Consider the following 288,358-nt stretch of genomic DNA (forward strand, 5'->3'; position numbering starts at 1 on the left):
TAAACATGGGAGAAAAATGAATGAACTTGATGAGAACTTAAGGAGATAGAAAATGTAAGAAAGTACCAAACATAAATCACAGAGCTGAAGAATACAATAACTGAACTGAAAAATACACTAGAGGGGTTCAACAGCAGGCTGAATCTGAAGAATCAATGATTTATAAAACAGGGCAGTGGAACTCACCCAAACAGAGTAGTAAAAACAAAAACAAAAAACAAATTATAATATAAAAATATATTTATAAAAATATAAAAATAAAGAATATATATATATATTTAAGTAAACATAGTTTAAGGGATCTGTGGAACAACATTCAATTCCTAGAAGGAGAATAGAGAGAGAAAGAAGAAGAAAACTTTTTTCAAGAAATAATGGCTGAAAATTTCCCTAATCTGGGAAAAGAAACAGACATCCAGATCCAGAAAGTCCAGAAAGTTCCCAATAAGATGAATCCAAAGATATACACACCAAGACATTACAATTAAAATGTCAAAAGTTAAAAAGAGAAACTTAATGGCAGCAAGAGAAAAACAGCTTGCTATGTAAAAGGAAATCCCCATATGGCTATCGACCGGATTTCCCAGCAGAAACTTTACAATTCCAAAGATAGTGGCATTATATATTGAAATTTCTGATGGAAAAAAAAAAACTTTCAACCACTACTAGGAAAGATTATCATTCAGAATTGAAGAAGAAATTATGTTTTTCCAACAAACAAAAGGTAAACAAGCCCATCACCACTAAACTGGCCTTACAAAAAGGATAAAAGAAACTTCTTTAAGCTGAAAAGAAAAGGCACTAATTAGTAACAAAATATATGAAAGTAAAAATCACAATGGTAAATTTAAATATATAGTAAAGGTATTCTATTACCCACTTATAAAGCTAGTATGAAGGTTAAAAGACAAAAATAGTAAAATTAACTATAACTATAGTACTCAGTTAAGGGATACACAAATAGATGTGAAATGAGATATCAAAAACAATGTTGGGGAGAAGTAAAAATAAAGATTTTTCAATGGATTCATACTTATATTGCTAACAACTTTAGAGATGTTATATATGAACTTCTAGGTGCCACAGAGCAAGAGCTTATCATAGATACATGAAAGGTAACAAGGAGTCTAAACAACACTAAAGAAAATCATCAAACCACAAGGGAAGAGAGCAAAAGTAGAAGAAAGGACCAGAGAACTATAAAAAAGCATTCAAAAAACAATTAAAAAATGGCAATAATTACATATCTATCAATAATCACTTGAAATGTAAATGGACTAAATTCTTCAATCAAAACTGAATGGATTAAAAAACACTCATCTATATCCTACCCACAAAAGATTCATTTGACACCTAAAGATACATAAAGACTGAAAAATGAAAGGATGGAAAAAGATATTTCATGCAAATGAAAATGAAAAGAAAGTTGGTGTGGCTATACTCATATCAGACAAAATAGAATTTGAAACAGAAAAAACAAAAACTATAATAATGAAAGAAAAATAAGGATATACACAATGATGAAGAAATCAATCTAGCACATTTATAAGTATATATATATATACACAGCGCAGTAGTACCAAAATATATAAAACAAATATTAACAGACTTAAAGGAGAAGATGACAGTAATACAATAATAATCAGGGATTTTAACACTCCACGTACATCAATGGATAGGTAATCTGAACAAAATCAATAAGGGGCCATTGGTCTCTTTTTCTTTTTAATAATAAATTTATTTTTTATTGGTGTTCAATTTGCCAACATACAGAATAACACCCAGTGCTCATCCCGTCAAGCGCCCCCCTCAGTGCCCGTCACCCACTCACTCCCTCCTCCGCCCTCCTCCCCTTCCACCACCCCTAGTTCATTTCCCAGAGTTAGGAGTCTTCATGTTCTGTCTCCCTTTCTGATATTTCCCACACATTTCTTCTCCCTTCCCTTATATTCCCTTTCACTATTATTTATATTCCCCAAATGAATGAGAACATACACTGTTTGTCCTTCTCCGATTGACTCATTTCACTCAGCATAATACCCTCCAGTTCCATCCACGTCGAAGCAAATGGTGGGTATTTGTCGTTTCTAATTGCTGAGTAATATTCCATTGTATACATAGACCACATCTTCTTTATCCATCATCTTTCGATGGACACCGAGGCTCCTTCCACAGTTTGGCTATTGTGGACATTGCTGCTAGAAACATCGGGGTGCAGGTGTCCCGGCGTTTCATTGCATCTGTATCTTTGGGGTAAATCCCCAACAGTGCAATTGCTGGGTCATAGGGCAGGTCTATTTTTAACTCTTTGAAGAACCTCCACACAGTTTTCCAGAGTGGCTTCACCAGTTCACATTCCCACCAACGGTGCAGGAGGGTTCCCCTTTCTCCACATACTTGCCAATATTTGTGGTTTCCTGCCTTGTTAATTTTCCCCATTCTCACTGGTGTGAGGTGGGATCTCATTGTGGCTTTGGTTTGTATTTCCCTGATGGCAAGTGATGCAGAGCATTTTCTCATGTGCGTGTTGGCCATGTCTATGTCTTCCTCTGTGAGATTTCTCTTCATGTCTTTTGCCCATTTCATGATTGGATTGTTTGTTTCTTTGGTAAACATAAGAGTAGCCCTTAGCTCTTACTGTTCACTACAGTGGGTCCATTTTAGACCTTGATTTTTTAAGACTATTTCTTCCTTACTTCATGATGGATAATTCATTTGCAAATCAAGAATTTGAGGTTGATTTTTTTTCATTATGAAAAAATTGCAAATGTTTTCTTTTTTTTAATTTATTTTATTTTATTTATGATAGTCACACAGAGAGAGAGAGGCAGAGACACAGGCAGAGGGAGAAGCAGGCTCCATGCACCGGGAGCCCGACGTGGGATTCGATCCCGGGTCTCCAGGATCGTGCCCTGGGCCAAAGGCAGGCGCCAAACCGCTGCACCACCCAGGGATCCCTTGCAAATGTTTTCTAGGGAGAATTGATTTCTTTGGTTCTGAAGGAAAAGTCATTCACACAGAAAAATTGAGGAAGTAACACTTTCAAATGTGACATTAACCCAGGAAGTTAGACATACAGAGTCCTTAAAGGTGTCATGTTGATTTAATGTCTTTTACATTTTAAGTTGTGATTTTTTAAATTTGTATAAGTCAAAAAAGTGTCTTATGCAGATTAAACCAACTTTAATAAGACCTTCTCATTGTAAGCACTTCCAGTGAAGACTGAGAAATAAAATATTTTAAAGACAAAAAAAAAATAAAGAAAAAAGAAAAAAGAAAACCAAAGCTGGGGGCATCACAATGCCAAATTTCAGGTTGTACTACAAAGCTGTGGTCATCAAGACAGTGTGGTACTGGCACAAAAACAGACACATAGATCAATGGAACAGAATAGAGAACCCCGAAGTGGACCCTCAACTTTATGGTCAACTAATATTCGACAAAGGAGGAAAGACTATCCATTGGAAGAAAGACAGTCTCTTCAATAAATGGTGCTGGGAAAACTGGACATCCACATGCAGAAGAATGAAACTAGACCACTCGCTTGCACCAGACACAATGATAAACTCAAAATGGATGAAAGATCTAAATGTGAGAGAAGATTCCCTCAAAATCCTAGAGAAGAACACAGGCAACACCCTTTTTTAACTCGGTCACAGTAACCTCTTGCAAGATACATCCACGAAGGCAAAAGAAACAAAAGCAAAAATGAACTGTTGGGACTTCATCAAGATAAGAAGCTTTTGCACAGCAAAGGATACAGTCAACAAAACTAAAAGACAACCTACAGAATGGGAGAAGATATTGGCAAATGACGTATCAGATAAAGGGTTAGTTTCCAAGATCTATAAAGAACCTTTTAAACTCAACACCAAAGAAACAAACAATCCAATCATGAAATGGGCAAAAGACATGAAGAGAAATCTCACAGAGGAAGACATGGACATGGCCAACATGCACATGAGAAAATGCTCTGCATCACTTGCCATCAGGGAAATACAAATCAAAACCGCAATGAGATACCACCTCACATCAGTGAGAATGGGGAAAATTTACAAGGCAGGAAACCACAAATATTGGAAGGATGTGGAAGAAGGGGAACCCTCTTGCACTGTTGGTGGGAATTTGAACTGGTGCAGCCACTCTAGAAAACAGAGTGGAGGTTCCTCAAAGAGTTAAAAATAGACCTGCCCTAGGACCCAGCAATTGCACTGCTGGGGATTTACCCCAAAGATACAGATGCAGTCAAACGCCGGGACATCTGTACCTTGATGTTTCTAGCAGCAATGTCCACAATAGCCAAACTGTGGAAGGAGCCTCGGTGTCCATCGAAAGATGAATGGATAAAGAAGATGTGGGGGAAATACAAATCAAAACCTCAATAAGATACTACCTCACACCAGTGAGAATGGGGAAAATTAACAAGGCAGGAAACCACAAATGTTGGAAAGGATGCGGAGAAAAGGGAAGCCTCTTAGACTATTACCATTGGTCTCTAACAGCAGACTGGACATGATGTACTTAACAATATATACAGAACATTCCATCCAAAAGCAGCAGAATATACATTTTTCACAAGTGTACATAGAACATCCTCCAGAAGACATCACAGGCTAGGCCATAGGTTAGGCTACAGTGTACATAGAACATTCAGGAGGCCGTAGGTTATGCCACAAAACAAGTATCAATAAGTTTAAGAAGAATGAAATAATTTCAAACTTCTTTTCTAACCACAATAGTAGGAAACTAGAGATCAGTTCAAAGAAGAAACTGGAAAAATTACAAATACTCAGTGACTAAACAAAACACTACTGGAAAACCAATGAGACTATAAAGAAATCAAAAGGGAAATTCAAGACAAATAAAAATGGAAACACAACATTCCAAAAATCTATGAGATACAGGAAAAGTAGTTCTAAGATGGAACATCATAGCAATACAGGCCTACTTCAAAAACCAAGAATAGTCTCAAGTGAATAATCAAACCATATACCTGAAGGAATTAAGAAAAGAACAAATGAAGTACAAAATTATTAGGAGAGAAGAAATAATAAAGATCAGAGCAAAAATAGGGACTAAAAGACAGTACAAAAGATCAATGAAACTAAGGATTGATTCTCTAAATAAACAAAACTGACAAACCTTTATCCAGACACCAAGGAAAAAAAAAGAGGGCCCAAACAAATACATGTAATAAATGACATTGCAACTGATACCACAGAAATACAAATGCTCATAGGAGACTACTATGAACTTTTATCCACCAACAAATAGGACAACCTAGGAGAAATGGATAAATTCCTGGAAACATGCAGTACTCCAAGACTAAATAATGAAGAAATATAAAATTTGAATAGACTGATTATTATTAATGAAATTGAACAGTAACCAAAACCCTTCCAACAAACAAGAATTCAAGACCAGACAGCTTCACTGGAGCTATATATCAAACATTCAAAGATTTAATATTTATCCTTCTCAAAATCTTCCAAAAAATTAAAGAGAAAGGAACATTTCTGAACTCACTTTACAAAGCCAACATTACCCTGATCCCAAAACCAAAAACACCACAAAAAAATTACATTCCAATATCCTTAATGAACAAAAATGTGAATTTTTTCAATAAAATACTGAAGCAATCCAAATATCACAATACATTATAAGGATCATACACTATGATCAAGTGAGATTTATTCCAACACTGTGAGGATGGTTCAAAAGCTGCACCATTGCAGTACACCGTGTCAACAAAATGGATAAAATCATAGGATCATCCTAATAAATGTAGAAAAATAATTTGACAGAATTCAATATCCATTCATGATAAAACTCTCAACAAAGTGGGCATAGAAGGAACTTGCCTCGCCATAACTATAATAGAGGCCATATAGGACAAGCTCAGTGCTAACATCATACTCTTTTTTTAATTTATTTTTTTATTTTTTTTAGTTTTATTTTATTTTATTTTATTTTATTTTAGTTTTATTATTTTTTATTTAAATTCAATTAGCCAACATATATTACACCATTAGTTTCAGATGTAGAGGTCAGTGATTCCTCACTTGCATATAACACCCAGTGCTCATCACATCAGGTGCCCTCTTTAATGCCCATCACCCAGTTACCCCAGCCCCCTACCCACCTCTTCTCCAACACCCCTGTTTGTGTCCTGTAGTTAAGTGTCTCTCATGGTTTGTACCCTCTCTGATTTCTCCCTTTCGGTTTTTCCTCTCTTCTTCTATGAGCCTCTGCACTATTTCTTATGTTCTATGTATGAGTAAAACCATGTGATATTTATCTATGGGCAGCTTTATCTTTAAGGTTCACAATCATAAGGTACTTGGCCAGTGAATCCTACAGTAAATTTTAGCAAAAATTGAAGGAGTCACATGCTACACCTGATGTCATGGAGCAGGGGAGAGTGGATTGGGTTGTTTGTTTGTTTGAATGTCCTAACATACTCAATGGTGAAAAGCTGAAAGCTTTCCTTCCAAGATCAGCAACAAGACTAGTATACCCACTGTCACTACTTTTCTTCACCATAGTACTGGAAGTCCTAGCCAGAAGAATTAGGCAAGAGAAAGAAATAGAATATATATAAATCGGAAAGGAAAAAATAAAACTGTCACTATTTGCAGGCAACATGATATTACATATATAGAAAGCCCTAAAGACTCAACCAAAAAACTGTTAGAATAAACAAATTCACTAAAGTTTCAGGGCACAAAATCAATATACAAAAAAAAAATGGTTGCATTCTATATACTTAAAACAAACTATCAGAAAGAGAAATTAAGAAAACAATCCCATTTACAATTGCATCAAAAATAACAAAATCCCAGGGAATAATTTAGCCAAAGAGGTGAAAGACCTGTACACTAAATTATACAACATCAATGAAGGAAATTGAAAAGACACAAATAAATGGAAAGTTATACTATGCTCATGGATTCGAAGAATTAATATTGTTAAAATGTCCATATTATCAAAGGCAATCTACACATTCAATGCAAGTACTATCAAAATTCCAATGGCATTTTTTTCACAAAAACAGAACAAACAATCCTGAAATTTGTATGGAACCACAAAATATCCCAAATAGCAAAAGCAATCTTGAGAAGGAAGAACAAAGCTGGAGGTATCATTCTCCCTGATTTCAAACAATATTACAAAGCTATAGTAATCAAAATAGTATGGTATGTTTAGTTTTTTGAGGAACCTCCATAATCCTTTCCATAGTGGCTGCAACAATTTAAATTCCCATCAACTGCCTACCAGGCTTCCCTTTTCTCCACAAACTTGCCAAAACCTTTTATTTTTTGTCTTTTGATACCAACCATTCTGACTGGTGTGAGGTAATATCTCATTGTGGTTTTGATTTGCATTTCTCTGATGATCAGTGATGTTGAACATCTTTTCATGTGTCTGTTAGTACGCTTTAGAAAAATATCCATTCCTCTGCCCGTTTTTAATTAGATTAATTATTTATTTGGTGTTGAGTTGTATGAGTTCTTTATATTTTGTATATTAACTTCTGATTGGATATACTGTTTGCAAATATTTTCTTCTATTTAGTAGGTTGCCTTTTCATTTTATTAATGGTTTCCTTCACTGTGCAAAAGGTTAATAGTTTGATGCAGTCCCAATTGTTTATTTTTGCTTTTGTTTCTCTTGCCTGGGAGACATATCAGAAAAATATTGCTAAGGTTGACATCCAAGAGATTACTGCCCATGTTTTCTTTTAGCAGTTTATTTGGTTTCATGTCTTACATATAGGTCTTTAATCCTTTTTTAGTTAATTTTGGGGTATGGTATAAGATAGTAGCATAGTTTCTTTTTCCATGTGGCTGTCCATGGCTGTTTTCCCAGCACCATTTAGTGAAGAAACCGTCCTTTTCCTATTGTATATTCTTGCTTGCTGTGTCATAAATTAGTTGACTGTATATGCATGGGATTATTTCTGGGCTCTCTATTCTATTCCATTGATATGTGTCTGTTTTTATGCCAGTGCTATACTGTTTTTTTTTTTAACTGAGGTACAGTTGACATAAAATATTCATTTCAGGTGGACAACAGAATGATTTGACAATTAGATATATTATAAAATGCATACCACAATAAGTTATTTACCATCTGGCACCACATAAGGTTATTACAGTTTTATTGACTGTATTCCCTTTGTTGTACTTTTCATCCCTGTGACTTATTTATTTTATAACTAGAAGTCATGCCTCTTAATCCCCTTCTTTTATTTCATCTATTTACCCACCCCCTTCCCCTCTGGCAACCAATAGTTTTTTTTCTATGAGTCTGTTTCTCTTTTTTGTTTTATTTTTTAGTTTCCATATGTAAGTGAAATCATATATCTGTTTTTCTCTGCTTGATTTATTTCACTTAACATGATACCATAATTCATCCATGTTGTCATGGATGGCAGGATTTCATTCTTTTTGTGGCTGAATAATATTCCATTGTATTCAATTCCATCGTATACAATTTCTTGTTTATCCATTTATCTATCAATGGACACGTGGGTTTTTCCATATCTTGGCTATTATAAGTAACACTGCAATAAACATAGGGTATTCTTCACAAAACTAGGACCAAAAATTCCTAAAATCTATATGGGGGCAGCCTGGGTGGCTCAGTGGTTTGGCACCTGCCTTCAGCCCAGGGTGCAATCCTGGAGTCCCAGGATGAAGTCTCATGTCGGGCTCCCTGCATGGAGCCTGCTTCTCCCTCTGCCTGTGTCTCTGCCTTTCTCTCTCCTTCTGTGTCTCTCATGAATAAATATTTAAAATCTTTAAATAAATAAATAATAAATAATCTGTATGGAACTACAAAAGAATAGCCAAACCTATCCTGAGAAAGAACAAAACTAGATATCAATACACAGTGGAATATTGCTCAGCCATAAAAGAAAGTGACATCTTGCCATTTGTGACAACATGGATAGAACTTAAGGGGATTATGCTAAGTGAAATAAGTCAGACAGAGAAAGATAAATACTGTATGATTTCACTTATATGTGGAATCTAAAAAACAAAACTCATAGATACAGAGAACAGAATTGGTGGATGCAGAGGGGAAGGAGTGGAAAGTGGGTAAAACAGGTGAAGGCGGCCAACAGGTACAAACTTCCAGTTATAAAATAAATAAGTCATAGGAATCTAATACACAGCATGGTGACTACGCCAATAATGTTATAGAAAATACTTGAAATTTGCCAAAAGAGTAAATCCTAAAATTATCTTTGTATGAGGACTGATGGTAACTAGACTTCTGTGGTAATCACTTTGTAATGTATATAGATATCAAATATTATTTTATACCTCAATCATTAATATTATGTCATATGCCAATAATACCTCTATAATTTTTTAAGGGTGTGCTAGTATGGAATTCATGGAGTATCGGGGATAGTACGTGGTAGGTCCTTGGTGCCTTAGAGAGGCAGGAAACAGGGGTTGTTGTAAAGGCTAGAAGACAGAATGTGAAAAACTTGGCCCCATGTCAGTCAATCTTGGCTTGATCCTATAAGAAATGGCAGTCTTTTAGGGCTTTAGTAGGGGAGTGACATGATGAATCTGGTGTGGAGCAAGGAGAGAGGATTTAGGAGGATGTTTTAGTAATCCATGTGAAAGATGGCTTGATAAAAAGTTTTATGAAAATGATACAGTCACCAACTGACATGACTGTTTTTAAAAATCAGATGTAATCTGGCCTCCATGAAAACATTTACAGGGTCCATTTCCCCTCAACCAGGATTAAAGTAGATTTCTAGAGAACTCTAAGTCTGAGATTCTATGATTTTAACAGGTTTGGAGGCCGAAAAAAGAATTCTGAGAATTTAATAGGAAGTGGGAATTATATACTAGTTGAGTCAATTATATACTAGTTGAGTCATAATGCTCTGATGGTTTCTACAAGTAAACACAAAAAGCTACATTATAGGTATGATTATCAAAAGAGTATGATGAAGAATAATACAGTGTACTTAAAAAAATCAGAACACTGGGAATTAAAAAAAAAAAAGAGCCTATATTGAAGAAATTGGAATACTGGGTCACAGTTCTCAAAGTGTAGTCACTTTACTACCGTGGATTATTTTGAAGTGTGTTGCTTAATTTCTAAGTAGGTGAAGACTCTCCAGTTACCTTTCTATCACTGATTTCTAGAGTAATTCCATTATGGTTAAAGAAGCATATTCTGTATGAGTTTAGTCCTTTTAAACTTAAATTGTTGTTGTTACTGTTACTATTATCATGCTTATCAAGGATATAGTCTTTCAGGTAATAGGCATATTCCATGTGCATATTTTGTGATTGTTGGGTGGACTATTCTGTAATTGTCAGTTCCATTTGGTGGATGATGCTGTTCCTTCACCTGTCCCCTTGCTATCTATGTTTCTTTTTTCTGTTGATTAGTGTGGCGGAAGTGTTAAAGTATCCAACCATAATTGTGGCATTTCTATTTCTCCTTTAAATTGTATCAGGTTTTAGCGCTTCTCAGCCTTTTGGCTAAGATCAAGTACACATTGTATCAGGTTTTGCTTCATGTATTTTGAAGATCAGTGGTTAGGTGGTGTCCTGTCTTCCTGATGAATCTACCCTCTCGTTATGTTTGTAAAGTCCTCCCGTATCCCTGGTCATTTTCTTTACTCTGAAGTCTGTTGTGTCTGATATTAGTGCAACCTCTCAAGTTTTCTTTTGATCAGTGTTTGTGTGGCATATGTTTTCCAACCTTTTACTTTTTACCTTTTACTTTTCACCCTCATCATTATTTTGAAAGTGGATTTCTTATGATAGCATATTGTGAGGGTATATTTTTTCTTTAATCCATTTTGAAAATCTCTTTAATTATGTGTTCTTAGTATTTCAATTTAATGTAATTACTGATGTGTTTGGATTTAGATCTACCATGTTCTCTGCTTGCTCCTCTGATTCACTGCTCTGTCTCCTTTTACTGTCTCTTCGATTATTTGGATAATTTTTAGTTTTCATTTTAACTTACCTATTGAGTTTTTTACACTATTTTTATGTGGGTTTTTTTCTTAATAGTCATTGTGGGGGTTAATATACATCTTTTAACTAATCACAGTCCACTTTTTACAATTGGTTATTTTACTACTTGAAGTAGAACATATGAAACCTCCCACCATATAAATCTCTTTAATAGCCTGTTACACTTACCTATATATTTACTATTTCTATTGCTCTTCCTTCAGTTCCTGAATTTTGAAGCTTGCCTCTGATACCATTTTTCTTTATATGAACATATTCCTCAAAGTGTATTTATTTTTTCTTTTAAAGATGTATTTATTCACGAGAGACACAGAGAGAGAGAGAGGCAGAGACACAGGCAGAGAGAGAAGCAGGTTCCATGCAGGGAGCCTGATGTGGGACTTCATCCCGGGACTCCAGGATCACACCCTGGGCCGAAGGCAGGAACCAAACCGCCAAGGCACCCAGGGATCCCCCCCCCCCCAAAGTATATTTAGAGCAGGTTTGCTAGCTATGAATTTTCTTTGTTTTCTTCACGTAAGAATGTATTTATTTCAACTTCCCTAAAGCATTTTTTTGTTGTTGTTGGATATAGAATTCTGGGTTGACAGTTGGGGCTGCATTTAAAAAATACTGTTCCACTTCTCTCTGGCCTCCATGAGAAATCTATAGTCATTTGAATGATTGCTCCCTATATAAGGAATTTGTTGATTTGTTGTTAGTTTCTGGCTGCTTCTAAGATTTTTTCATTGTCTCTAATCTTTGGTAGTTCGATTATACTGTGTTGGGCATTTTCTTGGGTTATCCTGTTTGAAGTTTGATGAGCTTCTTGTACTATATGTTAAGGTTTTTCACCACATTTAGAATCTTTTCAGAAATTTCTTGATATTGTTCAGCACCACACTTTTTCTTCTCCTTCAGGGTCTCTGATGGCAGAATGTTAAATGTTTGTTGTTCTACAGGTCCCTGAAGCTCTTGTTTTTTTCCCAATATTTTTTATTCTCTGTTCTTCAGACCAGATCATTTCTTTTGAGCTATTTAGTTTACTGACTGTTTCCTCAACCATCTTACTTTGTAACTAAACTATACCAGTAAAATTTTTATTTCAGTTATTATATCTGTCAGTTCTAATATTTCCATTGCATTCTTTTTTCCATCTATTTAACCCTTGAGCAATACAGGGGTTAGGGATGCCAACCCCCCCCCCCCACAAACAGTCAAAAATCCACATAACTTTTGATTCCCCCAAAAGTTACTAATAGTCTACTGATAAGATAAGCAATCAATTAACACATATTGTTTATGTCATATATATTATATACTTCATGCTTACAACAAAGTAAGCTAGAGAAAAGAAAACATTACTAAGAGAATCATAAGAAAAATACATTTACAGTACTATAGTTATTTTTTTTAATCCACAAGTACACCTGTGCATTTGAAACCCATGTTGTTCAAATGTTAGCTATATTTCCCTGATGTTATTTTCTATTCATTTCAAGAGTAGTCACCCTTACTTCTTGGAGCATGTTTATATGAGCTGCTTTAAAATCTTTGATCATTTCAATGACCATGTCATCTTGGTGTTGAGATCTGTCAGTTGTCCTTTCCCTTATACTTTGTTGAGAGTTTCATAGTTGTTTGTATATTAAGCAATTTTGAATAATATCCTGGACATTTTGAATACTATGTTATGAGACTCTGGGCCTTGTTTAATTGCTATGGAGAACAATTTTTCATTACATTTTTTCAGGCAATTGAATCCAATTTAGACTAAAAGTTCTTACTAACCTTCAGAGGCTATGTTTCTTACATCAGTTCAGTTTTCAAGGTGTTTTCAGTACTATTTGGATAATGAGGATTACTCAGTGGCCAGTTTAGGACCTGTAAAATGTTCTGTTCCATAGTTCAGTTCTCAAAGACTTAAGTATTCTGTTTAGGATAAGATCCACCCATGCACAGTTTGGGGGTAAGTCCAGTAGCTTATGAACAACTTTTGAGGATCAGTTTCTTGAGCTCCTTCCTCTCTGCAGTCTTTCAGACACTTCCTGATTCCAGGAGAGCTTACATTCCTGGTTTTTTGCAAGATTATTGGCTTTTGTTTTCCAATTTTGCCACATACTTCCTGCCATCCTGTCTGCCTCTGGGGCCAAGCGGCAGTAGGAGAGAGAGAAAAATGAAACAGGATTCTCCACCTATCCCATGCTTTTGGGACCACAGTTCCTCAGGTCATAAAAGATTCCCCTTCCTCAGAGTTTTAGGTGCCTGTCTGGCTATTGTTGCCATCCTATAATGGGATTTCCTGGGAATCCAGTACAGGAGGGAAACAACAGAGAATATTTCCCCCATTTGCTCATAGTCTCTAGGGGCCCCTTTCCCTTCAGACTAGAGAGGGCTTCTTTTGGATTCTTTTTTATCCATACGCAATTTCAAGCTGCCGCCGAGTTCAGACCACAGGATATCACAGGAACAACAACAAAAGAATTTTTTAAGCATACTTGCTTAATTGGGTGAGTAATACATAAGAAAAGGAAATGGAACATTTATTTGAATACATATCAAAATTTTTAAGTTAATTCAATAACTTTACAAAGTAGAGAAAACTGGAAGGGGCTAATTTTGTCTCTAGATGATGGGATGATAAAGAAAGGGACAGTATCCATTTTCTTCCCAAGACTCTATACAACACTGGTCCTTACAGTTTGAAAGGTAAGGTCTGCCTCATAATTATGACATGTCAGGGGCTTCATGAGTTGCATTTTAATTAAATTAATTTTTTAGGATTTTATTTATTTATTCATGATAGACATAGACAGAGAGAGAGAGAGAGAGAGAGAGAGAGAAGCAGAGACACAGGCAGAAGGAGAAGCAGGCTCCATGCAGGGAGCCCCACAGGGGACTTGATCCGGGGACTCGATCCGGGGACTCCAGGATTGCGCCCTGGGCCGAAGGCAGGCGCCAAACCGCTGAGCCACCCAGGGATCCCCTAATTAAATTAATTTTAATTAAACAGTTATGCTTTTGGAAAGATGTCAGGCTTTGTTACTCAGCAGCTGGGGGGGACTTAAGGGTTTGGAGACCTTCTCAAGAGTCCTCATTTTACATTGTTGAATGACAACCTATCCTGCCACAACTACAACATATGGCCACACAGGATGTAGACTCCAGGATAAGTTTTGTGGGGTTTTTTTTCTCATGGATTTTGATGTGAATGGCACCTCCTGAAGCTGTGTACATTTTGGCTGTGTACCCTACTACAACAAAGATCCCGGACAATGAAAAAAGTATGAAATGACAATGACAGCTTGTCATCTTTTTTCTTCATTTACTCTCTATGTCTTTCCTCCTCTCCCAGTGTTGGAGGAAGGTGACTGTTACCTCTCCAGAGTCTCTGAGTCTCGCTAGAAGAAGCCATCCATTCTCCCAGAGTGCCCCAACAGGATTGAACTGCATGGGCTGGCCACAGTACATACCTGACACTGGTGAGTTATGAACCTCTCTCTTCTGTTTTATACTCTGATGTCCTGGAAAGAAGGACAAGAAGTGAGAGAATGTTGTTGACTGTCATGTTTACTTGTCTGGAAGAAGAAACTTAAAGTAAGTGAGATAGATAAACCAGTGTTTCTTATCCTTTCAGGATAAGAGGTCCCTAGCTCCCAGAGAAAGGGAATTCTTGGCTTGGGGAAGAATTCATTATTGAATCCCCAAACTTGTTTCCCTTTGTTTATTTTAAGCAGAACTAATGACCACCTCTTGGGTCTTGTAATAGGATATAATTTGCGAAGAAATAATCACAGAGATTTGTCTCTAATTTGAATGGAACTTGAGAGTTTTCCCCTTCTGAGGGACAAGCCTCTTCCTCCAGTTTTATGGCAACTTCTATGAGTCTATTTCCCAAATCTATAGCAAACAGCTTCGCATCACATATTTGGCCATAAAAGGGCTGGTCTTTGTTCCAGAAGGAAGCTGGGCCCCAGTGAGAACCAAGATAGAGCATCCTCATGCAAGGCTACCACCTGTCCTAGACCTAACCCAGAAATGCCTGGATATGCTGAAAATGCTCAAGGGCTCCTGATGGAAGGACAGGTGTTAGGTCTTGAGCAGGTGCAGATTATATTAGATGGTAACCTTACTGTCTAAAAGCTAGCTGGTGGGGTGGGCGGGGGTGGAGGGTGGAGGGCCTATGCCGTTTATGAAGGATAAGAATGGTCCTAGACAGGGATAAAAAGGCAAACTAGCTCCCCATGTCAAACATGTACTGTGTCCAGACTTGGGGAGTGGGAACAGGACTGGCATTGAGGACAAAAGATGATAGGAGCATTGTGGCCAGGCTCTGAGCATCAGAGTGTGGCATATGCCATGCCTGAGAAAGGTCAACTCTGATGTAGACCTGAGTCCTGAGCCCGAATCCAACTTATTGCATACTCACTGCTGGTCCTGGGAGAACTGATTAGCTGGTGGACATGACTGTTTTCCATTAACAAATGTATGCACTTATGCTGCATTGTGCAGAGGACCTTTATTCTTTTCCAGGTGTGGTTGTGATCTTAAATTCACAACAAGAAAAGTCATGAAAGGTATTTGACAACTGCTGAAAGAATCTTTTCAAGGGAAAGAAAGATATTTCTAACATAGCCCTTCATTAAATCATGGGATTATTTAGAGACTCATGGAAGGGGCCATGATGGGTTCCAGTAGCGTTTTTTCTAGCAATAGTTGTCAAGGCTGATTTTGGCCCTTGAAGTTAGAACTTTCTTACAAAGCCAAAGCTTAACAATCACATAGTCTTATTATTTCATAAGTTCATTTGTATTAATTAACAGGTGACTTTATTTCAGGATAAACAATTTAAAAACCTCACAGTGACACATATGTCCTGGGATGTTTGCATATCAAGAATACTGGTCTGAATGTCAGAGTTTAGGGCTCTGGTTCTAGCTGCACTGATATGAGGATAAGAAATCGGGCATATCCCTCTGTTTCTCTGTATTTCAGATTACTTTATTATTCAAAAAAATAAGTAATAATTCCTGCTTTCCCATTTCATTGGTTAATATGAGGTTCAAGTTAACATGGGTAGAGTCTCTGGATTTAACTCAGGAAAGTCTGCTTTTCTTTATCACTTCCACTCCAACTGTTCTGTTCCAAACTTCTGAGATTTCTCCTTTCTACAGATTCTATTTACAGTTTCTATCCTTGGAACCTCTCTCATCATTTTCATTTTTTTACTCCTTTTCCCTCTACGTTCTGGGAGAAGTTCTTAGTTGTATTTTCTGTGTTGGTTTTCTGATTTTATCTACCTGTTCATTGCCTTCATTTGAATTTGTGGTTCAGTGATCACACTTTTAATCTACAATAAATCTTTCCAATGCCCTCTAGAAGCTTGTTAAAAACAGAAAATAGAGAATTTTGTAAAAATTGTCTCCTATTCATGTTTTATCAATTCATTTCCAAAAAACATCTGCATTTCTTTTGACTAGTAGTTTTTCTGTAGGGGAAATTTCTCTATTGGCTTATCCTTACAGACATCAATCCTTCCCCAGCAAGGGCTTGTTATCATGTAGCATTGGAGACAGCACCCTGTCAGAGACTGCTATAGATTCCTGTTAAAAATCCTTTTAAAAAATAATTTAAAAAAAATAAAAATCATTTAAACATGGCTGAAGCAGGATATGAAAAGTTAAACTTCCCTGTAACCTATATCACAAGTTCAGTCACCTTGAAAGGACCTGTAAGCAGTTCCAGCTGAAAGCTTTGCCTCTTGCCAGTACTTCTTTACTATGTTTGGAGGAGTAGCCAAGAATTACCCTAATGTGAAAGCATGCCACCCTCTGCCCCACAAGTTGGTGCCCAGGATAAATTGCACCACACCCACTCCTCTCTCGGTGGAGCCAGCAGAGCAAGGTACAACTCTTCAGGTCGCCAGTACAGCAGATGCACACATCACATAAAGCCCTCGGCACCTCCAGAGCCCAGGCCTATGACTTAGGAAGGGTTGGCAGGGTTCCACCAGGCATTTTCCTACTTGGTTCTGGGTGCATTGCTATTTCAAAGATATGGGTCATTTCTTTCTTCAGGCCAGTAATATGTTTATTGTATCTTGTGGCTAAATTTCTCTATTTTTTAAACTGCTTTATTGAGATATAGTTCATATACCATACAATTCATCCATTTAAACTGTAAAATTCAAATTTTTTAGTCTATTCACATACATATGCAATCATCACAAATTTCCCTATTCTGGAATTTCACATTAATGGAATCATATAGGACCTGGTCTTTTGTGACTGGCTTTATTAACTTAGAATAATGTTTTCAAGGTTCATCCATTTTGTCACATGTATCATTCTTTTTGATGACTAAATAATATTCCATTGTACAGATATACCACAATTTGTTTATTCATTCATCTGCTGGTGGACATTTGGATTGTTTCCAACTTTTGGCTATTATGAATAATGCTGCTTTAAAAATTCTTAGACAAGTTTTAGTGAAGACAGATGGTTTCATCCATATACATAGGAGGAGAACTGGTGGGTCAGATGTTGACTTTATGTTGAATCATTTGAAGAATTGCTAAACCATGTTCTAAAGCAGCTGTACCACTTTATACTCCCACCACCAGTGTAACTACTCCAATATCCACATCCTAACCACACTTGTTATCTGACTTTTTGATTCTATTCAAACTAGTGGATATAAAGTAGTATCTCACTGTGGTTTTGATTTGCATTTCCCTTTTTATGTATTTATCAGCCATTTATATATCTTCTTTGGTGAAATGTCTATTTAAATCTTTTGCTCATTAAGATTTGTGTGGAATCAAAAAAGACCCTGAACCGCCAGGGGAATATTAAAAAAGAAAACCATAGCTGGGGGCATCACAATGCCAGATTTCAGGTTGTACTACAAAGCTGTGGTCATCAAGACAGTGTGGTACTGGCACAAAAACAGACACATAGATCAATGGAACAGAATAGAGAACCCAGAAGTGGACCCTCAAATCTATGGTCAACTAATATTTGACAAAGCAGGAAAGACTATCAACTGGAAGAAAGACAGTCTCTTCAATAAGTGATGCTGGGAAAATTGGACATCCACATGCAGAAGAATGAAACTAGACTATTCTCTTACACTATACACAAAGATAAACTCAAAATGGATGAAAGATCTAAATGTGAGACAAGAATCCATCAGAATCCTAGAGGAGAACACAGGCAACACCCTTTTTGAACTTGGCCACAACAACTTCTTGCAAGATACATCCATAAAGGCAAGAGAAACAAAAGCAAAAATGAATTATTGGGACTTAAGCAACATAAAACATTCTGCACAGCAAAAGAAACACTCAACAAAACTAAAAGACAACCTACAGAATGGGAGAAGATATTTGCAAATGACGTATCAGATAAAGGGCTAGTAGCCAAGATCTATAAAGAACTGATTACTCAGCAGCAAAGAAACAAACAATCCACTCATGAAATGGGCAAAAGACATGAACAGGAATCTCACAGAGGAAGACATAGACATGGCCAACATGCACATGAGAAAATGCTCTGCATCACTTGCCATCAGGGAAATACGAATCAAACCAACAATGAGATACCACCTCACACCAGTAAGAATGGTGAACATTAACAAGACAGAAAACAACAAATGTTGGAGAGGATGTGGAGAAAGGGGAACCCTCTTGCACTGTTGGTGGGAATGTGAACTGGCGCAGCCACTCTGGGAAACTGTGGAGGTTCCTCAAAGAGTTAAAAATGGAACTGCCCTACGACCCAGCAATTGAACTGCTGGGGATTTACCCCAAAGATACAGATGCAGTGAAACACCGGAACACCTGCACCCCGATGTTTCTAGCAGCAATGTCCACAATAGCCAAACTGTGGAAGGAGCCTCGGTGTCCATCGAAGGATGATGGATAAAGAAGATGTGGTCTATGTATACAATGGAATATTCCTCAGCCATTAGAAATGACAAATGCCCACCATTTGCTTCAACGTGGATGGAACTGGAGGGTATTATGCTGAGTGAAGTAAGTCAATCAGAGAAGGACAAACATTGTATGGTCTCATTCATTTGGGGAATATAAATAATAGTGGAAGAGAATTAAGGGGAAGGGAGAAAAAATGAGTGAAAATATCAGTGAGGGTGACAAAACATGAGAGACACCTAACTGTGGGAAACGAACAAGGCATAATGAAAAGGGAGGTGGGCAGGGGTGGGGTGACTGGGTGATGGGCACTGAGGCAGGCACTTGGCAGGATGAGCACTGGGTGTTATGCTATATGTTGGCAAATTGAACTCCAATAAAAAAATAAATCTTTTGCTCATTTTTTAAAGCTGTTATTAAATTACAGTTAGTTAACATACAATGTAATGTTAGTTACAGGTATACAATTTAGTGATTTAATACTTCTGTACAATACCTAGTGCTCATCACAAGTGCCTCCTTAATCCCAATCACCTATTTCCTACATCCCCCCACCTACAAACCCTCTGATAAACATCATTTTGTGTTTTAATGGGATATTTGGGGATTTTTTTTTATTGAGTTGTAAGTGTCCTTTACATCCTGGATACACATCCATTATCAGATAAATGATTTACAGACATTTTCTTTATCCTATTCTGTGATTTGTCTTTTCATTTCCTTGATGGTATCCTTTGAAAACGCAGAAGTTTTAAAAATTTGGTGAAGCCCACTTTATCTTCCTTTTTCTTTTGTTGTCTGTGCTTTTTATCTCATGTCTAAGAATCCTTTGCCAACCCATGGTCATGAAGATTATATTTGTTTTTTTTCCTGAGAGTTTTATACTTTTAGCTCTTACATTTAAGTTTTTGATTTGAGTTCATTTGCATGTGGGTATCCAGTTGTTCCAGCACTACTTTTGAAAAGGCTATTTTTAAAAAATTATTTCTACTCTAACTTTTATTATTTCCTTTCTTTTTCTTGCTTTAGGTTTTGCACTTCTTTTTCTGGTATCATGAGGTGCAAATTTGGTTGTTGACTTGAGATCTTTCTTCTTTCTTTAATACAGGCATTTGTAGTTATAAATGTCCCTATAAGCATGCTTTAGCTGTGTCCCATAGATTTTGGCAAATTTTGTCTTTATTTTCACTTATCTCAAAGTATTTTCTGATTTTTCTTCTCATCTACTCTTTGACCTATTGGTTACCTAGGAATGTGTTGTTTAATTTCCACATATTTGTAAGTTTCCTAAATTCCTGTTACTGATTTCTAATTTTATTCCATGTGGTCAAAGAACATGCTTTGTATTATTTTTATCCTTTTAAATTTACTGAAGTTTGTTTTATGGACTAACATAGGGTCTATTCTAGAAAATGTCCCATGTATACTTGAGAAGAATGTATACTCTATTGTTGAGTGGTATGTTCTAAGATGTCTAGGAGGTGTAGTTGGTTTGTAATGTTGTTCAAGTATTTATTTGCTTGATCTTCTGTGCAGTTGTTTTATCCATTACTGAAAGTTGGATATTTAAACCTCTAACTATTGTTGAATTATCTATTTTCCCTTCATTTCTGTCATTTTTGCTTTATATATTTTGATGCTCTGTTATTAGGCCTATATATGTTTTAATTTTTATATCTTCCTGATGAATTGACCCTTTTCTTGCTAAACCCAGCTCTTAAACTCCACTGATTGGCAGCTGATTGCTCTACTGTTTACAGCCATGCCTTGGGTATAAGTTGCTCTACAAACTAATTCAATCAAATTCTGGCTCCTTTGAAGAAATAGTTTCAGAGATGTGTGTTTGGAGTTTGTTCTGATCCCAGAATGAATCCCCCCAAATGTCTTACTCCTGGTTCTTTCTTGCAAACTAATAGACTTACAACCTAGCCTGTATCTTTATTAGATCCATGAATATGGTTCCCAATGCCTTTTACCAGAAGCTCCATTGCTCTTGGGACCACCTTTAGGTTTAAGCTTCCCCATGCTCCAATACAAATGAGGTCAGTTCTTTTGAGAAGAGATTAGCAGCTGTTTTACAGCCTTCCCAGGGTCAAAATTCTCTCCCCAGGCAACATATTTGAGCAAAAGCCTGGAGCTGGAGATAGAGATAATGGCAGGCTTCTCTCTGAGAGACAATCACTGAAGGAGGATACATTCACATATGGTTACCTGGGCTTGCCTCCCAAGCAGAGGGAAGAACTATCGGAGCTCCAGTATTCTTGGTATGCAGAAGAAGGGAGGCTCCACTGCTCAGCCCTCTTGTACAGGACTTAGCCTCAACAACAGGTAGTTGGGGGCAGGGTGAAAAACACTGCTCCTCTAGGGAAGTAAGCTCTCCAGCTGGGAGATGGTGAAAGAGGGAGCCCTATGTTCTTGGCTTTAGTCATCCAGAGTATTCTGGAGTATCCAGAATCGCCAACTCACTAAGCCAGAAAGAAGAGAAGAAGGAATGGACTTGCTTCAAATACCATAGACTCTCACCCTTCTTTGTAAACTTTCATTGATTTTCTTGAACAGATGTTTCTTTATTTGCTGTTTGCCCCTAGAACCATATCCAGAGGTTTTTTTTTTTTTAAAGATTTTTTATTTATTTATTTATTTATTTATTTGTGATAGACAGAGAGAGAGAGAGAGAGAGAGAGAGAGAGAGAGGCAGAAACACAGGCAGAGGAAGAAGCAGGCTTCATGCCGGGAGCCTGACGTGGGATTCGATCCCGGGACTCCAGGATTGCGCCCTGGGCCAAAGGCAGGCACTAAACCGCTGAGCCACCCAGGGATCCCCCCATATCCAGAGGTTTTAAGTGGTTATTTTTAAGTAATTTTCACTAGTTTCCTGGAAAGTGGGTCAGTAGACCTTGTCATTTTCCTGCCCGCATGACGTCAATCTCAATTTCCCCTATTTTTATAACCTATTAGTCATTTCAGTTAGAGTCTTAAAGGAGAGAAGTTAGATGACTGAGCTCAAGTCGTACTTACTCAATATCAAGATCCATTGCTTAAACTTCATTATATTCCTAACAGCTAGCACATTATGCTCTGTACTAAGTAGGCTCACAGTGTCTCTTGCCAATGATACTGATAATATCCCAGCAAGAACTATCTACAGAGGGGTGCCTGGGTGGGTCAGTCGGTTGGGCATCTGCCATTGGCTCAGGTCATGGTCATGGTCCCAGAGTCCTGGGATGGAGGCCGGCGTCAGGGTCTCTGCTCAGCAGGAAGTTTGCTTCTCCCTCTCCCTGTACCTACCTGCCCCTGGCTTGTACTCTCCTTCTCTCTGTCAAATAAATAAATAAATAAAATCTTTTTAAAAAAAAACTGTCTAAAGAATCCTCAAGGGATGGCTTGGTGGCTCAGCAGTTCAGCGTCTGCCTCTGGCTCAGGGTGTGATGCCGGGATCTGGGATCGAGTCCCACATCAGGGCTCCTTGGGGGAAGCCTGCTTCTCCCTCTGCCTATGTCTCTGCCTCTCTCTCTGTATGTCTCTCATGAATAAATAAATAAAATCTTAAAAAGAAAAAGAAGAGAATCCTCAAAATCAGGAGGAAAGGAATTAACAATTTCATAGCGGTTAAAAGCATAGCCGGTGAGCACTGGAACCAAATCTACCATTTCCTGGATGTGTTGCCTTGGATCATTCTGAGCTTGTTAGTTTCAACTGAAAAATTAGGCTGATAATAGTACCTATCATTTGAGGTTGTTGTGGAATTTAAAAAGTACATGCAAATACTTAACATTTAGTATATACTTAATAAATAGCAGCTAAGATTTCAGACATTTCTAGACACTGTTGTATATGTATGTATCACTTCATTTAATCCTTACAATAATCCTGCAAAAATAGTTGTTAGTATCATTATTTGATGGGTGTAGGGAGAAAGACTTAAGAAGTTAAGAAATAATTTGCCCAGTCACAAATAGTAAGAGAAAACCAGAATTTGAACCCAGATCTCTCTGGCTTTAAAGCTTCTTTCCATTTAACATTGTTGTAGAAATCAAAATATGGGTTAGTCAGGAATGACAGGACTGAAGCCAACCACTAAGCTTAGACAAATTTCAATCCCATTCTGTGTCTGTTTCCTACATGTACAGTTCAATTGCAGCTTCTTTTTTCACATCATTGAGCCAGCCTCAAACAGTAATTCTTGGGGATCCCTGGGTGGCTCAGCAATTTAGCGCCTGCCTTTGGCCCAGGACGTGATCCTGGAGTCCCGGGATCAAGTCCCATGTCGGGCTCCCTGCATGGAGCCTGCTTCTCCCTCTGCCTGTCTCTACCTCTGTGTGTGTGTCTCTCTCATGAATAAAAAAATAAAATCTTTAAAAAAAAAAACCAAAACAGTAATTCTTTTGTGCTGACCTTTCTGATAAAAGCACTGTGTTACTGTTAATTCAGAGACAGAGAGAGAGGTAATTACTTATAATTATAAACCTATCATGTGATGTTAAGAGAACCAAAATCTCCTTTCTCCCTTAATAATATCAGAAATAGATGAGTTTGATGGGCCTCCCATTGTAGGGAGGCAGCTAAGTCTCACTGCATCAACTTTTATCCCCCAAGAATTCCCTTAAGCTTGGGAAATAAGTATTAATTTTGGATGCCAGGGCACCTGAGTGGTTCAGTTGGTTGAGCATCCAACTCTTGGTTTTGGCTCAGGTCATGATCTCAGGATTGTGGGACTGAGCCTTGAGCCTTGTATTGGCTCCATGCTCAGCAGGGAGTCTGTTTATGATTCTTTCCCTCTCCCCCTCCCCAACTCGTTCTCTCCCTTTCTCTCCCTCTGGAACAAATAAATAATTTTTAAAAATATTTAATTTTAGCTGCCATCATGACTGTGGTCTTAAAAAATGTAGATCCCTTTTTCACAGCATAGCTCAAATGAAGACATTCAGCAATACAGCTGAAACCAGGATAGCTGGTTCAATTAAGAGTTTACTAAAGTCTTATGAAGATTTAAAAAAGAAATGGGCACTTGACGCGATGAGCACTGGATGTTATTCTGTATGTTGACAAATCGAACACCAATAAAAAATAAATTTATTTAAAAAAATAAAAAGAAAAAAGAAATGGACTCACAGAAAGCATAGCGCTTAGCCGTCTGGCTGACAGTTGCTTACACGAGCTAGATTTGCCCATGCTGCTGCCATCTGGAGGCACCCTTTGTACTATCCACTCAGGATAACACATCATCTGCTCAAAGGTCTGACCCCAAAGAACAAGAATGCTCCCTTCCTGCCTAGTTGGCCTCCTACTCAGTTTCAGGCCCCCACTCATTCCTCCACGGGCACACACCAAGCACCCAGCCTGCAACAGGTGCCCAGCAGACACCTATAGGGGCAGGCAAGAAATACACAACAAACCAATAACAGATAAGTCCTGTGAAGGATAAATGAAGTTTCACTGAGAAGATAACAGTTGCTAAGATCTTCTTTATCCATTCATCTTTCTATGTGGTCTATGTATACAAAGGAATATTGCTCAGCCATTAGAAACGACAAACACCCACCATTTGCTTCAATGTGGAGGGAGCTGGAGGGTATTATGCTGAGTGAAATGAGTCAATCGGAGAAGGACAAACATTATATGTTCTCATTCATTTGGGGAATATAAATAATAGTGAGAGGGAATAGAAGGGAAGGGAGAAGAAATGTGTGGGAAATATCAGAAAGGGAGACAGAACATGAAGACTCCTAACTCTGGGAAACGAACTAGGGGTGGTGGAAGGGGAGGAGGGCAGGGGGTGGGGGTGAATGGGTGACGGGCACTGAGGGGGGCACTTGACGGGATGAGCACTGGGTGTTATTCTGTATGTTGGCAAATTGAACACCAATAAAAAATAAATTTATTATTAAAAAAAAAACAGTTGCTAAGATCTGAATATTGAGAAGGAGCCAGTACCTTAAAAAAACAAAAAGAATAGCATTCCAGGTAAAAGGAACAGTCAGTGCAAAGACCCTGAGGCTAGAAGGAGAAACAGCAAGGTGGCTACAGTGGCTGGAATGCAGAGAGCAAGGGATGGGGGAGATAGTAAGAGTTGCAGAAATAGGTCAGAACACAGAGGGTCTTTCTTGCAGGTCTGGCAAATTGTGAAGAGATGCTTCTAGAGGGCTTGAAGGAGGAGCATGAAATAGTATGATTTATATTTTAGAGCTCCCACAGGCTGCTCTCTGGAATAAGTAAAAAAAAAAAAAAAAAAACCAACAACAACAAAGAAAAAAGCCAAGATGTCTTCCAAGCACAGTGTGATAGTGGTAGCAGTAAAGACATGGACAACTTTGACTCTTATTCTGGAGGCAGAACCCAGATTTGCTAATGAGTTGGGAGAAGTGTCTCTTGATCTGGGCCTCACGCTGACAATGACCACCTCCTTCCTGAGCAGTTCTTCCCACCCACAAGAATTTATCTCAGAGTCCTCAACCAGAGCCACACATGAATGAACATGGGGGGACCCTCCTTGCAGTACTGCCCACAATCAGGAGCATGGGAAGGGAAGAGTTGTTCTTCCCAGGGGCAGGAAAGGATGGTAGGAGGTGTGCATTCCAGGTATGGGGGAAAGTACACAGTTTTCCCAGACAAGTAAAATAAATTGAGGGAGGGGTCTTCAAGATGCAGATCGGCCGAGTCACCCTCCAGTGCCCATCAATTAAACACCCAACAACACCATTATTGCCTTCTGCTTGTATAGAGCTTTGTGCTTTACAGGAATGTTGGCGTGGCAATGTCCCCAGCCCCTGCGTCTGGTCATAGCAGCAGGTATTAGTGTACTCGTTTGATAGACAAGACAACAGAGGCCCTACAAGAAGAGGAGTTAGAAATCTATAAAGATGCAGGGTCCCTTACGGTACAGAGCTGGGAGCACATATCGCTTAGTGAAGGAGATGGGCCACAGGAGGTGGACCCCAAATGCAGGGAAGGAGAGAAAAATGACCTTTACCACCATGTACCCTATACTAGCTGGTGTGTGGCAAGTACCTCTCATTTCCTCCTCATTATCCATAATCCTTCAGCCACTTTACAACTAGCTGCGTAGGACGCGGAGGAACGATGCTGGGGGTAGGGGGCTGGGAGGGAGGGTCAGCAGCCCCGAGCAGCCCGTCTCCGTCCGTGTTGGGACTTACCGTCTCGCAGGTCACCTGCACGACCGAGTGTCCTACTGTTTTCGCTTCCCAGGTTTTGCATTTCACGTGAGCACTTCTCGCTTCCTCGTTCTTACTTGGAGCATTGGAGGTGCGTCACCTTTGGAGCCCAGTGCACGAACCCACGGAGCGTTCACAGGTGTCCGGAGGGATCGGAGGGAACAGCAACGTGCTTCCCTAGTCTGCGCATCCCCCGGGAGCGGACCGCCCCTGCGGTCTCGGGTTCTGGCTGGTGCTTCGGGCTCCCGTTTGCACCTGTGCCTGTCACTGGGCTGGCCCGTGACTCTACTTTGCAGCGTCTCTCGGCCGCGCAGGGCACCGGGCGGCGACCCCGGGCTGCCCGGCCGAGGCGTGGTGGGCCCGGGGCCGTGTCCGGCGGGCGCCCCCGCTGCAGGGCTGGGCTTGGTCCCCGCCCGGGTGGGCGCGGAGGCGCCGCCCGCAGTCCGGGCTGGACCCTTGCAAAGAAAAGGCCGCGCCCGCCGGGTGCCCTCGCGGAGAAGGCCCCTGAGCCCACGCGGCGCTGCGGGCGAGGATGCCCCGGCCCCGCGCGCCGCTGCAGGTCGGAGTGCGCGTGCCTGAGCGCGTGCCCCCGGGTCCGCGCCCGCGCCCGCACCGCACCCGCATCCGCGCCCGCGCCCGCGCCCGCGCCCGCGCCCGGTCGCCGCCGCTGTGCACCGCCGGGCTGCCGGGGCCGGGGCCGGGGCCGGGCGCTGCGCCCCGCCGGGTCGGGTGGCCCCCGGCCTGCAGCGGAGCCGCGCGAGCCCCGTCCCTGCGGAGCCCGAGCGGGCGGCGGCCGGGAGCCTCCTCGGCGGGGCCCCGTGATGTCAGCCCGAGCGGAGCCGCGGCCGTGCGGCGGGGACGGGGACGGGGCCGAGGACGCCGCTGCGCGCCCCTCGCCCTGCCCGGGCCCCGGCGCCCCCGCCCCGCGTCCCGGCAGCCTGTGGCTGGAGCTCGGGCCCGCCTGCAGCGGGGCGCGGCACTGCCCGAGCGAGTCGAGCGGCCCGACCAGCGGCGACCTCGGCAGCAGCGGCAGCGGCAGCAGCAGCGCGGGGCTGTCCCCGGGCTCCGACTCGGACAGCAGCGGGGTGGTGTGCGGCGGCCGCGGGCGCTGCGGGGGCTCCGGGGGCCCCGGGGGCCTGCGCCGCGCCCTGTCGCGCTCCTGGAGCCTGGAGAGCCTGCGCTCGGCCACCGCGGGTAAGGGCGCCGCCCGCGCCCCGCACCTCGCGCCCCGCGCCCGCACCCCGCGCCCCGCGCCCGCCCCCCGCACCTCGCCGCCCGCGCCCCGCACCTCGCGCCCCGCACCCGCACCCCGCGCCCCGCGCCCGCCCCCCGCACCTCGCCGCCCGCGCCCCGCACCCGCACCCCGCACCCCGCGCCCCGCGCCAGCCCCCCCCACCCCGCAACCCACACCTCGCACCCCGCAACCCGCCGCCCCGCGCCCCGCACCTCGCACCCCGCGCCCCGTGCCCCACGCCCGCACCCGCCCCCCGCGCCCCGCACCTCGCACCCCGCACCCCGCGCCCGCCCCCCCGCACCCCGCACCTCGCACCCCGCGTCCCGCACCTCGCCCAGCGCAACCCGCAGCCCCGCGCGCACCTCGCCCCGCGCCCCGTGCCCCACGCCCGCACCCGCCCCCCGCGCCCCGCACCCCTCGCACCCCGCACCCCGCGCCCGCCCCCCCGCACCCCGCACCTCGCTACCCCGCTGTCCCCCCGCACCTCGCACCCCGCGCCCGCCCCCCGCACCCCGCACCGCCCCCCCGCGCCACCCCGCGCCCAGACCCCCCAACCCCTGCACCCGCACCTCGCACCCCGCAACCCGCCGCCCCGCGCCCCGCACCTCGCACCCCCGCGCCCCGTGCCCCACGCCCGCACCCGCCCCCCGCGCCCCGCACCTCGCACCCCGCACCCGAGACCCGCCCCCCCGCACCCCCGGCAACCCGCACCTCGCCACCCCGCGCCCCGCACACTGCCGCCCGCACCCCGCGCCCGCCCCCGTCACCCCCGCGCCCCGCACCTCTGCGCCCCGCGCCCGCCCCCCGCAACCTCGCCGCCCGCGCCCCCGCACCCGCACCCCGCACCCCGCGCCCGCCACCTCGCGCCCGACCTCGCAACCCCGCGCCCCGCCGCCCGCACCCCCGGCGAGCCAGGCCCCGCCGAGCGCCCCCCAGGTCCGGCCTGGCCCCCCCCGCCTCGCCCTCCCCCGGCTTCCGTTCCCATCCTCCGGCCCTTGCTCCCCATCGCCGCGCCCCCCGCACCCCTGTCCCGTTCCCGTGTCGCTCCCGACCTGCCGCCACCACCGCCTCCCACGTCCTGCCAGTCCTCGCCCCCGCCCGCGCCGGGCCCACCCTTACACCTGTCACCTGCGGGACCCGCTCCGCCCCCTCCCTCCCCAGCAGGGCGCGTCGTCATCGGGAAACTGAGAGCTTGAGGTGAGAGAGAATCGGGTCCTTGCTGCGCCGTGGCCCTTCCCCAAGCTGTTGGCGACCAGGCACGTGTGTGGCTTTCAGAGCCGCGGCCTCCGACCTGGTAAAACACACGGGGGGAGGGCTCCTGGCCCAAGGTGGGCCGGATCCGGCGGATTTGTCCTGCTTCGGGTCACCCCCCCCCCCCCCCCAGGATGGTCTTGGACCTCCTGAAACAAGCCGCACAGTTTCTCTGAGATGGGACTGTTCTGAGGCCCACAGGACCCCGTGCTCCCCTCAGCGCGCCCCTTCCTACTCGCAGGACCGAATTCTGGGCACAAAGTGAGAGGAAGACGTTGACCCTAAATATTAATTAAGGAAGTCCAGAGTGATTTTATGAATGGTGATCCCCTGCCCTTGGTTAATTGACAGACTGGATTGTTTATATTTTACTCCTTGCAAACATGCAACAAGTCATGCCATAGGAGCTACAAAGGAAGATACGTGCTGCCCAATAGTCTGAAAGGGACCCGGGGGACAGAATGCCTGAGCCATGCTTATACATGGGGTAGGGGTGCAGCTGCTGAGAGCTGCATGGTCCCACCGAGGTGGTGCAGGGGAGGCTCTACCGGCGCCCTGGTCAGAGCAGCAAAGCCAGAGAGGAGCAGGGGGCCCATACAGAGAGCAACCCCCCCCCCAAGAGTGGAGCACAGGCCATGTTGGGGACTGCAGTTAAAGCTTGTCTCCCAGGGGTGTCTCCCAGGGGTACTCTCGTACCCTCACTGGCAGATGCAGGGTTGGGACTCTGCTCTAAAGCCAGTGGGTTGCAAAAGGCAAGTGAGGGATGCCCAGACCCTTATATTGAGCACTCTGTGATTCTCATCTGCTCTGTCCCAAAACAAACACTGAAACTCAGAAAAGTTGGGGTCTCCTCCAAATGCAAGTTTTTTAGAATTCTGCATCTCTGACTCCTTCCCATCCCAATTCCTTGAAACTCTCCTTTTCCTCCCTCCCCGGGGTGTTTAAATATAACCCGACTTGAGAAAACCAAATAAGACAATACCCTAAGGGAGACTGTAAGGAGACTGACAAAGTACCCTTCTTCCTCTGTGCCCAAGTGGCACAAGCTGTGGAAGGAATTCCACACCCAGCGTGAGAAGGCGTACCTGCTGCACCTCAGCAATTGGCAAACAGGCTCAGAGAGGCTCAGAGAGGTGGCCCGGTGCCCCCAAGAATTCCTTTGCCCCAGGGCAGGGGTGAAGCAGATGGAAATGGCAGAGACCCAGGTTTATTAGGTGACCCTGAGATTTAGGGACTCCCCAGACCACACCAGGGGCACTGAGGCCACCAGATGAGTTTCAGAGACAATAGCCATATGTATATGAAGGTGTGGGGTGGGGTGTATATGTCTGTCGAGAGGTGAAGCAAGGTCACCTAGAGTCCAGAACCTTGAGGGGTTCAGAGATGTTCCTACAATGGGAGGACAGGGTTTAAAGCAACATGACACTGGGAGAGATGATGTGAGAGACCCAGAAGCAGGTGCCATGCCTCTGACAAAACACAGGTATCGTGAGGTATATGGACAGCACACTGCCCTCGCTCAGGGCGTCCTGCTCAGTAACCAACCACAGAGGCTCAGGACTTCAAGGTTTTCGAAATCACTTCTTCATCCTCTGCCCTCAGTCCCATCCCTCAGCCCTCTACCACCTGCCTTTTTCTGGGGACTCTGTATCAGTTGTATTCAATACTAGATTTGTAGTGGTGCTGCCACGAACCCTGTAGAGTTTTGTGAGCCCATGAAGCCATCTCAGCTGGGTTCCTGGGGAGGATTAAGCCCTAATGTCCTAAGACTTCTACTATATGCAATGGAGGAATTTTCTTCTCTTTTTCTAGAATGATACTAGCTATTTGCCATCCTTGAGAGGAATTGAAAAAATAGGCATTTACGTAATGCTCTTTGGATTTGTGGTTTAGATGAGGAGATCTGGTTGGATAGGCTGCCCTGGAGGGGTTTTGATGGGAAGAACAAAGGGAAAGTAATTTGTTGAGCATCATGCACCATGTTACCTGCTTTACCACATAAAAATCCAGTGAGGTAAGCATATCCTACAACTCAGGTACAAAAACAGGGTCAGAGAGATGCAGTAATCTAACTAGGCCATGTCGAACTAGAGCTTCGGGCCTGGATCGGTGTGATTTGATAAGGGCTCTTTACCAAGTTTGGAGTGGGGGCTCCAATGAAGGGCCAGATCCAGAGAGAAAAGATTGTGTTGGGGCAGAGAGAAAGGATGGAGGGACATATTGTAATCATGTCTTGGCTACTTGCATGCTGTTATCTTTACTCGACAGTCACGGCTTTTTTCTAGATCCCAATTAACCCATTTTCAGAATGAAGACATTGAAGTCAAAGATCTGACTTCTTCTCTAATCAACTATAAAATTCCATAATTCTAGTCGAGCTGCTGATTTGGGATGGATACCCTCCGTGAGTTGGCGTTTGCTATATATTGTATCTCTGTTTGGTCTGTGGCCCTAAGACGAAGCACATGTGTGTTTAATTGAACTGTATTTCTCTATTAAGAAAGATTAGAAATTACCAGTAAAAGATCCTTAGCAAACTTAATTATTATTTTTGTGATTTTTGTTAAACATTTTTATAGTTGTCAGCAAAAAACTAGAAAGGCTAGTACTTGAAGCTGGAATCGCAACTTAACCCACAGGGCAGAACATCAGCTAGGGAATCTAGCAGAGAACTGTAGATTCTCCTTTATTTCCAAAAGACTTCTTGAATTTTAAATGTCCAATCTTGGCATTTCCCACTGAAATTTCACATTTCCTGGTGTGGAGAGGGCTTTCCTTAAAGGCGGAATCTAAAAATTAAACATAGTTGACAAGGTGGAATTTCTACACCCTTCTTTCTGCCCCACTGTTCTCATCTCCCCCTAAGCAGGTGCCTATAGTCTCCCCGGCCCTCAGCTATGTTTACCACACTTCTGCTACGGGGCTAAGGCTTTTCACGTTTCTATTCTGGATGCCTTGTCTGACAGGATTATTTCTCAGTTCAGGTTTCTGGGGTTGACAGTTTTCACCACCTGTGCTTTTGCATGGTTAATGCCATATGACTTCTTGGGGAGAGTGCTTGCTACTTCTGCATTCTTCTGCAAGTCCCTGAGGCAATTTTCTGACTCAGATAGGAATCAGACTTATCAGAAGGCTGGGCCTCTCTCGCAGTCAAATGTTTATTTAACACTTATGATGTTCCAGCCATAGCACTAGGCACTAGAGATGGTAGGCAAATCATACAAGGTTCTTGGCCTTAAATAAATGACATCAGAGTGAGACAGACAGTGACAGGTCATTATAAGGGTCCTGAGAGAAATAAACCCAGTGAGATGATACTTCAGGGGTGCCCAAGCCACTTTTAGTGGATGAGTCTCTAGAAGACCCAAAGAGCTCAGAAAAGCTGTTACACCCATGGTTCCAGTTTATTACAGCAGAAGCACACAGATTAATATCAACCAAGGCAAAAAGATGAATAGGGCAGAGTATAAGAGAACCCAGGTGCATACCTCCACATGTTCCCTCCCATGGTCACTTGGACCTTGCTTAGCTCTCCCAGAAGCTGGGAGAGTTCACCAAAGCCTTGGTGCTCAGGGTTTTTATTGGAGGTCAGTTACTTAGGAATGTAGTGTCCACAAGACTGACCTTCATTACTTAGTCTCCAGGTTCTCCAGAGTTCACATTGATACAGCACAGCCCAGGGCTTCCATCATAAATCATAAATCATAAATCATAAATCATACACACACACACACACGTGTGTTTTTTTGTTTTTGTTTTTGTTTTTGTTTTGTTTTTAAGCTGAACTTTTATTTCCTCTCTTTGGAAGTTCAGCTTCTGATTTTGACCTTTGGGAAAAGTATAATGAGAAAACCAGCAGAGGCATTTCATATCCTTAGTTCCAAGGTCTGGGTTGGCTAAAGACCTGAGGTTTACAAAGTCATTGTTAGCAGGGAGGATGTTCCAGGGACTTAGAGCCAATCTCCCCAGAACCAGCTGAAGGCCAGCCCTTTCTTCCTAATGTGTAAGGTTGAAACATTCCCAAGCCTTTACTGCTTAGATGAGGAAGCTCAGAAGAGAGGCACCAGACTACACTGATTGTGAGGGACAGAGATGGGGAGGAAGAAGTCAGAGAAACCTTTCAGGAGAAGGTACTGCCTGAGTCTTACTGCCTGCAAGTTAGCTGTGTGGGAAGGAGTAGAAAGAGCCTTTGTGAGGAAGAGCCAACATAAATGCAGAAACATATATAAAGGAAGGGAGCCTGTGTTTACTGAGCACCTGTGCTAGGTTCTGTGTCAGGTGTTTTAAATATTCAAGAATTGCAAATAATAGGGAATGAGGAGCATAGGAAGAGAAAATTTGCAAGACCACGCTGTGGCTCCATGCTAAGAACTGTGTACTATTAGCTCTTGAGGCCATGGAAAGGTATTAAACAGGACATTAATGTGGCCAAATGTTTGCATACTTGCTCTTCTTATTTTTAAAGTTATGCACAGTAAAAATTACTCTTTTTGGTGTATAGTTCTGACACTTGTATACAGTCATGTAACTACCACCATCATCTAAATACAGAAGAGTTCTATTACTCTAAAACCTGAATGCTGCCCCTTTGTAGTCAACACCTCCCCCCACACCCAGCGCCTGGCCAGCCTTTACTCCATCTCTATGACTTGACTACTTCAGAGTGTCATATCCATGGACTCATATCATATTGCCTTTTGAGGCTGACTTCTTTCACCCAGCAGGATGCATTTGAGGTGTATCTGTGTTTTTGCATGTATAGATAGTTGTCTTTTCCTTTTATTTGTTGAATAGTATTCCGGAATGGATATACCACAGTTTGCCTAATAGTTCACTGATTGAGGGGCATGTGGGTTTGTTTCCAGTTTTTGTCTATTATAAATAAAGCTACTGTGAACACTAGTGTACAATTCTTTGTATGGACATAAGTTTACTTTTCTCTTGGTTAAACACTTAGGACTAAATTGTGGGGTCACTTCCTAAGTAAGTGTTTAACTATAGGAAATCACCAAACTCTTTTTCAAGGTAGCTACCATTTTCACTCTCACCACCAAAACATGATGGTTCCCATTGCTCTGGATTTTCTTTAGTACTTAGCCAGTGTTTCAAGCCATCCTGTTAGGTGTGTGATAACTCATTTGGTTTTAATTTGCATATCCCTGGTGACTACTCATGTTGAACATTTTTTTGTATGTTTATTGATTGTATGGGTATCTTCTTTAGTGAAGTGCCTGAATCTTTTGCCTGTTTTTTATTGGATTGTTTATTTTCTTACTACTGCATTTTGAGAGTTCTTCGTATATTCTAAGTACAAGTGCTTTATCAGATATGCAATTTGCAAATATTTTTTCCAGTCTGTGCCCTGTATTTTAACTATTTATCAGTATCTTTTGCAGAGCAAAGGCTTATAGTTTCAGTGGGATCCAATTTATAATTTTTCTTTTATGGATTATACTTCTAGTGTTGTATACTGGAACTCCTTTATTGAACCTGAAGACACAGTTTCCTGCATTTTCTTCTAGATGGTTTTATAGTTTTACATTTTATACTTGGATCTTTAATCCATTGTGAGTCAGTTTTTATATAGTTTAAGATGAGGGTCAAAGTTCATTTTTTTGCATACCTTTACATACCGTTTTGCATACTAGTTTTGCAGCACCATTCATTAAAAAGACTATCATTTCTCCACTGAATAGCCTTTGCACTTTTGTCAAAACTCAGCTTTCTATATTTGTGATCTATTTCTGGATTTTCTGTTCTGTTCCACTGATTTAAGGGTCTTATCTTTTTGTCCATACCATTTGTCTTAATTACCGTAGCTTTATAGTATGTCTTGAGAAAAGTATGTGAACTTCCTATTTTATTCTTCTTTTTCAGTACTACTGTAATTATTCTATTTTTTCTTGCTTTCCATTTGCATTTTAGAATCAATTTGTCAATATCTCCAAATGTCCTCCTTGATACAGATTATAATGAATCTGTAAATAAATTTGGGGATAATTGAAATCTTGACAATATGGAGTCTTCCAATTTATCAACATTGTACATTGGAGACTAGGAAGCTAAGCCATGGACCACGCACCAGTCACTGGCAGTACATGTAGATTTGGATGAATTCCTCCCTTCTAAAAGTTTCCAAAATATCCTAATGTTTCTAGACCTGCCAGATAATGACCTTCCTCCCTGACCTATAAAGCTGGGAACTCTATAAGCCCCAAATCAGACCAATTTTTTAAGATGGCTTTGTAAGCATTGGCTGCATGAAGTCAACTTTAGCTTCTTAAAAGCGTCTAGGTGTATGTTATTAAATTCATATTCTTAAATATGACATTCTATTCAAGGCCTTGGTCATATAACCAAGTTTCCAGATATTCCTTCTGTTAACAAGGAGGACAGATCCTTATTAAACCTATGGGAACAATTATATTGCTATGAAAATAAGAGTACTGAGAGTATCCAAATTCTAGAGGAGTCAGGCAGGGAGAAAAAGGCATAATTAACAAATGTTTCATTTGATAAAAACATAGTCTGGCTATTTACAGCTATAAATGGCTATTTAGCAATTAAGGATAACTTAAGAGAAAAAATAAGGAGTTCCTTATGTATCAAGAAACTAGAACATTAAAATATTAACAATGTTACAAATAAAATCCACAATCCTCCTTCGTCAATTCATTCAGTTTAATGTAGTTAATTACACCTGGATTTGTGATCTCTTAAATCCACCTGCTTCTCTGCTAGAGTTTTAGAAATCCACGTTGGAATGTCAAAGTTGATTATGTAATATCATCAGAACTCTACACCCAAAAGTACCTGGCGTAGTCCCTTTCATGGGGGTACTGAGACAGTTCTTTATGGAAGAGGAAACTCTCAGGCCAATAGCTATAGCATCAGAATACAATAAAAAACTATCTGTGGAAAACTTAAGGTGGCTATGATTAAATTACTGCTAATAATTTTAAAAGTGAAAGAAGATAGTTAATATTACAGCTAATTTATTAAAATGAATGAGCATAATCTCTACAGAAAAAACTTCAGATATAATATGTAATAATCCTGGAGTTCCCTGGGTGGCTCAGGGGTTTAGCGCCTGCCTTTGGTCCAGGGCGTGATCCTGGAGTCCCGGGATCAAGTTCCACGTCAGGCTCCTGGCATGGAGCCTGCTTCTCCCCCTGCCTGTGTCTCTGCCCCCGCCCCCTCTCTCTCTCTAAGTCTATCATGAATAAATAAATAAAATCTTTTAAAAAATAATATGTAATAATCCTGACAAGCTTATTATGAATAGACCAACCATGTAGTTAGAATACCAAGAATATCTATAAAGAGGTTAAATAAGTCTGGAGCAGATCCTAAACATCTGTATATTAATATAATTGCATAGGTTACATTATTTCAATCCCCAGTTGAAAATTACTGGCCTCTAAATTGCTAGATTCAAATTAAAGAAGTAAAGCAACCAACTTGACATTTAAAAATAAATGAAATCATCACTTATAACATTATATTATTGTCATATAGGCAAAGTAGCACAGTACTCTGATGCAAGGGCATTGGTAATTCTCTAGGAGGTTTCCATAAAGCATACAATTTCTGAAGTATTTATGTTAACATTTTATCCATTTTTTAAAGATTTTATTTATTTATTCATGAGAGGCATAGAGAGAGAGAGAGACAGAGACACAGGCAGAGGGAGAAGTAGGCTCCATGCAGGGAGCCTGACATGGGACTCTATCCTGGGTCTCCAGGATCACACCCTGGGCTGAAGGCGGCGCTAAACCACTGGGCCACTGGGGCTGCCTTATCCATTCATTTTTAACCTAGGAAAGTTAGGCATCTCTCTAATTTGGCATCTCTTCCCATTCAACTCATCTGTGATAACACATCAAATAAAGCTAAACATTTCTAGCACTTGTCTTTTTCACAAGATGAAAGAACAAATGCTTTATGGTTTTCCAAGGACCCTCTAGGAAATATCAAAGGCAGTTTCAGGTTCTAAGGATTTAATTTTGGAAGGGCAAATATCAAAAGTTGTCAAGAGATTTGAACGCTGATTAAGATAAGATCATGCGTTACTGAACAATACCTGACTAGATGTTTAACCAAAGTAACAAGATATTTCTAAAATAAACACGATTGTAAGGAATCTTAGCTCTTTTCTAACTAAGAAACTTTTTTGATCTGAGGTAATCAGAGACATGGCAAAGTCAACAGAAAACACAAAGAATGATTTTCATAATATATCGAATCTCTGCTGTCTAGGCAGATGACACAGAAAGCAACAAATAACCTTCTCCAACTTCTTATTAAGAGCAAATCAATAATCCAAGAAAATTTTGTCATTTTAACAAAGAAAACCAAATTTTTTTACATCAGTATAATATTCAATACTACAGCTCCTTTTGCAAGTCTTATAAAACCTACCAACTCTTCATCAGTTTTGACCGTAGCAAGTTGAATTCTTCCCTTACAATTTTCTAGTTCTGTGTATATCCCTTATGTTACACTTCTCAAGATGGGAAAAGGAAACACATGTTTTCACAGGCCCAATTATATGTTTGTAGTCTCTCTGTAGCAACAAAAAATAAGAACACTTAAATTTAAATTATGTTTAGCAATCAATAAACGATTCAGTATTCTATCATACTGAAATAATCTAAATATCTATTGAATATCCACTAGTTAACTGCAAGGTTGAGTGACACAAAAATCTTAGAAATTATCTTCAAGCTAACATACCTAGTGCTGAAAGAGAGTTTGTCAGAATAATGACTCAGTTTTGTTAAATACATGTACATTTTTCATAATGGTAAACATTTAGTAAAAGTAATCCTAGCTTATACAATCAGTAAGCCTATATAAGTTTAGGAAGAACATATCCAAGTAGAATAAAAACCTACACATATATTATTTGGCATTGGTAATTATTTAACATAGAGAAGACATAGTTTCATTTATTAAGTCAAATATTAAACTAGTATTGCCTGTCAAAGATTTACCTAAATTATCTGAACTTGAATAGTTAAAACTGTTTCTGAGTCATATTTTTTTCACATTGAAGATATTTGATGTTCTGGCACCTGGGTGGCTCAGTCGATTAAGTATCAGCCATCGGCTCAGGTCATGATCCCTGTTCAGCGGAGAGCCTGCTTCTCCCTCTACCCCTTCCCCCCACTCGTGTCCTCTCTCACTCTGGCTTTCAAATAAATAAATAAAATCTTAAAAAAAGAAAAGAAAATATTTGAGGTTCAATTTCTTTAACTTCTTATAATATTAGGAATATTCAGTTACTACAAATGATAATTTATTTTTAAGCTGATCAGAAAAGAGCTCCTTTAAGAGATTTTATAATCTAATTTGGTAATACTGCCTGAAGTTAGGAAAATATTATATATTTGCACAATGAGAAGCAAAGTCCTTTCTGAATTACAGTCAGGTGAACATACACACAGAGAAAGTTTATAAGCTTCGTTTATAAAATTTCAGCCATTTTACATGCATACAAAACTCACCAGTCCAGATACCACCTCCTGGTGGGCATGGAATTCTTAATTGACTTGAGCTTAAGATAGACAAACAGACAAGCAGAAGACTAACAAACCAGATTCTCTGCCATCTTCACTCAACAGTTTTCAGAGATCACCAAATGGTCAGACCATGAAGCCAAAAGACGTCAGCACCAGAAATTAAGTGAGCACTCAAAAGGAGTCGGAATCGAATCCTTACCATGCTCCTGCTGGACACAGGTCCGGAGCTCAGGACCATAAGCCTGACACACTATTGTTTCTGAATCACCAATCAGGAAGGAGAGACTCATCACCATCACCTGGGGGGACCAAATTGGGATCTGAAGGCTGGCTCTGGGACGGCACAAATCACAGCACCAAAACCACTGAAGATGAAGTGCACTGGGCAATTGAGATGGTTTGATTTAAGCCATTGCAATAGGGAGAAGAGTCGCAGAGAAAAGAGAGAAAATTTGGGGTTTTATTAAACAAGGGACAGAAGTGGTCTTATCTCAAGATATGGGAGATAAGGGTGGTCCTTTGTATTCTCAGAATACAGAAGGATCACAAAAGGAGGGAGGTTTTTCTGTTTTCTGGGAACACAGGGCTCAGCTAACATTCAACATTGTTGAATTGTTCTTTTCTATGTCGAGAGGAGATTATGTAGATTTGGGATTATTTTTCCTGAAGTGTTTAATGGAATTCAACAGTAGAGTTATCTAGGCCTGGGAAAATTTGCTGTTGTGGTCTTTTTTTTTTTTATTTTTCAGTCAATCTAACTAGAGGTTTGTCAATTTTATTGACTTTCCAAAGAACCAACTTTTGGCTTCATTCACTTTTTTTCTGTTTTTAATCTCATTGATTTCTTCTCTTACCATTATCATTCCCTGTCTTCTGCTTTCTTTGTTTTTTTTGCTGTTTTTTCCTAATTTCTTAAGGTATAAGTGTAAATAGTTAATTTGAAACCTTTCATCTTTTCTCATAGAAGCATTTAAACTTGAGTCTCCCTCTTAAGCACTGCGTTAGCTATATCTCACAAATTTTGATGTTATATTTTTATTTAATTTAAAATATTTCTTAGTTTCCCTTGTGACTTCTTTTATCTGTAAATTACGTTGATTTTTTTTTTAATTTCCAAATACTTAGGGATTCTTCCAAATATCTTTTATTGATTTCTGCTTTAATTCAATTATGTTCAAATAATTTAATTCAAATATGTTCAATAGAGAACACATTTTCTCTAACTTATTTCCTTTAAAATTTTTAAAGCTTAATTTTATGGCACAGAGTATGGTCTATCTTGGTTAATGTCTTAAAAGATCGTTTTCATTTTTATATAAGGAGAAAAATTAGGAGTCCATCCTGAACTGCACTGGGCTGAAGTTCCCACATATTGGAGTAACTAATTAACACCAGCCAAAATGAAGCATCACTCAAGCCTTTGATCACTCACTATGATATATAAGCAAGACGACAAAGCACTGGCTCCCCCAGTGTTTCATTTCCCCAAGTATCAGAGCTGGTGGGGAGAATGTCTCAGTGCTGAGAGAGGATAGAACAAAAGACTCCTGACTTGTTATGGACAGGGGTCCGGGGTTGGGAGCAGAAGTGCTAGGTCCTGAGTCAAAGTGAAGAAAAGAGTCTTCAAGGTTTCTCTCCTCCCTACTATTATAAGGAAGTGTCTGTAGAAGCACCTGAGTAAGGCCTTGCCTGAAGGCCCCAAATAAAGAGATCTCCAAACAGAGGCACCTAGGCTAGGAATGCAAGTATATGTGGAAGCATGGCTGGCCGAGACGCCTGAGCCCTGACTACAACTCCCTTCAGAGACTGCAGGTGTAATTGCCTGTGATCAGACCTGAAAGTTCCAATATAGATTTCTGGCCAGAAGGCAGACTCCCTAGAGTCTCTTGTGGTTATCTAAGCAACACATGACAGTGGCCATGAACTAAAACACTAAGAGTAGGGGAAGACTTGAAAGCAGACCTCACAGATGTGGAGTAGGAGATGTTGCCAAAACTTGGTAATAGATTGGTGCCATGGGTTGGGTTACCTGAGAAACAGACTCAGACACAATCAATATCTATGAAATGAGAGGAAGGACCTTCAGAGTGGTCTTGATTTGGGCCAAGATGGCTAGACCTCTATCCTTCCACATAGACTGCCGGACCACTGGATAGAGCAGCAAAGCCCTGGATAAGGTGGCTCCCTAAGGCTATGACAGTCCCTCCAGGACTGTCACTGAAGGCTACCATCACTTTCCAGCATTGGGCAGGAAGTCCTTTGTCTATGACAAAAGTGTTTGACTTGGATGCCTGGGTAGATGGAGATACTCTCTCTAAGATAAGTAGTCCGGGACAAACAGGTTTAGGGAAGGAAGATGCTGACCTAAGTTCTGAACATGTTGACAACTTGGGAATCAATAAACGGCGGGGGTCAGATCCCCTTCTTCTGAGTGTACAAAGAATTGCATTTGTCATGCTTTTATTTGCGAGTGCTTTGACACTTGGGGCCTTGCCAACACTGGAGAGGAAGCCACTCCCAGGCTGCCTCTTTCCTGGGAACAAACACTCATCTGAGCCATTCTCTTTATATTTTTTTTTAAGATTTTATCCCTCTATTCATGACAGACACAGAGAGAGAGGCAGAGACACAGGCGGAGGGAGAAGCCGGCTCCATGCAAGGAGCCCAATGCAGACTCAATCCTGGGTCTCCAGGATCACACCCCGGGCCGAAGGTGGCGGCTAAACCACTGGGCCACTGGGGCTGCCCTGAGCCATTCTCTTTATTTATTTATTTATTTATTTATTTATTTATTTTATGGGGCAGCCCGAGTGGCTCAGTGGTTTATTTTCTTTAATAATAAATTTATTTTTCATTGGTGTTCAATTTGCCAACATACAGAATAACACCCAGTGCTCATCCCGTCAAGTGCCCCCCTCAGTGCCCATCACCCATTCACCCCCACCCCGCGCCCTCCTCCCCTTCCACCACCCCTAGTTCGTTCCCAGAGTTAGGAGTCTTTATGTTCTGTCTCCCTTTCTGATATTTCCCACCCATTTCTTCTCCCTTCCCTTTCTCTTCCCTTTCACTATTATTTATATTCCCCAAATGAATGAGAACACATAATGTTTGTCCTTCTCCGATTGACTCATTTCACTCAGCATAATACCCTCTAGTTCCATCCACATTGAAGCAAATGGTGGGTATTTGTCATTTCTAATAGCTGAGGAATATTCCATCGTATACATAAACCACATCTTCTTTATCCATCATCTTTCTATGGACACCGAGGCTCCTTCCACATGCAGAAGAATGAAACTAGACCACTCGCTTGCACCATACACAGAGATAAACTCAAAATGGATGAAAGATCTAAATGTGAGACAAGATTCCATCAAAATCCTAGAGGAGAACACGGGCAACACCCTTTTTGAACTCGGCCACACTAACTTCTTGCAAGATACATCCACAAAGGCAAAAGAAACGAAAGCAAAAATGAACTATTGGGACTCCATCAAGAGCCATTCTCTTTAAATGCAGGCTAACCAATCCAGAGCTCACTCTCCCAACCACCTCCTTTCTGGGGCTCTTACACTCAGCACCACTGTCCTCCAGCCTTAGTCATCCCAGCCTCAGAGACCAGGCAACTGGAGGCAATCCCTAGACCCCAGCATCTGATGAAATTATTCAAACTAGTTAAGTCTAAGCCTGGTTACTCCATGTCACCTTGCTTTCCCCACTGAAACCACCCATGTTTCCCCTACTCGGTGCTACCTAACATTGGTGCTTCCCCCATGTAGCCCTGTGTGGCAGATCATCTTTCCTATGTGTAGGAAACTGTATTAACTTATGCCTTCATGACGGTCATTTCCTTGTCCACGTGTCTTACCGTATCTGATGAAAACAAATCGGGACATTTTAACACACTAATTTAGGTGATCCAGACCTGAGGGTTAGGCACCTCTCCACCCACCCTCTGCAGTCAGTAGTTGAAAGAACACTGTACAAATGAGGAAGAGAAAGAAGAAATGGCCCATTAAGGATTTTTCTATGTTGTCCCCACAACCATCCTATTTCATAAATAAGAGAAATGGGAGCTCACAGAGTTTAACTAACTTACAGTGATCACATTACACAGCTGACTAATTATTTTCGAGTTGACCTCAGGTCTATCAGATTTCCATGTTTGTTCCATTCTAGCTGTCTCTAACCTGGGGCTTCTGTTTGGTCTGTTGAAAAATAAGGAAATTGGTGCATGGGGAGCTTGTCCAAGGCCATTCGTATGAAAGTGAAGCTCGAAACATGTATCCCAGAGTATGTGGCCTGGAGCACCAGTCTTGATCAATGTTCAGTGAAATATCAAATCTTTTGGAAATCATTTGGAAAATGCAGGTTACAGTGTCTCAGAACCATTTTTCTAATCTTTATGTAGTGCTTTTTTATTTCATAATTCTTATGTGTGTGTGCATGTGTGTATGTGTGCACATGTATGTGTATGTCTGAGGAACACAGGAGAAATGCCGACTTCACTGTTCAGTTTCTTGCCTGCATCTGCCCCATGGGGTGCCGTAAGCCATTCCTGGACTCTGAGGTTAGGCTGTAGGGTGAGAAGTTATAAAGGAACCTCTGAATTATGCTCACTAGAATCAGCTGGTAATAGTGCCAGCAACTAACTGACTTTGAGGGGCAGAGTAAAAATGAAGGTGGAAACTCTTCCTCCAGGAAATTTCAGAAAATCATATGGACAGCTCTCAATGAATCTAAAAGTCTTCACTGAAAACCCGACATATGTTAAGATCCACTGAAGAAGAAAGGATGGGCTCCCATAGACTAGAGGCAAGTGATGTAAAATAAGAGATACTAGTTTAGGCAAAAGAAGGGATATGATATAAGAAAGCCAGAATGCAGTCTAGGAATCTGGCAGGTGCTTATGTGTCTTGTGTGTGTGTGTGTGTGTGTGTGTGTGTGTGTGTGTGGTGTCTTATGCTGCTTTTCTCTGCATCAGCTTCCGTCTTAGTCTGTTTAGAAAAGAAAGTAGTACCTTCTGCAGGTTTCCTGGAGCAGCCCACAGTGTCCGAGGTCAAATGTTACAGCCTGTTCTCATAGAGAAGTCAAGCGTCTCTCACTCCCAGTTAGAGATCCTTTGAGGAGGATCCTGATTACCTTAGCGTGTGTAACCATCTGAAGCCAGCACAGTCATAACTGCCATGTGAGCCAGACAGACATTCCAAGAGGTATGTACAGCAGGGAGTTCCTAGTCTCATTAAAAAGCTGCTATTTATACACAAAAAGCAGTGGAGACACTGTTGCTAGAAAGCGTAGCTCAGACACCCCTGCTAAGGAGGCTGAAGGGAGAGAGGATCCTGTGTAGGCTGGAGAGGTTGACTTTGAGGGCTTTGAGCCTGAGGAATGTGGAAGGGCAGCAGGTCTGTACTCGGGAGGCAGAAGGGAGCTGGCAGGGGACTGCAGGATAGAGCTCAGGACCTCCACTAGCAAACTCATGGGCAGACTGGTTTGGAGCCCAGTAAAAAGAGCTCTCCTTTGGATATGCTTCATTTCATCAGTGCCTCTGCCTCCTTTTCAGATTGCAGCCATCTGCCCCAAGAGAAAAGGATTTTAAAGGCACTAACTGATGTGAGAGACAGGTGAAATTTTGGGAAAATAATTGGCAGTAAGTGCCTAATAATTGTTGGCAAGTACCTGCTCTCCCAGATTACCCCTTCATCTGGCTTCTCCTTTCTCCTGCTTCAGGCAATTTAGCAGGTTTTAAAACAGTCTTCTCCACCTCCCTCCCTCAACACTGTCTGGAGTGCCTTGGGGTGTACTGCCCCAGGTGGTCTGCATTAATGGAGGGGTGAAGTCAGGAAGAGCACTTCCCTGGCCTTGAAGCAGCAACAGGGAGAATGAGACCCCTTCAGTGTACTGTTGCATCTCACCCACATCTCGAGTAGACCCACTCTTCTGTACTTCCAATAAGGCTCTCTTCAGGCATGTCTGCCATGTGCTGTAGCACCCCATGACCAATGACAAGAGTGCAGCCAGTGTGCACAGGCAGACAGTGGAGGGGCACTGACCTTGCGCTGTGCGGCTCATGCTAGCCCATGAACATGGGGCCAGGACACAGCCCAAGGCACAGAGCGCAGCCCAAGGATGTACTGCACCATTCTGACCCTGAATGCCTCAATGCAGGGCCACAGGGAGACAGCTCCATGAGGCCGAAGGCAGCCAGCCTTCTTGCTGTTCAAGGTCCAAACACGATGGTGATTCTTATTACGTAGAAAAATTTCCCCATTCTCTTGGGGGTTCTTAAGCAGAGAGCCTGCAGACCTTCAACAGTGGATGTTATGAACTATGTCAAGGCCACATTAGGTGTGGATTTTAGTGGAGAAGCAGCTTGTGAATGTGGCAAAAGATGTGGGTTAATGTTCTATGTGTCAAGATAAAATTTTATCTTTTGATTTTTAAAAAAGATTTTATTTATTTTTTTGAGAGAGTAAGTATAAGCCAGGAGGAAGGGCAGAGGGAGAGGGAGAAGGAGACTTCTCACGGATCAGGGAGCCTGATGTGAGGTTTAATCCCAGGACCCGAGGGTCATGACCTGAGCTGAAGGCAGATGCTTAACCAACTGAGCCGCCCAGGTACCCCTCCTCTGATGTTTTAAAAAGAAATAGCCCATGGGAGGTACTGGAGGACTGTGAAGGACACCAGACTTGGCAGCCACATAGATCCTGGGTTTGGATCCCAGCCTCTTGCCGTAACAAGCTGACAGGGGATCTAATTCTCTGCCCTTGGTTTGTCATCTGTAAAATCAGACGCATTAGATGATTTTGAGGGTTTTCATGAGGAATGAAAGCAGTAATATGTGTAAAGTTCCTGATTTACTGCCTAGCACATAAACACTAAGTGCTCAATAAACCTATGGAAAGAATGAATTGCTGGTAGAAACACACATCAGATAAGTCCACCATGGATGAGATCTATCTGTGCCCCAGGAGTACTCAGGGAACCTGGCCGTCCACCTGTCTGTGCCCCAGGAGTACCCGGGGAACCTGGCCATCCACTTGTACCATTGGCTCTGGCCGGTGGTCAGGGGATGCATTGGCAGCCTAAGGGCTGTCCCAGGGCTCTCTCAGGAGTCAGCCTCAGAAGCTTCCTGCTGGCCTTGGACGACCAGGACTCACAGTTCCAGGCCTGCACCTGGGTAGGCAGTGTTTCATCCCTGGGAGAAGCTCAGGCCTCATCACCACAGGTTAGAGATTAGGATCACCTGCAAGTTGCAATAGATGGACACACAGAAATGAAATTGGATCTGGGGTTCAGGAGATTTAAGAATTAACTTTTCATCAACTATTATTACAAAAGCAACGTATGTTTGTTATAGAATTTCGTTTGAAAAACCACTCATAATCTCCTAACCTAGAAATCATTGCTATTAACATTTTAGTGTATATTTGGCCAACTGTTATTCCATCTATAAATTTTTTTCTTAACAAAATAGAGCTCCTACTGTATGTTTTGTTTCAGCATGTATTTTTGTTCCCTCCACTTAATATATTGCGGCTTCTCTTGATGTCATTAAATATTCCTATTATTTTCATGGCTACATTTTATGGGCATATCATAATAGTTTTAGTTTATATTCTATTATTAAGCATTTAGGTCTTATTTACAATTTTTTAGTGTTTTAAACAGCACCTTAATGGGTGTCCTCCACATATATCTTTGTATTCTTCCGTGATTATTTTCTTAAGCCAAACTTCTAGAAATTGATTTGCTGAGTCAAAATGTATCTAAAATTTTAAGGTTTCTGATAATTCGAATTAAACTTTGATTGCAATCTTATTTACCTCGCTACAAATCTCTAGAACAGGATTATCTTCTATATTTTCAATAATATATAAAAGCCAATACATTTATGTTATGAAACTACACTACATCATAAATAAGATTTTTTATAAAACATTTAATAGAAGCACATTATATTGTTAACAATGAGAATGACTATGATAAAAAATATCTAAGAATGAAAAAGCATAAATAGGACAAAATTACCTGTAATCCCTTTTCCCAATTAGATTTATTCTTAACATTTTAGTATTTTCCTTCCATATTTTTTTCTATTCATTTAAACAGAACTGAGATCATTCTATACCCTTCATTTGGTACTTCTGCTGGTATGATTTGTGTGTAGTAAAGTGCACTTGGCCTTCTCCATCAGGTTTTTGATGACAGGGCATATGTTTTATCCCTCCTTATGGCCCAACATTGCATAGCACTGTCACAAACACCAAGCAGATGCTCTATATAGACCTTCTCTGAACAGATTTGAGAGTCAGGAAAAGCAAAGGTAAAATCAGTGTTGTGACCATATGGGTGGGGAATTACTGCCGTGTAGTTAAGCCTCAGAGCCTCTGCCCTTCCAGGATTATCTTACATTGCTGCTTCTCAGAAGTCAGGAGAAAAACAGTTCCCTATACACAAATCCCTTTGCAGTTCTGTCAGCAAACACAGTGATCATTTCCCCTACACACTTCCACACTACTTTACTGGGAGCTTCCTAACCCCTGCTGTGTTGGGACCCATTCAAATTTGCAGCTTTGGAACGTAGAGAGGTTTAGAACCTCTTTTTTGTTTCACATAAGCTTTTAGGGTTTGGCACATTCCAGAAAAATATTTTATACATTAAATGAATTGTTATGCAAACACAGCTCAGCCTTCTGAAGATGAGCAAATTGCTAATTCTATTGAAAAAAAAAAATTCTGAATGGCCAAGGACTACATAGTAAACTCTTTCTGCTTGAATATTTTTGCATTTTTATCCTAAATTTGAATGCATTTCTTTCCCCTTTCTATAAGGGAGGTTAAGTGACTTTGATATATTTTTTTCTTTATAATTAAGTGTCAGCAGATATTGTAACAGTTTTTGTAATAAAGTAGACCTAGCATGGGCTTCAAGGTCAGACCCAGCTGAGATTAAGCCCTGTCTCCAGCCTTGGTCTGAAAAAAGAGAAAAAAAATTAAGAGACCACGAGGAAAGGCTTAGGGAAATAAATGATAGCCTCAGAAGGAAGAATCTACGTATAATTGGAATTCCAGAAAATGCCAAGAGGGACAGAGGGCCACAAAGCATATTTGAACAAATCATAGCTGAGAACCTCCCTAATTTGGAGGGGGAAACAGGCATTCAGATCCAGAAGATAGAGAGGTTTCCCCCTAAAATCAAAAAACTGTTCAACACTTTGACACTTAATGGTGAAACTTGCAAATTCCAAAGATAAAAAGAAAATCCTTAAAGTAGTGAGAGAAAAGAGATTCTTAACTTATATGGGGAGAAATATCAGATTAACAGCAGACCTATCCACAGAGACTTGGCAGGTCAGAAAGGGCTGGCAGGATATATTCAGGGTCCCAAATGGGAAGAACCTGCAGCCAAGAATACTTTATCCAGCAAGGCTCTCATTCAGAATAGAAGGAGAGAGAAAGAGCTTCCAAGATAGGCAGAAACTGAAAGAATATGTGACCACCAAACCAGCTCTGCAAGAAATAGTAAGGGGGACTCTGTAAAAGAAAGAGGAAGCCCAAAGAAATAATCCACAGAAACAGGGACTGAATAGATATTACAATGACACAAAACTCATATCTTTCAATAGGTCCTCTGAATGTGAATGGGCTAAATGATCCCATCAAAAGACGCAGGGTTTCAGACTGGATAAAAAAGCAAGACCCATTTATTTGCTGTCTCCAAGAGATTCATTTTAGACCTAAAGACACATCCAGCCTGAACATGAAAGGTTGGAGAATCATTTACCATTCAATTGGTCCTCAAAAGAAAGCTGGGATAGCAATCTTCAATCAGATAAATTAAAGTTCATTCCAAAGACTGTAGTAGGAAATGAAGAGAGACACTATATCAAACTTAAAGGCTTTATCCAACAAGAGTACCTAACAAACATGAATATTTATGTCCCTAATGTGGGAGCTGCCAAGGATATCAATCAATTAATAACTAAAGTAAAGACATACTTAGATAATAATGCACTAATAGTAGGAAATTTCAACACAGCACTTACTGCAAAAGACAGACATTCTAAGCAGAACATCACCAAAGAAACAAGGGCTTTAAATGATACACTGGACCAGATGGATTTCCCAGATATATACAGAAATTTACATCCGAACAAAGCTGACTACACATTCTTCTCAAGTGCACATGGAACTTTCTCCAGAATAGACCACATACTGGGTCACAATTCAGGTCTCAACCGATACCAAAAGATTGGGAATGTCCCCTGCATATTTTCAGACCACAATGCTTTGAAACTAGAAGTCACAAGAAGAAATTTGGAAGAAATTCACATACATGGAGGTTAAAGAACATCCTGCTAAAAGATCAAAGGGTCAACCAGGAAATTAGAGAAGAATTAAAAAGATTCATGGAAACTAATCAAAATGAAGATACAATGTTCAAAATCTTTGGGATACAGCACAAGCAGTTCTAAGAGGGAAATACATTGCAATACAAGCCTCCCTCAAAAAATTGGAAAAAACTAAAATACACAAGCTAACTAGGCACTAAAGCAACTGGGCGGTCCTGGTGGCGCAGCGGTTTGGCGCCACCTGCAGCCTGGGGTGTGATCCTGGGGACCCGGAATCGAGTCCCACGTCGGACGCCCCGCATGGAGCCTGCTTCTCCCATTCTGTAAGTTGTCTTTCAGTTTTGTTGACAGTTTCCTTTGCTGTGCAGAAGCTTTTTATCTTGATGAAGTCCCAATAGTTCCTTTTTGCTTTGTTTCCCTTGCCTTCATGGATGTATCTTGCAAGAAGTTACTGTGGCCGAGTTCAAAAAGGGTGTTGCCTGTGTTCTCCTCTAGGATTTTGATGGATCCTGGCTCACATTTAGATCTTTCATCCATTTTGAGTTTATCTTTGTGTATGGTGCAAGTGAGTGGTCTAGTTTCATTCTTCTGCATGTGGCTGTCGAAATTTCATTGCATCATTTATTGAAGAGACTGTCCTTTTACCAGTGGATAGTCTTTCATGCTTTGTCAAATATTGGTTACCATAGAGTTGAGGGTCTGTTTCTGGAATCTCTATTCTGTTCCATTGATCTATGTGTCTGTTTTTGTGCCAGTACCACACTGTCTTGATGACCACAGCATTGTTGCACAATCTGAAATCTGGCATTGTGATGCCCCCAGCTCTTATTTTCTCTTTTAATATTCCCCTGGCTATTCAGGGTCTTTTCTGACTCCACACAAATCTTAAGATGATTAGTTCGAACTCTCTGAAGAAAGTCCATAGTACTTTGATGGGGATTGCATTGAATGTGTAAATTGCCCTGGGTAACATTGACATTTTCACAATGTTAATTATTCCAATCCATAAACATGGAATATTTTTCCATCCCTTTGTGTCTTCCTCAATTTCTTTCAGAAGTGTTCTATAGTTTTTAGGGATAGATCCTTTACCTCTTTGGTAAGGTTTATTCCTAGGTGTCTTATGCTTTTGGGTGCAATTGTAAATGGCATTGACTCCTTAATTTCTCTTTCTTTAGTCTCATTGTTAGTGTATAGAAATGCCACTGATTTCTGGGCATTTTTTATCCTGCCACATTGCTGAATTTCTGTATGAGTTCTAGCAATTTTGGAGTGGAGTCTTTTGGGTTTTCTATGTACAGTATCATGTCATCTGCAAAGAGGGAGAGTTTGACTTCTTCTTTGCCAATATGAATGCCTTTTTATTTCATTTTGTTGTCTTATTGCTGAGGATAAGACGTCTAGTACTATGATGAGTAGCAGTGGTGGTGAGATTGGACATCCCTGTCATGTTCCTGATCTTAGGGGAAAGGTTCTCAGTGTGGCACTGTGGGAATGATATTTGCTGTGGGCTTTTCACAGATGCTGAGGAATGTTCCCTCTACACTCTGCTCCCCCTACACTCTGAAGAGTTTTGATCAGGAATGGATGCTGTATTTTCAAATGCTTTCTCTGCATCTATTGAGAGGATCATATAGTTCTTGTTTTTTCTTGTTGATATGATCTATCAAATTGATCACTTTATGAGTGTTGAACCAGGCTTACATCCCAGGAATAATCCCACTTGGTCATAGTGAATAATCTTTTTAATGTACTGTTGGATCCTATTGGCTAGTATCTTGTTGAGAATTTTTGCACCTTTGTTCATCAGGGATATTGGTCTATAATTCTCCTGTTTGGTGGGGTCTTTGTCTGGGTTTGGAATTAAGGTAAAGCTGGCATCATAAAATGAATTTGGGAGTATTCCATCCTTTTATATCTTTTGGAACAGCTTTAAGAATAGGTATTGTTATGCTGAGTGAAGTAAGTCAATCGGAGAAGGACAAACAGTGTATGTTCTCATTCATTTGGGAAATATAAATAATAGTGAAAGGGAAGAGAAGGGAAGAGAGAAGAAATGTGTGGGAAATATCAGAAAGGGAGACAGAACATGAAGACTCCTAACTCTGGGAAACGAACTAGGGGTGGTGGAAGGGGAGGAGGGCGGGGGGTGGAGGTGAATGGGTGACGGGCACTGAGGGGGGCACTTGATGGCATGAGCACTGGGTGTTATTCTGTATGTTGGTAAATTTAACACCAATAAAAAATAAATTTATTTTAAAAAAAGAATAGGTATTGTGAAGGGAAAAAAAAAGGAATAGGTATTGTTTCTTGTATAAACGTTTGATAGAATTCCCCTGGGAAGCCATGTGGCCCTGGATTTTGTGTCTTGGGAGGATTTTGATGACTGCTTCAATTTCCTCACTGGTTATCAGCCTTTTCAGGTTTTCTCTTTCTTCCTCTACCAGTTTTGGTAATTTTTGGTTTTCCAGAAATGTGTCCATTTCTTCTACATTGCCTAAACTATTGGCGTATAGCTGCTCATAATATGTTTTTAAAATCATTTGTATTTCCTTGGTATTGGTTGTGATCTCCCCAATTAAATGTAGTTTTTTCTTCTGAAGCTGTCATTTATTGCCCTTAACCTTTCCTCATGATCTTTTAATTGCTTTTCTTTTTTTTTTTTCCTCAGCTTCCTTCCTTGCCATCAACTTGTCTTCTATGTCATTCTTCTACCTCATTAACCCTTGTCATTAGGCCCTCCAATTTGGATTGCATCTCATTTAACTGATTTTTAATTTCGGCCTAATTAGATCTAAATTCTGCAGTCATGAATTCTCTCAAATCCTTTATGCTTTTTTCCAGATTCACCAGTAGCTTTATAATTGTGCTTCTGAATTGGCTTTCTGACATCGAATTGTAATCCAAATTCCTTACCTCTGTGGGAGAGAGGACTGTTTCTGCTTCTTTCTTTTGTGGTGAGTTCTTCTTTCTAGTCATTTTGCTCAGTGCAGAGTGGCTAAAAACGAGTTGTACTGGAAAAAAGAAGAAAAAATAATAGAAAAAAAGTAAAAACAAACAAACAACAACAACGACAACAAAAGGCACTGTGTCCTCTGCTTCTATATACTGTGAATCCCTCAACTTCCCCTGAGCTTTCCAGCGCTGTTTGGTCAAGAACTTGCTCTTCCCTTGTCCTACAGCTGATCTTCTTGGCAAGGGTCCTGCTGTGCTCTCAGGTGTGTGCACAGCTCAGTGGGACCTGTTTACCCCATGAGGCCTCTGTTCCTTGGGCCCCCACTCAGTCCCGGGCACAGGGTGTCACCAGGAAGAACAATCGCACTGGCGGCTGCCAGCTCCCCAGCCCCAGAGTCAGCTACCAGCAGTAACTACCAGGCTCCCAGTGCAGACGCTGGAAGGGGGGACAGGGGGCACTGATCTGCACAGCTCCGGGGCGGGGGGCACAGATCTGCATAGCTCTGGGGCTCCCGGTGGCAGGAGCATCCTTGCAGTCCTGGGCCCTCCCAGCCTCTGCCTGTCCCAAGGGGAGTGCAGGATCCTGGGATGTGTCCCCCGGTGCCCTGGGAATCAGGGCCTACACCACTGGAATTGTGTTCCCTGGCATGCAGCCCCCTCCACCTGGAGCCGCCACCTGAGCTTCTCCCAAGGCCCTGCCGGGCGCGTGCTCCAGCCCTTGATCGATCCTTCTGCCATGTGTGGTACGCTCTCCCCCGGGGCACACTTCCTTTGTTAGAGACCCTGGGAACCTGGGGGCTCCACTGCCCTTCTTGGGATCCTGCCCAAGTTCCCTGCGAGCGCCTTTCCCTCTGGCAAGAAACCGGTGCAGATTTTTAACGTTCTTGCTTCTCTGGGACTGGACTTTCCTGTCCTGGAGGCTTTCGGTGACCCCCTCTGCCTGGCTCTTCACGGGGCCATCCCCCACTTGATTATTTATTTAATTATTATTTATTTATTTATTTATTTTCCATCTTCCTACCTTGTTAGAAGCGCAAACTCTTCTCTTTGTAGTGCTCCGGCTGTTCTCTCTTTAAATCTCAGGCTGAATTTGTGGGTTTTCAGGATAATTTGAAAGTTATCTAGGTAAATTGGTGGGGACAGGTGACTTGGGGACCCTACTCTTCCACCATCTTGCCTGAACACCCCATTTTAATTTCTTTTTTCCCCGTTTTAATTTCTTAGACTTTTGTTGGTTCAAGTTTTCTTTTATGCCAGTTTTACCACTAATGTACATTTTTACTATTTAATGTACTTTTTCAGAATTTATTTTATCTAGGTTTTCAGATGTAGAATTGAACAACAAACTGAAACTACAGCAAAACCTAAAGGGAAAGATATATGCCTTAAAATAGAGAAAGGGGCGCTTGGCAGTTCAGTTGGTTCAGCACCCAGCTCTTGGTTTCCTCTGGGTCATGATCTCAGTGCCCTGATTTGGGCCCCAGTGGGGAGTCTGTTTGAGATTCTCTCTCCCTCTCCTTCCCTCTACCCCTCCGCTCACACACCTGCATACACATGTATTCTGTCTCTCTCAAAAATAAATACATAGATAAAATCTTTTTTAAGAACTACAAAAGTCTAAGAAGCAACATACAAGTCACATCACACCCTTCAAATTGACAGACACTTTAAGTGCAAATGCCAAATACTGGTAAGTATATACAGGGTCAGGAATTCTTATAAGCTGCTGGTGGTAGTGTAAATTTGTACAGGTCCTTTAGAGAGTTGTTTGCTAATATCTAGTAAAATTGAAGATAATTTTTCTGTATAACGGATAAAGTCATCAGTACATGCATGAGGGGACAGCTATGTGTTGACTGGTATTTCAAGGTTTGGTTTTAACCAAGGAACATAGAAAAAGCAGGCTTTAGGATACATGCAGTATGATCTACTTATGTAAATGTGTAAAACAGAAATAATAGAATCCATAATAGTATACCTTTGTATATATATATTTAGTATTAGTAATATAGTACTCCCTTTGGATATACACATATTTAGTCAGATTATAGGAAGTGCATAGTGAAGTATAGGAAGTGAGAATAAATGACAATTTTAAGTACAAAGATATACCTCTGGAGAGGAAGATAAGGAATTAGCATGAAAGGTGGGACTTCAGATGCTCCCATAGTATTTTGGGAGATAGCAGAGAATACAGCAAAATGTTAATACTTGTTTAATGGAAGATTTTTCCATTTTACTTTCTATGCTTTTCTGTATATTTAGTTTGCATTTATTCAAAAAATATTTACTGAGCACCTGCTAGCTGTCAGGCTTTGTTCTGGATGCTTAGAATAGAGCAGTGAACATGGTACACATGTTGCCCAATGCTCATGGAGTTTACAGAGTTTTAAATGTTTCAGAATTTAAAAAAATAAAAGGTTTCAGAATTAAAAAATTTTAATGCTTAAGATAATTTTTTAAAAGACCCATTTGGGAGCTATTCCTTCTTTAACACTCTAATTACACTTCTAAATATATTCAGCTTCATTCTCCTTATCCCTGGAATCAGGAACTTAAAAAGCTGTGGGTAACAAACGTGCCATGCCATTCTGGTACAGAACATTGACAGAGGAGGCTGCAGGGGGCAGGGGGTGTATAGGAACTCACTGTACTTTCTGCTAAGTTTTGCTGTTGCTGTGAACCTAAACCTGCTCTTAAAAATAGTCTATTTAAAAGGAAAAAAATGTGGGGAAGAAAGCTAACTGCTCCTTATAAAATTAGCCTTTTCATAAATGGAATGTAAAGTCTAAATGAGCTATTGGTCTGACTTCTGTACAAGGTTTTCAGCATTATGGTTTATACTTTTTAGGTCATAGAATGAGCACCTCAGGTCTATAGTGCTGCAAATAGTCATTTACAGGAACGGTTTTAATGAATAAACAAGGATGGCTTCTAATTACTGTATTCATGGAACAGATTTTGAGTACCCTTACTTTGTGCAAGACTAGCATACAGGACAACAGGAGCAACAAGAGGGCAACAAGCAGAGATCTGCCCCTAGAGGTCCAATAGTATTTGTAGTAGTAATGAGTACTAGTTACAGCAGCTGTGACCGTTTGCTGTTCTACCTCCTGCATCAATTCTCCAAAGACCTGGAAGATTTAAGTCATTAGAGCAATCATGCAAGGACTGCCATGCCCAGTACTCTATACCCAGAGATTAGGAAGCCAGAGACTAGGAAGTCGGTAGTGGTTGAAGCATCAGAAAGGAATGGTAAAGGGGCACCTGAGTGGCTCAATCAGTTAAGTGTCAGACTCTTGATCTCAGCTCAGGTCTTGATCTCAGGGTTGTGAGTTCAAGCCTCACATTCGGCTCCAAGCTGGGTGTGAAGCCTACTAAAAAAGAAGAGAAAACAAGACAAGACAGAAGAAAAGAAGAGAAAAGAAAAGAAAGGGATGATAAAGGAGGACCCTAAAAGATGAGCAAGTACATGCTGACAGCCTTTTCAACCAGAGGGAATGGCCTGGGTAGAGGCACAGGCCTGCCCAGAAAATGTCAGAGCAGCAGAGTGCTCAGGGGAGGGAGGGCATGTATCGAGCTAGTCATGCATCATGGGAGATTTTTGAAACAGGGTGAAACAGAATTTTGAAACAAACATGAACAAAAGGGCCAAGGGGGAGGAAGAGAGAGAACAAGAGAAGGCCAGAGCAGAACCCCAATACCTGTGTTTTGGGGTGTGAACAGCATGGGAGAAGGTAAATACGGAACAAGTACAGTTGTCCTGTGCTTCTGGGCCAAGGGTCTGGGTGGGTATGACAGGTGTTGTGCATGCTATGGGCCTGCCAGTCTGGCCAGGACTGAAAACAAGGAGCACTGCCTGACCATGCAAACCCTGTGTACCTAGATTAGTGGGAAAAGTTCCTCCATGAAGGACCAGTATTCACAGTTGGCAGTAGTCGTGGGGCTGGTGGCATCCTGACTGAGCCATGGTACAGTTGTCTTAGCACAGACACTGACAAGAGTCATATACAGTAGGCATCAGATTGGGGTTCTAAAAGTTCTGTAGGACTTGCCACAGGCCATGTTCCAGAGCTAGTGAGGACCTATTGCCCTTGGGCTCCCTCACTCCATTCCTCCCATATGCTCCAGATGTTGTTATCCTTGGCCACGACTTGAGTTCTGGACTTTTGTTGGGTGGATGGCTTGTTCTTGAGGACCTGGTCAGTCTCATTTATACTTCTGAACATGGTGTTTGAGAATGGCCCAGAGAAAAGCAGAGACCACTATTGGCAGCCATATGTAACCAAAACAAAGCATTCGATCCGGGCCTTCCCCTCACAACCTCAAATGAAACCACAGACCTAGAGGATGGCTGCCAAAGGAGACCCTCTGGGACCCATGTCTGGTAGTTGGAATGGTCTGAGCCAGACATTTGCACCCAAGTTGTATGGGTACCCAGTGTGTTTCAGGCCTTGTGCCAGGTGGTGGGATACAGTTGGGACAAAAAGTTGTTCCTGGTCTTTACAGGAAGTTTACCCTAGTAGAGAACCCAGAGCGATAGAAAGGCAGTGAAACATACATTTGCCAGGAATGACTACAGAGGGTGAGGTAGTATTTCTGTAGACAGAAGGGCTAGGTGCTGTAGACGTCGAGGAAGGAGGAAGCTCACTAATCTAGGGAGTCCCATATGTCCCAGGGGACACATGAAAAAGCCACAGCTAACATCCTACTTAATGGTAAAAGGCTGAAAGCTTTCCCCCGAAGATCAGGAACAAGGCAAAGATGTTTGCATTCACCACTTGCAAACAGCTTTGTGGGAAGTTCTAGCTAGAGTAAGTAGACAAGAAAAGGAAATAAAAGGCACCTACATTGGAAAGGAAGAAGTACAACTATCTCTATTCACAGATGACATGATTCTCTATATAAAAATTTGAAAGAATACACACACACAAAAATTAAAGCTAAAAATGATTCCAGGATATAAGTCACACACAAAAATGAGTTCATTTCCATCCTCTAGTGCTGTACAATTTGAAGATGAAATTTAGAAATCAGTTCCACTTATAATAGCATCAAAAAGAAAAGTTTTAGGAATAAATTTAACAAACAGTCTAAGACTTATACACTGAAAACTATAAAGCATAACTGAAATAAACTAAAGAAGACTTATCTAAATGGAAAGACATTCCATGATCAACAGACTCACTGCCATCCCTATCAAAATCCCAACGGTCTGTTTCTGCAGAAATTGAAAAATGATCTTTACATTAATTGATATGGAATTGCAAGGGAACCAGAATAACCAAACAACCTTGAAGAAGAACAAAGTCAAAGAACTCATACTTCCCAATTTCAAAATATAACACAGAGTTCTTGGAACTAAGACACAGTATAGTGCTGGCATAAGATACACATATAGGTCAATAGAATCAGCTTGGTGGTCCAGACATACATCTATACATCTATGCTAAATTAATTTTCAACAAGTGTGCTGGGACCATTCTCTGGATAAAAGACTGGTCCTTCAACAAATAGTGCTGAGACAACTGGACATCCACATGCAAAACAATATAGCTGGGCCCCTACCTCATACCGTATTAAAAAATTAGCTCAAAATGTCTCATAGACCTAAATATAAGAGCTAAAATTTTAAAAACTTCACTACACAGGGCAGGATATGGGAGACATGGCTCCATAGGAGAAAAGCTACTGAAGGGCTTTAGTTGACAATTAAAGGAGTCAGAGATAGGGGGAGGAGAACAGGCAAATTAGGACACTCTTCCCAGCATTAGGCTGAAGTATTTGAAATCCAATTTTGGATTGATTGGTTAGACCATTGCTAAGATATTGCAGATATGTGTACTACAATGTTTGAAGGACAGAGCAATCCAGAGTGTGCTCAGAAGTGTGCCCAGGCTCACTCTGCTGTGGCCATTCCTTCTTTGAGATCTGTGTTCTGTGTGTGTGTGGCAGCACTATCGCTTTTCCTGGGTGGTGCACAGGCACACACGTTACCAGTTCCGGGTGTGCCAGGTGATGAACAAGACTGAGAGGCACTTCTGCCTGCCGTCCATGGCTTTCCCCTGTTTGAGTGGACCTTTCCACCAGGGTTCACTTCCTCTGATGCCTTACATACATCTGCTGCTCTAAGATAGACTCTACAGTACCACCATGCTTGTTTCTGTTTGTGTGTCTGTACTCATGCATTTTGAGTTCCTTCCTCATTCCTCTCTCTCTCTCTCTCTCTCTCTTCAAACCTACCCTTCCCTGGCCATGCTAGCACATATCTATCTTTCACAGCTCCTTTCTGGGTTCTTCATTTACCCCATCATAAGCATAGAGCATCAGCTGTAACATTCCGACCAGGCCTAGACAACTTCTCAGGCAGACTGCTGGGGTCAGTTATTGATGTGTATCACAGGGAGTGGCAAGATTGCCATTACCTGTTCTATTTCCAGCTTGGTTGATGTTATTTGCATTATTGCCTCATGGTGTGTCATGCATTGTAGTTTCATTAGGCAGATTGTCCCAATTTCCATAGTTTATAGCAGGAATATTAGGCACATGGTTATAATTCAGGAATGCCTGTCTCTTATTACCTTACCAGTTCTCCTGACTCTTTTATCTTGGGACACAATTGTGTGACTCCATATTGAAACCTGGAGCCAAAAATATTTGTCATCCAAGGAGCTAATTCCACAGGGGTTTGAAGCTACTTATACTTCTAGCAACATTCTCTGTCTTCATCTTTCCAAAGTTCTCTAAACAAATCTTCCTTCTGCAGGGCCCCTCACAGTCTTCCTGATTCCTGATTCTGCCCAAATGAATGCCTTGCCCCATCTTCTGCCTATACAAAATCCCAACCACAAGTAAGATCCAGCTCCAGTGTCTCTTGTTCTAGGAAATCTCCTCGAGCCAGCATATCTCCCTTTGTGTCTGTACATGGGAATGCCAATAATTCCTCTACATTTGGTTGTTTACTATTGTCTGTGTTCACCTTGGTTTCTCACTGGAATTAGTTTGCTCTGGATATAGCTAGACTTCACATCCATACCCTCCTACTTACTCCAAATCACAGCTGGCCTGAGCCTCACTCAGTTCCTTGTTTATAAAACAGTGGTGATTCTTCTTTCACCGTCTTTGTAGTAAGTGAAATAATACATATGAAATTTTCTGGTACTTGATATCCTCTCAATAAATGTTAGTTTTATTTTCTTCCTTCTTGAGCATGAGAACTCTCTCTTAAAATTTCTCCAGTAATCTCTGCAGAGAATTCTCTTCACCGAGCAGACTTCTAGTCAAAGCAGGACACTCAGTAAACACTGTCTTATGGGAATGTATGGTTCACTGAGTCCCCAAAAGCTCTAGACAAGTGGCCCGTAGGCAGATGGCTGAAAAAAATCTAAAAGACACTCTGTCCAGACTTACTGAGTCACTGAGAAAGACAACAGCCCAACCATTTACAAGGGTATGCCCTGTCTCAGAGACTCAAGTGATGCTGATGTTAAGATTGAGATAATCTTTTCTGAACTTCCAGTTAGCCAGCAGTCTGCCTTGCATTGGATAGTATGTGACAGCACTTGCTATAATGCTGCTAAACTGCAGAAACATTGAGCAGAAAATAATATCTGACAACCTGGCCTAGAAATCTAACCCTAACCAAGTATATGTCCATCAGCTGGTGGTTTTCAGATCTGTCTTTTGGAGAATAGACTTTCGTAAAACTGATGGGTTTAATTGGAAAGAACTTACATAGGCTAACTGGACAATAATAATTTGGAAATTGTTATGCAGGGATCCTTTGAAAGAAGTTTTGTTGAAGTCGGACTTTTTTAAGCCCAAAGCTTTCAACAGCCAAGGTCCATCTTGGGGGGGCCATGACAGGAGCTTCACCCACAGAGCCTAGCCTCCCAGTGCCCCTGGTGGTCTGCTCTGACTCTGGGAGAGACAAAGAATGGTGGATCCTGGGTCCAGTGTAGTGTGAATTCTGGGCACATCTTTAGATTCAAGATATCCATTAGTTTTTAAAATGCATTCTGAAATGTTTCCATTCTGTGATTGTCTTTTCTCCTCAAAACAAAAAGAAAGGCTCCGGGACAGAAATAGGTTGATGAAGCTTACTCAGTAGCAGAGCTAAGCCTTCCTAGACATACCCCCAGAGCTGGTATCAATAGTCCTTCCAAGGCCATGTCCCAGACCCTGCCTCCCTGGCATGTATACTGGGGCCGCATGCACCTGCCACCTCAGCCAACCCCTAGGTATGTGCAGCGTCCTGTGTCCCACCCATATCCTTACAGAGTCCAGGCCTAGATCTCTGTACTGGTGTGAGAATGAAGCATACATGATCTGTATCCAGGGAGCACACATTTCAACTGATACCTTCTGGTGACAACATCTTCACTTTTTAATCTAATCCAGTGTTGGCATGTAGCTTGCATATTGTTTTATGGTTGCCCCATGGAGGCAGGATCAGCTCCCTGCTCAGCATCCCAAAACCTGGGGTAGATGTTGAGTCTGATGACACCACATACAGACCAAGAGATTATGGAACATTTCATTGCTCACATAAGGGGGTTCTCTGGGAGAGCAGGGTAGATTCCCAGCATGTGTGGAATAGCTGGAGCAAAGAGTGGTTAGTGGCTGAGGATCTAATTGTAGATAGGGCTGGGTTGGAGTGAGTGCTCCTCACTTCTTCCTGACTCAGATGGGGCCATAAAATGCAGGGGATCCTCAGAGAGACACGGCCATGAGCAAAGTCATTCCTAAACTATGGAGAGGACTCTACCTTTCTGAGAGATACAATCTAGTCCTAAGCTATGCTGTAAACAGTATGAATAGGCTTATTCTATAGAAAAGATTTACTTAGAGTAGTTTTGGTTGAAAGCATGGATTTTACATTCAGTTTAAAGTCAGGTTTTGGAGCTAGAATTGCTGGATTTGAATCCCAGCTTCACCATTTCTTTGGCTATGTGACCTTGGGCAGGTTAACCTAAATGCTCTGTGCCTCAGTTTCTTTAAACTGAGATAATAGGGCTCAGTAGTTGGGCATCTGCCTTTGGCTCAGGTCATGATCCCAGAGTCCTGGGATCAGGTCCTGCATTGGGCTCCTCGCAAGAAACCTGCTTCTCCCTCTGCTTGGGTCTCTGCCTCTCTCTCTGTGTCTCTCATGAATAAATAAATAAAATATTTTAAACAAATAAACAAACTGAGATAATAGTGGCCACCAAGAGGTTCGTTTGGATTAAGTGAGAGTATAATAAAGCACTAACTGAGTGTCTAATACATAGACTCAAAAAATTTTTTTTATTATTCTGGAGGTACCAACACATGCAAGTAAAATAAGAAAATAAATCAAAGTCATAAAAATTGGAAAGGAGGAGACAAAGGTATTATAACTTGATTATTATTATTTATTCCTGGAAAACCAAAGAAAATCAACTTTTAGATGTAAATAGATTCAGTAATGTAATTGGTCACAAAATTAGTGCATAGAATTATATTTCCAACATAAAAGACAAACTTAGTAATATATTTAAAAACCAACAATTTTGGGGGGACACCTGAGTGGCTCAGTCAGTTGAGCCTCTAATTCTTGGTTCTGGCATTAGTGGTGATCTCGGGGTCACGAGATTAAGCCCCACATCAGAGTCCAAGCTCAGTGCAGAGTCTGCTTGGGACTCTCCCTTTCCCTCTGCCTCTCCCTCCTGTGCTCTCTGCATCTATCTCGCTCTCTATAAATGGATAAGGGGATCCCTGGGTGGCTCAGTGGTTTAGCGCCTGCCTTTGGCCCAGGGCGTGATCCTGGAGTCCCGGGATCAAGTCCCACATCAGGTTCCCTGCATGGGGCCTGCTTCTCCCTCTGCCTATGTCTCTGCCTCTCTCTCTCTCTCTCTCTCTCTCTCTCTGTGACTATCATAAATAAATAAAAGTTAAAAAAAATTTTAAAAAAATTCTACTGAGACAAAACTTGAAAATTAGAAAACTTGTTTTTAAATATCATAAAGTAAAACATCATCTTTTCCCTAAATTAATCTAAAAATTATTAGTTAGTTCACTCATTTATTCAAAAAATATTGAGCATTTTCTGTCCTTCAGACATTGTGCTAGAACTAAGACTATGGCAACAAGCAGGTCGGCCATGGCATCTATCATGATACTGGAGGTAGCCGGGTGCTGGTGTTTATAAGTGGAATGACGAAAAAGTTTAGAACATTGTGAGGCTCGTTACACAAAAGTAGGTGCCCCAAACACAGTGGTCTATCTTTCTGAGTTAGAAGAAGCTGAAGAGATATAGCAATCAAATACAGAGTGTAAACACTGTCACCTCTTCCTGATACGTAACACCTGATACCACACCTGTCCCCAAGTGGTAGGTTCATTCATTCATCAAATTGTTGTTAAGGTATTGCCCTGGGCACTGAGATACAATGGAGACAGAAACCAGTTATAAAAACTTCTTTTGGGGACAATTAAGAGCCTTAATGTGGCTCTAGGCTAGTCAATATTATTGAACTAATGTCAATTTTCTAATATTTGATAATAGTATTGTGCTCATGTAAGGGAATGTCCTTCATAGGAAACGTACACTGATGCTTTGAAAGGGAAGTGTTGCCATGGCCACAATTTACTTTTAAACACAAAACAAAGTACGTGACATAAATCACTTAAGTGTTGGAGGAAAATGTATGTATGGAGAAAAAGAAAGACCTACAGAAGTGTCACTTAAGAGTACAAACTTTCAGGGTGCCTGGGTGGCTCAGTTGGTTAAGCATCTGCTTTCAGCTCAGGTCATGATCCTAAGGTCCTGGAATCGAGTCCCGCATCAGCCCTGCCCCTGGCTGGGCTCCCCCTTTGGCGGGGAGTCGGCTTCTCCCTCTGCTCCTCCCTTTCCCCCTCATGATCTCTCAAATAAATTTTAAAAATTAAAATTTTTTAAAAGAGTGCAAACTCCAACTAGTAGCTATATAAGTTCTGCAGATCTAATGCACAGCAAAGCGATTATAGTCAACAATACTGTATTGTAAACCTAAAAGTTGCTAAGAGACTAAAGTCTAAATGTTCTCACCACAAAAAGGAAACAGTTTTGTGTCTGAGTAAGGTGTTAGCTAATGCTGCTATAGGGAGGTAATCATAGTACTATATGTAAATCATCAAATCAACATGTTGTGCGCTTTAAATGGAACTTGATATTATGAGTCAATTATACCTCAATTTAAAAAAACTAGATAAAGTAAATGTGGCAAGTGTCAGCAGTTGATGAATCTAGGTGAAGCAGTATCCTTTGAGGTTTGCCATTTTCAAAATAAAAAGTGGGGGGAAGTCCAGGTTCTCTTTCTATACAGGTACCACCTAAGACCCCATGCCCCATTTGAGAACTGCCTTGTCAGAAGCATTTGGAAGACCTGTGACCTGAGACGGGGTTGGGGAGCTTTGATACTGAAGAGGAGAGAAAACCGTATCCCCACGTTAGCAGGTCAGCATTTGAAAGATTGAAAGGTTCTATTTCACAAGTCATGGTCACGTGCATTAGAAAGGAGTTATGCGATCTGCCTAATAAAACATTAAGAAGCTCATCATTTGTTGAGACTGTTAGATCACGTCTGGTTTATATAACTCAGAGTTCTCTGAGGGACCAAATTCCTTCATCAGTAGCAGGTTAGTTGTGAGGAGCAGCGCCTCTGGCAGCCTTCAAGAGCAGGATGTGCAAACATGAAGGGTACGTGAGAACTTAATGAAGACAGTCCTGGGTTTAAAGTTCCTAGGCACTTAGTAGAAAAATCACTTTATCTTTCTTCACTTCCACTTGCTTAGCTTTAAAATGGGGATGATAAAATCTACTTTCTGGGTGTTATAAGGATTAAAATAAATGATGTACTCACATGTGGAATATAGGAAACAGTGAAAAGGACCAAAAGAGGAGGAGGGAAACCGAGTGAAGAAAAATCAGAGAGGAAGACAAACCATGAGAGACTCCTGACTCTGAAAACAAATAGAGGGTCACTGGAGGGGAGGTGGGTGACTGGATGACAGGCACTAAGGAGGGCACTTGATGGAATGAGCACTGGATTATCCTATATGTTAGCAAATTGAATCTAAATAAAGAAAAAAAACAAGTAAATGGTGTAAAGTTCCTGGCATAAGCCTGCTATTTTAGCATTCGATGCTCAGAGTTTCCATTTTTCCTTGGATTAATGTTAAGAATCATATACATATGTATTTGTATATGAGTTAAATTTTGAAAAGCTAAATCTTGACATATATGTTCGTGTATGTGTACAGAATATGATCTAGAAAGTATGTCAAAAAAAAGAAAAATATATGTCAAATTATTGATAGTATTTTATACAGGGAGTGTGGTGGGCAGTCTTCCACTATTTAGATACTGTTTAATATTTTTTCCTTTTTCTTTTTTTAAAGATTTTATTTATTTATTCATGAGAGACACACAGAAAGGAGAGAGGCAGAGACACAGGCAGAGGGAGAGGCAGGCTCCGTGCAGGGAGCCCGATGTGGGACTCGATCCCAGGACCCCTGGATCAGGCCCTGGGCCGAAGGCAGACGCTCTACCACTGAGCCACCCGGGGTGCCCTAATTTTTTTTTTCAATGAAAACTTTCTTGTTTCATAAAAGAGAAAAGAAAGAAAGCTCAACTGTGTAAATGCACTGGAGGTAGAGGTGGGTTCCCCACAACTGAAAGGAACCTTGTGATGAATCCTTTTGTAGACTTTCCTTCCATTCGCCTGCAATCATGATTTTATATGCAAGAGTTACTGTTTTTTCATGAAGTATCCTAGAGTTCTGGCTGTTAATGGGACATGGCAGGATGGGAGGAGAACAGAATGTGATTTTAAAAAAAAATCTACCTTGGCTTGTGCTCCCCTTGCCTCCTCATTTCCTTCTAAGAGGATAGGTCTGGGCTCTGCTGGAAATACTCTGGCTGTGAGAGTCAGTCTGGAGCTCTCCTCTTCTATTCAGTAACACTGTTTAATATTTATTTATACTGTTAAATAACAAGAACCCAGCTGAGGAATTTAAAAGATTGAACTGACTGATCAATTATTGAAAACTACAGCTGAAGCGAATGGGTACTATATGTTGCCAATTGAATTCAAGTTAAATAAACAAACAAACCAACAACCTGGCTTTACAAAACCATTATGAATTGGGCAGCATCCCATTCAGCAAATTGAAAGGAGCGCTGTAAAGCTAGAGAAGGGAAAAAAAAATCTAGAGAAAGGGAGATTTTGGGGATCCCCGGGTGGCTCAGCGGTTGAGCATCTGCCTTTGGTTCAGGGCCTTGATCCCAGGATCTAGGATGAGTCCCTCATCAGGCTCCCTGCAAGGAGCCTGCTTCTCCCTCTGCCTGTGTCTCTGCCTCTCTGTGTATGTCTCTCATGAATAAATAAATCTAAATCGTAAAAAAAAAAAAGGAAAGGAAAGGAAAAAAGAAAGAAAGTAACCTTTTTAAAGGGAGAGAGTAGAAAAAAGGGAATTAGCAAGGAATCCATCGTTTTAAGCAAGGTGGCCCTCAGGAAATGGAAGGGGTCTGTCAGTAGTAAGGTCTATCCTAGTGCTGCCCAGGAAATTCCTGTTGATTTGAAGGCTAAAGGTTACATTCTTGGGGGGAAGAGGAGCTGAAATTGCAGATGGGTTAGATATGAAGTTTGCTGATATGGTGACTCCATTTGGGGCCTGTGGTTTTCTCATGGGACAAGCATGCAGTGGTACCACATGCAGGGAACTAAGGCCCGTCTTGTGTCTTTGCAAAGAGAAGAATATCACAAATGGCCAAAGTCCATTCTGGTTTAATCATTAACCATAAGCAAGAGCCCCTTCATTATTACTTACATCAGGTATCTCTCCTTCTGCCCTGATGGGACACATTAGTCTTAATTTAGGAAAATTTTACCGATTTAGAAAAAGCTTCCTCCTTATGCTGGGCCCAAATCAGCCTTCCTGTAGCTTTTCATTCTTCTTCATACCTTAAAGTAATTGAAATAAAGTTTTAGTTTTCTTAAATGTGACATACCTTAAGAAGTCTGAAAACCTTTCTCATCGCTCCTGCCTCCAAGTCTTCCCTTTGCCAAGATAATCATCACTAGTTCTTACGACTGTCCTGATATCTATAGACATATCTTTGTCCCAATTACTTTCTACCAGACACATGCTCATTATTTGTGGAGGTCCCTCTTGAAAGTGTGTGGCCAAGAGCCAGACAGAATATTCCACATATGTTCCACCAGAAACAATGGAACCCATACCTCCTTGGACCATGACAGTACTACATCTAAGATGTGTGTATGTAACTAAAGAAGTTAGAAGAATGGAGCAAAAGCTCTAAACAAGAAATTAACAAATCAAATTCTGCATTGTGTGAAAAAGGGATCGTCTAACCCAATTACATTTTCAAAAATCAGTCAATAGGTACAACTACTCTGGAAAATAGTTTGGCAGTTTCTTAAAAAGTAAGCGTATACCTACTGTATTACTCACTCCACTTCTTTTGGTTTAATCAATTCCTTTTATTAAATCCCATTTTTATTTAATATCAGTTTGGCACTCTTCCTTTGCATTGTTTTGTAATGGTTGCTCTAGAGATTATTATATATATCCTTAACTTTTCACAGTCTACCAAGAGTAATATTATACCACTTCATGTAAAATGTAAAAACTTTGCAATTATACAGCCTTATTCATCTCCTTCTCATCTTTCATAATAAGGCTGCTGCATACATTTATCTATATACACTATAAACCCCATAATATACTGGTATAAATTTTGCCTTTATTTTAGAGAAGTCGGTTTTTTTTAAGTAGTGTGTTGTGTATGCCCACATTTTATCACCTCTGGTGCTTGGCATTCCTCCTTGAAAATCAGAGTTTTCATCTGTTATTTCACCTCAACCTGAGGAACTTAGTATTTTTTGCAGTTATGATCTGCTCATCACTAATTCTCTTAGTTTTTATTTTTCTGAGGATGTCTTTATATAACTTTTATTCCTTTTTTCTTTTAAATTTTATCACTTATTTTTTATTTTTTATTTTGAAAGATATTTTTGCAATATATAGCTGAGTTGACAGCTTTCCCTACCCTCAGCAATTCAAAGATACGTTACACATCTCTGTTCCCATGATGAGAAGTCAACTGTCATTCAACCAGGGTCTGCCTAATCATGTTTCTATTTATACTGCTTGGGGATCACTGATGTCCCTGTACATTTTGTCTTTTACCAAATTTTTGCAATATTTGGCTGTTATTTCTTAAGATTTGTTTCTGCCCCCATTCACTCTCTCCTCAGATATATTAAACCTCAGGTATATCATTTGATATCGTCCCACAAATCACAAAGGTGCTATTTATTATTCTTCATTATTTTTAAATCTCTTTTTCAGATTGGATCATTTCTTTGGTCCACCTTCAAATTCACTTTTTCTTCTGATATCTCCCATGTGCTAATAAGCCTATCCAGTGCATATTTTTTTATTGAAGGTACTATATTTTCCAGTTCTAAAATTTCTATTTGGTTCCTTGTTATAATTTCCATTTCTTTGCCATTTCTATTTCTTCACTCATTAGAAACATGTTTTTCTGTATATTTCTAAGCATTGTCACAATAACTTATTTGCTAATTCTGACATCTGGATCATTTAAGTATTAGTTTCCATTGATTAACTCTTCTCTGGAGAACCAGTCACATTTTCCTTTTCTTCATATATCTAATAAATTTGGATTGTATATTGGTCATTGAATGATAAGTTGTAGAGTATAATCTGTTTCTCTAAAGAGTATTGAAAGGGGAGGAATTTTTAGCAGGAAATTAAGGTGATTGAGTTAGAACTTCACATTCTCGTTCATTTTTTTTTTTTTTTTTTTTTTTTTGCCTTAGCTAGATTTCTTAGTCTTCCCCATACCTTCACAGTTCAGGAGTCAGCCAGAAATTTGGGCAGTTCCACTCAGCAATTATTTGTAGCTGTCCCCTTGCAGCTCTCTCCTTTCTAGGATTGTCTTTCTTGTTCCAGCTTCTATGATCTCCCTGAATTATGTTTTCTGATTCTTCTGTCAGTGAGACTATGAATGCAAGGTTTCTAACTGAGTTTTAGCTAGATCTTGGAGCCTGCCCTAAGGCAAAAAACTAAGAGCAGGAAACTTACCTGGTAGTGTTCCATTTTTCTCACCTCTAATTTCTTCCTCCTTTGGGTCATTCTCCAGGGCCATCAGATTGTTGACTTTCACATTTTTTCCCAGTGGTATAATTATCCACGGGAGAGTTTTTCTGATAGAAGTTACTCCACTAAAAAAAAAAAAAAAAAGAAGTTACTCCACTATTAACTGGAAGCCCTTTAAATAAAAATATCTCATTTATTGAGTAGTTGAGGGAGATATTTTTACATTCTCTGATATGGGAAAATAAGTAAATAAGTTTTGCTTGACCTTAACCATCTCTAAGTAGAATAATTAAGGATGGTTGAGTCACAGTGTTAGTGTTGTAACTGAGATTAATTTATTTGCATACTTGGCATATAATAAATGGAAGTTAGCATCCTTACAGAGCCCCACATTTCATAATATTTCAGGGGACTTTCCCATTTCAGAAATCAAATTCATTCATGTTTGTGTTTTAAAAGCACCCAGGGGCACCTGAGTGGCTCAGTTAGTTAAGCACCTGACTCTTGATTTCATCTCAAGTCGTGATCTTGGGGGTCATGACATTGATCCCACCAAGCATCAGGCTCTGTGGTCAGCAGGGAGTCTGTTTCTCTCCCTCTTCCTCTGGCCCTCCCCTCCCCTCCCCTCCCCATGCTCGCTCTCTCTCACTCTCTCTCTCCCAAATTAATAAGTAAATCTTTAAAAAACAATAATGAAAGAAGACCCAAAATGGACACTGTCTTTAAGTTAATTCTTGACAGGTCTTCAGAAAAAAAAAAGCAAGATCTGGGTAAATTGGTAGTGCAAAGGTATGAGTGTCAGTCTTGAAGCCATAGGACTCAAGTCTGTGTGTGAGTTCTACTGCCCCTTTTTCCATGACCTGATAGACTCTCCAGGCGACAGCATTTCTCTCGTGTAAAATTAAGACATATAATTTAGTTTACATGACAGAGAGATAAATATTTGCTAACTCTGAATCTGAAAGGTTTAGATTGGACTTTCTTGATAGTAAAACAAAACAGTCGAAGCATGTTAGTACACCTGTTCTTCTAGCTCTCTTTGTCCCAACTTTAACCCCTTTACCCCACCCTCCAGATTATTCTAAGTTTCACGGTGTTCAAACCCATGACCAGGGATTTTATGGGAAATATTTTTACAATGAGAGAAAAGTAGCCTTGAGCAGATTTGTTTTATCTATCTGAAAGAATATGATGATTTGAATTGACAGCGTCAGGATTAATAGGAAAAAAGATAGTGGCAGAGAAGAAAAATGAAATTTCTAGGAAGTCTGAATGATTCCAACAAAATTTACGATTTGAGTCTCAAATATCAGGATGTTAAATATGCCTCTCTCTCTTTCTCTGTATCAACTACTTTGGCCAGAAATACATGCTATTAATGTCCACATTAGTGGTTTCCTGGTAGCTTGCATCAAAACTAGTTATTCCTCAGATTGGTTAGGAGCCCACAGGAGCTGGAGAGGAGGGATAGGGGCAGAGAGAAGAAATGAGGCCAGACAAGACACAGGCCATGGGCACTAAGGATAAGACTTTGAGTTTTACTAGAAAGTAAATGGGGGCATTTGCAAGTTTTAGGTAGAGGAGTGGTGTGATCTGATTATATTTTACCAAAGAACACTCTGGCTGTAGAGGACCCAGGCTCAAACAGGGAGATAGCGAGGAGGCTCTTAGGTCACTCAGTGGAGGAGGGAACAATGATGTGATCTGCGCCAGAGGTTAGTGGTAGAGCGATGAGAAATGGTTGGGTTCTGGGGAACAAACCACCCTCGGGAAACTGTTACAATGACAGCAGTGAAAAAATGCCCAATATCTGAATGTGAAACCAAGTGTGAGGGTGGCAAGCAAAAGATAGCTCATGCTGACACTTATACAGCCGTACAGCTCAGAGCACAGCGTGGAAACAACTTTCATTGTGAAACTACTTATTCATACAGCAAGAGTCAAAGCATATTGCAAGCACATTCTACAGTTGGCTCTGTGGACCCACAATGGAAATGAAGTCTCCCAATATTTCATTTACATGTAGAATGTGAGAGGCTTACATACAAACTGCATCTTCAAGATTCAAGAAAAACAAGTCTGATTCAAATAATCACGGCAAAAGGATTCGCCTCAGCAATTGCCTGGAACTAATGACAAATACAATATCTTCAAATATTAAATGGTGAAACTGAAAAATCATCAGCCTCAAAAGACCAAAGCATAAAGATACCCATAAAAGCATTTATAGAGAAATGGTCATCAAGATTAGTATAAAACATAAGTTCCTCTAGGTCTCTCCAATCTAGCAATATATGTATTTATATTTGTTATTTAAAATGTTTAACTCTATGTTAGGGAGGGTCTTCTTTTTGTAATAAATAGGCTAAAGAAAGTCTGTATGAATGTCTGATTTAAACCAAAAAAAAGTGCAGATCTTCCAAAGAGGTCAGCTAGAATGACCATCAAGGTAAAGCCCAGCTATACTGAAGGTTCCATTGTGCACGTGAAGACATAGCAGTATTACCTGAAACTAGTATTGGCAGGCTCAGCCCCTATGGGCTGAACATTAAAGCTTACATGCATGGCCTCACCTTGTTTAAGGACAATTTTACAAAATTTTATTTTACTTTGTAAGAACATTTAACATGAGACATACCCCCTTAGCAAATTTTTTAGTGTACAATAAATTATTGTTGACTATAGGTAAAAAGCTATAGAGCAAGTCTCTAGAGCAATATGATCTTCCTTAACTGAAACTTTATGCCCATTTATGAGTAACTATCATTTTTCCCTCCTCTCAGCCACTGGCAACTACCATTCCATTTTTTTATTCTATAAATCTGATTATTTTTTATTCTACAAATAAGTGGAATCATGCAATATTTATCTTTCTGTGACTGGCTTATTTGACTTAGCATAATGTGCTCAAGTTTCGTCCATGTTGCATATTGCAAAATTTCCTTCTTTTTTTAAGATTGAATAGTATTCCATTTTATGTATTTACACATCACCTTTATCCATTCTTCCGTTGATGGATATTTAAATTGTTTCCACATTTTAGCTATTATGAACAGTGCTGAAATGAACATGAGAATGCTGATATGTTTTTGAGATCCTGATTTTAGTTCTTTTGGTAAATACTCAGACGTGGGATTGCTATTGCTAGATCATATGATCATTCTGTTTTTAATTTTTTGAGGAACTTCCATTCTGTTTTCCATAATGGCTGCAGCATTTTGCATTCCAACAAAAATGTACGTGGGTTCCAATTTGTCTACATCCTTTCCAAGATGTGTCTTCCATTTTTTTGATACTAGCCATCCTTATAGGTGTGGAGTAACCTCCCTGGTGGTTTTGATTTGCATTTCTCAGATGATTAGTGATGACGAGCATCTTTTTATTACCTCCTGGCCAAGAGGCCAGGGAAATGTCTTTGGACATTTGTCTAAATGGAAATAGGAAAAATGTCTATTTTTCCTTGGAAAAATGTCTATTCAAGTGTTTAGCCCAGTTTGGAAAATGTCTATTCAAGTGTTTAGCCCAGTTTTTGGATATTGATGTATTTATTTTCGAGAGAGAGAACATGAGTAAGCACAGTGAGGAGAGGCAGAGGGAGAGAGAAACTCAATCAGATTCCCTGCTGAGCATGGGGCCTGACACAAGGCTCAATCTCACGACCCTGAATCACGACCCTAGCTGAAACGAAGAGTCAGACACTCACCCTACTGCACCACCCAGGTACCCCAGCCCATTTTTTAATTGGATTATTAGTTTTTATGCTATGGAGTTGTAGGAGTTCCTTGTATATTTTGATGAGAATTACCTCGTGTCAGATACATGGTTTGCAAATACTCTCCCATTCTATAGGTTACCTTTCTACTCTGTTAATTGTTTCCTTTGCTGCATGGTACCTTTTTAGTCTGATGTAGTCCCACTTGTTTGTTTCTGTTGCCTATTCTTTTTGTGTCATACTCATTAAATCATTGCCAAGACAAATGTCATAAGCTTTTCCCCTATGTTTTCTTCTAGGAGTTTTACAGTTGCAGGTCTTACATTTAAGTACATTTAAGTATACTTAAGTATACTTATATTTTCGTATGAGGTATAAGATAAAGGTCCAGTTATCCAGTTTTCCCAGTCCCATCTGGTGAGGAGACTGTCTTTTCATTATTGTGTATTCTTGGCATCCTTGTCAAAGTTTAATTGACCATACATGGTAGAGATGAGGAGAGGTTCCCTCTCCTGCTACATTGGTCTATATGTCTCTTTTTGCCAGTACCATATTGTTTTAATTACTATAGCTTTATAACATAGTTTAAAATCAGAAAGTGTGATGCTTCCAGCTTTGTTCTTCTTTATCAGGACTGATGTGGCTATTTGTGGTCTTTTGTGCTTCCATATAAATTACACAATTTTTTTTTCTATTTCTAAAAAAATGCCTTTTGGATTTTGATTGACATTACATTGATCTGTAGATCACTTTGGGTAGTATGAACATTTCAATAATATTAAGTGTTCCAATCCATGAACACAGGACATCTCTCCACTTTTCAGTGTCTTCTTTAACTTCTTTTTTCAGCATTTTGTGGTCTTCAGTAGACAAGTCTTTCATCTTCTTAGGCTCATTTCTAAATATTTTATTCTTTTTGGTACTATTTTATTTTATTTTTTATTTTTTTAATAAATTTATTTTTTATTGGTTTTCAATTTGTCAACATACAGAATAACACCCAGTGCTCATCCTGTCAAGTGCCCACCTCAGTGCCCGCCACCCAGTCACCCCCATCCCCCGCCCTCCTCCCCTTCCACCACCCCTAGTTCGTTTCCCAGAGTTAGGAGTCTTTATGTTCTGTCTCCCTTTCTGATATTTCCCACTTAATTTTTCTCCTTTCCCCTTTATTCCCTTTCACTATTTTTTACTATTTTAATGGAATTGTTTTCCTTTTCTTTTCAATAGTTTTTGTTAATGTGTAGAAGTGCAACTGATTTGTGTACTTGATTTTGTATGTCCTTCAACGTTATTGACTTCATTTATTAGTTCTAACAGTTTTTTTAATAGTCTTTAGGGTTTTCTATATATAAGATCACGTCATCAGCAAACAAAGACAATTCTACTTCCTTTCTAATTTGAATGCAGTTTTTTTCCTAATTACTCCAGCTAGAACTTCCAGTACTGTACTGAATGGTAAGAGTGGTCATCCTTGCCTTATCCCTGATGTTAGAGGAAAAGCTTTCAGGCTTTCACCATCGAGTACAATGTTAGCTGTGGGGTTTTTATACATGGCCTTTATTATGTGGAGGTACTTCTATCCCTAGCTTGTTGAAAAACTTTTTAAAAGATTTTATTTATTTATTCATGAGAGACAGAGAGAGAGAGAGAGAGAGAGAGAGAGAGAGAGAAGCAGAGAAGCAGAGGGAGGAGCAGGCTCCATGCAAGGAGCCCAAGGCACCACTCGATTTTGGGACTCCAGGATCACGCCCTGGGCCGAAGGCAGGTGCTAAACCACTGAGCCACCCAAGGATCTCCTGTTGAAATTTTTTAGCATGAAAGGATATTTAATTTTGTCAAATACTTTTTTGTGTGTCTATTGTAATGATCATGTGATTTTCATCCTTTATTTTGTTAATGTGGTATATCATATTCATATGTTGAACCACCCCTGCATCCCAGGGGTCACGGTATATGATTCTTCTAATGTGCTGTTGAATTTGATTTGCTAGTATTTTGTTGATGAATTTTGCATCAATGTTCAACAGGGTTATTGTTTTGTAGTTTTTCATGTCATGTCTTTGGCTTTGGCATCAGTTTGGAAGTGTTTCCATCTCTTCAGCTTCCATCTCTCTCTAACAGAAGAGTTGAGAAGATTGCTATTAATTCGTCTTTAAATGTTTATGCAGAGACACCTTTTAGATACAATCAATTTAAAATAACTGGCTCAGTTATAATCTTCCATGAAAGTCATGATATTTTATTTGGTATTTAATTTTTTGTAGTGAAAATTATTTTAATAATGTATGATATGGTTCTATTACATTGCAAAGTATCAAGGTAAAAATGAAAATTTTCATTAAAGCATGTGATATCATTTTATTATACTACAGAGTATTGTATTATATTGATTACCAAAACCTTACCAAAAATTTGGTAAAAGATACTGCCTTCTTTGGATTTGTACTCCAAAAGTCCATGATCTAGAACATTAATTTGTGGGATGGTTATATTAAATGAAAAATCAGTGTCATTGCCTAAATTTTGCAAGAGTCTAAACTTAGAGGAACAGTTATTTACTGTTCCTTAGCACTTCATCCTTAGCACTTCACATTTGCCTAACATAAAATTGCCATGTGTCAAAATCATGTTTTACTTCTTGCTAAAGTATGACATGTCACATTTTTAATGTAATTTCTTTCTGAAGTAATTGTGACCAGAAAATCTCTATTATATGTAAAGATCTGTACTTCGATTAATTTAGGTGCTTAATTCTGTAAGTAATAGGGAACCATTGCACCAGTCAGGTGCAAGAGGGCGGTTGATGGGCAAGAAGGCTAGGGGAAAGCAAGGGGCCGGTGTGCTTATGAAGGCAGGACAGCAAAAGAGGTCCTCAAGAACTTTGGGGAAGAGCGTGAGCATTTGGGCAAGTTAAAAAATTTTTTTATTTAAAATCAATTTAATTAACATATACTGTATTATTAGTTTCAGAGTAGAATTTAGTGATTCATCGGTTGCATACAATACCCAGTGCTCATTACATCAATGACCCCTCCTTAATGCCCATCACCCAATTACCCCTTCCCCTCCCCTACTTCCCTCCCAGCAACCCTCAGTTTGTTTCCCGTAGTTGAGTCTCTTATGGTTTGCTTCTCTTTTTGTTTTCATCTTATTTTTCTTTCTCTTCCCCTATGTTCATCTATTTCGTTTCTTAAATTCTATATATGAGTGAAATCATGTGGTATTTGTCTTTCTCTGACTGACTTATTTTGCTTAGCATAATACCCAATGATGTCCCATCCATATTGTTGCAAATGGCAAGATTTCATTGTTTATGATGGCTGAGTAATAGTCCATTGTATATAAAGCTAGGTATGTCTCCAAAGGCAAGGGAAACAAAAGCAAAAAGGAACTATTGGGACTTCATCAAGATAAAAAGCTTTTGCACAGCAAAGGAAACAGTCGACAAAACTAAAAGGCAACCTATGGAATGGGAGAAGATATTTGCAAATGTCTTATGAGATAAAGGACTAGAATCCAAAATCTATAAAAAACTTATCAAACTCAACACTCAAAAAAACAACAAATCCAGTCAAGAAATGGGCAGAAGACAATGACAGACATTTCTCCAAGAAGACGTACAAATGAGCAAGTTCTAATCCTGCCTCTGCTGCTGGCTGTAAGACGAGCAAGCATCCAACCTCTGGGAGCCTCTTTATCTGTGTGATGTGTCTAATAAAACCTGCCTCCTGAGTCAGCTTGAATCTGAGGTGTAAAGCAGTCGGCACATTGTAAATGCTCAGAAAACAGTGTTTGCTCACAGCAGTGAGAGGAAAGGAAGATTAGCAGGGACAAGAGAAGTTCAAAGTCTTTCCTGTGAGAAAACCTGCAAGTAGGCTTTGTAGGACAGAGGGGAATTCAGGTTTGCTGCTACAGACGCCATAAAGCTTTATTTGTCAAATGAACAAAGCTCTCAGAAGCTTAAGTAAGTGAGCCTTCATGCAACCTGAATAAAAAATCTTGAGCTAAGGACATCACTAAATGTGATATGGGATGCTGAAATAGAAAAAGAACATTAAGGAGATGCTGAGGAAAAACTAAGGAGGGTATGGACTTTAGTTAATAATAATGTACTTCTATTGGCTCATTCATTGTAACAAAAGTAGCGAAAGACCTTAATGAGAGAAACTGGGTGTGGGGTATGTGAGGACTCTCTGTACTATCTACTCAATTGTGTAAAGTTAAAACTTCTCACAAATAAAGTCTATCAATCAAAAAAAAAATTTTTTTAACCTGGAAGCTGGACAAGATCTAGAGCAGAAGGTAGATTCCAGCTCATGAACAAAGGCACCAGAGCAAACAAGAGCACATGAGGAGAGATAAGTAATGTCAGGGGGCCAGCCTGGGATCCAGACCAGTGAGGTATGGGCCCTGAGATACCCACCGTCTGCACCCTAGGTCCCCACTCCTGACTCCCCAGACCCGGCCTTGGAGTGCGGCGCAGGATGTGGCTGCTGGACGTGGTTACAGCTGCGAGGAGCTGCGGGGCCACGGATAGGTGCCATGGGCTCCTCTAGCAGTAAACACAGACCTTACAAACCCTGTCTGACCTGCCACCACCCTTCGTGCAGAAGAAAAGCAATAAATGTAAACAGTCTAGTGAAAGCAGCCCAGAGATCTGGCTGGCGTCTGAGCTTTGACTCCTTGCTAACTGGGTGATTCTTCTGAAGGAACTTGAACCTCTCTAGACTCCTGATTCCTCATCTATAGAACAAGATATATCACTTAACCTTCCCTGCCATACCACTAGGGTGTAGTGAGAAGCCCGTGAGGTGACAGGCTTGCTCAGCAAGGGACTGTCTAGGATAACACTGCACCAGCTGTCTTTCCCAGGAAATGACCATCAGACCTCACCTCTTCCCTCTCTTTACCCTTTCTCTATTCCTGGAATTCTAAGACTCTTCCATGTCCCTGGGCAACCCCACCTTCTTGCCTCTGGGGCCCGATGCTGCTTCCATTGCCTGGTATATCCTTGGCTATCCTCTCTCATCTCCCCACAGGTCCCTTCCACCTCGAGGTGTCTGGGACATCTCAGTCTTGGCCAGGATCTCCTGTGCTTGCTACTTCATGGTTCTGCCACTTGGCATCATTTAACTCCTATGTTTCCTGCCAGACCCTGAATCCCACAGAAGCACCACATCCCCAGAACCCAGCCTGTATCTTGTGGTACACACACAATGGCTGCTAAGTACTTTAGAGTGAATTCAGGCATAGATGGAATAAGTGGAAGGTCTCTGATTAGCTGGTGCTGGGGCGAACAGCCAAGGCTGCCTGTACCCCTCCAGATGCTCTGACAGTCTGGAATTCCTGTTTCTACTCTGAAAGTGTGTGCCAGGCTCTTTAGAGTTTTGTAAAAAGGGCCCTGAGGCCACCCTCAATGACTGTATTACCTGGATCTGCTGGAGCAGAAATTTCCTAGGAGTTAGTAAGTCACTTTGTTAAGGACTGTTGACTGAGAGCAATAATCTCAGACTTTCAGCCCTGCACCTGTGTCACTTGGGGGGCTGTTAAGCACAGCTTGCTAGGTCCCACATCAAAGGTCTGGGGAGAGACCCCAGAAACCGGTGATCTGGGGACCATACTTTGAGAACCACTAATTTCCAGGGCTCTAGGGCAGTACAGAAAAGAATCCCCTGGGACTGTCTCCCTCTGTTGGCTGAGCCATAGCCTTTCCCTGTAAGCAGAGACAAGGAATTGTTTGGGTGCTGTTCATCAGAGGTAACAGGGTTTTGCTGACCTTTTGTCTAGAATCTGAAATTCGTAGCTGTGTCGCTGTCTAAATGTTCTAAATAGTTAAAATCTCGGAATGGATCAGACAGCTGACTTGTCTTCCTACATAGAAATTAAAAATCTTAAGTGAAAAAAAAAGGAAAAAAAAAAATCTTAAGTGAAGACTGATGGTGTTGACCAGGCCATGTTGTGGTCATGTTTTTATTCACCCGAAGATGCTCATAGAGCACTTGCTTCACCCTCTAATGCGTTCATACAAGCTAACTGGTGTGAATCTTCCACTGGCCTTGCTTTCTAAGGAAGGAATTTGGGCCACCTCTGAGACGGCAAGTGACTGACTCTGCCCCTGGCTATTTGCACAGACCAGCCAGGGCCTGGGTGTCCTAACCTTAATCCTAGAGTCATTCTCCCACTATGGCTTCCACTCACCCCCAGGAATTTCCCTTTCTTTTCTTTCCCTTCTTTTAATGCAAACACCATCTCTGTCCCAGACGCTGTGATGGAAGCTGGATATTAGATGATGAGTAAAAATATTGGGACATTCATGTTGAAATGTGCTTTTCTTTTCTCTCAGGTCTGAGTTTGATAGTTGAGTAATACTTCTGTGAGCTACTGAAATCCCAGCTGGGACTGGCTAAGAAAAAAGCCAAGAAAAGTAGTGATTCTTACACAGAATCTGTTTTATTTCTCCCCAAACCACTGATTTTTAAATTCCTCAGAGAAGAAGGATGGGGGGGGGGGTGGAGAGAGAAAGAGACTGTATATCTTTTAAGACATATTCTATAGTATTTATAGATTAAATTATAGAATGTCTGGGATTTGCTTTAAAATAAGGCAGTGCTGAAAGAAATTTTTAAAAATCTAAATTATGGAGAGATATTTCATATTCACAGACTGGAGGACTTAACAGTCTTGTAAAGATGTCAGTTATCGCCAAATTGATACACAGGTTTTTTTTTGTTTTTTTTTTTTAATTTTTATTTATTTATGATAGTCACAGAGAGAGAGAGAGGCAGAGACACAGGCGGAGGGAAAAGCAGGCTCCATGCACCGGGAGCCTGATATGGGATTCGATCCCGGGTCTCCAGGATCGCGCCCTGGGCCAAAGGCAGGCGCCAAACCGCTGGGCCACCCAGGGATCCCGATACACAGTTTTAATGCAAGTTCTGTCAACTCTCAGAAACTATAACTGTAGTTTGTAACTATAAACAAGATTATCCTAAAATGTATATAAAAAGAGCACCTGGGTGGCTCAGTAGTTGAATGTCTGCCTTGGCTCAGGTCGTGATCCTGGTGTACTGGGATTGAGTCCTGCATTGCGGTACCTGCAGGGAGCCTGCTTCTGCCTCTCCCCATGTCTCTGCCTCTCTCTCTGGGTCTCTCATGAAGAAATAAATAAAATCCTTTTAAAAATAAAATAAAATGTATATAAAAGTCAAAGCAACAAGAATAGCTAAAATAATTCTGAAAAAGAATAAATTAGGAAGAACCACTGTACCAAATTTCAAAAATTATTATGTAGCTACAGAAAACTGTGTGGTGCAGACTATATGGTATTGGAGGAATAAACAAATAGATCATTGGAACAGAACAGAGAATTCAGAAATAGTGCCAGGGAAGTATAGCCAACCAGTGTTTCCAACAGCTTTATTGAGATATAAGCCATATACCATACAATGCACTTACAGTATAAAATTCTGTGTTTTTTGCTATATATTATTATTATTATTAATTTTAGTAATATATAAAAATAAAATATATATATTTTAAAAATTGCCATTTTAACTGTGTAATTCAGTGACATTATTTTCAGGTGTGCAACCATCACCACTACTTATTGCCAAGCTTTATCTCCCTAAATGGAAACTCTGTAACTATTAAGCTATAACTCCTGTTCCGCTATCTCTATAGACCCTGATAACCTCTAATCTATTTTCTGTCACTAAGAATTTGCCTATTCTGGGTACCTAACATAAATGGGATCCTACAACATGTGTCCTACTGTATCTGGCTCATTTCACATAGCATAGTGTTCTCAAGGTTCATCCATGTTGTAGCATGAAATAGAACTTTGTTCCTTCTTATGACTGAATAATATTCCATTGTGTGTTATACTGCATTTTGTTTATCCATTTATCAGTTGATGGACTTTTGAGTTGTTTCCAATTTGGGGCTATTGTAAATAATGTTGCTATAAATATTGGTGTGCAAGTATCTTTTTGATTCCCTGATTTCATTCTTTTGGATACATATCTAGAAGTGGAATTGCTAAATCATATGGTAATTCTATGTTTTGCTTTCTGAGGAACTGCCAAACTGTTTTCCAAAGCAGCTGCACTGTTTATGTTCTGACCAATAGTGCCTGAGGAACCCAGTCCCTCCAATCCTCCTCAATGCTTGTTATTTCCATGTTTTCATTTTTTGGTGTTTTTTTTTTTTTTTAAATAATAGCCTATCCTAAAGGGTGTAAAGTGGTATATCATTGTGGTTTTAATTTGCATTTCCCTAATCATCACTCATGTTGAGCATCCTTTTATGTGTGAAGAAATAGCTATTCAAGACCTTTGCCTTTTTTAATTCAATTTGTTATTCTTTTTATCCTCAAACTGCAACAGTTTTTGCAAATTCTGAATATTAATTTCTTATCAGACACATGATTTGCAATTATTTTCTCCTAATCTGTGAGCTGCCTTTTCACTCTCTTGAGACTATCATTTGATGCACAATACTTTCAAATTTTAATGTAGTCCAGTTTATTTTTTCTTTTGTTCCCCAAACTCTTGGTGTTATATGCAAGAAACCATTTTCCCACCCAATGTAATAAAGCCTCTCCTCTGTTTTCTTCTTAGAGTCTTAAACAGTTTTCAGTTCTCATTCTTATGTTAGGTCTTTGATCCATTTTGAGTTAATTTTTGTATATGATATAAGGTAAGGACCTAACTTCATCCTTTTGAATATGGATATCTAGTTTTCCAACACAATTTGCTTTTTTTATTTTTTTATTTTTTTATTTTATTTTTTTAAATTTTTATTTATTTATGATAGTCACACAGAGAGAGAGAGAGAGAGAGGCAGAGACACAGGCAGAGGGAGAAGCAGGCTCCATGCACCGGGAGCCCGACGTGGGATTCGATCCCGGGTCTCCAGGATCGCGCCCTGGGCCAAAGGCAGGCGCCAAACCGCTGCGCCACCCAGGGATCCCCACAATTTGCTTTTTTTAATAAATTTATTTTTTATTGGTGTTCAATTTACCAACATACAAAATAACACCCAGTGCTCATCCCGTCAAGTGCCCCCCTGAGTGCAAGTCACCCATTCACCCCCACCCCCCTCCCCTTCCACCACCAGAGTTAGGAGACTTTATGTTCTGTCTCCCTTTCTGATATTTCCCACACATTTCTTCTCCCTTCCCTTATATTCCCTCTCACTATTACTTATATTCCCCAAATGAATGAGAACATACACTGTTTGTCCTTCTCCGATTGACTTACTTCACTCAGCATAATACCCTCCAGGTCCATCCACGTTGAAACAAATGGTGGGTATTTGTCGTTTCTAATGGCTGAGGAATATTCCATTGTATCCATAAACCACATCTTCTTGGGATCCTGGAGACCCGGGATCGAATCCCACGTCGGCACCCGGTGCATGGAGCCTGCTTCTCCCTCTCCCTATGTCTCTGCCTCTCTCTCTCTCTCTCTCTCTCTCTCAATCTCACTCTCTCTCTCTGTGACTATCATAAATAAATAAAAATTTTTTTAAAAAAACTTCTATAAAAAAAAAAACCACATCGTCTTTATCCATCATCTTTCGATGGACACCGAGGCTCCTTCCACAGTTTGGCTATTGTGGACATTGCTGCTAGAAACATCCGGGTGCAGGTGTCCCAGCGTTTCATTGCATCTGTATCTTTGGGGTAAAATCCCCAGCAGTGCAATTGCTGGGTCGTAGGGCAGGTCTATTTTTAACTCTTTGAGGAACCTCCACACAGTTTCCCAGAGTGGCTGCACCAGTTCACATTCCCACCAACAGTGTCAGAGGGTTCCCTTTTCTCCGCATCCTCTCCAACATTTGTTGATTCCTGCCTTGTTAATTTTCCCCATTCTCACTGGTGTGAGGTGGGATCTCATTGCGGTTTTGATTTGTATTTCCCTGATGGCAAGTGATGCAGAGCATTTTCTCATGTGCATGTTGGCCATGTCTATGTCTTCCTCTGTGAGATTTCTGTTCATGTCTTTTGCCCTTTATCTGATAGGTCATTTGCAAATATCTTCTCCCATTCTGTAGGTTGTCTTTTAGTTTTGTTGACTGTATCCTTTGCTGTGCAAAAGCTTCTTATCTTGATGAAGTCCCAATAGTTCATTTTTGCTTTTGTTTCTTTTTGCCTTCGTGGATGTATCTTGCAAGAAGTTACTGTGGCCGAGTTCAAAAAGGGTGTTGCCTGTGTTCTCCTCTAGGATTTTGATGGAATCTTGTCTCACATTTAGATCTTTCATCCATTTTGAGTTTATCTTTGTGTCTGGTGCAAGAGAGTGGTCTAGTTTCATTCTTCTGCATGTGGGTGTCCAATTTTCCCAGCACCATTTATTGAAGAGACTGTCTTTCTCCCAGTGGATAGTCTTTCCTCCTTTATCGAATATTAGTTGACCATAAAGTTCAGTCTACTTCTGGGTTCTCTATTCTGTTCCATTGATCTATGTGTCTGTTTTTCTGCCAGGACCACACTGTCTTGATGACCACAGCTTTGAGTACAACCTGAAATCTGGCATTGTGATGCCCCCAGCTATGGTTTTCTTTTTTAAAATTCCCCTGGCTATTCGGGGTCTTTTCTGATTCCACACAAATCTTAAAATAATCTCTTCTAACTCTCTGAAGAAAGTCCATGGTATTTTGATAGGGATTGCATTAAACGTGTACATTGCCCTGGGTAACATTGACATTTTCACAATATTAATTCTTCCAATTCATGAGCATGGAATATTTTTCCATCTCTTTGTGTCTTCCTCAATTTCTCTCAGAAGTGTTCTGTAGTTTTTAGGGTATAGATCCTTCACCTCTTTGGTTAGGTTTATTCCTAGGTATCTTATGCTTTTGGGTGCAATTATAAATGGGATTGACTCCTTCATTTCTCTTTCTTCAGTCTCATTGTTAGTGTATAGAAATGCCATTGATTTCTGGGCATTGATTTTGTATCCTGCCACGCTACCAAATGGCTATATGAGTTCTAGCAATCTTGGGGTGGAGGCTTTTGGGTTTTCTATGTACAGTGTCCTGTCATCTGCAAAGAGGGAGAGATTGACTTCTTCTTTGCCAATTTGAATGCCTTTAATGTCTTTTTGTTGTCTGATTGCTGAGGCGAGGACTTCCAGTACTATGTTGAATAGCAGTGGTGAGAGTGGACATCCCTGTCTTGTTCCTGATCTTAGGGGAAAGGCTCCCAGGGCTTCCCCATTGAGAATGATATTTACTGTGGGCTTTTCATAGATGGCTTTTAAGATGCTGAGGAATGTTCCCTCTATCCCTACACTCTGAAAAGTTTTGATCAGGAATGGATGCTGTGTTTGGTCAAATGCTTTCTCTGTATCTAATGAGAGGATCATATCGTTCTTGGTTTTTCTCTTGCTGATATGATGAATCACATTGATTGTTTTACGAGTGTTGAATCAGCCTTGTGTCCCGGCGATAAATCCTACTTGGTCATGGTGAATAATTTTCTTAATGTTTTGTGGATCCTATTGGCTAGTGTCTTCTTGAGAATTTTTGCATCCATGATCATCAGGGACATTGGTCTGTAATTCTCCTTTTTGGTGGGGTCTTTGTCTGGTTTTGGAATTAAGGTGATGCTGGCCTCATAGAACGAGTTTGGAAGTACTCCATCTCTTTCTATCTTTCCAAACAGCTTTACTAGAATAGGTTTGGTTTCTTCTTTAAACGTTTGATAGAATTCCCCAGGGAAGCCATCTGGCCCTGGACTTTTGTGTCTTGGGAGGTTTCTGATGACTGCTTCAATTTCCTCCCTGGTTATTGGCCTGTTCAGGTTTTCTATTTCTTCCTGTACCAGTTTTGGTAATTTGTGGCTTTCCAGGAATGCATCCATTTATTCTAGATTGCCTAATTTATTGGCGTATAGCTGTTCATAATATTTTTTAATTTTTTTTATTTTATTCATTTATTCATGAGAATACACAGAGGGGAGAGAGAGAGAGGCAGAGACACAGGCAGAGGGAGAAGCAGGCTTCATGCAGGGAGCCTGATGTGGGACTCGATCCCTGGTCTCCAGGATCACACCCTGTGCTGCAGGCGGTGCTAAACCGCTGAGCCACCAGAGCTGCCCCATTATATGTTTTTAAAATCGTTTGTATTTCCTTGGTGTTGGTAGTGATTGCTCCTTTCTCATTCATGATTTTATTAATTTGAGTCTTCTCTCTCCTCTTTTTAATAAGGCTGGCTAATGGTTTATCTCTCTTATTAATTCTTTCAAAGAACCAACTCCTGGTTCTGTTGATCTGCTCCCCAGTTTTTCTGGTCTCTATTTCATTGAGTTCTGTTCAAATCTTTATTAACTCTCTTCTTCTCCTGGTGTAGGATCTATTTGCTGTTTTTTCTCTAGCTCAGTTAGGTGTAAGGTGAGCTTTTGTATTTGAGTTCTTTCCAGTTTTTGGATGGATGCTTGTATTGCGATGTATTTTCCCCTCAGGACTGCTTTTGCTGCATCCCAAAGATTTTGAACGGTTGTATCTTCATTCTCATTAGTTTCCATGAATCTTTTTTTTTTTTTTTCCATGAATCTTTTTAATTCTTCCTTAATTTCCTGGTTGACCTTTTCATCTTTTAGCAGGATGGTCCTTAACCTCCACGTGTTTGAAGTCCTTCCAAACTTCTTGTTGTGATTTAGTTCTAATTTCAAGGCATTATGGTCTGAGAATATGCAGGGGACGATCCCAATCTTTTGGTATAGGTTCAAACGTGATTTGTGACCCAGTATGTGGTCTATTCTGGAGAAAGTTCCATGTGCACTTGAGAAGAATGTGTATTCAGTTGAGTTTGGATGTAAAGTTCTGCAGATATCTGTGAAATCCATCTGGTCCAGTGTATCATTTAAAGCTCTCGTTTCTTTGGAGATGTTGTGCTTAGAAGACCTATTGAGGGTGGAAAGGGCTAGATTGAAGTCACCAAGTATAAGTGTATTATTATATCAATATTTCTTCCCTTTGGTTATTAATTGGTTTAAATATTTGGCAGCTCCCACATTCGGGGCATATATATTGAGGATTGTTAAGTCCTCTTGTTGGATAGATCCTTTGAGTATGATATAGTGTCCCTCTTCATCTCTCACTACAGTCTTCAGGGTAAATTTTAGTTTATCTGATATAAGGATGGCTACCCCTGCTTTCTTTTGAGGACCATTTGAATGGTACATGGTTCTCCAACCTTTGATTTTCAGGCTGTGGGTGTCCTTCTGTCTAAAATGAGTCTCTTGTAGACAGCAAATAGATGGGTCCTGTTTTTTTTATCCAGTCTGAAACCCTGGACCTTTTGATGGGGTCATTAAGCCCATTCATGTTCAGAGTTACTATTGACAGATATGAGTTTAGTGTCATCATGATATATATTCAGTCCTTCTTTGTGTGGTTTGTTCCACTGGACTTCTTCTTAAAGGGGAATTTTAAGAGTCCCCCTTAAAATTTCTTGCAGAGCTGGTTTGGAGGTCACATATCCTTTCAGTTCCTGCCTGTCTTGGAAGCTCTTTATCTCTCCTTCCATTCTGAATGAGAGCCTTGATGGATAAAGTATTCTTGGCTGCATGTTCTTCTCTTTTAGGACCCTGAATATATCCTGCCATCCCTTTCTAGCCTGCCAGGTCTCTGTGGAGAGGTCTGCTGTTACCCTAATACTCCTCCCCATAAAAGTCAGGGACTTTTTTTCCCTTGCTGCTTTAAGGATCTTCTCTTTATCTTTGGAATTTGCAATCTTCACTATTAGATGTCGAGGTGTTGAACGGTTTTTATTGATTTTAGGGGGGGATCTCTCTATTTCCTGGATCTGAATGCCTGTTTCCCTTCCCAGATTAGGAAAGTTTTCAGCTAGGATTTGTTCAAATACATATTCTGGCCCTCTGGCCCTTTCGGCGCCCTCGGGAACCCCAATTAAACATAGATTTTTCTTCCCAAGGCTTTCATTTATCACCCTTAATCTATCCTCATGATCTTTTAATTGTTTGTCTCTTTTTTCTTCAGTTTCCCGCTTTGGCATCAACTTGTCTTCTATGTCACTAACTTGTTCTTCCACCTCGTTATCCCTCGTGGTTAGGACTTCTAGTTTGGATTGCATCTCATTCAATTGATTTTTAATTTCTGCCTGATTGGATCTAAATTCTGCAGTCATGAAGTCTCTTGAGTCCTTTATGCTATTTTCTAGATCCACCAGTAGCTGTAAAATAGTGCTTCTGAATTGGCTTTCTGACATTGAATTGTAATCCAGATTTTGTAAGTCTGTGGGAGAGAGGACTGTTTTTGATTCTTTCTTTTGAGGTGATGTTTTCCTTCTAGTCATTTTGCTCAGTGTAGAGTGGCCAAAAACAAGTTGTATTTGGAAAAGGAGAAAAAGAGAGGAGAGAAAGAAGGAAAGAAAAGAGAAAGAGAAAAAAGAAAAAAGGAAGAGAAAAAGGAAAAAAAGAAGAAAAAGAAAAAGACAACGAAAGAAAGGAAAAAGAAAAGGGTGGGGTAGCAAACAGAAATCAAAAAGCAAAAAAAAATGAACAAAAAACAAAACAAAACAAAACAAAACAAAACAAACACGGGGGAGTATCCTCTGATTCTGTATACTTTAAGTCCCTTGACTTCCCCTGGAACTTGTCCTTCTATCTAGTCTTCTGGGGGATGGGCCTGCTGTGCTGATTCTCAGGTGTTAGCACTTGGGGGAGCTGCTCTGCCCCTGCCTGGTGCAGGGCTCAGTGGGGGTTGTTCACCCCGTGAGGCCCCAGGAGGAACAACCGCAGTGGCGGGGCCAGCTCTGCAGCCCTGGAGTCAGCTCCTGCAGTAGCTCCGGGGCTCTCCGTCTGCAGGGCCTGGAGGCTCCGGGTTGGGGCCGCTGATCTGCTCAGCTGGGGCAGGAGCGTCCTGGCTGTCCTGGGCCCTCCCGGCCTCAGCCTGTCCCGGGGGAGGCCGGATCCTGGGCTGTGTCCCAGCGCCCTGTGCTCCGGGGCCTGCGCTGTTGGATTCACTCCCGCCCCACAGCCCCCTCCGCGGAGCCGCCCCCGAGCCCCTCCGAGCTGGTCCGGGTCCCGCCGTCCGCGCTGCAGCCCTTAGGGAGCTCGGCGCACTCTCCCGGGGCGCAGGTGCCTGTTAGTGTCCCCGGGAGCCTGAGGGCATCCCTGCCCTCCTGGGTCCTGCTCCAACTCCCTGCGGGCCCCTTTCCCCTGGGAAGGTTGGTGCAGCTCCTGCTCCTCCGGGACGGGGCTCTCCTGTCCTGGGGACACTCGCCCCGGCCTCAGCCCGGCTCCTTGTGGGGCCCCTCCCCCTTGGAGGCCTTTTGTGTCTTTATTTCTTTATTCCCGTCTTCCTACCTTGATAGAAGCGTGAACTCTTCTCCCTGTAGCGTTCCAGCTGGTCTCTCTTTAAATCTCAGGCCGAATTCGTAGATTTTCAGGATGATTTGCAGGTTATCTAGGTAATTTGGTGGGGACAGGTGACTTGGGGACCCTACTCTTCTGCCATCTTGCCCCTCCCTCCTCCAACAGAATTTGTTGAAAAGACTGTCTTTCTCCCACTGATTGTCTTGGCTTTGTCAAAAATCAAATGGCCATATGTCTGGCAGTTTATCTCTGGGATCTCTATTTTATTCTATTGATCTATATGTCTATCTGTAGGATATTACCACATTGGTTTGATTACTGTGGCCTTGTATTACGTTTTGAAATCAGGAAATGTGAGTCCTCCAGCTTAATTTTGGAATTTTTTTTTCAAGATAATTTTGGCTATTCAGGGTCCCTTTAGATTCCATATGAATTTTAGGATAACTTTTTTTTCAGTAAAAATGCCATTGGCATTTTGATAAGGGTTACATTGAATCTGTAGATTGCTTTGAGTAGTAATGTCATCTCAACAGTATTAACTCTACCATTTCATGAACATGGAATGTCTTTCCATTTACTAAGTTTTCTTTAATGTCTTGCAGCATGTTTGATCATTTTCACTATACACATTTTTTGCCTGCTTGGTTAAACCTATTTTTAAGTATTTTTATTATTACTTTCTTTTGCACATTTTTTAAAATTTAAATTAAATTTGCCAACATATAGTATAACACTCAATGTTCATCCCATCAAGTGCCCTCCTGAGTGCACATCACCCAGCTACCCCATCCCCCCTCCACTTCCTCAACCCTTTGTTTGTTTCCCAGAGTTAGGAGTCTTTCGTGGTTTTATTATTTATAATATAACTATATTGCAATTAAATTTTTTTCCTTTTCAAATTGTTCATTGCAGGTATATAGAAATAAAACTAACTTTTATGTATTGATTTGTACTCTGCAATTTTGCTGAATTTATTTATTAGCCTTAATGATTTATTGTGGATTCTTCAGCTTTTCTATACATAAGATCACTTCATTGGTGAATAGAAATAACTTTACCTCTTCCTTTCCATTTTAGATGCTTTTTTTACCCTCTTTCTTGCCTAACTGCTCTGTCTAGGACTTCCAACACTGTACTGAATAGACGTGATTAAAGTGGGGCATCCTTGTTTTATTCCTGATCTTAGAGGAAAAGCTTTCAGTTTTTCACCATTGAGTATATTAGCTATGGCTTTTTCACACATGACTTTTATCATGTTGAGGAAATTCGCTTTTATTTCTAGTTTGTTGGGTATTTTTACCATGAAAGGGCTTTGAATTTTGCCAGTGCTTTCTCTGCATCAATTGAGATGATCATGCAGTTTTTCCCCTTCATTCTATTAATGTTGTATATTGCATTGAACAATTTTCATTTGTTGAACCATTCTCGTATTCCAAAAATAAGTCCTAGTAGGTAAAGGTATATAATCCTTTTGATATGCTATTGAATTCAGTTTGCTAGTTAGTTTACTTGTTGAATTGAGCTTACTAATCCTTTGCTGAGGATTTTTGCATCTGTATTCATAAGGAATATTTGTCTGCAGTTTTCTTCTAGTGTTTTGTCTGGCTTTAGTGAGTTAAGAAGTATTCTCTCTTCTGCAGTTTTTGGAAGAGATTGAGAAAGACTGATGCCAATTCTTATTCACATGTTTGGTGAGTTCACTAGTGAAGGCATCCAATCTTGGGCTTTACTTTGTTGGGTAGTTTCTGACTACGGTTTCAATCTCCTTACTAATTTTAGGCATATTCAGATTTTCTGTTTCTTCTTGAGTCAGTTTTGGTAGATATGTGTTCCTAAGAATTTATCCATATCGTCTAGTTTATCTAGATGTACAACAGTTGACCAAAAAAAGAAAGAAAAAACCCACAACTCAAAATGGATCATAGATTTACATGTAAAAATGAAAACTATAAGACTTTTAGGATGTTATTCTGTATGTTGGTAAATTGAACACCAATAAAAAAATAAAAAAAAATAAAAAAAAAACAAAAAGTTTAAAAAAAAGACTTTTAGGAGAAAACATAACTGATAATCTTTTGGAACCAGGGTTTGATGATGAGTTCTTAGACATGATTCCAAAGGCATTACCTGTTAGAAGGAAAAATCAATAAATTGAACTTTATCAAAATTTTAATTTTTTTGCTTATGAAAGAGGATGAAAAACTAAGCTCCAAACTAAGAGAAAATATTTGCAAATCACATATCTGACAAAGAACTCCTATCTAGAATATATAAAGAATTTTCAGAGGTGCCTGGATGGCTCAGTTAGTAGAGCATGTGACTCTTGTTCTTGGGGTTATGAGTTTGAGTCCCACACTGGGTATAGAAATTACTTTAAAAATCTTTTTAAAAATTTAAAACCTAAAAAAAAAAAAGAATTTTCAGGATGCCTCACTGGCTCAGTTCATAGAGCATGCAACTCTTGATCTCATGAATTTGAGCCCCACATTGGGGATAGAGTTTAGAGTTTACTTAATACAAAAAAAAAATTTAAGAATTTTTAAATTTCAACATCAAAGCAATAAATATTCTAACTGGAAAAGAGGCCAAAAAATGAAGAAATACTTCAGCAAAAAAGATATATGGATGACAAATAAGCACATGAAAAAACGTTCAAGGCACCTGACCTTTGGGAAATGCAAATTAAGACCATGATGCAATATCACTATACACCTATCAGAATGTCTAAAATATAAAATTGTGACAGAGACATCTGGGTGGTTCAGTCAGTTGAGTGCATGACTCTTAGTTTCAGCTCAGATCATGATCTCAGGGTTGTGGGATCGAGCCTGGCTTTGGGAGCTCAGAGCTTAGCAAGGAGTCTGCCTGAGATTCTCTCTCTTCCTCTCCCTCCACCCCTACATAGCCCCACTCTTGCATGCTCACTTTCTCTCTCTCTCTCAATAAATAAATAAATAATCTTTTAAAAATATATAAAATTGTGACAATACCAAATGCAGGTAAAGATTCTGAAAAACACACATTGTTGATTGTGAGGTTGTAAAATGGTACAACTGCTCTGGAAAATAGTTTGGCAGTTTCTTAGAAAACTGAACACTCAACTGCCATATGACCCAGAAGTTACAACCCTGGGCAACTGCATTTGTCCCAGAATAATGAAAATTTAGGTCCACCCTAAAACCTGTATATAGATGTTCATAGCACCTTTACTTAAAACAGCCTAAAATTAGAAATCACTTGGATATCTGTCAGTGGGTTGAATGGTTGAACAAACTTGCATATACATTGCATGGGATACTAGTAAGCAATAAAATGAATGAGGTATAGATCTCAAGGGCATTTGGCTAAGTGAAAAAGCCATCCTCCAAAGCTTACATACTGGTTGCTGTAGTGGTTAAACAAATCTACACAGATGATAAAGTGATGTAGAATCATATATACACATTATACCAAGGTTATTTTCCTGGGTGTGATACTACACTAGAATTCCATAGGCTATAACCACTGGGTAAAGGGTACACAGGACCTCTGCATTACAGTTACAATTCTCTGTGATCTATAGTTATTTCAAAATTTTAAAACAAGTTTTTAAAAAGAGTTATTTATTTATTTTAGAGATGGGGAGAAGAGCAGAAGGACGAAGAGAGAATCTCAGGCAGACTCTGCACTGAGCACAGAGCACCACGAAGGGTTCGATCTCAAAAACTCTATGATCATGACTTAAGTGGAAAACCATGAGTTGGTCACTTAGCCAACCGTGCCCTAAAATGTTGCTTTAATGCCCTAGAGGAAAAGGTATGCCACTAAGACAACCTCTGATGGATTATAGTTTGCTTTAGATGTGTTTTGCAGCTACAATTTTTATGAAGACTAAGTCCTCATCTCCTATATAGTATAGTATTTACAGATGGAATTATGTCATATCTGGGACCTGGGGGAAGGGGTTACATACAGATGGCGAAACAAAATTGCCCGCATGTTGAGAATGGCTGAAGCTGGTTAATGGGTGTACAAAATTCATTACATTGTCATCTCTCCCTTTGTACATATTTAGAACTTTCCATAATAACACGGTTAAAAAACATAAATGAAATAAAAATGATGATGGTTCCCTGGGACTCTTGACTGTGTGGACCAGGGGCAGGGCTCTTAGCTTCTGCCCCTAAGCTGGGCTCAGATCATTGCTGCCAAAGAGCTTTCCAGTCAGTTCCAGGGACAGAGTGCTGCTCTCAAGTCTGTGTCCATATTCAGCCACATGCCTGAAGCTTTGCCTGGCATTGGCTCTGCTGGGCCTCACAGGCTCTGCCTTCCATTACTTGCCATCATCATCCAGCCAGGCCGCCCTGCATTCACTTTTTCATCTCTCCATTTTTTATTCATCAGTTCAATCATCCCTGTGTCCACCATTCTCTCATCTACGTCTTTACTCATTCATTTCTTTAACACTTAACTAAAGTCTATATAAAGCATGGTTGCTGCCTTTGGGGGAGACAGTCAGACAACGCAATGTATAAGGGACCACAGTAAATGCCATGACCATTGTCCGTACAGAGCACGTTGGGAGTGAGACAGAAGTGGATGTCAGTCCTTGCAGTGATGGTGTCAGATAAGACTTGCACAGAGGTTGTAATGCTTGAGATGAGTCTTCAAAGTTATTTTCACCTATGTTAGGGTCACCTGGGTAATCTAGGATAATCCCCCTATTTGAGATCAGCTGATTTGTGTACTTATTCCATCTGCAATTTTAATTCCTCTTTGTCAGGTAAAATAACATATTTGTGGGTTTCGGGGATTAGGACTTTGTTGTCTTTTGGAGGCCATTACTCTGCCTCCCACAAGAATAGAGTCCAGACCTTGATTTTAAGCCAGAGCAGACATTGTGGACACTTAGGAAAAGACTGTCTATCCCATAACTGGTGCTGAGAAATTTACTTATCCTTACAGAAAAAATGAAATTGGATTCTAAAAGTTCTGGATCCCATTCCCCAGTGTGTTCTCATTACCAAGCAATTTCTCAGATATCAGCAACATGTCCTACAATTCAGTGCAATCCTCACGCTCTCCACCTGGAGATAGCATCAGGTCCCACAGGTCAAGGGCTCAAGCCTACAAGAGTACCCTTGTTCTTCCACTTCAGACACTAGCCACAAGCCCAAGGTACTTGTGGTCAACTGGCTATAGATTGGAGGTTCCAAAAACTCCTGCCTTGGGTTCAATCAATTTGCTAGAGTGGGTCTCAGAACTCAGAGAAACATTCTACTGACTAGATTACCGATTTATTATAAAAGGATATAACTCAGGAACAACCAGATGGAAGAGATGTGCAGGCAAGGTATGCAGGAAGGACCACAGAGCTTCCATACCCTGTCCTGGCTCACCACTCTCCCCAAATCTCCACGTGTTCACCAGCCCAAAAGCTCTCTAAACACTGTCCTTTGGGTTTTTACGGAGGCTTCATTATGTAGGCCTGACTAAATCATTGGCCACTGGCTATTAAGCCAGCCCCTGTCCCCTCCCTAGAAGTGGGATGGGGCAGCCCTATCCCTGGGTTACCTAGGGGCTTCCCAAAAGTCATCATTAACATAACAAAAGACACTTTTTATCACTCTTATCACAGGACGTTCCAAGGGCTTTATGAGCTCTGTGCCAGGAAAGGGTCAAAGACAAAATATATATTTCTTATAAATCACAGTAGCACAGATTTTTATCTACACAATACACAAAAATCATTCCCAAGTGCAATAAAAATTTAATGTCAAAAGAAAAGCTATAAAACACTTAAGGATAACATAGGAGAGTAACTTTGCAACTTGGAGGTAGGGATGTCCTAAAGGCAAAACATATAAACCATACAGGACAAGATTGATAAATTTGTCTAATGAAAATTAAGAACCTCTGTTCATCGAAAGCACCTTAAAGAGATGGGACAGGCCACAAAGTAGGAGATGATACTTGTGATAATGTGGGTGACAAAGATTTAGTATGCAGAATGGGGGCAGTGTATATATACATATACACACATACATAGAAATGTATTTTTTATATTATTGATTACATTAAAGACCAACAGCTCAATAGACACAGATTTTCCACATTAAAGGAAATACCAATGGTCCATAAATATAGACAAGGTGTTCACTTCATTAGTGATCATTAGTCATCAGAGAAATGTAAATTCAAAAGACAGTAAGATTCCATTCCATATCCATCAGCTTGTCAACAATGTCTGAGGATGCCAGTCTAGAGCTGGCTAGGATGTGGTGTAGTGGGAACATTCATACACACTGTTAGAAGTTTTTCTTAAGATTTATTTATTTTAGAGAGAGAGCAGGGGACAAGGGCAGGAGGAGAGGAAAGAGAGTCTTAAGCAGACCACGCAGATTGCAGAGCCTAAGCGGGGCTCCATCCCATGACCCTGAGATCAGGACCTGAGCTGAACCGAAGAGTCAGATGCTTAGCCAACTGAGCCACCCAGGTGCCCCACTGTTGGAAGTCTTACATGGTAGAATAGCTTTGGAAAACAATTTGGCACACCTAGGGCCCAGGGATGCCACACCTCAGTCCTACACCCCAGAGCATGAATTCACACCGAACGGGGCAAAAATCTAAGGTGTGACAATGGTTTGTGGCCTTCCAAAAGCCATGGAAAATAACAAATATACAGTATATTCGTGGTATTAATATTTCATGGGAACAATTAGGAAAACAATGTATGAAAGGCTTTTTAGAGGGTAATAATGAAAAAGGGGTTGAGAAACACTGTCTAAGGGGAAACTCTGGAACATGTACCTAGGAGGTGTGTGGGTATGTTTGCAATTCATACCAGCAGCAAGACAGAGAAGCACCCACTGCTCTCCAGCAGTGAAATGGATGTGTAAAATTTGACATATTCATAAAATGCAAGTTTGTCCATCAGTGAGAATGAATCATTCACAACTATATAAGCAGTTGAGTAAAAAAAAAAAAAAAAAAGCAAAAAGCAAAAAATCCAGCCAAAGCAGAAAACCTACTCGATGGTCCCATTTATATAAGGTCAAACTACGCAAGATTCAACAGAAATAAGTACTAAAACACAGCATGGGTGTGACTTATAAAAATATTGGATAGCTCTAAAAGAAAGAGAGGGGAATACAGTTGGAGTAGGTCATGCTGGTGGTTGAATTCTAAGATTCGGGTATTTTTCTTTAGCAGAGTAAGTACTTTGGGAGTTCATTTTATTAATTTCCAAACTATGCTTCAATGTACATACTATATATTTCTTTGGATAATATATATTTCACAATGAATGCTTAGCATTATTCTTATAGGCCTTCTACTATACCTGGCACATTGGTAGATGGTTTTGAATTGAATTCAGCTGGAGGGGACTCTTGAGTGTCACACTCTTACAGATATTTCTGTTTCCTTGTTTAGGGAGATAGTGGAGATTGAAATGGTAGGTGATTACCAGTGATGGGACAAAAGTCGGCCTGTGCATTCTTTCAACCAGATCATGATTTGCAGTAAAAATGGTTTGAGAAACTAGTTCCCAGGTCTTCTCCCTCCTCTCAAAGTAGTAGCATTTATCCTGAAAAGGTTCATCCCTTCTCTACCTGTTCCCCTTCCTCAGCTCCTCTTTGCCAGCTGGTATCTCTCCTTCCAGCTATCCCTGATGGAGTTCTGGACACAGCCATCCGTGCTGATGAGGCGGGGAGTGAGGAGGACCTGTATGAAGACATGCACAGCTCCAGTCACCACTACAGCCACCCCGGAGGGGGTGGGGAGCAGCTGGCCATCAATGAGGTAGGGTCAGGGCTGCATGGGTGAAGGGACGGGCTGGGACAGATGGTCTGGATGTCAAGGTGAACCCAGCATGCTCACACAGGCTGTCCACAGTCTCTGTATTCCGAGCAGATGGCAGTGGCTCCCACATGCACACAGCACAGTTTCAGCCTATGGCTCTCACTTACCCAAATACAGGACCTGCCTCTCTGCCCTCCCGAGCCTACAGAGAACCCAGAAGGGCAGGCATGACCCAAGATCTATGATGAAAGAACGCTGGTGTGTCCTACCCTATGACAGCCCGTAAGCCATCCTGGATGAAGCAAACTCTTCTTGGTAGAGTGGAGGTCACAGCTTAGCCCACCATCCCTCCAAGAAGTTGTCTGGGCAGGATGGGAAGCCAGGGAAGTGAAAATTAATTTTTCTTTGACTCCAAGAGCTCAAAAACCATTGTGGTTGCTATGACAACTGTGTGCAAGTTTGTGTGCTGGTCCTATCTAAACAGAAGAAATTAGTGACAAACTTCATCTAGGCAAGACAGGCACAGAGAAATTCGGAGACCTTCACTCCTCTCTTTTCTCACTTGTGCTCCTATTTTCTTGTCCTCTTCTCTTTTCCTTAATTCAGTGGTGGGGCAGGGCAAGCCATAGACATAATGTGGTCAATCACCCACATCCATAATACCACATTCTCTTCCTGGTCATGAGTTACCGTGTATTTCTGCCTCATCAAAACCTGGATCTGACCCCCAGGATCTTGCAGCACCTCAGGAGGGATGGATTTACAGACAGTCCGAATCAGTGAAGGGCAGGTGGGCTTCTCGGAAACCCTCGAGGAGTGTGCTGTCCCCGTTACCTACTCAGCAGATGGGTACAAACTGTAAACGGTGGATGACCTCTTCCCCAGGTCTGGGTCTGAATAATGATTTAAAACAGTCAGAAAATGCTTTATTCCGCATCGATGATGTGTTAAGTGACACACACCCAAGGAAGTTGACTTTTCTAATACATGAGTATCTAATAGCAGACAATTGTATCCCGGTACAGTAGTACTCTTCGATGACTATTCTGAATGAAAGATGTTCTAAAATGATGTTATTTAAGCCGAATGCACAGATAATGGTTTTCTTTTCCTTGAAGTATTGGGCCGCCCTCCTCAGTGCTGGGCCCCGGCCCTGGGGGTAGGCAGCATGGGGGGGTGTAGAATCTGAGCCCCGGGGCCTCCCAGACCTGACTGGGAGCTCCTCCTGCCCAGGAGCACATGCGGGGCTCTGAGCGGGTAAACCTGCGACGTTGGGCTTACTGGACTGTGAGGTGGGACAGCCGCGAGGCTCCCCGAAGGGACCGAATCCCGTAAAGACCCCGCGAGCGGCGGGTTCCCAGTAAACTCCGGGCAGTGGGGATGATAACAAAGAGGAGCTTGGGTGCTCCCTGCCTGGCCGTCGGTGTCTGCTTTTCTTAGCTGCGGTCTCTTACCTGATGGTGGAATTCTGGTCTGTCCCGTTTTGCTGCTGGCGAGGAGGTGCCTTCTGAGGCCCTTGGCAAGGTTGGCGTCCTGTGCTTTGAACGAGGGAAGCCGAGGGCCAGAACCCTAAAGGAACAAAAAGGCTCTGGCAAACAGCACCTTTCTGAGGGCAGTGAAGGCAACTCATTATGAGTGGGATAGCAGCATCCGGGCTACTCAGGGTTTGTTTCCTATTTGGTTCTAAGGCCTCTCTTGGTAGTTGAGGTTCCTGCGTAGACCAGGTGCTAATGTTGTTGCTTGTGTTAGAGCGCTCGGTGCATCCCAGCGTACTGGTCCCTCCTGGACGGGCCTCAGTGGGGAAGGACGTGTCTCGTCACAAGCAGGGCAGCCACGTCAGACTGAGGAGCCCCTTTCCAGGGACACAGTGAGCAAATGCAGGCTGGAGACTGGGCTCCGGACTTGGTCAGTGGCCACCAGGCTGTTCTCCTTCATGAGACACACCAGCACTTCGAGGTCCTCTTTCAGGCCAGTACAGCATAAAGGACAAGGCCTGGTTTGGAGGCTGCCAGCCCCACATCTTCCCCCCATCCTGCCACTAGCTAGATACCCTCCCTCGGGGCCTCAGTTTCCTCTTGTGGGGTGGATGTGGCACCTGAGGCCCCCCGGCAGCTGCAGGAGGGTCACTGTGCCCAGGTGTACAAGATACTCAGGAAAGGCAGCACCTGTTGTGATCTGCTGGCAGCATTAAACAGATCCGCTTTGCCAGGAACTGAAGAGACATAAACGGTGATTCTCCAATAGCGCGCTAGTCCCCTTGGCCTCCTAGAGCCGCGGAGTCCCGCTGCACCTCCCCTGAACCCTCCGACACTCACCACTGCTCCCCATATATGGCAAGAAGACTTGCTAGGGTCAATGTGTTTCATACTCAGAGATTATAGAAGCAGCACACGTCAAAGAGAAGCCCGCACTGACGAACGTTGCTTCGCTTTGACGTCACACACTCACTCGTACTTTTAGATGCATGTGAATAGCATATTCTAAACCGCGACACTCTCCTGTTTGTACTGACTTCAGAAGGAGAGACCGCAGCTCAATTTCCAAGCAGAAGGGGGCTCCTCTGGCCCAAAGAGCAGTAGATGCGGGGGAGCAGTGGCACACTCTGGTATTCTGGGTACAGAAGAAAGGGGTACATGTGCCCACAAACACGCACATGAAGATCATGAGTGCGATGTGCGTTTGTGTATGTTGTATGTATGTGACGGATCTACCAAGTATCTCATGAGCGTCAGGCCCTGGGATTTAGGGCTGTGGTGGTAGGGAGCAGCCATTCATGGATGTGCCCTGACAGAAGCAAGCAGGGGCACTGTATCACGTTCATTCTGTATTCCCTGCATCTCACCCCTGCCCTGCCCCTCACGGTAGTCCAGACCCTGTTACATGAGTTAACTTCAGTGCCTAGAAGTGTCCCATCTTGTTCAGCATTGTCCCACTCAGTGCCTTGCCCAGATGCCCATGACCCAGGCCTGGGTCATTCTGCCTGGCTCCTCACCTCTTCCCAGCCTCTCCTTTCCTCTCAGAGCTCTGAGCATGCCCTGCTGGGCTGGGCTGTGCTCCCTGCAGTCAGGCCTGAGGGTATCCTTAGCCCAAGCATATTTTCTGGAGTTGTAGGCAGAAAGGAGGCGGTGTCTTCGGAAGATGTTATTCTCTTTTCGTTTCCACCCAGCTAGCCCCTGCTCTCTGCCCAGTTATGAGTTGGGACCAGAGGAGGGGAGGACATGGCTCCTGGCTCAGAAGTCTGGGGTCTTCTGATGCCCTCTCCATTGTGCTGTGGATGGCAGTGTCTCCCAGATGGGCCAGCTCACAGCTGCATTACAGGAGGGCACCTGTGTGGAGCTGGTCTTGCTCTCAATTCTGCCCACCGCCTGCATGACTCTGAGGGCCTTGTCATGTTCAGGTCTACTCCAAACACTGTTCTTATGTCCCTGGTCCAGGAGGGCAAGCTGGGGACTGGGGCTATTCCTGGATCCTCTTACTGAGAAGAGATGAAGTTTGAACTAGAGGGCAAGCAGACACAAATCTTGTCCTCCACACCGGAGCTCAAAGCATAAAAGGAGCTCTACCAATAATTAGGCCAGCAGAGCAGGTGGGAAGTGAGACTGTCCTGGCCCACTAGGCCATAGGGTCACCCGAGGATAGAAGGATAGAAGACAGTCTTGCCATCCTCAAGCTCCCAGGAATTCTCTGTGGAACACTAAAAGGACATTGCAGGACACCAGACCAGCTCGTGACCACCATCCATGAAGCTAGTCTGACATTCTCTCCAGGTATTTCTGTCTTCCCCAGGACCTGTGACCCTGGGTATCCATCCCAAGGCCTGACCTGGCTCTTATACCCCTTCCTGCACCAGCTCGAGAGAAGAGCCTGATACCAGACAGTACTCCAAATCCCTCTTGCATGCCCTGTTGTTGGTCAACAACTGTATTTGACTCTCCATAAGGTGGGGTAGCATCGGCTTGCAGACTCCCACGGCCAGGACTGCAAGTTGTCCAGTGGCCAGCATACCCAGAGCAGCTTCCTCTTCCCTCTCCAAGACACAGTCCCCCATAGCCCAGGGACACTTATGTCCCTGCTCCATCTCCCTGCTAGTCCTGCTACCTTGGCAGCTTGGTGGGCCACTTCCTGCAGCCACCTCCACTTACTCTCCCCTCCCTGGCATGGAATTATCAAGCTTGAATCCCTCAAGGGCCTAAGGCTTTGCTTTCAAGTCATGAAACACGTATAAAAAGGATGTTGCCACTGTGTTCCCTGCTATATACCCGTTTCATCAGGAGTTAGAGTCTGAGTGCCCCCAGGTAGGGCAGAGGGCACCTCTGAGTTCTTGATCCCAGTCCAGGTTCAGATGTTCTTCTGCCCCAGGTTGGTCAGCTACAGGGGAGACACAGAGGCCTTATCCCAGAACTGGGCCTTGGATGAAGCCTTAAACATGCCCCAGGAGGCCAGTACAGCAGCAGATAGAGTGCTACAGACTCATGGTGCTCAGCACTGCACTGGCCAGTGGAAGTTCCCCAGAACTTCCTTCTGTCCCTTCCTCCTTGTTATCTAATGGCTTTGAAACCAAAGGGCACAATAAAACATCTGGCCCCAAGTCAAGGCTTCCAAGCCACACCCTATCGGAGTGCATGCCACACAGCCTCACCAGAGGAGCCCTGGTATTTGGGGTGGCAAGGAGCCTTGGATGCCTCCTCTTCCCCCACCATTCCCCTGAGAGCTCAGGGGAGCAAATCTTTTTTTTAAATAAATTTATTTTTTATTGGTGTTCAATTTGCCAACATACAGAATAACACCCAGTGCTCATCCCGTCAAGTGCCCCCCTCAGTGCCCGTCATCCATTCACCCCCACCCCCTGCCCTCCTCCCCTTCCACCACCCCTAGTTCGTCTCCCAGAGTTAGGAGTCTTCATGTTCTGTCTCCCTTTCTGACATTTTCAAGGGAGCAAATCTTGAGCCTAGTTTCCTGAAAAACTGAAGAGATGGAACAAAGATAAAAGTTTCCTCTCACAACCAGACAGATGGGACCAGGCTGAACCTTCAGATCTGAGGAAGGCAGCCGGGCTGTCTGGATATAATCCTGACCCTCCCCTGGCACACACACAGGTACCCACATACACAAATACATCCCAGCATTTGCTTGGCATGTTCAGTGGGAGGGTGGTGCCCACAGGTGCACTCATCTGTACTCACTTACAGGCATGTTACTGACCCACACATGGAAACCTGAACATACAGAAACAAAGTCACCCACATGTGAACACCCATCTCTGCACATATTCCATGATTTCTGCCTAAGGAGGCACAGTGTTGAACATGGAACCTAGAAATCTCTACTCACTTCTTACCTGCTTTTAAATCTCCTCGGCTCCCTCCACTGCAGCCTTCTGATCCATCAGAGGGGCAAGGTGACTGTGACAGAGCTCACTGTTGAGACACCTGCACATAAGCTTTGAGCCCTACAGCATTAAGTTTTCAGCCTCTGTCAGAGAGACAGTGGAAACTCCTGCATAGCTGACATAGGGTTTTTAAATTTTTTAAAAAGATTTTATTTATTTATTTGAGAAAGAGAGAGAGAGCATAAATGTGGGAAGGAGCAGAAAGAGGAAGAGAAGCAGACTCCTCACTGAGCAGGGAGCTCTACTTGGGACTTGTTCTGAAGACCCCGGGATCATGACTTGAGCCAAACACAGACACTTAACAGACTGAGCCACCCAGGTGCCCCTGCCATAGGGTTTTTTGTTTTTGTTGTTTTTGTTTTTGGTTTTAAAGCTGCTTGGGGAACGCCTGGGTGGTGGTTGAGCATCTGCCTTGGGCTCAGGGTGTGACGCCAGGTCCCAGGATCGAGTTCCACATTGGGCTCCCTGCATGGAGCCTGCTTCTCCCTCTGCCTGTGTCTCTGCTTCTCTGTCTCTCTGTGTCTCTCATTAATAAATAAAATTAAAAAAAAAAAACTGCTTGAACCACATGCAAAAGAATGAAACTGGGCCCTTACCTCACAACATACACAAAAATCTACTCAAAATGGATTAAAGACTTAAACCCCAGGTTTTGGGGTCCCCCCAAAAACCTGAAACCATAGAACTACTAGAATAAAACAGAGAAAGGCTTCTTTTTTTAAAATTTTTTTATTATTTTTATTTTTTTATTTTTATTTTTTTCAGGGAAAGGCTTCTTAACACTGGTCTGGGCAATAGTTTTTTGGATATGATACCAAAAGCATAGGTAATGAAAGTAAAAATAGGTAAGTGAGACTACACCAAACTGTAAACTTCTGTACAGTGAAGGAAACTGTCAAGAGTAAAAGGGCAATCTGTGGAATAGGATAATATATTTGCAAACCATATATCTGACAAAGGATTGATATGCAAAATATATTAGTAACTCATACAACTCAATAACAAAAAAACCCAGATAACTCATTTTAAATGGACAAAGGACCTGAATAGACATTTCTCAAAAGAAGATATACAAGTGGCCAACAGATATGTGGACAGATGTTCAACATCATTAATCATCAGGGAAATGTAAATCAAAACTACAATGAGGTATCACATCTCTTACAATGCCTATTACTAAAAAGACAGAAGATAAGTGTTGGTGACAATGTGGAGAAAAGGGAACCTTTAGAAACTGTTAGTGGGAATGTAGATTGGAAAATATAATGGAAATTCCTCAAATAATTTAAAAAGAATAATTTGATCCAGATGCTCCAAAAGAAATGAGATCAGGATCTCAAAAAGAAATCTGCATTCCCATCTTCACTGCAGTATTATTCACAGTAGCAAAGACATTGAAGTGACCTAAGTGCCCTTTGACGGATGACTGGACAAGGAAACTGTGATGTATATACCGTGGACTATCATTCAGCCTTAAAAAAGCAAAGTCCACTATTTGTGACATCATGGATCAACCTGGAGGTTATTATGCTAAGTGAAATAAGCCAGACATAGAAAGATGAAAAATGCATGATCTTACTTATAAATGTGTAATCTAAAAGTCAAACTCACAGAAGCAGAGAGAAGGATGGTTGCCTGGAGCTGGGGGAGGGAAAAATGGGAATATGTCAGACAAAAGGATACAAGGTGTCTGTTTTGCAAGATGAATGGGTTCTGGAGATTTAATGTGCGGCATGGTGACAGTGGCTATCAACACACTGTTGTGCACCTGAAATGTGTCAAGAGGATAGATCTTAAGCGGTGTCACCACACAGACACACAACTGGTAACTGTGTGCGGTGAGAGAGATGGTGGTCATTAGCCCGATGGCGGTGACTACTCCACGGTGTATACCATTTCAGAATATCAAGTCGCGCGCCTTAAATATCCACGGTTTCTGTCTGTCCATCATACCTCAACAAATTTGGGAGGAGGCAGGGATACGGCAGCTGCTTTTCCAAAGGAACAAAATGCTGCTGTGATGGAGAGGTCCTGAGTGAGGACCTTCCCGGAGCACCTCCATGTGGATGACCTACGTGTGTCCTGAGCCCAAGTCCTGACTCCAGCATCCCTGTATCCCTGTGCGACCTGATCTTTCAGCGCTGGGCTTACTCCTGCGCTGGTCCCCTGTCCCCCCGCGGCTCCGCGGCCCCCGCCCTCGCCCCGAGCATCACCGCGGCCCCCTGCGCGCGGCGGCCTGGGCACAACCGCCGGGTGCGCGTCGAGGTCCCCCCAACCGCCCACCACCCAGAGGCGCCCAGAGCCGCCCAGGGCCGTGCGGACTCCCGGGCTTCCCTCCTCCCTCCTCCCTCCCCCCTCCTCCCCGCTACCCCGCCCCCGCGGCGGGCTCGGTTGCCAGGGCGGCGGGGCCGGGCGACGCCGCTCGCACGTCGCGGCCGAGCCGAGAAGCCCCGGGCCCGGCGAGCGCAGCGGCTCCGCCCCCCCCTCCCCCCCCCCGGGTCCCGGCCGCCGGCTCCCGCCCTGTCGCCGCGGGATCTCCGGGCCGCGCGGAGCCGGGAGGCCGGGCGCCATGGCCAGGGTCCCGCAGTCCCGGCGACGCCCCGCGGCCCCCGGGAGCGCCCTGCGCGCCTTGCTGCGCTGCAACCTGCCCCCCGGCGCCCAGCGCGCGGTGGTCTTCGCGGTGCTGGCGCTCCTGGTCCTCATCAACGTCGTGCTCACCTTCCTGCTGGCCTTCCGCTGACCGCCGGCCGGGCGCCGCGGGGAACCGCGCAGTGGTGAGTGGCGCCCGCGCTGCGCTCCTCCGGCCGCCGCGCATCACCCCCCCCACCCCCGGCCGCCGCGCATCACCCCCTCCGGCCGCCGCGCATCATCCCCCCGGCCGCCGCGCATCATCCCCCTGGCCGCCGCGCATCACCCCCTCCGGCCGCCGCGCATCATCCCCCCGGCCGCCGCGCATCACCCCCTCCGGCCGCCGCGCATCACCCCCTCCGGCCGCCGCGCATCATCCCCCTGGCCGCCGCGCATCACCCCCTCTGGCCGCCGCGCATCATCCCCTCCGGCCTCGGCCTCGGCCTCCCAGGGGCCGCTCCGGCCTCCCTGGGCCACTGCTCCAGCCCGCAGCAGCCCGTGCGGCCCCCCGAGCCCCGCACCGGACCCACCCTGGGACGCCTCCCCCACCGGCCCCGGGGACTGAGGCCAGGCGTGCGGGTGACTCAGGGCATGGTGACACGGGTGCCGCAGGCCTTTCCACCTGCCCTTCGTGCCATGTGCGGCGTGTGTAGGGCTAAATGGTGCATCTCCGTGCACCTGAGGCAGCAGAGGCTGTCGTGGCCACGGCTGTGTGCTTGTCTGGAAACTGTACATGTGACTGTGTGGGAGAGGGACTGGGGTGGAAAATGTCTGGGAAGATGAGTCGGCTCCTCTTTACATGTCATCTGCAGCTGCTTTTCCCATTTTCAGTCTTAGGTGTCTCCATCAGCCTGCCCCCACTACAGGCAGAGCCCCTTCTGCACCCCTCCAAGGTAGGCATGCTGGCTATCCCTGTCCCCTCCTGTACAGGGACCCGAAGGAGCTGAGCCTCATTCCTTCCCAGACTGTCTGACTGGAATCCTCCACCAGCATGCGTGAGAGAGAGCAGGAGGTGGGGCAGGGTGGGCAAGGTGGTGGGTAGTCATCAGGGGGACCTTGAGGCCAAGCCTGGCTTCCTGAACCTGTCACATTCTCTAGGGTACAGCAGTGGATCCTGCCCCCTGCCTCCTGCCCCCCACCCCAGAGCAGTTCCTTGCCTGCCTGCACCTAAACATCCCCTGTCTCACAGCCAGCTTGTGCTTTCCACTGCCCGGCCAAGAAAGAGCATGCAAATCCTGCCCCTCAGCCTGCTGGACTTGAATCTGGGCTTCCATGCAGCTGCACATCAGACAAGGAGCTTCAGAGTTTCTGCCCAGAAACTCATCCAGTGAGGGCCCTGGTGGCCTCTGGGCTGTCCTGGAGGTAGAATGCATCTCTGACCTCTTGGAGCTATATTTCGTCTTGGTGACATCACAGAAATGATTCATGTCACTGCTCTAACTTGACGGAGTGCTCCCATTTGTGGAGCTATCAAGGAGCTGTGTGGCCCAGGGAGAGCACATTGTCACTGTGCATCAGTCGGAACCACAGCACAGGGAGTTACTCACAGCTGTGTCTCTGTCATGTACCTCCTGTGCACAGCAAGGTACTGGAACAAGGAAGTGACAAAGGTGACTGCCCCCACCACCAATAAGGGCTTCTGGACGGATGACTGGACAAGGCAGATGTGAGGGCTTGTCCATAAAGGTGCCCCGAACTTTGGTCTCTCTAGGGAGCTCTACCTCTTTGTCTCATACCTAGAGTCCTTCCTCTGCAGCTGTATAGGAAACCACCTGGGGAGGATCTGTACCTCTCTGCAAGGGCTGGCAGAGAAAGCAGCAGGAGGAGGCACCGGGCCACACAAGAGAACCTGGGGTTAGGAGGAGACGCCTGACCTGGTTAATATCAGTGGGGCCCAAGCTGGGATGGGAAATGGTGGGAAGCTGGGCTGCATGGGCTACGTCTGCATTACATCCTCCCTGCTGAGCTCTGGCAGTGAGGGGCAGCCTCCATGATGTCCTGGACACCTGCCTGTGCAGCTGGTGTGAACTTAGGACGGACAGCATTCGCCTGCAGTATGGCAGACTGTTCTTGAGAGATCAAAGTGTAGCGTGCCATTAGTGAGTGTATAAATGTGTGTTGGCAGGTGCATGTGTGTGTGCAGGATGAGGGGGTCTCAGAATACCTACCTCTCAAGGGTCAAAACTACCCAAGTAGCCTATAGTCACACATTCCCTCCATTGTGATGACACACTTGCCTGAGGTCACACACACCCTCTGTCCTTATGCTCACACTCACACATGGTCACACATACCTTCTGTTATGATGCACCTGCTTACCTGGGATCACTGTCCCTGAAAGAGGACATTCACCTGCATCCCATATTCTCACAGGCCTACCCGCACCACCCTCGAGTACTCTGTTTCTTCCTTGTCTTCAGGCAAGATCCTTGGAGGCTAGTGGTGGTAGCCTGCTTGTGTGGAGAGTGCCAGCTATGGGCTGCCTAGTCTAGTGCCTGTTCCCTAGGTACAGCAGGCACTGTCATGTGGCCTCGCTGAGTCCTCTTGTCTCATCTTGTTCATCCAGCAGCCAGGAGGTCTTGATCCGGGGGGCCGGGCCTTCCTGCAGGAGAGGCCATGCCTGTAGTAGATCTTTTTAGCAGGGGTGAGTGCCATGGTCCCTTGAAGAGGCATGCAGTCCCCCAGAAATAACCCAGTGCTTGGTGCCCAGGGTCCCTGGGTGGGCATCAGGAATCTGCAGCTCCTGAATGGCTGTCGCATGTGACAGTACGTGTACAATAGGCTGTGGATCATTCTGAGGAGTGGTTTCATCAGGGTTTAGAGCAGGTTTAATCCCCAGAAAACATGAACTGGAGGTTTCTGAATGTGTTTACTCAGACTGAAGGAAGGCCTGAGTGGGTTCTGGTACCCCAGTAGCCTACCCCACCCCTCACCCTGCCCATTTGGGGGCTCAGGGAGACCTCCTAGCTACTAGAACTCTCAGCTGGAGACCCAGACAGTCCTGCTACAGCCCCGCTCTGGTCCCATTTTGGTCTGAGGAATAGCACACACACTGCCCTGGGAGCACCCAGAGAAGGCTCCACTGGACCTGAAGCCAAGGGAGGATTCACACTCATGAGTAGGGACAGGGGCAAGCAGCTCAGAGGAGGAAATAGCGTACAGGGTCTGACTGGTGATGCTCTGAGGCCTTGACTGCCAAAAAGAGCCACCCTGTGGCTGTCAAGGCCAGAGCCAACACTTGGTCCTAGCAGAGAGGGGCAGGGATCTCACCTCTTGTATAGCCCCCAACCTGCGCCCTCCTCTTGTCATAAGCCCCAGAGCCATTCATTATTCATGGAGCAGAAACTGAGCCCACATTGTGGGAGGGCAGGCATCAGCCCAACAAGAAATGGAGCTCTAAGAACAAGGCTGCTTGGGGCATGGGGGAGGGAGGGAGTCCCGTGTCCCTGCCCCTTGGGGCAGGGGCCCATCCCTCCTGATGGGAGGTCCATTACTGTGTGGGAGGAAGGAAACACACCGAATTATTTCATCAGAAAGAAATTAATATAAGGAATTGTGAGCCAGGTATAAAGTGCTTGACTCCATAACCAAGTGGCAAGAACAAGCCTGAGGTATCTGTTACAGAGGTGGCAGCTGCAAGATGTACCCACCTCGCCTAGAGCTAGGGAATAAAGGAAAGGAGCTGGAACGATTAAAGCTGAGGATCCCGTGGGGCCTGGGACCTAGGATGGAGGGAAAGGTACTGCTCCGCTAGCTGGAGCTGGTGGGGGCAGCGGGGAGGGCCGAGAGGCTGGTTGGGCAAGTGTCCAGGACCACAGGACCCGACCCAGCTAGTGTGATGGCTGCGCGCCCCTGCCCGGAGGAGCAGCGCTGTTCTCGCCAGACGAACCCACGGGTAATGCTAGTCCACGGGAGGCCAGCAGGAGGGAGTGAGCCCCTTCTCCCTGCAGCCCTGTGCTCCCCTCCAGTGCCACATCAGGAGAACCTAATGGGGCAGTGGCACAGCGGAAATGCAGCTTGCCGTGCTCAGTCACAGCATCACAGAGCAGAGGTGACGAATGAAACTGGGAGCAACGACTTAATCCCTGGCCCAGGAGGTTGGGAGGAAGCTGCGCCCTGTGCAGGGGAGGAACGTGCTTGCGTCTCAGATTCTGTGGCTCACCAGGATCCTAGTGGTCACGTTCACTTCAGCTTCATCCTGAGCCCTGCCCCTGTAGACATGCCCGGGGCATAGTCCTGTCCCCGGAAGAGTGACTGGCTCGGAGGGAGCCTCCGCTCACTCCTCTGTAACATGAGCCGCGCTCCCCTCCGCGGGCCTTCCAGGCTTAGAGGGCAGGAGCGCCCTGTCCCACGAGTGGGCCGAGTGGGCCGATGGCAGCTTTAGTCACTGATCTGCCTGTCTGTGGCTCTCTCCGCAGCTCATCAGTGATGGCAGTGCGGTCTGTGCGGAGGCACTCTGGGACCATGTCACCATGGATGACCAGGAACTGGGCTTCAAAGCTGGGGATGTCATCGAAGTAATGGATGCCACCAACAGAGAGTGGTGGTGGGGCCGCGTTGCGGACGGCGAGGGCTGGTTTCCAGCCAGCTTCGTGAGGGTACGCGCCCAGCGAGCTTCTCCTATGCCCGGAGGAGCCAACTGGCTCTGCTCGGAACTGCCAGCTTGGACCTACTCTGGGCTTCCCCTCCCGGCCCCACCCTCGGGGCAGTGCTTGGGCTGCGAGGCTGTGGGGTGGGGATAGGGTGGGAGGCTCAAGAAGGCCAGCCACAGAGCTGTGGGGGGCCCTGCTCCTGCCTGCTCCCATGCCTCCCTCCGGTGCCCGCGCGTCCAGAGAGGAGCGGTCAGGGACGCTGGTGGGTGGACTCCTGCGCGGACCCGCGGGCCAGGATCCCACCTGCAGGCACACTGAGTACCGGGCACTTCTGACAGGGGCAGGAAATGTGGGGGGTCCTCGCAGTGTTAATTTTCAGATGCCCTGGGAGCTGGGAACAGCCACTTGCACCCAAGAAAATTGAGGCCTGCGCCCCTAGGCCGTTGGCGCAGGAGATCCCAGAAAGGGGACCCAGGGCCTGTTCGCAGCCTTTGGTCTCACGGCGCCATCTCAGAAACCAGGCAGAGGGCAGAAGGGAGGAGACAGCCCCGGCCTTGGGGGCATCTCTTGCTTCTCTTGCCCCAGACCCGGGGGATGAACCTCCAGCCTGCCCTACCCATGGGGCCGGGGCGCCAGGAGGGCTCCACCCCTCGGCCCTCGTCACAGCCTCTCGAGGGCTGGCCTGGTGCCAGCGGGCATCGTTCCCAAAGTCCCTAAGGGAGTAAGAATCTGCTCCACTCCCCGCCCTGAGCCCAGGACCCGCAGGGCAGGGGGAGGCGGGAGGGGCAGTGGGTGCTGCTGGGCCTGCCCGCCTCAGTTTCCCGCTGCGGCCGCGTGCCGGCCGCGGGGCGCTGACCCTCGGTGGGGTCGGCCTGTGGCGCTGACCCCGCGCGCCGCCGCCTTGCAGCTGCGGGTGAACCAGGACGAGCCCGCGGACGATGCGGCTGTGCGGGCGGGGGACCGCGGGGCCGAGGACACAGGGGCCGAGGCGCAGAGCAGCAGGGACCAGATGCGGACCAACGTCATCAACGAGATCCTCAGCACCGAGAGGGACTACATCAAGCACCTGCGGGACATTTGCGAGGTGAGGGGCGGGGCTGGAGGCAGGGTCCAGGGAGACACCCGATGGGCCGCGGCGGGGGGCGACGGGGCGCGGAGAAGCCTGGGGGTGACGGGGTGTGGGGAGGCCTGGGGGTGACGGGCCACGGGGAGGCCTGGGGGTGATGGGCCGCGGGGAGGCCTGGGGGTGACGGGCCGCGGAGAGGCCTGGGGGTGACGGGCCGCGGGGAGGCCTGGGGGTGATGGGCCGCGGGGAGGCCTGGGGGTGATGGGCCGCGGGGAGGCCGGGGGGTGATGGGCCGCGGGGAGGCCTGGGGGTGACGGGCCGCGGGGAGGCCTGGGGGGTGACGGGGCGCGGCGAGGCCTGGGGGTGATGGGCCGCGGAGAGGCCTGGGGGTGATGGGCCGTGGGGAGGCCTGGGGGTGATGGGCCGCAGAGAGGCCTGGGGGGGGACGGGCCGCGGAGAGGCCTGGGGGTGACGGGCCGCGGGGAGGCCTGGGGGTGACGGGCCGCGGAGAGGCCTGGGGGTGACGGGCCGCGGGGAGGCCGGGGGGTGACGGGCCGCGGGGAGGCCTGGGGGTGACGGGCCGCGGGGAGGCCTGGGGGTGACGGGCCGCGGGGAGGCCGGGGGGTGACGGGCCGCGGGGAGGCCTGGGGGTGACGGGCCGCGGGGAGGCCTGGGGGGTGACGGGGCGCGGGGAGGCCTGGGGGTGATGGGCCGCGGAGAGGCCTGGGGGTGATGGGCCGTGGGGAGGCCTGGGGGTGATGGGCCGCAGAGAGGCCTGGGGGGTGACGGGCCGCGGAGAGGCCTGGGGGTGACGGGCCGCGGGGAGGCCTGGGGGTGACGGGCCGCGGAGAGGCCTGGGGGTGACGGGCCGCGGGGAGGCCGGGGGGTGACGGGCCGCGGGGAGGCCTGGGGGTGACGGGCCGTGGGGAGGCCTGGGGGGTGACGGGGCGCGGGGAGGCCTGGGGGTGACGGGCCGCGGGGAGGCCTGGGGGTGACGGGCCGCGGGGAGGCCTGGGGGGTGACGGGGCGCGGGGAGGCCTGGGGGTGATGGGCCGCGGAGAGGCCTGGGGGGTGACGGGCCGCGGGGAGGCCTGGGGGTGATGGGCCGCGGGGAGGCCTGGGGGTGATGGGCCGCGGGGAGGCCTGGGGGTGACGGGCCGCGGGGAGGCCTGGGGGTGACGGGCCGCGGAGAGGCCTGGGGGTGACGGGCTGCAGGGAGGCCGGGGGGTGACGGGCCGCGGGGAGGCCTGGGGGTGACGGGGCGCGGGGAGGCCTGGGGGTGATGGGCCGCGGAGAGGCCTGGGGGGTGATGGGCCGCGGAGAGGCCTGGGGGGTGACGGGGCATGATGGGCGCGGAGAGACCCGGGGGTGATGGGCCGCGGGGAGGCCGGGGGGGGGGGGGGCGACGGCCGCGGAGAGACACGTGGGGGCCGCGCAGGGCTACATCAGGCAGTGCCGCAGGCGCGCCGACATGTTCAGCGAGGAGCAGCTGCGCACGATCTTCGGGAACATCGAGGACATCTACCGCTGCCAGAAGGCCTTCGCCAGAGCCCTGGAGCAGAGGTTCAACCGGGAGCGCCCACACCTGAGCGAGCTGGGCGCCTGCTTCCTGGAGCACGTGAGCAGGCCCGCCCGGACCCTGCTCCCGCCTAGGCGAGCCCCTGCCCCGTGTGCCCCGTGTGCCCCTGCCCCAAAGGCCTCACCCCCAGCCGGCCCTGGCCCGGGCTAGACCGCCCCCTGCCCGCCCTCTGCTCCGCCGCTGAGATCCACCCGCCCTAGCCCCCTGCCCGGCTTCAGCCCCCCGCCCCATCACCCCATCAGTTTCTGCGGGGGGGTCCCCACTCCCCTACACGCACACACATCCTGGCCCCAGCACACGTTAGCCTCCCTCTGCTCTTTCCTCCCATGCCTGCCTCCTCTCCGAAGTCGACCCTGCAGGCTAAAGCCCCAGCAACTGGCTGCTCTTTTCCAGAAGCTTCCAGGCCCCACATCCTATTGCCCAACTGCCCTCACCCTCCCACTGTTCTAGCGGTGTCTCTGCTTGTTTGGGAGAGAAGCTCCTTGGAGCAAGGGTGTCTGGGCATGTGCCTGGAAGTATGTGCTTGGGCTAGAGTAAGGAATAGACAGGGCTGGGCTGGGCTGGGCCACCTGTTGAGCATCCTCAGGGCTGCTCATACAGGTTCTGGGCTGTCTCACGCGGTGGGAAAACTGGAGTCTGAATATTCAGGGCTTAGTTCCCATCTAAACGCCAGTGGGCAATTAGCCAAGGTCCACTGGACTGGTCTGGGCACATGGACTCCTTCTGGCTTTGCTGGTAACGAAGGCACATGTCACTACCTCTCTCCTGTGGCAGCCAAAGGGGGGGTGGAGCAGAGGATGCCACAGCCAGCCCCTAAGGACAGTGTGGGCTCCTTCCTGTTGCTGGGAAGGCCCTGGCACCTCACTCCAGTGGCAGGGGGAGAACTGGACAGGGAGACCTTAGACTCCCTGAGCAGGAGCCAACGGAGGCTAAGAGCACCTGAATGAGTGTGACATTTGCACCGAATCATTCAGCAGACAGGACTGTGGTGCAGGGAGGGACAGGCACTTTGTGCATATTACCTAGCGGGACTGTCACAGCAACCCAGCTGAGCCACACTGCTGTCGCCATCCTTTCCCACCTAAGTCCATGAAATCCTCGTCACTAAAGGGACTACCTGGCCTTCCTCTGGCTCTGGGTAGATGGAATTTTAAAAAAAGGGGTGGGGGAGGCCCTGTGAGTCTCACGCAGGATACACACACAACGTAGACGCACCTGTCACGTGTTGGATAAAGCAGCAGAGCGGCCATTCACGTATGAAATCGGAGCTTTGGGAAGGAGAAGCCAGACCTAGGCTGAGGATGAAAACACCACAGGGGACACAGCCAGACCCTGGCATCCATTTAACCTCTTAATCTCTTTCTCTCCTCTCTCTCCCTCCGTCTCTTCTCTTCTGTCTCTCCCTACCCCGTCTCCTCTCGCTCTCTCTCCCTCTCTCCTCCTCTCTCCCCTTCTCCTCTCTTTTTTCTCTCCCTTCTCTTTCTCTGGTGTTTGGCTTTGATAGTGCTTCTTTACTAGCATCATTGATTTCATCCAAAAACCAGACACAGAGTCAAAATACCTGCCCAAGGCCCGGCTGAGAAAGCCGGTGGTGACAGGGCGCGCATAAGGCCGGTTTCCAGCCCGCCCGCATCCCTGTGCCCAGTTCCATACAGTGTGTGCCCAGTGGAGCAGGTAGCAGAGCCACGGCCCTCTCGGCCCAGCTCCTGAAGGAAACGCAGAGGCTCCTGCTTCCTCCCGACACTGTGGCTGGGTTGCTTGGGTGGCCCAGAAGGGCGGGGGTCCCCATGCTAACGTGCGTGTGCCCCCAGCAAGCGGACTTCCAGATCTACTCGGAGTACTGCAACAACCACCCCAACGCCTGCGTGGAGCTGTCCCGGCTCGGCAAGCTCAGCAAGTACGTGTACTTCTTCGAGGCCTGCCGGCTGCTGCAGAAGATGATAGACATCTCACTGGACGGCTTCTTGCTAACACCGGTGCAGAAGATCTGCAAGTACCCCCTGCAGCTGGCCGAGCTCCTCAAGTACACGCCCCCCCAGCACAGGTAGGAGGCTGCCGGAGGCCCCGTGTGGGGCGCAGGTGGCGTGGGGGTACCGCTCCAGGCACCGGTCCGCGCACAGTACAGCAGCCCCACTGTCATGCGCTGTTGTAGCGAGGGAAGAGGACAGAGGTGGGGTATTTAGGAGGACACGTGTGCATGGGCAGAGCCCCAGAGGGAAGCAGCTCGGGGGAGGGGGGGGGGCTCTCTGCTCTCTGTAGTGCAGCCTTCTCCCATCTTGCTCCGCCCCAGGGATTTCAAGGACGTGGAAGCAGCCTTACATGCCATGAAGAATGTGGCCCAGCTCATTAATGAGCGGAAACGGAGGCTTGAAAACATCGACAAGATCGCTCAGTGGCAGAGCTCCATAGAGGACTGGGAGGTGAAGGCCCCATACCTCAGAAAATACCATGGGGCATGGCCCCTGGCTCTGCCCCTAAAAAAATCTAGGAAGGAGCCGAAGCAGGAAGCCGTGCTCTTGGGAGCTGGCAAATAGGAACTAGCGGCAGGAAAGCTGGTCCTCTGCCCCATCCAACCCACCGGAGCACTGAGCTACAGGCCTGATGGCCCCTTTCAGGGTCAAGAGAGGAGCAAATGTGTGAAATAGTTGTTGCTCCTAGTAGGGCCAGCCAGCCCAGCGGGACAGGCCAGACCCCAAGTTTTAGTTAGCGCCCGGGCCTCCCCACAGAAGGGTTCAGCCCTGCCATAGCATGACCAAAAGCATGGGTCAGAGCCCCCTGGTTCCATTCTGGCTTGCACATACCCCTTATATCTGCCAGTCTTGTCTTTGTGCTTGACCTAATGGGAACATTCCTGTCCTCCAAAGGTCTTCTATCCTGTTCCCTCACCTCCAGTCACCAGCCATGAAATGTGATGAAAATACTGGTTCCTGGACCCCACCCTAGAAATAGGGAATTAGAATCTCTGGCGGTAGGGCAGAGCACTGTGGTCTTTGTTTTGTTCCGGGTTTTTAATTTTCCCGGTGACTGGTTCTGAGCCCCAGCCCTGGCTAAAGACCACTACAGACTCACTTAGCTCAAACTCAAGGGCTGCGAAGAACTCCCGGATGTGGTTTGTATTCCCCAGGAGGACCCGGAAGGGGGAAGGGCCTAACCTGAAAGTTTGAAGTCTGATGATGGGGCTTCAGGGATCAACTAGTTAGCTGGGAAAACTTCCTTAGCCCTAAAAGACCAGGCTCATGGGTGACTTCTAGCCAGGTCTAGTTACTCTCGGGAACAGCACTTCCATCCTATCTGATGGAAATATCAAGGGAGCCACGTAGGTAATCGTGTGTGTTCTAACAGCCATCTCAGAACAGAAAGAAAGCAGGCGAAATTAATTTTAATGTTTTAAAATTTTTTAATGTTTTAATTCAATATATCCAAAGTATCATTTCAGAGCGTACTCAGCAAAAAATCGTCAGTGAAGTATTTCACATTCTTTATATAGTCTTCAACATGGGTGTTCTTTTACTAGTATGATAATCTCAGCAGGGATTAGCCACATGTCAAGCACACATGCCACTGGCTGTCACAGGGCCCCATTTTGCTGAGATAGCAACTTCCAGGTCAAATGACCTTCTCACCACCCCCAGTAACCCCACCACTTCCTTGGGCTTCAGGAGCAACCCCTCCCCCCGTGGTCTGCTGCTTGCTACTTGCCAGTGGAGGCCACAGGCAGGCCAGGCCAGTGGGGAGCCTTCCCAACTCTTGATGGAGGCAGGAGGCAGGACCCAGTGGAGAGGGCTTCCAGCGTTGAGTACATTCAGCTCACAGCTCTCCTTGGGGTCTCCCAGGGGGAAGATCTCCTGGTCAGGAGCTCAGAACTCATCTACTCGGGGGAGCTGACTCGTGTTACACAGCCACAGGCCAAGAGCCAGCAGAGGATGTTTTTTCTCTTTGACCACCAGCTCATCTACTGCAAGAAGGTACCAGAGTTGCTATGCCCTGCTGGGATGAGCCATTTAGAGCAGGAGGGAAGGGGTGAAGCTGAGGGCTGGGAGTTAGCTGCCAGAGAAAAGGAGCCACACAGTGGTGGTTCCCTTCCCACCTTTAGGAGAGCAGGCTCTTCCCTGGTCAGGTCTGTAGGGGCGAGAGGAGGGTGACTGCAGAGGGAGCCAAGTAGCCCACAGACCACGGGATGGCCCTTATAATCTGGCCAGGGCCCAGTGCTGTTGAGAACAAACACCCTCCTTCCTGATCTAGCCCCTACTTGCTTCTAAAGCCACCTCTCCTGTCCCTGCAAAACTCAGCTCCCCTTGAGCCCTGGAGTCCTCTGCTTCTGCTGCTTCTTCACTATTAGCTTCTACCTCTCTCAACACATGGCCCAAGGGGCCCTGTGCATGTAACCTGCCTGGCACTGGCCCTGGGCCCAGCCTGGTAAGCCTGGTACCCTTCTTTATCATGCAACATGGGCCCTCCCCATGAGACTGTGAATACCCCAAAGACCCTCCAGGCCAGTCAGTAAATGTTCATCAAAGGAACGAGGCCCCTCCGTTATAGGTTCAGCAGAGTTGTGGGCCAAATCACACTCACTCTGCCCTCATGAGCTCACCATCTGCTGGGAAAGTGGGTGTGCCGCCCACTGGCCCTCCCAATTGCAGGGTGCCAGGTGAGGAGAGTGGTTCAGAGGCCTGGGAGGGACCCAACAAGCACGATAGGTCAGGAGCTCACGGAGTCTCTGGCAGGACCTTCTCCGCCGGGATGTGCTGTACTATAAGGGCCGAGTGGACATGGATGGCCTGGAGGTGGTGGATCTGGAAGATGGGAAAGACAGAGACCTCCACGTGAGTGTCAAGAATGCTTTCCGGCTGCTCTGCGGCGCCACAGGAGAGAGTCACCTGCTGTGTGCCAGGAAGCCTGAGCAGAAACAGCGCTGGCTCAAGGCCTTCGCCAGGGAGAGGGAACAAGTGCAGCTGGACCAGGAGACAGGTACGAGACCCTACTCAGCCTTGCTCCACTGTGAGAGCCCACCCGGCCCTCCTGACTCCTGAATGTGAGGTCAGGAGAGCCTTGAAACAGCGTGTCCCACAGCCCAAGGGCCTCAGGGTTTAGCAAGGTTCCAGGACATCTCTTTGTTTCAGCCCTGGGGCATGGGCCCCCTGGTCTGTTAGGCTTTGCTTCCAGAACACACACATATACACATACGCATGCACACTCCATAAAGTGGGGGCCCTCTGCTCAGCTGCAGAGACCTAGCGAAGCCCTTTTCTAGCACAATCCATTCAAGTAGGATTTGGGAACTGGCTTTGAGAAGCCTCCTCCACTCCAACATAAGCAAGGCACCTCCCACTGCATTTCTCTCTTCTTGATGGGTCCCTGGGCATCATGTTCAGAGTGACCAGATTGGCTGCTCTTGGTCTGGGAAAGGAGTCTCTACCATAGTGGAAAGGACGGACACTAGATGCTTGATACATCAAGGATTGGGTCAAGGTGAGAGATGGAGTATGGAAAGCCATGTGGGGAGGGCCCTTGGGCATGTAATGTCCTCTGCCTTGTTGGCCAGGGCAGGCTGTCTGGGCAGAATGCTGAGCTTCTGCAGCATGTTGGGACCCCAGGCCCTATGGGAGGTGCAGAGTACCCAGAGGGTCACACAGATACCAGGAGGCACTGGCCAAGAGGAACACTGGATGGGGAGGAGGGAGGAGGCAGAAAGGCAGCCAAGTCCTCAGAGTAAGCCAAGTGCCCTTTGTGTGGCTCTTCCTCTCAGGCTTCTCCATCACCGAGCTGCAGAGAAAGCAAGCCATGCTGAATGCCAGCAAGCAGCAGGCCGCTGGGAAGCCCAAAGGTAAGTGGATGGTCCCCTCTCTTCTAACAGCAGCCCAGCCCTAGCCATGGTCAGACTCTTCTCTGACCCCCAGGGCAAAGCCAGCTAGCACCTGGGGCCCATCTACTGCCCACTGCCCACTGCAGGTATTTATTCCCGGCCTGGTGAGGCCACCAGTGACAAAGCTTTAGTGTGAGTTGATTTTGCTCTCGATTCCCGTGGGTCTCCCAAAGCAGCACCGTTAGTGACATCACAGCTCCCCATGCAGGACTGTTCCTGGCACGCCTCCATGCAACCCCCTGCCAAGGAGCTCACAGCCCCACTTCTTCAGAGATGTGAAATGCCTGGCCTGGGGCCTATGCTACAGAGCAGCTCCAGGACCCACACTGTCCCTGGTCCCTTGTCCATGTGCTCTGCAGGCCAGAGGGTGGCCCAGGCCACTGGAGGTGGTTGCCCTTATAGGAAGTTCCCTCCCGTGGGACAGACCTTATCCCACTCCCCTACCAAGCAAAGGCTGCTGCTCTGCCCTGTGCCACTCGGCTCCCTAGGCACCTACGTACGATCCCTTTCTTCTGCCTAGCCCTCAGCCGGCCCTACTACCTGACACGCCAGAAGCACCCGGCACTACCCACCAGCCTGCCCCAGCAACAGGTCTTAGTACTGGCAGAACCCAAGCGGAAGCCTTCCACCTTCTGGCACAGCATCAGCCGGCTGGCACCCTTCCGCAAGTGAGCCAGCTTCCCATCTGGCAGCACTCTTGGGACCTGGCCCGGCAGTGGGCCTCCAGCCTTTTCCCCTGAGGCCCAGCGCATGTGGCCTCCTCTGCCTCATGCACACTGGAAGCTACAGACTGAGTGAGAGAGCTGCTTGGCCCCCCATTTGTGGGTTCTTCCCTACGACTGGTGCACAGAAGACACCAGCCGGAGGGGCAGGGGCCCACAGCAGTGAGCCTCCCACTGCCCCCTGGACTTCTGTGGGGCCTCCTGGGAGCCACAGTGCAGAGCTCCCGGCCAGGGCAATGTGTGTGAGAAGACTGGCTGCTCTGAACCCTCTTCCCTGGACATTTAATCATCCCTCCTCCTCTTTTCTCTGGGCAGGAAACCATCTGCCTTTAGCCTCTGCAAAGTTGGGCTCTGTACACCTCTGCCCTCCAAATGCCCCTCAGGCCCCCCGGTCCCCAGCTGCTGGTGCCAGGCAACTTGCATCGCTGGAGGGTGGGAAGTAGAATTCTGTGCACAAAAATGTCCAGCCCAGAGCCTACTCATTTCTGCCTCCCAGCCCCTCTAGACACCCCTGGCTGCTGGACACCCTCCTCACTTGTGATGTGTCTGTTTATAGTGGAGAGAAAACAAAACCATAGTCACTGCATACATCTGTCAGGGTTCGTGACCAGTCCACATAGAGCTGTGGGTTGACTCCAGAACCTGGTCCCATTTTTTTTTTCGTTTGGATTGTGTGGTTTTTCTAACAATGGGGAAAAGAATTGTTATTAGTGACACAGAAAGATTGCCTTACCCTAAGTGAGTGTGAGAAGCCATAAGGACTGAATTCTGTGGCCCAGCACCCAGGATTGACCCACCAACCCAGAGGCCGGTGGGCATGTGAGTTAAAGAGAAGCCCACATCCCACTGAGAAGGGTTTCCCATAGTACAACCAGAACCTGAGCTGTCTCTTGCCCACGGGGATTCAGCAGCATGTACAGTCAACTCTTGCACTATACCTTCTCCAAGCCAGAAACCACATTTAATTTCATAAAAAACTTATGAAAAATAACCTGGCTGCCAGCCCTTGTTTTTCCATTTTTGTCTGTGTATTTTCTCCTTTGCATTCCCTGTTCTTCCCGTACCTCTTACCTATCTCTGCCCTGGGCATTTCCTTCAACAGAAAGGATGATACAGCATCACTCAGTGCTGTGGGAGCTCATTTATTTGCAGACCATGCCCTCAGAGCTTTGGTGGTAAAAAGCAGAGGTGATGGGAGAAGTACTTCAGAGGCTCACAGGGAGCTGGGAAAACAGTGTATGGCCTGGGAGCTGTCCTGGCTCAGCGCCTGCAACCCACTCAGGCCTAGAAGCCCACTGCCTCCTTCTCTGCTCCCGGAGTCCATGTTTAGCTGAAGTTTAGCAAATGTGAATTTGAGGGTCAGGCAGTCTGCGATCTTTCTGGGTCTTAGCATCCTCCTCAGTGAAATGGAGAATGTGTCCCCCCAGGAGGACCCAGGCGAGAGGACCAGAAGAGGAAGAGGGCCGGCTTTCCCTCCCTTCCTCTTGGGGAGACAGTCCCCACAACCTGTTGCCTCCACACACCCTTACACCCGACACAAGGTCCCTGGGGCTGAGCACCACAAGGCCCTCTGCCCCCAAACCCTGGATTTCCTAACGTGAAAGAAGCTACATCACCTCCCAGCAAGGCCATGCCACCTCAAAATAAAACCTACAGGGGAAAAAAATTTAAAAACCGCAATATGCAACACAAGTCAATCTTTATTGAAAACTGCAGTATTAATACATAACAATTCTTGTTACAATAAACGTGCTTTTAAGAATTTTAAATCTGAGCTCATCTACTCATCAGATTGCATAAAAAATTAAAATAGTATGAATTTACACATAATGGAACTGGCTCAAGATGGATGTTCCATTCCTTTATATTGATTCACACCGTAAGTTCAATGCAGAGGTGAGGGATGCCTTTAACACTGGAAGACAATGCTGACTTAAGCTTAAAAAAAGTACCAAGAGAACGGTCTAAAAAAAAACCAGTATTTAAAAATTAAAAAAAAAAAAAAAAAAAAAAAGGAACCATTTCCTAGTCAGTCTGAATCCATGTGGCTCCTTGGGGGCTCTCCTCCATCACAGCAACCCTGCCAGGAGCAAAGCAGAGCCCAGCTATTTTACTGACCACTAGTCTACATAAAGACCCAGGGGGGTACTGACAAGGCTCACCTCCAAAACACCAGCCCTGGGAGCTCCTGAAGACCACCGCAGGCTCCCTGAACAGACGCCTGCCTCTCTTCTGTCTCCCTGTCCCAAGTGAGCGGACTTTAGTCTTTGGGATTAAAATAAGGTTACCCCTAGGATTTTCTGCTCTTCAAATGAATAGGGGTGGAGGAGGGGGAACAAATCCTCTGAAACATGTTAAGATCAACTTTGCAACTTTCTACCCAAAAAGATCAGACTGTCCTCTGTAGCAGGTCATCTGCAAGTCTGTTAAAAAAAAGTCTGAAGGACCTTCAGGAAAGCTCAGGCTGAATAATAAGCAGCTCAGGGAAAAAACACACACAAACATTTGAGACATGCTAGAGGGAAGAGAGCTAAGCAGTCTGTTCTTCCCCTGAGCCAACCACACTCCTCTACAGATACCCCCACCCATCCTTAGAAAGCACCAGAGAAGAACCAGAAGCTGCCCCCCACCCTCAAGCCACTCACCCTTAAAACTGCCTGCGAGCCTGCTGAGGGGTCAGACAGGCATCCTGTCCCGTCTGGGCAATACTCAGGTTGGCAATGACTGGGATATCCAGCCATTAGCTGCCAGATGGGGAGAAGGTGGCCCAATTAGAGAAATATTGTTTCCAAATGTTTACAAGAACAGGTGAACAAGTCTGGATTTCCATTTTGAAGTTGGCCCCAATATAGATGTGGTTGGTGTTTGCCACTTTTTACTACCAACTGGCAGGCACACTCATAGCAACCCCTGGGCCAGATATCAGCATATCCAAAGTGCCTTAAAAATGTACTTCCTCTCATTATAGAAGTGATGGTGCCACCAGATGGAGCAAGGCACTATATGCCCAGCATGGGAAGGGCAAGATGTCCACCAACCAGGTGCCCAGCCCAAGGTTCAAGACCTCTCTCATCTCCTGTAAATACTACATTTGCATAGCACTCAAAAGACACAGATTCACAGAATAGCAACTGGCAGGCCTAATAACCATACCAACGAGAATGTTCTAAAAAGATTTAACACAAGAGATCTAAAAGGTTCTGGAAGTACCTTGCCTCTGTGCCTACCTGGCCCTGATGATAGTCTCACTTTTCAGAGGCAGCAAGCTAATGGGACCATCGCTCATTACTAAACACTCAAGTCACCAGGCCGGATCCAAACAAAATCTCCATAACCAGAAAAACAGACCTCCCAAACCTTAGAAGAAAAGCTGTAGAACAAAATTTTTTTTAAATACCCATGACGACATCCTTGTTTAAAAAATTAGGTCCTTTGCTTGCCTATCTCCACTTCTAAGAGAACCATAATTCAGCTGAAAGACTCTCAAATTAGGAATGTCACATCCCCCCCGCCCCCCCGCCCCCGACCAAAGTTAAGTTTCTCTGGATGTTCCACTATTATGCTTGAGATATCAAATTATGAACTTTATAATAGAAATCTATTCCTTAGTTAATTTTACTGGAATTCAATGCTGTTAAAATTACAACCTATGATAGTTTTGCTACTATTCATATGTCCAAATTCTTACCTGCTAGACAAGATCTACCTTTCATTATCATATTTGATAGCTATGCCCTGATAGGTTCAAAACTGAAAAGATTTCCAGATGTATTCCATTATGCAAAAATATTTGATAAAGTCTTCAAACACACCTTCACAAAAGGGAAAAAGATCTTAAAAAATCGTAAGGGAAAGTTTATGAAGCTGATGTAAATGGGGGCAAAATGCAACCCACCCTCCTTGCTCTCAAAAACACCAATTAATTCAGTGCTTGTGAAAACACTCACCCTGTGTGTGCCATGTCTTACGCAAGCCCAATGAAGCATCCTATATAACTTCTTTCTGTTCAATTCAAATAATTCCATCCCTTACATATAGTTGTGTGTGTGTGTGTGTGTGTGTTCCCATTCTGGTGCTAGGGCTTTTTTTAAAGCATACACTAAAATCGTATTTTCTCCTAATCTATTACACTAAACTGGGGAAACTGACTTTTCTGTTACTTGGTCAGTTCAGCCCTGGATCCCTTAGAACCTACCAGATATTTATTACAAACCATCTATTATACAGATGGAATTACCAACAAAGAGTTGAAGAACTGGACACAAACCATGTGCCTGGAGTAAATGGTTCACACATATACAATCTCGCTTGCTCTCTCAAACACACATGTGGGTTAAGTGCTAATGAGCAATTTAAAGAACTTATCAGTAAGCACACTACATTAATAGACATTAGGAATAAGGAATCTTCTGTTTACAATGATCCATGCAAAAATATTCCTAAACTTCTTATAAAATAAAATGTGAAAAAGAAAATTATGGGGTACTTACCATAAAAAAATAAGGTTACCAAAGGCTCAGAGTTCAGGTGTCCCACTCAACAAATGAGGCCAAATGCCAAACCAGTGCCAGAGCCCTGACCTAGCTGCCAGAGACAGAAGAGTAGGGTCCCCTCCCCAACCAAAGCCCATAACACTTGAAACAATGATGGGGTGAACAGGAGCACACCCCCACCTGACAGACTGCTGAAAGGGAACAAAACCCTCACCCTCCCACCCCTTCTTTGAACAGACGCACACTCCCTCAATACAAGCTGAGCATAAATCCTCTTTGTTTCTTATATACAATATTCAGACCTTAAACACAAAAAGTCCTTTCCAAATAAATCCCAGCAGGCAAATATATTCTGATTCTGCCTGGCCCTATGTTGTCCATACCTGCTTTGTGCTAAAAGCCCTCAGCTACAAGACATGGCAGACAAGGCTCACAGACGAGGTACCAGCCCTTCCCTCACACCTCCACAGACCCATTTCCAGGAGCCACCTCCAAACGGTTTCAGATGACAAGTCTCCATCAGGTGGATGGGCCCCAACACAGCCATAGGCCTGCCTCTCTAAAAGAAACAACTTTAAATAAAGTTTTGTTCCCGTTTAAAATAGTTCTTAAATATACAACTTTCTTCATAACAGCTGAAATCTTTGCCCTTCTTTGGCGGGGGGGAGACGAGACGACAGCAACGCCTACATACGTTTTCAATGGACTGAAACATTTCAGGGGAGGTGGGGGGGGGAATGGTTTTCTAAGCTAAATAAAGGAGAAGCCAATACGTCCTCCAAGTGTGGCTGTTTCTCCTTCATGTACCTTCCATCCCAGAAAAACAATTTATGTTCTACATAGGACTTTTCCAGTAAAGATAGAGAAAACCTCTATCCGTAAGAGGCTTATTAGGAAAACTTAGATGGCAGAGAAAAGTGCTTTGCTGATACAGACACCACTTCTTGCCCCTAACTGTACTGGCCACACAACTCTACACTTTTATGATCATCTTTAAGAATGTCCATACCACAATGCCCTGGCAAGACTAAACGGCAAGAAAGAGATGCCCAGTAAACTGGCTGCATCCCAGGCAGTGGTGGCCCTCCCCATACTCTCCCCCATTCCGTGCAGTCAGTGTGAAAAAAACAGAATGCTGAAAAGTCAAAGTCCACGTTATCAACTGGCAACCCACCTCAACCCCAAAGGCTGAAGAATCATCTAAGGGATTTCAGATACTCTATGAAGAAATTCACTTTAACACTTATAACTTTAAGACTCTGGATACATTACAACAGTGCATTAGTGATACATGTTATAAAATGCTTTTCCATTCCTTTGGGTTTGCATATGATGGTTTTGCATCAGTCACTGCAGGTAGATTGAGCAAGCTTTGTTTTTGTGTTTGTTTTTTTAAACATGCATTCAACTAGATATGATTCAGAATAGATTAATACTCCCCTTTTTATCATTACAGTTAGCTAAAAAATTGCCAGGCAGCCCACAAAACAGGATTTACTTTAAGACCAACCCACAGAGTTAGTTGGAGACTAATGGCACTGGACCTGCTGGGCCGGGCCATAGTAGTGTTTAGCTAAGTGTCGAGAGCATTAAGAAGAAAGTCCAGGTTGGAGGCGCGAGGCCTGCAGCACCAGCTGTGGAACCTCCATGATGTGACTGCACAGCTCCATCCTCAAATCTGGAAGGGAGAGAGAGAGAGACATGGAGTCAACAAAGAGCGCCTCTGGCACTGCTGCTCCAGAAATAGAGGTGTTTCATTCAACCCAAGGAAGACAAAATCCATTAGGACCAGAAAGGGCAGTAGCAGGAAAGGCTATTGCTTCCAGTTCCCATGGACCTCAGAGACACTTCCAGTTACAATTAGAATCCCGTTTCCTACAGAAGGCAGTGGGAGATTAGAGCATGGAACAGGAAAAGAATAAAGTCTATAGGGTACAAAGCAAGTAGTCAATGGTTTCCTTCCTTCTACTTTGTAGAGTCAGTAAGAACAAAAATTTAAATACCACATTGCTCTTAGGTTAACAGGTAGCATTTTTCTCATTAGTGCTTAAAATATGGTAGATGTGCCATTCTGTACTGAAAAAATGCACCTTCGTCAAGAGCTGACACAGGCTTCCCAGTCACTTACGTTTGCAGGGTGATCACCACTGAGGGGGCACGTAGCTGTAGGTGGGAGTTCCTGGGGCCCGATATGTGGGCACAGTGACTGGGTGGGGGGCAACAGGAGTTGGGGAGTGGGCGGTCAGCAGGGTACCTGGAAGAAAGAGCCGCTGTGTCAGTGGCAGGCAGCACCACCCACACACAAGGCTGCCTGTAACCAAACAGCTCCATGCTGCCTGGCAAGAGAGCTCTGGGCTGGCCTGCTCTGAAAGTAAAAAGGGGTAATCTTGACCTACAGTGCTATCAGAACTCTGATCATACACAACTCAAAGTTGTACAAAGCAAGCTCGAATGATAATATCTGTAGAAGGCTTTGTGCCTCCCCTTCATATGAGAATACTCCGTGATTTTTATAAATCAGATGATCACTGACAAAATAAAAAAATTATTATTCAGCCTTAAAAAAGGAAACTTGTTACATACTATAACATGGATGAACCTTGAGGATGTGCTAAGTAAAATAAGTAAGTTACAGAAAGACAGAACCTGTACAGGTTCTGTACAGGATAAGGTGAGTTGTTATATTTAATGAGCACAGACCTTCAGCTTTGCAAGGTGAAAAAATTCTGGAGATCTGTTTTACAAAAAAATGTGAATATACTTAACTATATAGTTAAAAATGGTTAAGACGGTAATAAATTGAAGGGAGGGAAGGAGATTTCAAAGTACATGAGCTTCTGAGTATACAAAGATAAATGTATTTCTCCTATAACTGCAGAACTCAGCAATTCTCTGAGCCCATTTGTAGATAAGAATAACCTCAAACCTAACAGCCTCACCTCGCTTCTCTTCACTTCCATCTCCCTGCCCACAACCGACCCACAGCCTGCCAACCCTCCCTCCTCCACATGCCTCAAACATGCAGTTTCTGTCTCTTCACAGGTAGGTATGGGAAACCCAAATACAATGGAGATCTGCGCAGAAAAACACAGTATCCTAACATACCTTTTTCTCTAGCACAATCTCCCTACTTTGAAGTTTGTTTTTTGTTTTTTTTTTTAAAGGGAGGGGAACTTTAAAAAAAAAAAAAAAAAAAACAACCACAGCCACAGGCAAGCAAGTGCATCTTGTGTACCTGGCCTCCCTGCCACAAGACCTCCTATGCCTAGTGGAGGTTACCTAGTCCCTAGACATCACATCAAGCCCCCAGGGCCTCCACATTTCCAAGAAGATGTATTCATCCTACCCAGGAGACTCATCTCTCCATGGTTTATTTTTCTGACCAAGGGAAGCCTTGGGAAACAAAGTCGACCAACGCCAAAGGGTTTCTATAAGTAGCTGTTACATCTATTAACACAAAGCCAGTTTTCTTAGATTTATGTAAACACCAACATTCACACAACTTGCCCTGCAAAGGGAGCCCACACTAAAGGGAGGTACCAGAAGGGCCAGCCCACCTAGATCAAAATAATCCCCTCCTGCTCAAGTTTGGTGTGCTCCTCAGGGGGACCAGCCACTCCTCAGCCCTACTGCCAAGGGCTCAGCTCAGTCGTCAAATACAGAGATCACTATCCACTCACTCGTGCCTACAGGGAGGGTACTTGGTTCTTGGCTTGTCACTCTCAACTCCACACTCAGTCTCCTCTCAACTGAAAGGACAAGAGGAGGAAATGAAGGGAAGGGAAAAAAAAAAGATCATATGCTATTCCTTTCCTGAATCGTATGTCCTTCCATGCAATTCGAGCCATGAAAAATCAAACTAAGGATCAGAGAATTGGTGAGCTCTCCCTTCCCTTGGCTCTCATGCCATCATAAAACAGGCGACCCAGGGTCAAGGACTCACCTGCTGACATGGCCATAGTGGTCCCAGCCACCATGCCCATGGTGACGCCGTTGCCTCTAGGTGGAGGGATGGGAGCAGGGTACACTGTCGCCGGCATGCCATTGGGCTGCACCACTGTGGTGTGGTGGATGACGTGAGGGGGTGCTGCGTACAGGGGCTGTGTGTAGTACGTGCCTTGCTGTGGAGAAGAGGAGAGACAACTGCCACAGGGGTCCACGCCCCATGGATCAGAGAGCCCAGAGAGAACCAACCCTTCCCATACACACAATACCCATGAGCACCATTAAGAGACCCACAGCACACCCCAGGCCTACCTGCGCGTAGGGGCTCTGCTGGGGGTAGGCACTTCGCACAGGGTACACAGCGGTCTGGTAGGGGTTAGGGGAGGAGGAGTATGGTGGCACTGCCCCGCTGGTGGGGGAACAGGACACTTTGTAAGGTGTGCCAGGAGTATAACCTGAAACAAAAAAGCCAATGGCCATGAGAAATCCAGAGCTTTTCCCGTTAAGATCAAGAACAAGACAAGGATGTCCACTCTCATCACTGTTATTCAACATAATACTGGAAGTTCTAACCACAGCAGTCAGACAAGAAGAAATAAAAGGCATCCAAAATGGTAAGAAAGAAGTAAAACTGTCATGCAGATGACATGGCACTATTTAGAGAAAACTCTAAAGACTCCATCAAAAATCAGAATAAATGAATTCAGTAAAATTGTAGGATATGAAATATACATAAATCTGTTGTGTTTCTACACACTAATAACAAGGTAATAGAGAAATTAAGAAAGGAGGCCCATTTACAACTGTACCAAAAAGAATAAGATATTTAGGAATAAATTTTACCAAGGAGGTGAAAGACTTGGGAAAAAAAACTGAAGGCAACACAAACAAATGGAAAAATACACCACAATCATGGACTGGAAGAATATCATCAAAATGTCCTTACACCAAAAGCAATCTACAGATTCAACACGATCTCTATCAAAATATCAACAGCGTTTTTCACAGAACTAGAACAAACAATCCTAAAATTTATGTGTAGAACCACAAAAGACTTCAAATAGCCAAAGAAATCTTGAGAAATGAGAACAAAGCTGGAGGTATCATAATCTCAGATTTCAAGACATATTACAAAGCTACAGTGATCAAGACAGTATGGTACTGGCACAAAAATAGACACATAGATCAATGAACAGAATAGAGAACCCAGAAATAAACCCATGCTTTCATGGCCAATTAATCTACAACAAAGGAGACAATATACAATGGGGAAAAGACAGTTTTTAAAATAAATGGTGTTGAGAAAACTGGAGAGCTACATGCAAAAGAATGAAACTGAACCACCTTCTTACACCAGACACAAAAATAAAATGGATTAAAGACCTAAATATGAGACCTGTAATCTTAAAACTCTTAAAAGAAAATATAGGTAGTAATCAATCTCTTAGACACTGGCCTTAGCAACATATTTATGGATCTCTCAAGCAAGGGAAACAAAAGCAAAAACAAACTATTAGGACTACATCAAACCAAAAAGCTTTTGCACAGGGGTGTTGGGTGGTGTACTCGACTGAGCATCCAACTCTTGGTTTTGGCTCAAGTCATAATCTTAAGGTCATGGAATTGAGCCCCCTGCCAAGCTCCCAGCTCTGCACTAAAGGAATCTACTTGGGTTTCTCCTTTCCCTCTGCCCTCCCTCCTGTGTTCTCTTTCTCTCGCTAAAAGAAATAAATCTTAAAAACACACACCCACAAAAATAAAAAGCTTCTGCACAGAAAAGGAAACCATGACAAAACAAAGACAACCTAGTTACTGGGAGACAAGATCTGCAAATGAAAAATTTGATAGGGGGTTAATATCCAAAATACATAGGCAACACCAAATAAACAAACAATCCAGTTAAGAAATGGACAGAAGACCTGAATAGACATCTTTCCAAAGAAGACATACAGATGGCTCACGAACACATGAAAAGATGATCCACATCATTCACCATCAGGGAAAAGCATATCAAAACCACAATGAGATCTTACCCTGCACCAGTGAGAATGGCTAGTATCAAAAACACAAGAAATTTTAAGTGTTGGCAAGGATGAGGAGAAAGGGGAACCCTGGTCCACTGTTGGTGGGAATGTAAAACTGGTGCAGCCACTACAGAAAATAGTATGGAGGATCCTCAAAAAGTTAAAAATAGACATACCACATGATCCAAAAGTTCCACTACTGGGTATTTAATCAAAGAAAATAAAAACAGTACACATACAGGGAAACAAGGATTGAATACATCATTCCTATCTAGGAAACCAGCTCCACTGTCGTCAATAAATAAATATTTAACAGTGAGGGGGGTCCCTGGCAGGTGCTAAGAGGTTCCCAGCACTTTCAGAGGTAGAGCCTGGTGGAGAAGGAGACAGTCAAGTTGCCAGCTCCTGCTGAGATTCTCCAGCAGAAGCAAACTGAAATTACAATAATAAATAATAACACAACAGTAATAAAAATAATATGCTTTGACAATTATCACAAAACCAACCACACATTATAAATAATTTTCTACTGGAGGACCTGACAGCGCAGAGAGAACAGTGTTGCTTTTCCTGGGGCGTAAGTAGGCCGCCAGGTTCACGCACCTCTCCGGCCTGGGCTTGTGCAGAAGTCCTACCAGAAAATGTGTGTTTGGTGCTGTCCTGAGGGGACAAGCAGGTTCTGATTTACCCCTTTTTGGCTCTTCCAAGCAGCCTCTGTCCCCAGCTGCACCCCCAGCTTCTAAGGTCTTGCAAGGGTCATCGTGGTCTCTGACCCCATTTCCCCCAACACTCCTGCTTATTGTAGCATTATTTACAATAGCCAAGTTATGGAAGCAACCCAAGTATCCAAAGACAGAAGGGATAAAGAAGATATTGTATATACGTCTGTATGTGTATGTACGTACGTACAAATATACACACACAAACACACACACACACAGGAGTATTACTCAGCCATAAAAAAACGAATGAGATCTTGTCATTTGCAACAACATGGATAGACCTAAAAGGTATTATGTTAGGTGAAATAAGTCAGATTGAGAAAGACAAATACCATATGATCCAATGATTTCACATACTACAATCTAAAAAACAAAATGAGAACCATGGACTCATAAATACAGAATAAAGCAGTGGATGCCAGGCTGGGGGTAGGGGGAATGGTTATGGGTAAAATAGGTGAAAGAGGATTAAGAGATACAAACTTATAGTTATAAAATAAGTCTGTCATGGAGATGAAAACTACAGTACAGGGAATATAATCAAGAATACTGTAAAAACACTGCATGGTGAAAGACGGCGAGCAGACTTACTGTGCTAAGCAATGAGCAACACATAGAAATGTTGAATCACTATGTTTGTACACCTGAAACTATTGTAAAATTTTAAAAGAAAAGGATAAAAGGCCATAATTCAAACCCACTTTCAGGCCTGGCCCTGGGAGGAACCAAGTGTGCAGTGAGGAACAAGGCAATGTTCCAGCCTTGACTGCAGCCAAAATCTGACACCACGGTGGCCTTGTCTAACCTCCACAAAAATATGACTTCATTTCCAGACCTGATGTGCAAGAATGTATGTGAGGGGAGTAAAGGCAGGTGGTATTTGGGGGAGAAGGGAAAAACAAAGGAGAAAGTTTGACTGAGAGTATACTCAACATAAAGAAATACCTGTCCTGTGGGAATAGAAATTAGTACACTTTCCTGGGGTACAATCTGGCATTAAAAGTATGGATTGGAACAGGCCAACTATAACAATGCTCATCACAGTGTTGGTTATTACAGCGAATTAAAAGGGGAGGGAGCAAACATGTCAAACACTAAGGCTACTACAGTAAAAAGGTCTGAGTTAAGACAGGAAGTTGAACATATACGTTTGCCATCCAAAGTGACAATAAATCAGATTAATAAGTAAAAGATGTAAAGTCACACGGATGAAGAATGGGAAAGAAGACAACACTTTAGAACCTAAAAGGCAAAAGTGGAAAATGAGTTGGCAGACTCAAAATAGCTGCATCGCAGCCAACAGTGAAGAGAGCCGAGAAGCTACCAGGAACACCCCTTCCTCAACACCTGGAAACTGTCAGCACTTGCTTCCAGGAGTTTACAGAGGGCTACAGTGGAAGAGTGCCTAGAGTCTATTTGGTGAACAGGCAGAAGACGTCTACTCCCCTTCCTGCCTCCCCTTTCCAACACAGAACAGAGGCTTATTCTCAAGGGAGGCTAAGAGATGGTCTCTGAGCTGCTATGTTCATAGCAGGTTTATTCATAATGACCAAATGTCCACCAGCAAACTACTATACCCATACAATAAAAGACTAGTCAGCAACCAAAAAGATACAACTGCTGATACACACAACATAGGATAAGTCTCAAAAAAACTGTAAGATGCAGAAGTCAGACATAAGAACACATGCTGAGGGTGCTGGGCTGGCTCAGTTGGTGGAGCATGCTACTCGATCTCAGGGTTGTGAGGTCAAACCCCCATGTTGAGCATGAAGCCTACTTAATAAAATTTAAACAAATTTATATATATAAAAAATTTTATATACACGCTAAATTCACTGATAAGAAACTCTAGGAAAGACCAACCTAATCTTCAATGATAGCAAACCAATTAGTGGTGCTTAGGGGCCAAAGGGCATGAGGGAACTTTTCAAGAGAGGGAAGTCACTTGGCTGTGGTGGTGTTACACAACTGTATGCTTCTGTCTAAACACACCACACCATATGCTTTAAAAGATAACTTTTAGTATATGTAAATTATACCTCAATAAAATTGCTTTCTAAAAGTATCTGAAAGGGGCACCTGGGTGGTACAGTTAAGTGTCGACTCTCAGTTTCAGCTCAGGTCATGATCTCAGGGTCATGAGATCAAGCCCCACTTTAGGATCTACACAAACTCAGGGGGGAGTCTGATGATTCTCTCCCTACCCTCTGGCCCTCTCCACACCTCTCTCTCTAAAATAAATAAATCTTTAACATTATTTTTGTTTAATTTTTTTATTTATTTATGATAGTCACAGAAAGAGAGAGAGAGGCAGAGACACAGGCGGAGGGAGAAGCAGGCTCCATGCACCGGGAGCCTGATATGGGATTCGATCCCGGGTCTCCAGGATCGCGCCCTGGGCCAAAGGCAGGCGCCAAACCGCTGCGCCACCCAGGGATCCCTAAATAAATCTTTAAAAACAATTTTTTTAAAGTGTCTGAGATACTACTTCTCATTTATTACAAGGGCTCACTCACACTTAGTTCATGGGAATGTCAAACAGCACAACTTCTCATAAAGCTAGAGAAATACTTTCTAGAGGACCCAGATATTCACTCTTAGATATTTGCCCTAGAAGAATAAAAACATACATCCACAATAAGACTTAAAAGAAAAATGTTCACTTCACCCAAATTTATTCATAGTAGACAAAAAATAGGAAATAATCCAAATGTTCATCAAAAGGAGAATGGATAAATTACACTACATCCAAATATACACTACTCAGTATCAAAAAAGAAAAAACATGAATAAATCTCAAACCATGTTGAACTTTTAAAAGATGCCAGACACATAAAAGAGCACACATTGTACAATCTCATTTTCAATACCTAGCATGTAAGTATACCTATGGAGGCAGAAAAGGGAGGGTGGTTTGGTGAGGGTGGAAGGAAAGTGTCTGGGATGATCAAAGTGCTTGATTTTGATTCAGGTGGTAATCACATGAGTATATACAATAGTCAAAACCCGTCTAACTGAATACTTAATACATGAGTGTTTGTGCATAAATTACACCTCGAGTTTAAAAACAAGTCCACCTGGGTGGCTCAGGTGAGCATCTGACTCTTGATTTTTGGCTCAGGTCATGGATCTCAGGGTCCTGGGATCGAGCCCTATGTCGGGCTCTGTACTCAGTGGGGAGTCTGTTTGAGATTCTCTCTGTCCGTCTCCCTCTGCCTTCCACCTTCTGCTCACATGCACTCTCTCAAATAAATAATTAAATCTTAAAACAAAAAAGCTGAGTATTAAGAAAATTAGAAAAATTTAAATGACATTATTGGACTGTGGTTAGAAGTGTACATATATTTTGTTTTTAAGGGAGAAAGAGAATGAATAACTCCCAGGAAATTAATGTTTGGTTTTTCTTAATTTATTTATTAGAGAAGGGGCAGAGTAGAGAGAGAACCTCAAGGAGGCTCCCCACTGAGCAATGGAGCCCAACCACACAGGGCTCAATCTCACCACCTTGAGATCATAACTTGAGCCGACATCAATAGTCAGGCACTTAACCAAGTGAGGCACCCAGGAACCCTGAAATGTTTTAAATGATGCTTTTTTTTGAGCCACAAGGATCAAGTCAGTCATAGAGGTCCTTCTTAGAACTGTCATGTACTTTGTGTGCCTTGGTTTCACTCCCCAAAATGTCCTGCATGGCATTCATTATGAAGATGCTGATAAAGATACTACTGGCCAAAATGTCACACAGTCCTGTGTAGCAGAGTGGGCACAACCCCAGATCTGGATATGAATCCTGACTCCATTGTCCAAACCAGGCAACTCCCAAGCTCAGCTACTTTCAGTTTGAAGAGTGAAAAGACCCTCCCAGGTTTTTCTGTATTATTCTGAAATTCATTTTAACTGCTATGTCAACTGTAAGTAAAAATAACAAACAGCCACTTTGCTCAGGTGGAATGCTTCCATCACCATAACTGGGCCACAAGTATGCCCACCATGTACCAGCATCTCATTGATCCCAATATGATAAACTGATTCTGCAAAAGCAGCAGCTATTTGAGGAAGTGAAAACACACAATGAATTCATGAAAAAAGTGAAGAAAATAGAGTCTCTAAAAAGTCTATCACTATTCCTTTTTTTTTTTTTTTAAGATTTTATTTATTGATTCATGAGAGATACTCAGAGAAAGGCAGAGATATATAGACAGAGAGAGAAGCAGGCTCTATGCAGGCAGCCCGATGTGGGACTCAATCCCAGGACCCTGGAATCACGACCTGAGCCAAAACCACTGAACCACCCAGGGGTTCCAGCCTACCACTACCACTGTTCCTAGTAAGAAAGTCTAAGACCATTTTGTCACTATTCAAAATGCAGAAGGAGCTCGGAGCTCGGATTGCATACAAAATGGAAGTTCCCAACCTGAATGAGCCTCCACAAATACAGTATAAAATCAAAACAAGGAAGATCCAGGTATACAGCCCTTCACAGAGAGATTCTCTGACTCAGAAGCACTCTTTTGACCAACCACATCCACTGAAAAAAGGTAAAGTCCTTCACACACAACCAATGAATGGTCAACCTATGCCTTTCATTCTTCTAATGGAGGCCCAAGGCCTACTGCTGCGGAAATCCTTCCAGCTGGCCCAAAGTCTCTTAATCACCTGAAGGTGTCCTACAGAAGAGGATGAGATGATTCCAAGAAGCTACTATGTGCATACACCTGTCAGAATGCAACCAAATAGTACAGTTAAAATGTGTGCATCACATGTAAATTTCACCTAAAAAGAAAACTAAAACAGAACTGCAAACAAATATTAATGATATGTACACTGAACTAAACGAGTAAAGTGTATTAACATCCACAACCTACTCCGAAACACATTAAAAAAAACAAGATGCACTGCAGGTAGAGGGAGGTACACATAAGTGATACAAGTAAACTGTTAATTTTATTTATTTTTTTACTTATTTGAGAGATAGAACAAGCATGTGCACGCACAAGCAGGGAGGAGGGGTAGAGGGAAAAACAGACTCCCACCGAGCAGGGAGCCTCTATGCAGAACTCGATTCCAGGGCCCCTGGGATTATGACCTGAGCTGAAGGCAGACCCTTAACCGACTGAGCCACCCAGATGCCCTAAAATGTTAAATTTAAAAGAGGATTTTAGGGGTGCCTGCCTGGCTGTCAGTGGAGCACATGACTCTTGAGCTCAGGGTCAAGAGTTCAAACCCCACAGGGGGATACAAATTACTTAAATAAAACTTTAAAAAAATAAGTTGATTTTTAAAGGTTTAATTTAGGGATGCCTGGGTGGTTCAGTTGGTTAACCATCTGACTTGATTTCAGCTCAGGTCATGAGCTCAGGGTCATGAGATTGAGCTTTGTGTGGGGCTCTGCACTGGGCATAGAGCCTGCATAAGATTCTTTCTCTCCCAATCGCGCATCCTGACACTCTTTGTGCACAATCTCTCTTTAAAAAAAAAAAAAAAAAAGTTTAATTATAGAATTTTGGCAGTTTACATGTAGATGTTCACTGTGAACTTTTTTCAGTTTCTCTGTATACTGAAAATTTTCACAATAAAAATGTTGGAAAAAATAGTCACCCACTATTTCTATCAATGACAGCAATGATTTTTTTTTAAAGACTGATTTATTTTAGAGAGAGAGGGAGTGGAAACAGGAGCAAAGGAAGAGGCAGTGAGAATCTTAAACGAACTGCCTGAGCACAGAACCTAACTCGGAGCTCCATCTCAGGACCCTGAGATCATGACCTAAGCCAAAATCAGGTCAGACACTCAACAGATTCTGCCATCCAGGTGCTCCAGCAATGATTTTTAATATGTGCTACCTCATTGCAAATTTGTATAACTGTGAGCTATGTCCTAATACTGACCAGAAAATATATTTTGTTTTCTTATATAGATACTTTCTATCCAACACTAAAGACAAATCAGTTTCAAGAAAACAAATATATTTCCTAGTCAGTTAAAACGGAGTATGTGCTAGGCATCCTACTTTTTGTGTTTTATGCAACACTAGCTCCAATGTATCACACAGAATCTCAACAGGAAGCTTAAAATACACACACACACCCCTCTCATAGTATCCAAAACTGACATGGCCTATCTAAAATAATTTTTAGCCTTGTCAACCATTCACAATACAAAACCAAATACATTCACTACACAATCTTTAAAAAAAGTAATAGCTTTCCAGAGTCTCCTCTCCTACAAAGACCATCATATGAATGCAACAAAGACAACAAAATGATTAGAATCTTTCTCCGTTCACTTTTACCAAATAAGTGAGTCATTGCTGGCTAACTTCCTCTTAAGGAAAAACTCATGTAAAGGCCCACTGTTCTTACTCTGCTGTGAAGTGCCAAAAGCTTTTTACATTCAAATAGATCATTTCTTCCAAAACTGCTGTATACCACAAGAGATTTTATATAATTTTCTTAGTATAAAAGACATTTATTTAGAAACTTCAGAATAGGGACACCTGGCTGGCTCAGTGTGAGGAGCATGCAAGCCCCATGATGGGTGTACAGATTACTCAAATAAATAAAAAAATTAGAAAAAAAAAATCTTCAAAAAATATTAAAAAAGAAAAAAGAAAATCATATGTTCATTTTATGAACATAAAATGTGAGAAGGAAAGACCTGCACCAAAACACAACATCAAGAAATTTCAAAACACTGGAGACAAAAATAGTAATACAAGATTACCAAAGAGAAACCCAGATTACAGTCAATCAAGCATCAGCAAGGTATCACAATTCTCAGCAGCAACAATGGAAGCTGGAAAACAATTAAGCAAGGTCCTCAAAATTCTGGGGGCCAGAGGGATGGGGACAGATAACTGCTAGCCTAGAATTCTATAACCCAACTATTAAAGTATAAGTGCAGAACAAAATGTTTTCAGACATGAAAAAAATCACAAAAATGTGACTCTTCCATACTGTTGGGAGACTACTAAAGGAGATCCTCCACTAAAACCAAAAGGTAAACTAAGACAAGGAATCGACCAGAAGGGAAAAGGGATAAGAAATCCCTGACATATTGGAGAAGAATGACCCCAGGGTAAGGCCTAACCCAGGATACCAGGACCAGGGAAGGATAAAGCAGTTGCAGAAGAAAATAGGCACACATTCATCAAAGGATGCTCACACAGTCACAGGGATGGGAAGGAATGAGGTTACCTTCAAACTAAGTGCATGTAAACCCTTAATTAAAATGAAAGAAACAGATTCCATGACCCCACGACATGCTAACATTCTAAGGCTTTTCTCTTTTTCTGGCTGCTATAAGTGAAGTTTTTCTTAAACAAACCTGCGGCCTTACTTCATGAACATAATTCAAATCTTCGCCAATTTATTCTCCATCCAGCCCTGCATGGCATGACCAAGGAAACTATTTCATCACTTAAAAGTGATGAAACATTTTTCTCCCTTTAAAATGTGTACTAGTAGGTAGGGGAATAGGTTAAATAGTTCATGGGTATTAAGGAGGGCAATTGTGTTCAATACTGGGTATTGCATGTTAAGAGATGAAACACTAAATTCTGTACTTGAAACTGATATTACAGTGTATGTTAACTGGAATTTCAAAACTTGGAAAGAAAAAAAATACCCCCTCATGTGCTAATGTAGTGTTTAAATCACTTCTTAAACAGAGTTTATTGTAGAGAACTGAATCTTCTCTTGAAGACTTCAGATGATCATTGCAAATATTAATTATAGATACTCACAACTGTAAATGGGAGAAGAGAAGCCTGAATGTGCAGCCTCAGGGTGTGCATACTGCCTGCCAGAATCCTCAAATAACACAGCTGAGAGGATATGTTAATTCATTATACAGATGCCAAAAATGAAATAAAATCACTTTCCCAGAAGTGATACAGCTACAATCTGAGCCACATCTAGCACACTCCAACCCCAAACTCTTTCCAATATATTGCTCTGATTCCAAAAAAAGACAACCCACTCTGGCTGCATAGGTACTCAGCCTACTACGCTTATCCATGAGGATGAAATGAATGACACCTCCATCTCCAGGCTCTGAGTAATGGAATCTTTCAGCAAAAGACATGACATCTCATCACAAGGTTCTCTAAACCCTTGCTATGTCATACTTAGAGGAGTTAAGAAACAATAAGTGGCCTTAGGATTGCCGAAGTGCTTCAAAAGCCAATCTCCAGAAACACACCACCTGTGTGTACTACACATCAGCTTTGTCCACAAATCTGATGCTGAGAGAACCAACCAGAAGGCAGCTGAGAAAGCAGCAGAACTGAACACAAAATTTCTTTTTAACTTTTTTATTGTGACAACTCTGGCTTGCTCATCAGGTAAGATAAGTAAGGCCCACTGAAAAGGAAAAATTTTTAAATTGACAATAGGAAACATTGAGCAGATGCCAGAAAAAGATAGGAGCACTGCTGTGGCCCAGACTCAAATCAGGTAGCTGAAGCACTGGGGGAACGCTGGTGGGACCTTCAAAGTGCTTTCATTTTCACATCTGCAAATTTCATATACATCTTTATCCCCAGCCTCTTCCTGCTTATTTTTTATTCTCAACTTATTTTGTCATTTACAAATTTCACATACATCTTTATTAACAGCTTTCCCTAACGATCAGAGGGGTCTGACAATACTGGGCCAGCAGTCTGGCAGCTGACAACTCTCTAATATCTGTCAGCAGATGTCCCTGTGAATACGGCAGGCACTGCTGGCAACCACCATCCCCAACAATCCCATTACTCCTACCTGCCTCCAGCTTCTGGGGTTACAACAGCAACTTGAGAGCAGCTTTGGAAAAGCAGCAAGAAAAGGACTCATCTCTCAAAGAGAAGATGGAGGACATACGTTCTACAGGTTGGCCCCAAGGCACCCCAAAGGAAGAAGCTAACCAGACCTAAAAACACCAAGCTTCCTCTTGGGGGAGTACTATACTCTCCAGGCAAGAAAAGCTTTGACAGCCTCAAACAACTTGAGGCTCTTTTTGTAAAAAAAATTAAAAAAAAGAGTTGGAAGCTTTTAGCACATTTTTGTTTAAAGATTTATTTACTTGAGAAAGATAGAGAATGCATGCGCCTGCACAGGGGGGCAGGGCAGCAAGAGAAGAGAGAGAATCCTAAGACGACCCCGTGCTTGGGACGCCTGGGTGGCTCAGTGGTTTGGCTCCTGCCTTTGGCCCAGGGAGTGATCGTGGAGACTCAGTATCAAGTCCCACGTCAGGCTCCCTGCATGGAGCCTGCTTCTCTCTCTCTCCCTGTGTCTCTGACTCTCTCTCTCATGAATAAATAAATAAAATCTTAAAAAAAAGAAAAAGAAAAAGAAGACCCTGTGCTGAGCATGGATTCCAATCCTACGACTCTAAGATCATAATATGGGCCAAAACCAAGAGTCAGACGCTTAACCAACTGTGCCATGCAGGCACTTCGCTTTTAGTACATTTTTACATTAACTTGTTGTACTCCAAGGAGAAACTGAGTACAAATGAGCTACCAGGGAAAATTCTAGAATGTGACATTTTATGGTAGTTTGCAGCATAATCACATACAGTAACAAACAACTAAATTCTTAAGCAAAAAAAAAAAAAGAACTTCAATCTATTCCTCTCATCATACATAAAAAGTAAACAAAATGGGACACAGACTTAATGTAAAACTTAAAACTATAAACCTTCTAGAAGAAATATGAGAACATCTTTGTGATTTGGGTTAGGCAAACATTTTTAGAAATGACACCAAACGTATGACCTACAAATGAAAAAAACAATAATCTGAAAATTATTAAAAACTCTTGCTCTTGGGTTATCTGGCTGGCTCAATGGAGTGTGTGACTCCTGATGTTGGAGTTACAAGTTGAAGCCCTAAACTAGGTGTAGAGATTACCTACAAATAATCTTTAAAACACACACAGAACAAATTAAAAATAAAACTCTTGCTCTTTTAAAGACACTGTTAAAAGAATGAAACAAACACAACCAGGGGAAAATATGTGCAAATCATGTACCTGTAAAAACAAGTAAAACTGAAAAACAAGTAAAACTGAATAAGAAATTCAAAACTGATATACAGTAAAAGATGTACACACTTAACGAAAGATGTTACAAATGGCAAATAAGCTCATGAAAAGATGCTCAACATTACTAGTCCTTAGGGAAGTTCAAATTAAAACTTGGATGACACAAGCCCAATGTGTGGATGACACATTACCATACCCCTCCACCAAAATGGCTAAAATTAAACAGAATGACCATACCAAGTGTTGAAGGTATGAAGGTAAAGGAACTGGAACTCTCATACACTGCAGATGAGAATGTAAAATGGGACAACCGTTTTGGAAAAACAGCTTGGCAATTTTTTTTACAAAGTTAAGTATACACTTGCCATGAAACCAACCACTCCCCTCCTTTGTATCTACTTAAGAAAAATGAAGCATTACATCTACACAGACTTGTACAGAGATATTCACGGCAGTTGCATCTTTAACAGCCCCAAACTGCAAATAATCCATAGGTTCATCAACTAGCAAATGCATAAGCAAATTGTGGTATTCCCATACAACAGAAACCCACAATAAAAAGGAACTATGACATGGATGTTAATTATGGAGAATGAAAGCAGTCCAAAAAAAAAAAAAAAAAAAAGATAAAACTACATTCCATAGGACTCATTTATACAAAATTTTAGAGAATAAGACAATCTACAGGGGAAAAAAACAGGTCAGTGATTTCCTGGATCCTGGTGGAGATTACAAAGGGGCAGGAGAAAGCTTTTAGAGATGAGAGCTATGTTCACTCCCAACTGTGAGGGTGATATACAATGCATCAAAAATTACCAAACTATACACTTCAAATATGTACACAATTTACTGTATGCCACCTATACCTCAAGAGAACTACTTTATTTATTTATCTGACAGAGAGAAAGAGAGCAAGCACATGCAAGGGGAGTGGCAGGCAGAGGGAGAAGCAGTCTCCCCACAGAGCAGGGAGCCAGATGCAGGACTCCATCCCAGGACCCTGGGATCATGACCTGGGCCAAAGGCAGTCACTTAACCAACTGAGCCACCCAGGCGCCTTTAAGAGAACTACTTTTAAAACGTTACACAACGTAAGAAGTTTTACAAAAGGAGATGGACAGTGACATTTAGCTGTTAAAAAAACCAGTGAAGAAAAAAAATAAAAACAAAAGAAGAATAAAACAAGAAGCCAGTGAATAATAATATAATATTGCTAATCCCGGGAAAAGGATTTCTTTCTATAGGATCCCAAAAGATAAGCAACAAAGTAACAAGTACTCTAGGCTACGTGGGAGAGAAAGAACCTTAAGTAAAAGCTGGCAAAAACACAAAACAGAAACTATTCTGGAAAGAACAGGCCAATGTGTCAAAGAACCAGAGATTAAAGGAGAGTCTCCCCCTCAGTCACAGGAAACCTTCATTGGGGAACATTACTCTGGTGTAAGCAAGCAGGAAACATGAACTAGAGGAGAAAAGGCTTGGGAGCAAGAAGACCAAGCCAAGATCTTTGTCTAGGTGTGAGCTATTGGCTGAACAAATACAGTCAGAGTAGGAAGAGAAAAGGAAAAAGGGACAGAAGAGTCAGAGAAGGAAGAATTTTATGATTAGCAAAATAGAATTCAGGGAAAGGATACTACGCCTCTCTCTTTTTCTGTCAAAGTTAACTGTGTGCAGCTAGGGGTTCCGAGGTGAAAAAACTGAAGCACCCCAGCAGATCCATGAGGCCAAGCCTTCAGGTCAGTGTGGGCCATCACTACTGCAGCAGAATCACGAAGTCTAGTCTAGGTGAGTAAAGCCTGGAACGAGCCCACACTAGAGCATAAGCTCACAAAGTCCCACTGTCTTTTACAAAGTTCATATCCAAAACAAGTGGACTTTCAACTGTATCACTGATTTCTAAAATCTAAAAATATTCTCACGCATTTGAAATTAAGACTTTGTTTTAAAACTATACAAGACACAGCATAGGGAATATAGTCAATGGAATCAATGGAACTGCAATAGGGTTGTCCAGTGACAGTAACTCTATTTGTGTAAGAAAAACATAAAGTAGATTTGTAGAAATCACTGTGTTGTACACCTGAAATTAATGTAACATTATCAACTACACTTCAAAGAAAAAATAATAATAGTAAAACTATAATCGAAGTGCCAAAACAGTATGGAGAAATCAGTCATCTCTAAAACCGTTAGCAACATGGAGATTCCATCTATTAACTTGGGAAAAAGATCTTTAGTTTCTAGTAATCAAAACTATTTCATAAATATGTAATCTGGTACTAGTTACCTATAAACAATGTATGATTAGAATACAGATCTATGTTGTGGAAGAACATCAGAAATGCAGTGTCTAAAGTGTTATGTGCAGTATGAATAAAGTTTTTATTTCACTAAAATAAAGGCTAAACTTATGAACCAAGAAATCAATTCAACCCCAAATCCTAATACTATACCCAACCACTTTACATTCTCCTCTCCCCCGGCCATGAGGATAAAGCACTTCTGCCGCCAGCACACATATGCTGCATACCTGTTTGGAAGGTAGGATTCGCTCCAGGGTACATGTTGGGGGAGTAGGCAGGAGCTGCAGCTGCGTAGCCCATGGGGAAACCAGCTGGAGAAAAAAACAGAACAATGTGATGTCACCACCTGAAGGAGTTACACAATTTTACAAACATGGCTCCCACAGACTCAATCCTTCTTATCCCCTTCATCAAACTCCACATACTGATTTAAGAAGCCCAAGAGTACTACATATGCCAAGCAGTGTCACTACTAGTTGTTTCCTTTCCTCAGAATTGAGATGGATCACCGATGTCCATTAACAGATGAATGGTTTACAAAGATGTAGTGTATATATACAATGGAATATTACTCATCCATAAAAAGAATGAAATCTTCCCACTTGCAACAATGTGCATAGAACATTGCTGGGTATTATGCTAAGCAAAATAACTCAACTAGAAAAAGACAAATACCATGTGATTTCACTCATATGTGGAATTTAAGAAGCAAAATAGATGAACATTAAGGGGAAAGAAAGGAAAAATAAAGATTAAAAAAAGTGGAAGGCAAACCATAAGAGACTCTTTTTTTTTTTTTTTCATAAGAGACTCTTAACTATAGAGAACAAACTGGGGGCTGCTGGTGGGTGAGGGAATGTGGTAACTGGGTGATGGACACTAAGGAGGGCACTTGATGTAATGGGTGTTATATGCAACCAATGAATCACTAAACTCTCCTCTGAAACTAAAATACACTATATGTTATCTAACTTGAATTTAAATTTTAAAGAAGGAATTGGAATGGGTCACAAATATAATCAAGTCTTTTTTAAACCTGTCAGTAAATGCTTACAACTTCCTACAATTGAAAAAATTTGGGCAGCCTGGCTGCTTAGCGGTTTGGCACCACCTTCCGCCCAGGGCATCTGATCCTGGAGACCTGGGATCGACTCCCACATCGGGCTCCCTGCACGGGGCCTGCTTCTCTCTCTGCCTGTGTCTCTGCGCCTCTCTCTCTCTCTCTCTGTCTCTCATGAATAAATAAATAAAATCTTAAAAAAAAAAAATTTGGCAGAAAACTGAATTAGAATGCCAAAAAATAACACACGAACACAAACCTAAGCTGAAGTCGGGAAATTCCTAACACTTCTAGCAGCTTTATTCTAGACTGCTAATAATTTATTACTTAGCAACAATAAGAATGCTAAGATATCATGTGGTGAAGGGGCTGTTAACTGGCACCACTGACACATGGAAATGGGAAAAATCCAGTCTTACAATCCACTTGCAAGCAACCTAATCTTTATTAATATAAATGAAGAATCTTTTTTTAAATTTTTTAAATAATAAATTTATTTTTTATTGGTGTTCAATTTGCCAACATACAGAACAACACCCAGTGCTCATCCCGTCAAGTGCCCCCCTCAGTGCCTGTCACCCATTTACCCCCACCCCCCGCCCTCCTCCCCTTCCACCACCCCTAGTTCGTTTCCCAGAGTTAGGAGTCTATGTTCTGTCTCCCTTTCTGATATTTCCCACACATTTCTTCTCCCTTCCCTTATATTCCCTTTCACTATTATTCATATTCCCCAAATGAATGAGAACATACACTGTTTGTCCTTCTCCGATTGACTTACTTCACTCAGCATAATACCCTCCAGTTCCATCCACGTTGAAGCAAATGGTGGGTATTTGTCATTTCTAATGGCTGAGGAATATTCCATTGTATACATAGACCACATCTTCTTTATCCATTTAAATGAAGAATCCTTAATAACACTAAACCATAACTACTACTAATTCATGTGAATACAACAAAAATATCAAGTAAGACAGTAAGTGTCACAGTCAAAATCCTGGCTTCTTGGCATCCACCAGCAGAGGGGCAGGCCTCAGTTACCCGGCTCCTGGCCTCCTCAGAGCCTAGGGACCCCTGGTAAGGCCCATGCCCAGAACTTCCCCTGAGCCATCTGGTTCACAGCTCAAAACGCTCCATTCATGTGACAGCTGGAGGATTAGAATCTACTTCCTTATATGGGTACAGAGCCAGTGAAGATGACCCACATTCCCTAGTCTTTACTACTGTCACAAACTAGCTGTGAAAAGCTGTTAACTTGTCTATCCATTTTTCCCTTCACGGGTAAATAAAGTTGAAATGGAATGGCAGACTTCAAAAGACACCATTGAGGAGACTTAGAGGGAGTGTCTCCTAGGGATATTTAAGGTACCGTGGTTGTCAAGAGTAACCAAAGTGAAAAAATGAAAGGTAGTAGGGTAATATAAAGGAGAAAGAGATGTAGAGTTCGCAGTAGAATTTCAAAACTAATCTTTGTGAGTCTGGATGTCATTTGTAAAGATTCTGGATAAAGCGCCTTACAGGAATCCCTGCAGTCTCCAGCACAGCAGGATGCCCTTGCTCTGCTGCACCTCCTGCTCTAGCTGTCTCGTAAGTTCCACGGGTCTCCTCAGAGGCAGGTACAGAAATGTTCAGTAGCACTGTTCCCAAGGGATCTCCACTTGCAGGTGCTCAGTTCTCACCTCACATACAAATCTTGTGCTTCAGAGTCACCTTCTTCTTTCTCAAAACTGATTCTCCTCCACCTCAGCAAAACCTTTTTTGAGTTTCTTTCATAAATTATCATTTTCTCACTTTCCCAATTAATTAGAAAAGAGTGTGAGGGGATGAAATGCTGAGCAGATTCACTCATTTTGGATATTAAGGGCAGATTCAACTTGAAACACACCTAAAATGGCTATTTTTTAAAAGACCAGGAAAGTGGCTTTCTTTTCTTCTTTTTTTTTTTAGTTTTGAGTATCTAATACCTTTGTGGGTTTTTTTTTTAATTTTATTTTTTATTGGAGTTCAATTTGCCAACATATAGCAGTGGCTTTCAATCTGTGTTCTATGAAGCCTAAGCAGTTCCTTAGAAGCCTCAACTGTGAGCAGCAAGAGGCCAACCAGGCTCTAGAGCCTGCCTTCAATTCACTCTGGGAGATGCTCTAACTTATCCTAGAACTAAGGAAATACTTACAAATCTTTTCTAAGGTCACACTGTTAAAAACAAAGCTTAAAATACTACTGACCTAGATCATAACTGGTAGACTTCTGCAACAATTCCCTCAAAATCCAAATGTCCTCAGCTCTACCAATAAATCTTCCAGAGGCATTGTCTGCTTCTGTACTTGCCTTGTGTCTGAGAGTTCCTGGGACACTACTATTATGGTCTGCTTGGCCCTTCCTATCCTAACCTTCTAACAATGAGTTAACATGCTCTAAAATAAGAGAAAAGCCACATAACAAGTATTTAAAACAGCATAATTAACCACCAGCAATAGGACATCCTCTACTTCTATGTCCACGCACAGAAGTACACCTCCCTTGCACACAGGTCACATACCACCAGATCCCACACATACACTACCACCCTGACCCAGAACCCCAGAAGAGTTGACCCCACTTACTCTAGTCCAGAGGTTTCCACTGTGACCACACAAAACCTCCACATGGAAATCCCTGAAATGACTACACCTTCCTGGATCGTCACAAGCACTGTTTTAACTGGTCCTGGAGGTAACATCTTCTGTTTCTGGATTTTTAGAAAGTTGAGAAGCACTGTTCCTTCCTATTCCTGTCAATCTTTCTGACCACAACAGTGTCTTCCTAAAAATGCACTCACAGCAAATACTATACACTATTTCCTTCAACATCAGGTCTAGGTCCCTTCTGGGACAGAAACATTGGAAAGCTAGAAACTACACTGCCCAGATACCTCTCTTGTAAGAGATTATAAGTGATCCCAAATTCTACTCATTTTTATGAAATTAATTACTTCATGAAAATAAAAACTTCAGAACAGCAGAAAATACCATGAGCTAAGTAAAGAAAAAAATACTTGCAAATTATATAGACAAAAACTTAATACTCTTAATATATAAATACTTCTTAAAACTAAAAAAACAAAGACCCAATAAAAAAATATAAAACAACAGAAGACATGGACAGAACTGCCAACTTCGAGTACACTGATGTGATTTCTGACATCAGACCACTAAAAGTCCAAAAGCTGAAAACACACTTGTTGGCAAGACTGTGGAGAAACCACCATCTCACACACTTCCAGTAGGAATACAAAACAGTAAAAATTCTATGGAGGGGAAATCAGAAGCATCTTCAAAATTGCAAATGCATTTACCCTCTCACCCAGCAATTTTATCTTAAGGAGCCCATCCTGAAGATAATTCCCACAATCAACATAAGCTGCAGCATTATGGGAATACCAAAAAACTTCAAACAACCTATCTATCCAAAGAACTGGTTGAATTAGCTATGGAAATCCCACAAGATGCAGGTTTACACAGCAGTACTATGCAAAATATAAAAGAGAACAAAGCAAACCTCTGTAACTGATGTAGAATAATTTCTAGAACATTCTGAGTTGACAAAGCAAAGCAAACATCACCACCTAAATCTCTATTCTGGAAAAGAAGCCCCTGTTCAGCCATGAACACTGCGTGGGCTGACACCCTCTGGCAGCAGTGCCTCCTGAGGGCCTGCCTCCTCTCACCTCCAATCCTTCCCTCACAGCTCCCCCATGAGCTGGCTAAAACTTAACACGGAGCACAGTCCTGAGGTTCTCCCTACCTGATTAGGTACGTTCTTCATTAGAACGTTCACGAAGGTTCCCCCCAAAAATGCCTATTTCCCCTAATTTCATCTGAGTGTTCACTACCTTTTGTATAATGAAAGAATAATTAGAATATATGGACAAACTGGCCTGGGGGATTGCTATGAACTAAATGAGTCTCCTCCAAAATCTGTATGTTGAAATTCTAATCCTCAAACATAATAGTATTTTAAGATACTAAATTGTGGCAATCATTTCACAGTGAATACGTGTATTAAATCATTACATACACCTTTAAAAAAAAAACATGATGTACAACCTAAGTATCTACAATTTTTACTTGTCAATCATGTATCAATGGAAGGGGCCCCACGAGGAGCCAAGCTAAGTAAGGCCAGGCAGGGAGTGCCCCCAGGACATGAAAGCCCAGTCCCAGAGAAGCAGAAACTTTACCAATCTTCCAGGACAGTAAGGTGCTGGCAAGGAACTCGGGCAGGATCCCAGGAGGGGCAGTAGAGCCCCCAGGTTCCCAGGGTCACTAACAGAGAAGCGCGCCCCAGGGGAGAGTGTGCCACACACTGCCTGCAGAGCTCCCTAAAGGGCTAGAACGTGTGCCCGCGGGGCCTCAGGAGTTCAGGCAGTGGCTCCCTGTGGAGGGGGCTGTGCCCCAGGAGAAGCTCAGGCGGTGTCTCAGGCAGTGGCTCCAGGTCGAGTGGCCTGCGCACCCCGGGAACACAATTTAGTGGCGCAGGCCCCAGAGCCCAAGGCTCTGGGGGACACAGCCCAGGATCCAGCGCTCCCCTTGGGATAGGCAGGGGCCAGGAGGACACAGGAAAACGAGGACACTCCTGAGCTGTGCATATCAGCACCCCCCGCCCCCGGAGCATCCAGGCCAGTGTGGACTGGGAGCTGCGGGAGTTACTGTGGGAGCTGACTCCAGGGCTAGAAAGCTGGACGCTGCCAGTCTTGTTGTTCCTCCCTGTATCACCTTGTGCATGGGACAGAGCAGGGTGCCAGGAAACAGGGGCCTCACAGGATAAACAGCTCCCACTGAGCCATGCACCTGGCAGGGGGCTGGGCAGCTACCCCAGGTGCGCACACCTGAGAATCAGCACAGCGGGCAAGAAGAGCAAGTTCTTGACAGAGCAGCTCTGGAAAGCTCCAGGGGAACTTGAGGGATTTACAGTATATAGAATCAGAGGATACACCGCCTTGTTTTTGTGTTTTGTTTTTATTTTTGTTTTCCTTTTTTCTCTTTTTTCCTTCCTTTTTCCAGTAATACTTATTTTTAGTCACTCTGCACTGAGCAAAATGACTAGAAAGAAGAACTCACCACAAAAGAAAAAATCAGAAATAGTCCTCTCTCCCACAGAGTTAAGGAATTTGGATGACAATTTGATGTCAGAAAGCCAATTCAGAAGCACGATTATAAAGATACTGGTGGCTCTGAAAAAAAGCATAAAGGATTCAAGAGACCTCATGACTGCAGAATTTAGATCTAATCAGCCCGAAATTAAAAATCAATTAAATGAGATGCAATCCAAACTAGAGGTCCTAACAATGATGGTTATGAGGTAGAAGAATGAGTGAGTAACACAGAAGACAACTTGATGGCAAGGAAGGAAACTGAGAAAAAGGGGAAAAACAATGAAGAGACCATAAGGAAAGGTTAAGGGAAATAAATGATAGCTTCAGAAGGAAGAATCTATGTATAATTGGGGTTCCAGAAAACGCAGAGAGAGACAGAGGGTGAGACAGTATATTTGAACAAATCATAGCTGAGAACTTCCCTACTTTGGGGAAGGAAACAGGCAATTCAGATCCAGAAGATAGAGAGGTCCCCTCCCCAAATCAGTAAAAACTGTTCAACACCTCGACATTTCATAGTGAAAGTTGCAATATCCAAAGATAAAGAGAAAATCCTTAAAGAGACAAGAGATCCTTAACTTACATGGGGAGAAATATTAGATTAACAGCAGATCTCTGCACAAAGACCTGGCAGTCCAGAAAGGGCTGGCAGGTATATTCAGGGTCCTAAATGAGAAGAACATGCAGCCAAGAATACTTTATCCAGCAAGGCTCTCATTCAGAAGAGGAGAGAGAAAGAGCTTCCAAGATAGGCAGAAACTGAAAGACTACGTGACGATCAAACCACCTCTGCAAGAAATATTAAGGGGAACTCTGTAAAAGAGAAGTCCAAAGAAACAATCCACAAAAACAGGGACTGAATATAAATTACAATGACATTAAATTCATATCTTTCAATAGTAACTCTGAACGTGAATGGGCTTAATGATCCCATTAAAATGTGCAGAGTTTCAGACTGGATAAAAAAACAAGACCCATCTATTTGCTGTCTACAGGAGACTCATTTTAGACCTAAGGACACCTACAGCATGATATTAAAAGGCTGGAGAACCACTGACCATTCAAATGGTAATCTAAAGAAAGCCGGGATACAATACTCATATCAGATAAATTAAACTTTATTCAAAGACTATAGTAAGAGATGAAGAGGAACACTCTATCATACTTAAAGGATCTATCCAACAAGAGGACCTAACAATCATGAATATTTATGCCCCTAATGTGGGAGCTGCCAAGTATATCAAGCAATTAATAACCAGTTAAGATATACTTAGATAATAATACAATAATAGTGGGAGACATTAACACGGTACGTTCTGTAAATGACAGATCTTATAAGCCCAACATCTCCAAAGACACAAGAGCTTTAAATGATACACTGGACCAGATGGAGTTCAAAGATATTTACAGAACTTCGCATCAAAACGCAACTGAATACACATTCTTCTCAAGTGCACATGGAACTTTCTCCAGAATAGACCATATACTGGGTCAACCAATACCAAAAGACTGGGATGGGACCCTGCATATTTTCCGACCATAATGCTTTCAAACTAGAACTCAATCACAAGAAGAAATTTGGAAGAAATTCAAATACCTGGAGGTTAAAGAGCATCCTGCTAAAAGATGAAAGGGTCAAACAGGAAATTAGAGAAGACTTATAAAGATTCATGGAATCTAATGAGAATGAAATTATAACTGTTCAAAATCTTTGGGATACAGCAAAAGCAGTCCTGAGAGGGAAATACATCGCAATACAAACATCCCTCAAAAAACTGGAAAGAACTCAAATACAAAAGCTAACCTTGCCCCTAAAGGAACTGGAGAAAGAAGAGCAAATAAAACCTACACCCAGGGCAGCCCAGTGGCTCAGAAGTTTAGCACAGCCTTCAGCCCAGGGCCTGATCCTGGAGACCCGGGATCGAGTCCCATGTCAGGCTCCCTGCATGGAGCCTGTTTCTCCCTCTGCACCTCTCTCCCTCTCTCTCTCTCTATCTCTCATGTATAAATAAATAAGATATTTAAAAAAAAAAAAAAACCTACACCAAGCAGAAGAGAGTTAATAAAGATTTGAGCAGAATTCAATGAAATAGAGACCAGAAGAACTGTGGAACAGATCAACAAAACCAAGAGTTGATTCTTTGAAAGAATTAATAAGATAGATAAACCATTAGGCAGCCTTATTAAAGAAGAGAGAGAAGACTCAAATTAATAAAATCACGAATAAAAAAGGAGAGATTACCATCATTACCAAGGAAATACAAGACACAAGAGTCCAAGGCCAGATAGCTTCCCAGGAGAATTCTATCAAATGTTTGAAGAAGAAACAATACCTATTCTACTAAATCTGTTCCAAAAGATAGAAAGAGACGGAATACTTCCAAACTCATTATATGAGGCCAGCATCACCTTAATTCCAAAACCAGACAAAGACCCCACCAAAAAGGAGAATTATAGACCAATTTCCCTGATGAACACAGATGCAAAAATTCTCAACAAGATATTAGCCAATAGGATCCAACAGTACATTAGGAAGATTATTCACCATGACCAAGTGGGATTTATCCCTGGGATGCAAAGGCTGGTTCAATACTCGTAAAGCAACCAACGTGATAGATCATATCAACAAGAGAAAAAACAAGAACCATCTGATCCTCTCAAAAGATGCAGAGAAAGCATTTGAAAAAATACAGCATCCATTCCTGATCAAAACTCTTCAGAGTGTAGGGATAGAGGGAACATTCCTCAGCATCTTAAAAGCCATCTACGAAAAGCCCACAGCAAATATCATTCTCAATGGGGAAGCACTGGGAGCCTTTCCCCTAAGATCAGGAACAAGACAGGGATGTCCACTCTCACCACTGCTATTCAACATAGTACTGGAAGTCCTGGCCTCAGCAATCAGACAACAAAAAGACATTAAAGGCAATCGAATTGGCAAAGAAGAAGTCAAACTCTCCCTCTTCGCAGATGACATGATACTCTACATAGAAAACCCAAAAGCCTCCACCCCAAGATTGCTAGAACTCATACAGCAATTTGGCAGCGTGGCAGGATACAAAATCAATGCCCAGAAGTCAGTGGCATTTCTATACACTAACAATGAGACTGAAGAAAGAGAAATTAAGGAGTTAATCCCATTTACAATTGCACCCAAAAGCGTAAGACACCTAGGAATAAACCTAACCAAAGAGGTCAAGGATCTATACCCTAAAAACTACAGAACACTTCTGAAAGAAATTGAGGAAGACACAAAGAGATGGAAAAATATTCCATGCTCATGGATTGGCAGAATTAATATTGTGAAAATGTCAATGTTACCCAGGGCAATTTACACGTTTAATGCAATCCCTATCAAAATACCACGGACTTTCCTCAGAGAGTTAGAACAAATTATTTTAAGATTTGTGTGGAATCAGAAAAGACCCTGAATAGCCAGGGGAATTTTAAAAAAGAAAACCATAGCTGGGGGCATCACAATGCCAGATTTCAGGTTGTGCTACAAAGCTGTGGTCATCAAGACAGTGTGGTCCTGGCACAAAAACAGACACATAGATCAATGGAAGAGACTAGAAAATCCAGAAGTGGACCCTGAACTTTATGGTCAACTAATATTCGATAAAGGAGGAAAGACTATCCACTGGAGAAAAGACAGTCTCTTCAATAAATGGTGCTGGGAAAATTGGACATCCACATGCAGAAGAATGAAACTGGACCACTCTCTTGCACCATACACAAGGATAAACTCAAAATGGATGAAAGATCTAAATGTGAGACAAGATTCCATCAAAATCCTCGAGGAGAACACAGGCAACACCCTTTTTGAACTTGGCCACAGTAACTTCTTGCAAGATTCATCCATGAAGGCAAAAGAAACAAAAGCAAAAATGAACTATTGGGACTTCATCAAAATAAGAAGCTTTTGCACAGCAAAGGATACAGTCAACAAAACTCAAAGACAACCTACAGAATGGGAGAAGATATTTGCAAATGACGTATCAGATAAAGGGCTAGTTTCCAAGATCTATAAAGAACTTATTAAATTCAACACCAAAGAAACAAACAATCCAATCATGAAATGGGCAAAAGACATGAACAGAAATTTCAGAGAAAATGCTCTACATCACTTGCCATCAGGGAAATACAAATCAAAACCACAATGAGATCCCACCTCACACCAGTGAGAATGGGGAAAATTAACAAGGCAGGAAACCACAGATTTTGGAGAGGATGCGGAGAAAGGGGAACCCTCTTGCACTGTTGGTGGGAATGTGAACTGGTGCAGCCACTCTGGTAACTGTGTGGAGGTTCCTCAAAGAGTTAACAATAGACCTTCCCTACGACCCAGCAACTGTACTGTTGGGGATTTACCCCAAAGATACAGATGCAATGAAACGCTGGGACACCTGCACCCCGATGTTTCTAGCAGCAACGTCCACAATAGCCAAACTGCGGAAGCAGCCTCAGTGTCCATCGAAAGATGATGGATAAAGAAGATGTGGTCTATGTATACAATGGAATATTCCTCAGCCATTAGAAATGACAAATACCCACCATTTGCTTCGACGTGGATGGAACTGGAGGGTATCATGCTGAGTGAAATAAGTCAATCGGAGAAGGACAAACATATGGTCCCATTTATCTGGGGAACATAAAAAATAGTGAAAGGGAATAAAAGGGAAATGAGTGAAAATATCCGTCAGGATGACAGAACATCAGAGACTCCTAACTCTGGGAAACGAACAAGGGGTAGTGGAAAGGCAGGTGGGCGGGGTGATGGGGTGACTGGGGGACAGGCACTAAGGGGGGTACTTGACGGGATGAGTACTGAGTGATATGCTATATGTTAGCAAACTGAACTCCAATAAAAAAATAAATAACTGTTAGTAGTATGTTAGAGAAAAAAGAAAATGGAGTACATGAAAAAAATAAACTCAATAAACAGGTTCTATAGCAAATTAGTGAAGAATTAGCAGGCTAGTGAAAAATGGAAGCAGATCAGTATAAAATACCCACATTAAGACTCACATAAAATAACAAACTACAAAAAGGATGCAAGAAACGTGAGAAAGAGTGAAATGGTCTAATATACTTATAAATGGAATCCCAAGAGAAGAGGGAGAGCAGAAAAAAAATACCTGAAGACTCACTGCTATTCCTGGAAAAAAAAAAAAAAATCAACCTACTGAGGCGGTTTTCAGTGTTACTGAAATACACACACTCTGGAAAGGCAGAGCTGAGGAGGTACAACAGAGACGCTACGGCTCATAAAGCCTGAAACACGTACATAAAGTCTGTCCAATCCTGCTTTTGACCAACCAAAGAATAGAAACAACATCCAGACACACACCTATGAAGCATGACAGGCAATCAATGTTTTATTAAAAAGACTATCAGGTAATGCTAAAGCCATCAGGTTTTACCTATTATTTCCCTTGATCTATATCCACTCAGGATTTCAGGAAGCTATTTGGCATTCTGTTTAAACAGAATTATTTAAATTATCTTAATAATTTAAAATTACCTTTTACCAATTCTGGAAAATTCTGTCACTCTTCTATATTCACCCCTTCTGGAGCTCTTAATTCATCCCAAATCTTCTCATTGAGACATCTCAATTTCTTAACTAGTCTTCTATAGCTACCCCTTTCCTTATTTTGCATCTTGGGTCTCCCATTTAGCAGTGTCATGCTTGCAATGTAACCTGAATTTTGCTCAAATGCCATTTCTTTAAGTTCAAGTTGGTTCTTTTGGTCCCTCCCATGTCTTATTTCCCTCTTATATTCTGATTCTTTCTTTCAGATCTTCAATTATTCTCAACTTGCCCGATGTGGTATCTATTTGATGTTCTATTCCTGCAGTCTATCATAACTAGTAACTCTTTCTTGATGAAGTCACATGTTTTAAAATAACTGCATTGTTAACAGGCAGAATTTTGTGGGAAACCCACACTACCTGGAATACAAACATATGCCTCTACAGGAGCTCTGCTTTTGCTGCTGTCAGGTGCAGGGGATAATGCAAGCTGCAGACTATGTTTCATGTTAGTTTCTCAATTATGGACACTGGAGCGCGCGCGCGCGCGCACACACACACACACACACACACACAGTAATTACAAGTAATAACAAAATAGAGCCTCCAACATCCTTGACTGGTTACAAAGTCTGAAGAAAGATTTCCCCTTCCTAGAGCCCAAGCAGACACTAAATTCCCTTGTGGAATCAGTAAATGGAATTTTTTTTTTTTTTTTTTTTTAGTCTACCTCTTCCCTGGGAGTATCACTCTCCAAGCCCCAAACCCTAAACTCAAAAGGCCTCACTTTCTGTCCCCACGTAGGTTGTCAAAATCCACAAAAAGCAAATGTTCCCAGCACAGGAACATCATTATTAGCTCAATGGCCAAATGCACTGGTTTTTACGTCACTTTCATATTCAGCACAGATATTTTGTTTACTACCCTACAAGTTCAGTTATACATTTTTTAAATGTTCTGTCCAATTTTCTACAGACTTTTTTAGCAACAGGATTTGAAGATGATCTGTTCCCTCATACGATCAAAACGCATAGTTAAATTGTACCATTACAAATAATCACTCATTGGATATCACCAGGATGACCATTTGCTATTTTCAAACAACCAGTTCCTATTCCCCCAAATTTTGTTTTACCACTTCCCTCATAGCCCATGTTCAACTCGCTGACTCCCATAAGTGGGGAACGTGGGACGCCTGGGTGGCTCAGTGGTTGAGCTTCTGCCTTCAGCTTATGGTGTGATCCCAGGGTCCTAGGATTGAGTCCCAATCAGGCTCCCTGCATGGAGCCTGCTTCTCCCTCTGCCTAGGTCTCTGCCTCTCTGTGTCTCTCATGAATAAATAAATAAAATCTTAAACAACAAAACCAAACAAACAAACAAAAAACGGGGGAACATAGTCCAGGCCTCAGTTAATCAGTAGAATCCCCTCCCTGGCTCAGAGACGGAAGCTGAGTGCAATCAGAACACACCCAGGACTGGTCTGATTAGAAAAAAAGAAGCCCCATTGGTGTTTCCTATAGAACAGAGATAAAGAGGCTCATAGGGTACTGCTGACCACCACAGAGACCACAAAGAGAAGTGTAACCTGGGACCAACACTGAGCCAATCATGAGTGAGCTGAGTTCAGAAGGTAGGAACTAGATCCTGGCACTTACTGCTGGAGCAACCAGATCAAGCTTTGACCAAAGTCAGTTCTAGCTCTTGATTTTTTTTTTTTGTTCCATGAGCTGAAACATTTTCTCCTTGTATAAATTACTTTGAGCTAAATTTGTCAACTGAAAGCATTCTTACCAACATGGAAATTTCCCAAGTGTTCAAAGTTCAATAATGAAACAAAGTTTTACTTTTGCTTACCTGGATAACCAATTCCTTTGGCATTTGCATAGGGAACCCCAGAAGAACCAGGGCTATAAACAGGATTCATGATTTCAGAACTAAAAAAGGAAAGAAAAGTGATTTAGCCAAGCACTTTTATTCTCCAGTTCTCTCCAGTATCAGTCACAAAAGAAGTCCCTTCTCTAGTTTACTAAAAACAAGGCATTTCATGCTGCTGCCAACCAACACAGAAGTCCTGATGAAGGCCCACCCAAACATTGTAAACTTTCCTTTACAAATTCTTCAGTCGGTCAAAAGCTAGTAAGAAAAAACTGTTCTCTATGTCCCTGCTTAAAACAGTGAAAATATGTTCTTATAATCTAAATGTCCTTTTATTTTTTATAAAGATTTTTATTCATTTATTCATGATAGATATACATATATAGAGAGAGAAACGGGCAGAGACACAGGCTCCATGCCAGGAGCCCGACATGGGACTCGATTGCGGCACCCCAGGATCACGCCCTGGGCCAAAGGCAGGCGCCAAATCACTGAGGCACCCAGGGGTCCCCTCTAAATGTCCTTTTAACAAATAGTTAAGGAAACCAGATCTATCCAGTGTATGAAATATTATATAGATACTTGTTAAAGTGTTTAAAAACATGACTGATACTATGTTAAGTGAGGAAAAAGATAACAATGCTGCATGACGCAGTTATAATAAAAAAAACTGCACCTACATGTAATAACTACAAATAGTACAGGCATGTGCACTTCCAGCACAAACAGAAAAGGTTGGGAGAATATAAAAATGTGAACAGAGACAGTCTCTAGATGGGGTGGGTTTAGTGTTCTTTTTATACTTTATTTCCTTTTTCTTTATTTTTTTAAGATTTTATTTCTTCATTCATGAGAGAGAGAGAGAGAGAGAGAGAGAGAGAGGCAGAGACACAGGCAGAGGGAGAAGCAGGCTCCATGCAGGTAGCCTGACGTGGGACTCAATCCCGGGTTTCCAGGATCATGCCCTGGGCTAAAGGCGGCGCTAAACCACTGAGCCACCTGGGCTGCCCTTTATACTTTATTTCTTTTTTTTTTTTTTTTTAATTTTTTATTTATTTATGATAGTCACAGAGAGAGAGAGAGAGAGAGAGGCAGAGACACAGGCAGAGGGAGAAGCAGGCTCCATGCACCGGGAGCCTGATGTGGGATTCGATCCCGGGTCTCCAGGATCGGGCCCTGGGCCAAAGGCAGGCGCCAAACCGCTGCGCCACCCAGGGATCCCTATACTTTATTTCTTAAATAACTTCTGTTAAATATGCATATATTTTCTTAAAAATACAAGTCAGCTATAGCCTAGCAACTCTATTAACCCATTCAATGCTTTTTTCATAATCTTTTTTCCTGAAAAGAACTTGCATAGCCATAACCATGATTTTACTACTTACCCAACAGAAATAGGATTTTCATCAGTATCGCCAGCAAGCTCCTCTGAATTCTTTCACCCACTATATTCTGAAAGCGTGAGTTTAAAGACTGTTCTGTATTCCTCACCTAGTAAGTCACTCACTGATTTATGTGGTAGTAAGGATTAAGGGGATCTTAAGTTTAAAATAAAAACAGCAGGGTGCCTGGGTGGCTCAGTTGGTTAACTCAGGTCATGATCCCAGGGTGCTGGGATCAAGCCCGAGGCTGGGCTCCCTGCTCAGTGGGGAAGTCTGCCTCTCCGTCTCCATCTGCCTCTCCACTCACCCATGCTCTCTCACTCTCTTTCAAATAAATAAATAAATAAAATCTTTAAAAATAAAAAAAAAAAACAGCACAGGAAAGGGAGCTAGCTAACAGGCAACAAGTATCATGAGAACTCTTTACTTTCTGCTCAAATTTGCTATGAACCTAAAACTCCTTTAAAAAGTCTAATTAAGAAATCCCTGGGTGGCTCAGCAGTTTGGCACCTGCCTTCGGCCTAGGGTGTGATCCTGGAGTCCCGGGATTGAATCCTACATCAGGCTACTTGCATGGAGCCTACTTCTCCCTCTGCCTGTGTCTCTGCCTCTGTCTCTCATGAATAAATAAATAAAATCTTAAAAAAAGAAAATCTAGTTAAAAATATATAGGGGCACCTGGGTGGCTCAGGTCTTGGATTTCACAATCATGAGTTTGAGCTCCACATTGGGCTCCACGTACAGCATAGAATCTACTTTAAAATAATTAATTAAAAATAATAAAAAATAAATAAAAAATACACATATATACTAAATAGTGTCTGCCCCTACCACATCCCCAATCAGAAAGTAGCCCCATGCAGACAAGGAACAGAGACTTGGTCCTATTTACTGCAGTTACCTCTAGCACAGTAACAGTATCTGAAACAATACAGGTGCAAGTACCTGCTGACCTTCTAAAAACATATGCACCTTCGAACATTATATAGGTATTAAATTCCAATACAAAGATATATTGTAAAAATTTAGCACTTCTTAGCTTACCTGACTCATTTAAAATATTCACAATCAACAGCAACCCTCTCAGGTCCCCTCCCTCCCCAGGAACTTTATTCTATCACTTTACTATCACTCAATAAACCTTGCATTGCTGCCCACCATAAATAAATAAATAAATAAACAAATAAATAAATAAAATTCATAATAAAAAATATACCCAGTCACATCCTTAATCTTTGTAACAAGATTTAGTCTAAACTAGGAAAAAATCGGGGATCCCTGGGTGGCGCAGCGGTTTAGCGCCTGCCTTTGGCCCAGGGCGCGATCCTGGAGTCCCGGGATCGAATCCCACATCGGGCTCCCGGTGCGTGGAGTCTGCTTCCCCCTCTACCTGTGTCTCTGCCTCTCTCTCTCTCTCTCTGTGTGTGACTATCATAAATAAACAAATAAATAAAATTTAAAAAAATTAAAAAAAATAAACTAGGAAAAAAATCGAGAAATCAGTGATTGATTGGAATGTTCTTGCTAAATAACTGTCTAATTTTTTTTTTTAACTTCTAAGTCAAACTTACTGTGACATCCACAATTACGGCTAAGACATAAGTCTAGATCAATGCTGGCCAACAGTACTCTGCAGCAATGAAGATGCCCTGTGCCTTCTAATATGGCAGCCATTAGCTGAAAGTAACACCCAAATATGTGGCTAGTGCAGGATCTGATTTTTCAACTTTATGGGACTGCAACTTATATTCATTTTCTTAATTTATGTATTTATTCAACTGATCTCTACACTCATTGTGGGGCTTGAACTCAAGACCCTGAAATCAAGAGTTGCAGGCTCCTCCAACTCAGCCTCAACTTAAATTTAAATAGTCATTGATGTCTAGGGGCTACAGCGGACAGCATGTGTTTACAATACAGATGAGAGAAAAGAAGAATAGGAAGAATATAAAGAAAGCAGGAGAATCTATTACGTATCTCACCACACAGTCTAAGAATAAACAAACTGGGGGCACATGAGTGGTTCAGTTGGTTAAGCATCTGACTTTTGATTTCAGCTCAGGTCTTGATCTCAGGGTCTTGAGTTCAAGCCCTGCCTTGGGTTCCACACCCAGCGTGGAGCCTACTTAAAAAAATAAAATAAAATAAAATAAACAAACTGGCAACCAAGCCCTATTATCCTGCATTTTTAACCCATTCTTGGTGGATCATCCACAGAAGAATTGTGGAAGGCCTTGTAAATTCCATCTATCTCCCCGCTTCAACTATGATCTGTTGAGAAAGTACATACTTCCTAAAATTGTTTCTCTATGCTGTGCCAGAATCTTATTCTCAGTTGAATTCAAGATAAGCAAAGCACTATGCAGAGTCCACAGAGAAAACAAAAAAAGCAAGTCACAATCCTGCTTCTGAGCAGGAATCTAGGAAAGTGCTTGCTATCCAATAAAACCTTCTACAAAACTGAGAATGTATGGCTACTTTCCATGTAAAGCAGCCACTAATGGCTGGCTACTGAACACCTGCAGTGTGGCTAGCACAACTAAGGAAATGCATTTTAGCTTAACTTATCACAGTCACATGCAAGTAATGGCTATTGTATTAAGAGAACTCAGGTCTATAAGATAAAAGACATGAATAATGGTGATACAGAACAAAGAGTATTAATATTATCAGTCACATTAAGTACCATAAAAGAATGAAGTGCTCTGAAGGTTGAGTGGAGAGAGCAAAATTCAACAGGCGAGGGGAAGAATGGCCAGGAACTTGATTACAGAGGTGGTATTTCCAATGAGCTCTGAACAAGTATCCCAAAAAGCCCACAGAAGTAAAAAAAAAAAAAAAAGAAAGATGCATACATAGGAGTATTGGGCATTTGGGCTTGTAGGGAATCAGCAAAGATGACTATGGAAACACAAATTAGATTCTTAAAACCATCATGTAGAGACCCTTAAATGTGGTCGGCTGAGCAAATGTCATCTACTAACTCATAAAGAGCACAGCAGTTTAACACAAGAGTTACCAGATGATCTGGTAATTCTACTCACTGGTAAATACCCAAGAGAAGTGAAAACATACATCCACACAAAAATCTGTACACGAATGTTTATTATTCATAATAGCCAAATATCAAAAACAATTCGAATGAAGCACTGAACACAAGTTCTCCTGCCATAAAGATCTCACAGTGTAAACCAATAATACAATTTACTATAAGCTTGCCACTAAAAAGTATATAGAGCTGTATCTGAATTCTCAATACCATAAGTTACAAACTACCCAGAAGTTATATTTCCTAAAAGCAAAGGTGATGTTTCCTAAAGAGATTGAAAAATCTTAATTAAAAATTATAGGCAAGAAACTATAATAAGATTGATAAAAGAAAATGTTGCGGTCAGTTCCCCTTCCTACTCAATAAAAGGGCTTAATATAAAGACAAACTATGTGAACTAATGTGTAAAAAACAAACAAACAAACAAACAAACAAAAAAAACCTTCTTAGGTCACTTGTTCAAATAATGAGATTCTCCTCCCAAGATTCTGAGCCTCAAGGACAGGGAAAATACTTTGTTCAGCTCTCCTTCATGTATCTCACCAGTGCTGGCATATAAGTAGCTTATATATATCTTCTGAATGTTTTTGAACAGAAAAACTAAAAGGATATATAATGTTTCACAGCAATAAATATGAAGTTCAGGGGTGCCTGACTCCTGATCTCAGGGTAATTGAATTCAAGCCCCATACCTGGGTGTACAGTTCACTTAAAAAAAAGTTGAGACATTTATTTAAAATATAACTCAGGGCGGTGCCTGGGTGGCATCTCAGATGGTTAAGCATCTACCTTCAGCTCAGGTCAAGATCTCCAGGTCCTGAGATCAAGCCCTACACTGTGCTCCCAGCTCAGTGGAAAATCTGCTTTTTACTCTCCCTCTGCCTCTCCCTCGCTTGTGCTGTCTCTCTCTCACAAATGAATAAAAAAGGAAGTATTTAAAATATAACTCAGAACAGTTGAAATACATCTGTTTCTTGATTAGTGGCTATAAAACCTGAACCAGTTGGCCAGTTTTAACATCACCAGAAGACAAACTCTTTATCATTATGTACATCCTTATATGATAGAATTACTCTGCATCACCTAAGGCGTACTGCTACAAAAACATTACAGTCCGAATCTAATGGATCTTTTACACCCAACTTCTAGTTTACAGAAAAAGAAATTGAAGGAATAAGATGAACACAATGAAGCAACCCGACAAATCCAAAAGGCAGGGCATCTTGGAGAACAAATAACCCCAGTTTCTTCAGTAAGTCAATGGTCTGAAAAATGGTGAGGATGGGGAGGCTGGAGAACAGTTCTAGATTAAAATAGATTTAGATGTAAAAACCACCAGGTAGATTTTGTTTGGATTTTTAGATTGAAAAACTAAAAAGATCTTAAGGATTTGGGGACGCAACTGATTATGGGGCTAAGTATTAAAAGGCATCAACTGTTAATTTTTTTAAGTGTGGTGATAACATTTTGGTTGTGTAAAGACACCATTTTTTCAGAGGTACATGCTAAGGCATGGAAGATTAAGACTTTAAAAAATGACATGATGTCTTTAACAAAGTATTTTTACAAAAAAGGGAAATTACAGTAAAATGCTAATAACTGTTACACTGAAATGTTGGGATGTATATTGTATTATTACACCTTTTAAGTTAGCATAACAACAACAACAACAAAAAAACCCAAGGAAAAACCCTTCACCACCATTCTACCTGGGATCTTAGTGCCACTGTCTACCCAGAAACCACCAATTTCCCAAGTCTGATTTAGTGTAGGCCAAGGACTTGGATTCCAACACTGGGTCCAAAGAGTACCACTTTTTTTTTTTTTTTTAAGTTTCCTATTTAGAATCATTCAACTGCCAGAATACCTCTGCTTGGCACCTGCAGCGGAATAGACAACTCTCAGATTTCCCTTTAAAAAAGATGACAGCAAAAAGTTTCTAAATTTGAAAATCCGGTAATAATTAGAAACATATTAACACCCATCACTGTACTATTTTCTCTAGTTTCAAAAAAGACCATGATCTAAACAAAGTTCCTATACACAATAACTATAAAACTCTAAAAGCGTTTTATATTAGTATTTCAGATCAACAAAACTAATTTCAAGAAGCTTAAATTTTATTTCTGTCAGAGACCTCAGTATCCAAGATAAAATACCCCTTAGCACAAACACTGGAAATTCTCGGCAATGTCTGATATTATCAAGAAGACCAAATAAGGGAGAAAGTTCTCAACTCCCTCAAACTCGACCTTCACTACTTAGGCTTGCAATGTACTGGAAGAAATTCATGTACTTCTCACAGGACAGGACACATCTCAGACACAGATGTAGAAATGGAACAGACACGAGAAAACTAACTATGACTCTGCTGCACGGGTGTACGACTGTTTTAAGTGTCTCAACCGGGTGCCTGGGTGGCTCAGTAGGTTCAGGTCACCAGCCCTGCTCAGCCAGGAGTCCGGAGTCCAGGAGTCCGCTTCTCCCTTTCCCTCTATACCACCCCCTTGTCATGCTCTCTCTCAAATAAATAAAATCTGCAGAGAAAAAGAAAAAAGTGTTTTAATTGATCTAGGAAAAGAAATTGTTGGGGATCCCTGGTGGCGCAGCGGTTTGGCGCCTGCCTTTGGCCCAGGGCGCGATCCTGGAGACCCGGGATCGAATCCCACGTCGGGCTCCCGGTGCATGGAGCCTGCTTCTCCCTCTGCCTGTGTCTCTGCCTCTCTCTCTCTCTGTGTGACTATCATATATAAATAAAAATTAAAAAAAAATTAAAAAAATTGTTTAAGTGAGTCAAGTCTGATAGACAAAAATTTCCCTTTAGACTTCAGAGCCTGTAGGGTGCCTTGGCGGCTCAGTCGGTCAAGCCTGTGGCGCTCGGTTTCAGGGTCATGGGCTCAACCCCATGCTGGAGCTTCAGCTCAGCATGAGCCTACTTAAAATGTTTTTTAAACTACAGAACCAAAAAAAAATTAAAACAAAAAAAATAAAAAGTTAAAATATGTTTGTGTGAAGTTAACGTCTCTTTTCTTTTTCTTTTTTTTCGATTCTCATCCTCTACCTCTGTGGCAGTGTAACACTGTCCCGAGGTTCGGAATCCAAATACTCTCGGCAAGACGATTCTAAGCACAGCAGGGAAGTCAGCCGAGGAGCAGATGCAGAGCGAAACAAGTCCGTGTCCTAACAGAGGTGAGTGAGGACCCGATAAGCGGGCAGGGGCCACAGCAGGACGCGGCGATCGCCCGAGCTGCAGCCCCTTCTCACACACACACACACACACACACACACACACACACACACACACGACTCCGTCTCCCACTGCTCGCAGGGGCAGGAGCCAGCAGGCGGGGATGCTCCGTGCTCGGACCCCAGCGGGACGCGCGGGCAGCCGCTGCCTCTGCCCCGCCGCAGCTCCCGGCCGTGCAGTGCCCGCAGAGCCCGCCCGCTCCACGGGCCCGAAGGGACCAAAAACACCTTCACGACGTGGCCACACCAGCTTCGACGGTGGGGGAGGGAGGAAAAAACAAACAAACAAACAAAAGCCTCGGGTGGTCAGAGCGGCCGTCCCCGCAGAACAGCTGCCCCCGCGTCTGCCTCCACGCACCGAGGCGCAGGACGTGCCCCTAGAACCGTCCGCCGCACACAGTCCCCGTCTCAGCTTCCCGCGCCCGTCTCGGAAGGCCCTGAAGTGCGCGCGGCGGCCGGAGCGCTCCAGCTGCGGCCGGTCGAGCCCTTCCCGCCACTGTAACGGGGCAGGGACCCACTCGGCCCCGACACGCGAACCGCACGGGCCGTGGGAGCAGAGCCCGAGCTGGCGCGCAGGCCGCGGGGCCGCTCCTCGTCCTCGACGTCAACGCGCCCGGTCCCGGGCACCCCCAGGAGCCGCTCAGCGGCCGCCGCGCACCGGAGCTTCCGCCGGGCCGCGCGGTGACCCCGCCCGGCGCGCAGACAAGGCGACGGCGCACGGCAGCACCCGGCGCAGCACTGCCCGGCCCGAGGCACAACGCGGCGGCCGCCCCCCCCCGCCCACACGGCACCTGCCCGCCCCCCGCGCCCCGCCCGCCGCACGGGGCGAAGCGCAGCCCGGGCGGTCCGCGGCCGCCACCACGGGGTTCCCCGCCCGGGCGACGGCGGCCCGAGCCGCGGGCCCGACCTTGGCGCCGCCCCAGCGCCGCCGCACAAAGCGCCGCACTTCCGGCCAGGCCGGCCGCGGCCCGCCCGGGCACACAGGGCGCCGCGTCCCCCGCCCGCCCCGCCCCGCCCCCGCCCGCACTCACCGCGCCGCGGCGGGGGCGGCGGCCTGGACCTCGGGGACCGGCGCGCGCCGGCCCGGGGGTGGGGGGAGCTCGGCGGTGGGCTCAGCCGCGGGGCCCGCTGCGAGGGAAGGGCTGAGGCGCGCTGTGCCCCGCCGCCGCCGCCGCCCCCCGGCCCGCGCTCCCCGCCGCTCCGCGCCGCGCCGCTCCGCCCTGCCCGCCTCCCCGCAGCCCGCGCCGCCGCCGACGCCGCGCAGCCACCGAGCCGCCGACCTCACTTCCGGCCGGAGCGCGCCGCGACGAGGACGCGCCGGGCACGTGACGGGACGGCGCGGGGCGCGGGGGCGGGGCGCGGGGAGCGGCGTGCGCGCTCCCGCCGCGCGGGGAAGGCCCCGGATGGAGGCGCGGCGGGGGCGGGGCGAGTCGCGGGGCTGCAGGAGGGCGGCGCGGACTGCGCCTGCGCGGGCTGTGCTCGCCACCTAAGGCGAGGCGAGAGGGACGCGGCGGGACGCGGAGTCACGGATCCTCTAGAAGTAAGTGGGTCTTCGCCCTGGTGTCTTCAGAGCAGCCGCCGTATCGCCGGAGCTCGTGTGTGATGCAGGAGGCCGCGGCGCTGCCGTGTGACCCGGCCCAGGCCGCGCTGCTCCCCGGGGACACCCGAGGCGACGACCAGCGCCTCCAGGAGGCCGGGACCAGCGCAGCGGCGGGACCGGGCCGCACCGGGGCCTGCGTGGAGCCCTGGGCCGCAGCACCTGCGTGGAGCCCTGGGGCCCAGCACCCGGCCTGCGTGGAGCCCTGGGGCCCAGCACCGCGGCCTGCGTGGAGCCCTGGGGCCCTGGGGCCGCAGCACCCGGCCTGCGTGGAGCCCTGGGGCCGCACCGGGGCCTGCGTGGAGCCCTGGGGCCCAGCACCCGGCCTGCGTGGAGCCCTGGGGCCCAGCACCCGGCCTGCGTGGAGCCCTGGGGCCCTGGGGCCGCAGCACCCGGCCTGCGTGGAGCCCTGGGGCCCAGCACCCGGCCTGCGTGGAGCCCTGGGGCCCAGCACCCGGCCTGCGTGGAGCCCTGGGGCCGCAGCACCCGGCCTGCGTGGAGCCCTGGGGCCGCAGCACCCGGCCTGCGTGGAGCCCTGGGGCCCAGCACCCGGCCTGCGTGGAGCCCTGGGGCCCTGGGGCCGCAGCACCCGGCCTGCGTGGAGCCCTGGGGCCCAGCACCCGGCCTGCGTGGAGCCCTGGGGCCCAGCACCCGGCCTGCGTGGAGCCCTGGGGCCGCAGCACCCGGCCTGCGTGGAGCCCTGGGGCCGCAGCACCCGGCCTGCGTGGAGCCCTGGGGCCCAGCACCCGGCCTGCGTGGAGCCCTGGGGCCCAGCACCCGGCCTGCGTGGAGCCCTGGGGCCCAGCACCCGGCCTGCGTGGAGCCCTGGGGCCGCACCGGGGCCTGCGTGGAGCCCTGGGCCGCAGCACCCGGCCTGCGTGGAGCCCTGGGGCCCAGCACCCGGCCTGCGTGGAGCCCTGGGGCCGCACCGGGGCCTGCGTGGAGCCCTGGGGCCCAGCACCCGGCCTGCGTGGAGCCCTGAGGCTCAGCACCTGCGTGGAGCCCTGGGGCCGCACCTGCGTGGAGCCCTAAGGCCCAGCACCCGGCCTGCGTGGAGCCCTGGGGCCCAGCACCCGGCCGGCGTGGAGCCCTGGGGCCCAGCACCCGGCCTGCGTGGAGCCCTGGGGCCCAGCACCCGGCCTGCGTGGAGCCCTGGGGCCCAGCACCCGGCCTGCGTGGAGCCCTGGGGCCCTGGGGCCGCAGCACCCGGCCTGCGTGGAGCCCTGGGGCCCAGCACCCGGCCTGCGTGGAGCCCTGGGGCCCAGCACCCGGCCTGCGTGGAGCCCTGGGGCCCAGCACCCGGCCTGCGTGGAGCCCTGGGGCCCAGCACCCGGCCTGCGTGGAGCCCTGGGGCCGCAGCACCCGGCCTGCGTGGAGCCCTGGGGCCGCAGCACCCGGCCTGCGTGGAGCCCTGGGGCCCAGCACCCGGCCTGCGTGGAGCCCTGGGGCCGCACCGGGGCCTGCGTGGAGCCCTGGGGCCCAGCACCCGGCCTGCGTGGAGCCCTGGGGCCCAGCACCCGGCCTGCGTGGAGCCCTGAGGCTCAGCACCTGCGTGGAGCCCTGAGGCTCAGCACCTGCGTGGAGCCCTGGGGCCGCACCTGCGTGGAGCCCTAAGGCCCAGCACCCGGCCTGCGTGGAGCCCTGGGGCCCAGCACCCGGCCTGCGTGGAGCCCTGGGGCCCAGCACCCGGCCTGCGTGGAGCCCTGGGGCCGCAGCGCGTGCCCCGCAGCCCACGACAGCAGAGCCGCACCGCAGAGCAGCACCGACCCCGCCTGCTCTGCCACTCACCGCGGCCCGCACTCATCAGACCGTCTAATACCCGCGATCATTTCTCGTAGGAGGGAACGGAGACACAAGGAGGCTGACAAGCTTTCAAGCAAACGTCACCAAGAGGCCCCCCAGGACTCCAACCCCGACGTCGGGCTCCCGGACCGTGCGCTTCTAAGGACGAGTCCCGCGGGGAAGTTTCCCACAACAGCGGTCGCTGCGGGTGCGATCAGTTCCCTGCCCGAGCCAGGAGCCTGGGAGCCCGCCCTGGGGAGGGCTGCAGTGCGGGAGTCCCACGCTGCGGGTGGGCTGGGTCCTCTGGAAGGGGCACCCCTGCAGGCAGGTGCTCAGCGGAAGGTACAGGGAGCTTGGCTCGGCGGCGACGCAGAGGACCTGATAGGGAGTGAGACTGTGTGTAGAGTCCCTAGAGACTCTTCACCTGGTACATCTGTGAGAATTCAGTGTGGGTCAAAGTAGTTGCAAAGGACGTGATTTCTGGCAGTCTGCAAATGTCAACGGTTTTTTCTTTTTTCTTTTTTTTTAGATTTGCTTTGAAGCAAATCTTTTGAAGCACCTGGCTGCTCTTCAATCACTAAAACAACTCTTGATCTTGGGGTCACAAGTTTGAGCCTCACATTGGGTGCAGAGATTACTCTAAAAATTTTTTTAAAACCTCCAAAAGGAGCACCTGGGTGGCTCAATTGGTTAAGCATCTGCCTTTGGTTCAGATGGGCCCCGAGCAGAGGGAGAGGAAGAGAGATCCTCAAGCACACTCTCCGCTGAGGTGGGCCGGGTCCAGAACCCCCAGATCATGACCTGAGCTGAAATCGAGACTTGGCTGCCCAAAGACGGAGCCGCCCAGGTGCCTCTGAAGATTTTTTAGTAATCTCTACACCCAAAGGGGGGCTGAAATTACAACCCCGAGATCAAGAGTCACAGGCTCCAGTAACTGAGCCGCTGAGGGTGCTCAGTGTTGACAGTTTTAAATGAAATGTTATTCTTTAAAACGACCACTAGAATATAAACACTCTGCCAATTCAACGCCCATTTCTTTCCATTTTAATTTTTACATGAGTAAGGTCTAAAACAAAAAATGTAATTATTCCGTTTTCTCCTTGACTGTTTCAATTTCACTGCCCCACAGAATTTTACCCTAATATACTTGTGTGTTGATTACCCCCCCTTTTTTTTAAAATTATATATATCTGTCAGGATAGCTAGGAAATACTCCAGTAACAACAAACCCAAAATCTTAGTGTCTTCACACAACAGAACTTTATTTCTTAGTTATGAATCAGGTCAAAAGCAGGTGAGATCATCTGAAAAACAATAGGAGAATTCAGCAACAATAAGAGAATTCAGCAACAGTAATCAAAATGAAAAAAATGTATGTAGCTACCATGCATCTACATAACAAACAATTGGAAGATACAATGAAATCATATAAAAGAGAAATATTATACAAAGAATATATAAATATAATAATTACTACCAATAAACTTTTATAATTGAAGATCTATGTGTATTAAACTTTAATCCCTGAATGGCACAAAAGAACACCTAAGCACATGGAGAAAATACACATACTCTTAGATGAGAAGGTTTAACATAAAAAAGGTATCAATGCAAAAAAAAAAAAAAAAAAAAAAAAGGTATCAATGCAAAAAAAAAAAAAAGATATCAATGCTCCCTAAATTAATTTATAAATGTAAATAAAATTCCTATAAACGTCAATAATTATTTTTAACTAAATGAAGTAATTCTAATTTACATTTAGGAAAAAAACCAAGAATAATCAAAAGAAAGAATCTGCCAGGAAAGTTTTGAAAATAAAGAGTAATATGATGGTGCCTGGCTACTAGATTAGAAAATGTATTTAAAAGCCTCAATAGGGGGCAGCCCTGGTCACCTAGGGGTTTAGCACCGCCTCCGGCCCAGGGTGTGATCCCAGAGACCTGGGATCAAATCCCATGTCGGGCTCCTTGCATGGGGCCTGCCTCCCCCACCCCCCACTCTCTCTCTCTCTCTCTCTCTCTCATAAATAAAATCTTAAAAAAAAAAAAAAGCCTCAACGGGACGCCTGGGGTGGCTCAGTCAGTTTAGCATCTGCCCCTTGAGATCAGGTCCTGGTCCCTGGGTGCTGGGATTGAGCCCTGAGTTCTCCCTGCTCAGAGGGGAGTCCGCTTCTCCATCTCCCTCTGCCCCTTCCCCTCTGCTCCTGTGCTCTTCACTCTAGCTTTCTCTCTCCCTCCCAAATAAATGGATACATACACTCTTTTCAGGCTCCAAGCATGGAGTCTGCTTGAAATTCTCTCTCCCTTTCCCTCTGCTCTTCCCACTTGTGCTCTCTCTCTCTCTGTAAAAATAAACATAATCTTTAAAAAAAATACAGAAATAACTTCTAAAATCCAAGAGACTGGGTGATATGTGGCTTAATTGGTTAAGCGACTGCCTTCAGCTCAGATCATGATCTCAGGGTCCTAGGATGGAGCCCTGCATTGGGCTTCCTGTTCATTGAGGAGTCTGCTTCTTCCTCTGCCCCTCTCCTCTACTGATGTGCACACACATGCGCTCTCTCTCAAACAAATAAAATCTTAAAAATAAAATAAAAATAAAATAAAATCCAAGAATGATACCTGTCATGAGGCCAGGGACAGAGTTGACCCTGAGCAAATGGAGGATGGAGGGAGAAGAATAATTTTCAAGGTTTGTTTCTCTCTCGAAATATATGAATGTATTACATTTTCTAAAATTGAATTATAAATAAATAAAATCTAATATGTTTTAAAGGAGCGTAAAATGGTATAATCATTTTGGGAAAAGATCTGGTTGTTTCTTTAAAAACTACACACACCTATCCAATACCCAATACATGGTAGGTGTCTGCCAAAGAGAGATGAGAACATACATCCATTCAAAGGAATTGTACAAACATTTTCATAGCAGTTTTGTTGATAATGGCCCCAAATTGAAAAAAGTATACACATCTATCCCCAGGAGAATAGCTGAACAAGCTCAGTAGGATGACTGGGGTCTGCTTACAATGACCTGTACTAGCTCCTAAAAGCCAAAGGATACATTTTCAAGAATTTGGAAAGACATTTGGCAAGCACAGCCATTATTAATTATAGAAATTTGATGTTAAAAACAAAAGAAATAAATATTCAAAAACATCCTTTCCTAATTCTTGGGTTTTATTGTTGCCTGTTCTGTGAGGCTCTTTGCAGCTATTGGACCTGTCTGGTGGAAATGCTCTATAACACTAGGCTGCAGGGCTTCCTTTCTTGCCTCCCCTCTATGAGGTCACACTGTAGCCTGAAATCAACAATGGTAGGAATATCTACACACGCAATTTGTCCAGTGATACTAATCAGGACTTAATTTATTGTTTGCTAATGTTCTGGGCTTAAGAAAATAATGGAGAAAATATTAATAATGTAGATTAAACTTAAAGGGTGTGATGTCTGTAACTGTCACATTATGAATATCACAGAAAATTTAGGACATATTCTTCTAATATCCAAAAATTATTATCTTACACAGCAAAGAAGTCACTCATGTCACTGACAAGCAACGGAAGTTCCAACAAGCTTATTTCATTTAAATCTTACTGGTTAACACAAAGGGAATTATCAACCTGGGGTACTATGCGGCATGGTAATAGCAAATTGTTTGAGGCCATTAAGTTTGGGGGTGAATTGGTATGCAGCAGTAAGTAATCAGAGAAACCCTTTCTCTTAAACTACAGTCCCAGGTCATGAAATCAATCTGACGATTTATTGTGTGCATTTTAAAAAGTGAGCTGAATGGAATGAGCACTGGGTGTTACACTAGATGTTGGGAAATCGAACTTCAAGAAAAATAAATAAAAATAAAAAGTGAACTGAACTAGAAATAAGAAAATAGAGTGCTAGCACAAAAGTATGCTTAAATATTGTTTTGTAAAACTCTGTATATATGTTTTTTTTTTAATTTTTTTTTTTTTTAATTTTTATTTATTTATGATAGTCACAGAGAGAGAGAGAGAGGCAGAGACACAGGCAGAGGGAGAAGCAGGCTCCATGCACCGGGAGCCCGACGTGGGATTCGATCCCGGGTCTCCAGGATCGCGCCCTGGGCCAAAGGCAGGCGCCAAACCGCTGCGCCACCCAGGGATCCCATGTATATATGTTTTTACATATATTATATACTGATCACTGAAAAACTATTTCATTTGTTTTAATTTGCATTTGTTAGAGTACAGGCAAGATTCATTTAAAAATGTTTGTTGCAGGGGCACCTGGATATGTCAGTTGGTTAAATATCCAACTCTTGATTTCTGCTCAGGTCATGATCTCAGGGTCATGGGATCAAGCTTTGTGTCTGTGTGTCTATGTCAGGCTCTACCCCTGGATGTGGAGCCTGCTTAAAATTCTCTGTTTCTCTCCCCCTCTGCATTCTCATGTTCTCTCTCTCTCTAAAAAAAAGAAAAACATGTTTGTTGCATTTGCTTTTTCTCTTATGTGAATGACTTACTCATATATATTTCTGCCTGTTTTTGTACTGGAGTTGTCTTAGTGTTTTTCTTATTAATCTATTTGGGTTCCTTCTATATAAAAATTGAGGGGTTAATAGGAAAGCAGCATTGTTTTCTGTTCATGATTTAGCTGGATGCAAAGTTTTTGAAAGGGCAGATTTTTTGGTATGGTTTGGTTCAGCACATAGGATTGAACATAGGGATCTACTTCCCTCCTCTTCCAAACCCTATTTAGTTAAAAGAAAAAATATTTTTATTTTTTTTTATGTAGGCTCCACTCCATGCCCAGCATAGAGCCCAATGTGGAGTCCCAAACTCATGACCCGAAGATCAACACCTGAGGTGAGATCAAGAGTCAGATGCTCAACCGACTGAGCCACCTAGGCACCCCCCAAAAATAGTATTTTTCCAAGAATCAATTCTGAATAGTCCTGGAAAACAAGTTAAGGGTATTATCATTAACCAGACGTTAGGAGACAGTTGAGCATGATAGAAAGCATTTGGGGTTGGAGGCTTCTGACTCAAGATGGCAGACCAAACACACTTTGGCCTTCTATTCTCCCCTTAGACCTTTATGAAATAGATAGTAGGTATTTAAACATAATAAGCAACACAGCAAACGAAAGCAGTAGTAGAAGTCATAGTGGGTGGGGGAGGAGAGGGCCTCACCTTCGTGTGGATGGTTTCAAGAAGCAGAGCAGGAGAGGGGAAGGGTGGTGAGAAATACACCTGTAAACAGAGACAGTAATAGTAAGGCTGCCTGTGCCACAGCCCTGCCCTGTCTCTTTTCCCCACTCTTGTATGCATGGACAGTTTCATGTTTATAGTGGGCAAAAACACAAGTGCTCTCCCCAGAAGAAATGGGCTCAACTACCTGAATAAAACTAATAATGCTTTTCAGTAGATGTTGAGAGCAAAATAAAGTCAAATTTAAACACTCAAGAACTCATTAGAGAAAGTTTCAGAATTTCCTTCTAGGAAGAGCAAAAGTACAGCAAGCTGAGTAGAAAGGCTTCCTAGTCCTGGACCAGACTTGGCTTTGGCTTGACCAAAGAGCCAAGTCTGTTTCTTACTAGGATTCTGGTTCCAAGTTATGTCGGGTGTGGCATGGAAAGACATGACATATTACTTCATGTTCTATTAATTTTTTTAAGATTTATTTATTTTAAATGATTTATTAAAAAATTTATTTATTTATCTGAGAGAGAGAGAGAGAGTAGAAGCATGGGAGGGGCAGAGGGAGAGGGAGAAGCATGCTCCTGGCTGAGTAGGAAGCTGAATGTGGATGGAGGTTAGATTCCAGGACTCTGGGATCACAACCTGATCTGACTGCAGATGCTCAACTGCCTGAACCACCCAGGTGCCCCTATTTATTTATTTTAGTAATCTCCACACCCAACACGAGGCTTGAACTCCCAACCAAGAGATCAGCAGTCACATGCTCTACCAACTGAGCTAGCCAGACACCCAGATGTCCTATTCAGATTTCCTTTTTTAACCACAAAAAACTTACACTTTCTTTTTTCAATTTCAGTACTAGTAATTGGGGCAAAAAAGGGAGTGGGGCTAATCAACACATAATTTGGCTTGAACAAGTTGAACCACACATTCTATGGAGCCATGGAACCAGGCAACTGAGGACTGCAGAGTCCCAGTGTAGCTCCTTGAAGCCTTGTTTCAATTCTAGACCAGAGGCTACATATTCAGTATTGGCAGATGTGGGGCTGGAATTTAGGTGTTCTTACCTGCAGTTGGTCTTCTTCCTCCTGCACTTTTCTTGTCAGCAAACTTGGTCAGAAAGTCAGTTTTACTGGGCACTGTTCCTTGTGAGAGAGCTCTGCAACCATCCTGGGACATGTAGCACTAGGCCCAGTGGCAGCAAGCTGGCTGTGCTGGGCTCAGAAGGACTTAGGTGGGGCACCTGGGTGGCTCAGTGGTTGAGCCTTTGGGTCAGATTGTGATCCTGGGTTCCTGGGATTGAGTCCTACTTCTCCCTCTGCCTATGTCTCTGCCTCTCTCTGTATTTCTCATGAACAAATAAATTAAATCTTACACACACACACACACACACACACACACACACACAATGACTTAGGTGATTTGGGAGCATGTCAGAACACTCCAGAGGAGACTTTGGTTTACTTCCTGCTTCCACTTACGGAATCCCAGGAGTCCAGAATGTTTAGGATCTGAATGTTGCTGTTCTTCATATCACCCGTCACTGGTGATAGTGCACTATGATTTTCAATTCATATTTATTGAATAGTATTTGTAGCTATGCACAAGTCATAGTGCTGGTGAGTGCTTATGAACTTTGCCAATTATGGTGAAATACTGTATTAATAGCCTAATACTGTATTAATAGCCTAATAGCCTTGACCTGAATTTGGGTTAAAGAGATTAAAGAATTAAAGAAAAAAGAAAGAAAAGAAAGTTAATTTTACTAAACCAGGAAACTTACTAGGAAACCTCTCCTGCTCTAACTCCTGGAACATCTGTATAAACCAAACTGGGTTCAAATATTACTTTTTTCTGGGGCACCTGGGTGGCTCACTTGGTTAAGTGGCTACCTCTTGAACTCAGCTCAGGCCTTAATCTAAGGGTTGTGAGCTTAAAGATAGATAGATATAGGGCAGCCGGGGTGGCTCAGCGGTTTAGTACCGCCTTCAGTCCAGGGTGTGATCCCGGGATTGAGTCCCACGTCGGACTCCCTTCATGGAGCCTGCTTCTTCCTCTGCCTGTGCCTCTGCCTCTCTCTCTCTCTCTCTCTCTCTATCCCTCATGAATAAATAAATATTTTAAAAATATAGATATGTATAGATATAGATATATCTAGATATAGATATATATGTATAATTTTTTCCTATTGTCTAAGTGATTTTAAAGTTAAGTGATTAATTGAAGAAAATTTGGAAAATACAGAAAAATATGAAGATGAAAGACAATGTTTGTGTATGTTTGGACACTCCAAATCCAAACCTTCAAAGATACCTAAAACTAACACAGAATATAGGGCTAGCTTTACCACTTACTGAAAGAGGTCAGGAACTTCAGTGATGTCAGGCAATTGGCTCAAGCTCATGCTTGGGTGGTGGGACCAGGAAGAATTCTAGATGAATCTTTGAACTGTTTGTTGACTAAGTCACACTATTTTGCAAAAGATTAGATTGGAAGGCATCACAGGATTCCCCACCCTGTATTACTCTTCAGAGAGGAGCTGGGTTAAGACGTGAGCTTTTGCCATCAGAGTCTGGAGTTTTGTTTTGTTTTTTTTTTTTAAGATTTATTTGTTTGTTTATTTATTTATGATAGACGTGGAGAGAGAGAGAGGCAGAGACACAGGGGGAGGGAGAAGCAGGCTCCATACTGGGAGCCTGACACGGGACTGGAGTTTTGAAGACCATTAACTACTGGCCTTTCCTATAGATTTTTTTAAAGTGTGTGTATGTGTGTGTGTGTGTAGAGAGACAGTGCAAAAAAGTTTACATGCAGATGTTAAAAATGAGAAAGCAGCCCCAAAATGGAGATACTTTTGCTAAATTCCACACTAGCAAGCCAAGATTTAATACCTAACCTAATTGTAGTTTCAATCTCCCAGGAATAATCTTTAACCAGACAACATGGAATTACCTGGTAAACACAGTGAGATAATCCTCTTGGTAGACCCTTGCTGATCTCCTTAGGCAGACAACCTTGCCTGAAGCAGTGCATTCTTTGCTAATAATTTTCTTTTCCTATTCCTTTTCACCTTGAAAAACCTTTCCTTTTCTACAGCTCACTGAAGCTCCTTTCTATTTGATGGGTGTGATGCTGCCTGATTTGTGAATCGTTGAATAAAATCAATTAATCTCTCAATTTATTCAGTTAAATGTTTGCTATTCACCACAGAGAAGAAAACAAACCTGAAGTGTACAGCTTGATAAATGTCTAAAAAATTCACCTTTTTAAAAATTCCCATAAAGGGTCCGTACCCTGATCCTAGAGGCCCCACAGGGTCTTAAAAGCATCTTAAACGTTCAGCAGTAAAGGTAACTAACGTTTCTGCTTTTTCCCTCCATGGTCTTTTTTAAATGAACTTTTTATACTGGAATACTTTTATTCGTTTTTTAATATTTTAAATATTTCATTTATTTGAGAGAGAGAGAAAGAGAGTGAGCACAGGCAGGGGGAGCTGCAGGAGGGAGACGCAGGCTTCTGGGCGGGGAGCCTGGCGCGGGGCTGCGTCCCCAGACCAAAGGCAGATGCTTAACTGACTGAGCAACCCAGGTGCCCCTATTTTTTTTTTCTTGAAGATTTTATTTATTTATTCACGACAGACACAGAGAGAGAGAGGCAGACACAGGCAGAGGGAGGAGCAGGCTCCACGCGGGGAGCCCGACGCGGGACTCGATCCCGGTCTCCGGCATCACGTCCCGGGCCCAAGGCAGCGCCAAACCGCTGGGCCACGGGGCTGCCCAGGTGCCCTATTTTGGGATGACTCTAAGTTCGCAGGACAGCCCGCAGGCTCCTCGCCCCGCCCCCTAACAGTGTCCACGTCCCGCACCGTCACGGTGCGATCGTCCAGACTCGAGCTCGCAAGGACTCACGATCCATCAAGGCGAAGACTCTCTCCGCGATTCCCCAGCGTCCTCACTCGCCCTCTTCCAGGTTCGGGCCCCACCCAGGACCCCGCGCTGCATCCCCCAGCGACAGCTTGCGGCGCTCCCTTGTTTCCCACGACTCCGAGGCCCGCGGGCTGCCCCGCTACCCCCGCCTGCTCCCCGCGGCCGGTCCCGGCTCCGCACCGCGGCCCCTCGCCGGTCTCCGGGGGAAGCGATCGCGCCGAGGCGGGCGGGGTCGGCGCGGGCCGGCGGCCCCCGGGTGGGGAGCGACTCCTCGGGGTTCTCGTACGCGGAGCCTCGTCTTCTCCGCATCAGGCCGCTTCAGACCAACGGATCCTCGCGTGTCTGTGCCACGCTCCAGGCGGCGACCAGCGCCGCAGCATCCCCCGCGGCTCCCACACGCCTCCGCCGTCACAGCGGCTTCCGGCGGCCCCCACTTCCGGCCCCGCTCCCCCAGCCCCGCCTCCCTGCCCGCCGCGGCCCCGCCCCCGCCCCCGCCCCCGCCCAGGCCCGCCCCTCGGGCACGGCGCATGCGCGCTGGAAACGCTGACGTCGGACCGCGGCCAGGACGCAGGCGCGAGGCAGGCGGGCGGGCGGGGCCCCTGGCGGCGTCCTGCGCTCCCCGGTCCTGCGCGGCTGCTGCGCTGCGGTTCGCAGGTAAACGCGCCGGCCCCGTGGGGCGCCCCGGGCGTCCTTCTGCCCCGCATCCCCGAGGCGGCCCCTCTGCAGCCTCTCCTGGAGCTGCCCGGCCCGACCCTGACGGGACCGCCCAGACCCGCCGCCGCCCCCGCCCGCACCCCGGGCCCCGGCTCCGCCCGCCCCGCGGGGATCCCGGTCCCCTGGCGCCGCCGACCCAGCGCCCGTCGGAGGCGACGCCCCGCCCGCCTCCCCGGCGTTGCCGCCTCGGAGCCTCGGGAAGGAGGGCAGGTCTGGCCGCTCACTCCGCCCAGCCACGGGCCGCCCCAGAGAGGACGGTCCTCGGTCCTCCGCCCTCGCCGCCCGCTCCCTGGAGCCGGCGCCGGACTCCTCCCGGCTCGGGTTCCCTCTCGCCTGCCTGGGGCCGGCGCCTCTGAAGCCTTCCCGGGAGCTGCGCAGCCGCGCCCGAGCTCTCCTGCGGCCCCCCCCGCCCCGCAGGTGCGGCTCCCCCCGCCGCAGGTGCGGCTCCCCCCCCCCGCAGGTCCTGCCCCCCCGCAGGTGCGGCTCCCCCCCCCCGCAGGTGCGGCTCCCCCCCTGCAGCTCCCCCCGCAGGTCCTCCCCCCGCAGGTGCGGCTCCCCCCCCCCCCCGCAGCTCCTCCTCCCCGCCCGCACCCGCACCGAGCCCGCCCTCTCCTCCAGGAACCGTCACCGCCGTTGCCATGGTGCCCGGGCGGACGTACTTGCTCCTGGCTGTGCAGCGAGGGGGTCGCCCTGGGGCCGCGGTATTACGTTGTCTTTTCCCCACTTGAACCTTTCACTCAGCCGGACCGGGACCTCCGGAGCTCGGGGGTTTTAGTTTTGCGTCCGCACAGTTTTGCTTTTACCCTATACGTAGAGTGACTTGCCTAGAAGAGGCCTCATTAAAGTGAAGGAAAGTAAGTTCCTGGTCTTCAGGGTGGGTGGAGAGGATGTGCTGTGATGCTCATCCCGCCGGAAAGACCTCGAGGAACGTGGGTCACTCCCATTCCCAGCCCGTTGCTCCTGGAGAATCCCTTTTTTTGTTTGTTTGTTCTAGTCTCCTCTGACTAGAACAGGGTGGAGCCACTGCCAGAGCCCTGAGCCTTTACGTCCATAGGGAGGGAAGTACCTGGGTCTGCTGACGGTCAGCGCAGGAAGTGAGTCGTGCGACATCACGAGGGGACTTTGGGCCAGGGCCAGGGCTTCCTCGTGGCCTCCGATCTGTGTCCAGCAGGCGAGGACTGCAGCGTCGGGGTGTAGGTGCTTGGGCCAGGGCTTCCTTGTGGCCTCCGATCTGTGTCCAGCAGGCGGGGACTGCAGCGTCGGGGTGTAGGTGCTTGGGCCAGGGCTTCCTTGTGGCCTCCGATCTGTGTCCAGCAGGCGGGGACTGCAGTGTTGGGGTGTAGGTGCTTGGGCCAGGGCTTCCTGTGGCCTCCGATCTGTGTCCAGCAGGCGGGGACTGCAGCGTCGGGGTGTACGTGCTTGGGCCAGGGCTTCCTTGTGGCCTCCGATCTGTGTCCAGCAGGCGGGGACTGCAGCGTCGGGGTGTAGGTGCTTGGGCCAGGGCTTCCTCGTGGCCTCCGATCTGTGTCCAGCAGGCGGGGACTGCAGCGTCGGGGTGTAGGTGCTTGGGTCAGAGCTTCCTCGTGGTCTCCGATCTGTGTCCAGCAGGCGGGGACTGCAGCGTCGGGGTGTAGGTGCTTGGGCCAGGGCTTCCTTGTGGCCTCCGATCTGTGTCCAGCAGGCGGGGACTGCAGTGTTGGGGTGTAGGTGCTTGGGCCAGGGCTTCCTGTGGCCTCCGATCTGTGTCCAGCAGGCGGGGACTGCAGCGTCGGGGTGTAGGTGCTTGGGTCAGGGCTTCCTTGTGGCCTCCGATCTGTGTCCAGCAGGCGGGGACTGCAGCGTCGGGGTGTAGGTGCTTGGGCCAGGGCTTCCTCGTGGCCTCCGATCTGTGTCCAGCAGGCGGGGACTGCAGCGTCGGGGTGTAGGTGCTTGGGTCAGAGCTTCCTCGTGGTCTCCGATCTGTGTCCAGCAGGCGGGGACTGCAGCGTCGGGGTGTAGGTGCTTGGGCCAGGGCTTCCTTGTGGCCTCCGATCTGTGTCCAGCAGGCGGGGACTGCAGCGTCGGGGTGTAGGTGCTTGGGCCAGGGCTTCCTTGTGGCCTCCGATCTGTGTCCAGCAGGCGGGGACTGCAGTGTTGGGGTGTAGGTGCTTGGGCCAGGGCTTCCTGTGGCCTCCGATCTGTGTCCAGCAGGCGGGGACTGCAGCGTCGGGGTGTAGGTGCTTGGGCCAGGGCTTCCTCGTGGCCTCCGATCTGTGTCCAGCAGGCGGGGACTGCAGCGTCGGGGTGTAGGTGCTTGGGTCAGAGCTTCCTCATGGCCTCCGATCTGTGTCCAGCAGGCGGGGACTGCAGCGTCGGGGTGTAGGTGCTTGGGCCAGGGCTTCCTTGTGGCCTCCGATCTGTGTCCAGCAGGCGGGGACTGTAGCGTCGGGGTGTAGGTGCTTGGGCCAGGGCTTCCTTGTGGCCTCCGATCTGTGTCCAGCAGGCGGGGACTGCAGCGTCAGGGTGTAGGTGCTCACACTGGCCTGCCCTTGGGGGTGAGCTTGCCCCGGCTTTGCTTCTTGAGTTGCTGATTTTTACTTGACTCCCCTCCCCTCTCCCCAACGTACTGATCTATGAGGACAGGAATCCAAAATGTCACAGCATCCCCCTGGCAGACAGCACAGTGAAGTCGATGCTCCCTAAAGGAGGCTGCAGAGAGGAACTCAGCACCTGACAGAGGCTCTTTACTAGCATATTTTTAATGGTGTTAGCACATCCTGTAAGTAAAATTCCCAATAATCTCAGGGACTGAATTTGTAAAATTTGTTCACGACTGGTACTGGTTATAGAATGAGTACATTCCAGTCTTCTTGTGATAGTCGTGTTGCTTCCTGAAGGACAGACTTTTTTTTTTTTACTCCTTCTAGAAGCTTTACTATGCTTCCCAGCTTGCTGCCCTGTTAATAATTGGTTTCTTTCTCCTTACTTCTGCCTTTTTTCTTTCGTACTGGGTGTCCAAAGAACAGTATTAGTGTCTGTAAGTATGAAAAACTGCAGACTCAGCTATTAAACATGTTACAAAAAGTGGGCTATTCATGTTTTATTGGTCGTATGTTTGCATCTGAATTTGATCATGGGGACAGAAAGTCGAACTTTCTTGCCTGCCTAGTGGGTCTCCTCATTGGTAAGTGCTTGTATCAAGCTTGCTATTAAGAAATGGTTGCTGCCTGTCAGTGGCCAATGCTAAAAATGAACTGACGTCTAAATGATGGGTTACCCAGTGCTTGTCCCCTGTATTTAGAGAGGGAGAATTCTTATTGCCTTTACAGTATTTTTTTTAAGATTTCATTTATTTTGAAGACTTGAGAGAGTGTCTAGACAGAGTGTGCACACACAGATGCAAACATGATGGGAAAGGGCAGAGGGAGACAATCTTCAAGCAAACTTAACACTAAGTGTGGAGCCCAGCGGCAGGACTTGATCTCACGCTTCATGAGATCATGATCTGAGCCAAAACCAAGACTCAAGTCACTTAACTACTAAGCGTCCAGACACCCCTAAAGATTTTTTTAAGTAATCTCTACACTCCTCATAGGGCTCAAACTCTATGGGCTCATCCCTGAGATCAAGGGTGGCATGCTCTACTGGTGGAGACAGGTAGGTGCCCCCACATTATCATTTTGGAAAAACAGTTTTCCTCCATTTGATAAGGTAGTAACTTTTACAGTCGAATTACAGAGAGGGCCAGCTAGAGGAACCAGGGTATTGTGAAGGAGTCCGTCGTAGACGAGTAATTCTGAATTGCAGCTCTTTTTCTTTTCTCCTCTTCTCTTCTCTTCTCTTCTCTTCTCTTCTCTTCTCTTCTCTTCTCTTTTCTTTTCTTTTCTTTTTTCTTTCTAGGTTTTATCCGTCTATTCATGAGAGACACCGAGAGAGAGAGAGAGAGAGAGAGAGAGAGAGAGAGAGAGGGGGCAGACACAGGCAGAGGATAAAGCAGGCTCCATGCAGGGAGCTCAGTGTGGGACTCTGTCCCGGGACTCCGGGACCACACCCTGAGCCAAAGGCAGCTGCTCAACCGCTGAGCCACCCAGGTGTCCCTATTTCCTTTTTTTTTTTGAGATGGAGGGAGCGCACACAAGCAGAGGGAGAAGCAGGCTTCCAGCTGAGCAGGGAGCCCAATGCAGGACTGAATCCCAGGACCCTGGAATCGTGACCTGACCTGAAGGCAACTGTTTAACCGACTGAGCCACCCAGGCATCCTTGAATTGCACTTCTTAGGAAAAGTAATAATTATAGCCATTCTCTCCTTTTGGAGCAGCTCCTATGGGGCGCTTTGGGCTTATTTCAGTTAATTCTCACACTAACCTTATGGGATAACAGTAACGTCTTGTCGAATAGGTTAAAAAAAAAAAAAGTGGGTCTTGGGAGGTTTAGCATTGTGCTCAAAGTCATACGTTAGTAAAAAGGTAGAGCTCAGAACTACCAGATTCCAAAGGCAATATCTTTCTGTTGATCTCTTTTGAATGCACCTGGGTGGCTCAGTCCGTTAAGCATCTGCCTACAGCTCAGGTCATGATCCTAGGACCCTGGAATCAAGCCCCACATTAGGCTCCCTGCTCAGCAGAGAGCCTGTTTTTCTCTCTCCTGCTGCACCCCCCACCCCCGCGCTTGTATTCTCTTTCTGTCAAATAAAAATCTTAAAAAAAATTGATCTCTCTTGGATTCAGTGTTTTGTTTTAAAGATTTTGTTTGTTTGTTTTAAGATTTAATTTATTCATGAGAGACACAGAGGCAGAGACATAGGCAGAGGGAAAAGCAGGCTCCCTTCGGGGAGTCTCTGTGGGACTAGATCCCTGGATCCTAGGATCACACCCAGAGCTGAAGGCAGAAGCTCAACCACTGAGCCACCCAGGTGTCCCTATTTATTTTATTTTAGAGAATGCATGCACGCATGAAGTATGGAAGGGCCAGAGGGGGAGGGAGAGAAAAATCAGACTCCCTGCTAAGTGCAGAGCCCCATGTGGGGCTTGATCTCATGACCTCAAGATCACAACCCGAGCTGAAACCAAGAGTTGGATGCTAAAGCAACTAAGCCACCCAGGCACCCTTGGATTCAGTGTTTTTAAGATAATTTCAGTTCACATTTAAAATAATTTGAATTGTTGAATATGGTTTGTATTTAAAAACTTCCTATAGATTTACTGGCATGTGAGTAATGTGGGTATTTTGCAGCTAGTTTGCTGGTGTTTTATTCTGTGGAGACCACCAGCAGGCCTTTTATCTGATGGGTTTTAGTTTATGCAATAGATCTTGCTCCAGGACATAAATAGTGAAATTTTAAATAAGTTGCGAAGTGATGTGGAATACAGCAAGGTAAGGCAAAGAAATACTCTTGTTCCCCAAGAGAGGTATTTGGAGGGGCACCTGGGTGGCTCAGTCGATTAAGCATCTGCCTTTGCTTAGGTCATGATTCCAGGGGCCTAGGATTGAGCCTTGCTTTGGGCTGCCTGCTCAGCAAGGAGTCTACTTCTCCCTCTGCCCCTCCCCCTGCTTGTGCTCCCTTTCTCTCTCTCTCTCTCTTTTAAATAAAGAAACTCTTTGGGGGGGAAAAAGATGGATTTGGTTATGTATAATGGGAGGTTTGATTTTTTTACGATTTTTTTTTTTTTTAATTTCAGGGGCACCTGGGTGACTCGGTGGTTGAGTGTCTGCTTGGGGCGTGATCCCGGGGTCCTGGCATGGAGTCCCTTATTGGGCTCCCTGCAGGGAGCCTGCTTCTCCTTCTGCCTAGGTCTGTGCCTCTTTCTCCATGCCTCTCATGAATGAATAAATAAAATCTTAAAAAGATTTCATTTATTTGAGAGCAGCAGAGAGAACACATTTGGTGGGGTGGGGGCAGAGGGAGAAGACGACTCCCCACCGGACGGGGAGCGTGATCAGGGCTTGATTCCAGGACCCTAAGATGATGACCTGAGTTGTAGGCAGACGATTAACTGAGCCACCCAGGTGCTCCTCGGGAGGTTTTTTGTTTTTTTGCTTTCGCTTCTAGTGTATATGTGTTCAAATTTTGACCTTCAAGGGTATCTTAATTTATTAAGTCTGCAAAGTCATTCTTCACAGCCTAATATTCTTCGGCCTTCTGGAATGTTTTGGGCAGATTTTAGTCAGGTGGCTAGTGAGGAAATATAAGTGATAATTGCTGTGTGAGCAGCTCCCATTTGTTGAGTTTTTGTAAATGTCAGATATTATGCCAAACATGTTATTTTACCCAATTTTCCAAATGTCTGTCAAGTAGGTATTGGTATTCTCATTGTACAGATCAAAAAACTAAGGCTTGGAAAAGTTAAGTAACTTGCCCAAGGTTATTTATTTACTTATTTCCCAGCCCCTGCCCCTCTTGTTCAAGGTTATTTATAAGTGAGTGAGTCAGGATTTGAACAAGTGTAAAATCTATATTTCTTGAACACATGTTCAAATCCTGACTTTTGTCTCTACTGCTGGTGTCTTTGTGATTTATGCCTTGTTTTCCCCCTAAGTCATTTTAGTTGCATTTCAGGAGGGAGCAGAGTTAGCTGTTTGTGCTCCTTATAATCCGTCACTGATGTTGAAAATAGCAAAGCAGTCACTGTCATGGGTAATCTTGACATTACTGGTGTATCTTTTGTCTTGGATTCCCATTTTAAGATTACTATTGTGTTTTCTCTCTGAAAATAACTCTCATGTGAATTCCAGTGTTTAGTGACAAGAAATACAGATTTTTGCATATCTATGTAATATATCCGTTTAACACAGAGCGAAAAATGAAAAGATGGATGTTTAAAGTGTGGTTCCCCCCCCCCCCCCATTGTTTCCAGGTAATCTCAAGGCAGGGCAGGCTAGCAGGATCTGGGATCAGGAATTGGGCTAGGCTGATGAGTAGCGTACTTCTTGTAGGCAGTGGCATTGAGTGCTCTGTAAGGCTGAGGGGCAGGTAGGCTCAGGGATAATGTCCCTTCCTTCTCTGCTTTGTGGTCAGGATTCAGGAGCTTGGTAGGGTACGGACTCTAGACAGGAAGATGTAGCTGTGGTCTAGCTTAGGTGATGTGAGTCATTTAAGGAGCAGGTGATAGCAGCTACTTATTTAAGGACTTGTTGCCTTTGGTGTATCTTATTTGTAGTGCCCAAGGTGGAGGGTCTCTATTGTGTTACATACTGCTTATGGGTTGGGAGCCAGAGGCTAGGATGCTCTGGCTTTGGAGGCTGAGACTAAGGCTGATGAGATAATATGCTTTCTGTGGTGGTGGTGGTACCAAAATGATGCCTTGACAGAAGAAGCTAGTAGGCACAAAGGACACACATCTCTTCAGTGGAGTTAAAGAACTTGTTTTCCAGCATTCAGATGAGTGCCCATCTGTTTTCTGTTAGTTGACAAAACGCCCTGGCCTCCAGTCTTCCAAGAAGATGTGCTGTGGTGGGCCCAGTTAGATTGAGGATCCCACAAGGGGCTTCAGGAAGCTTTCATTATCATGAGACTTTAATATTTTCTTGGTTCTTTTTGACTTTTCTGGAGACTGTCTTGTAAATGCCTGCACAGCAAGTGCAAGTAACCAAACTCAGTGTATTCCTGAGGGTGTGAATTCAAGGCTTTCTCCTGAAAGTCCTTCTCAATAGTCTAAATTTTAGGCTGCTTCAAAATCTATTCCTCCAGTCTTCTCTACTGCCTAAGCTTTGTACACTTGAGTTCTTAACTCAGAAGTCCAGACTTTTTGCTAAAAAAGAAATTGTAGCATGTTAGCGAACACAGCAAATATCTCTTCCTATTACCACAATAACCATTTGCATTATGTACTGAGGAGAAGGTACTCTGCAAATCAGTGTTTCAAGTTTTTTTTTTTTTAAGTCTGTCCCGTTGTGTGGAATCTGAACTCACATTGGAACTTGTGTTTTCTCTACCACATCCCATAGCATGTCTGTTCATGCCATTTGTCCATTTCTTGAATTGGATTTGTTGGTTTTTGAGTGTCGATTGAGATAAGTACTTTATATATTTTTAAAAATTTTTTTTAAAGATTTTATTTATTTATTCATGAGAGACAGAGAGAGAAAGAGAGAGGCTGAGATACAGGCAGAGGGAGAAGCAGAGAAGCAGGCTCCATGCAGGGAGCCTGATGCGGGACTGGATCCTGGGACTCCAGGATCATGCCCTAGGCGGAAGGCAGATGCGCACCTGCTGAGCCATGCAGGCGGCCCTCCATAGATTTTGAATACTAGCCTTTTATCTGATACGCCATTTGCAAATGTCTTCTCCTAGTCCATAGGTTACCTTTTAGTTTTGTTGATGTTTCCTTTGCTGTGCAAAAGCTTTTTATCCTGATAAAGTCCCGAGTTTTTTTGTTTTTTTTTTTTAGATTTTATTTATTTGAGAGAGAGTGCGCACATACACATGCCAGCATGAACAGAGAGGGGCAGAAGGAGAGGCAGAAGAATTTGAAGCAGACTGCACTGAGTGTGAAGCCTGATGTGCGTCTCGATTCCATAAACTCAGGATCATGACCTGAGCCGAAACCAAGGGTCAGATGCTTAACCGACTGAGCTACCCAAATGCCCCCCAATAGTTCATTTTGTTTTTGTTTCCCTTGCCTTGGGAGGCATGTTTAGCAAGAGGTTGCTGCAGCTGAGGTCAGAGAGGTTGTTGCCTATGTTCTCCTCTAGGATTTTGGTGGATTCCTGCCTCACAATTAGATCTTCCATCTATTTTGAGCCTATTTTTGTGTAGGCTGTAAGAAAATGGTCCAGTTTCATTCTTCTGGATGTGGCTGTCCAATTTTCCCAGCACCATTTGTTGAAGAGACTGTCCTTTTTCCATTGCATATTCTTCTTGCTTTGTTGAAGATGAATTGACCGACCATAGAGTTGAGAGTCCATTTAAAAGATTTGCAAAGATTACCACAAAAATTCGGGAAACTTGTTTTTATTGCTCCACATTTTTACACAATCACCAACTGATCACTACCAGTGAAGTTGTATGACAGCATTTCAGCCAGGTTTTATATTTGTATTGTGACTTGGTAGCTCTCAATAGCTGCTAATAATTTTTGGCCTATTCCCATATATTTTCTTTTTCACATGAAATACAGATTGAGAATTCACCTCATGATAGTAGGGCATTTGAGTATAATTATCCAGGATTTGGCTTGTATGAATACTGTTTTATTAGATGTAAAGATTAGGCGTAACACACCATAAAGATGTAATGCTGTCTATAACATTGCATCACCTATCTTTTTAATTTATAAGTTTAACCTGTTACTTCTACAGTGTAAGCTACATGAAAACAGGACTTTGGCGTGGTCACTGCTGTGTCCTTTGTGCCTACAAGACTGGGCTCATATTAGCACTCAGGGAATATTTGTTGAGTGAAAATATGATGGTGTGTGTTTGGAAGGTTTTAGGCGGCGAGGTGTTCTTTTGTTTTTGTTTTTTTTGGCTACAACTTTTAGGAAACCATTTCAACCCACGTTAAATAATTATCTTTTTGCCTAACAGAGAGCCTTGGATTAGATGGGTTTCCTGGTCAGTGATAGGTGGAATTAGCCCTACAATCAGCTGCCTTTGGGCTAGTCCTGTCCAGTCAGCAGTGAGTGCAATCCATATCTACTGGGAGGTAGGGGAGAGACTGTCTTTCTGTTTCTGGTTTACTTGGGACTGTATGTTTGAGCACCTAATTGGGAGAAAAATGAAGAAAGGTGAAAAACTTACTGACTTTCTTGGAGATGACAGACAGCATGAGTTGGCAGAAATCACAAGGACATTAGGAACCTTCACAGTATGAGATTTTGGAATGCTGGAGTATAGGATGAACCAAGCTTGTACAGCTCTTTTTGTAAAGGTTTGGAGAAAGGTGAGAATTGGGGATCCCTGGGAGGCTCAGCGGTTTGGCGCCTGCCTTCGGCCCAGGGCATGATCCTGGAGTCCTGGGATCAAGTTCTGCGTCAGGCTCCTTGAATGGAGCCTGCTTCTCCCTCTGCCTGTGTCTCTGCCTGCCTCTCTCTCTCTCTCTCTCTCTCTCTCTCTGTCTCTCTCACATTAATAAATAAAATATTAGAAAGGTGATAATTTAGTTATACTTAGAAATGGAAAAATTAAAGGGTTGTGGGGAGACTTGTTTTTTTCAGGTGAACACTTAGGCTTTTCTTCCATTTTGCTATCCAGCCCTTAAGGAGAATACCTAAAAATGCTAAGTAGAAAACAGTTTGGCCCAAATAAAATCTCCAAATAAGATCTATTTTTTTTTAAAGATCTTATTTATTTATGGGAGTCACAGAGGGATAGGCAGAGACATTGGCAGAGGGAGAAGCAAGCTCCCTGCAGGGAGCCTGATACAGGACTCGATCCCAGGACCCCAGGATAACAACCTGAGCCAAAGGTAGAGGCTCAACAACTGAGCCACCTAGGTGCCCCAAGATCTTTTTTTTTTTTTTTTAAGATTTTATTTACCTGTTTGAGACTGTGAACACAAGTAGGGGGAGGGGCAGAGACAGAGTGAGAGGGATAAGCCAACTCCCCACTGAGTTGGGACCCTGACTTGGGGCTTCATCCCAGGACCTCAAGATCTCAATCTGAGCCAAAGTCAGACACTTAACTGACTGAGCCACCCAGATGCCCCTATTTTTTTTAATTCAAAAAAATTTAAAAGTAATTCCTATTCCCAACATGTGGGCTTGAACTCACAACCCCAAGATTAAGTGTTGCATGTTCTACCAACTGAGCCAGCCAGGGGCCCCTAAAATCTATTGATTAAAGAAAAAGGATATAACACATGCAAATTGTTAAATTTAAGTATTAGCAGAAGGGTGTAATAGGACTGAATAGTCACTTTTTTTTTTAAGATTTTATTATTTATTCATGAGAGAGAGAGAGACAGAGACATAGGCAGAGGGAGAAGCAGGCTCCATGCAGGGAGCCCAATGCTGGACTTGATCCTGGGACCCTGGGATCACGACCCGAGCCCAAGGCAGAGCTCAACCACTGAGCCACCCAAATGTCCTGTCATCTTTTTTTTTTTTTTAATTTATTTATTTTAGAGCACACATGCTCGATGAGGGTGGGTGACAGGCAGAAGGAGAGAGAGTATCAAGCAGTCTCTGCACTGATTGTGGAGCCTGACGCAGGGCTCAGTCTCACAACCCTGAGCTTGCTACCTGAGCTGAAACCAAGAGTTGGATGCCTAACCAGCTGTGCCGCCCAGGTGCCCCTAGTCACCTTCTTTTGTGATACATACACAGTGTTGCCTCATTTCTTTGCCCAGAGATCCATGTCATTAACAGTTTCTATGATTCCTTGCACAAAACGATTGTGTGGGTATCAGCACGCTTTGTTCTACATCCTTTTTCACATCTGCATACTGATGTGTCAAGTATGGAGGTGCCCTTTGAACTGTCTTCCAATATGGATCACTTTGGTTGAGGCTACTGTTTGGCAGTCCAAGTGATGCTGCCGTGGATATACAAATTCTCTGGGTCAAAGTTCATGAACATTTGAAATTTTGATAAATGTCAAAACTTTTTACCAGAAGTTTGCAAACTTCTTCATTTCTGCCATTATGCTTACTCCTTTCTCGGTATCAAAGTCTTTGTCATTTGTGCCCATGTGATAGGTAATATCGTTAACTTGTGTTTTGATTTTGTCTTTTGAATTGAAAGAGAAATTGAGTATCTTATGAGTTTATTGGCCGTTCATGTTTCTTTTCTTGTGAACTACCAGATGATTGTCATTGCTCTTGTTTGTGAGCTTTGTACATGAAGGGAATTAGCTCATTGCTGCCATATAGTTGTAAATGTTTTTTCTTAGTCTTTGTCTTTTTGACTTTCTTTGCCACTCAGATTTTTATTTTTATGGAGTTAAATTTTTTTTTTAAAGATTTTATTTATTCATGAGAGAGAGAGAGAGAGAGAGAGAGGCAGAGACACAGACACAGACACAGGCAGAGGGAGAAGCAGGCTCCATGCAGGGAGCCCGACATGGGAATCGATCCCGAGACTCCAGGATCACGCCCTGGGCTGAAGGCAGGTGCTCAACCACTGAGCCACCCAGGCGTCCCTGGAGTTAAATTTATCACAGTTTCTCTTTACTTCCTGGTATTCTACTCTGACTAGGCTACTCTGCCTATTGACACCAGTGCACGTGTATCTGCCTGGGCTATGTTAAGTCCACTGGGCACACCAGGTATAAAGCTGAGGCAGGACGCTGGGCATGTTAGGAGAAGCCACACATCCCTGACTGGAGCTAAATCTTAGTGTTCCTGGCCTGTGTTGTTTCTGTTGAGTGGCGTTCACATTTGGAAAGCTGGGCAGAGTATTGAGGCCAAAGTCTTGAGTGGGAGGTGGCGGTGGTGGGGAGGAGGTGGGGTGAGGAGTTGTATTGGTCCCACTGAAGAGGTATTAGGTAAATGCCAGATGGCCGGTGAGGTAGAATGGCTTTGGTCCCTCCTTCGGGTGACACAGAAAGGGATCAGGATGGAGAGTTAGACCAGATGGCTGTGATTTGGTGATATAACAAGAAATATGTGAACTTCTAAAACCCCTGCAATTTCCTGATAGAGGTGCTTAGATTATCTTGTTATTCATAATAAACCCTTTTCAACCATACCTAAGTCTATGCAAATGAGATTGCTCTTGGTAGGTTCGTAGATAACTTTAGGATAACTTTAGGATAGACCAGCCGGGAGGGAGAGAGGCTGGGGATTAAAGTTCAGTCACCAGTGGTCAGTAATGTAATCAATCACGCCTACCTAATGTAATCTCCCTTAAAACCCTTAAAGGCCAGGGTTCTAAGAGCTTCTGGGTTAATCACATAGAAGTGTTCAGAGGGGGTGGTGTGCCTGCAGAAAGCATGAAAACCTTCTGTAGTTTTACCCGTACTTTGCCCTGTGCCTCTGGCTCTTCGTGAGTTGTATCTTTTTACAAGAAACAGGAAATAGTAAGTAAAATGCTTTCTTGAGTTCTGTGAGCCATTCTAGCAAAATTATCAAATTTGAGGATAGGCTATGGGAATCCCCAGTTTGTAGGTCAGAAATAGCTCTGGACTTGTCTCTAAAGCGGGAGCACTCTTGGGGAGCTGAGCCCTTAACCTGTGAGGGCTGATGCTAATTTCAGGTCAGAATCCAGGTGGATCAGTAGATTTCCAGTTGGTGTCCTGAGATTTGGAGAATTGGTTGTTAGTGTGGAAAGACCCCACATGTTTGGTGTCAGAAGTGTTGTGAGTGAAAAACAACTTGTATGGGCCATTCTGTTTTCTGGGTATAACTTTGAACCCGGCTGTTTCTTTTATAGGTGAAAGATGGCGTTTGTGAAGAGCGGGTGGTTGCTGCGACAGAGTAAGTACAGGACCTGAGGCCGTGGGTCTGGGATCAGTGTTGCTTTACAGTATGTGTTTATTTCTTTTGCTGAAACAGATCACACCTAAACAAATGGCAAAGTCTTCTTAATGATGTTGCTCTGGATTTCCCCTGGGAAATTTTTAGAGCCCTATGAACTGTGTTTCTGCTTACACAGAGTTCCTTCTTGGTCGCTACCTTGACAGAGACCCGGGAGTCGTGGTAATAATCCCTGCTGGTCTCTTTTCTCACTAGCATGCCCTGTTAGGCATGGCTGACCTGAGTCCCTGTTGGAACCTAACTGAGCTGAGCTCTGATGTATCAGCATGGAGGTCCTGCTGTCTTTGTGGGAAATACCTGTCTTATTTGGGGATTGAACAGCGATTAAGATTCTCGAATACTAGAGACTTTAATTATAGGGATGAAGATTTGACTTGAGGGAATGAGTTTATCTAAAACTAGACTTTTGGCTCTCCAAAATAACTGCAAAATAGAATCAATTCTTTTTTCTTTTTTTTTAAGATTTTATTGTTTATTTGAGAGAGTCTGAGATAGTGACAGAGATAAAGACAGTGTGAGTGAGGCGGAGAGGGAGAAGCAGACTCCCCAGTTAGCAGGAAGCCTGGTGTCGGACTTAAACCCAGGACCCTGGCATCATGACCTGAGCCGAAGACGGATGCTTAACCAACTGAGCCACTATCAATTCTCGGTGCCCCATCAATGCTTTGTTTATGGGACTGAGATCACTTCTTAGATTCAGCTGTGTGTGTGACTATCTTTCATATACTGTCTGCTTATTTCTGAGGCTGCTATCAGTAGTAGGATTCCTGGTGAGTTCTAAAGCAGGAAGAACCAACTCAGTTTATTGGGGAAAGAGTAAACAGATCATTCTGCTGTCCTTTTAGAAAGAGCAGGGTTTAGGGGAAAGTGACCACTATATCATTTATTACTAGCTGGAGTTAATACTGTTTATTGTTCAGATGTAAATTTCTGTTGGAGGGATACCTTCAGAACTTAGCGAAAATTGAGACTAACAGTAAAGAATGGGCAACATGTACACTTTGGATGATTTATAAAAACTATTATTTATGAAGGTTGGTTGTGATCTGGTTATACTTACTGATTTTACATATATTACATGATTATCATAGGGGCTCTGTGAGGTAGGTGGCATTATCTTGATTTCTAGTTGAGGAAATTGGCTTTCAATGATACTAGGTAACTCATTAACACTGTGGGTGGAAAGCCGTATTCAGACTCAGGACTGTCATTTCAACATTGACACACTTTCTACTAGGAGGCAAGCCTTCAGTTTATTTCCTGTCACTAGTTCTATATTCCCAGACCCAGAGCTGAACCAGGTGTCCTTTCAACGTCTGTGACAGGTTTTGTATTCTAAGAATAGAGTTGTTACCATGTTGACTTACTTATTTTTTAAGAGATTTAATTAATTTATTTGACAGAGAAGAGAGAGCACAAGCAAAGGGGAGTGGGAGCAGGAATGGGAGGGGGAGAAGCAGGCGTCTGATAAATAGGGAGCCTGATGCGGGGCTCCATCCCGGGACCCCGGTATCATGGCCCAAGCTGAAGGCAGACATTTAACTGACTGACCACCCAGGTGCCCCACAGTGTTGGCTTTAAAAAGAAAGTCCTGGTATATTGGAGCCTAACCCCATCCTTGTGTAAGTTTCTTTTTCTTGGGTTTCGTGGTCCCATCCTTCCCCAAATTGTCAGAGGTTGCAGAGAGCCTTACTTGGACCTTGAGGATGTGCCTTCCTTTCCTGGCCCTTTGGGTGTCTTCTGATTTTGTCTTTAGGCTTTACTGTGCCCTTGTTTGAAGGCAAGCTTTCTTTTCTCCACTATAACTCAGTGCAAATGTTCTGTCAACATAAATGAGCAGTGGCCATTTTGACGACTATTTTTGCTCTCAAAATCGATTGCTCCCAGTCAATGCCCAGCATAGTGACATACACAAAATAGATGCTTTTTAGATAAGTTGTACAGACTTTTCTAATGTCCTGGTCCATGGAAATCTTGAAGTGTATATTAGGAGGGCTTACTCCATTTCCTCATCTTTCAGTGTATGAGTTGATTTTCCTTTGTGAAAATCAAAACTGTCAATCACAGTAAAATGAGATGAGATGTATTATATTCACTGGGTAGCAGAGGTACACAGATGGTTACATGTATGCAAAGTAGCCTGGAGGATTCCTTTTATTGCCATTGCCACACAGACACTGAGGACTCTGGAGGATAGTCTGATTTGGGAATCTACAGTCAGGGCTTTGGTGGCAGGTGATGGGTAGAACTCCCTAATCTGGTGATTTCATCTGTCTGTTTTTGAGTGGCTTTGTTTGGTAGTTTGTGTATAGCCCAGGAGCTGCCAATCAAATGAATGCTGAGTTACTTACTTATCAGTTTGGGGCAGTGCTGTAGATGCCCCTCTTAGCAAGGAGGGTGCCTGATAATAGTAAAAGAAATTTGAAAGGCTGATATGGTACATATTTTAACACCCCACTGGTGGCTATGGAAGCATAAGGAGGGGTACATGGAATGGGGTTTGTACATGATGGCCAAGAAAAGTGGAATCTATAGGAACAAAGGATATAGGTAGGCAGTGTCTTGGTGTGAGGAAGGGGTAAGGGTGACCGACTTGGCCTTTTAGTTTTCCCTTTTGGCTGATAGGGAAATTGAGATTCACAAAGTTAAGTGCCTTGTCCAAAATTAAAAACGATAGGATGAATTCCTTAAACTGATAGGGACGTGTAAGGTAGCAGGACAGATGCACACAGAGTGGGAGTCAGCGTCCTGGCTGTGGATACACTGTTTATCCGTCTGTCTGAGGCAGGGAGACCCTCCCATACTATTGGCTTTAAGGGAAGGTGAATGTTAGAGAAGAATATACCTGAAAACCCTTTGAAAAAAAAAACAAAAACAAAATGGTATTTTTCCAAAAGAGGAAAGTATTATTGTTATTTGTATATAGAAACTATACAGTCCAATGCTCTCTGATTAGTCTAGCAAGGTTAAATACTCCTGGGAAAGTGTATACTACATTGGAAAATTAAATATTACATGTTTCATTATCTTAAAATGAAGGATTTTTAAAATAAATTTATTTTTTATTGGTGTTCAATTTGCCAACATAGAGAATAACACCCAGTGTCCATCCCGTCAAGTGCCCACCTCAGTGCTCATCACCCAGTCACCCCCACCCCATGCCCACCTCCCCTTCCACCACCCGTAGTTCATTTCCCAGAGTTGTTTAAAATTTTTTTTAAAGATTTTATTTGTTTTATTTAATTAATTTATTTTTTATTGGAGTTCAGTTTTTTTACTTATTTTTTTTTAATTGGAGTTCAATTTGCTAACATATAGCATATCACCCAGTGCTCATCCTGTCAAGTGCCCCCCTCAGTGCCCATCACCCAGGCACCCCAAACCCCGCCCACCTCCCTTTCCACTACCCCTTGTTCATTTCCCAGAGTAGGAGTCTCTCATGTTCTGTCACCCTCACTGATATTTCCCACTCATTTTCTCTCCTTTTCCCTTTATTTCCTTTCACTATTTTTTATATTCCCCAAATGAATGAGACCATATAATGTTTGTCCTTCTCCGATTGAAGATTTTATTTATTTATTCATGAGAGACATAGAGGCACAGAGAGGCAGAGACACAGGCAGAGGGAGAAGCAGGCTCCATGCAGGGAACCCAACGTGGGACTCCATCCCAGGTCTCCAGGATCACACTCTGGGCTGAAGGCAGAGCTAAACTGCTGAGCCACCCACGCTGCCCCAGTTTAAAAAATTTTTTTGAAAATAATTGGCACAATGTTACTTTGGTTTCAGATGTGCAACACTGTTTTGCTATGCTGTGCTCACCACAAGTGGAGCTGCCATCTGTTTCCATACATCACTATTACATTATCATTGACTGTATTCCTTAGGCAGTGCCCTTTATTCCCAGGACTTATTCATTCCGTGACTGGAAGCCTGTATCTCCTGTTCACCTTCCTCTGTTTTGCCCATCCCCTCAGCCCCCTTCCCCTCTGGGAACCATCAGTTTGTTCTCTGTATTTATGTGTCTGTTTCTGACTTTTTTTTTTGAAAGATTTTATTTATTCATGATAGAGAGAGAGAGAGAGAGAGAGAGAGAGAGAGACAGAGACACAGGCAGAGGGAGAAGCAGGCTCCATGCCAGGAGCCTGATGCAGGACTCGATCCTGGGACTCCAGGATCCCGCCCTGGGCCAAAGTCAGGCGCCAAACCGCTGAGCCACCCAGGGATCCCCTATTTCTGCCTTTAATGTTTGTTTATTCATTTGGGTTTTTTTTTTTTTTAGGTTCCACATGAGTAGAATCATGGTATTTGTCTTTCTTAGTCTGACTTATTTCATTAAGCATAATACCCTCTAAGTTTGTCCATGTCATCACAAATGACACAATCTCATCCTTTTTTAATGACTGCATAATATTTCATTGTATACAAACATCACATCTTCCTTAATCCATTTGTCTGTTGATGGACACTTAGCAACTTAGGTTGCTTCCATATCTTGGCTATTGTAAGTAAAACTGCAATAAACATGGCACATATATCTTTTTGAATTAGTGTTTTTGTTTACTTTGGGTAAATAATAGTGGAACTATTGGACCATATGGTATTTCTATTTTTAATTTACTGTTTTCCACAATGGCTATACCAATTTACATTCTCACCAACTTGGTTCCTTTTCTCTATATCCTCACCAACACTTGTTATCAAAATCAAGGTTTTATCGAGCTTTTAAAAAAAATTTTGGGAAAAAAAAAATTGGGGGGACTATTAAGTTGACAGCATTTTTAGTATGTTTAGTGTAAGCTGCATATAGTCCTTCCTGGTACGGCATGGGTGTTTGGGCCTTTGGAATCTGCTTTCATCTCCATTTTGATGTAGTGCTCTGGGCAATTGTATGCCTGATACTTACGGGGCCAGAGGAAAGTTTTCTTTGTTTCTGTTACCTGTGAACTAGAGGATAAAGGCCTTGCTTTTTTGGCTCAAAGCCAACCTTTCCTGTTTTTTTCAGGTACTATTTTGAAGCGTTGGAAGAAGAATTGGTTTGACTTGTGGTCGAATGGTCACCTGATCTATTATGATGACCAAACTCGGCAGAGCATTGAGGATAAGGTCCATATGCCAGTGGACTGCATTAATATCCGCACCGGGCGGGAGTGTCGGGGTGAGTCTCTCATGGCCAGCTTCTGTCCTCTACCCTTCCCCATTCTTAGGAATTGAATCATCCTCCTTACTCATTTTGCTTTTATTAACAGACCAAAGGAGGGTTTCATCTGGGAGGTGATACAGTGGACACCCAGACACTTGGATCATAGATCATACAGTTAGGGCAGATTACTTTTCTCATCTGAATGAGATCCAGCAGTCCACATTCCTTGTTCTGTCATGGAGAAGGTGGTGGAGAACAACCAGAGTGCTGAGATCCTCAAGAAAGGTAGAATGAGCCTAGGTAGTTATAGGTTTTGTGACTCAGAAAGGGGCATCTTATTGATAACACCACCAGTCACTTAAAAATCCATGATGCCTTGGTTTCCAGGAGTTATTCCTTATATTCATTTTAAAGGAATAGATTTTTAATAAGTATGGACTTCTATTCAAGGGCATATGTAGACTTCCCTGTTTATTAGCTCTGTGTCTATTTGAATAAAGAGTCTGTTTTAATAAACAGTAATGTTTGAAATCTTGTTTCTAAATAATAGTATTTAAGTTAAAGGGTCACAGATGGCATATAACCATTGGTGTTGTAACATCTTGCCCTTGCATTTTTTCTTAAAGATTTTATTTATTTATTCATAAGAGACACACAGAGAGAGGCAGAGTCATAGGCAGAGGGAGAAGCAGGCTTCCTGTGGGGAGCCTAATATGGGACTCTGGGATCACACCCTGAGCCGAAGGCAGATGCTCAGTCTTTGAGCCATCTGGGCATCCCTGCATGTTAGTTCTTGAAACACAAGTGTCCATGGACTAGCTAGCTGTTTAAGTATCTACCTAAACCAGGCTCAAATATTATAGACCTTATTTCTTGGTACACAGAGCTACTTTAAAAATATGATTTTCACTTTTAAAGTAGTGATCCAATTTAGTAGTTCCTGTGAATAAAAGTACGTTTTATCTGATGCTTGGTAACAGTTTTCATCGTTTGGGACTTACTCTTCTAATATCTGGACTGTTCTATACATCCAACTGTATGTGGAGATAGGTCTCTTGAAGAGGCCTGCTTTTTCTTCCTGCAGGAAGTTTAAATTGGAACAGAGTTGTGATTCATATGCTTGGTTCTACAGAGCAGGACAGAGATGTTTTGTTTTTGGAATGTTTTGAATACTACTGGTCCTTTGCTTATATGAGCTATTAGGTAAGAAATCCTTTAAAAAAAAAACTATATAAATATTCCTTTTTTCTACTTATTTTTCATAGATATTCAGCCTCCGGATGGGAAGCCAAAAGAATGTATGCTGCAGATTGTTTGCCGAGATGGGAAAACTATCAGTCTTTGTGCAGAAAGCACAGATGATTGTTTGTAAGTTTTGGGTTTTTATGTGTTTAATTTAAATAGTTTTCTTTGTTTTGTTTTTTATGTTTAAAGGTTTTATTTATTTATTTGACACAAGAAAGCATAAGCAGGGGAAGCAGCAGAGGGAGAGGGAGAAATAGGCATCCTGCTGAGCAGGGAGCCTGATGCGGGGCTCCATCCCAGGATCCTGGGATCATGCCTTGGGCCAAAGGCAGACTCCCAATGGCCTCAGCCATTCAGGTGGCCCAAAAAGTGTTGTGTTTTAATTTCCAATTGTCAGAAGGGAAAAGAATGAGAGTGGAGTTTTCCTTTAGGCAGAATAAGTGACTAAGAGGATGTGTGAAAGAAATGTAATAGGGCCTTACTCCATGCCTGATAACCCTGGTCCTAGTTTCTGCCTCTCCAGAGCTGTCCAGGTCAGATCCTATTAGAGTGTAAATGACAAAGTCTTTATATATAGCTAACTTTCCACCTTTTTTCATTATTATACGTACATTGGGTAATGGACATAGTTGAAGGCTTCTTAAATCTTGTTCTTTTTATATAAATATCTTTTTAAAAATACTAACATCTGTGTATGTAGTCTTTTTCTTCCTTTGGTGGCTCCTCCTCCATTTGTCATCTCTGAAGAAGGAATGAAGAGTTACAAGGAAGAAGACCCAGGTTTATCAGTTCTCAGCCTGTTAAAACATTGGCAGTGAAGTTGGATCAGAATCTTGAAAACACTGATTAAATACGATTTGGGAGTGGGGGGCACCTGCCTCAGTTGGTTAAGTGGCTGACTCTTGATTTTGGCTCAGGTCATCGTCTCAGGGTCGTGAGATCAAGTAAGTTGGGTGTGGAGCCTGCTTAAGTCTCTCTCTCTCCCTCCCTCCCTCCCTCTCCCTCTCCCTCCCTCTCCCTCTCTCTCTCTCCCTCACCCTCCTCCTCTGATGGAGCACAAGTACATGCGTGCTCTTCCTCCTCTCAAAAAAAAAAAAAAAAATTTGAGGGAAAGAATTTTTTTTTCTGACCACTCTATGTCACTCTCATGAGTTAACTCTAGGTTTTGTGAAAATCGACTAACAGATTATTGTAATATTCATTCATATTTAAAATATTCATATGTAGGTGACTATTTTCATAAAATCCAAACCAGTTTGTCAGAGTGCCTGCTCCACATTTCACATATATGTTTACCTTCAGTATAAACATTTATTTCATGCTGAACTCAATAGAGTTTACTTTAAATCCCATATGTAGCTGTTTTTTTACAGTCTTCTGGTGAATCTTAAATGGTACTTCCTGGAAGACATACAGCCTTTCCTATAGACTGGTGGAGAAATTACCACATGTAAAGTCAGTTTGCCACTTTTTAATAAACTGGACCTGTATTATTACTACTAAAGAATTTACGTATGTTGAACACTTACTTGGCACTAAGCACTGTGCTAACTGCTTTATATATGTTTTTTAATCTTCGCTATATCTTATATATGCTATTCTTGTTATAAGAAATTTAGGCCTTGAGATGCCTGAGTAGCTCAGCAGTGGAGCGTCTGCCTTCAGTTCAAGGTGTGATTCTGTGGTCCCGGGATTGAGTCCCACATTGGGCTCCCTGCATGGAGCCTGCTTCTCCTTCTATCTCTGCCTCTCTCTCTGTGTGTCTCATGAATAAATAAAATATTTTTTTAAAAAATATATTTTTAAAGATTTTATTTATTTATTCATGAGAATACACAGAGAGGAGAATGAGAGAGAGGCTGAGACACAGGCAGAGGGAGAAGCAGGCTCCATGCAGGGAGCCTGACGTGGGGATTCGATCCCGGGTCTCCAGGATCACACCCCAGGCTGCAGGCGGCACTAAACCGCTGAGCCACCAGGGCTGCCCTGAATAAATAAAATCTTAAAAAAAAAAAAATTTAGGCTTAATGAGGTTAAGTAACTTCCTATATCACTTTTTTAATGCCTCTATAATAAATTACCCTGAGCTTAGTGGCTTCAAACAATACAAATTTGTGATTGCATTTCTGGAGGTCAGGAGTCCAAACTGGGTCTTATAGTGTTGTCAGGGCCATGGTCTGTGATCCCTTTGAGGCTCTGGGGGAAAATCTGTTGGCTTTCCCTTTCCAGCTTCTAGAGGCTTCCTAGTTTCTTGGCTTCTGGGCCAACCCCTTTTCTTGTGGTCGTCTCTTTGGTTCTTTGCAGCTGGGGAAGGTTATATATTTTTTAAAGACTTAATGAGGGGATCCCTGGGTGGCGCAGCGGTTTGGCGCCTGCCTTTGGCCCAGGGCGTGATCCTGGGGACCCGGGATTGAATCCCACGTCGGGCTCCCGGTGTATGGAGCTTGCTTCTCCCTCTGCCTGTGTCTCTGCCTCTCTCTCTCTCTCTCTCTCTCTCTCTATCATAAAAAAAAAAAAAAAGACTAATGAGTAGTGTGGACCAACCTGGACAATCCAGGGTAATCTCCCCATCTCAAGGTCCTTAACCTTCGTTACAGCTGTAGAGTCCCTTTTGTCCTGTCAGGTAACATTCACAGCTTTTCAGGCTTAGAATCCTGACATTATCCTGTCTACCACACTTCCCAAGATTTTAGAGCTAGTAGACTAGATTCAGGATTTGAACCTGTCTCCAGAGCTCTTTGTTGTACTATATATACACTGAGGTGTCACATGGAATGTTTTTTATAAATAGTGGAAAAAATATCTGGTACGAGCAGTAATTAGTCTGATGATGTTTATGACCTCAGTAAATGTGAACTGATTAAATTATCCTTAAAAATAAGATCTGAGATTGGGTAAAAAATACAAAGTCTAACTATATAGACTGTTAAGCTACACACTTGAAATAAAATGACTTAGAAAGGTGAAAAGTAGTTTCAGGAGACAGTTTCCCATGACTGTCACAAATTGGGTGCCTTAAAACAACAAATGTATTCTCTCACAGTTTTGGAAGCTAAGAGTCTAGGCTCAGTGTGTCAGCAGAGCCATGCTCCCTTTGAGACTCCTGAATAGCATCTTCCTTCCTAGTTGGGGTTGTGGTTTGTGATCCTTGACATTCTTTGGCTTGCCACTGCATCAGTTCAATCTCTGCCTCTTTTGTAATGGCATTCTCCGTGTGCGCCTGTGTCCAGATGTTCTCTTAAAAGGGACACCAACTGTATTAGAGAAAGGAACCATAATTAATTCATTAATTAATTGAGTCCCTCTGTAAAGACCTTTTTTTCTTTCTTTTTTTTTTTTTGAGAGAGAGAGAGAGCGCGCGTAAGGAAGCACATGCGCCTGGGAAGGGGCATTGGGAGAGGGAGAGAGTGTCCTAAGCAGACTCCATGCTGAGTGTGGAGCCTGACATGGGCTCACATGGGCTCAAGATCTCATGACCCTATAATCATGACCTGAGCTGAAGTCAAGAGTTGAACACTTAATTGATTAAGCCACCCAGGCACCCCAAGAATTTATTTCTAAGTAAGCCAGAGGTACTGGATACCAGTGCATTTTTTGGCAGAGGACAGAGTTCAACTCATAACTGAGACCTTTGAGTAGAAGTGGTGAAATGAAGGAGAAATCTTTCAGCAGTAAAGAAGTTCAGCTTTAAGCATCGTGTACAAATAGTGATGGCCAACGAAAGAAATAGAAGATTTTATTGAGATGTATCATTGTTTTTATCCCCAACTCTCAGAAGCAGTAAGGAGGAGTTAAGTCTTGTAAATTTTCAATAATTGTGAGAGGGATGTTAATTAAAAGAATAAGGTGCTTTTTGGGAGAGCTAAGGAAAAACCCTTGGGAATAGGATATCCTTAGGACCTCAGTGGAGAGTAGTGGAAGGTTCCCCTCAGGGTTTGTCATTCCAGAGCCACTGGAAGGGTTCAAAGGTCACAGGAGTAGGATAATTCTGTGGCTGGTGAAGTGAGCCCTAGCATGAGACATTCAAGAGAATATGCTTGGAAGAGTGTAGAAGCCAGGTTTTTCAGAAAGGACTTAGTGCCACAAGAAATTTTATTCTCTCCCATTATTATTCCCTCTGATTAAAGAAAAGTGATTGAGGGTAACATCTAGTCATCACATTGTTGGGGTGGAGTGAGGTGGAGCTGCCAGTTGATGTCAGATTAGGAAGGGTGTCAAGAAGAAATAACACATAGTATAGCAAATCCAAGTTTTAGGTGTCATTTCCCTTGTTAAACACAAGACACAAAGAAATGGTGTGACAACTATACTGTAAAGGAAAAATAGGAAGGAAAATATAAGAGCCTCCTCATCTGTGGGAAAAGAAAACCCATGAGACAACGGAATTTTCCAAGAATGCTTTCCTGGCTACCAATTTAAAAATATAACCCCCGCCCTTGCATCACACACACACACACACACACACACACACACACACACACACACTTAACCATCTAACGAGCTGCTTGTTTACCGTGTTTATCTCTTTTTATTAGAGCATAATCTTCATGAGAGAGAGAATTTATGTTTTTTTGGTGCCCTTTTGCATCTGGGTAACCACGGTGGTCCATCATAGGGTATATCTGCCATTCATTTTATAATCTAATGTAAAGGCACAAATCTTGGCTCCCTTCCTTGGGTTACAAGCCCATCTAAAAAATGAATTACTGGCGTGAAGGAAGGGCTTGAGAATACTCTCAGAGAAAGCAAGGGGAAAAGATTAAAGACTTTAGAGAAAAGATCAGAACTATGTTAGACAAGTTAACAAGTTAAACAAGAGTTTATCAGGAAGATTATTGATGTCTGGAAGGTGCAGAACCCAAGAAGGTAGTTAGAAAGTCAGTGCAAGAAAAATTTTCTGAAATAATAGAAGGGAATTTGCAGACCAAAGTCCATAAGAGACAATATTAAATCCAGATATAATATATTCACAATCAAATAGGATACCCTTTATTTAGTGAAATAAATGACAATAGTAAAGTGCTTGTAAATCTTTTGGGGAATTTTGCAGCTTTACTGCATTCATTAGAAAACCAGAATGTTTGAAAATAACTCACCTTGAAAATAACTTAGCAAAGCTTTCAACTCAAGGATGTAGTGAAATGACAATAAAACAGAAAAGGGAGGCACCTGGGTGGCTCAGTGGTTGGGCGGCTCAGTGGTTGAGTATCTGCCTTTGGCTTAGTTCATGATCCTGAGATTGAGTGCTGCTTCTCCCTCTGCCTGTCTGTGCCTCTCCCTCTGTGTCTCATGAATAAATAAATAAAATCTTAAAAAAAAAAAAAAAAAAACAGAAAAGAAACTGGTATAGATGAGAGCAGAAGGATGGGGAGTCATTAAGAAAGGGAAGGGTAAAGGGATGAAGGAGGGAGAACTGGAAATTTGTGAAATTTAAGACTTAGGGTCTAGTTTTTGTGATTGTATATGGGCAGTTAGTAGGAACAGAATTCGTTACAACTTTTTCCCAGGGTCATTTGGCAGTACCCACTGAAGTATGTTTATATTTCCTGACCCAGCAGTGTAACTTGTTGGCATTTTCCCTATAGAAATGTTTACATAAGGGTGCAAAGGTAATGAGAATGTCAATATTAATAGTAGCATTATTTTTATATTGACCAGTCCACCGCTAACGTATTTAACGGTGACAGGTTGGAAGCTTTCCCACCAAGATTAGGGATAAGACAAAGATTGCCCACTCTTACCACTTCTATTTAATACACCAGAAGTCTTAGCTAAAGTAGTTAGGCAAGAAAGAGAAGTAAAAGACCTCCAAACTGGAAAGGAAGAAGTAAAATGATCTTTTTATAGATGATTTGATCTCTATATAGAAAACTCTAAAGACTCCACCCAAAAATTGCTAGACCTAATAAATGAGTTCAGTAAAATTACAGAATATAAACCCAACGTACAAACATCAGTTGCATTTCTATACACTCACAAGGAACTGTCTGAAAAAGAAACAATCCCATTTGTAATAGCACTAAAAATAATAAAATACTTAATAATAAGTTTAACCAAGGAGATGAAAGCTCTGTACACTGAGAATTACAAGACATTGATGAAAGAAATTGAGGATGATACAAATGGGAAAGATATCATGTGTTTATGGATTGGAAGAATTAATATTGTTAGAATGTTCATACTCCTCAAGTCATCTGTAAATTCAGTGTAGTTTCCATCAGTTTAAATGCCATTTTTCAAATAGAACAATCCTAAAATTCAAGAGCACAAAAGACCTTGAATAGCTAGAAAAAGAACAAATTTGGAGACCTTGCAATTCCTGATTTCAAACTTTATTACAAAGCTATAGTAATCAAAACAGTGTGGTACAGGCATAAACATAGACACATAGGCCATTGTAACAGAATCAAGAGTCCAGAAGTAAACCCATGCATATATAGTCCATATATATTTTTAAAATTTTATTTATTATTTAAGTAATCTCTACACCCAGCATATGGCTCAAACCCATGACCTGAGATCGAGTGGTGTGCTTTTCCGACTGAGCCAGTTAGGTGTTTTTGATGAGGGAGCCAAGGATACTCAATGATGAAAGGATAAACTATTAAATGATGCTGGGAAAACTGGATAATCCCATGCAAAAGAATGAAATGGGAAGGCTAACTTAGACCACTCACACAGATTAGTTCAGAGTAGTTTAAAAACTTAAATATAAGAAGAGCCTAAACTGTTAAACCACTGGAAGAAAACATAGGGAAAAAGCTCCTTTTCTCTTTTCTAAATTCTTGTAAGTTAACATATAATGCTGTATCACTTTGAAGCATTCAATACAGTGATCCAATAATTCTGTACATTACGTAGTGTTCATTGTGATAAATTGTACTTTTAATTATCTTCACCAATGTCACCCATATCTCCCACTCACCTCCCCTCTAGCAACCATCCATTTGTTCTCCATGGTTAAGACTCTGCTTTTTGATTTGTCTCTCTCTTTTTTCCTTTGTTCTTTTATTTCTCAGATTCCTCAAATGAGTGAAATCATATGGTATTTATCTTTCTCTGACTGGCTTATTTTGCTTAGCATACTACTCTCTAGCTCTATCCATGCTGTTGCAAATGGCATGCAAGATGCCATTCTTTATGTCTGAATAATATTCCTGTGTGTGTATACACGTTATATACACACGTGTGTACACATACATACTTGTATATGCACATACATAACATTCATGTTTAGATATACATACACACACACTGCTTTATCCACTTATCTATTGATAGACATTTGGACTGCTATTTGGCCACTGTAAATAATACTGCAGTAAACATAGGGGTGACATATACCTCTTCAAATAAGTGTTTTCATATTCCTTGGGTAAATGTTCAGTAGTGCAATTACTGGATCATAAGGTTCCATTTTTAATTTTTTGAGGAACCTCTGTACTGTTTTCTGTGGTGGTTTCACCAGTTTGCATTCCCACCTTCAGTGCAAGAGGGCTCCTTTTTCACATCTTCACCAACACATATTTTTTGTGTTGATTTTAGTTACTCTGGCAGTTATGAGCTGATATCTCATTTTGGTTTTGATTTGCATTTCCCCAGTGATGAGTGATGTTGAGCATCTTTTCGGCCATGTGGATGTCTCTTTGGAGAAATGTCTTCATGTCTTCTGCTCTGTTTAATTGGATTATTTGGTTTTTGGGTGTTGAGTTTTAGAAGTTCTTTATATTTTTTTTGATACTAACCTATATCAGATCTGCCATTTGCAAATATCTTTTCCCATTTGGTAGGTTTTCTTTTAGTTTTGTTGGTTGTTTGCTTTTTTTTTTTTTTTAAATTCTTATTTATTTATGATAGGCACACAGTGAGAGAGAGAGAGGCAGAGACACAGGCAGAGGGAGAAGCAGGCTCCATGCACCGGGAGCCCGACGTGGGACTCGATCCTGGGTCTCCAGGATCGCGCCCTGGGCCAAAGGCAGGCGCCAAACCGCTGCGCCACCCAGGGCTCCCTTGTTGGTTGTTTCCTTTGTTGTGGGGAAGCTTTTACCTTGATGTAGTCCCAATAGTTTATTTTTACTTTTGTATTCCTTGCCTCAGGAGATATATCAAGAAGTTCCTATGGCTGATGGGTCAGAGAAGTTACTGCCTGTATTCTCTTCTTAGGTCCTTAATCCATTTTGAGTTTATTTTTGTGTATCATGTAAGAAAGTAGTAGTTTTGGGGGGAAAGCTCTTTAACATTGGTCTTGGCGATGATTTTTTTTGTATAACTATAAAAGCAAAGGTAAAAGTAAACATGGACTACAGCAAATTGTAAAGCTTCTGCACAGCAAAAGAAACGACAGAAAAATGGAAAGGCATCCTATGGAATGGGAGAAGGTATTTGTAAACTATCTACATAATAAGGGCTTAGTATCCAAAATGTATAAGGAACTTGTACAACTTCATAGCAGAAACCCACAGTTTTATTTCAAAATGGGCAAAGGACTTGAATAATTTTCCAAAGATCTACAAATGGCCAACAGGAAAAGATGCTCAGCATCACTAATCACCAGGGCAATGCAAATCAAAGTCATAATGAGATTACTTCACATCTCCTAGAATGGCTGCTATTAAAAAGATGAAAGATAAGTGTTTGTGAGAATGTAGAGAAAAGGGAACTCTGGGCACTGTTGGCAGGAATGTAAATTGGTACAAGCCACTATGGATATATTATGGTGGTTCCTCAAAAAACTACCATATGATCTAGCAGTCTCCCTCTGGATATATGTCTTGGAGGAAATGAAATCATTATCTTGAAGAGACACTTGCACCCACGTGTTCAGTGCAGCATTATTCACATTTTCCAGGACATGAAACAGCCTCAGCAGTTGTTGATGGATGAATGGTTAAAGAAAATGTGACACACACACGCGCGCGCAATATTTAATCGTGAAAAAAAGAAGGAAATTCTGCCTTTTGCGATAGCATGGATGAACCTTGAGGGCATTGTGCTAAGTGAAATAAATTAAAGACATACTGTATATTCTCTCTCTCTTTTAGAATCTAAAAAAGCCAAATTTCTAGAAATAGTAGAATGACTGGTGGTTTCCCAGGGCTGTTGGTTGGGGGAAATGGAGAGATGTTGGTCAAAGGGTACGAACTTTCAGCTATGTGATGAAGAAGTTCTGGGCATCTAATATAGTATGGTGATTATAGTGAACAAATGCTTTATTATATACTTGAACAGGTTAAGGGAGTAGATTTCTAATATTATCACCAGAAAAAAAAAAAAAACAAAGCAGTTATGTGAGGGGATGAAGGTATCAATCTTACTGTAATAATCATTTTGTTTTATATATATATATATGTATATTATAAAACAAAATGATTATCACAATATATATATGAGATCATCATGTTATATACCTTAAACTTAAATGTTATATGTCAGTTTCTAAAGGTAACCAAAAAAATACCAGCATTATTTTCAGTTACCAAAAAATTGACAATCTAAATCTCATATCATGGAACATTATGTAGCCATTCAAAAACAAATGCAGTAGATCTGTGTGTGACCTGAACTGAATAAAGCAAGTTGCAGTATAGTAAGCAGAGTGCGTTTTCTATTTACTAAAGAGTGAAGCAAAAACTGTATAGTAATAGATTATGCTTTAAATATTATATAGTGTATATACCACAGATATGTATTTTTTGTGTATTATGTATTTCTTGTGCATGTCTCAAATGCTTTGAATGAGTCTTGGGGTAAGGGCTGAAGACTTGTTCTTGAAACAAGTGTTTTCAGAAATTTTGATACCAACACAGGCTTGAGAATCATTGAACTAGATGTTGGATTGCTTTATATAAAAACATTCCTTTTTCTTTTCTCTAGAGCCTGGAAATTTACACTCCAGGATTCCAGGACAAACACAGTAAGTTGCTAAAGGCAGTCACCAGAAACGTTTTCATTTAGTCTTGCTGTAACAAATGAGAGCCTGAGGGATTAGGAAAGGAAAATGGGGATGGGTCTCTTGGCCATGTAGCCATGGCTGGATAGTCATAGCTGGGCGGGGCACCTTTTGCTGATATGAGAGCAAGTTAGATTCTGCCAAACCTTTTAAAAAGGCAAGCGGAGCCCTCTGAATATAGGCAGCACTGGTTCAAGTGTTAGCTTCTAGAAATGTCTGTTATCTAGAAATTTTTGCAACACTTTGGGTTCTGTGATCTACAGGGATGGCTCATAAAGGACTGCAGAGTCCTTTCTATTGCATAGCATCTCAGCCTTGTGAAACAAGCATTTTTGGAACTTGTACTTGACTCTAGCTCTGCTTCTGAGGTCACTGAGACAGGTAAATCCCATTTGTAAGGGCTCGTGTGTGTCAGAATCAAAGCAACTTTTGTGGTCAACATTTTTATTCTTCAGATGGGATTTTTTTCTTTTATCTCTCTAGGAAGAAAAAGTAGAGGAAGCTTATAAAAGAAAGATAATTTGTGCAGGTGGAAAAAGAAAGTACAAAAGACTTAATATCCAAATGTCATTGTTTCCTACTCCTGTTAGTCCAAGATAGTTCCTCCTAAGCCTATTCTGCAACTCCAGTTACCTTTTCTTTGATAAAAATCTTCTTGGCTGAAATCAGTATTAATGATCCATATAGTTAGAGGTAAGATTCCAAGATGATTCTTTGTATGGAATTTTTTTTTGTATAGATTTTTTTTTAATAGTGCATAGATTTTTCTTTTCACTGGGAAGTAATTTAATGAAGAATTTTTTTAAAATCAAAAAACAGACTGTAGAACAATCTCTGACTGCTATATTTCAGACTGTAGGATTTTTATTCAACAAAAGAGTTGTTGAGAGTGACACATCTTTGAAAAGGCCTGGGTAATGGAGACTCTGCCTCCTTGGGCCATGAGAGCTTTGTTCTTGCCTCCTGCAGATGGCTGAAGACGCCCCCCCTCCTCCTGAATTCAAAGGTTACTAGAGTTCAGGGTTGAAAGGGAATGGTGGGGAGATACTTCTGTTCACTGCTTCTCACAGAGCTGTTGTATTTGCTGTTCTAATTTTTAAGAATTTGCTAAATAAAATATATATGCATAGAGTCCTAAGAACCTATGGTTGCTTTGTGACAACCTCTTTCGTTCTTTGTCTCTTCTCATAGGCGTATGTTGGCTCAGAAGTCCTGTATGATGAAACAGCTGTGGCTTCTTCCCCACCGCCTTACACAGCCTATGCCACGCCAACCCCTGAGGTAGGGAGCGGATCTTGGCATTTTGGAATCCAAATGAAGGGAGGTTGGGGTCTCTGTGCCACTATCCTTTTATTTTAAGAAATAAATTTTTAAGAACCCCTTGAGCCAGTAAGAGATTATTTTCTTTCATAAAATGTATAATCTTCATGTTTACATTTTTTAAAGATAGATCTAAAAATGATTCATGTTAATGGTAGTTGCTTTCATAATATGGTATTGATGATTTATGGTTTATACTTAATGATTTACTGGAATTCTCTTTATAATCTGAAAAACTGCTTTAATTTTGAAAAAACAAAACAAAACAAAAACCCAAAACCTTAAAAAATCACATACCAAATACTTTGGGGGTATCTCCTAGTTAGAATTGCCAAATGCTTAGTCCTACATATAGAAGTCTGTTGTGGAAGGTACTTCTGTTTTGTTTTTTTGACTTTTAATTTTGAAATAATTATAGATTTACAGGAAGTTGCAAAAATAATATGTAGAGATCCTATGTACTCTTCACCCAGCTCCCCAGTTGTTACTTGTTAGATAAAATGAAAACCAGGAATGTGAAATGGGCACAATATTTATGTCTGGTTTTGTGTCACTTTATCATATGTATAGATTTGTGTAACCAGCTCCTCTCCTCGGTCAAGATCTAAAACTTCACAAAATCTCCCTTCTACACCCTTACATAATCCTACCTCCTTCCCTTTCCTAACTCTGTGGTTTGTTCTCTGTCTATATGATTTTGTCATTTCCACAGTGTTACATAAATGGAGTCATACAGCATGTGATCACATGAGTTTTTTTTTAGTTTAGTATTTTTCACTTAGCACAGTGCCCTTAAGACCCATCCAGATTGTTGCATGTGTACCCCATTAAGTATTGAGGGGCATTTACCTGTTGGACTTGTCGCAGAGTTCTGGCTATTACCAATAAACCTACCGTGAACACTCATCATGTACAGGTTTTTGTACAAACACAAAGTTGATTTCTCTGGAAAAAATGCCTCCAAATGGAATTGCTGGATGGTATGGTAAGTACGTGGTTAGTTTTTTAAAAAGCTAACAAACTGCTTTCCAGAATGACTCTACCATTTCACTTATGAGTATTCTAGTTTCTCTGCATCCTCCCCAGCATTAAGTGGTATCACTGTTGTTTATTTTAGCTGTTCTAACAGGTGTTTGTCTTAGCACCTGTAAGTGATCTTACACATTCTGATCTTTTTTTTGTTTTGTTTTTAAAGATTTTATTTATTCATTCATGAGAGACAGAGGCAGAGACATGGGCAGAGGGAGGAGAAGCAGGCTCCATGTAAGGAGCCCGACACGGGCCTCAATCCTAGGACCCTGGGATCATGCCCTGAGCCAAAGGCAGACACTCAGCCATGGAGCCAGCCAGGAGTTCCACACATTCTGATCTTAATTTGCGTTTCCCTAACAGCTAGTGATGTTGCCATTTTTTATTACTTGCGATCATATATCCTGTTCAGTAAAATGTCACCTCATGTTTTTTGCTTGTTTTCTAATTATTATTTTTTTAACATTGACTTTTGAAATTCTTATATATGTTTGAGATAGCAACCCTCTGTCAGATATGTGTTCTGTAGCATGTGTTTTTATTCTCTTAATAATGCCTTTCACAGAATTTTAATTTTCATGCAGTCCAATTTATCACTTTTTATGGTTTGTGCTTTTGTTGTCACGTTTCACACTTAACCCAGACCAGGTTTCCTAAGGTTTTCTACTATGTTATTTTTTGAAAGTTTTATAGTTTTATAGTCTCAGGACTTACATTTAAGTGTTTTCTTTTTTTTATTTCATTTTTTTCATTTAAGTGTTTTCCATTGTGAGTTAATCTTTTTGGAATGTGTTAGAGTTAAAAGTCTTCTTCTTTTTCTTTTTTTTTTTTTTTGAGTATAGATGTCTAATTGTTCCACTACAATTTGTTAGAAAGACTTTTAGTTCTTTTTGGAATTGCTTTTGCATTTCTGTCACAAATCAGTTGGCTGTATTTGTGTGTGTCCATTTCTGGGTTCTCTGTTCAGTTCTGTTGATCTGTGTGTTTTTCTTCCTCTGACACCACACAGACTTGATTACTATAGCTGTATAAAAAGTGTTGAGATGGGGTAGACTGATATCCTACTTTATTCTTCCTTCTCAGAATTCCCTTAACTCTACTGGTTCCATTTCCTTTCCATATGAAAGTCTAAATCTACAATATAATCTTCTTGATAGATTTTGATAGAAATTGTTTTAAACCTATGTGTCAGAGGATCCCTGCCTGGCTTAGTGGTTTGGTGCCTGCCTTAGGCCCAAGACGTGATTCTGGGGTCCTGGGATCGAGTCCTGCATCGGGCTCCCTGCATGGAGCCTGCTTGTCCCTCTGCCTGTGTCTCTGCCTCTTGTTCTTTCTGTGTCTCTCACGAATAAATAAATAAAATCTTTTAAAAAAATTAAAAAAATAAACCTATGTATCAGGTTTTTTGGGGGAGAATTGACATCTTTATTATGTTGAGTTTTCCAGTCAATGAATGGACTGTCTTTTAGATACTCTTTGATTTTTTTTTCACCATTTTGTAGTTTCAATATAAATCTTGTACGTTTTGTTAGATTTGTACTTTACTATTTCTTTTTTTTTTAAATCTTGTCTATGATATTTTATTTTAAATTTCAATTTCCCCAAGGTTTTTGATTTTTGTTGATCTTATAGCTTGTGAACTTACTAAGCTCACTTACTGGTTCTAGGAGTTTTCTTTTGTACTTCTTTGGGATATGCTACATAGACAACCATGTCATCTACAAATAGAGTTTTACTTCTTCCTTTCCAATCTGTGTGCCTTCTATTTCCTTGCCCTGGTTGGAATTTCTATAGTAAGTTGAGGAAGTTCCCTTCTTTCCTAGTTTTCTGAGAGGGTTGTTTTCTTTTGTTTTGTTGTATTTTAATCATGAATAGGTGTTGAATTTTGTCAAATACTTTTTCTACATAATTTCATATGGCCATGTGATTTTTTTTTTTTTAACCTGCTAATATGATGGATCATTGATTTTCAAATACTGAACCAGCCTTGCATCCCTGGAATAAACCTCACTTAGTTGGGTGTATAATTCTTTTCATTTGTTGCTGAATTCTGTCTTTGCTAATATTGTTAAAAATGTTTTCATTTATATTCATGAAGGATATTGATCTGTAGTGCGGTTTTTTTGTACTCTTATTTTGGTATCAGGTAATACCTGATAGAATGAGTTTTAAGAAGTGTTCCCTGCTCTTCTATTTCTTAGAGAGATTATATAGAGTGGTGTTTCTTATTTAAATATTTGGCAGAAATCTCCAGTGAGATAGTCTGGGCCTGAAGATTTTTTTGGGGGGTATTTTTAATTACAGATTCTATTTTCTTAATAATTATAGGACTGTTCATCCTCTGTTTCATATTAAGTGGTTTGTAGTAATTTGTACTTTTTGTGGAATTGGTCCTTAGCATATAAGTTGTCTGATTTACATGTGCAACTCTGTTGTTTGGTCAAGAGGCATTTATATTTTCTTGGTGGATTAACTGTATTATAATGTAATGACCCTTTCTGTTTCTTTTGTCTGATGCCTGCTCTGATATTGATATAGCCACTTCTGCTACTTTTTATTGTTTGCATGCTCTCTCTTCCCATCTTTTTTCTTTCAAGCTACATATATCATTACATTTGAAGTGAGTTTCTCATAGGCAGTATGTAATTGGGTCATCTCTCCTTGTATATATGACAAATTATCTTGTAATTGATATGTTAAGGCCATTTACATTTAATGTAATTTTTGGTATGTTAGGTTTAAGTATGCCACTTGTTTTTTGTTTTCCTTTGGTTCTCTTTTTAAAATTTCTCTATGTTCTCTTACGCTGTTTGCGAGTTATTTGAACATGTTTTAAAATTGCATATTTTAAAAAGATTTATTTATTTTAGGGTGGGGAGAAAGAGAGCGGGAGGAGGGGCAGAGTGAGAGAAAGAATCCAAAGCAGACAGAGCTGATGTGGGCTTTATCTCACAACCCTGAGCTCGTGACCTGAGCCCAAACAAAGAGGGGGCACTTGACGTGATGAGCACTGGGTGTTATTCTGTATGTTGGCAAATTGAACACCAGTAAAAAATAAATTTATTATTAAAAAAAAAAAAGATTTGGATGCTTATTTAACTAACTGAATCACTCAGCTGCCCCAAAAATTGAATTTTAATTTATCTGTAATGTTTCTTGAGTGTATCTCTTTATATTGCCTTTTTAGTGGTTGCTCTAGTTATTATGTTATTCATATATATGTATTTTTCAAAATCAGGTGTTTACATTTCTTTTATATATGAGAACCACATTAGATGATATTAGAGATTTTGTTTCAGCTGTCAAACTTGTTAGAAAAGTCAAACTGTGAAGAAAAGTTTATTATATTTACATGCATTTCTGCTCTGACCATATTTTCTTACCTCCTGATGTTTCAAGATTCCTTTTTTCAATTGTTTACTTTTTGCTTGGTGAACTTCCTTTTGCCATTCTCTTAGGATCAGCTGGTAGCAAATTCTGTTTTCCTTCACCCAAGAATGTCTTGATTTCTTCTCTATTTCTGAGGGATATTTTCACTAGTATAGAAGTCTGAATTGACATTTCTTTGGACATTTGGCAAGTGTGTGCTATTTCCTTTGGCCTTCATAGTTTCTGAGGACAAATCTGCTATCATTAAAATTTCTTCCCCCATGTAGGTAGTGCATTGTTTCTGGCTACTTTCTTTGTCCTTAGTTTTGAGAATTTGACTATAATGTGTTTTGGTATGGATTTTGCAGGGGCTTATCTTGTTTGGTATTCAGTTTCTTGAATATATAGATTTTTTTTTTTCTATATTTGGGAAAATTTAGGCCATTATTTCTGGAATGTTTTTTCAGTCCTGCCCCTTTTCTCTTTTGAACATAATGACCTGGGTGTTAGATATCTCAGATTCTGTTAATTTTTTTTTTCATTGATCTATTTTCACCAGTTTATACTCAGGTTTACTAATTCTTTTTCTCTGTCATTTCTGTTATTAAGCTCATTCACTGTATTTTTTTATATATTTTTTCTAAAGGTTTCATTTTTTATATTTTGAAAATATATAAATATGTGTATGTATCTTTACATAGTTTTTCCTGAGATTTTCTGTTTTCGTGGAGACTTTTTAAAATGTATTTCAGACATGTTCATAATTGCTTCTTGAAATATTTTTATGATAGCTGCTTTAAGAACCTTTCTAGATGATTCCAACATCTTTGTCATATTGATCTCTTTTGTTTTATTCATTTTGAAATCTTCCTGATTCTTGATATGATGAATGATTCTTGATCAAAACCTGGACATTTTCAGTATCATAAGACTGAATCTTAACTTAAATCTTATATTTCAGTGCACTTCCTCCCAATGCTGTTATGGGTGAAGAGACAGTTACTGTGTTGCTGCCATGTAGGGATGGAAGTGTAGGTTCTCCACTAAGCCAAACTCCCAGGGGGTGGGTTTCTTGTCACCTTCTTGTCAGGAGGGTTGGGAATTTAGGCCCTCCTCCAGGTCTCTGCTGATATCAGCCTGTATGGGAATTGGAGGAGTCCTCTTTACTGCTCCCCACTAGCCTCCACTAATACTGTGGTTACTGATGAGTACTTGTTTGCCACTAGGTCTTTGCTGATTGTATCCCACAAGTCTGGAAGGGGCATTGTTTGTTCCAGAAAAAGGTGGGAGTTCAGGCTCCTTACGTGGTCTCCACTAACACCATGGCATGAGACTAGAGGGGTGTGTGTTGTTTACATCCGGCGGGGTGATATTCTCAGCTCCTTACTTGGCCTTCTCTGATATTACTTTGGAACAGGGGCAGGGGGTGCCTTATTGCCGCCAAGTATAGAGAATGGAAGTTTACTTTCTGTACTTGGTATTGCTGGTGGAAGTTGGGGTGGGGCCACAGTTATTTCTGTAGTATTGGATGGGAGTAGAGCAGTTACTGCCTAAAAATGGTCTCTCTTGCCAGATGGCACCTTTCCTCCCAAGGATTTTGGGTAGACAGCAGGCTTTTATTGAGGCCTTTTTGTCTGTACTTAGTGGTTCCTCTCTTCTCCTTTAGCTAGTCTAGGATGTAGGAGCCAAAAAGGAAACCCAGAGAGCTCACCTTCTGTCCTTCTTAGGGTCCTGAGGTCCCTAGTCAGTCTGCCACCTTTTTTGCCATCTTTCAGAGTCTCCTTATGTTTCTTTTATATATTATGTTCAGGATTGTTAGTTATACTTAGCAGGAAGAATAGGGAACATCTGCATTTTTGCCATCTTCCAGAAGCTTAACTCCTGTGCTCTGCTTTTATAAGACAACAGGTTTATTTTTTTTATTTTTTATTTTTTTTAAGACAACAGGTTTAAACCATGTAGCTATTTGTCTGACAGCAGCAACCTATTCTTCCCTATGTCATATAGTACTTGTCACATGACAACTGCAATTGTAATTGTCTGTACACGTGTCAGTCCTCCCCTTCCCCCCACCTGCAAGTTTATAAAGAAGGCTGGGCCTTTTGTCTCCAGATTTCCCAGAATATAGTAGTCATTCACCTGCCCATTTCTGGCAATGCCCATTCATAGATGTGTGTTACTGGAAGATTGCCCAGTCACCTGCTGAGTTCTTAGACCTCACGGTCTTCCTACCCAGCAACTTTCCTAGTGCTTCATATTCTTCCTGGAACTGCTGAAAATTACTTAAGGGGGTTCTGCTGCTAGGCTGGCTTCCTCGCCTCCCTCAGCCTTCACAGAATTGAAGTGAGTCAGGGCTTTGCTAGGGGTTAGACTTTGGCTTAAGGAAATGTTGGACTGGTTTGATTTTCTATTCAGACTACTCAAACTTTCTCCATATTAACTATATGGCTGTTTCATTTTCTTACCATTTGTATGTTCACTGGAGTGGCACTTTTAAAGATTTTATTATTTATTTCAGAGAGAGAAAGAAGATGAGTAGGGGGAAGGACAGAAAGAGAGAGAGAATCTCAAGCAGACTGCATTGAGCATGCAGCCCGATGCAGAGCTCCATCTCAGGACCCTGAGATCATGACCTGAGCCAAGATGAAGAGTTGGAGACCTAACCAGCTGAGCTACCCAGGCACTCCCCCGAGTAGCACTTTTAATTTCCTTCAAGAACTTTTCCCCTGCATTCGCAGTTTGGCTAATTGCTTGGTGAAGGAGGCCCAGCTTTTGGCCTGTCTTGGCTTTCCATATGCCTTCCTCACTAGGCTTAATCATACCTAGGTTCTGATTTAAAGTGAGAGACAGGCGACTCTTCCTTTCACTTGAACACTTAAATACCATCCCAGGGTTATTGGCCTCATTTCAGTATTGTTAGGTCTTGGAAATACGAAGGCCTGAATGGGGAGAGGCAGGAACTAGTGGTTAGTGGAGCAATGAGAACACACAATATTTATCAATTAAGTTTGCCCATTTTATGTGCATGGTTTGTGGCACACCAAAACAAAGACCGCTGATCAGATTGGTGTAACAAATATAATAATAATGAAAAAGTTTGAAATATCGTGAGAATTTGCAAAATCTGACACACAGACATGAAATGAGCAAATGCTGTTGGAAAAATGGTGCCAGTACACTTGCTTGATGCAGGGTTGCCACAAACCTCCAAGGTGTGAAATTATAGCATCTACAAAGTGTAGTAAAGCAAGGCACAATAAAACAAGGTATGACTATATATCTTTTTGAGTCATGTTTTCATTTTCATCCGTTTTTATACCCAGAAGTAGAATTGTTGCATCTTATGGTAGTTCTGTTTTTAATTATTTGAGGAACCTCCATGCTATTTGCCATAGTGGCTACGCTAATTTATGTTCCTGCCAGCAGTACACAGGGTTTCCATTTTTCCACATTCTCACTGCCACTTGTTACTTGTTTTTTGTTTGTGTTTTTTGATAGTAGCCATTCTAACAAGTGTGAGGTGATTTCTCATTGTGTTTTTGATTTTCATTTCTCTGATGATAAGTGATGTTAAACATTCTTATATTTGTCTGTTGGCTGTCTGTGGAAAAATGTCCATTCAGATTCTCTGACCATTTTAGTTTTGTTGTTGTTATTAATGAGTTGTATGACTTCTTTTATATGTTTTGGATATTAATCCCTTATCAGATAAATGATTTGCAAATATTTTCTTCCATTTAATAGGTTGCCTTTTCTTTTTTTTTTTTTTTAGATTTTATTTATTCATTCATTCATTCATTCATTCATGAGAGGCACACAGAGAGAGTGGCAGAGACATAGGCAGAGGGAGAAGCAGGCTCCAGGCAGGGAGCCCGATGTGGGACTCATCCTGGAACTCCAGGATCATGCCCTGAGCTGAAGGCAGATGCTTAACCTCTGAGCCACCCAGGCACCACTAAGTAGGTTGCCTTTTCATTTCATTGACCGTTTCCTTTGCTGTGCAGAAAATTTTTATTTTTTTATTAAGTAATTAGGAGGAGGAGGAGCAGAGGGAGAGAGAATCTTAAGAAGGCTCCGTGCCCTGTGCTAAGCCTGATGCAGGGCTTGATCTCATGACCTGAGCCAAGATCAAGAGTTGGCCATTTACAAAAGACAGGAACAGAAATCTCACAGAGGAAGACATAGACATGGCCAACACGCACATGAGAAAAGGCTTCGCATCACTGGCCATCAGGGAAATACAAATCAAAACCACAATGAGATCCCACCTCACACCAGTGAGAATGGGGAACATTAACAGCGCAGGAAACCACAAATGTTGGAGAGGATGTGGAGAAAGGGGAACCCTCCTGCACTGTTGGTGGGAATGTGACCTGGTGCAGCCACTCTGGAAAACTGTGTGGAGGTTCCTCAAAGAGTTAAAAATAGACCTGCCCTACGACCCAGCAATTGCACTGTTGGGGATTTTCCCCAAAGATACAGATGCAGTGAAACGCCAGGACCCCTGCACCCTCATGTTTCTAGCAGCAATGGCCACAATAGCCAAACTGTGGAAGGAGCCTCGGTGTCCATCGAAAGATGATGGATAAAGAAGATGTGGTCTATGTATACAATGGAATATTCCTCAGCCATTAGAAACGACAAATACCCACCATTTGCTTCAACGTGGAGGGAACTGGAGGGTATTATGCTGAGGGAAGTAAGTCAATCGAAGAAGGACAAACATATGGTCTCATTCATTTGGGGAATATAAATAATAGTGAAAGGAAATAGAAGGGAAGGGAGAAGAAATGTGTGGGAAATATCAGAAAAGGAGACAGAACATGAAAGACTCCTAACTCTGGGAAACAAACTAGGGGTGGTGGAAGGGGAGGAGGGCGGGGGGTGGGGGTGAATGGGTGACAGGCACTGAGGGGGGCACTTGACGGGATGAGCACTGGGTGTTATTCTGTATGTTGGCAAATTGAACACCAATAAAAAATAAATTTATTATAAAAAAAAAAGAGTTGGCCATTTAACTGACTGGGCCACCCAGGCACCCCCCAGAAGATTTGTAGTTTGATGCAATCCCAATTGTTTATTTTTGTTGTCAAATCAAAATATTGCCAAGACTTATATGGCAGGTGGCTTATTGCCTATGTTTTCTATTACAGTTTTTTGCTTTCAAGTCTTATGTTCAAATCTTTAATCCATTTTGAGTTGATTTTTCTATATGATGTAAGATGATGGCTCAGTTTTATTCTATACATGTGGCTGTCCAGTTTTTCAAACATTTATTGAAGAGACTGTCCTTTCCCTATAGTGTATTCTTGGCTCCTTTATCATAGATTAATTGGCCATGTGTGTGTGGGTTTGTTTCTGGGCTCTCTGTTTTTTCCCATTGATCTGTGTGTTTGTATTTATATCAATATCATACAGTTACTACTGTGGCTTTGTCGTATAATTTGAAATTTGGGAGTGGATGCTTCCTGCTTTGTTGCTTTTTTCCTTAAGATTGCTTTGTCTTTTGGGGGTTTGCTTTGGCTATTGGGATCTTTTGTGGTTCCACAAAAATTGTATAACTGTTCTGTTTCTGGGGAAAAATGCCATTGGAATTCTGATAGTGATTCCATTGAACCTATAGATTGCCTTGGATAGTTTTGACCTTTTAACTACTCTTATAATCCATGGGCACAGAATACTTTTTCATTTATTTGTGTTTCCTTCAGTTTTTTTTTTTTTTTTTCCTTCAGTGTCTTGTGGCTTTCAGCGTACAGGTCTTTCACTTCTTCGGTTAAATTTATTTCTAGGGTTTTGTTGTTGTTGTTTTTGATTAATCATAAATGGAGTTGTTTCTTAATTTGTCATTCTGATAGTTAGGAGAAAAGAAACAGTAGATTCATATATATTGACTTTGTATCCTGTAACTGTACTGAATTCCTTTTTTTAGTTTATTTTTTTTTTTGTAGTTTCTTGGTTTTCTTTCATCTGCAAATAGTGACAGTTTTACTTCCTTCCCAATTTATTTGCCTTTCATTTCTTTTTCTTGCCTGATTGCTCTGGCCAGGACTTTATGATGTTGAATAAAAATGGTAAGAGTGGGCATCTCTTTTTCCTGATCTCAGAGGAAAGCTTTTAACTTTTCACTGCTGAATATGATGTCAGCTGTGGGCTTGTCATCTATGGCCTTTATTATGTTAAGGTACATTCCGTCCCCACCCACTTTGTTGAGAATTTTTATTACAAATTGATGCTGAATTTCAAAATTTTATTTCTGATGGGCCTATTTCTTTTCAGACATATGGCTGTGGTCCATACAGTGGTGCATACCCACCAGGAACTCAAGTTGTCTATGCTGCAAACGGGCAGGCTTATGCTGTACCCTACCAGTATCCATATGCAGGTAACTCATGCCCACCTTCCATTCCTTAGTTCTCTTCGTTTAGTGGGTAGATCAAGGAGTCCCGAAGGACATGTATTTCTGTTTAAGGATAAGTGAACTATGTTTCTGACTATAGAGCACAAATCATTCTGGTACTATGTTTAAAAAAAAAAAAAAAAAAAACATGTATTTTTACACTCCCTTAGAAAGTTAAAGTAGGCTTTTCAAAACTTCACTATTGTATCTAGATTTGTTCCCGAGGAGAGGATTTATATTTACTGGTATTCACTTATATTAAGAAGCAACCAAACTAAGAGGCCAGTTTTAAGGGTAACATTCTCCTGTTTTTCTCTTCTGGTAACATCCTTCAAAAATTATCACTACTCAGGTGATACTCCCTTTTGCAGGTGAAGTAAAGACTTGGAAGGTACTTGTATTTATTCTGGGCTTTAAAAATTTTTTTTTTATTTTATTATTTATGATAGTCACACAGAGAGAGAGAGAGAGAGAGAGGCAGAGACACAGGCAGAGGGAGAAGCAGGCTCCATGCACCGGGAGCCCGACGTGGGACTCGATCCCGGGTCTCCAGGATCGAGCCCTGGACCAAAGGCAGGCGCTAAACCGCTGCGCCACCCAGGGATCCCTTTTTTAAAAATTTTTTAAATTTTATTTTATTATTTATGTCTGGGCTTTTGATGCACTTCTTTCATTGTTCACCTTACCCGAGAAAGATCATAGATGTGAGTAACTGGCTTGTGTAGGTAGGATAGCTCAAGTCCTGGGTGCACTTTTGGCACTGGGAGGTGTAAGAGAATGCTGGCTATGAGGCTGGGGCCTGCAGTCAGGGTGAGGGGACTGAGAGCCATGTGACTGATGTACTGAAGATCAAGGCCACACCCAGGTGCCTGGAGAGCATAGGAAGTCAGGCAGGGGCAAGTTGCAGTGGACATGGCATGTCAGGTCCACATATAAGAGAATGAGATGGCGAATAGCCTAGAACAAGAACAACAGAGATAGGAAATCTGAGGGGTTTGTGAGCAAATGTAGTGCAGTGGAAGGAGTGGAAGGAGAATCTGTTACCAGAAAGGTTAAGTGGGCACTGATGCTAATGCCAGAGATCACTGGCTCCCGAGTCAAAGTGTCTTTGACCTTCTAATTATTGGTGGTTACTTTGGTTTCTCATACTTCTAGCGCATGAGAGTTTCTCCGCTCATCTGTTCCTGCAGTCTGATGCAGTTCACTCAACTAGCACAGACTATGAGAGATTCTGCTTGCTTGACTTTTTTTCATGTCAAGTTGAAAACCAATAAATGATGATGCTAGAAAATGAAGTATTTGTTAGTCCTGTGATCTTAGCACAACTATTTTTGTGTGAATTACCTTCCTCATATAAAATGAATTTTTCATGTTTGCAATTTTGTATTTTTGCATTTCTTTTCTCATTTTAAAATTGTATATATTTTGTCGTATTCGCTGTTTACTTCCTTTTTTCTTGTTTGCAATCATAGATACTGCTTTAAACATCTCTGATTTTCTTTTTTATTCCTGTTCAATCTTAGGATACATTTTTTATTTGTGCATATTAATATGTCAAAGAGCATAGACACTTACACTTCTTTTGATACATTGAAATGTATAAAAGTTCTCAAACATGTGAAAGTAGACATGACAGTAGTGTCATGAACTGTCATTTGTCCATTATCAGCTTCAGCTACCACATCATGCCTAATTTTATTTCACTTCTATCTCTTTTTCTCTTCTCTGGATTTTTTTTTTTTTTAAGATTTTATTTTATTTATTCATGAGAAACACACACACACAGAGAGAGAGAGAGGCAGAGACACAGGCAGAGTGAGAAGCAGGCTCCATGCAAGGAGCTTGACATGGGATTTGATCCCGGGTCTCCAGGATCATACCCTGGGCTGAAGGCAGGCACTAAACTGCTGAGCCACCCGGGCTGCCCTCTCTGGATTGTTTTGAGGGAAATCTGGACTTTATAACATTTTATCTGACAGTATGACAATAAATCTTTTTTTTTTTTTTTTAAGATTTTATTTATTCATGAGAGACACAGAGTGGAAGAGACATAGGCAGAGGGAGAAGCAGGCTCCCTGAGGGGAGCCTGTTGCAGGACTTAATCCCAGGATCCCAGAATCACTCCCTGAGCCAAAGGCAGATGCTCAACCACTGAGCCACCCAGTTGTCCTGACAATAAATCTTGATACCATTTACCCAATTGATTCTCAGAACAGTGTGCCAGTTTCTGACGCCACTTGGAGTTCATGAAACACTGGTTTCTCAGTCGTCCTGAAAGATAGCTTATTGTTGTTAGCTCTAAAAGTTTTGATAGCTTTGTTACGTCTAAACAGATTGTCAAGTGGTTTTTTTTTTTTTTTAATTTTATTTATTCATGAGAGACAGAGAGAGAGAGAGAGAGAGAGAGAGGCAGAGACACAGGCAGAGGGGGGAAGCAGGCTCCTCCCAAGGAGTCTGATGTGGGACCTGATCCTGGATCCTGGGATCATGCCCTGAGCCAAAGGCAGACGCTCAACCCCTGAGCCACCCAGGCGTCCTGTCAAGTGGTTTTAATTAACTTTTCTGCGATGACTGGTGAAAATAAACATGGTATAATTATTTATAAATTTGATTTCTTTACCCATTTATCTTGGAGTTGGTGATGGGTTTTTAAGCCCTAGACTGACCAAGCCATGAGAGCCAGCCTCTTAATTCAGCTCCCAGACTGGCATAATCTCAGCTGTTTCTTACTGTTTGAAAGAGCACAAGTTTTGTGCAAGTGCTTATAAAGGGAATTTCTGTAAATCAGATTCTGTCTTTATCATTGACTTGCCTTACAGAAAAAGATAACACTCTCATGTGCACCCTCAAGATACTTGCTGTAAAGGGCAGAGTCAAGTAGGTGGGCATTCAACATTAGCATTGTGACCCACTAGTAAGTATCCTTGCTATAGAGGAGCCGAGTTGGTTTGTGGTCATCCCATAGTAGCATTGTGCTGATAACCAGGCAGGAGCTTCTCAGCATTTCTGGATGCTCCAGTGCTTTGCCAGCTTCATGACATACTGTTGTTGCCTTTTGTCCTTTTGTCCATGCATAGAGCAGGTTAAAGGTGCTCTCTCTCTCTCTCTTTAAAAATTTTACTTTAATTTCCACACCCAACGTGGGACTCAAACATAAGGCCCCGAGACCAAGAGTTGCATTCTGTACTGTCTGAGCCGGCAGACACCCCCAAGCCCTTCTCTGTAATATGATTGGAGCCAGTGGTCAGTCAGCCAATGTAAAAAGTACAAAGGGTGCTGTGTGCACACTGTAAGTGTTCTGTTTTTAATTTACCCGCATTAGTGGATGGCTGTTCAGCTGTCTTTTGATGTGGGCTCTAGGTCTTCAAGTTGGCTTCTGTGGTTGGAGTTTTCTGTCTTACAGAGATTGTACTGATGACATTATTGCACTGCAGTTTTCCCTTGGCAAGTACAAATGACAAGTCCAGATTTTCTGATTCTTCTATAATTTACTCAGTTCCTTGCTTTGATAGTAATTTGTAAAGGTTATCTGCCTTTAGTTTTCCCTAAAGTATCTAATTTAGTAATCCTGGGGAAACAATATCTGCCTGTTTCACATTCACATTTTGGCCATTTATGGAAAACTCAGTTAAATTAGGTAATTATAATAAGCACAACTTGGAGATGTCTCCAGCTGACTTGGGTAAGGACTTCACTCCTTGGTAGGAGCAGAGGTGAGCAGGAGCTGCAGGAGAAGGCTCTCCTGGTCATGTGGTATGGGAGTCCCTTGGTGTGACCTTCTGTGGGAAATGCAGATTTAGATTGTCCAAGGGATCTTTTTAATTAAATCAGCTTACAATTTTTTACTGTCCTACATTTCATAGTTACAGTTGCCTAACTGAAAACTTTAAAATTTTAAGGCTGTGAAAGTAAGTTTTTACAGTTCCTTAACTTTGAGATTTAAGCATTGCATAAAAGATTGTTGGTTTCCAGTGCTGTTACCTGTACTTGATCAGCCCATAGGTTTATAATGGTCTCATTCTACTATATAGCTTTGGGGTTTTCTCCTCTCTTCTCCCCCTCCATTATATTTGAGGCATTAGTGGTCCTGAGCTTACAACTGTAGCCCTAGTGCCTGGGTTTTCATGTCTTAACTGCACTTAACCCCTGTGTGCCTCACTTTTCCCCATTGGTAAAATGAGGATAATAGTAAACTCCTTTTACAAGGTTGTGAGGATTAAGTGTCAGTACATGTAAATGCTTGTAGTACTCTAAATGCTTAGAGTGATAAACACTTCTAAATGTTAGCCTTTATTTTGCTGTTGGTTCATATCTGCATGTATACATTACTATTGGATTAGTTTCTAGATCCCTCCCCTAGGGTTGAATTGTTAAGTGAATAGTGGGTCAGGAAGGAAAGTTAACGCTGTTTATATTTGAGTAATTTTAAAGCTGATTAGCTATTAGACAACATAGCTGTGAAGTATAGAACAAATGATACATTCCAGTTGTAAACTTTAATCATGCAAATTAATATTAAACTTGTTTAGTTTGCTTTTTAGAAGTTTTTCTGCTAATATAAGTATTTTCCCCCATAAAGACATGATTAAAAATGAAAAGCAAGTTATATTAGCAGATTTAAGGTTTAATTTAAAAATGGTTTGCATGAATATCACGAAACTAATTAGCTTTTAAATGGGTTTTACATATTTAGCTTTAGGTGCAGATTCTTGGCTCTTGCCTTGTTGCAGCTTTGTGTATCTCCCACGCTGTCCCCCATCTACCTGTCATCATGTGGAAGGCGGACACTGAAGCTTACAGCTTCATTAGGATCCTGCTGTTTGCAGTGGTTGGGGCTTTGGACTTTGGAAAGTTGAGCACCTTGATTTCCTCTTAGTACAGTCTTAGAGACCATTACCTTAGCCTTTGGTGGAGGAGAGCTGAGGAGCACCCACTCAGCCACCCCGCGCCTCTCCAGAGGAAGACAGCACTGAGAGGAGGGACACAGATGTAGGGAGATGTGGCCTCTACCATTTTCAGGATGCGCTGTCTTTCTGAGGGAATGTTGGACTTCACAAATTGCTTCTCACAGGTTCTGCTTTTTACTTTTTTTTAGGACTTTATGGACAACAGCCTGCCAACCAAGTCATCATTCAAGAGCGGTATCGAGACAATGACAGTGATCTGGCACTGGGCATGCTGGCTGGAGCAGCCACGGGCATGGCCTTAGGGTCTCTGTTCTGGGTCTTCTAAAGTCCTTCATATCTGGATTTGCATAGCTTCTGATGCCCTGTGTGCAATACTATAATTTGCAGGGTGTTTCTGTTGGTGATAAATGTTTTTAATAGTTTGAATAGTTCTTTTGAAAGTGGTGACATCATAGTTTAATCCATACACTTACTGTAGAGAAGACTTCTGACTTCTGCTTAGCTAAAACATGAACTTTTTGGGGCACTGGTTCATTCCAGGAGTTTCTTTGTAGAACTCTCTGGAAGATCTTATTTTGAGCACACCTGTTTTGAAAGGCATTTTCTTTTCAGAGTTAGGTGTTAGTGCTTAAGGGACAAGTACTTTACTGTTATGTTAATAGTATGGTGATGTATGAGTGAGTGTTGTGGAAAGGAGTTGATGCAGTTGCAGTTTCTGTTAAACATCAAATTTACAAGCCTTAGATCAGAACTGGGTGCAAGTAACTTCAGGAATCCTGGGCTGTTAAGCTCTCAGGAATTTCCCTGAGGCAGTGGGGTTGATATTCCCACCATCTATAGGGCCAGTGACTGCTCAGGATGATGGGGGAGGGGCAGCCCTCCCTCTTCCCCTTTAAAATAATGCTTCATTTTAGTCTTTGTTTTCTTGGTACTGATCCTTGGAAAATATCTCACATTAGGAATTGACATAAGCCTCAGAGTTTTTTTTTTAGGGCTTTATCCTTTAAAATTTGAAGAAGGCAAAATAATTACAAGTATGTGGAGGTAGATTGACTTTATTCAGAGACATTATGTTTTTAGTGGCTGCTTTGAGTATTTTTGCCACCTCAGACTACTTATAGCTTATTTTTCTACTTGTTGAGAAAGTGCTATTAAAAGAATGGTGAGGAAAATGGAATGAGAGCCATAGGTATGATGTTACTGTGTCAGGCCTCCAGGGATTGCACTGTGTAGAGGATGCTCTTTTCTGTCCTTCTGAAGGCTGTTAAAGAGCAGGTGTCTTGTATTGTGCAGGATTGGGGCACTGTAGCTGTCCCCCAAGCACTGAGGTGCATGGAGCCCTGGTGGTAGCATACTGGGGCTCTTGGGACCATGGCTGTGGGGGAGACTCAGGTTATAGATGGGAAATGAGGCCAAAGGACATGAATGACCTGCTGTTGTCAAGATATTACTCAACCTGACAAGGACACCAGCTTTGTTTTTATTCCTGACTCAGGTGTCATAGAGAAGTGTAAACATTTAATTTTGAGCCCCAGCAATGTGTGAAGCCCTGGAAAACCCCATAATACTGCATTTCCGTTATTTATGTGAATTTATAAAGCCCCTGATTAGTCCATTTTACTGTCCTGCATACTTTAGAAAATGTTAGCACAGTAACAGTGCCTGTCCTCGCACTCTCTTGTGGCCCGTTTCCACAAAATACACTCCTAGTACCACAAATTTTATTTTCATTTTCTGTGGCCAGTTACATACATAACTCATGTGTCTTACTGGTCAACTGACTCCATCTCTGAGCAGATTTAAATAGATCTCCACGTGAAAGCATCTGCCACAAATGACCTTTATGGTGACCACAGGCAGGCCTGGTTTCCTGGACAGTTCTGGTGAACTTATGGCCACTGTAGAGTCTGTATCTAGCTGAAAGGAAGTGCACTTGACTGTCATTTCTTTGGATATTTGATATAGCGGAAAATTGCCAGATGATGTGTGACAACGCCAGTTTTGTTGGTTAAAAATGTTGCTTTTATGATTTTACATCCTACATAGTAAGAATGGCTTTATTCAGATTGTAGTCATTACTAGAGCTGTATGCTTTACTAACAAAATATTAAGCAGTTTTTAATGTTGAATTGGGGTATTAATTTTGAACTTAGAGTTACTGGAACCACACACTATTGAGTTAGGTCACTGAAATGCCCAGGAAGCAGAGTTCCCAACTGACAGAAGGGGAAGATGTGAACTGAAGCTTAGGCATTTGTGTGTGCACCCTGTTGGCCAGCCCGACTGGGCAGACACAGTTGAGCCTGGAAATTCACTGTTGTCAGTGACTTGATGCTGATACGAAATGCACAGTGGTTGTAAAGATGGGCTGAGATACTTCATTTCCCTGGTCCAGCTTCCAAAGATGTTAACTTTGTGATCTCAATTTAGGTAATCCTAAGTAAAAAAGTTAAGAGGTGGAAGCAGCTTGTTCAGGCGTGAGTAGGCATTTCACTGTCATGTACACCTCTATACAATGTACCTGAAAGAAGTTGGCCACTGACCTTGCTCACATGCCAATCTGATCTTTTAATTCCTGGAGTGCACTTCAGAGTCTTCGTAAAGAGAAGGGAGAGACCAGTGGCTGTGTTTCAGGTGATCGTCCTGAAAGAGGCCAGACCAGGACCCCCAGGATGTTTGTACGGTTGAGACAAATGGCCCAAGTATATTTTCTACATTAGTTATGATCCTGTTTCATTTTTCTTTCTCCTTCCAAGTTTATGTAGACACAGGCATGGAATGCAGTTCCATTTTTCACCCCTAGAATTGATCTATTTTCTGATTGCTTCCCTGTCTCTGGTATTCTCTTATGTCCTCAGAACCTGTTTTTTCCCTGTATATGCAAATTGTATCTTTATAGGTGAAAATGTTAATACATTAAATGACTAACCTTAAAGCATATTTCATGGTGACTTGTATTTTTTTAATTTATTTAAACTAAAAAATAAAATCCAGCTTATCCATTTCTCCCACCTCCAATGTCTGACAGCCACTAATCTTTTTTTTTTTTTTTTTTATTTTACAGTAACACACTGTCAGCTATTTCTGCTGCATCATGAGGAATATGAGTGGCACTTACTGAGAATTCCCTAAGTGCTGGGGAATGTGTTACCACATCAGAAAACAGTGACTCGTTAGATTCTTGTATTCACTGTATGACAGGTATCATCCACGTTATGTTGGACGAAATAGGCTCAGAAGTTAAATACATTTCTTAGGAGCACACATATAGTAAATGAAATGGGTTTGTATCTGATACTAAAGCACATTCTTTTTATTCCTGCTGTATGCATATCAAGGTACCATTTCTACATGAACGTATGGTCAGCATGTATAATAATTCTTCTAAGATGACTAGTAGAACACTGTACCATTATCCTCAGATCCACTTGGCAGTGTAGGTTCAGTAACTTATCCAGTATTTTTGGGTGCATGACTTTGTGTTTTTGTTGTTGTTATAAATTTTCTTTAGATCCTGAATTACCTCGCTTTTCTTTGGGCTAGTTTTTCTGTTTACCTCACCTATTGCAGACTTTGATTAAATGGTGATGTGTGGGTACATGGTATAGTTTAAGATGAAGAGTTTCATACCATTAGCTCTGGGTCTCTTGGTTTCATCTCTATAGAGAAGAATCCTCCAGAATTTTGCCCAGAGATGGTTTTTGGATGTGGAGGAACATAGATACTCCATACACAGACTGCACCCCTTCCCCTTTTCAGCCTGACTTTGTCCCCATCTCCTGTCAGGCTGACCCCTGCAGCCTCCATCTCCTCTTAAAACTTTTTTTGAATAGGCTACATACGTTTTCATAGCTCCAGAATTTTTTTTTTTTTAAATGAGAGCTTGAGTAAGGGGCTTTCCACCTGCCTGTTTCCTACCCTCTCTTTGCTTAACCACTACTGGTTTATTCTTCATGAGATCCTTCATGTGTATATAAGCTAGTACAAAGATATTTTTCTCCCCTTTTTACACAAAGGGTGGTGTATACACCCCTGCTACTTAGACGTTTTAGATTCAGGATCCTTTCATACTGTTAAATTTTTGAGGCCTCCAAAGAGTTTTTTAAATGTGAGTTATATTTATCAATACCAATATTATAAAGATACTTAAAAATTTTTTAAAAGGCAAAGCTGTTATATAGTGATGTTTTAGGCCTACAATTTGTAAAATGCATTTTCCAAAACAAAATCAGTGAGGCAAAGCATTTTCACATTTGAAGACCTTTCTTTAGTATAGGTACAGTATAGCAAAACAGCTGGTTTGTCCTATCTGCTTCTGCATTCACTCTGTTGTGATTTGGTTTTTAGTTGATGGGTAGAAGGAAATATGTAGTTGGAACATGTAGTGAAATATGTAGTTTCTAACATGTAGTTGGAAAGGGAGGACCTAGCAGACCCCCTGAAAGGATGTCGGGCACCCTTAGGGGTCCTTGGGTCATATCTTAAAAACTGCTGATGTATGATGTATGGTGTCCTATACCTCTTTTTTTTTTTTTTTCATATAACGTCGAATATTTCCATATCAGCCCATAAGGAACTTTGTCATTCATTTGGTTTACCCTTTAGTCCAGTACCCATTTGACTTCTGCAGTTATTAATTATGCTATAATGAAGGATATTGTACAAATGTTACTCATCCCAGTGTGGGGCTCTTGAAGGGGTTCTGTTCTTGTTGACTTTGTGGAACTAGTGAAAAACAAGCTTCCCGGGAGCATAACCATCCAAAGCTCTTACCGTAGTCTACACCTGCAGGATCATACCAACATGTGGAAATGAGAGTCGCATCACTGGATGTAACAGCTGACTGCTGTGATGGCCACTTTAGATCTCAGGAGCTGATCACAGAAGGTCTTACTGTCTTAAATCCCTGTCCCATGGTTTGAATAGGAAGGGGAGACTTATGCCCCAGGCTGTTATTAGGGGACCACACTGCCTCGTCTAGTAGTCTAGGAGTATTCCATGGATTCTTCTGCATCCCACTGGAAGACAAAGATGGTGAAGATAACCCATTCCTCAGCTTGGCAGTGGTGCTCAAAAATTTTTTTTCTATATTTTTATTGGAGTTCGATTTGCCAACATATAGTATAACACCAAGTGCTCATCCCGTCAAGTGCCCCCCAGAGTACCCATCACCCAATCACCCCATCCCCCCCGACCTCCCCTTCAACTACCAATTGTTCTTTTCCTGGAGTTAGGAGACTCCTGTTTTGACACCCTCTCTGATTTTTAGCACTCATTTTCTCTCCTTTTCCCTATAATCCCTTCCACTATTTTTTATATGCCCTGTATGAGTGAAACCATATAATTATTGTCCTTCTCTGATTGACTTACTTCACTCAGCATAATACCCTCCAGTTCTATCCATGTTGAAGCAAATGGTGGGTATTCATCGTTTATAATGGCTAAAATTCCATTGTATACATAAACCGCATCTTCCCTTATCCATCATCTTTCGATGGACACCAAGGCTCCTTCCACAGTTTGGCTATTGTGGACATTGCTGCTAGAAACATCTGGGTGCAGGTGTCCTGGCTTTTCACTGGATTCGTATCTTTGGGTAAATTCCTAGTAGTGCAATTGCTGTGTCGTAGGGTAGCTCCATTTTTAACTCTTTAAGGAACCTCCACACAGTTTCCCAGAGTGGCTGCACCAGTTCACATTCCCACCAACAGTGCAAGAGGGGTGCCCTTTCTCTACATTCTCTCCAAAATTTATTTCCTGTCCTGTCAATTTTCACCATTCTTACTGGTGTGAGGTGATACCATTGTGGTTTTGATTTGTGTTTCCCTGATGGCAAGTGGGTGGAGCATTTTCTCATGTGCTTGTTGGCCGTGTGTATGTCTTCTTTGGTGAAATTTCTGTTTATATATTCAGCCCATTTCATGATTGGATTGTTTGTTTCTTTGCTGTTGAGTTTAATAAGTTCTTTATAGATCTTGGATACTAGTCCTTTACCTGACATGCCATTTGCAAATATCTTCTCCCATTCTGTAGGTTGTCTTTCAGTTTTGTTGACAGTTTCTTTTGCTATGCAGAAGCTTTTTATCTTGTCAAAATAGTTCATTTTTGCTTTTGTTTCCCTTGCCTTCATAGATGTATCTTGCAAGAAGTTGCTGTAGACAAGATCAAAAAGGGTGTTGCCTGTGTTGTCCTCTAGGATTTTGACAGATTCTTGTCTCACATTTAGATCTTTCATCCATTTTGAGTTTATCTCTGTGTCTGGTGCAAGAGAGTGGTCTAGTTTCATTCTGCTGCATGTGGATGTCCAATTTTCCCAGCACCATTTATTGAAGAGACTGTCTTTCTTCCAATGGAGAGTCTTTCCTCCTTTATCGAATATTAGTTGACCATAAAGTTGAGGGTCCACTTCTGGGTTCTCTATTCTGTTCCATTGATATATGTGTCTGTTTTTGTGCCAGTACCACACTGTCTTGATGATCACAGCTTTGTAGTACAACCTGAAATCTGGCATTGTGATGCCCCCAGCTATGGTTTTCTTTTTCAATATTCCCCAGCTATTCGGGGTCATTTCTGATTCCACACAAATCTTAAGATTATTCCAACTCTCTGAAGAAAGTCCATGGTATTTTGATAGGGATTTCCTTAAATATGTACATTACCCTGGGTAAAAGTGACATTTTCACAATATTAATTCTGCCAATCCAGGAGCATGGAATATTTTCCCTCTCTTGGTGTCTTCCTCAATTTCTTTCAGAAGTCTTCTGTAGTTTTTAGGGTGTAGGTCCCTTACTCTTTGGTTAGGTTTATTCCTAGGTATCTTATGCTTTTGGGTGCAATTTTAAGTGGGATTGACTCCTTCATTTCTCTTTTCTTCAGTTTCATTGTTAGTTTAGAGAAATGCCACTGACTTCTGGGCATTGATTTTGTATCCTGCCACATTGCTAAATTGCTGTATGAGTTCTAGCAATCTTGGGGTGGAGGCTTTTGGGTTTTCTATGGGCAGTATCATGTCATCTGCAAAGAGAGAGAGTTTGACTTCTTTGCCAATTTGAATGCCTTTAATGTCTTTTTGTTGTCTGATTGCTGAGGCGAGGACTTCCAGTACTATGTTGAATAGCAGTGGTGAGAGTGGACATCCCTGTCTTGTTCCTGATCTTAGGGGAAAGGCTCCCAGTGCTTCCCCATTGAGAATGATATTTGCTGTGGGCTTTTCATAGATGGCTTTTAAGATGTCGAGGAAAGTTCCCTCTATCCCAACACTCTGAAGAGTTTTGATCAGGAATGGATGCTGTATTTTGTCAAATGCTTTCTCTGCATCTAATGAGAGGATCAGATGGTTCTTGGTTTTTCTCTTGCTGATATGATGAATCACATTGTTTGTTTTACGAGTGTTGAACCAGCCTTGTATTCTGGGGATAAATCCTACTTGGTCATGGTGAATAATTTTCTTAATGTTTTGTGGATCCTATTGGCTAGTGTCTTGTTGAGAATTTTTGCATCCATGATCATCAGGGACATTGGTCTGTAATTCTCCTTTTTGGTGGGGTCTTTGTCTGGTTTTGGAATTAAGGTGATGCTGGCCTCATAGAACGAATCTGGAAGTACTCCATCTCTTTCTATCTTTCCAAACAGCTTTAGGAGAATAGGTATGGTTTCTTCTTTAAACGTTTGATAGAATTCCCCTGGGAAGCCATCTGGCCCTGGACTCTTGTGTCTTGGGAGGTTTTGGTGACTGCTTCAATTTCCTCCCTGGTTATTGGCCTGTTCAGGTTTTCTATTTCTTCCTGTTCCAGTTTTGGTAGTTTGTGGCTTTCCAGGAATGTGTCCATTTCTTCTAGATTGCCTAGTTTATTGGCGTACAGCTGTTCATAATATGTTTTTAAAATCATTTGTATTTCCTTGGTGTTGGTAGTGATCTCTCCTTTCTCATTCATGATTTTATTAATTTGAGTCTTTTCTCTCTTCTTTTTAATAAGGCTGGCTAATGGTTTATCTATCTTATTAATTCTTTCAAAGAACCAACTCCTGGTTCTGTTGACCTGTTCCACAGTTCTTCTGGGATTTCGTTGAGTTCTGCTCGAATCTTTATTAACTGTCTTCCTCTGCTGGGTGTAGGATCTATTTGCTGTTTTTTCTCTAGCTCCTTTATGTGTAAGGTGAGCTTTTGTATTTGAGTTAATTCCAGTTTTTGGATGGATGCTTGTATTGCGATGTATTTCCCCCTCAGGACTGCTTTTGCTGCATCCCAGAGATTTTGAACAGTTGTACCTTCATTCTCATTAGTTTCCATGAATCTTTTTAATTCTTCCTTAATTTCCTGGTTGACCCTTTCATCTTTTAGCAGGATGGTCCTTAACCTCCACGTGTTTGAGGTCCTTCCAAACTTCTTGTTGTGATTTAGTTCTAATTTCAAGGCTTTATGGTCTGAGAATCTGCAGGGGACGATCCCAATCTTTTGGTATCGGTTCAGACCCGATTTGTGACCCAGTATGTGGTCTATTCTGGAGAAAGTTCCATGTGCACTTGAGAAGAATGTGTATTCAGTTGAATTTGGATGTAAAGTTCTGTAGATATCTGTGAAATCCATCTGGTCCAGTGTATCATTTAAAGCTCTCGTTTCTTTGGAGATGTTGTGCTTAGGAGACCTATCAAGTATAGAAAGAGCTAGATTGAAGTCACCAAGTATATGTGTATTATTATCTAAGTATTTCTTCATTTTGGTTATTAATTGGTTTAAATATTTGGCAGCTCCCACATTCGGGGCATATATATTGAGGATTGTTAAGTCCTCTTCTTGGATAGATCCTTTAAGTATGAGATAGTGTCCCTCTTCATCTCTCATTACAGTCTTTGGGGTAAATTTTAGTTTATGTGATATGAGGATGGCTACCCCTGCTTTCTTTTGAGGAACATTTAAATGGTAAATGGTTCTCCAACCTTTTATTTTCAGGCTGTAGGTGTCCTTCTGTCTAAAATGAGTCTCTTATAGACAGCAAATAGATGGGTCCTGCTTTTTTATCCAGTCTGAAACCCTGAGCCTTTTGATGGGGTCTTTAAGCTCATTCACATTCAGAGTTACTATTGACAGATATGAGTTTAGTGTCCTCATGATACCTATTCAGTTCCTGTTTTTGTGGATTGTTCCATCGGATTCCTTCTTTAAAAGGAATTTTTAGAGCCCCCTTAAAATTTCTTGCAGAGCTGGTTTGGAGATCACATATTCTTTCAGTTCCTGCCTGTCTTGGAAGGTCTTTATCTCTCCTTCTATTCTGAATGAGAGCCTTGCTGGATATAGTATTCTTGGTTGTATGTTCTTCTCATTTAGGACCCTGAGTATGTCCTGCCAGCCCTTTCTGGCTTGCCAGGTCTAATATTTCTCCCCCTAAAAGTTATAGATTTCTTGTGTCTTGCTGCTTTACGGGTCTTCTCTTTGTCTTTGGAATTTGCAAGCTTAACTATTAAATGTCGAGGTGTTGAACGGTTTTTATTGATTTGGGGGTGGGGGGAATCTCTCTATTTCCTGGATCTGAATGCCTGTTTCCCTTCCCAGTTTAGGAAAGTTTTCAGCTAGGATTTGTTCAAATACATATTCTGGCCCTCTCGCCCTTTCGGTGCCCTCGGGATCCCCAATTAAACATAGATTTTTCTTCCTCAGGCTGTCATTTATCACCCTTAATCTATCCTCATGATCTTTTAATTGTTTGTCTCTTTTTTCCTCAGTTTCCCTCTTTGCCATCAACTTGTCTTCTATGTCACTCACTCGTTCTTCCACCTGGTTAACCCTCGTTGTTAGGACTTCTAGTTTGGATTACATCTCATTCAATTGATTCTTAATTTCTGCCTGATTGGATCTAAATTCTGCAGTCATGAAGTCTCTTGAGTCCTTTATGCTATTTTCTAGATCCACCAGTAGCTGTGTAATAGTGCTTCTGAATTGGCTTTCTGACATTGAATTGTAATCCAGATTTTGTAACTCTGTGGGAGAGAGGACTGTTTCTGATTCTTTCTTTTGAGGTGAGGTTTTCCTTCTAGTCATTTTGCTCAGTGCAGAATGGCCAAAAACAAGTTGTATTGGTAAAATGAAAAAAGAGAATAGAAAGAAGAAAAGAAAAAGAAAAAAAAAAAGAAAAGAAAAAAAAGGCGTGGGAAAGCAAACAGAAATCAAAAAACAAAAAACAAGGGGGAGTATCGTCTAATTCTGTATAACTGTAAATGCCTCGAGTTCCCTGGAACTTTCCAGTGCTGCTTGGTCAATAATTTGTTTTTCCCCTGTTGGTCCAGCTGGTCTTCTGGGGGAGGGGCCTGTTGTGCTGATTTTCAGGTTTTAGCACTTGGGGGAGCTGCTCTGCCCCCAGCCTGGTGCAGGGCTCAGTGAAAGTTATTTAACCTGCTTATCTGGTGTGGCCACTGTGAGGCTCAGTGGGGGTTGTTTTTCCTGTGAGGCCCCAGGAGGAACAACAATAGTAGCAGCTGGAGTCCGCTCCTGCAGTCACTATGGAGCTCTCAGTCTGCAGGGGCCTGGATGCTTTGGGGCTGGGCCGCTGATTTGCTCAGCTGGCTGCCTGGGAGCAGGAGTGCCCTTGCTGTCCTGGGCTCTCCTGGTTCTGCCCGTCCCGGGGCCGGGGGGGGGGGGGAGCGTTGGACCTTGGGCTGTGTCCCCCGGTCCCTGGGCTCCCGGGCCTGAGGTGTTGGAATCGTGCTTCCAGCAGCGCAGCCTCCTCCTTGAGGAGCCTCTGCGGGAGCCGCTTCTGAGCTGCTCTGGGGCCCTGCAGCCCCCTCCGCGTGGAGCCGCCGCCTGAGCTGCACCCGCTGCAGCCCTTTAGGGAGCTGGGCAGCAGTGTGGGGCACTCTCCCTGGGGCGCAGGTCCTCCTTAGTGTCCCAGGGAGCCTGAGGCCATCCCCGCCCCTTCTGGGATCCTGCTCTAAGTCCCTGCCAGTGCCTTTCTGTTCTGGAAGATTGGTGAAGCCCCTCCTTCTCCTGGATGGGGCTCTCCTGTCCTGGGGCACATGCCCAGGCCTCAGCCAGGCTCCTCGCGGGGCCCCTCCCCCTTAGATGCCTTTTATTTCTTTATCCCCCCCCCCTTCCTACCTCGATAGAAGTGTGAATTCTTCTCACTGTAACATTCCAGCTGTTCTCCCTTTAAACCTCAAGCCGAATTTGTAGGTTTTCAGGATCATTTGAAGGTTATCTAGGTAATTTGGTGGGGACAGGTGACTTGGGGGCCCCTACTCTTGCCCCGCCTCGATCCTCATGTTTCTGAGTTTTTTGAGGTCTGTATGTTAGAAGATGCTCATTCCCAAATTTATATAAACCAGAAATACTTATAGAAGGCCCTAACATTGACCACCAAAACATAAATGAGATAATAGAGGGGGGCATGAATGCGAATGAAGAGAGAATATAATCTCACAATATAACTGGCATGATGTTCCTCTTGGTTCTGGGTGCATCTGGTCATGTTTTACAAGGTATTAACTTCTGCCATTGTCGAACACAGTGAGGCAGAGAAAACAAAAAACAGAAAACAACAAAAAAATATCTTGTAAATCTCCCAAATTAAGTTGATTATGTTGATGGGAATCTAGAAATTGAAAACATATCTAGGACATGTAATTGTAGAAATAATGAAAGTCAACAAGGAAGAATCTTAAAAACGAAGTGGTAAAATATTGTACTTAAGGTGGGAAAAGAGAAAAAAAAGTGGAATTTTATAGCCTGCTATAAAAACCAGTTGTACTGGATAGAGGAAGAACAAAAATCAGAGTGGTCTCCGCTGGTTTTATGTAGTGTAAATCCCTTGCCTTTCCCTAGAGCTTTCTAGCACCTGTTGGTCAAGAACTTGCTCTTCCCCTGTCCGTCCAGCTGGTCTCTGGGGGAGGGGCCTGCTGTGCTGATTCTCCGGTGTGTGCACCTGGGGGAGCTGCCCTGCCCCCTGACCCCTGCCGGGTGCCGGGCTCAGTGGGGGCTGTTTATCCCATGAGACCCGTGTTCCCCTGTGGCCCCACCTCTCTCAGGCACCTGGTGAAACAAGGAGGAACAACAACACTGGCGGCGGCCAGGTCTCCAGTCTGGAGTCCGCTCCCGCAGTAACTGCCGCAGTCTCCCAGCCCACTTTGGCCTGGATGCTCCCGGGGTGGTGCGGGTACGCCGATCTGCACAGCGCTGGGTACCCAGTTGCAGGCGCGTCTTTGCTGTCCTGTGCTCTCTCCGCCTCTGCCTGTCCTGGGGGGGGTGTGGGATCCTGGGCTGTGTCCGCTTGGCGCCCTGGGATCCAGGGCCTGTGCTGCTGGAGTCGTGCTCCCAGGGCCGCGGCTCCTGAAGGCAGCAGGGCGCAGACCCCTCCATCTGGAGCCCCTGCCTGGTGCCTCAAAACTTTTACATCCCGGTGGTCACGTCGCCCTGGCCACTGTGCAATGCAAGCTCAGGAAGAAGCGCGTTGACTGCAGGTGCTGACGAACATACAGTAACCAGCAGACAGGAAAGGCTGGTGTCCTGGACACGCCACGGAAATCAGTTTCCGCGAACCCTATTTGCAGGGTATTTACTGGTCAGCACATTGGGTAGTTGCAAATGACCTAAATGAGTGGTTCACACATACAAATGTCATTTGGTCACAGATTTTTGTTGTTGTTGTTCAGTAATTTCTTTCCCTACTCGCCAATTAATGGGCAGATTGGGACCTCGAGAAGGACGGTCACTCTTTCTGGCAGTGAACGTGGTCATCGCATCCGTCTGTTAAACTCATTCATCCCATCGAGTACTTCCTGGGCGTTGTGGCAGATGACGTCATGGCCCGATTGTTCCTTCTCCTCCCTTCTCTGAGAGTCACACATTCCTGCCTGCTCCGCCGATGGGAGGACCGACCTCCGTGTTTTAACCTGCGGCGTAGTGTGTAGCACAGCGAGGCTGCGGTGTCCACGTGCTGATGACAAGCGCATGTTCCTGGGGCTCAGGAAGCTCAGGGGTCCAGGCTGCACTGCAGTCTTTGCGCTTTCACCAGTCCCCGGGGCATTCCTTCCCGCCTCAGCACCCCGGGCCCAGCCTCTCCAAGCCCGGCCCGCCTGGAGCACTTAAGCTGTCCTCTCCTCTCTGCCAGTGGCACCTCCCTTCAACCCTTGCTCTGCCTCCTGACGTCCTCGGGAGCCTTCCTTCCTCTGCCAGCTCCAAACAGCGAGGAGGGGAGGGATGCAGTGGGAGGCGGCGGCTTGGCACTGGCTTCACCAGCTCTCCAGCTGTTCCCTGCCTGGCCACGGATGAATCCCGTCAGCGGCACCGTGCCTGAGCCCTAACCATCTGGATGACCTTTCTCAAGCAGGATTATCTCCCGATGGACCGTGAGCCTTGGGTGTTCCTGAGCAGCCCCTTAGGCAGAGCCCTTCTGGTGACCTGTCAAAGGCCAAGTGAGCATCTCATGGGCACAGGATAAGTGCATCAGGCACAGTGGGAGGCCGAACCCTGGAGTCCTTGTGGAAGGTGTCATCCCGGTTCTCAGGAGCCACCTCTCATGCCCAAGTGGGGAGGCTACATTTGCTCAGCAGATGTATGGGAAGGACCCGGAAGGGCTTCGGGGCCAGCACTTCGGGCATATAGCGTGGTGATGACAGAGCCAGCCTGTAGGCAGCACTAGCACAGGTGTTCCTTTGCGCCTCCCATTTCTTCCCTAGACTAGTGGTTCTCCGTGTTGTCCCAGACCTGAATGAGCAAGTCAGCCAAGTTGACCCCACTTCAAGTTCCGGTCTTAAGAACCACTGGCCTAGAATAGACTCCCTGCTACACCCCCTCCCACCCTCTCCCGCTGTCCCCCCCTCTCTTCCACCCTACCCCCTCTCCCTCTTCCTCTGCCCACCGCCCCACTTCCCTGCAGGGGAGCAGCTGCACTTCTCCTTGGAGCAGTTGGTTCTGAGAATCACCACTGGGTGTCAGAGCAGCCCCAAGAACGTCTCTGCTGTCAAACCCCTCCCAGGCCTGCCTGTCTCCTGGGGCTCCCACTTTGAACCCAGAGGAGACGATGTGCTTGGATCAGGGTGTGTGTCTGACTGCAGAGTCACAAAGCCCCTGCCTCCAGGCTCCTGCTCCTTGGTCACCGACTTGGGCTGAGGCAAGTGTTCCATGTTACCCTGCCCTCTGTTTGCCGTGTTTTGGGGCTGAGAAGGGGCTTCAGGGAGAGGTCCTAAGAGGGGAAGGGCCTTGTGAGGGGCCACCCTGAGACTTTGTCAGGGCAGAGGCTGTTGCCCTGTCATTCCTAACTGCCCAGGGTGAGCCATGTGTGCACTGAGGTGCACCATCTGCAAGTGTCTGTGTGGTGGAGACCAGGGTAGCCCTAGCACCATGTGGGCTGCCAGGAGGGGTGTGTGCTCCACACCCATCCCTCACTTCTGAAGTGCATCTCCCATGCCGGTGCTCCCTCCACAGGGCTTCTCTAAACTAGCTTTGAGTCCTTCTGTGAGCCCTGGCCTGGGCCTTCCAGGCCACTGAGGAATCCTCTATACATGTCCAGTCTACATAGTTAGGCCTCCCCTCTCTGCCCATTCTGCCATACTGATGTCAGGGTAGGCCCTAGGTGGCCTGTCTCAGGCCCTGTCTAACCTTGTGGCTGCTCCTCCTTCCACATGGAAGGGCAGCTTGTCTCCTCCTGAACACCCACCCCAGGCTTTGCCCACAGTCCCTGCTGCGTTTGACCCACTCAAACTCTCTCCTCCATTTAAGGCCAGAGTACACCATCCTTGCACTCAAAACATACTGGGCTCTCCTCAGGGCCAGGCATGGGGCTGGATACACAGACTAGTTTGCTGCCTGTGGAGCAGCCACCCCAAATTAGTGGGTGCTGCAGAGCGGTGGAAGGGGCTGTGATGGAGGGTGGGGGATTATGTTGGGTTTCCAGACCGGGACAGAGCCACGAGTGGCCCTAGGCAGGGTGGCTCTGGGGACAGAGGACTTGGAGAAGTGTTGGGAAGTGCTGGAAGCTGTGTGGTGGGAAGGCACACCCTGGGGTCATTGGAGATGTGTTGTCAAGCAGCCTTGGCAGGACTTGCTGAGGTTTGGCTGGAGGATGGAGGGGGGGATTCCTGACCAAGCTCCGAGGCCCCATTCTGGGCACCTCAGACTGAGACTTAGGAGTGTGCTGTGTGAAGGGTGAGGTTTCTCCCAAATGTCCCGATGGGAAGACTTGGAGGGCAGGACAGAGGGCTGAGTACAGGGACTGGATCAGGTGTCCGTGGCATGCTCATGGACACACCTACTGAGATGCGAGGGAGGCAGAGGGCCAGAGGTCATGGAGAGTTGGAGTAGTAGCCCTGGCTGAAGAGGGTGCAGTCGGTGATGTGGCCAGCTGAGGTGGAAATAGAGGGTGGCCGTTGGGTTTGGCAGTGAAGGTCACCAGTGCTTTGACACATGTCTGTGGAAAGCAGAGAGGACAGGAGTGGGTCTGGGCTACTTCCCCTCCCTCAGGCCTTTATGGCAGGGGCCTGCCAGCTGGTGCTGAAGCTCCTCTTCCTCTCTAGGGACTAATCCTCTGAGCATACCGGGTGCCGTGGGCTGAGCGCCTTAGAGAGATACGGACCCTTGCAAGGGGGCCTGTGGCCACGTGGGGAGGGGAGGGGCCCAGGTCGGTGTGGTTCTGCCCTCAGGAAGCTGCACATGCACCTGCCTGCACATGCACATGGACCCTGTGTGCACCCTAGGGACAGCATCCTCCAGATGTGCCTGGCATCCAGCACCTGCCATAGTTACCACCGTCATCATCTCAGGTGTGTCACAGATCGGGCCTAAGTCACCCCAGCTCTGTGAGTGGCAGTCCCCTATGCCACAGGGCCTTCAAGGGAAGCCTGGTCACCAGTGCAGGAAGGTGAGCACCTGTACAGTGGCAACCAGGAAGGATAGCCTCGAGAGAGAAGGCCCCAGCTGTCTCCTCTCCCTGCTCCCATCATCCCTGAGCCTCAGCGATCTCATCCTTAAAATGAGGACGTGACAGAGCTGCCTGAGAGGGGTGCGCAATAGTCTAGCTAACACTTATAAGACGCACTTACAATGTGCCCAGCTCAGAGAGAGCACCACATGTGCTGCACTTAGGTCATTCCTGCAGGCCAGGACGCTCAGGCATACAGGGTACTGCTGGGCTCTTGCCAGGACCCTCTCAGAGCTGGGTTCTCACGTGCATTCAGCACTTGGCACGGAGGTAGGGGCTCAACTATCCTGAGTGGGGCCATCTGTGAGGGACCAGCATCAAATACCCTGGGTTGAAGCCTGGGCCTGTTCAAAATGGTCGGGGTTTCCAGATCACACTGTGAAGGTAGCAGACCTCTCGTGCTGCATGCTGCGAAAGGCCTCTTGGTCAAGTAGCTGAGAAACCCTTGGCACCATGGAGAGGCTTTCCATTCCGCATTTGATTCAGGCTGAACCCCTCCCAGCCCAGGGCTGGCCTGGGCTGGGCCTCCCCTAATTCCACCCTGGTGCTTCTGGCCCCTGGTCCTTCATACTCGATGTTCTCTCTCCCTCCACGGACACTGCTCCCTGCCTCAGGGTCCCCCCACCCCTACTCTTTTACTTGCTGTCACCCACTCATGGACACTGCTCCCTGCCCCAGTGTCCTTCCATTCCTCACCCCACTCTGGAGTCCTCCCAGCACATAACCACTCCCAGATCATCCTTTATAAATGTTTTAAAAAGGTTTGTTTACTTGAGGGAGAGAGCAAAGAGAGTGAGCACGAGCATGGGGCAGAGAGAGAGAGAAGTAAGCTCCCCACTGAGCAGGAGGCCTCCGTGGAGCTCCACCCCAGGACACGGACGGACGTCATGGTCTGAGCCAAAGGCAAGCTTAGCTGACTGAGCCACCCAGGTGCCCCAGATCGTAACTTGTAAAGAATTCATCCGTTGTTTTCTAGATTGTCCAATTTGTTGGCATATGATTGTTCACAGTAGTCTGCTATGGTGCTTTGGACTTGTGGCATCAGTTGTACTGTCTCTTTTATTACTGGTTTTATCTGAGCCTTCTCTCTCTTTTTTGTGAGTCTATCTAACAGTTTGTCAATTTTGTTTATATTTTTAGGGAACCACTGCTTAGTCTCATTGATCTTTTCTATTGTTAGTCTCGATTTCATTGATTTCCACTTTGATTTTTATTATTATTTTCCTTCTACTAACTTTAAACATCATTTTTCTTCTTCCAGTTGCTTTCGATGTAAAGTTGAATTGTTTATTTGAGATTTTTAGTTTTGGCCTGACTATATTTTTAGCAATATTATTTATGCATAAAGGATTCTCTGGTGTCTTCTAGGCAGTTTTTCAAGCCCAACTAGTAGTATCCTTATAATTAAAAGAAATTTTTTATCTAAATTCAATTTAGTTCACATATAGTATACTATTAGTTTCACGGGTAGAATTTAGTGATTCATCAGTTGCATATGACACCCAGTGCTCCTCACATCAAGTGCCCTCCTTAGTGCCCATCACCCATTACCCCTTCCGCCCACCATCTCCATTCATACAATTCTCAGTTTGTTTCCTATAGTTAAGAGTATCTTATGGTTTGCATCACTCTCTGTTTTCATCTTATTTTATTTTTCCTTCCCTTCCTCTATGTTTATTAGTTTTGTTTCTTAAATTCCACATATGAGTGAAATCATATGGTATTCGTCTCTCTCTGACTGACTTACTTCATGGAGCATAATGCCAACAATACTCCAACCATGACTTGGCAAATGGCAAGATTTCATTCTTTTTGATGGCTGAGTAGTGCGTGTGTGTGTGTGTGTGTGTGTGTGTGTGTGTGTGTACATATCTACACACTACATCTTTATCCGTTCATCTGTCAGTGGACATCTGGGCTTTTACCACAGTTTGGCTATTGTGGATAGTGCTGCTATAAACACTGGGGTGCATGTGGCCCCTCGAATCCCTATGTTTGTTTTCTTTGTATAAATCCCCAGTAGTGCAATTGCTGGGTCAAAGGGTAGCTCTATTTTTAACCTTTTGAGGAACCTCCACACAGTTTTCCCGAGGGGCTGCACCAGTTCACATTCCCACCAACAGTGCAGGAGGGTTCCCCTTTCTCCACATCCTCTCCAACATTTGTGGTTTCCTGCCTTGTTAATTTTCCCCATTCTCACTGGTGTGAGGTGGTACCTCATTGTGGTTTTGATTTCCCTGATGGCAAGTGATGCGGAGCATTTTCTCATGTGCTTGTTGGCCATGTCTGTGTCTTCTTTGGAGAAGTGTCTGTTCATATATTCTGCCCATTTCTTGACTGGATTTCTTGTTTTCTGGGTGTTGATTTTGATAAGTTATTTCTGGATGTTGGATACGAGTGAGCCCTTTATCTGATACGTCATTTGCAAATCTCTTCCCCCATCCTGTAGGTTGTCTTTTAGTCTTGTTGACTGTTTCCTTTGCTGTGCAGCTTTTTATCTTGATGAAGTCCCAATAGTTCATTTTTATCTTCGTTTCCCTTGTTTTAGGAGGCATGTCTCACAAGAACTTGCTGTGGCTGAGGTCAGAGAGGTTGCTGCCTGTGTTCTTCTGTAGGATTTTGATGGATTCCTGCCTCACATTTAGGTTTTTCATCTGTTTTGAGCCTATTTTTGTGTATGGTATGACAAAATAGTCCAGTTTCCTTCTGCATGTGGCTGTCCAATTTTCCCAACACCATTTGTTGAAGAGACTCTTTTTCCATTGGATGTTCTTTCCTTTGGTCATAGAGTTGAGAGTACATTTCTGGGGTTTTCTATTCTGTTGCAGTGATCTATGTGTCTGTTTTTGTGCCAGCACCACACTGTCTTCATGATTATACCATGGTAATACTGTTTGAAGTCAGGCATTGTGATGCCCCCAGCTTTAGTTTTCTTTTTGGGGGGATTCCTCTGGCTATTTGGGTGTATATTGTGGTTCCATACAAATTTTAGGATTATTTGTTTCAGCTCTGTGAAAAATGTTTGATAGGGACTGCATTGGATGTGTAGATTGCTTTGGGTAGCACAGACATTTAAAAAATTATTTATTCTTCCTATCCATGAGCATATGATATTTTTTCATCTCTTTTGTGTCTTCCTCAATTTCTCTCATAGGTGTTCTATACTTTTCACAGTATAGTTGCTTTACCTCTTTGGCTAGGTGTATTCATAGGTATTTTATGGTTTTTGGTGCAGTTGTAAATGGGATGGATTCCTTGATTTTTCATTCTTCTGTCTCATTGTTAGTGTATAGAAATATAACTGACTTATATGCATTAATTTTATATCTTGTGACTTTGCTGAATTCCTGTGCAAGTTCTAGTAGTTTTTGAGTGAAGTTCTTGGGGTTTTCTAGATGGAGTATCATGTCATCTGTAAAGAGTGAAAGTTTGACTTCTTCTTTGCTGATTTGGATGCCTTTTATTTCTTTTGTTCTCTGATTGCTGAGGCTGGCACTTCTAGTACTATGTTTAAGAGCAATGGTGAGAGTGGACATCTCTGTCATGTTCCTGACCTCAGGGGAAAAGCTCTCAGTTTTTCTTTGTTGGGGATGATATTTACTATAGTTCTTTTGTATATGGTCTTTAGATGTTAAGGTGTGTTCTCTCGATCCCTACATGGAGGAGGGTTTGTATCAAGAAAGGATGTGTAGGATTATCAAAGGCTTTTTCTGCATCTATTGAGAGGCTCATATGGTTCTTATTCTTTCTTTTATTAATGTGGTGGATCGCATTGATTTGTGAATGTTGCACGACTGCTGCAGCTCAGGAATAAATCCCACTTGGTCATGGTGAATACTCCTCGTAATGTACTGTTGGATCCTCTTGGCTAGTACCTTGGTGAGAACTCTGGCATCCACGTTCATCAGGGATATTGGTCTGTAATTCTACTTCTCCCATTCTGTAGGTTGTCTTGTAGTTTTGTTGACTGTATCCTTTGCTGTGCAAAAGCTTCTTATCTTGATGAAGTCCCAATAGTTCATTTTTGCTTTTGTTTCTTTTGCCTTCGTGGATGTATCTAGCAAGAAGTCACTGTGGCCGAGTTCAAAAAGGGTGTTGCCTGTGTTCTCCTCTAGGATTTTGATGGACTCTTGTCTCAGATTTAGATCTCTCATCCATTTTGAGTTTATCCTTGTGTATGGTGCAAGAGAGTGGTCCAGTTTCATTCTTCTGCATGTGGATGTCCAATTTTCCCAGCACCATTTATTGAAGAGACTGTCTTTTCTCCAGTGGAGAGTCTTTCCTCCTTTATCGAATATTAGTTGATCATAAAGTTCAGGGTCTACTTCTGGATTCTCTAGTCTCTTCCATTGATCTATGTGTCTGTTTTTGTGCCAGTACCACCCTGTCTTGATGACCACAGCTTTGTAGTACAACCTGAAATCTGGCATTGTGATGCCCCCAGCTATGGTTTTCTTTTTTAAAATTCCCCTGGCTATTCGGGGTCTTTTCTGATTCCACACAAATCTTAAAATAATCTGTTCTAACTCTCTGAAGAAAGTCCATGGTATTTTGATAGGGATTGCATTAAACGTGTAAATTGCCCTGGGTAACAGTGACATTTTCACAATTTAATTCTTCTAATCCATGAGAAGGGAATATTTTTCCATCTCTTTGAATCTTCCTCAATTTCTTTCAAAAGTGTTCTATAGTTTTTAGGGTATAGATCCTTTACCTCTTCGGTTAGGTTTATTCCTAGGTATCTTATGCCTTTGGGTGCAATTGTAAATGGGATTGACTCCTTAATTTCTCTTTCTTCAGTCTCATTGTTAGTGTATAGAAATGCCACTGACTTCTGGGCATTGATTTTGTATCCTGCCACGCTGCCAAATTGCTGTATGAGTTCTAGCAATCTTGGGGTGGAGACTTTTGGTTTTCTATGGAGAGTATCATGTCATCGGCGAAGAGGGAGAGTTTGACTTCTTCTTTGCCAATTTGAATGCCTTTTAATTCTTTTTGTTGTCTGATTGCTGAGGCGAGGACTTCCAGTACTATGTTGAATAGCAGTGGTGAGAGTGGACATCCCTGTCTTGTTCCTGATCTTAGGGGAAAGGCTCCCAGTGCTTCCCCATTGAGAATGATATTTGCTGTGGGCTTTTTGTAGATGGCTTTTAAGATGCTGAGGGATGTTCCCTCTATCCCTACACTCTGAAGAGTTTTGATCAGGAATGGATGCTGTATTTTGTCAAATGGTTTCTCTGCATCTAATGAAAGGATCATATGGTTCTTGGTTTTTCTCTTGCTGATATGATGAATCACATTGATTGTTTAATGAGTGTTGAACCAGCCTTGTGTCCCGGGGATAAATCCCACTTGGTCATGGTGAATAATCTTCTTAAGGTATTGTTGGATCCTATTGGCTAGTATCTTGTTGAGAATTTTTGCATCCGTGTTCATCAGGGATATTGGTCTGTAATTCTCCTTTTTGGTGAGGTCTTTGTCTGGTTTTGGAATTAAGGTGATGCTGGCCTCATAGAACGAGTTTGGAAGTACTCCATCTCTTTCTATCTTTCCAAACAGCTTTAGTAGAATAGGTATGGTTTCTTCTTTAAATTCTCCTGGGAAGCCATCTGGCCCTGGACTTTTGTGTCTTGGGAGGTTTTTTTTTTTTAATAAATTAATTTTTATTGGTGTTCAATTTACCAACATACAGAAAACCACCCAGTGCTCATCCCATCAAGTGTCCCCCTCAGTGCCCGTCACCCATTCCCCCCCACCCCCCGCCCTCCTCCCCTTCCACCACCCCTAGTTCGTTTCCCAGAGTTAGGAGTCTTCATGTTCTGTCTCCCTTCCTGATATTTCCCACACATTTCTTCTCCCTTCCCTTATATTCCCTTTCACTATTATTTATATTCCCCAAATGAATGAGAACATACACTGTCCTTCTCCGATTGACTTACTGCACTCAGCATAATACCCTCCAGTTCCATCCACGTCAAAGCAAATGGTGGGTATTTGTCGTTTCTAATGGCTGAGGAATATTCCATTGTATACAGAGACCACATCTTCTTTATCCATCATCTTTCGATGGACACCGAGGTTCCTTCCACAGTTTGGCTATTGTGGCCATTGCTGCTAGAAACATCGGGGTGCAGGTGTCCTGGCGTTTCATTGCATCTGAGTGTTTGGGGTAAATCCCCAACAGTGCAATTGCTGGGTCGTAGGGCAGGTCTATTTTTAACTCTTTGAGGAACCTCCACACAGTTTTCCAGAGTGGCTGCACCAGTTCACATTCCTACCAAGAGTGTAAGAGGGTTCCCTTTTCTCTGCATTCTTGGGAGGTTTTTGATGACTGCTTCAATTTCCTCCCTGGTTATTGGCCTGTTCGGGTTTTCTATTTCTTCCTGTTCCAGTTTTGGTAATTTGTGGCTTTCCAGGAATGCGTCCATTTCTTCTAGATTGCCTAATTTATTGGCGTAGAGCTGTTCATGATATGTTTTTAAAATCGTTTGTATTTCCTTGGTGTTGGTAGTGATCTCTCCTTTCTCATTCATGATTTTATTAATTTGAGTCTTCTCTCTCTTCTTTTTAATAAGGTTGGCTAATGGTTTATCTATCTTATTAATTCTTTCAAAGAACCAACTCCTGGTTCTGTTGACCTGTTCCACAGTTCTTCTGGTCTCGATTTCGTTGAGTTCTGATCGAATCTTTATTAACTCTCTTCTTCTGCTGGGTGTAGGATCTATTTGCTGTTTTTTCTCTAGCTCCTTTATGTGTAAGGTGAGCTTTTGTATTTGAGTTAATTCCAGTTTTTGGATGGATGCTTGTATTGCGATGTATTTCCCCCTCAGGACTGCTTTTGCTGCATCCCAGAGATTTTGAACAGTTGTATCTTCATTCTCATTAGTTTCCATGAATCTTTTTAATTCTTCCTTAATTTCCTGGTTGACCCTTTCATCTTTTAGCAGGATGGTCCTTAACCTCCACGTGTTTGAGGTCCTTCCAAACTTCTTGTTGTGATTTAGTTCTAATTTCAATGCATTATGGTCTGAGAATATGCAGGGGATGATCCCAATCTTTTGGTATCAGTTCAGACCCGATTTGTGACCCAGTATATGGTCTATTCTGGAGAAAGTTCCTTGTGCACTTGAGAAGAATGTGTATTCAGTTGAATTTGGATGTAAAGTTCTGTAGATATCTGTGAAATCCATCTGGTCCAGTGTATCATTTAAAGCTCTCGTTTCTTTGGAGATGTTGTACTTAGAAGACCTATCGAGTATAGAAAGAACTGGATTGAAGTCACCAAGTATAAGTGTATTATTATCTAAGTATTTCTTCAGTTTGGTTATTAATTGATTGATGTATTTGGCAGCTCCCACATTCGGGGCATGTATATTGAGGATTGTTAAGTCCTCTTCTTGGATAGATCCTTTAAGTATGAGATAGTGTCCCTCTTCATCTCTCACTACAGTCTTCGGGGTAAATTTTAGTTTATCTGATATAAGGATGGCTACCCCTGCTTGCTTTTGAGGACCATTTGAATGGTAAATGGTTCTCCAACCTTTTATTTTCAGGCTGTAGGTGTCCTTCTGTCTAAAATGAGTCTCTTGTAGGCAGCAAATAGATGGGTCTGCTATCCCGGGTCCCCAGGATCACACCCTGGGCCAAAGGCGGCACTAAACCGCTGAGCCACCCGGGCTGCCCCAGTCCTGCTTTTTTATACAGTCTGAAACCCTGCGCCGTTTGATGGGGTCATTAAGCCCGTTCACGTTCAGAGTTACTATTGACAGATATGAGTTTAGTGTCATCATATCTATTCAGTCCTTGTTTTTGTGGATTGTTCCACTGAACTTCTTCTTAAAGGGGAATTTTAAGAGTCCCCCTTAAAATTTCTTGCAGAGCTGGTTTGGAGGTCACATATTCTTTCAGTTCCTGCCTGTCTTGGAAGGTCTTTATCTCTCCTTCCATTTTGAATGAGAGCCTTGCTGGATAAAGTATTCTTGGTTGCATGTTCTTCTCATTTAGGACCCTGAATATATCCTGCCAGCCCTTTCTGGCCTGCCAGGTCTCTGTGGAGAGGTCTGCTGTTACCCTAATACTCCTCCACATAAAAGTCAGGGATTTCTTGTCTCTTGCTGCTTTAAGGATCTTCTCTTTATCTTTGGAATTTGCAAGCTTAACTATTAAATGTCAAGTTGTTGAACAGTTTTTATTGATTTTAGTGGGGGATCTCTCTATTTCCTGGATCTGAATGCCTGTTTCCCTTCCCAGATTAGGAATGTTTTCAGCTATGATTTGTTCAAATACATATTCTGAACCTCTGTCCTTTTTGGCGCCCTCAGGAACCCCAATTAAATGTAGGTTTTTCTTCCTCAGGCTGTCACTTATTTCCCTGAATCTATCCTCATGGTCTTTTAATTGTCTGTCTCTTTTTCCCTCAGTTTCCCTCTTTGCCATCAACTTGTCTTCTATGTCACTCAGTGGTTCTTCCACCTCGTTAACCCTCGTCGTTAGGACTTCTAGTTTGGATTGCATCTCATTCAATTGATTTTTAATTTCTGCCTGATTAGATCTAAATTCTGCAGTCATGAAGTGTCTTGAGTCCTTTATGCTTTTTTCTAGAGCCACTGGTAGCTTTATAATAGTGCTTCTGAATTGGCTTTCTGACATTGAATTGTAATCCAGCTTTTGTAATTCTGTGGGAGAGAGGACTGTTTCTGATGCTTTCTGAGGTGAGGTTTTGCTTCTAGTCATTTTGTTCACTACAGAGTGGCCAAAAACATGTTGTATTGGGAAAAGGAGAAAAGGGGAGAAGAGAAAGAGGAATAGTAAAAGAAAAGAGAGAAAAAAGGAAAAAAAAAAAAAAGAAAAACGAGAAGAAAAGAAAAAGAAAGAAAAAAAGGGGGGGGGAAGCAACAGAAATCAAGAAACAAAAAACAACGGGGAGTATCCTCTGTATACTGTAAATCCCTTGACTTCCTCTTGAAATTTCCAGTGTTGCTTGGTCAATAATTTGTTTTTCCCCTGTCGGTCTAGCTGGTCTTCTGGGGGAGGGGCCTGCTGTGCTGATTTTCAGGTGTTAGCACTTGGGGGAGCTGCTCAGTCCCCTGCCTGCTGCAAGGCTCAGTGAAAGATGTTTAACCTGTTTATCAGGTGAGGCCACTGAGAGGCTCATTGGGGGTTGTTTATCCTGTGAGGCCCCAGGAGGAACAACAACAGTGGTGGCGGCCACCTCTGGAGCTCTGGATTTAGCTCCTGCAGTAACTGAGGAGCTCTTAGTCTGCAGGGGCCTGGATGCTCTGGGGTTGGGGCCGCTGATCTGCACCGCTCAGGCCGCCTTGCTGTCCTATGCCCTCCTGGCCTTTGCCTGTCTTGGGGGGAGCGCCGGATCTTCGGCTGCGTCCCCCGTGCCCTGGCTTCTGGGCCTGTGTTGGTGGAATTGTGCTCCGGGGCACGCAGCTCCCTCCCCCCAGAGCCGCAGCCGGAGCCGCCTCCGAGCTGATGCTCCTGGGTCCAGCCCAGTGCGTGCTGCAGCCCTTTAGGGAGCTCCGCTGTGGGGTGTGGCGTGCTCTCTCGTGGCGCAGGTGTCTGTTAGTGCCCCTGGGAGCCTGAGGGCATCCCCGCCCCTCCTGGGATTCTGCTCGAACTCCCTGTGAGTACCTTCCGTCCGGGAAGATTTTTTTTTTAATAATAAATTTATTTTTTATTGGTGTTCAATTTGCCAACATACAGAATAACACCCTGTGCTCATCCTGTCCGGGAAGATTGATGAAGCTCCTGCTTCTCCGGGACTGGGCTCTCCTGTCCTGGGGGCACTAGCCCTGTGGCCTTCGACGGGCTCCTTGCGGGCCCTTCCCCCTTGGATGCCTTTCCTTTATTTCTTTTTTTTTTAAATTTTTATTTATTTATGATAGTCACACACACACACAGAGATGCAGAGAGAGAGGCAGAGAAACAGGCAGAGGGAGAAGCAGGCTCCATGCCCCGGGAGCCCGACGTGGGATTTGATCCCAGGCCTACAGGATCACGCCCCCAGCCAAAGGCAGGCGCTAAACCGCTGCGCCACCCAGGGATGCCTCGTTTCTTTATTTCTAACCACCCCACCCCATCTTCCTACCTTGATAGAAGCCGAACTCTTCTCACTGTAGCGTTCCAGCCATTCCCTCTTTATTTTTTTTTATTTTTTTTTAATTAACTTTTATTGGTGTTTAATTTACCAACATACAGAAAAACACCCAGTGCTCATCCCGTCAAGTGTCCACCTCAGTGCCCGTCACCCATTCCCCTCCAACACCCGCCCTCCTCCCCTTCCACCACCCCTAGTTCGTTTCCCCGAGTTAGGAGTCTTTATGTTCTGTCTCCCTTCCTGATATTTCCCAACATTTCTTTTCCCTTCCTTTATATTCCCTTTCACTATTATTCATATTCCCCAAATGAATGAGAACATACACTGTTTGTCCTTCTCCGATTGACTTATTTCACTCAGCATAATACCCTCCAGTTCCATCCACGTTGAAGCAAATGGTGGGTATTTGTCGTTTCTAATTGCTGAGTAATATTCCATTGTATACATAAACCACATCTTCTTTATCCATTCATCTTTCGATGGACACCGAGGCTCCTTCCACAGTTTGGCTATTGTGGCCATTGCTGATAGAAACATCGGGGTGCAGGTGTCCCGACGTTTCATTGCATCTGAATCTTTGGGGTAAATCCCCAACAGTGCAATTGCTGGGTCGTAGGGCAGGTCTATTTTTAACTCTTTGAGGAACCTCCACACAGTTTTCCAGAGTGGCTGCACCAGTTCACATTCCCACCAACAGTGTAAGAGGGTTCCCTTTTCTCCGCATCCTCTCCAACATTTGTTGTTTCCTGCCTTGTTAATTTTCCCCATTCTCACTGGTGTGAGGTGGTATCTCATTGTGGTTTTGATTTGTATTTCCCTGATGGCAAGTGATGCAGAGCATTTTCTCATGTGCATGTTGGCCATGTCCATGTCTTCCTCTGTGAGATTTCTCTTCATGTCTTTTGCCCATTTCATGATTGGATTGTTTGTTTCTTTGGTGTTGAGTTTAATAAGTTCTTTATAGATTTTGGAAACTAGCCCTTTATCTGATATGTCATTTGCAAATATCTTCTCCCATTCTGTAGGTTGTCTTTTAGTTTTGTTGACTGTATCCTTTGCTGTGCAAAAGCTTCTTATCTTGATGAAGTCCCAATAGTTCATTTTTGCTTTTGTTTCTTTTGCCTTCGTGGATGTATCTTGCAAGAAGTTACTGTGGCTGAGTTCAAAAAGGGTGTTGCCTGTGTTCTCCTCTAGGATTTTGATGGAATCTTGTCTCACATTTAGATCTCTCATCCATTTTGAGTTTATCTTTGTGTATGGTGAAAGAGAGTGGTCCAGTTTCATTCTTCTGCATGTGGATGTCCAATTTTCCCAGCACCATTTATTGAAGAGACTGTCTTTCTTCCAATGGATAGTCTTTCCTCCTTTATCGAATATTAGATGGCTGTACATTTCAGGGTCCACTTCTGGGTTCTCTATTCTGTTCCATTGATCTATGTGTCTGTTTTTGTGCCAGTACCACACTGTCTTGATGACCACAGCTTTGTAATACAACCTGAAATCTGGCATTGTGATGCCCCCAGCTAAGGTTTTCTTTTTTAAAATTCCCCTGGCTATTCGGGGTCTTTTCTGATTCCACACAAATCTTAAAATAATTTGTTCTAACTCTCTGAAGAAAGTCCATGGTATTTTGATAGGGATTGCATTAAACGTATAAATTGCCCTGGGTAACATTGACATTTTTACAATATTAATTCTGCCAATCCATGAGCATGGAATATTTTTCCATCTCTTTGTGTCTTCCTCAATTTCTTTCAGAAGTGTTCTATAGTTTTTAGGGTATAGATCTTTTACCTCTTTGGTTAGGTTTATTCCTAGGTATCTTATGCTTTTGGGTGCAATTGTAAATGGGATTGACTCCTTAATTTCTCTTTCTTCAGTCTCATTGTTAGTGTATAGAAATGCCATTGATTTCTGGGCATTGATTTTGTATCCTGCCACGCTACCAAATTGCTGTATGAGTTCTAGCAATCTGGGGGTGGAGGCTTTTGGGTTTTCTATGTAGAGTATCATGTCATCGGTGAAGAGGGAGAGTTTGACTTCTTCTTTGCCAATTTGAATGCCTTTCTCCAGAATAGACCACATACTGGGTCACAAATCGGGTCTGAACCGATACCAAAAGATCGGGATAGTCCCCTGTATATTCTCAGACCATAATGCCTTGAAATTAGAACTTAATCACAACAAGAAATATGGAAGGACCACAAACACGTGGAGGTTAAGGACCATCCTGCTAAAAGATGAAAAGGTCAACCAGGAAATTAAGGAAGAATTAAAAAGATTCATGGAAACTAATGAAAATGAAGATACAACCGTTCAAAATCTTTGGGATGCAGCAAAAGCAGTCCTGAGGGGGAAATACATCGCAATACAAGCATACATTCAAAAACTGGAAAGATCTCAAATTCAAAAGCTCACCTTACACATAAAGGAACTAGAGAAAAAGTAACAAATAGACCCCACCCCCAGCAGAAGAAGAGAGTTAATTAAAATTCGAGCAGAACTCAATGATATCGAGACCAAAAGAACTGTGGAACAGATCAACAGAACCAGGAGTTGGTTCTTTGAAAGAATTAATAAGATAGATAAACCATTAGCCAACCTTATTAAAAAGAAGAGAGAGAAGACTCAAATTAATAAAATCATGAATGAGAAAGGGGACATCACTACCAACACCAAGGAAATACAAACGATTTTAAAAACATATTATGAACAGCTGTATGCCAATAAATTGGGAAATCTAGAAGAAATGGACGCATTCCTGGAAAGCCACAAACTACCAAAACTGGAGCAGGAAGAAATAGAAAACCTGAACAGGCCAATAACCAGGGAGGAAATTGAAGCAGTCATCAAATACCTCCCAAGACACAAGAGTCCAGGGCCAGATGGCTTCCCAGGGGAATTCTATCAAACATTTAAAGAAGAAATCATACCTATTCTACTAAAGCTGTTTGGAAAGATAGAAAGAGATGGAGTACTTCCAAATTCGTTCTATGAGGCCAGCATCACCTTAATTCGGAAACCAGACAAAGACCCCACCAAAAAGGAGAATTACAGACCAATATCCCTGATGAACATGGATGCAAAAATTCTCAACAAGATACTAGCCAATAGGATCCAACAACACATTAAGAAAATTATTCACCATGACCAAGTAGGATTTATCCCTGGGACACAAGGCTGGTTCAACACTCGTAAAACCATCAATGTGATTCATCATATCAGCAAGAGAAAAACCAAGAACCATATGATACTCTCATTAGATGCAGAGAAAGCATTTGACAAAATACAGCATCCATTCCTGATCAAAACCCTTCAGAGTGTTGGGATAGAGGGAACTTTCCTCGACATCTTAAAAGCCATCTACGAAAAGCCCACAGCAAATATCATTCTCAATGGGGAAGCACTGGGAGCCTTTCCCCTAAGATCAGGAACAAGACAGGGATGTCCACTCTCACCACTGCTGTTCAACATAGTTCTGGAAGTCCTCGCCTCAGCAATCAGACAGCCATTCCCTCTTTAAATCTCAAGCCGAATTCATAGGTTTTTCAGGATGATTTGAAAGTTATCTAGGTAATTTGCTGTGGACAGGTGACTTGGGGCCCCTACTCTTCTGCCACCTTGCCCCACCTCTCTCCTAATTGATTTTTAATTTTGTACTGATTATATCTAAATTCTGCAGTCATGAAGTGTGTAGAATCATTCATGCTTTTTTCCAGTCACCAGTAGCTTTGTAATTGTGCTTCTGAATTGGCTTTGTGACATTGAATTGTAATCCTTATTCTGTAACTCTGTGATAGAAAGTATTGTTTCTGCTTCTTTCTTTAGTGGTGATTTTTTCCTTCTAGTCATTTTACTCAATGCAGAGTTGTTGTATGAGTGGGCTGAGTCAAGTATATCAATAACAACCTACTGAAGTTTCACCCTAGATGATTCTGATGAGGTCAGAGACCAGAAAATGTAAACAAAGATCAGAACAAATGAAAACAAAAGGACCACTAAATTGAAAACAAATTTTAAAACAAAATAATACAAAATGAAAGTCCAAGAATCCCAAAGAAGAAGAAAGAAAATAAGAAGAGATAAAAGCAAAAGTAAAGAGGAAAAAAAGAAAAAAGAAAAAGAAGAAGAAACAAGGGGGGTATTAGGAGACGGTGGTGGTGAAGGGGTTGTAGTGGCAGGAGAATGTAGCCTCTATGAGGGGTCCTAAAGGGTGATCATCTTAGTTCTGAATTTATTAAGTTCTGTATGTTAGAAGATGCTCAGTCCTAAATTTATGAACCAGCAATATTTGTAGATATCCCCAACATTGGCCACCAAAAGATAAACAAGATAAAAGAGGGGGGCAGAATGGGAATGAAGAGAGAATATAATCTCACAGAATGAACCAGCGTGGTATATACCACTTGGTTCTGGGTGCACACTGGTCATGTTTTAGAAGGTATTAATTTCTGCCATTGCAGAACAAAATGAGTCAGAGAAAACTAAAAATACAAAATGAAAAAACACCTCATATATCTCCTAAAATTAAATTGAGTATGTTGAAGGGAATATAGAAGAGGAAAATATATCTAAGACTTGTAATTTAGAAATATGAAAGTCAAAAAGGAAGAAACTTAAAAATGAAGAGGTAAAATATTGTAATTAAGGTGGGAAAAGAGAAAAAATATTGGAAATTTTTAGTCTGATATTAAATCGATTTGTAGTGAAAAAAGGGAAAAATAAGGGGGGGGGTACACCATCTAGGTCTATATACTCTAAATCCCTCGACTTCCCCTGGAGCTTTCCAGCACTGTTTGGTCAAGAATGTCGACAATAGCCAAACTGTGGAAGGAGCCTCGGTGTCCATTGAAAGATGATGGATAAAGAAGCTGTGGTCTATGTATACAATGGGATGTTCCTCAGCCATTAGAAATGACAAATACCCACCATTTGCTTCAATGTGGATGGAACTGGAGGGTATGATGCTGAGTGAAGTAAGTCAATGGGAGAAGGACAAACATATCGTCTCATTCATTTGGGGAATATAAAAAATAGTGAAAAGGAATAAAGGGGAAAGGAGAGAAAATTAGTGGGAAATATCAGTGAGGGTGACAGAACATGAGAGACTCCTAACTCTGGGAACTGAACAAGGGGTTCGTTCCCACAAGGGAAGTGGGTGGGGGAATGGCGTGACTGGGTGATGGGCACTGAGGGGGGCACTTGATGGGATGAGCACTGGGTGCCATGCTGTATGTTGGCAAATTGAACTCCAACAAAAAAATATACAAAAAAAAAAAGTACTTGCTCTTCCCCTGTTCTTCCAGCTGGTCTTCTGGGGGAGGGGCCTGCTGTGCTGCTTCTCTGCCTGGGGGAGATGCCCCACCCCCTTCCAGGTGCCGGGATCAGTGGGAGCTGTTTATCCTGTGAGGCCTGTGTTCCCTGGAGGCCCTGCCTCTCCCAGGCACAAGGTGAAACGAGGAGAAGAAACAATAATGCTGGAGGCCAGAATTCCAGCTCCGGAGTCAGCTGTCCGCTAGTAACTGTTAGTGCAGTCGCCCAGTCCGCACTGGCCTAGGTGCTCTCAAGCCGGCCGGGGTGCACTGTTCTGCACAGCTTGGAGGCACCCAGGAGCAGGAGAGTCCTCACTGTCCTTTGCCCTCCCTGATTCCGCCTGTCCCAGGGGAGTGCAGGATCCTGGGCTTTGCTTGAAGGCCCTGGGATCTGGGGTCCTCTGCTGCTGGAACCGTGCTCCCAGTGTACGGGGCTCCTGAAGGCAGCAGGGCAGGCACCTCCGTCTGGAACCTTCCTAACCCCCTGGCTTCTCCCACATGCCCCGCCGGCTGCTTGCTCCTGCCCTTTAGGTCCACAGTTTGTGGGGCGCTTCCCATTGGTGCCCCTTCCTCTACTAGTGACTCTGGGAAACTGGAGCCTTCACTGCCCCTCCTGCGATTCTTCCTGATTCCTCTGCTAAGCGCTTTTTCATCCGGGAAGAATCCGGTGCAAATTTTTAAAGTTCCTGCTTCTCTGGGGCTCTACTTTCCTGTCCCGGAGGCTTAACTGCCTGGCTTTAGCCCAGCTCCTCACGGTGCCCCTACCCAACGTGATTCTTTTTTATTTTATTTTTTTCTGCGTTCCTACCTTGTTAGAAGTGAAAACCTTTCTGTAGTGTTCTGGCTGTTCTCTTTGAATCTCAGGTCGAATTTCTAGGTGTTCTAGATGTTTTGAAAGTTATCTAGGTAAGTTCACCAACTTAGCAGGTGAGCTGAGGACCTCTCCTCTTCTGCTGTCTTGCCCCGCCCTCCAACTTCCTTATTTTCTATTATTTTATCTTATATATCACTGATTCATTCTTCTGATTGTTCATCTTTGTTTTTATGGCTTCCACTTGTGACTACATCTCAATAATAGCAGTTTTAATTTCAGCCTGACTAGATTTTGGGTGTTTTATTTCTGCAGTAAGGGATTCTCTATTGTCCTATATACTTATTTCAAGCCTAGCTAGTGATTATCTTTATGTAAAAATGATTATTTTTATAATAATTTAGAGGCAGGATATAGTGATAGAGAGGCAGAAACAGGGAGAGGGAGAAGCAGGCTCTCTGTGAGAAGCCTTATTCAAGACTCGATCCTAGGTCCCAGGGATCATGATGTGAGCCAAATGCGGATGCTTAAGCAGTTGGCCCCCCGAGTCACCAATAATGATTGTTTTAAATTCTAGTTTAGACATCTTCCTTATATCCATATTGATTACATCCCTGGCAGTGATAACTATCTCCTGTCTTTTGGGGTGAATTTTCTATTTTGTCATTTTATTCAGAAGAAAAAAAGAAAGAAAACAACAACAACAGAAAAAAAAAGACTCTCAACAAAAAAACCTCATTAGATCCTGTGTGTTTTAGTCTGCTTGTTAAAAGAAACTGGATCCCAAAATAAGAGAGAATGAAATAATATATGCATAATAAAACCATGAATAGAGGCAGGGCAAGATGGGAGAAGAGTAGGGTCCCCAGGACACCTGTCCCCACCAAAATACCTAGATGACCTACCTTCAAATCATCCTGAAAATCTACGAATTCGGCCTGAGATTTAAAGAGAGAACAGTTGGAATGCTACAGTGAGAAGAGTTCGCGCTTCTATCAAGGTAGGAAGACGGGGAAAAGGAAATAAAGACACAAAAGGCCTCCAAGGGGGAGGGCCCCGTGAGGAGCCGGGCTGAGGCCAGGGCGAGTGTCCCCAGGACAGGAGAGCCCCGTCCCGGAGGAGCAGGAGCTGCACCAACCTTCCCCGCGGAAAGGGGCCCACAGGGAGCTGGAGCAGGACCCAGGAGGGCGGGGATGCCCTCGGGCTCCCGGGGACACTAACAGGCACCTGCGCCCCGGGGACAGGCAGAGGCCGGGAGGGCCCAGGACAGCGAGGACGAGGACGCTCCTGCCTGAGCTGAGCAGACCAGCGGCCCCGCCCCCGGAGCCTCCAGGCCCTGCAGACGGAGAGCCCCAGAGCTACTGCAGGAGCTGACTCCAGGGATGCAGAGCTGGCCCCGCCACTGCAGTTGTTCCTCCTGGGGCCTCACGGGGTGAACAACCCCCACTGAGCCCTGCACCAGGAAGGGGCAGAGCAGCTCCCCCAAGTGCTAACACCTGAGAATCAGCACAGCAGGCCCCTACCTGAGGGGCCCTACCAGAAGACCAGCTGGACGGACAAGTTCCAGTGGAAGTCAAGGGACTTAAAGTATACAGAAGCAGAAGATGCTCCCCCGTGGTTTTTTTTTTTTTCTTTTTTTGCTTTTTTATTTCTGTTTCCTTCTCCCACCTTTTTTTTCCTTTCTTTTTCTTCTTTTTTTCTTCCTTTTTTCTTTTTTGTTTTCCTCTTTTCTTTCCTTCTTTCTCTCCTCTCTTTATCTCCTTTTCCCAATACAACTTGTTTTTGGCCACTCTGCACTGACCAAAATGACTAGAAGGAAAACCTCACCTCAAAAGAAAGAATCAGAAACAGTCCTCTCTCCCACAGAGTTACTAAATCTGGATTACAATTCAATGTCAGAAAGCCAATTCAGAAGCACTATTATACACCTACTGTTGGCTCTGGAAAAAAGAGACTTCATGCCTGCAGAATTTAGATCTAATCAGGCAGAAATTAAAAATCAATTGAATGAAATGCAATCAAAACTAGAAGTCCTAACAACGAGGGTTAACGAGGTGGAATAACAATGTGAGTGACATAGAAGACAAGTTGATGGCAAAGAGGGAAACTGAGGAAAAAAGAGACAAACAAAAGACCATGAGGATAGATTAAGGGAAATAAATGACAGCCTGAGGAAGAAAAACCTACATTTAATTGGGGTTTCCGAGGGCACTGAAAGGGCCAGAGGGCCAGAATATGTATTTGAACAAATCATAGCTGAAAACATTCCTAATCCGGGAAGGGAAACAGGCATTCAGATCTGGGAAATGCAGAGATACCCCCCTAAAATCAATAAAAACCGTTCAACACCTCGACATTTAATAGTAAAGCTTGCAAATTCCAAAGATAAAGAGAAGATCCTTAAAGCAGCAAGAGACAAGAAATCCCTGAATTTATGGGGAGGAGTATTAGGGTAACAGCAGACCTCTCCACAGAGACCTGGCAGGCCAGAAAGGGCTGACAGGATGTATTCAGGGTCCTAAATGAGAAGAACATGCAACCAAGAATACTTTATCCAGCAAGGCTTCCAAGACAGGCAGGAACTGAAAGAATATGTGACCTCCAAACCAGCTCTGCAAGAAATTTTAAGGGGGACTCTTAAAATTGCCCTTTAAGATGAAGTCCAGTGGAACAATCCACAAAAACAAGGACTGAATAGATATCATGATGACACTAAACTCATATCTTTCAATAGTAACTCTGAACGTAAACGGGCTTAATGACCCCATCAAAAGGCGCAGGGTGTCAGACTGGATAGAAAAGCAGGACCCATCTATTTGCTGTCTACAAGAGACTCATTTTAGGCAGAAGGACACCTACAGCCTGAAAATAAAAGGGTGGGGAACCATTTACCATTCAAATGGTCCTCAAAAGCAAGCAGGGGTAGCCATCCTGATATCAGATAAACTAAAATTTACCCCGAAGACTGTAGTGAGAGATGAAGAGGGACACTATGTCATACTTAAAGGATCTATCCAACAAGAGGACTAAACAATCCTCAATATAAATGCCCCGAATGTGGGAGCTGCCAAATATATCAATCAATTGATAACCAAAGTTAAGGCATACTTAGATAATAATACACTTATACTTGGTGACTTCAATCTAGCTCTTTCTACACTTGATAGGTCTTCTTTTTTTTGTTGTTGTTTTTTGTTGTTGTTTTTTTTGTTTTTTTTTTTTGTTTTTTTTGTTTTTTTTTGATAGGTCTTCTAAGCACAACATCTCCAAAGAAACGAGAGCTTTAAATGATACACTGGACCAGATGGATTTCACGGATATCTACAGAACTTTACATCCAAACTCAACTGAATACACATTCTTCTCAAGTGCACAAGGAACTTTCTCCAGAATAGACCATATACTGGGTCACAAATCGGGTCTGAACTGATACCAAAAGATTGGGATCATCCCCTGCATATTCTCAGACCATAATGCCTTGAAATTAGAACTAAATCACAACAAGAAGTTTGGAAGGACCTCAAACACGTGGAGGTTAAGGACCATCCTGCTAAAAGATGAAAGGGTCAACCAGGAAATTAAGGAAGAATTAAAAAGATTCATGGAAACTAATGATAATCAAGATACAACCATTCAAAATCTTTGGGGTGCAGCAAAAGCAGTCCTGAGGGGGAAATACATCGCAATACAAGCATCCATTCAAAAACTGGAAAGAACTCAAATACAAAAGCTAACCTTACACTTAAAGGAGCTAGAGAGGGGATCCCTGAGTGGCGCAGCGGTTTGGCGCCTGCCTTTGGCCCAGGGCGCGATCCTGGAGACCCGGGATCGAATCCCACATCGGGCTCCTGGTGCATGGAGCCTGCTTCTCCCTCTGCCTGTGTCTCTGCCTCTCTCTCTCTGTGTGTGTGACTATCATAAAAAAAAAAGGAGCTAGAGAAAAAACAGCAAATAGACCCTACACCCAGCAGAAGAAGAGAGTTAATAAAGATTCAAGCAGAACTCAACGAAATCGAGACCAGAAGAACTGTGGAACAGATCAACAAAACCAGGTGTTGGTTCTTTGAAAGAATTAATAAGAGAGATAAATCATTAGCCAGTCTTATTAAAAAGAAGAGAGAGAAGACTCAAATTAGTAAAATCATGAATGAGAAAGGAGAGATCACTACCAACACCAAGGAAATACAAACAATTTTAAAAACATATTATGAACAGCTATATGTCAATAAATTAGGCAATCTAGATGAAATGGATGTACTTCTGGAAAGCCACAAACTACCAAAACTGGAACAGGAAGAAATAGAAAACCTGAACAGGCCAATAAGCAGGGAGGAAATTGAAGCAGTCATCAAAAACCTCCCAAGATACAAAAGTCCAGGGCCAGATGGCTTCCCAGGGGAATTCTATCAAACGTTCAAAGAAGAAATCAAACCTATTCTCCTAAAGCTGTTTGGAAAGATCGAAAGAGTTGGAGTACTTCCCAATTTGTTCTATGAGGCCAGCATCACCTTAATTCCAAAACCAAAGACCTCACCAACAAGGAGAATTACAGACCAATATCCCTGATGAACATGGATGCAAAAATTCTCAACAAGATACTAGCCAATCGGATCCAAAAACACATTAAGAAAATTATTCACCATGACCCAGTAGGATTTATCCCCGGGACACAAGGCTGGTTCAACACTCATAAAACAATCAATGTGATTCATCATATCAGCAAGAGAAAAACCAAGAACCATATGATCCTCTCATTAGATGCAGAGAAAGCATTTGACAAAATACAGCATCCATTTCCGATCAAAACGCTTCAGAGTGTAGGGATAGAGTGAACATTCCTCAGCATCTTAAAAGCCATCTACGAAAAGCCCACAGCAAATATCATTCTCAATGGGGAAGCACTGGGAGCCTTTCCCCTAAGATCAGGAACAAGACAGGGATGTCCACTCTCACCACTGCTATTCAACATAGTACTGGAAGTCCTCGCCTCAGCAATCAGGCAACAAAAAGACATTAAAGGCATTCAAATTGGCAAAGAAGAAGTGAAACTCTCCCTCTTCACTGATGACATGATACTCTACGTAGAAAAACCAAGATCCTCCACCCCAAGATTGCTAGAACTCATACGGCAATTTGGCAGCGTGGCAGGATACAAAATCAATGCCCAGTAGTCAGTGGTATATCTATACACTAACAATGAGACTGAAGAAAGAGAAATTAAGGAGTCAATCCCATTTACAATTGCACCCTAAAGCATAAGATACCTAGGAATAAACCTAACCAAAGAGGTAAAGGATCTACACCCTAAAAACTATAGAACACTTCTGAAAGAAATTGAGGAAGATACAAAGAGATGGAAAAATATTCCATGCTCATGGATTGGAAGAATTAATATTGTAAAAATGTCACTGTTACCCAGGGCTATTTACACGTTTAATGCAATTCCTATCAAAATACCATGGACTTTCTTCAGAGAGTTGGAACAAATTGTTTTAATATTTGTGTGGAATCAGAAAAGACCCCAAATAGCCAGGGGAATTTTAAAAAAGAAAACCATAGCTGGGGCATCACAATGTCAGACTCAGGTTGTACTACAAAGCTGTGGTCATCAAGACAGTGTGGTCCTGGCACAAACACAGACACATAGATCAATGGAACAGAATAGAGAACCCAGAAGTGGACCCGCAACTTTATGGTCAACTAATATTCGACAAGGAGGAAAGACTATCCACTGGAAGTAAGACAGTCTCTTCAATAAATGGTGCTGGGAAAATTGGACATCCACATGCAGAAGAATGAAACTAGACCACTCTCTTGCACCAGACACAAAGATAAACTGAAAATGGATGAAAGATCTAAATGTGAGACAAGATTCCGTCAAAATCCTAGAGGTGAACACAGGCAACACCCTTTTTGCACTCGGCCACAGCGACTTCTTGCAAGATACATCCACGCAGGCAGGAGAAAGAAAAGCAAAAATGAACTATTGGGACTTCATCAAGATAAGAAGCTTCTGCCCAGCAAAAGAAACAGTCAACAAAACTCAAAGACAACCTACAGAATGGGAGAAGATATTTGCAAATGACGTATCAGATAAAGGGCTAGTTTCCAAGATTTATAAAGAACTTCTTTTTTTTAATTTTTATTTATTTATGATAGTCACAGAGAGAGAGAGAGAGAGAGAGAGGCAGAGAGAGAAGCAGGCTCCATGCACCGGGAGCCCGACGTGGGATTCGATCCCGGGTCTCTAGGATTGCGCCCTGGGCCAAAGGCAGGCGCCAAACCGCTGCGCCACCCAGGGATCCCCTATAAAGAACTTCTTAAACTCAACACCAAAGAACCAAACAATCCAATCATGAAATGGGGAAAAGACATGAAGAGAAAACTCACAGAGGAAGGCATGGACATGGCCAACATGCACATGAGAAAATGCTCTGCATCACTTGCCATCAGGGAAATACAAATCAAAGCCACAATGAGATCCCACCTCACACCAGTGAGAATGGGGAACATTAACAAGGCAGGAAACCACAAATGTTGGAGAGGATGTGGAGAAAGGGGAACCCTCCTGCACTGTTGGTGGGAATGTGAACTGGTGCAGCCACTCTGGAAAACTGTGTAGAGGTTCCTCAAAGAGTTAAAAATAGACCTGCCCTACGACCCAGCAATTGCACTGCTGGGATTTACCCCAAAGACTCAGATGCAATGAAACGCCGGGACCCCTGCACCCCGATGTTTCTAGCAGCAATGTCCACAATAGCCAAACTGTGGAAGGAGCCTCGGTGTCCATCGAAAGATGATGGATAAAGAAGATGTGGTTTATGTATACGATGGAATATTCCTCAGCCATTAGAAATTACAAATCCCCACCATGATGTGCTTCAACGTGGATGGAAGTGGAGGGTATTATGCTGAATGAAGTACATCAATCAGAGAAAGACAAACAGTGTATGTTCTTATTCATTTGGTGTATACAAATAATAGTGATAGGGAATATAAGGGAAGGGAGAAGTAAAAGGCTCCTAACTCTGGGAAACGAACTATGGGTGGTGGAAGGGGAGGAGGGCGGGGGATGGGGGTGAATGGGTGATGGGCACTGAGGGGGGCACTTGACGGGGTGAGCACTGGGTGTTATTTTGTATGTTGGTAAATTGAACACCAATAAAAAATAAATTTATTAAAAATAATAATCAAATAAAAGTAATAAAACAATGAAAGGAAGCACAAAATAAATATATATATATAAATAAAAATTTAAAAAATTTTAGAAAAGAATTAAAAAATGGGAAAATAACTGAAAAAAATACTAGAGGACTAAAGAATATAAATTCAAAGAATGGTGCATACTGTTTTTCCTAAAGCTGAAGATTTCCAGCCCTTTGTAATCAGTAACCTTGATGGGAGCGAGTTGTTTATATGGGCCTTCTGGGGGAGAGGCCTGTTGTGCTGATTCTCAGTGGACTTGCCCTTGTGTAAAGGGGCCTTCAGTGAGCAGAGGCAGGACTCAATGTCATTGGCTCCAGACTGGGCGAGGTGGTGCCCTTTTGCTCCCTGAAGGTGTTCAGCAGTGATGGCTGTGATGAATATGGCTGTACCCCACTCTCTAGCCCCTGAGGGGAGAATTCATGACCCCTGCTCTTCAGTGAGCCCTCCAGAAAAGGAATCAATCACTCTTGTCTCCCTGGTTTCTGTCACTCTGTGTTCACTCTGCCTGTCAGTGAGCTTTTTTTTTTTTTTTTACTTATTTTTTTATTGGTGTTCAATTTGCCAACATATAGAATAACACCCGGTGCTCATCCCGTCAAGTGCCCACCTCAGTGCCCGTCACCCAGTCACCCCCACGATCCGCCCTCCTCCTCTTCCACCCCCGCTAGTTCGTTTCTCAGACTTAGGAGTCTCTCATGTTCTGTCTCCCTTTCTGGTATTTCCCACTCATTTTTTCTCCTTTCCCCTTTATTCTGTTTCACTATTATTTATATCCCCCAAATGAATGAGAACATACACTGTTTGTCCTTCTCAGGACTTACTTCACTCAGCATCATACCCTCTAGTTCCATCCACGTTGAAGCAAATGGGGGGTATTTGTCATTTCTAATGGCTGAGGAATATTCCATTGTATACATAGACCACATCTTCTTTATCCATCATCTTTTGATGGACACCGAGGCTCCTTCCACAGTTTGGCTATTGTGGCCATTGCTGCTAGAAACATCGGGGTGCAGGTGTCCTGGCGTTTCATTGCATCTGTATCTTTGGGGTAAATCCCCAGCAGTGCAATTGCTGGGTCGTAGGGCAGATCTATTTTTAACTCTTTGAGGAACCTCCACACAGTTTTCCAGAGTGGCTGCACCAGTTCACATTCCCACCAACAGTACAAGAGGGTTCCCCTTTCTCCGCATCCTCTCCAACATTTGTGGTTTCCTCTCTTGTTAATTTTCCCCATTCTCACTGGGGTGAGGTGGGATCTCATTGTGGTTTTGATTTGTATTTCCCTGATGGCAAGTGATGCGGAGCATTTCCTCATGTGCGTGTTGGCCATGTCCATGTCTTCCTCTGTGAGATTCCTGTTCATGTCTTTTGCCCATTTCAGGATTGGATTGTTTGTTTCTTTGCTGTTGCTTTTAATAAGTTCTTTATAGATGTGACTGAGCATTTTTATCTCAGGCATGCATAGCTAAGTTCAAAACTCCAAATTCTAGGGACTCCTGTGGTGTGGATACGTGCTACTCCTCCCAGTGAAGGGGTTTTCTCTGTGTGCTTCTGCCTTTTGCTGGACCCTTCCCAGGAGAGCAGTCATACGACCCCACGGTGGTTCACAGTTTATGGGGACACAGAGGACAGCACCTAGACTCACTGTTCTCAGCTGGCTTCCCGGCTCCTATGCCTGGGAACTCTGCTGCACTCAAGCACCATCTGTTCTTGTGAGCCAGGGATCCTGAGGTCATTTTTTCGCACCAGGGATTCCACTCCACTTCACCACAAGAGCACCTCTAAGCCAGGCACATCCCCCATCGTAGCAGACTCCTAAAAGTTCTGCTTTTGCACTTCACTGCTTGTAATGCTGAGTGGCAGCCTCCTTCCGCCGGGTCCCTCTTCTCCGCCGTACCCTTAGCTCTATCATCGCAGATTCAAGTCTCCACACCTCCTCCCTTTGGAACCATAGTCACTTTTCTATTGGTAAACTTGCAGCATTTGCTTTCTTAGATATCCAATTGACTTCTCGGGTGTTCAGAGTGATTTCATAGGTATCTAGTTGTATTCAAAGGATGAGATGAACTTACTTCTCTGCTATCTTAACTCTCCTCTGTCCTACTTGATGCTTTAAATTCTACTTCAGACATCTTATTCTGTACTGATGAAATCTCTGGCTGTTTCTTCCTGTTCTTTCTTTTGGGGTGAATTTCTCTGTCTTGTCATTTTGTCCAGAAAAAAAAAGAAAGGTGGATCCTAGGTGTGTTATGGTCTGTTAAAAGAAGCTAGATCCAGGGGGCACCTGGGTGGCTCAGTGTTTGAGCATCTGCCTTTGGCTCAGGTCGTGATCCCAGGGTCCTGGGGTAGAGTCCCATATTGGGCTCCCCACATGGACCCTGCTTCTCCCTCTGCCTATGTCTCTGCCTTTCTTTGGGTGTCTCTCATGAATAAATGAATAAAATCTTAAACAAAAGAAGCTAGATACAAAACAATTTTTAAATAATAAAAATAAAATGAAATAAAAACTAGTAAAAATTGTAATAATAAAGTTAAAAGGGAAGGTTGATCCTATTTCCCCTAGAGCTGAAGCTTCGGAGCACCCTACAATCAGTTGGCTTGGCTCTAGCCAGGGGTTTGTGCTGGTCCTCTGGGGGAGGGTCTGTTGCACTGATTCTGAGTTGGACTTGCCCCAGTGGAGATGCACCTGCAGGGTGCAGTGGGGCTGAGCTCCATGTGAATGACCCCAGACTCCAGGACATGGCGCTGTGCTGCTCTCTGAAGTTGGTCAGCACTGGTGGCAGGGTGAGAGCCCAGGAGTGGGGATTTCCTGCCTGCTACTCTTCTGGAAGGCCTCACAGAAAAGCCAACAGTCATGTCTCTTGTGTTTCCTGTTTCTGTCAGATCCCCAGCTTCACTGTGCCTGTATCTGAGCTGTCTGCCTGCCAGGTGACACAGTAGCTTGTGTTTTATCTCAGGTGTGTGGCTTGGTTTCAAAACTCCAAAGTTTAGAGATCTGTGCAGTGCCGACCAGTGTGATCCTCTTGGGGAGGGTCTTGCTATGCTGTGGCCATTGGCCAGTTTGTCCAGAAATCTGTATAACCTCGCAGCAGTTCAGGTTTAAGGTGAAGCACAGCAGAAAGCCAGCAGCAAGGTTCTCTGTCCTCAAACAGCATCCCCGATTCTGTTAGGGAACGGGCAGCTCAGTGGCTCTGGCCAAATCTTTTGCCCAGAAAGGTCATATCCCCTCTCCCAAATGCACCCCAAGCAGTGGACCTGCTTCTCCTCATGTGACCCAGGGGATCCTCCGACCAAACTGCTCACTCCCAGGTCTCTGTCCTCCTTCCCCGCCAGAGCACTGCAGAGCTCACCAGGTGTGACCCTGGTAGTCACAGACCCCTGAAACTTCTCTGTACCCCGCTGTTTATGAAAACCTGTGGTAGTTTACCCTTCTCATTTTCCTAGTCAGTGGATTTGGGGGACAGTTTTTCTTGGGCAATTCCCTGCACTGCACTTCTGCTCTTTCTCTCTTCCTTTCTCCCTTGCTCCTCTCTCTGCCATCAGGGCTCCCTCCCCGTCGTAACACCCATCGTAGCTCTTCTCTACCCAAATCAACTCTCCACAGCTCCTACCTTCCCACAACAGTGTTTTTAGTTGTGGATTTTTACTCTTTCAGTCCTCAGATCGGTTTCTTGGGCGTTCAGAATGATTTGATATTTATCTAGCTGTGTTTGCCGGAGGAGGCAGGCCAGGGTCTTCCTACTCCTTTGCCATCTTAACTCCACCCCTGGGTTCTATTAAATCTCCTAGTTCTGTTTAGTGCACATATTCTTGTCTACTTTTTGTTGGTTGTGGTTTCAATGGCAGCCGAATTTTCAGAACCTTGGAGGTTTCAGAACCTTCTGATTGATTTATCTAGTGCTGATGGGGCTCCTGCTGGTCCACAGGGGTACTTTGTTTGTGGGGGAGGGGTTGGGGTAGGGGTTTGTCCAGATTGAGAGTTTGGAAGACTCAAGTCCCTGAGGACAGAGAAGTTTCTCTGATAGTGTGTTTTTGGTGGGGTCCATCTGTGTGCAGGGCTGGAGTGTACCTCCTGAGCTGTGCACTTACTGTGCCTGTGGATGCCCCCAAATACCTGATGTCTTTGGGTCAGAAAGTAGAATTTCAGGTCTGTTGAGGGAGGCAAAGAAGCTTTCAGGGCTAGACCACTCACTGTGGCAGAATGCTTCTTGCTCCTGCTACTCAGCTGCCTCCATGCCTCTTGGCAGGCGGGTGGGGTGAGGAGAGGGATCTCAGGCCCATGTGTGCAAAGATGATTTTGGGGTCCCTGCTTTTTGCAGTGTTTCCCCCCTAGTGGTCTCAGTTTCTCCCAGTCAAGGAGGGGAGTCTCTGGCTCAAGGGCACAAAGAGGCCTCTTTGCCTAGGTCATTTGTTGTAGTGGAAGCCTTGCTTGCCCTTCCTGTCCCTCATCCCTGCCCCTGGGCCATCTAGTGTGGAGGATAGTCTCAGGCTCCCAGGCATGAAGAGATTTCCTGGGCTGGGCTACTTGTTGTAATTGGACCACTCATGCTGGTGCCTCCAAGATACCCCGGTATATCTCAGAGTTGGAGAGTCCCAGCCATTTATTGTCATTGGGAGTCCTGATTGATCCCTTTGCTGGTGGTGCTGGGCTGGCCCGGTGGTGTTGGAGGGATTCCTGTTCCAACTAGAGGAAGCCCGAGCCTTCCTGTGCCATCTTGTCAGACTAGGTTGGGAGTTGGGAAAGAAATGCCAGGCCTGCATTGTCTTCTGTTGGGAGGAGGGATATAAGATGCCCTACGTTGTGTTCTAGTCCTAGTTTGGGTTCCTAAGCTAGTTTTCCTTTCTCTTTCCACCTTTCAGAGTTCTCCTTGGTTGCTCTTTGTTATTTCCAGGGTTTGTAGTTATATTCAGAGGGGAGAAGCAGGAAGAAACGGCTCCGTGCCATCTAGTCCAGACTGGTAGTTTTCTTGCCTTTTTGTTAAAATTTTTAAAAAAATATTGAGTATATTTGTTACTTGATGTTACATTAGTTTCAGGTGTGCAGTGTAATGATTCAACTTCTTTATGTGTGATAGTGTAGCTGCCGCCTGTCACCCTACAATGTTATCACAGTACCATTGACTATATTCCATACACTCTATCTTTATTCCTGTGACCTATTCATTCCATAACTGGAGAACCTCTATCTCTCACTGCACACATTTTGCGCATCCTCTGGCAGTCATCAGTTTTTTTTCTCTGTTATTTAATAGGTCTAATTCTGCTTTCTGTTTGTTCGTTTGTTCTGTATTTTGGATTCCACATGTAACTGAAATCACAGGGTATTTGTCTTTCTCATTCAGACTTATTTCAGTCAGTATCATACCCCCTGGGTCTATCCATGTGAATGGCAAGTTCTCATTCCTTTTCATGGCTGAATAATACTGCATCTTCCTTATCCATTCATCTATCGGGGGGCCCTTTGGTTGCTTCCATATCTTGGCTATTTAAAAAAATTTTTGAGTATAGTTGACACGCTATGTTACATTTGTTTCCCATGTACAAAACAGTGATTTCACAACTCTACATGATGCTGTGCTCACCACGAGGGTAGCTACCATCAGTCATGTGCCGTATTATTACAACATCATTGACTATTTCCTGTGCTAGACTTCTCATCCCCATGATTTACTCATTTCATAGCTGGAAGCCTGTATGTCACACACTCACCTTCACCCATTTTCTTGCCTTTTAAAAAAATGTATATGTATTTTTATCTCTTGCTCTTTCTATTGTATTAATAAAATTTTTTAACCCTCTTCCTTCTCTGACTTGGAGATTATACATTCTAGTGCTTGCTCTTAAGTCTGCATACCAGGCTTAATAAAGTCCAATTTTCTTCCTCACTGACACTGGATTCTTAAAATGTTTACCATCCATCGCCTCCATCCATTCTTACCTATCATTGTCCAGTAAGTTTAGCTCCTTCTTTTTATATCCATCTTCATTCCGATTATGTTTCTCAGATCTTTCTTTTGGTTTACTATTTTTCTCTTCAAGTTATCGAATTTACTACTGAACCCATCCATTTGGATATTTAATTTAAATTAATATAGTTTTCATTTTAGGAAGTTCTATTTGTGTTTCTTTGAAAACGCCGTACTTAAAAAAATTGTGTTATCTTTATGTTCCTGGGTACTCTGTAGATATTACTACTTAAGCCTCTAATTTAGGTTCAAAACCCCTCAACCCACTAACTGGGCAGTCACAGCATCAGCTTATATACTTCAGGGTATAGACGTTAGCTCTTCTTTTGTTTCTGGCATATAAAGACCTGTCTTATTTCTTATGAGCTCAGTTATGCATTTAAAAATTATTATTCTTAATGTAGTACTTCTTGAATTTTGTTGCAGAAAGGGTTTGAGCGTCCTTTCAGTCCACCATCTTATAAGACTTGGGAATCAGTACATTATATTCGTCTGAGGAAACTGTGTCATAACAGGGAAATGACTTGGCCAATATCAACCAGCAAGTCAATTGCAGAACTTGAGTAAGAACTCGTATCTTGGGACACCTGGGTGGGTCAGTGGTTGAGCATCTGCCTTTGGCCCAGGGCATGATTCCAGGATCCAGGATCGAGTCCCACATCAGGCTCCTTGCAGGGAGCCTGCTTTTCCCTCTGCCTATGTTTCTGCCTCTCTCTCTGTGTCTCTCATGAGTAAATAAATAAAATATTTTTTAAAAAAGAACTCATATCTCTTATATAATACATAAAATAATGTTTTAATTTTGGGGCCATTGAAACTCAAAGGCTTAGTTTCCCAACAGTGAGTAACTGGGCCAATCCCTTTAAGCATTCATGGTTTATAATATATTATCCATCTATCCATCCATCCATCCATCCATCCAGTATTGCCTTCAATAGGTGTTTGTGGCATGCTGGTCATGTGCCTGGCTGTGTTAGTGCTGGAGATGTGGCAGTAGGGAAGCACTATCTCTGTTCTAAAGGAGTTCATACTGTGGTGTCAGAGAGAAAAGTAACTAGATGCCAGTGCAGGACTGGAAAGCCCAGAAGAGACCTGAGCACCCAGGGGGAGCACTAAATTTAAGGAGACAGTTGGAAGAAGGTGGTTTCAGGGCAAGATCACCCCAGATGTCATGACTGAGATGAGGCCTTGAGTGTGGGTTTGAGGGGAGAGTTTTTTTTTTTTACCTGAGCCGTGGCTTGCAGCTGCCTGGAGACCTGGACTGTCCAGATAACTGTAGGCCCCTGAGTGATCTTAGTGAGGCTGAATCTCAGGGTAGATACGGGGAATAAATATCAAGAAGCAAAGTCAGGAAGGTCATTGAAAGCCATCAAAAATTTGGACTTTATCTTGAGATGATTAGGAGCTATTGAAGGGTGTAACAGAGGGGTGAGATTGGCTGAAGGGAAGGTCAAGAAGCTGTTGGTGTAGGGTGTGGGGCCAACCAGGAGGCCACTGCAATAATCCCAGCCAGAGACAGTGGAGGTGAAAAGGGGCCAGGATGCAGCTGTCCCAGGAGACCGTGGGTCTGTGTCTGAGCATTGTCTCTACTTGTACTCAAGAGTGGGTGCCCATAGAGCACACATCTTCTTCAGTTCACACATCAAGTGCCTCCGCACAGTAGGCCTGTCAGGCAGGTCAGTTTCTCTTCCTTTCTGCAGTGTCCTCCCAGCTGTCCCCACCAAGTGGAAAATGGGCCATGGGACTCTTCATTACCTACATAGACTGTCCGGCCTCAAAATTTCCCCCAAGATCCAGAAAGTGGTTACAGTGTGTGTGTGTGTGTCGGGGGGGTTCAAATGCTTTCCTCAAGAGCACGGAACAAGTCCTTGTGCTGAGCCAGGTCAGCTCTGTCTGCAGACATAAACCTTTCTGCTGAGTAGGGCCTGATCACACCAGGCTCAGCTGTGGGCTGCTGGCTCCCTACTCCTCTGTAAGGCTCACTCTACCTCTTCCTGTCCCATGTCATGGCTGCCCAGGCTCAACACTCCCTTCTGTGGCAGGAATACCTGTTATTGTTTTACCTGGGTATCTGAAGTTAGGGCCTCTCAAAGAAGGCAAGATACAAATGATGGATGCCCTCATTGGCTGTGCAATGAGGGACTATCACTCTCAGGTGCTGGGAGCCCTTCCGCTAGCCCATAAAAAGGATAGAAAGATGGTTCAGGGATATGAAATTGTCTACAGCGAAAACAGATAAATTAACTGATGTTTATGCTTGTGCTCACTGAAGCTCCAAAGACAACTTGTGTGAAAAGCCGCCACCTAAATTGTGGAAGAGGAAGAATCGAGATTAATTGAAACAGTAAATCAACATTATGTGTGTGAGGGAGAATACATTTCCAGCACATTTTTCACCAGCTCACCAAAGCAGGACTGTTTAGCATGCTGATTTACAAATAGAAATGGGAATGACTAGGACATCAGATTGCTTCGATGTGCTACCAAGTAAAAGGATTTCTCTGAAAAATTCACTCTTTGGGTTTGACTGTGGAGTCAGGCCATCTGTATTAGGTGAGGTCCCACTTTCCCTAGTTCTGTTGGCCTGAAGCTATACAGGGCTGTGCTCTGGCCAGCTGGACAAGCAGGCCAGTGGCAAATGCAGGGCCCCCAAAATATTACTTCACTGAGAAGGACTTCAGTGGTAGATGGTAGATAAGGACTAACATATGCTGTGCTAGCATTACCCATTGGGTTTTTTCCCCTTAAGAATTTAAGACTATCTAACAGGCTTAATCTGTGCATTTACTGCCTGTCTCATCTCATTAGCATATAAGCCCCACAAGGGCCAAGGGACTGTTTCATGCCCTGCCTCATCACTAGGCCTAGATAGATCTGGCACATTATAGCTACTGCATGGGCGTTTGTTGACTGAGTGACAGACCCAGCTCCGGTGCGGGAACCTGCCCTGTGCACGGCTGTGTTCTGCTTAGCATACTCTGTTCTCACTACAGAGCCTGCATGCCTGCGTGAGGCCAATTTCATGATGTCACTCCACAGGCATTACGGGATATGTCTTGCTGGGAGCCTCACGTTGGCTGAGAAGAAAAGAGGAGCCAGAAAAGAGAAGGCATGAATTCCTCGATCGCCCTGTCCTTCTGGAGTGGGTGCTGAAGCCAGGATGCTGAATTGTTCCAGTGGAGGGAGCCCTGCCCTGCGGATCTTCCTCCTGTAGGGCATGTGTAAGAGCAGCCTTCCCGGTGGGCATAAGCAGATGTGTTTGGCATTGAGTGGTCTGGGTTTGGGGTGCCAGCTATTTATAGGAGCTGCCCAGCACTTGGACACTGTGGTCCTACAGACAGCTGAGCTTGGCTAGTCTTCTACCACTGAGATTGGGGGGCGCCTGCTCATACCTGGTTCATTGTTTGGGCAACCTAAAGGGAGCCCTAAGCTTATTTTTGGAAAATCTCTCTCATTGCACCACATTTTATGCCGAGGAAACAGGCACAGAGGGTTGGATAATTCGCTCAATGCCATATGCCTGCCAAAGTGGCAGATATAAAGCAGATTTGACTCCTAAGACCATTGCCCATTGACGTCCCACTGACTCATCCTGCCCAGACTCTTACAAGCTGCTAAGCAGTCTGGGGGAGGTGACCCTGGGCATCAGCACTGGGCTACCTCTGGAGGCCCTTGTGTTTGTGGTGTGGACTCACAGGTGGTTGAGTCTCCTGAGGGGGGCAGGCAGGAATGGAAGGGAGTGGCCTTTGTTAGGGTCTGCTGAGTGCCCAGGGTTTGTTTGTTTGTTTATATTTTATATATTATATATTTTTTATTGCCCGGGGTTCTTTTTAAAAAAAATGTTTTTTTATTGGAGTTCAATTTGCCAAAATATGGCATAACACCCAGTGCTCACCCTGCCAAGTGCCCCCCTCAGTGCCCCTCAGTGTCCGTCACCCAGTCACCCCAACCCCCTGCCCACCTCCCTTTCCACTACCCTTTGTTTCCCAGAATTAGGTGTCTCTCATGTTTTGTCACCCTCACTGATATTTTCACTCATTTTCTCTCCTTTCCCCTTTATTCCCCTTAACTAATTTTTATATTCCCCAAATGAATGAGACCATATAATGTTTGTCCTTCTCCGATTGACTTACTTCACTCAGCATAATACCCTCTAGTTCCATCCATGTTGAAGCAAATGGTGGGTATTTGTCGTTTCTAATGGCTGAGGAATATTCCATTGTATCCATAGACCACATCTTCTTTATCCATCATCTTTCATGAATTCATCCTTCAGCTCCAGAGCCAGTCATTTCTTCAAGGAGCCCTGGTTTCTTTTGGTGAGGGGGTATTTAGAAACCAAAAACTGCACTCTGAGTGTGATCATTCCTGCTGGGATATCAGTTTCTTGGCCCTTTCAGTGGGTAAGAGGTAGGAAACTTATTTTTTAAATCATGAGTTTGTATTAGTATTTTTATTTTTTTAAAGATTTTATTTATTTATTTAAGAGAGAGAAAGAGAGAGCAAGCACAGTGCGGAGGAGATGCAGAGGGGAAGGGAGAAGAAGGGGAAATGAATCTCAAGCAGACTCTGTGCTGAATGTGGAGCCCAATGTGGCGCTTGATCCCATAACCCTGAGATCATGACCTGAGCCAAAACCAGGAGTTGGATGCTTAATCTAATGAACAACCTAGGTACCCTTAAATTAATATCTTAAATTTCACATTGCATTTTTTTTACTTTTTTTTATATTTGTATCTTTTTTCTCTTAATTTGATTTCTAATTGTATTAACAGAAGTGTCTCCTTTTGTTTCACACCCTGGTCTTGACCCTGTTTACCTGGTCTTGACAATTGTCTGCCCATTTTTCACTCTGCCACTGGGGCCCCACTAAGCCCAATTTTCAGGAGAACACCATTTCCCCAGCACCCAGCAACCCTGTTGACTCTCCAAGTCGAGCCCACAGGATTTTGCTGTTCACCATGAGAAAAGTGGCAAGTAACAAAAGTTAAATTAGGGAGAAATTGCAAAAACTCCAGTCTGTGGTCTTCTCTAAAAGACACTGACTATTATTCTAAAAGGCACTCTAAGGCAGCTGCAGAAATGGGAAGATAACATCTATGTGCTCTTGTCTTTCCTTTTTTTTAAATAATAAATTTATTTTTTATTGGTGCTCAATTTGCCAACATACAGAATAACACCCAGTGCTCATCCCGTCAAGTGCCCCCCTCAGTGCCCGTCACCCAGTCACCCCCCCCATCCTCCTCCCCTTCCACCACCCCTAGTTCATTTCCCAGAGTTAGTTCTTTATGTTATGTCTCCCTTTCTGATATTTCCCACACATTTCTTCTCCCTTCCCTTATATTCCCTTTCACTATCATTTATATTCCCCAAATGAATGAGAACATATAATGTTTGTCCTTCTCTGATTGACTTACTTCACTCAGCATAATACCCTCCAGGTCCATCCACGTTGAAGCAAATGGTGGGTATTTGTCATTTCTAATGGCTGAGGAATATTCCATTGTATACATAGACCACAGCTTCTTTATCCATCATCTTTCAGTGGACACCGAGGCTCCTTCCACAGTTTGGTTATTGTGGACATTGCTGCTAGAAACATCGGGGTGCAGGTGTCCCGGCGTTTCCCTGCATCTGAATCTTTGGGGTAAATCCCCAACAGTGCAATTGCTGGGTCGTAGGGCAGGTCTATTTTTAACTCTTTGAGGAACCTCCACACAGTTTTCCAGAGTGGCTGCACCAGTTCACATTCCCACCAACAGTGCAGGAGGGTTCCCCTTTCTCCACATCCTCTCCAACATTTGTGGTTTCCTGCCTTGTTAATGTTCCCCATTCCCACTGGTGTGAGGTGGGATCTCATTGTGGTTTTGATTTGTATTTCCCTGATGGCAAGTGATGCGGAGCATTTTCTCATGTGCTTGTTGGCCGTGTCTATGTCTTCCTATGTGAGATTTCTCTTCATGCCTTTCTTTAAACTGTTAAAACTTCTATAATTCTTCAATAACTCATATTACTTTTTTAAAAGATTTTATTTATTTATTTATGAGAGAGAGAGAGAGAGAGGCAGAGACACAGGCAGAGGGAGAAGCAGGCTCCACACTGGGAACCCAACGTGGGAGTCAATCTCGGGTCTCCAGGATCATGCCCTGGGCGGTGCTAAACTGCTGAGCCACCTGGGCTGCCCACTCATATTACTTTTTATGCTGACACCTTGAAAAACCTACAGGATTGTCATAAACCTTGGAGTGGTGAGGTCAATAGTGCAGCTGAGAGGAAGGTCACCCATTTGGGGTAGTTTCCTGGAACTGAGAATGATTTCTGCTCCTTCTACAACTTGTTGACAAGGCTCTGTGATTCCTTCATGTGAGATTACATAGTTTCTCCCATTTGACATGTACCTAGGATGGGATGTTCCCATAATGTTCCCATTACTTCATCTGATCACATGTGCGCTCACTCATGGAGGTGTGTTGAGTGCATGAAGCCACTATGCACCCCCAGTGGTGGCCATAGCATGGCACCACTCTCATGGTTGGCGGGATGTTCACACAATCAGCCAGTGATGATGAAGGGTTATTGGAACAGATAGAGGGACTCAGGCTGCAGGGGGGCAAAGGAAGACAGTTTGGAGGGTTGGGGCTGCTTTATTCCCACATTGAGTTAAAGGATGAGCAGGAGTTGGCCAGAAGGGAGGGGAGAGGATTAGTGGAGGGAACCACACAATGGAAAGTGAGAGAGGGAAGATAGCATGTTCTCTGCAGGTGTGATGCTGTTTGGGCTTCTGGTATGATGCTGGGGCAGGCTTGCAGGAAGTGACTGGGGGGGTTGGTGTCACCTTAGTTTTGCTGCATGGGTCCTGCCATGGAACCCCCCACTCCCCGCCCTGCCTTGCCGAGCTATAGTGTTTGAAAAACTCCAGAACAAGGAACAGCATGAGCAAGTCTTAGGCAGTTGACCAACTGGCATAAGATATACAAGGAGCTAACACGGGGATGGGTCTAGACTTCCAGCTGTGACTGCCAGGGCCGGGCCTCCGGGATGAGCCAGACAGGCCGTCAGGTTGGTCAGTGTTCTTTGCTTGAATTGGCATTTGCTGTGCTCAGAGGGCTCAGCCGAGGGAGAAGCCACGGAGGCCGGCTTGTCCTGCCAGACCTGGAACGTGGTGGCTGAGCTAGTTACTGTGGCTGACAGGGACTGAAAGGTCTCCCCTTTCCGGTGTAGAATACCTTGAGCTCCGGCCACTGGCCTTTGAGGTGTTTGTCAGGTGGGTGCAGTGCAGTCAGTAGCACCCATAAGTGATGAATCACCTGCCTTCCCACTGAGCCCTGACAGGCCCTAGGGAGAATGAAGCCCTAGAGAAGTATGAAGCGTGGTTGTATCTCCCGGAGTAAAGGAAATCTCTCTTTATTGATTGCCCTGAAAGCTCTGGGTTGTATCTGTGCCAACTTTGGTGGTAGAGCCAGTCAGGAGAGATCTTTCTTTTCTTTCTTTCTTTCTTTCTTTCTTTCTTTCTTTCTTTCTTTCTTTCTTTCTTTCTTTCTTCTTTCTTTATTCTTTTCTTTCTTCTTTCTTTCTTTCCTTTTCATTTTTATTGGTGTTCAATTTGCCAACACATAGCATAACTCCCAGTGCTCATCCCATCAAGTGCCCCCCTCAGTGCCCATCACCCAGTCACCCCCACCCCCCGCCACCTCCCTTTCCACCACCTCTTGTTCGTTTCCCAGAGTTAGGAATCTCTTATATTCTGTCTCCCTTTCTGATATTTCCCACTCATTTTTTTTTAGGAGAGATGTTTCTTGCTTCATTTGGATTCCAGACACAGAACTTGGCTTCAATGGGAAGCTGGTATTGGATGAGGAGAGCCGTGGAAATCAATGAGAAAAATAGGACTGTTTGAGAAGTGAGTTGGTAAAACTGTATAGATATCTGGGGGAAAGGAGAATTTATCTACCTCCTACCTTAGACCAAAGTAAGTTTTGGATAAACCAAGGCTTTAAAAATTAAATATAAAACCATAAAAATAACTAGGAAAAACTTGAGAGTTAAAAATTTTTTTTGGTAATTTATTTTAGGGAACGCTAAAAGCTTATTTTAGTAAAACTGCAAAATCATAAATGAAAATTGATGGATTCAACTATAAGACAGTTAAAAAAGGTTCCACATCGAAACCTAGAAATATATAAACAATGTCAAGAAGCAAACACAGATGAAGGTAAATATTTACATAAAAAGCATTCATGTCTTTACTAGAACAGTTCCTACAATAACCCACAGAAAAGTGGCAAAGGCTGTAAGGACACACAGAAAAGCTTTGCAGGAAAACAAAAGCAACTAGCTCTTAAACTAACACCACCACCAATAAAAGTTCAGCCTCACTTCTCACTTCTGATGAGAGAAATACAATTAAAAGTCCAATGAGTCCATGATCCTTGTTGGCAAATCTGTGGGGTTATAGGCATTATCATATGTTGGTGAAGGGAATATCAAATTGATCTAGTGTCTGTGGAAGGCGCTGTGTCAACGCAGAAAGTGCTCAGAAATTGTCTTGCAGCCGTACAACCATTCATAGGAGTGGCATTTTTCCCAGGATGTGCACAGCGATAGTGTTAGCAGTTGCAATATATTTGCCTCACTGTCTATCAATAAGGCACCAATTAAATATATTCTTATATATTCAGGTATGGAATATAACTAAAAATGCAAGGAAGCTCCCTAACTGCGGATGTGCATTGATTTCCAAAGTGAAAAATGTGAGATGAGGAGAGTGCTGTGTGTTCACTGTGGAGTGAAATTCAAGCAGGAATGTGCACGGCCTTATGTCTGGGTGGAGGCCTAGGACATAGGGGTTGAAGGGAAGGAGGCAGGGGATATTTTCACTATAAGGCTTTTGTATCTGTTTTTTTTAAAAAACATTTTATTTATTTATTTATTTATTTATTTATTTATTTATTTATGAGAGAGACGGAGAGGGAGAAGCAGGCTCCGTGCAGGAAGCCTGATGTGGGACTTGATCCCAGGACCCCAGGATTACGCCCTGAGCTGAAGGCAGACACTCAACTGCTGAGCCACCCAGGCATCCCATTGTATCTGTTTTTTAAAGCTACATTTATATATGTGTGTGTGTGTATATATATATATATATATATTTAAGATTTATTTATTTATTTATTTTAAAGATTCTATTTGTTTATTCATGAGAGAGAGAGGCAGAGACACAGGCAGGGGGAGAAGGGAGAAGCAGGCTCCATGCAGGGAGCCTGATGTGGGACTCGATCCCGGAACTCCAGGATCACGTGCCGGGCCGAAGGCAGGCGCTAAACTGCTGAGCCCCACAGGGATCCCCAGATTTATTTATTTTAGAAGGAGTGGAACAGAGGGAGAGGGAGATAGAGGATCTTGAGCAGATTCTGCCCTGAGCATGTAGTCTGACATGGGGCTTGATTCCCTTACCCTGAGATCATGACCTGAGCAGAAATCAAGAGTCAGACATTTAACCAACTGAGCCACCCAGGTACCCTGAAGGCTTTTGTGTCTTTTAAACGTTTCCATGTTGATATTAGGAGTAATGTATTATACATTAAATTTTACATATTAAAAATATTTTTAAAAAATTGCTGGAGAAAAAAAATTGCTAGAAAGTGGTCCTGTTGATGGTGATAAGTTTCTTCCAGGGAGTCCTGTATCACACCTCTGACCATGAGGAGAGGTGAGAGTTTCCAAGGCCACAACTGGGAGCCCTAAGGCCATGTGAGGATCTGTGGGCATCACTTCCAGGATATGATGATCATACCTTAGAGAAAATGGGGGCCTAGAGAAAATGCTCTCTGTATAAGTCAGCTTTTGCTCTGCAAGATATGCTCACAACATCTCTAATTCTTACAGCCAGCAGCATCTATTTCTTGCATTCATGTCTGTGGGTGGCTGGGAGGCAGCAGATACCCTCATGCTGGCAGGGATGCAAGAGGGTATCCAACTGTGTAAGCATGAGCGTTGCATCTGTTAGCATCCCATTCGTCAAAGCAAGTCCCACAGCAAGGCCCGGAGCCATGGGGTGGGGTAGCATGATGCATGGAGGGTGGATCGGGGAGGAAGCCTGCAGGCCTGCTTTCCTGCAGACTTACTTCATGTGCCTGCCCCTCCCCTCAATCTGCAGAGCACATCACAGTTTTAAGGAAGGGTCTTTTTTTGTCCACCTTGTTTTCTTCCCAAAAGTTTCTTAGCTAAATTTTGGTGAGTTGATACAATTCCTTCTCTACTTGATGGAAAGCATAGAGAGGAGTGGAAATAACTAGAATGAAAGGACAAAAATCACTCAGCATGTTAAAAGTTAATACAATTGGGATCCCTGGGTGGCTCAGTGGTTTGGCGCCTGCCTTTGGCCCAGGGCGCGATCCTGGAGTCCCGGGATCGAGTCTCGTGTCGGGCTTCCGGCATGGAGCCTGCTTCTCCCTCTGCCTGTGTCTCTGCCTCTCTCTCTCTCTGTCTATCATGAATAAATAAATAATAATAAATAAATAATAAATAAATAAATAAATCTTTAAGAAAAGGCTAATACAATTACTGGAATATTGACAGTTCTGGAGCCAACCACAGGCTATGGAAATCTGTCTAAATGCCTCCCAAACACCAGTGGAGAAGAAAGGGTGGGTTGATGTATAGGGAGGTAGACCTCTGAGAAACCCCAGAATCCTCAGTGTCTGGCAAAGATAGTGCTAAGGGCTGTCCCACAACAGTGGTTTGGGGAGGATGCGGAGCGTGTTGGAGTGCTACACTCTGCTTCCCACAGCATCACAGTAGCACTAACGTCGGCTCAGGAATACCTGGCTGGCCTTTACGGGCAGTGTGTGTGAGAGCTTCGGAGGAAAACTCTTGACATGGATCACTGATGCAGCACTTGTTCACCTCTGCCCAAGAGGAGGCCAGGGAAGAATTTTGGCTGAAGGTGATGAACGCGGGTGGGTCAGACATTGTGCCCAGTAAAACAACTCTTTGTAAAACTGAGGAAGATCCATGCATCCAGGGAAGGAGCCAAACAGGCATGTGGAGCAGAAAGAAGGGATCCCAGGAACTAGCAGCACAGTTTTCTCTAACCACGAGCTCTTCGGCTGGGGCAGTGTCTCTGAGCTGTTGGTATACTTAAAGGTGACGGAGGCCAGTCTGGTGGGGAGTGACCATCCCAGGGGAGATCTGCGAAGGGCAGGAGTGACTGCCAGTGTTACGTTCTGAATACATGGGCTAGAGGCAGGCTCAGAATGGAACTACGAGTGTGGGCTCTACCGCTAGCTGGTAAGCTGACCTCAGTGGGCTCCCTTGGATCATCAGGAGCATCCCTCATGAAGAGCATGTGATGTCCCTGGCCGAGGTTTGTGGGGACCCCATTCACAATGTATGTGAATTCTGGGTACTTTGATAGGCTTGTTGTAGGGACATTTTATGGATGAGACTTTTATAATCCAGAGATAGGCCCCATTAAAACTAAGATAATGAGAGCATAAATCTGCCAGCTAGGTGGATAGGATTTGGTTACCTTGAGAGGGCCCTACTATAAAGAGGGAGTGACTCTTTAAAACATTGCTTCTGTTGGTACTATTTAATCCAGAAGGAGGTAAGCTCTGGGTCAGAATCCTTGCCTGGTGGCTTGCTGCCTGAATCTCTTCTACCAGGGCCCATCAGCGCTTGTGCTTAGCCATCCTGCAGTGTATTTGCACCTGACTGATTTTGTCTCAGCATATCTCCTGAGACGGGGTTAGGCCTGAGGGCTCTACTAGCAACCCTATTACCTAGGCTGTACACAATCAGAATAATAGTCACAACCAAGGGGGGCATTTGTATTTGGCTACCTTGCAGGGGCCTCCTTTGGGACAAACAATCTGGATGCCGACCAAAGGCACGTGGCTACTTTGGAGCAAGAGCTCCTTTACTTCTTTCTCTATGGTTGGGTAGTGCCTGGCTGGGGTCTGCGAATAGAGACCACCAGATCCTAGGGTTTCTGCTTGGATTTCATTTCCTGATGTGGCTGGTATCTATGAGGTGAAGGGCCTTTTTTCCTCTGAGATTCACTCAGTTCTGCTATTTTCCCTGAAGCTGTAATTTCAATCTTCTACAAAATCTGATGAATTTGGTTTAATTAGCCAGCCTTTATAATCTGAATAGTGAGGCAAAGCTGGTGTGGCCTTAGCTTCATTCATGGCTGGTTACTGGACCATCATTTGGGCCAAGAAATCTGTAGAATCATGATCTCTAAGCAATTTGGTAGGGGTTTTCCCTTTGGACTTTTACCCAAAGGGGATCATACTGATCAAGTTGTCAGCATGTGGAAGATGGTGAGACAAAGGGCAGATCACAATGGTGAGAGGAGCACTTATCTAGTAAACATGACGTCTTCCCTGATGTCAAAGGAGAAGTTCCCCTCCTTTTATGGAGGGGGTCTTTGGAGAAGACTGGTAGTTGGTGGTGTGGGCATGGAGACCCGAGGGTCAGGAATCAAGCAGTATTGGAGGTTGGGGTAAATTTTCTGTCCATCTGGCGAACCACTTGTTTAAAAGCTTGAGGAGCACATCTTTGAATAGGCCATTGTGGCTCTCTGTATGTCTAGCTGCTTGGAGCTGGCAAGTTAGGCAGAAATTCCTCAAGATTCCAGTTATAGAGCCTGTAACTGATCCACCTCGGAGGTGAAATGTGTACCTTGATCTGAATCAATCTATGATGTCTTGTCGGGCAAAGGGGATGAGCACATATCTGGTTAAGAAGGATTTTCATGATGAGCAGGATCGGCGCTTTGGCATGTTGGTATCCTTGTGCTGAGCAGTGGCTCGGCCACTCCTGTGGGCATTTTACATTTAGTGAGGAGCTTGCTAACTCCCTGGGCACTTTAGATGATGGTAGGTGCTCGAGCCATTAGATCTCATTCCACCATGTGCCAGGGGTAAGAACCACAATATCCCATAGGGTTGGGGGATTAGGTGTAACAGCAGCAAGGTGCACAGCAATAGAAGAACTGAGCGCCTGTGCTGCACCTGATTCTGTGAGGAGCCACAGCTTCCTGAGTGAGGGCAGGGTGCCCCTATTATATTAGTTAGGACTTGGTGTTCCAGAGCCACCTACACACAGTGGGATCTCTTCCTGCTCCCAAGGTCATTGCCTGGCACCTTTTTGTGGAAGCCCATCCTTGGGTGAGGTTGCCATTAGCATGTCCTGGCTATTAGCTAACACAACAGAACCTTTAAAAAGTCTTAGTCAATTCTACCAGTGGACAGCTAGGTCTACCTTTAGAGCTGAGAAACACACCCAAAATTGAATACCTGCTGGGGAAATTCATCCTCTGTGGTGTGTTAGCAGGCAAATGACACATTCAGGGCACCTCAAACAGCATCAGTGAGTGATACTTTGAAGTTTGGGATAATCCTGTTTGTTTCTTTCCCAACTTTCACTTTGGGATGGGAAATTGAAGCAGCAGTCTGCATAGACAGAATACGGCCAAGCAAAGCGTGTGAATGAACACTAGCAAGCAGTGGATCTCTCTCTAGATAGAATTGGCCTCCTGGAGAGCCAGCCCACCATTCACAGCTAAAAGGCATCCCCATTGGTCGATAGCAAGCATGCCTCTACCATCCTGTTTGTGATGCTTGTGTTAGATTAACATCTGTTCAGTGGAGCACAGGGTGTCGGATGGTGAGCCATGATTCAATAACAGACCACAAGAGAAATTGCAGTAGAGCAGTTTACTACTAACAAGTCCTAGAGCAAGGAAGGTCATGGCATGTCATGGGAAACCAAGCAGAGAAGTCAAGGCAGAGTGCAGACGGGGAGATCCATAGGACATGTGGCTCATGGACTTATCAGACTCTGTGGGTAGGGTGCTTTTGGGTTCCTGGGCTAAGGCCAGATTGGTTAATTCAAACCAAAGAGAAAGGAGTTTTGGGAGCTCTATGGGTGCTAAGGCGTGTCAAGGGGAAACGCTGGGAAGGAGGGGGGGTACTGTTGATCACAATGGCTATTGGGAAAGTCCTTTCAGGACCTAACTTGTGACTCTGTGGGCCATTATCTAGGGCGTGCACTTGCATGAGGGGCTAGTGTCAACTTAAGGTCCCCATAGGCCTATTAGCCAAATGAAATGGATGTTGAGGCAGCAGTACCATGGAGTAGCTTGGCTAAACTCTTGACAAGACCCAAACAGGTAATGGCTTAATACAACAACAGTTTATTTCCTATTCACAGGACTCACCTGGGCTGTGGAACAGATCTTATGGTAGCTCTTTTCCCTGTGGTCATTCAGGGACATAGACCGATAGAGATTCTGCCATTTTGAACATGTGGTTTCCATGGGAACACGAGTGGGATATGCATAGGTGGAGCTCAGGCACAGGCACTCCCATGTGCAAGGAGGACGGGAGGCGGCCCGGCTGTGTGTACAGAAGGACAGCGGGCTGCTGGCTGCCACAGTTACCTAAGGACGCCTTAGAGCTGTGGAAACCACCTGTGACCAAGGAGCCTCACTGTACTGCTTTTTAAGACAGTGAAAACCCTGGGGACCAACATGATATCTAGCAATGGGAAATTAGCAAAAATATCTGTGCAGTGTGACATCACACAGCTACTAGAGGTCACGTTTTGGGGGGTATTTACGGAAGAAAATGATAGCACAAAATATTAACTGCAAGGAGCAGGGTACCAAGCTGGATGTTCAATACTTCACCTCTGAAAAATATAGACCAGACAAAAATGTACTGAACTAATAATAGTGGGTCCTTCTGGGCAGCAGAATTATAGATAGCTTTTATTTCTTCATCTTACCCTATTTCCTCATTTCCTGTGGTGGATATAGATTTCCAATCAGGAGAAATGATGCAGAACTACATGCTGATTTACAAGGAGCAGACCTGAAGGCCCTTCCTCCTCTCATGTCTCTGTACGGCCTGGTCTGTGTTGATTGATTTTTGCAGTGGGCCGATAAGGGAGCCCTGCTGCAACCTGGCAGGACTACACTGGCCATTCGTCTGGCTGACTCGGCAGCAGATTCCGGCATTCTCCGTCTCTCTCTTTTCTGTTCTGATTCGCATGGAAAGTAGAGCGTGGGCTCACGCTGTAGCTAGGCCTTTGAGGGAGAATGAGAGGAGGTCCTGAGGGGCGTGACCCAGGCAGACCCCACCTGGGCATCAAGGTGCTGTTGCTGGGGCGCCTGGGTGGCTCAGCGGTGGAGCATCTGCCTTTGTCTCAGGTCCTGATCCCAGCATCCTGGAACTGAGTCCAGCATCGAGCTCCCTGCAGGGAGCCTGCTCCTCTCTGCCTACATCTCTGCCTCCTCTGTGTGTCTCATGAATAAATAAAATCTTTTTTTAAAAAAGGTGCTGTTGCCGTCCTGGGAGGGCTGTAGAGAGACCACACTGCCGCATGTTGGCTGCATTGTCCATCCACTCCACAGACCGGCTCTGAAGTAACGCCTGGTCAGCCAGCCAATGAGAAGGCGGGTCCGGCGGGAAACACAGCCAGGACCTGGTGAGAATGGAGACGAAGATGGGGCTTATTGAAAAGCCCTGCGGAAAAGTCTGCTTTCCTCCCACTGGACTGATAGAAACTCAGTGAGCTTTCCCTTTCCTGAGGAATGGGGCTGTAAGAGGACAGTGCTTTCCACTGAGCCAGAGGCTGTCATGACGTTGTGCCCTCCTGGGGCTTGAAGGCACTTCTCTGTTGGGAGCAGGTCCAGCAGGGTAGCCTGAACGCAGAAGGGTTAGCACCCAGGAGCCATAGAGACCAGCCTGGAGGTGTCAGCGCCCCAGGCAGAGCCCAGAAGCAGGCACCAGCGGGTGGATGCCGGTGAGCCGAGGGCATTTAAGGTGAGTCAGGAACAGCGACCCCAAGAGGGTTTTGGTGCTGGTGGCACCATTTGGGGCCTGGCCCCTCCTGCACTGTCTTGCATTGCTGAACTTCATTTTTATTGCTATTTTATGTAAATCTCATACTGGTTCTGCCGGGAAGAGACTGGCAGTTTCTATTTACACAAGTAGAAGTTGACAGAGGATTTAGATACAGGTGTGGGGCCCTAGACAAGTGGCTGGCTGGGGAGCCGGTAGGTTGGTCCCATCCTCCTGTTCTCTGCTGTCACTGTGTGGCCCCTGATATGGGACTGGTCATGCTACAGGAGCCAAGAGGAAGCTCCCTAGACACAAGGCCCCTGGCAGGAGCCCAGGGCTCAGTTCCTGGCTCAGAGCTGCTCCAGGTGGGCCCAGGGTAAGGCAGGACATTCCTGGACTGCAGCTGGTGGGTCCCACAGGTCAGAATGAAGAGGCAAGAGTGACCACTTGTGCAGGGGGCTGACGACAGGCTAAGTCCAGCCTCAGAGATGGAGAGCCTGGGGCAGGGGCAAGCCTGATGGTCAACCCAGTACACAAGCAGCAGAGATAGGGACATGTCCACCTTGTCTTCAGTGACAGTGTCCCTGACACTGGATCCTCCCTTTCAGGATCCTGGGGTGTTCCTTTCTCTGTGTCTGATTAGTCTTACCTCCAACCCCCAGGTTAGCATCTGTGTTCAGGCAAGTGTTTGATACCATTCTGTGTAGGAACAAAAGCAGGCTTGTTGGTGGAGAAGGGCTGGGCTCCTGTGCTTATTGTCATCTCCCTCGGGCATGTGCTGGCCACGGCATGCTCTCCTGTAGGGATTTCTACTTCCAGTCTCATGCCTGATTAGATTATGGAAAACTCTGAGGCCCCAACCAGCAGATAGGAAATTAATTAAATCATTAGAGCAACAGCAAAGATTTTTTTTTTATGGGGTCTTCTTAGTAGTTGCAAAATCGCAGTAAAAATAATGATATTCAACCATGCTTTAATGAGCGCCCACCATAAAGCAGCACTTTTCCTACATTATCTTGTAAACCTTCATTTTACTGATGAGGAAATAAATCAGGGAGTCTAAGCAGCCACAGGATCCCAAAGTCAGTGGAACTTGTGGCACCAGCCCAGTTGCTGATTCTCTGTTCTCCAGCACTGAACTACCCTAGTGGCTGCCAGCTCTAGGGGCCGGTGGGGCCCTCCTCCCCACCCCTCTGCTCTCCTTCCTGAATGGGTAGAAACCTAAGTCCTACTGTCACTGTCATGGCCATGGCACCCATGCCGGGCTGCCCTTCTTCCCCTTCCTAGCCCTCCTCTGTGTGGCTTGTACCTTGCTGGTTTAGGCCTGAGCAGGGGTGGGGGAGGGGGGTGCGAGGAGGCAAATGCTGGGGCTCTGGGAAAGTTCTTTAGCTCCAAGCAAAAGTCTGGAGGAGGAAGACAGTCTTTCTCACTGTTGGTGCTTCCATGTCTGGATGTGGCCTGTTCCTAGCTCAACAGTGATACCACAGTCAGCAGAGGGTATAGCCAAGGACACGGGGAGGCCGCACTCTAGCCAGCCACGGCCACCTCGTTATGAGACTGTGCGTTCTTACTGTCAGCGGTGCCTTCGGTTTGCTGTGTCTCCCTGCTGAAGTCACTCTAAACGAGATGGCCCCAGGTCTGCACTAAGCATCTTTATATCTTATTGGTTTAAGTTTGCCCTATCCACTGTGTGACATAGTTTTTATTCCAGAATGTGGACTCAGTCATTTCAAGAAACCCTGGTGTGGTCTTCACAAACCCCGAATTTAAGATCTCCCAATTCTGTGTAAGGAGCTAGATGTTCGGGAGACTTCCTACTTCTGAAAACCATGATTCTAGGGTTGAGTGTGGAAAATGCAGTTAGGCCTCTCTACCTGAGTAAATGCTTTCACAATCAAGTTTGCTTTTGGCAGAGGAAAAGACACATGGCACATGTATAATTTTTACAGTTTTTGTGAATACTAGGCACATATCTGAAGATCCTAAAGGCCTACCTGCATTTTCAAAAATGAAATGAGAAAAGAGAGGGAAACCCAGTGACACATGTGCAGTGAAACCAAAGGTGGCATCTGGTGTGAGCTAACAGGCAGAGACTGAAACCCAACGTGTCCCACCCCTTAAATTGCTCTGCTGTGGCTCCTCCTGTCTGAGGTGCCCTTCAATGAATGATGATGAGAAATGGCCTCGATGGGATTACTGAGGATTTCCAGGTGAGAATTTCCAGGTGACAGCCACAGCCGGACCCAGGGGAAAGGCTGTTTTAATCTGACTTCCCTACAACTCTTTTTCCTAGATGATCACATCATGATTTCTCCTGGCGAATTTAATCTGACTATTGATCTTTTGAAATAGACCTTCTCCCAGTTTTTTTGACTGTTTTCTTTGCTGTGCAAAAAACCTTTTTATCTCGATGAAGTCCCAATAGTTAATCTTCACCTTTGTTTCTCTTGCCTTTAGAGACATACCTAGCATGAAGCTGCTATGGTTGAGATAAAAAAGGGTTCTCCTCTAGGACGTTGATGGATTCCTGTCTCACAGTTAAATCTTTAATCCATTTTAAGTCTACCTTTGTGTAGGCTGTAAGAAAATGGTCCACTTTCATTCTTCTGCATGTGGCTTTCCAGTTCCCAACACCATTTGTTGAAGAGACTTTTTTCCACTGGATATTCTTTCCTGCTTTGTCAAAGATTAGTTGACCATAGAGTTGAGAGTTCATTTCTGGGTTCTCTATCCTGTTCCATTGATTTCTTTGTCTGTTTTTTTTTTTTTTTCCAGTACCATACTGTCATGATGATTACAGCTTTGTAATACAGCTTGAAATCCAGAATTGTGATGCCTCCAGATTTGGTTTTCTTTTTCAACATTTCTTTTTTTTTTTTTTTTTTTGTGGTTCCATACAAATTTTAGAATTGCTTGTTCCAGGTCTGTGACAGATGCTGATGGTATTTTGACATGGTTTTTGTTGAATGTGTAGATTGCTTTGGGTAGCATAGACATTTTAACAATATTTGTTCTTCCAATCCATAAGCATGGAATGTTTTCCCATTTCTTTGTGTCTTCCTCAGTTTTTTTCATAAGTGTCCTATAGTTTTCAGAGTACAGATCTTTTATCTCTTTGGCTAGGTTTATTCCTACCTATCTTGTGGTTTTTGGTATAATTGTAAATGGGGTTGATTCTTTCGTTTCTCTTTCTTCTACCTCAGTGTTTAGAAATGTAACTGACTTCTGTGCATTGATTTTATGTCCTGCCACTTAATTCCTATGAGTCTGGCAATTTTTGGTTTAGAATCTTTTGGATTTTCTACGTAGAAATAATGTCATCTGCAAAGTGAAAGTTTGACTTATTCTTTGCCAATTTGGATGCCTATTGAATGGGAGAAGATATTTGCAAATGTCTCATCAGATAAAGGGCCAATGTCCAACATCCAGGAAGAACTTGTCAAACTGAACACCCCAAAACCAACAAGAAATGGGCAGAAGATATGAACAGACATTTCTCCAAAGAAGACATACAGATGGCCAAAAGAAACATGAAAAAGTAACATCGGGGTGCAGGTGTCCCGGCGTTTCACTGCATCTGTATCTTTGGGGTAAATCCCCAGCAGTGCAATTGCTGGGTCGTAGGGCAGGTCTATTTTTAACTCTTTGAGGAACCTCCACACAGTTTTCCAGAGTGGCTGCACCAGTTCACATTCCCACCAACAGTGTAAGAGGGTTCCCCTTTCTCCGCATCCTCTCCAACATTTGTGGTTTCCTGACTTGCTAATTTTCCCCATTCTCACTGGTGTGAGGTGGTATCTCATTGTGGTTTTGATTTGTATTTCCCTGATGGCCAGTGATGCGGAGCATTTTCTCATGTGCGTGTTGGCCATGTCCATGTCTTCCTCTGTGAGATTTCTCTTCATGTCTTTTGCCCATTTCATTATTGGATTGTTTGTTTCTTTGCTGTTGAGTTTAATAAGCTCTTTATAGATCTTGGAAACTAGCCCTTTATCTGTCATTTGCAAATATCTTCTCCCATTCTGTAGGTTGTCTTTGAGTTTTGTTGACTGTATCCTTTGCTGTGCAAAAGCTTCTTATCTTGATGAAGTCCCAATAGTTCATTTTTGCTTTTGTTTCTTTTGCCTTCGTGGATGTAACTTGCAAGAAGTTGCTGTGGCCGAGTTCAAAAAGGGTGTTGCCTGTGTTCTCCTCTGGGATTTTGATGGAATCTTGTCTCACATTTAGATCTTTCATCCATTTTGAGTTTCTTTGTGTATGGTGCAGGAGAGTGGTCTAGTTTCATTCTTCTGCATGTGGATGTCCAATTTTCCCAGCACCATCTATTGAAGAGACTGTCTTTCTTCCAATGGATAGTCTTTCCTGCTTTGTAGAATATTAGTTGACCATAAAGTTCAGGGTCCACTTCTGGATTCTCTATTATGTTCCATTGATCTATGTGTCTGTTTTTGTGCCAGTACCACACTGTCTTGATGACCATCATATCAGCAAGAGAAAAACCAAGGACCATATGATCCTCTCATTAGATGCAGAGAAAGCATTTGACACAATACAGCATCCATTCCTGATCAAAACTCTTCAGAGTGTAGGGATAGAGGGAACATTCCTCAGCATCTCAAAAGCCATCTACGAAAAGCCCACAGCAAATATCATTCTCAATGGGGAAGCACTGGGAGCTTAGTTCCCCTAGGAACTAGAGGGTATTATACTAAGTGAAATAAATCAGAGAAAGACAAATGCCATATGATTTTACTCATATATGAATTTTAAGAAACAAAACAGAATAACATAGGGGAAGGGAAGGAAAATTAAATATGATAAAAACAGAGAGGGAGACAAACCATAAGAGACTCTTAACTATAGGAAACAAATTTAGTGTTGCTGGAGGGGAGGTGGGTGAGATGATGGGGTCATTGGGTGATGGATATTAAGGAGGGCACTTGATGTAGTGAGCACTGGGTGTTGGTGTTATATGCAACTGATGAATCACTAAATTCTGCCTCTGAAACTAATAAAAAAAAAGAAATAGACTTTCTTCAAATTTCCTATAGTTATGAAGTTAGAAATTTCTGGCCTTCACTTCTCTGGAATTAAATGTTTCATAAACACCAGCAGGAGTGGAGCCTGTCATTTGCTTGAACCTTCCTGTGGGACATGGCTAAGTCTTTCCAAAACCTCTCCTCCCTAATGTTAATTTATTTAAGTTATCTCTGTTTTTATGAAACACGTTTTTAAAGACATCGGAACAAAGAAACTTGACAGCTTTTTTGTCTTCTGACGTCAATTTCCCCTGCATTTGAGTTGCTAGAAATCCAGTCTTCCTATCAAGCTATCTTCCCTCTGTGTGAGTATGTCCTGAGAAGAGGCTGTCTGGTGAGTGCAGGATTTGAGGGGCACAACCACATTTATGGCCACCCTTGGGAGAAGGGTCCTGGGATTTTCAGAAACCAGTTCTCTTTCACTGTGAAGGAGCCAAGAGACCTACGGAGCTAGCTGTGAATGACTATTCTGTGTGGCTTCAGACCGAATGTGCCGGCACATCTCCCAGGGATTTTGTCAAGGAGCATATGTGGGTTCAGCCATCCTGGGTAGGGATCCCAGGTTTGACATTTTTCACCGCTCCCAGATGGAGCCAGTGCTACTGGTCTGAGGGCCCAGAGCTCTCCTGGCCCAGAACAGGAGAGAGAGGCTTTTTAAAACTTTTATTTATTTTTTTTTGAGAGAGGCTTTAAAAATTTTTTAATTCTAGTACGGTTAATATATAGTATTATATTAGTTTCAAATGTACAACTGAGTGATTTAAGAATTCTATACATTACTTGGTGCTCATAACAAGTTCATGCCTTAATCTCCATCACCTGTATCACTCATCACCTACCCCTACCCCACCTCCCCTCTGGTAACCATCAGTTTGTTCTCTGTAGTTACGAGTGTGTTTCTTGGTTTTCTTTTCTTTTATTCCTCCCTATGTTCATTTGTTTTGTTTCTTAATTTCCACATGTAAGTGAAGTCATATGGTATTTGCCTTTCTCTGTGTGACTTATTTCACTTCTTTACACTCTCGCTCCATCCATGTTGTGGCAAATGGCAAGACTTCCTTTTTTGTGGCTGAGTAATATTCCATGGAGGCTCAGAGGAGGGGTCAGCCCTTTCAGGGGGCAGAAAGTCAGAGAAGATGTTGGTCCTGCCAGGGGTCAGG

General features: G+C 43.7%; 3 protein-coding genes across 11 annotated transcripts; 2 read left to right on the forward strand and 1 right to left on the reverse strand.

Moving 5' to 3' along the window:
• Window positions 1-27,188: 27,188 nt before the first annotated feature.
• ARHGEF4 (Rho guanine nucleotide exchange factor 4) lies at window positions 27,189-117,246 on the forward strand. 2 transcript variants are annotated; one of them, XM_041739378.1, is made up of 11 exons: window positions 27,189-27,305; window positions 94,277-94,416; window positions 106,852-107,031; window positions 107,933-108,109; window positions 109,530-109,709; window positions 111,482-111,714; window positions 111,961-112,090; window positions 113,504-113,635; window positions 114,395-114,638; window positions 115,417-115,494; window positions 116,054-117,246. In XM_041739378.1, the coding sequence occupies exons 2-11, from the start codon at window positions 94,351-94,353 to the stop codon at window positions 116,203-116,205; spliced, it is 1,572 nt and encodes a 523-aa protein (XP_041595312.1). In that variant the 5' UTR covers window positions 27,189-27,305; window positions 94,277-94,350; the 3' UTR covers window positions 116,206-117,246. The 2 variants fall into 2 exon arrangements, with proteins under 2 accessions (XP_041595312.1, XP_041595313.1); XM_041739379.1 differs by lacking the exons at window positions 27,189-27,305; window positions 94,277-94,416 and adding an exon at window positions 102,372-102,579.
• A 691-nt stretch (window positions 117,247-117,937) lies between these two features.
• FAM168B (family with sequence similarity 168 member B) lies at window positions 117,938-162,215 on the reverse strand. 6 transcript variants are annotated; one of them, XM_041739382.1, is made up of 8 exons: window positions 161,410-161,842; window positions 160,867-160,985; window positions 153,354-153,433; window positions 139,998-140,081; window positions 125,006-125,148; window positions 124,692-124,869; window positions 122,877-123,002; window positions 117,938-122,426 (listed from the first exon to the last, which is right to left on the reverse strand). In XM_041739382.1, exons 3-7 carry the CDS (start codon window positions 153,421-153,423, stop codon window positions 122,890-122,892), a joined length of 588 nt encoding a protein of 195 aa, XP_041595316.1. In that variant the 5' UTR covers window positions 153,424-153,433; window positions 160,867-160,985; window positions 161,410-161,842; the 3' UTR covers window positions 117,938-122,426; window positions 122,877-122,889. The 6 variants fall into 6 exon arrangements, with proteins under 6 accessions (XP_041595316.1, XP_041595314.1, XP_041595319.1 ...); XM_041739380.1 differs by lacking the exons at window positions 160,867-160,985; window positions 161,410-161,842 and adding an exon at window positions 162,083-162,215; XM_041739385.1 differs by lacking the exons at window positions 160,867-160,985; window positions 161,410-161,842 and adding an exon at window positions 161,959-161,980.
• Window positions 162,216-174,074: 11,859 nt separating this feature from the next.
• On the forward strand, window positions 174,075-223,940 carry PLEKHB2 (pleckstrin homology domain containing B2). Of its 3 annotated transcripts, none has more exons than XM_041739704.1 (8): window positions 174,075-174,189; window positions 187,539-187,582; window positions 192,647-192,799; window positions 194,050-194,152; window positions 203,903-203,942; window positions 205,170-205,259; window positions 215,973-216,078; window positions 221,189-223,940. In XM_041739704.1, the coding sequence occupies exons 2-8, from the start codon at window positions 187,546-187,548 to the stop codon at window positions 221,323-221,325; spliced, it is 666 nt and encodes a 221-aa protein (XP_041595638.1). In that variant the 5' UTR covers window positions 174,075-174,189; window positions 187,539-187,545; the 3' UTR covers window positions 221,326-223,940. The 3 variants fall into 3 exon arrangements, with proteins under 3 accessions (XP_041595638.1, XP_041595639.1, XP_041595640.1); XM_041739705.1 differs by lacking the exon at window positions 174,075-174,189 and adding an exon at window positions 174,265-174,666; XM_041739706.1 differs by lacking the exons at window positions 174,075-174,189; window positions 187,539-187,582; window positions 194,050-194,152; window positions 203,903-203,942 and having other exon boundaries at window positions 192,713-192,799.
• The last annotated feature ends 64,418 nt before the right edge of the window (window positions 223,941-288,358 follow it).

This window comes from Vulpes lagopus, chromosome 24 (assembly GCF_018345385.1).
Source record: "Vulpes lagopus strain Blue_001 chromosome 24, ASM1834538v1, whole genome shotgun sequence".
Lineage (NCBI taxonomy): Eukaryota > Metazoa > Chordata > Mammalia > Carnivora > Canidae > Vulpes > Vulpes lagopus.

Coding starts and splice junctions, on each gene's coding strand:
- FAM168B (XM_041739380.1), bottom strand. CDS start 153,423: ATGAATCCTGTTTATAGCCCTGGTTCTTCTGGGGTTCCCTATGCAAAT. Junction 124,870..125,005: donor AGCAGAGCCCCTACGCGCAG/GTAGGCCTGGGG, acceptor TCTTCTCCACAG/CAAGGCACGTACTACACACA. Junction 123,003..124,691: donor CACTATGGCCATGTCAGCAG/GTGAGTCCTTGA, acceptor TCTTTCTTCCAG/GTACCCTGCTGACCGCCCAC.
- ARHGEF4 (XM_041739378.1), top strand. CDS start 94,351: ATGCACAGCTCCAGTCACCACTACAGCCACCCCGGAGGGGGTGGGGAG. Junction 107,032..107,932: donor TTCCAGCCAGCTTCGTGAGG/GTACGCGCCCAG, acceptor GCCGCCTTGCAG/CTGCGGGTGAACCAGGACGA. Junction 109,710..111,481: donor GCGCCTGCTTCCTGGAGCAC/GTGAGCAGGCCC, acceptor GTGTGCCCCCAG/CAAGCGGACTTCCAGATCTA.
- PLEKHB2 (XM_041739704.1), top strand. CDS start 187,546: ATGGCGTTTGTGAAGAGCGGGTGGTTGCTGCGACAGA. Junction 192,800..194,049: donor CACCGGGCGGGAGTGTCGGG/GTGAGTCTCTCA, acceptor TATTTTTCATAG/ATATTCAGCCTCCGGATGGG. Junction 216,079..221,188: donor CTACCAGTATCCATATGCAG/GTAACTCATGCC, acceptor ACTTTTTTTTAG/GACTTTATGGACAACAGCCT.